Genomic DNA, 233,599 nt, shown 5'->3' with positions numbered 1-233,599 from the left:
CTTAAGTTTGCATGTTTTACAGAAACATTGGACTATTTGAACACATTGCTAGAACGCCTTCCCAAAGCCTTTGTAAAGGCTTATTTACACTCTTTTCCTTCACCTCCAGTCTCCCCAACACTTGAGGATAGCTTTCCTCTGGCTTGCTGCTACAGGCTCTATTAACATGCCTCCTTTCCCCAGATTTTGTCCTGCTTCAATCTACTCCCTATCCTGCAACAAGAATGATCACTCTAAAACATAAATTTGACCTGTTTGTCATTCTAAATTAAAATTCTCAATGGCTCTTTGCCATTTGTCAAATTCCTTAACATGGTTTACAAGGCTTTTCAAAGCCTGGACCTTTCATGCTAATTCTTCTCATTGGCCTTTCAAGCATTCTTTAATCCAAGCACACTGAACTATTTTAATTCCCTGGTATTCTTTTCACTCTGGGCCTTCCTAATTCCTGAGTCTGGGTTAGGTACTCTATTAGATATGGTAGATTATGCTGCAGTGAAAATGGGACCCTGAACTTTCATAATTCTAACAAAGGTTTATTCCTCACACATGCAAAACTGAAAGTCAAGACAGCTGTCTTTATGCGTTGACCCAGCAACCCAGGCAGCTTCTATCTTATCACGTCAGGGTGAGGGCCTGCAGAGTGCACACTTGCTTATAAAGCTTTCAGTCATAAGGGGTCCAAACACTTTCTAGTCACAGTCCCTGGGCCAGAATAAATTGAGTTGCTGGAATAACTGGTGAACAACACTAACCAGGTGACATTACCCATCTAAGCTACTCCCATCACACCTTCTACCAACCCCATCATCATTTTTATCACTCCTTTTGCCCAGGTCTTTTCACTTATCTCTCCACCCATTCTTTTTTTTTTTTTTTTGAATTTTTGAATTTTATATATTTTTTTGTACAGCAGGTTCTCATTAGTTATCTATTTTATACATATTAGTGTATATATGGCAATCCTAATCTCCCAATTCATCCCACCACCACCACCACCCCCATGACTTCCCCCACTTTGTGTCCATACGTTTGTTCTCTACATCTGTGTCTCTATTTCTGCCCTGCAAACCGGTTCATCTGTACCATTTTTCTAGGTTCCACATATATGCATTAATATACGATATTTGTTTTCCTCTTTCTGACTTACTTCAACTCTGTATGACAGTCTCTACATCCATCCACATCTCTACAAATGACCCAATTTCGTTCCTTTTTATGGCTGAGTAATATTGCATTGTATATATGTACCACATCTTCTTTATCCATTCGTCTGTCGATGGGCATTTAGCTTGCTTCCATGACCTGGCTATTGTAAACAATGCTACAATGAACAGTGGGGTGCATGTGTCTTTTTCAATTATGGTTTTCTCTGGGCATACGTCCAGAAGTGGGATTGCTGGGTCATATGGTAATTCTATTTTTAGTTTTTTAAGGAACCTCCATACTGTTCTCCATAGTGGCTGTATCAGTTTACATTCCCGCCAACAGTGCAAAAGGGTTCCCTTTTCTCCACACCCTCTCCAGCATTTGTTGTTCGTAGATTTACTGATGATGCCCATTCTAACTGGTGTGAGGTGATACCTCATTATAGTTTTGATTTGCATTTCTCTAATAATTAGTGATGTTGAGCAGCTTTTCATGTGCTTCTTGGCCATCTGTATGTCTTCTTCGGAGAAATGTCTATTTAGGTCTTCGCCCATTTTTGGATTGGATTGTGTTTTTGATATTGAGCTGCATGAGCTGCTTATAAATTCTGGAGATTAATCCTTTGTCAGTTGTTTCATTTGCAAATATTTTCTCCCATTGTGAGGGTTGTCTTTTCATCTTTTTTATGGTTTCCTTTTCTGTGCAAAAGCTTTTAAGTTTCATTAGGTCCCATTTATTTTTCTTTTTATTTCCATTTCTCTAGGAGGTGGGTCAAAAAGGATCTTGCTGTGATGTATGTCATAGAGTGTTCTGACTGTGTTTTCCTCTAAGAGTTTAGTAGTGTCTGGCCTTACATTTAGGTCTTAAATCATTTTGAGTTTATTTTGTGTATGGTGTTAGGAAGTGTTCTAATTTCATTCATTTTTTTGCATATAGCTGAACAGTTTTCCCAGCACCATTTATTGAAGAGGCTGTCTTTTCTTGTATATTCTTGTCTTCTTTATCAAAAATAAGGTGACCATATGTGTGTGGGTTTATCTCTGGGCTTTCTATCCTGTTCCATTGACCTATATTTCTGTTTCTGTGCCAGTACCATATTGTCTTGATTATTGTAGCTTTATATTGTACTCTGAAGTAAGCGAGTCTGATTCCTCCCTCTCCATTTTATTCCCTCAAGACTGCTTTGGCTATTCGGGGTCTTTTATGTCTCCATACAAATTTAAGATTTTTTGTTCTAGTTCTGTAAAAAATGCTACTGGTAATTTAATAGGGATTGCATTGAATCTGTAGATTGCTTTGGGTAGTATAGTCATTTTCACAATATTGATTCTTCCAGTCCACGAACATGGTGTGTCTCTCCATCTGTTTGTGGCATCTTTGATTTCTTTCATCAGTGTCTTATAGTTTTCTCAGTACAGGTCTTTAACCTCCTTAGATAAGTTTATTCCTAGGTAATTTATTCTTTTTGTTGCAGTGGTGAATGGGATTGTTTCCATAATTTCTCTTTCTGATCTTTTGTTGTTAGTGTATAGGAATGCAAGAGATTTCTGTGAATTAATTTTGTATCCTACAACTTTACCAAATTCATTGATTGGCTCTAATAGTTTTCTGGTGGCATCTTTAGGATTCTCTATGTATAGTATCATGTCATCTGAAAACAGTGTCAGCTTTACTTCTTCTCCAATTTGGATTCCTTTTACTTCCTTTTCTTCTCTGATCGCCATGGCTAGGACTTCCAAAACTATGTTGAATAACAGTGGTGAGAGTGGACATCCTTGTCTTGTTCCTGATCTTAGAGGAAATGCTTTCAATTTTTCACCATTGAGAATGGTGTTTGCTGTGGGTTTGTCATATATGGCCTTTATTATGTTGAGATAAGTTCCCTCTATGCCCATTTTCTGGAGAGTTTTTATCATAAATGGGTGTTGAATTTTGTCAAAAGCTTTCTCTGCATCTATTGAGATGATCATATGGTTTTTATTCTTCATTTGTTCACATGGTGGATCACATTGATTGATTTGTCTATATTGAAGAATCCTTGCATCCCTGGGATAAATCCCACTGGATCATGGTGTGCGATCCTTTTTCTGTGTTGTTGGATTCTGTTTGCTAGTATTTTGTTGAGGATTTTTGCATCTATATTCATCAGTGATATTGGTCTGTAATTTTCTTTTTTTGTAGTATCTTTGTCTGGTTTTGGTAACAGGGTGATGGTGGCCTCGTAGAATGAGTTTGGGAGTGTTCCTTCCTCTGCAACTTTGTGGAAGAGTTTGAGAAGGATGGGTGTTAGCTCTTTCTAAATGTTTGATAGAATTCACCTGTGAAACCATCTGGTCCTGGACTTTTGTTTGTTGAAGATTTTTTATCACCGTTTCAATTTCATTACTTGTGATTGGTCTGTTCATATTTTCTATTTCTTCCTGGTTCAGTCTTGGGAGCATATACCTTTCTAAGAATTTGTCCATTTTTTCCAGGTTGTCCATTTTATTGGCATAGAGTTGCTTGTAGTAGTCTCTTATGATGTTTTGTATTTCTGCAGTGTCCATTGTAACTTCTTTTTCACTTCTAATTTTATTGATTTGAGTTCTCTCCCTCTTGATGAGTCTAGCTAAAGGTTTATCAATTTTGTTTATTTTCTCAATGAACCAGCTTTTAGTTTTATTGATCTTTGCTACTGTTTTGTTTCTATTTCATTTATTTCTGCTCTGATTTGACCTTTATGATTTCTTTCCTTCTACTAACTTTGCGTTTTGTTTGTTCTTCTTTCTCTAGTTCTTTTAGGTGTCAAGTTAAATTGTTTATTTGAGATTTTTCTTGTTTCTTGAGGTAGCCTTGTATTGCTATAAAATTCTCTCTTAGAACTGCTTTTGCTGCATCCCACAGGTTTTTGTTTTGTTTTCTTTGCGGTACGCGGGCCTTTCACTGTTGTGGCCTCTACCGTTGTGGAGCACAGGCTCCAGACGCGCAGGCTCAGCAGCCATGGCTCACGGGCCCAGCCACTCCGCAGCATGTGGGATCTTCCCAGACTGGGGCACGAACCCGTGTCCCCTGCATCGGCAGGTGGACTCTCAACCACTGCACCACCAGGGAAGCCCCCATCCCATAGGATTTGGGTCATCACGTTTTCACTGTCATTTGTCTCTAGGTATTTTTTGATTTCCTATTTGATTTATTCAGTGATTTCTTGGTTATTTAGTAATGTATTGTTTAGCCTCTGTATGTTTGTATTTTTTACAGTTTTTTCCCTGTAATCGATTTCTAATCTCATAGCATTGTGGTCGGAAAAGATGCTTGATATGATTTCAATTTTCTTAAATTTACCAAGGCTTGATTTGTGACCCAAGATGTGATCTATCCTGGAGAACGTTCCACATGCACTTGAGAAGAAAGTGTAATCTGCTGTTTTTGGATGGAATGTCCTATAAATATCAATTAAGCCCATCTTGTTTAATGTCATTTAAAGCTTGTGTTTCCTTATTTTCATTTTGGTTGATCTGTCCATTGGTATAAGTGGGGTGTTAAAGTCCCCCACTAGTATTGTGTTACTGTTGATTTCCTCTTTTACAGCTGTTAGCAGTTGCCTTATGTATTGAGGTGCTCCTATGTTGGGTGCATATATATTTATAATTGTTACATCTTCTTCTTGGATTGATCCCTTGATCATTATGTAGTGTCCTTCCTTGTCTCTTGTAACATTCCTTATTTTAAAGTCTCTTTTATCTGATACGAGTTTTGCTACTCCAGCTTTCTTTTGATTTCCATTTGCATGGAATATCTTTTTCCATCCCCTCACTTTCTGTCTGTATGTGTCCCTAGGTCTGAAGTGGGTCTCTCGTAGACAGCATATATATGGGTCTTGTTTTTTTAATCTATTCAGCGAGCCTGTGTCTTTTGGTTGTAGCATTCAATCCATTCACGTTTAAGGTAACTATTGATATGTATGTTCCTATGACCATTTTCTTAATTGTTTTCGGTTTGTTTTTGTAGGTCTTTTTCTTCTTTTGTGTTTCCCACTTAGAGAAGTTCCTTTAGCATTTGCTGTAGAGCTGGTTTGGTGATGCTGAATTCTCTTAGCTTTTGCTTGTCTGTAAAGCTTTTGATTTCTCCATCAAATCTGAATGAGATCCTTGCCGGGTAGAGTACTCTTGGTTGTAGGTTCTTCCCTTTCATCACTTTAAATGTATCATGCCACTCCCTTCTGGCTTGTACAGTTTCTGCTGAGAAATCAGCTCTTAACCTTATGGGAGTTCCGTTGTATGTTATTTGTCGTTTTTCCCTTGTTGCTTTCAATAATTTTTCTTTGTCTTTCATTTTCGTCAGTTCTATTACCATGTGTCTCAATGTGTTTCTCCTTGGGTTTATCCTGCCTGGGACTCTCTGCACTTCCTGGACTTGGGTGACTATTTCCTTTCCCATGTTAGGGAAGTTTTTGACTATAATCTCTTCAAATATTTTCTTGGGTCCTTTTTCTCTCTCTTCTCCTTCTGGGACCCCTGTAATGTGAATGTTGTTGCATTTAATGTTGTCCCAGAGGTCTCTTAGGCTGTCTTCATTTCTTTTCATTCTTTTTTCTTTATTCTTTTCCGCGGCAGTGAATTCCACCATTCTGCCTTCCAGGTCACTTATCCATTCTTCTGCCTCAGGTATTCTGCTATTGATTCCTTTTAATGTATTTTTCATTTCAGTTATTGTATTGCTCATCTCTGCTTGTTTGTTCTTTAATTCTTCTAGGTCTTTGTTAAACATTTCTTGCATCTTCTCGATCTTTGCCTCCATTCTTTTTCCGAGGTCCTGGATCCTCTTCACTATCATTATTCTGAATTCTTTTTCTGAAAGGTTGCCTATCTCCACCTCATTTAGTTGTTTTTCCTAGGTTTTATCTTGTTTCTTCATCTGGTACAAAGTCCTCTGCCTTTTCATTGTGTCTATCTTTCTGTGAATGTGGTTTTCCTTTCACAGGCTGCAGAATTGTAGCTCTTCTTGCTTCTGCTGTCTGCCCTCTGGTGGATGAGGCTATCTAAGAGGCTTGTGCAAGCTTCCTGATGGGAGGGACTGGTAGTGGGTAGAGCTGCATGTTGCTCTGGTGGGCAGAGCTCAGTAAAACTTTAATCCACTTGTCTGCTGATGGGTGGGGCTGGGTTCCCTCCCTGTTGGTTGTTTGGCCTGAGGCAACCCAGCACTGGAGCCTACCTGGGCTCTTTGGTGGGGCTAATGGCAGACTCTGGGAGGGCTCACACCAAGGTATATTTCCCAGAACTTTTGCTGCCAGCGTCCTTGTCCCCACAGTGAGCCACAGCCACCACCCACCTCTGCAGGAGACCCTCCAACACTAGCAGATAGGTCTGGTTCAGTCTCCTGTGGGGTCACTGCTCCTTCCCCTGGGTCCCAATGCACACACTACTTTGTGTGTGCCCTCCAAGCGTGGAGTCTGTTGAACTCCTGCAATCAAATACCACTAGCCTTCGAAGCCTGATTCTCTAGGAATTCCTCCTCCCGTTGCTGGACCCCCAGGTTGGGAAGCCTGACGTGGGGCTCAGAACCTTCACTCTAGTGCATGGACTTCTGTGGTAATAAGTGTTCTCCAGTTTGTGAGTCACCCACCCAGTGGTTATGGGATTTGATTTTATTGTGATTGCTCCCCTTCTACCGTCTCATTGCGGCTTCTCCTTTGTCTTTGGATGTGGGGTATCATTTTTGGTGAGTTCCAGTGTCTTCCTGTCGATGATTGTTCAGCAGTAAGTTGTGATTCTGGTGCTCTCGCAAGAGGGAGTTCTCTCTACCCATTCTTAATATATAATAACTTCGGTGAGAGCAAGAAGCATGTTAGTGAGCTTTAACATTTTGTTCTCTCCTAGTACCTAGCAAATTCTAGGCATTCAATGAATGTTTATCAAATGAATAAATGCATTTACACTATCATATGTTTATTATGAGGCTCCTATCCCCAAATTACCATAATCACTTGAATAAATTATAAACTATAAGACTCCGTTATATACATTCCTTCATTTTTTTTTTATTATACTCCAATGAGATCATTATGGTTTCCTATGTTATTAACATCATTTTAAAGATCACAAAGTTGAGGCTTAGGGATCACAAGGGATTTGCTATTGGTCACACAGCAGAATTGCTTCTTCCTAATTCCAGGTCCCATTCTATATCTCGGCACAAAAGTATTCACTTTTTTGAGCAGGCCTGAGTTACTCAAACCCTGCACATTGCAAAGAGAGGTCAGTCTTTAGAACTGCCCTTGGCCAGTTCCTGGGAGACGAGCTGAGCCCTGGCATATTCTACCTGATAAGTGCTTTGTATGCCTGTGGCCTTAGGCCATGCCGTTCTTGTGGTGAATGCCTGTTTTGCTCTGGCAGCGGTTGGGGGGACTGGAGTCTGAGTTGTGGTCACTCACACGGGGCTGCATGCCTACCTGACTGATCCCCAAGAAAAACCATCAAGGCTAATGGGAGCTTCCACGGTTTGCAACATTTTGCATGTGTTGTCACACATCACTGCTGGGAGAATTAAGCATGTCCCCATGTGACCCTACTGGGAGGGAACACCTGGAAGCTTATACCTGATTACTCCTGGACCTCTCCCCATGCACCTTTTCCCTCTGCTGATCTTAATCTGTGTGCTTTCACTGTAATAACTTGTAACCATGCATTTAACAGCTTTTCAGAGTCCTTCTAGTGACTCACTGAGACAGGGTGGATTTGGGGACCCCGGCACAATATCTAATACACCATGCTACCTGCCTTGCCAGGTTCTAAAGTATGTTCATTGTAAACCTAGATTTTCAGTTGGAAAATAAATGCTTTTTATAATTAACTTCTTTATAATAAAATATTCCCATGCTATTTTCCAGAGATACATAGTTTGAGATTTGAAGTTTGTTATAAGAACTCACCAGATAGCAGATAGCACACAAGGGAGTTTTAAATCATTTCTTGTGTTTCTTGGCAAGCATCAAGTATTAAGACAAAAATGCAGTAAATTACTTTATGCTGTAAAAAGTAAGACTGATTATTGCCTCATCTTTTTAGAAAATCATAGGAAATATAACTATTATATTCATAGAAGTGGTTTTGACATGTGGCATGATATAAATACCACTTATCTGGGAGTCTATAAATCTTGTTTAGCCATGGATTAGGCCTTGGCTAAGTCTGACTGTACAGTTTACTCGTCTATAGCCTGAAGTGATACCACTTTTCCAATATCTCATTTAATCAGAGTGAGGAGGAAAAGAGATAAAACATATGAAACAAATCTGGAATCATTAAATTAGTATGTGAATGAAAAACATTATTTTATGTTCTCAACTTAGCGGCAACAAAGCAATATTTTCAAGGTAGCTCATTTGTGCTCTTAAGAAACTGCTTTTAAGTGGACTCTTTTATAGTAATTACTTGAATTCTTAACCATAAGACTCATACTTAAAACTTTAACCATTTTACCCATAAAAGTAATGTATACTTACGTTGTTAGCCTATAGGCCAAGTGGCAGGGCTAGGTAAGGAAAGGCATGTTTTATATATTAATCTATAGCTCCAAAAGATAATAACGTTGGACCATAAAGAGAAAATGTTGTAATAAAGCAATGGCCAACCCCCACAAATATAAATATTACTTTATAAATACGAGAAAAAAGCACTTAAACTTATAATAGGGCTTGAATAATGCCAGGTGTGATCCAATAATGTGACATAATAAGTCAATCAGGATAAGCTAGGTTATGATGTTGTCATGTTAACCCTGAAACCTCATGCATTAACACAGCTGAAGTTTATTCCTTGCTTATGCTGTTTCATCAGAGATAGCAGAGGCTTCTGCTTTGTGTTGCCACTGGATTCAGGATGACAGAAGCTCCCCTATCTAGTGATGTGACTATTCTCAATACAAGGCTTCTAGGCTTGTCATACCCTGGGAAGAGGAAGGGAGAAAAGCAAACTTGCACCTGTTCTTAAATGTCCCAGTCGCTCCATATAGCTCATTTTCTGAAGTAATTGGTGCAAGAGACTGTGAAGTCTTCCAGAGAATGAACTGCAGTCAGCACCATTCGTCTCTACCACAGTAGAGATGTGTCACAGGGTGATGAATCATTCCTATAAGATAATAACAGTGTGAGAAACTATGCAAAGCATGCGAACCCTAAGTCTTCTCTAGCACCTAGTAACACTAACTCACGGGTGCCTTGGCAGGTTATACCTTGTAAAATTTTATGTAACAGACACGTCTTGGCCTATTCAACACACGGTGCCTTGGTACCTACCCAGTACCCATTTACTCCAGCTACCTTTTCCCGTGCTGAAAGTATACACTGTTTCCCAGTAACACATGTAATGCAGAGGAAGGGGAATCTCATTCTATCTACAAGGCTGGTTCTTAGCTAGTTTAGTGGCCTTCCTTGACCACAGGCTTCGCTTCAGGTGTATATATGCGAACAAAGTGGTCTGATAAAGGAGAATCTCAGGAGTCTTACTTGAAATACCAGGGCAAAAGTTGCTTCTCATAGTAGGCAGTTTTAAAGCATGGCACATGCCATGATAAGAGAAACCAGTCTAAGGATTATGATAACACAAAGAAGGCACAACCAACAGAATAAAAGAGAAATGAAATCAGAGCCACTGGGCTTAGCCAATCATGAAGCCCTGTCCTTCCTCTAAACTTGCACAGGAGCTAACATATGTCTTCATAAGGCCACTGAGTCAGGTATTTATTATGTGCAGCCAAAGATATTTTAACAGATTAAATATCTAAATTCCAAAAATACCTGCAGATCTACAACGTACACAATTATTTCAAAAATATGCAGAGGTGACCAAAGAAACATCACTCAAAAGTCTGGATAAAACTAAGTTTACATGAGAGCACCCGTGTCTGTGATCCTAAATGAGTTAAAATGAAAAACTCTACAGGAACACTGTAGTGAGTCCCATTGCGTTACGGTTCTCCAGAGAAACAGAAGCAACAGGACAAAAAAGAGAGAGGCACTGGGAATTTATTTATAGGAATTGGCTTACAAAACTATGGAGGCTGAGAAGCCTCATCATTTGATGTCTGAAAGCTGGAGAACCAGGGAAAACAGTTGTGTAATTTAATTCAAGTCTGACGGCCTGAGAACCAGGGGAACCAGTAGTGCAAGTCTGAGTCCAAAGACCCGAAAATCAGAGGGGGGCCGGTGATTTAAGTCCAGGTCTCAATCTGAAAGCCAGAGAACCAGGGGCACTGATGTCCAAGGGCAGAAGGATGTCTGCGCTCAGGCAAAGAGAGCAAACGCGACCTTCCTCTGCCTTTCTGCTCTACACAGTCCCTCAAGCAATTGGATGGCGCCCACCCACATTGGTGAGGGTGACCTTCTTTACATCCTCACAGACATGCCCAGAAATGGTGTTTAACCAGCTAGCTGGGCATCCCTTAGAGTAGTCAATTTGACACATAAAATTAACCATCACACCCACTGAGTAAAATAATCTCTCAAACTTGCTCAGCTCAGACACACTTCTTTTCTCTTTTTAGCTTTTGCCATTGACTTTAGAAGATTTCCTTCTTAACTTTTCTTCTTTCAAATTCCTCAGATATCAATAGATCATCCCCTACCTCAGCAATCTCCGTCTCAGGCCACAATATTTAAGAAGTACACATAATACTTTTACAAGTGACACCTGCCAACTGCCCATGCTTTACACAAAAGGCTAATTTAACATTAACTGAAATTTATCACTAGCAAACAAAAATTTCAGTAAGAAGGAGTTACAATTAGCTGAACGTTATCGTTAAAATGTGGCTACTACATCATGGTGTAAATCGTTGGGGAAATAGAATTAAAAACAAAATCATCTCCCAACCCAGAAATCCTCTCCACAAAGACAGTAGAGAAAGAAACACCTTTTTTTTTTTCAATTGCATAAGCATTAAATCCCTCTAAGAGGCTGCAAGAACAGAGAGGAATCTTATGCTTTTATATAGCCAAGCAGATACAACTCACCTTATACATGTTCAAAAGATAACTAATAACTAGTTCTCAAGTAAGAGGACTTGACAGCACCATTTGTCACACACACGTAGTTCATCCTTACTTTACCTGGTAATTAGGTAACCATCTATATTAGCTAGCTGGCTTTACCAAGAAAACAAACAAAATTCTCAGATCTTTATGACAGGAGGTAGTTTTGCAACTTAGAACAAAGCACCCACCTAAGTTAGTGTACTACCATCCCCCAGAAACTGGGAGAGAGGGGTGCTATCTCCCTTGATGTTCGTATTCAGAGAGATGGCTCCCAGGTTCTTGAGAAACATATTCTTGGGTCACAAAGCTGACCAAATGCCAATGTCATCCTCAAAAGGATTTATGTACATTTCAAAAACAGAAGAAAGTACTTCCAATTATAAGTTTTCTAAAATAAATGCTCCAAGAAAAAGAGAGCGAGGAAAACTCTTCCCTTATTGTCAATAGGGAGAATCAAACCTCTTAATTTTGAGTTATACTTGTCCTTACATGCTGCACACATGTGGACAATAAAGTGGGTGAAATTTCATTCAGCACATATTTCTAAGACTACCTACTATGCGCCAGGCATGTGCTAAGCAGGTCTGAAATCCTTCGTCCTTTTTCTAAAATAAGGAAGCTCTGAAATTAGCAAAGTTTTTTATCAGTCTGATGCTGAGATTCTTTTAGTAGCAAAATTTGGCCTAAATTATCATGAGACTAAGTATCAATTTAACCTTCATTTACTCCACTTGATATAAATAAATCCTGATACATTTTACTGAGAATTATTAATGTGTTTGAATACGGGATAATATCCCAGACTCTGCTTGGTTAGTTTCAGTTATTGTTTTACTTTGATTTTTAAGTGAAACAAACATCAAAACGTAGGGCAGTGGGAGGAGAGAGATTAGCAATATATACATATAAGTTGCATTAAATTTTTTTTTCATTCTGCATTATAGCCAATTAACGGAGGTCAAAGAAGTAGAAAGAAAAAGAGCAAGAGAAAGTAGATTGAAGGAAAGGGAAAATGCAAGCAACATATATACATATGAGGGCAAGGATCACGTTTGTTTTATTTTCTGTTGAATATCCAGAACTTAGTACAGAGCCTAATACAAAGTGGAAGCTCAAACAATATTTGCTTTACGAGAGGTACAGGAGGAAGGACAGCTGGATGAGCACAGAAAATAGAGAAAGACAGACAATCGTAGAATGACCACCAAGGGAAAGGAAACAAAGAGCATATTCCTAAAACTGTAACGGTTCGAGGGGACAGAGAGAAAAAGAGAGAGAACAGAGATAGAGACAGGAGGGAAACAGGGAGACCAGGAGCCTCTGAACTATTAGCGTGGTGACAGCTCTTTGGTACAGAGAGAGACTTCAGAGGTCTATTATCTTTGATCTTTGAAATGCTAATTCACGGATTAAAGACTTTCCAGAACTTGTTATTTATACTTAACTTTTTAGAGGAGGCCTCTGAAAGGGCAGGCCACAGCAACTCCCCAGGTGGGAAATGATGCTTTTGGTTGCCCTGACAGTGACTAAAGAACCAGGGTGATGAGGTGAAGCCCTGTCAAGGTCTGAGGCCATCCATCTCTTCTTTAGAATGAGTAAAAGGTTATCCAGCATCTGAAATGTTTACATTTGAAAAGAGATGTTTCACATTATTGCAATAACATTGTTCTTTTCCACATGATGCTTTTTGTTTGGTAATGTCATCCAGGGTCATTCATTCTGTACCTATTAGGGACCTCTGACTGTTAGTTATTCGGAAGATCCCTGAACTTTCAAGTTGTTCCACTGATGATATCTTTTAGATTTTTTTTCATTGTAAAATTTTGTTGTTCTTGTTCAACCCCAAGAGATTTCATCTAGGCAATAAGGAAAAGCAAGAACAGGGTACAGGGCTATATAGACAAAAGGAAGGGTCTGTGAGGAAGGGAAGTCCATCATCAGTTAAGTGATATTGACACTGAGTCCCCTAAAACCGAGTTCCTCTGCCAAGTATAAGACGAACCTCTCTATCCAAAACTTTATTCCCTTTCTTGTCCCTCCCTTGTTGCCCTCAGGATTGAGAAGCATCAAAGAAAAAGGGGGGGTTGAAACTGAGCAGGACCCTGAGGGGCCCTCCTGGGTACAAAAGTCTTTCCATGCCTGCCATTTCTTGTTTGCAGAAAAAGGCTTTAGTCTCTGAGGCCTTCCCTGAGTTCCAAAGAGCAGACTCAAGCAGTTACTAATTAGGGAAGTGAGGGACTGCAGAAACAAAGGAAAAGCAGTTAAAGAAGAAAAGTAACGACAATAGTTTAGTTATAAACATTCTTAGTTCTTCCTCAAAGTAAATGCATAACAATCTGACACACATAATTGAGTTGTTCTGCTGGAAATTAAGACCCCTGGTGGGGACCAGAAGATTGATTAAGACTCCTCAAACATCACCCTGTTATCCCATGCCAACCAATCAGAAGAGAGCCACACACCCTGTAGCCCTCACCCCAAACACTGCCTTTAAAATCCTTCCCTGAAAGCCATCGGGGAGTTTGGGTCTTTGGAAGACGAGCTTCCCGTACTTCTTGGCACATTGCAAATAAATACTGTACTTTCCTTCACCACAGCCTGCTGTCGGTCAGTTGGCTTTGCTGCACAGCAGGCAAGTGGACCCAAGGTTGCTTCAGTAGCAACGTCAGCACAAAGATTCCTAAGAACAAGATAAAATTTGGAGATAGGGCAAAAAGCAACCATTTAATTTTAGCTTTTTCCTCATCTCAGCCAGGAAGTTTAGTCCTGGTTGCCCTTGAAATCATTTGAGGAAGTTTTAAAAAATATGGATGGATTTTTGGCCTCACTTCCACAGTTTGATTCCATGGCTTCAGAGTAGATCCTGCACATCTCATATTACACACACACACACACACACACACACACACACACCACTCACTTTGCACCTGAATTACCAGGATGGTCTCTGAGCCAGTTTTCCTTCTTCCACTCCTTTTCTCATACAATTCATGCTCCACATAAATTTGTTTACAATACACTCTTGCTGAAATGCTTAAGATCTTTCTTAGAATGGTCCAGAATTGTCTTTGCCTTTTACTACATGGACATTTCTAAGGTTCCTCCACTATTATATTAGCTATTTAAAGTTTCTATTTAATTTGAATAGTTGAATCTTTTCTGCTTCAGAGGTTACTCACAGAAATATATAATAAAATGCTTCTGCTAGTCTTGTTCTGGTCCCAAAAATATATGCCAGATATTAAAACCATCAAAGAGCAATCTCCACTTTTTTGGCAGTCATCCAATCATCTAATTACCAATCGAAAAACAATCTACCTTTTTATAGTCATCAGTCAAAAAAAAATAAGATCATAGTACCTAGAACTGTGAAGGAAGACAGCACAGACATAATTTCCTTCAGCCGCTTGGCACTGATATAGTTAACTAAGTTCTAGGACTCACCAAGGAAATTTCTGAGGACTTCCAAAGGCATTACCCAGCAGAAGTACCCAAAACCTTCATCCTTCCAGGCATCTGATACCATGAACTCATTTTTCTGCACGAGGAGCTGCACTTTTCAAGTTATTTAGCACCTCCACTCAGCAAATACTGCAAAGGAAGCAGTCTTAGGGCAGTGGACCAATAGAGTCATCCACAATTTGGAAACCATTTTCTGGTCCCATAGGGAGTCCTAGAGAATGAGATTCAGGTCATAAAGCGCTGGTAGGCACCAAGTGCCACACCAGCGCAGCCACCATTATTCCTCCAAGGTCCCCAGTAGCAAGCTGGGTCCCATGGCTTACCCTCCTGGGGTATCCCTACTGGTAAACAGGTAAAAGCATAAAGAAAAAGAAGAAATTATTTATTGTTTTAATTTATTGAACATAAGCAAAAGATTTATTCCCATTCCTTTTTTTAACATTTAAAATGAACTATTATCAGTATGTACATGATCATAACCCATTATTACAACATAAATCTCTATTATTAAAAGAATCTCATCTTGTTGTTAACAGTATTATTAACAACTAATATGTAATGAGGGCTCATTATGTGCTGACAATGTGTTAAGCATACTACATTGATTATCTCATCTAATTGTCACTAAAATTTTGTGAGAAGCTGGGTGATGTGCATAATCTTGTGTATGAGAGGACCTATATTATGAAATAAATTTCATCTCACTCAACGGTGACAGCAACCCTATGAGAAATTAATAAACTTCTGTCATAGGGACTACAATAACTGCAGTAAAGGAAGGTTGGGAAATATTTGTAGAAAAGTAATAATTGTGGTAAAACCTTTGACAAATAAGAGCAGAACAGTTTGTTTTGATGTATTTGGTAAGGAAAGCCAACAGATCTTAAACAGAATATAAGATTAGAGACCTTTAAATGGCACTGATATTCTAGAGTATCAGTCATAATAAATAGCAACTTACACTTGTAAAACACAATTTATTCCATTCTACATAATTCTCAAAACACTAGATAGAAAAGTTAAGGATAAAATCCTAAGAGTCTGTTAAAGAATCAAAACAATAAATAAATGAGAATCCCACCAATGAGTTAGAAATTCTTCTTTACTTGTCTATTTAAGAAAAAAACCTCATTGAGATAATATATTTAAATATACAGTTGACCCTTGAACAATGCAGTGGTTAGAAGTGCCAACCCCCTGTGAAATCAAAAATCCAAGTATTATCTCTGTCTCAAAAACAAAGAAAGTAATCAACGATTCACCCAAGGGCAGGAAGCTTAAACAGTTTGAATAGAATCAGGACTCAAATCCTAGTACTTTTGGATCCCACATATTGAGATCTCTAATCCAACACAGAGATTTCCCCCCACACTCTGTTTAAAGAGCTGTAAAATGAAAACACAAGTACTATATTTATTGAAAAGAATCCAGATATAAGTGGGCCTATGCAATTCAAACCCACGTCTTTCAAGGGTCAACTTTAAAATGACTACATACTTCAAAGAGTCAGCCTTTCAGATATAGAAATTCTAAGCATGATTTTCATTTTTAAGTTTTTTATAAAAATAATGATAGACTTGTAAAATAAACATATTAAAATTTGTATTTTGAAATTTATGCATATTCTTTAGGGCTGTTATAGCATTTAAATATCCACACCTAAAAGTCACACATGGTTTATTATCTGTAAAAATTTGGATGAGTAACTTAGCTTTGCTAATCTTGTTCATTAGCTGTAAAGTCAGACTAATAATAGTTTTACCCTACAGGGTTGTTTTGAAGATAAAACGAAAATTGATTATTTGGCCTTAGGGAATAAGTATAATTACTGAAATGACAATTATATTTGCCTACTCACATTTACAGAAGCCTGTGTACTTATTTGATTACTATGTGTTTTAATTTGGCAAATGTTTAAATTAGCTTTCAGTGGCAAGATTCCCAATACTGAAGCACTTTAGAACACAGTATTACACTCAAATTTAAAAGTATTTGCTTTATTCATCTGTCTCTAAAAACAATTTCTGATCAATTTTAGGATGCTCACAAATTTGACATTTAATTATAATTATATTCAATATTTTAAAAGAAATTTTTACGTCAACTTGATTTCAGACACCCAGCAGAGCTGTTTGTGCTCCATATTCAACTTGGAGTTCCATGTGGGTTACCTAGTATATTAGTTGGTGTCTTAGCTCAGGCTGCTATAGCAAAATGCCATAGACTGGGTGGCTTAAAAAACAGGTGTTTATTTTTTCACAGATCTGAGGCTGGGAAGTCCAAGATCAGGGTGCCAGCATCATTGGGTTCTGGTGAAGGAATTTCTTCCTGCCTTGCTGATGGCTACCTTCTTGCTGTGTCCTCATAGGGCAGAGAGAGAGAACGAGAGAGTGCAAGCTCCCTGATGGCTCTTTTTATGAGGACACTAATTCCAACTCAGGGCCCCATCATCATGACCTCATATAAACCTAATGACCTCCCAAAGGCCCTATTTCCAAATACCCTCACAATGGAGATTATGGCTTCAACATATGAATTTTGACGGATACAAGCATTCGGTTCATAACATTTGGCTAGGGCTGCCATGACAAAGTACCACAAGCAGGGTGGCTTACACCATAGAAATTTATTGTCTCACAGTTATGTAAGCTGGAAGTCTGAAATCAACGTCAGTAGGGTTGGTTTCTGCTGAGAGCCACACAGGGCAATCTGTTCCATGCCACTGTCTCAGCTTCTGGTGGTTTGCTGGCAACCTTTGGCATTCCTTGGCATCCCTCTGTGTGCGTCTCTGTATCCAATATTCCCCTTCTAATGAGGACACCACTCATATTGGATTAGGAGCCTATCCTACTCCAGAATGACCTCATCTTCACTAATTACATCTGCAATGATCCTATTTCAGATAAGGTCATATTCTAATGTACTGGGGATTAAGACACCAACATATGAATAACGGGGGCACAATTCAATACATAATGCTTCGTTAACTTTACTATCTGTAAAACTTAGATAAAGATATGAAACATATTATTTAGTCCCTAAGTAGTCATAGGATATATTGATTTTTCACATTAATATATTATTTAATACACTACATGGTCTATGTTTGAAGTATTGGCCATATTGAAATAAAATTCTGAGCTTTGTGAACAAAAAAGAAACATTCATTTACAAAAAGAAACTAAATCCTAAGTGTCATCAGAGAACACTTTACCAAATCAAATTGGCAATTTGCTCAGTTTCCTGGTACGGTACTTTTAGTGTTTAAAAGTGTTTTCTCAATTAGCTATTAAAAAGCATTTAATTTTGCATAACGCAGCTTTCACTTCAGACCCTTAATTAAAAGTCACTATTCAATTACTTATGTACCACTCAGGGTATCAAATCATTTAGAAGAATAGCAAGTAACATTTTACGGATTTGGGCTCATTGACACTCAGGGTACATTTAAAATACGATTATGACTTTCCTTCTTTGGGTTTGTATCTGTTAGCCTTTAGAGAAAGCTGCCAGCTCATGCGTTCTCTGAGGAGATCAAAAGCCAAGAAGATGCCAGAAATATGTTGAATACTCAGAAGTCCAGAGAAATATGAAGCTCAAAAAGTTTTACCAGCTTGCAGGAGAACAATTAGGTTGATACAACATCTTAAGAGCTAAGTAATAATCACGCTGAAAGAAAGAAGACTCAGTTATGTAACGCAGCAGGACATCTGTAGCTCCTCGGTGACCAAGCAGGCTCTGGGGGTGTTAGACTCCTCACTGGTGACATCCAGCCCTGGCCAGGTGACTTAGGGGCTCCTGAAGCAAGAGGAGTTTAAGGACGTGTCCTTGGTTCTCCCAAACCATGAGCTATCGAGGGTGACACTGCCCATCATGGACAAGTTGCCCAGGGAGGAGCTATAGGAGTTGTATCCCAGGTGGAAGCAAGTCAAATAGTTTCAGGTGACACCCAGAGGCATAGTAGGGGCTCTGCCCAAGCACAGCTTCAAACAGCAAACCTGATCTCTGTTTTACATTCACAGGATCCCAAAACTCTTCATTCAGTTTTAAGTTTTAATATCTTCGGTAGTATAGATGTTACGAATTTATAAAGTGAGCATGATTTGGAAGACTATTTATCTGTACTTATTTAGTTTTTAAATATTTGAAAAATTAATTTTTTTAGTCACTCTGAAGATGGCAGACACTGATTAAAACAAAAAATTAAATTAGAAATGTATTATTTGACCAACAAACGTATGAAAAATGCTCATCACTAATCATTAGGAAGAAGCAAAATCAAAACCACAATGAGATATCATCACCTCATATACATTAGGATGGCTAATACCATCAAAAAATAGAAAATAACCAGTGTTGGCAAGAATGTGGAGTAATTAGAACACTTGTGCCCTGTTGGTGGGAATGCAAAATGGTGCAGCCACTAGAGAAAACAGTATGGCGTTTCCTCAAAAGATTAAAAATAGAATGGCTATATGATCCAGCAATTTTGTTTCTAGATATATATCCAAAAGAATTGAGAGCAGGGTCTCGAAAAGATATTCACACTTTCATGTTCATAGCAGCATTAATGACAATAACCAAAAGGTGGAAGCAACTCAGATGTCCATCAATGGATGAGTTGATAAACAAAATGTGGTTATATACATATTATGATATTATTCTGCCTTGAAAGGGAAGGAAATTCTGACACATGCTACAGTGTGGATGAACCTTAAGGACATTATGCTAAGTGAAATAAACCAGTCACAAAAAGACAAATATTGAATTATTTCCTTACTATGAGATATCTAGGGTAGTCAAATTCATCGAAATAGAAAGTGTACGGGTGGTTGTCAGGGACTGTGGAAAAGAGGACATGGGCACTTGTTGTTTAATGGGTATAGAGTTTGTTTTGGCAAGATGAAAAAGTCCTGGAAATTGGTTGCACAACTATGTGAATACACTTAATACTACTTAACTGTACATTAAGAAATGGTTAAAATGGTAAATTTTGTGTTATGGGATTTTTACCACAATAAAAAATTTATTATTCAAAGTTTCTCAAAACTGCATGATGTGGTAAATGTAAATAATTTACATTTTCAAATTTTTTTTTTATTCTGAAGCATTTATACTTCTGAGATTATTGAAACTTAAGAATATCTTAGACTTTGGAGATACCCTATGTTTTAGGTCTTCCTTCCATTTCTGGCTGATGGTGTTCACTATTAAGTTTAGTTTAGCCAACGTGTTACTGTGATAAAAATCCATGTCATAAATAAAAGCTTCAATATTATTTTGAAATACTTGATATTTCCAAAATTTGTATGGATTTGAAATCCATTTGCATTATCACAGAACTTTCAGTATTTCATTTGGCAATGAAAGAAGCGAAGTGTCATCAGATCCTAAAATACAATTTCAAATATATATTTTAGAATAGTTGCAAGAACAGTTAAAATCTCTTCACTTTTAATTATGAACATTTTCAAATATCTAAGAGAAGAACAGAGATGCTGGGATAACTGGAGACTTATGTTCAAGATTCAATAGCACACTATCCAAAGAATTGATAGAAGAATCAGAAGACTCAAAAATACTATGTTACTGAGGAATAAAGAATTTTAAGTTGTTAAAAAATAACTGCTTTTTAAAATGAAAATGAACTGCTTTTAAAATCGAAAATCAAATAAAAAAGTGTTTACTTGCAAAATCAACTTTCACAAATAAAAAGTCCATGAGATAGTCTTCTAATTTAAATTTAAAGTTTTCTTGTCATTGCTTTTTTTTTTTTTTTTTTTTTTTTGGCTGAGTTGCTTTTGCAAGATCAGTGAAGTCATAGCAGTTATCAGGAGGCTGGTGAATAAATTCATCCTCCTAAAAACAAACATTGTCTGCAACTTTAAGTGAACAAGCTGTTCTCCAAAGCAAATGTTTTCACAAACACCATTTTCCATGAAACAAAACGATTCTAAGGTCAACAATGCTTAGGGAATCTCTAATAAAACAAATATAAAAAGTTAGAAAATTGAAATATTAGGGGAAATTTCCTTCCCCTTTTAGTACAAAGATATTCACTTTAGGATGATAAGGAACAGACTAAACGTAGACTTAACTTACTTTTTATGGTAAATAAAGGCTATATATTGTCCTCTATCTGTCTTCCTTTCTCTGTAAACATATAGTAATGACTAATTTAGTGATGTAAATTCATGCATCACTTCCTTCAGCATCTTTCTATTTTTTCTTCTGTTTCACTTAAGGATCTTCAAATAGGGACTTTTTTTTTCCCCTTTGACTTAATCAAGGCTGAATTAAAGTATCCTGGGCTAATAATTTCTTTTTTCTCTTAGTTCATCGCGAATGAGCATTGTCACCTTCCTTATATATTATAGGAAGCTTCCTTATATTCTGATTGACATTTTGACAACTGTAGTAGGTTGAATAATTACCCCACACACATACCCCTGCAAGATGTCCACATCCTTGTCTCCAGAACCTGTGAATATGTTACTTACATGGCAAAGGAGCTTTGCAGATGTAATCGAATTAGGGATTCTGATATGGGGAGATTTTCCTCAATTATCCAGGTGTAATGTAATCACAAGAGTCCTATAAGAGGGAGAGTAGGCATACACAGAACAGGCTATGCTGCTGGCTTTGAGTATGGAGGAAGGAGCCACAGGCCCAGGAAGGCAGACAGTGTCTAGAAGCTGAAAAAAGCAAGGATCTGGATTCTTCCCTAGAGCCTACACAAGAACACAGGTCTGCTGACCCATTCTAGACTCTGACCACCAGACAGTGGTTTTAAGCTACTATACATGTGGTCATTTGTCTGCCAAGAGGAAATTAATCCAACAATGGTCTATAAGCAGCTTTCACTCATCTCCTTTGTGGGATCTGCACCTGTTGCCTCTAGTGCTGCTTTTAGGTGTGTTTTTGAGGTCAGCACTGCTCGAGCCTGTGCCTCTGGTTACTGGCCTAAAGGTGATTGAAACCCTAGGTGAATGGTGTTGCTTTAGCTGCCTTATAATAAACAGCTCCGTTTCTCCTTATGTATTACTACCTAAGATATAGATTAGAAGGCTATTCACTATAACAGAAATACTGAAAAATTAATTTTGAATAAGATAGACACCTAGAGAAAGATTCAAGGAAACATTAATACTTAAGCCCAATCAGTGACTCTAAGCAGTAAGTTTCAGCTCTTCTTCAACACTGCTTAAGCTAATTTGAGTTTCTATAAATTTCACTGGAGTAAACTCATCTTGAACCTGTATTGCTCTGAGATAAGTCTGGAACTATGAGACCAAATTGATATGAAAAATGTTTCCTAACTGCAATACTCTTATGCTCTTTAATTAAATATTAATCTTTAAGGCTTTCTCTGATTATCCTCTTTCCTACTTGGTTCAGAGCCCAGATTGCCTGTGGCTTCCTTCTGCTTCCATGTAGAATTAAGAATATTATTCTGTCTCCCTTCATTCTCCTGGGCTGGATTCTGTGATTGCTTCTTCATCTTATCCCTCATTTACCTTCCAAGATAATAACCTCAGAGCTGCTCCGTGTGTATGTGTGTCCATGTCTTACAGCACTTTCTGCTAAAATCCTGTGAAAGGTGGCCTGTAAGAGATCAATTTTTTTTTTAAGTTAAGGCATGAAGTCACATTTAATTCACTCTGGGTTCTGCAATTCTGAGGGCCAGCAACCCCTCTAAACATTCCAATCCAGTTTCAAAAATTGGATCTTTAGCACGATGTGTATTACTTTTAAAATTCTTTATCAGTGTTTATAAAGTGAAGAAAAGAAAACCCAATTCATCCAAAACAGACACCAGTATATGCAGCGTCAGTGGTATGCTAGAGAGCATAGCTGCCTTCCCAAACGGACACTAAGAGGCCATATTCTTTAGTTGGCTATTGTGCTGGACAAATCAGGTTTATTACCTGAGTTTTTAACAACTGAAAGGTACAGTGAGTTATCTAAACTACTCCATATTTCTTGGAAAACGGGCTGTTACTTTTTTTGAAACAGTATCCTGTTCTGAGGCCACCTCCTAACAGAGATGGACAAATAGTAAGTGGGTCACTGGAACAAGTATTTCATTAAATCAGCCTCAATTCTTCCTTTTCCCATCCCTTCCATTCTCTATACCCCAAGTTCCCTTTCCTCTTCATTTTTGCATTATGAAATTATGTCCGAAGGAAAGAAAAATGGCCCCCAGGGCAAAAGTGAGATGCTAGTAGGGGACTCTGATATTGACAATGGCACACACATTTCCCATGGGAGTGGGGCTGTCTTGCTGTTAACTACCTGCCTGAGCTACCTTGATACCACTATTTGGCAAGCCCTTGCCAGCTGGCTTCTTTATTTTATTTTATTTTTCCAAGAAGCAGTACGCTCTTTCATGAGTTCTGTGTAATTTTCCTGAGTGTACACATTTCTAACATATTTTGCAGTCCAATCTTTAGAGACATCTACTGTATTCATTTAGTAACTAGCAAATCTTTTACCATTAGAATCATTCTTTATTTTCAGCATGATTTTAAGAACAAGAATATTTTCCCCACATTCAAAACAATACACAAATCATAAAAACCTCCTGGGAGTTTATTTGCTTGAAACTTTGTTGGTCATTGTATATGGAAAATAACTTGTTTATATACACAAGGGGAAAAAAATAAATAAGCCTTTGGACTTCATCTAACTAAAACAACTTCAGGAATTAACATTTGACTTAAATGATTAATTTTAACCACAGTGTGGTAGAGGAATTTATCAGTGGCTTTTATGAATTTGATGGAGCATGTAAAAAAAATTGTGAATTGTGACACTGGCAAATATTAAATTTTCCTATTACAACCATTCTTTCAGGGTATCCTGAGAGCATATCGATATGGTTCAAAGAGATCAGAAGGCAGTTTTAGAGCAGCTCCAAGTCTCAGTTCCTATGTATGGAATTATGGAATCACGGACACTTAGAAAGATCTGTGTTCTTAGAGGTCATCATGTCTAACCCTCTGATTTGGCAAGAAGAAACCCATCAAGAGAAGATAAGAATGAAGAACAGAGAGATCATGGTCTCTCTTTTTAATTAAACAACAACTGAGACCATGGTCTTTTGAATCCCAATCTGATGCACTTGGAGACTAAATGTCTCCAAAACCATTTACTGCAGACTTCAAACATAGCACAGTTTTGTAGAATATGTTTAAGAATGAAAAAGGTTATAGTATCCATTTTAGAGATTTTCGTTGACATTGTTGGAGATTTTATTTTAACCTGAAGACAAACTGAAGTCATATTTTCAGCACTTTAAAATGGGATTAATATAATTTTGTTATTCCATGTAGCTCCTATGCAAAATAGTGTATATGTCCCCATGTATGTATATATCTGTGTTTTTGTGTCTATATCTATAGATATATATGTATATCCTACTGGTTCTATTTCCCTGGTAGAACTTTAACCAGTACAAATTTTGCTATCCTTATATCTTGATATCATAGTTCACTGAAGAAGTTCTGGGATGTAATGAAACCCACCATCTATTTCTACAGTGGTTTATCATCATTATTTTTAAGTGCTTTCAACAAGTTGCCAGTAGAGGTGATACTACAATTACCAGGAAATATGCCAGTATTTGTATTTTTTTGTTTTTTTCTGTCAACTAGAACATAAGAAGTTATACTAGGTTTTAAAGGTGGCTTTAATGAAACAAAACTATCAGAGACCTGATAACTGCACCCCACCCCAGGTGTGATATTGAGACTCATTCACTGATATTAATTTTGTGATATAAATTATGACCAAAAGGAATTCTCTCTTCCCATGACACCATCAATTTCCAGTCCCTGATTATTATTATTATTTATGGTGGCGAGTATACCTGCCTTCCTGATTAAGTTGCTTTTTTATTTTTTGGCCACACAGCGCAGCCTGTGGGATCTTACTCCCCTGACCAGGGATCGAACCCGCACCCCCTGGGTTGGCAGCACAGAGTCTTCACCACTGGACCACCCGGGAAGTCCCCCAGATTAAGTTTTAATAGAGATTTTTGTTTCCTACGGAACCTACAATGATTTTTACAAAACATTAGCTTTTTCTTACTTCTGCCAAAGTAACTAATACCTGACAGAAATGGTAATCTAAGATGAAGGAGGATTTCTGGAAGCAAAGCTTTCTCTTCGGAGCTGTGAGCAATCAAGTTGAACATGAGTTAACCAACTTTCATACATACCTCTGACTAGGATCTAGCAGAGTAGGATGCGAATTTTTGTTTGAGTGTGGTATAGTCAGATGCCAAGTTCATAGCAGAAACATGCTCTCCTTTGATATCTCCTAGATCTCTCTTGACTTTGGGGGCAAACTGAACCCCACTTTAAGCCATTAACAGCAACATGATAAATCGTTCCTTAAATTAGCTCTCCAAATGTGGAGGCTACAGACTTTTCCCAGGGTGTTTAAAAGACGAATGTAGCTGAGTCGAAAAAAGCTTACATCTAATAAGTATGTAAATGAACAAGGACAGGTGTGGGTATTGTGTGACTACAGCTGCAAGCTGGAGTGATGGGCTGGTCAATAACATCCCTAAAGAATTCATTGTTCAAGGTCCTGCTTCTGGTAACGGCTAATTTCTGTAAGACTGAACTCCCTATAGATAACAGATATAAACTCTAAACACATTAGGAAAAATAATTACTTGAAGGCACTGGAGAGCGACAAAAAATCAGGCAGATACTGGTGGGGACACAAGCAATGGGAGGAGTTGACACTTGGAGGGAGAGAAGAGCACCTGGTGAGTGTATCCCACTCCCCTTTTTTCAGAAGTATGATATGCATGCTATCTAATAATATCTATGTCTATGTGTACCTTTTAGCTTCGGGGAAGTTCCCGGACAATGACTTGAATTCCTCACCCCTCCCCAACCACCTTCCCCACTCGTTGGAAAAAATGGAGTCACACAGTGGAACAAGATCTTTCAGCACTGAGAGTTAAAAACTGCAAGCCCAGGGCTTCCCTGCTGGCGCAGTGGTTGAGAGTCCGCCTGCCGATGCAGGGGACACGGGTTCGTGCCCCGGTCCGGGAAGATCCCACATGCCGCAGAGCGGCTGGGCCTATGAGCCATGGACGCTGAGCCTGCGCGTCCGGAGCCCGTGCTCCTTAGCGGGAGACGCCACAACAGTGAGAGGCCCGCATACCGCAAAAAAAAAACCAAAACCAACAACAAAAAAATTGCAAGCCCGGAACACTACATCCAGTGAAAATATTCTTTCATAATGAAGAATGTGGGCAGATCTATACCTCTACAAACTGTAAAAACAGGATTTGGGGTTTTGTTTTATAATGAAGAGAAATGGCACCAGGTGAACACTCAGATATTCACGAGAGAAGAGGAGCGCCAGAAATGGCAAATCAATGGGTAGGCATAAAACAAGTTTTTCTTTCATCAAAAAAATACTCAGAACTGTTGAAAACAAAAAGTGATAATATTGTATTCTACAGTGTACAATATTTATAGATGTCATATATATGATAACAATTACACAAAGAATGGAGGAGATAGTAGGAAGACCTATACAGTTATGAGGTATTTATATTTTATGCAAAGTATAACAATAGTACCTCTAAACTGAAAATTTAAGATTGTCCATTTTAACCCCTAGCGCCATCACTAAAAATAGAAAGAGGTACAGCTAGAAGGCAATAGGTAAATTAAAATGGAATTCTAAAAACTATTCAATTAATTCTAAAAATAGGCAGGAAAAGATGGAAATAGGACTAAAAACAGAGGGGACAAATAGGAAAAAAATTCTAAAATTGTAGACTTAAATCCAACTATGTCAGTAATGAACCAAACACACCATTTAAAAGGCAGAGATTATCAAGACGGATTTTTTAAAAAGCAAGACTCAGTTATGTTGTGAACAAGAGTCATATTTTAAATATAAAGACACAGATTGAAAAGGACATGAATGAAAAAAGATATGCCAACAAATAGTATGCCTTAAAAGGGGTGGAGTGGCTGTACCATCAGATAAAGCAGACTTCAAGACAAAGGTTATTACTAGAGGTAAAAAGGGACATTTTCTAATGAAAAATTGGCCAATTCATGAGAAAGACATAATAATCATAAATATGTATGCATCTGATAACAGAGCTTCCCAGACACATGAGGCAAAACAGGTCAAATTAAAGAGAGAAATGGACAGTTTATAACCAGAGTTGATCTTAATACCCCTTTCTCAGCAATTGATGCAACTACTGGGCAAAGAAATCATTAAAGACAGAATCTCTGAACACCATCAACCACAATGACCTCACTGATGTTTACAGAACATTCCATCCAACACCTGCAGATTACACATTATTTTCAAGAGCATGTGGTACATTCATCAAGACAGACCAAATGTGTGACTGTAAAACAGCCTCAATAAATGTAAAAGCTGTGAAATCATACTGTGCAAGTTCTCTGACCGCAATGAAATTAAACCAGAAAGCAGCAACAATAATGTTAGAAAAACTCAAATATCTGGAAATTGTAAAATGCACTTGTAAATAGTTCATGGACCATTGTCACAGTTTATAATATTTCAGAAGCCATTTAGTATTCACTATGATGTGAATTGTTGTGAACAGAATCAACAGACATGAACTATGATGTGTTTTGATGTGAACAGAAGACTAGAGGCTGTATTGGCAAAGTAAACACCTTTTCTAAAATCCATGGAAAACCTTTAAAGTTTCGGCCAAAAGAAAGATAAATGATCAGAAATTTCATTTGTTATTTTATCCTCGGTATTAATATGGCATGCGAATTTTAAAATCTTTTGTTTACAAGCCAGTTAGCCTAAATGTAATCCTCCTATCTAGACCCATATGCATGTACATATAAAATTCATCTTTTCCTACTCTGATATGCCTATGTTCCTCTCTATTATCCAGAAGTCTATTTGAGAATACTCATCTTCCAGATTCTACTGTATTTAGAAAATGTGCTGCTTATTCCTACTAAAACTGCTGCTGTACTTATCCATGATAAGCTACTGTGAAGAAGAAAAAAAAAAAAACCCAATACATTTTCATTTCATTGCTCAGTAAGAAGATAAGAAATTGAGAGAAAAAGTTTTTAGAAGAAAAACTATAACTTTTCAGGTGTTCCCATGCACTTGGGAATGAGTTCATATTAGCTAACAGCCACTTCCATAGCTTGGTCTGAGTTACGTAGTTACAGGGCACTGACATCCTTTATTCTCTTAAATTAGCAAAGAAGAAGGGAAAAAAACCACAAAAACGCCTCCCTGAAGCATTCCAGGTCAGCTTGACCCCAGACATATTGTTCAGTCTCTGATCCAGCCTTCAAAAGTAGTGAAATCTATCGTCTCAGTAACCCCTTATTTTGTGCCAAAGCTTGGTCCTGCCTTTGTTCTAATTTTCCTCCTGCCCTTATGTCTGTTAGGGATGTGTTTCAAGATAATCTGACACCTGAAGTTTAATTTAGGCCAGTGGTTCTTAAACCTAACCATGGGTCAGAATCACCAGGAACACTTGTTAAAATAGATTTCTGGGTCTACCCCTAGAGTTTTGAATTTAGCAGGTCTGGAGTGGATCCTGACAATTTCCATTTCTAGCTGCTTCCCAAGTGATGCTGATGCCACTGGTCTGGGGTCTACACTTAGAAAACCATTGGGTTTTCCTGTTCAAAGGGAAAGAGAATGTTAAGAAAGGTTCCAGCATTTACTCAAAAGGATTTTTTCTATTGCAAGAAGTCAAGACTGTCTGAGTTGAAATGTTTCAAACTCTCTCTCATACCTCTTCAGAATACTTAAGGATACAGAGGAGACGGGAGCTTGAGAGAGCTAGGGAAGAAATTATAGAAATTCAATAGCTTTTGAGTTAGTCTAAATCAAGTTCCCATTCTGTGAGGCTGGGTTTCTTCAACATGCCTATTCCCAAGGGTTTAGAAACCAGCTAGTCCAGTGGTTCTCAATCTGTGGTCATTGATTCAGCAGGAGAAGAATGACCTGGGAACTTGTTAGAGATGCAAGTCTTCAGGTCTTAACCCAGGTGTACTGCATCAGAAACTCTGGCGCTGTTGTCAACAATCTGTAATTAACAAGCCCTCTTAAATGATAAATTATTAACAAGCCCTTTACTGTGATTCTGATGCACAGTAAAGTTTGAAAACTAGTGATCTAGCCCAGTGAGAGTTTCCCTTTCTTAGGCCTGTTCTACGATGGAGAGGGTAGGCTGAGGGGTTCACAGTCGGTCAACATTGTGTGGTCAACACCCACAAATGTACTGTTGCAGAGCCTGGCTAAACAATCCTCATGAGAAAATATTTTTGCTTCTTTTGGAAACAAATAAATGATAGGGTCAGATCATTTTATAAATTATAGCTCCACCTTTTATTGGCTCTGTTTCAGAGAATGATACAATCAATAATGATGATTAATACAGCACATTAATCCAAATTCTCACCAAGTAGCAGTCAGGCTGTGTTCCCAATGCTGAAATTTTTAAAGAAGGTATAGGAACACATTAGGATGAATTTCTGATGAACTCTTTAAAAAGGAATTCTTAATACACATTTGTTCATTTATTCATTCAAACATTTCCTGAACACCAACTTTCTGGAAGCTATGCTGAATGGCAATCAGAGATACAGTGATGACCAAAATACAACCCACCTCCTTTACTGAAGACCTAATGGACTGCAGAAGTCAGCACAGGAGTGGACCTTAGTAACCATCTGGCTCTGTGGTTCTCAGTGTTGTCCCGGCACCAGGGGAATCAATTATCACCGAGAAGTTGTCCTCAGACCTTGTCCCAGACCTACTGAGTCAGTGGAGGTGGGGAGGGGTGATCAACAATCAATTTTAAGTCCCTTGGGTGGTCCTGATGCATGCTGAGATTTAAGAACCAGCAATCTAGCCTCATTATTTTACCTTTCTTAGGTCCCAGACCTGAGAATCTGAGAAGCTGATGAAAACAGTTTTGCTTTCAAATTTGGATGTTCTGAACAATGAAGACCCAGTTTAAGGACTGATCTTGTCCAGCCCCTTATTTTACAATTAAGCAAAGTAAATACCAAGAGTTAAGTGACTTGCTAATTGTTAAACAGATAATTAATGACAAAATGGTGCCTCCAAGTTCAAGCCAACCAATTCCAAGTTCGTTTCTCTACTCCTCTGCTTACACAGCAGCAAAAGCAAAGTGTGGGAGCAAGGACACCCAACTGAAGCCACAAGAATTTCTAATTTGATTAAAGAATCTATCTTGCCCATATCAAATGGGACTCCTCCTTCAGAGAAGGCAGGGATAATTTTCTTTTTCGTAATGACTACTATGAGGAAATATATGCACTCCAAAACTATCTCTGATAAGCAGATATGCACCTAGGAATTATTCCCTGTGCCAAAAGGAAATAGTGCAGCATTCTGGTTCATTAAAAAAGAGTGTCTTCGGGGCTTCCCTAGTGGCGCAGTGATTAAGAATCCACCTGCCAGTGCAGAGGACATGAGTTTGAGCCCTGGTCCGCGAAGATCCCACATGCCGTGGAGAAACTAAGCCCGTGTACCACAAGAACTGAGCCTGCGCTCTAGAGCCGGTGCTCTGCAACAAGAGAAGTCACCGCAATGAGAAACCCCCGCTCACCGCAACTAAAGAAAGCCCGTGCGCAGCAACGAAGACCCAACGCAGCCAAAAATAAATAAGGAAAATAAATTTAAAAAAAATAGTGTCCTCATGTTTCTTATGTTCTTGATTGACCGGGTGTGCTTAATCACATACCAGAAAAGAATTAAACACAAAAAAAGACAACGAAACAAGGTAAAGTCGAATAAAAGGCGGCACAAACGAAACAATACTGTATGCAGCCACCTCAGACACAGGCCAAATGAACCTATGCTGTCAGGGCTCAGGATGATGATTTACCTCGAGGAGGCAGAAGTGGAGGCTGGGAGGCGGCATCTTCTGGGACTCTGCTCATGTTTACGGTCTTTATTTGAGCCCTGCTCCCACAGGTGTGCTTAATTTCTGTTCAATCCATAGACTATGCGTTTTTCTTTCTTGTACATCAAACACACAAAATCAAGGTGTAGAGACTTTAAGGACGCCAAGAGTCGCTCTAAAGTTTTCACGGAAGAAATATTTTATTTCCATCTATTCCACAAGTAGAAGGCCGTGGCAGTTTAAAGGCATCTATCAGGAGGAACATTGAAGCCTATCATTTTTCAGAAAGACAGAGTGTTAACAAATAGCTGCCGTCAGCGGGAAGAAGTTGAGGCCAGACACGCTGAACCAACTGAGTCGGGGACACCACTGTGGCTCAAACCACGTGAGTCTATAACCATGCAGGACCTGACGTGCTTCCAGACTGCTGCTTTGCTTGGCTTGACAATGAAATATTTTCAGTTCCCCACTTCTAGAATTTTACAAATTGGACCTGAATTCCAGAATCTTAAAACTTTCATATTTTTAGAGGTTAACAGATACTTTTTCAATTTCTTATTGAAATGATATTGCCTGGGAGTTAAATACCTTCAAATGTATAAACTGCAAATTCAGAAAATAAGACCACGTTGTGTTAACATTATTTAAATTCCTTGACCCAAATTCCATTTCTATTTTTTCTGAATAACCATAAGATGAACAAAGACTTATGTAAGAATCTTTTAAATAGCTATTTTTAAAAGCAAAAATTTATATAATACCTTATATTGAATATAAAGAGTCATAATTATGCCCCATCCATACCAATTATATGTATTTTAAAATCATGTATTTGAAGGACAGTTATTGATGTAGTACCAAGTACCACTTAATAAAGAGCAGAATAAAAGAACTGGTACAGAATGGACTTAATTTTTTAAAGAATTAAGCAAAACCATATTCGTAAAAATATAAAAACATTAGAAGTTCTCATTTCTGTGGCAGAATACTATGTGATGTTCAGTTTCTTCCAAAAGCTTTCCTATATTTTCCAAAATAAACATGTATTAGTTTTTAAATTATAAAGATATTGCATGCTCTTTCTAAAGAAATCCAAGTATATAGATTAAAAAGAGAAAAACTCTCCTTCCCCTTTCCTTCTCCCACCCCTGCCCAAGACTTATGCATATCTTTCAATACAGAGAAAAAGTGTTAACTTTTTATAATCAGATTTTTTTGGCTTTTGTGTCATGCTTTTCCCATGCCACAGTTATAAAGATATTTCCAAATTGTCTTTTGTGCTTTCATTGTTTTCACATTAGTTTTAATCTATCCAGATGAAAAACAATATGGTTAACATACAGTTTTAACCTAACCAGGAATTATTTTAGTATGTAGATTCGTACTACTGTGGCAGCCAGCCTCCAAGACGGCCCTCAATTCTCCCCACTGCCTGGTAGTCCACCTCAGGCAGATGCCTTCCACATTGTACCAGGGTTGGTCTGTGTAACCCAAAGAATGTGTAGACGGGATGTATGGGAAGTCATTTCAAATATTAGGTTATTAAAGATGGCTTCCTCCCAGGGCTCCCTTTCTCAGACCACTCATTCTGGGGAAAACCAGCTGTTAGGCCATGAAGACTCTCAGGCAGCCTAAGGAGAGGACACTGTGGTAAGGAACTCAAGGCTCTGGCTAAAAGTCAGTGAGGAACTGAGGTCCACCAACCACTGCTGCTGGGCTACACCCCACAGGCTGGCAAGCGCTGTACTCCCCCAGCCTCAAGACCAAAGAAAGAGCCCCGAGGCAGCAACAGGGATATTAATGGTTTAATGGATGGGGGATCTTACGTGTCTGAAGCAGAGCCTGGAGTGACACGCCACGGTATGCGACAGACGGCAGGCAGGACACCAGGGCAAGACGCGGCAGCAGTCTTCGGTACCACGGGGAGAGGGAGGTTACCAGTTATAGAGGGAATTGATATCAGGTGGGCTCATTGGTTACCAGGGAAACCAACTGAGGGGCACGCCCCTTTCAAACTATCTTAGTAGAGCTCTGATCTAAAGATCAGAACAATCACCAGCTGGGGCCAGGGTCAAGTAGGCATTTACTGATTAGACACTATGATTAGGAGGGAAGGTCAGTCATGTGAGGCGGGGACTGATTGAGCAGGGGATGTAGAGAGAGCAAGAGAGCAGGCATCTTGAGTGGCCTGATCATACAACCGCTGTCAGCTTGGAAGCAGACGCTACAGCCTTCAGAGGACTGCACTCCCAACCAATAGTTTGACTGCAACCTCAGCAGAGGCTGAGCTGGAAACCACCCAGCTAAGCAGCTCCTAGATCCGGACCACAGAAACGGATAGGATAAATATCTGTTGTTTAAAGCTGCTAAATGCGGTGATAATCTGTTGTGTAGCAATAGATAACTAATGTAATTACTTTTATAATTAGGACAAGTTTTATTTTTAAAAAGAAAAAGAGACACGTCTTTCAGAGAAAGAAAGGGCTTTGGTTGGTTGACTCGTTATTAAATTCTTGCTGATGAGCATCCTCCCTCTCCCCCAATGCTCGCTTACCTGAAAATCACTGCCTTAAGTTCGTTTGGGGAAAATATTATGCGCTAGAAAAGATAAGTATTAGTATTCTACAACTCCTATAGTTTATAGGCTACAAAATTGATTTCCCAGATGTTTATTCGATAGAAGTGCTAGTTGAAAAAATTTTTGAACTGTAGAAACTTACATTCTCATAAATAATTTGACAGCAGAATATAGGAAAAAAAAGAGCAAAGGCGTGGGACTCAGAAGTGGGACTTTTAGTTCCATCTTGGTCACTAACTCTAAGACCTTGGACAACTCTGCTTTTCTAGGTCTTAGTGTGGACCCTTTGGAAATAGTGGGGCAAAGTCAAATATCCTCTACTGCAGTGCCCTTCGCATGCTTTACACATGATCCCCTAAAATGAAGGGGGACATACTGACATAAAATTAAATATAAAATACATAAAAGTTGGGCTTCCCTGGTGGCGCGGTGGTTGGGAGTCCGCCTGCCGATGCAGGGGACACGGGTTCATGCCCCGGTCCGGGAGGATCCCACATGCCGCGGGGCGGCTGGGCCTGTGAGCCATGGCCGCTGAGCCTGCGCGTCCGGAGCCTGTGCTCCGCAACGGGAGAGGCCACAACAGTGAGAGGCCCGCGTGCCGCAAAAAAAAAAAAAAATACATAAAAGGTGACATATAAAATTTTTATTACAAATTGAATGTAATTTGCATTATTTTATCTTTAAATATATTCGTCAAAACATCGGAGATGAAGACTGAACTTAATTTACAGAGTGTGCCTGTCACGTATCCTAATTGGCAGTCAGCACTTGTCAAATTAGTTTACCAACTTTGTTTTCAATGAAAATGATTCATTTTTTTCACTTCAAATAAACACGTTACATATGCACTCTATAACGTGACTACCGTTTAACTTCATAGTTCTAATTTTTAGATAGATGGAAGGGTAGGTAGATGATGGAGGCTTGCCAGTAACTGACGAACTGGAAGAAATCAGATACCCCTCCCTTCGGTTTCCTGCTTTTCTCTCAAGGGACTATGCTATAAAGGCAATGCATTCCAGAATTGTCTTTGTTTAGTACCACGTGGTTTTCATCTCCAGGGCAGTGTACCATATTGCGGTAGATGAGTTAATACTTTTAAAGTTCTTTATCCTGTGACTTCCAGTCATTCTTGGCTGCAGTTATTCTGTCCTTACTATTTCCTGTGTAATGAAAATGACATTCTCACATGTAGATAATAATTATTATTAATAATATCACTTCTAGGGCTTCTCTGGTGGCGCAGTGGTTGAGAGTCCGCCTGCCGATGCAGGGGACATGGGTTCGTGCCCAGGTCCGGGAAGATCCCACATGTCACAGAGCGGCTGGGCCCATGAGCCATGGCCGCTAAGCCTGCGCGTCCAGAGCCTGTGCTCCGCAACGGGAGAGGCCACGACAGTGAGAGGCCCGCGTACCACAAAATAAATAAATAAATAAATCACTTCTTGGTATTACTGCTATGTGCCTGTATTTTGGGGTTGATTTCTATTTCACTACAAAGATAAGTGAAGTGTATTAGTTATGATGATAAAAGGAACAGAAGTGTTTTCATAGACAAGAACAATTCAGCATTTTGGATGGGAAAAAAAAGCCTAACACTGAAATGTCATCTGTGTAAGAAGTCAGAACAGTAAAGAAATAAAAGCTCTGAAAATATAAGCCCAGATTTTTAAAAAGCCATTTATTTTAAAAAACTGTTTGTCAAATCACATACACGAGCAGATACACAACTACCAAAGTGGCCCTGTAATAGACACCAGTGGGGCATTCACCACACAGTACCTGAAAAATACAGCTAAAAAAGAGGAGTCTGTGGAGTATTTAATTTCAGACACCTACTGGACTCCCTGTTGAATGGCTTTAAGTTAGCATATAGTGAGTGAGAGGTAGAGTCCCAAGTATAATAGCTGATGCCTCAGGGCTCCATTTAAAAACAAAACAAAAACAAAAACCATTTCCCCCTCTGCACAAGGGAAGCCTATCCTATTTTTTTTTTTCCTTTGTGAAAACAGAAGCCAAGTTTCTCTTCTCAAATGGTTCAGCATTCCCCGTAAGAGTGTTGTGTGGTGACCTAGGTATTGTGCTTCTTGAGCTGTCTAATTTTCTTCACCTTCAGATTCAGATTCTAGGAGAGAAGAAAGAAAAGTCAGGTCATTTCTTCTGAGACACCTTTAAATAAGGTCATGAAAGAATTTCTACTCTATCTCCCTCCCCCACTAAAAAAGACATTTTGCCTAGGCATCCATTTACTAGGTAAGAGAGTCATATAGAGGGCAGGCAGCAAACTTTTGCTCCTTTTTGCTTTTAAACGAAATTACCTTTCTAAAAATGCAACATGCTCAGAAATATTATTGGTGACGAAAACCATTTATATTTTTCCGGATCGGCAACTTTTCATGCTCAGTTGGATTAAGTCTCATCATTATTGTTCTTCCAACTTGTATTGCCATTTTAAATACCAGTCAACTGGTAAAGGCGCCATAAAAGTCGATATAATCCCATAAAAGTGATTAAGCCAAATGTATTTTTTTTCCTTTCACAGCTGCTGATTATTTCTTCCTCTTTGTCCCTTAAATTAGGAATAATTTAAGAGGTTTTGGTTTTGTTTTGTTTATCTTGCAGAAATTGTCATTGCCTTGATTCAGAAAGGAAGGCTAAGAGGTGGACAAAATGCTGTGGAACACACCTCAGAACTTTAGTTTTAGGAAGGCAAGAAAAATCTGTGGAGGGGGGAGCTAGTTTGAATTGTAGTGAGAAAGGATTTGCTAAATGGTCACCAGAGTTGTTAAATGGAATCATACCTTCTTCTGCGTTTTGTAACCACTCAACAAATTTCTTCATCTGGTCAAGAAAAACACTTTTGCCTTTGGCAACATGTGCTTCTTTGTACCATTTCAATATCGCTTCTTCACTCAGCACATCAGCTGCAATTTCAAATCAAAGGTTTCAAAGCTACTACATACATGTCACGTTTTAAAGCAGCTTCATGTCTTATAGTTTAATAGAAAGCAATCACTTCACATATTAAAGCTCTTTTATAAAAGAAATTCGTATTGAAACTTATCAGAAGACAAGAACCAAGCTTATTTCCATACAGCGCAGTGCCCTGTGTATTTTAGTAGTTAGGGGAGGCATGGTGATGGGACTGGGACTTGAAAATCTCACAGTGCTAATTTGTTGGCAGGAAACTAGGTTATTTTGTAATTTTGCCAATGAATCATCAATTCCAGCCTTTCAGAACACTCTGTGTCCTGCCACCAACTGCAAACACATCTTGATTAAGCAGCAACCACAAATGACTGGTCTTTCAAGGGGATTTACTTTAGGAGGAAAAGAAAGCAAATGAAAAAAATGCAGACAGGATGCAATAACAATGTTAATAATTAAATATAATGATGAGCTTCCTGGGTGTACCATGGGACCAATACACACATAATCCAAAGTTCTACAGTACTCTATCGCTAAGTCCTAAATTTACTTCCCCACAGCACAATATCTAAATCACATGAGTAATGTTTTCCTTGTACACTGTTAGGAGAGAAACAAAAAGTGTTATCTATTAACTATTACCTAGAACTCTAAATTCCACAAATATTCCTTGATACCCTCAAGTTACCATTAATTTAGAATATTTAATGTTAAGAATAGAAAGGGGAATATGAAAAAAATAGCCTACAGACTTTGCCAATGTTCTAATGGGTTATCTTTTGGGATTTTGGTGTGGGAAATTAGATGGAAAACAGATAAAAGGATTTATTATCATCCCCAACGCCTGCCCAATCCATTGCAAATGCTGATAAATCATTCTAATGATGTTTTTGCAGTTAAAATATACCTTTAGCTTATGAAAACAAGAGAAATGATTTGATACTGGTTTCATTCAAAACCTCACTGATCTTTTCATAACAAAAACTTTGTTTTTTTAAAATTAATAATTGGCTCTTGGATTCAATTGAAGAGGTCAAATTGACTAAAAATGCACATGATTGGTTTTAGAAAATATAAAGTTTGTTTTATTTTGGTCATTAAATACATTACATTTTGCAAAGGAAGAAGGAAGTCTAGATTTATTCATATATAAGGACTAGATATAAAAATTATAACCAGGAGCCCTAAGGAATTACTCTTAGCTTCTAGTCTTTTAGTTTCTTGTGCTTCCAGCTCCACACTCCCCACTCACAATGATGAAAGAATTCTCCTGCCTCTTGCCATCAAAGTCCAGTTTTCATACCAATGACGAGCAGATGCTTTACAGCTCAAGGAAGTGACCTGTTACTGGGTAAGATGGCTTTGCAGAAACCTTTCAGGAATGCTAATTAGCTCAAATATGGATGTTTAAAGTCCCTTTTATATAATTTGTTTTTATGACATGTTTAAAATGCCTGTGATTTAGACCAATAATTTCCAAACTGTTTTGATCATGCTCCCCTATCAGTAAGACAATTTTGAGTGTGTACACACAACATATGTGTATTTTTTGTTTTATAAATTATATGCATGTACTATATAACTGCTATTGTTAATGTTATAAAACAAAACATAGAATTAAACATGTAAAGAGAAATTCTCTTTTTTCTCCTCCCCTTAATGAATCATGTTATGACACAATGTACAGGTTGGAAAGGCAACGGAGAGTGTAGTTTAGCGATACTCTTTGTCTCAGGTTTTCTTTCTGAAGGCTGAGAGCTCATTCTCTGAAGGTTGAGAGTTTTATTGCCCCACAGAGGCCGAAAGAGGCCATGCAACTACTAGAATACTTGTCAGTGACTGTGCTTGTGAAAAGGACAGTACATGACAGGTAAAACTTATAGGATGTCTCATCCACTGAAAATCAGACAAACTGTGCAGAGCTGAGTTCTTAGAAGAAGCTAATTTAGTAATAAACACCTGCTGCAAGACCAAATTTCTAGTCCCAGGGGAATAAAACAATAGAGAAGGGACATAAGCACCTACACAGGGCGACTTTGCGGCAAAGCACGAACACCAGAAAGAAAGTCAACTTTTGTGTAGGGAAACGTCTCATCTTAAAAGGAAGGAACTCCTTGACAAATGAAGAAGAGAGAGAACTTTTTTTTCCCACTAAGGAAAAGTAGGGAGAGGAGTTCATTATCACTGGGAGATGAAGATGACAAAGTGTTGGGATCTCCCAAAATGCACACTAGGAATACGGAGGATCAATAAAAGTACAGCAAGAAAGGAAGACATTCTACAATTGCACAGAACCCCCTCACATTACAGTACACTTCTCTCCCCTCGATGTGGCCAACTTCTTCATCATCTCTGGTGAAATACTTGTGTCCCTTGAGAGCCTTCCTTTTTCTTTCTCCAAGTCAGCTTCAGCTCTGAGTTAGGGGCCCCTCCTCTATCATCCTTTCACTCTTCATCAGCATCTATCTGTACGAGCCTTAGTTTAGCCACTGACAAGGTGATTATGTTTCTTGATTTTCTTCCACACTCTGAAATCTAGGAAGTCAAGGACTATTTTGTTCAGCATCTCATTCCCAGCATTTAATAACATAAGACCTGCCATCTAGTTTGCATTCAATAAATGTATAATGTACAAATCGATGAACTTGATGTGAAAAACTAAATATGTCTCAATGTGTAGAGCTATAATTCAAAATTTGGGTTTTCATGAGGGTCAAAGAGACAATATTGTAAAAGTGGTTTGAGAACTGCAAAGTTTTAGGTAACGTTAGTTGTTTAAATATTTAAGTTGAAAACTGTGTCACTTGGAACTTAGAAAATTCAGTACTTTTTATTAGCAGTGGCACATAGGGACACAAGTCAAAAATAATTTACCTTAAAAAGTTGGCACTATATGGTGAGAAGGCAAATAACCTTTTTTTTAGAACAAGAATAAGAAACTTCTTTTAGAAAAATGTGCGTGAGGAACAGAATTTAACCTAAGAAATATCTGCAAACAATAAAAGCCATGATAGAGATACTAATGGTACTTGAGAAGGTAGTTATATATTTTTCAGACCTACATGCTGAGACTATGGTACTTAGCTTCAGGAAGAAAGAAAATTATTTTAGAAAGTGAATAATGTGATATTTAAAAAGTAGTGATGAATTTACTATTTTTCTTACTGCCTTAGAAATATAAAAATCTAGATTTTAGTACAAAAAGTAAATCTTCACTGAGTGACCAATCACCACTTTCTCCTTTCATTGCCGAAAAGCATTATTATTTAAAGTTTATTCACTTTTATTCCACTGTTTTTTATATAAACACCTAAAAATACTTTAACAAAAATACTTTAACTAAAACATCTAAAAATACTTTAATAATATCATTCATTTAAGTAATTAGGTTTTCAAAGGGGACATGAGGAATCATACCCTCATGTTTCTGTTATCCTCAAGTTCTGGAAATACAGTAAGGTGGGTGTATGTAATAGAGACTTAAAATGGGAAAGAAGAAATGATTTCCATTACATTTTTGAAAATCTGCTTGAAAGCAAAATGTCAAGGGATCCACATCACTAGATAAAAGAAACAAAGACACTATTTGATTATTTGTAAAATGTATATGTGTGTATGGAATTAATGATAAGTATAATCTTAACCATGTTACCATGGTTCATGGGATTTGTCACTTCTCACATCCGATACCCTTTAGACCAGTGGTCCCGGATGAACAGTCACAGCATCACCTGGAAATTTGTTAAAACGCAAATTTGCGGGCCCAATGCTGTACCCACTGAATCAGAATCCCTGGGGAATCTGTTTTAACAAGCGCTCCAGGTGAGTCACGTGCACACGAGCACCGGGAAAGGAGTGCTTTAATACATGCTGTCCTCAAGCCTTCCTAGGCATATGAAATACACAACAAGAGCACCCAAATCCTCATAAAAAAAAATGAAATATATGTCTCCAGGTGCACAAGTGTTTGTTGGATGAAATAAGGTCAAAGTAAAAACTACTATTCAAAAGGGAAGGTAAACACAGTAACTCTCCTAACAGTAGTATGGAACAATCATTCCTTGGGGATTCCACGTTCTCAAGAGAAAAAATGCAATTATTTTACTAAAAAAAACAGCCTGTATGTATAATTTTGTGGAAAATTATGAAATTACCTAGAAAATGACATTTAGTTTTAACTTTTCAGTGATATAGTTTAGGTTTCCATTTGTAAAAAGCTTCCTGATTTCATTTCCAAATAACTGAGCCAGAATAAAACTGTTATTGACACTTATCCCCCTGTGTTCCCTTGGGCCTGCTCATACTTGCCACAGACCTTACTAACTGAAACAATCTATTTTAAAAAGCTGACTACCTAGTTAATCAACGGCCTAAGGAAGAGCTAATGCCTCTTCTTTTTACTTCTCAGGGCCCACTGCTTGGTTATTTTATAATTTCAGGTCACTGTTCCCTAGCATTTGGGGCTGAAGAATAGGAAATAAAGCAATCAGTTTTGCTAGCTGTTCGTAGTTGTTATAAGAAGTTTAATAGGGAAGGATGTTGGCATTCATTAATGGTTAAAATGAGAAATTTGAAGAATAGGATTTTGATAGTTTATATGCCACTTAAATGCCTTTACTGATAAAAAGTAGTTTATTTTTTGTTTTTTTGAATTAAGTATAATAATGAAATGAGGTATTGCTGCAGACGAGGCTCAAACAACTACGTCTCAGTTAAAAACAAGGATTTCGGGCTTCCCTGGTGGCACAGTGGTTGGGAGTCCGCCTGCCGATGCAGGGGACACGGGTTCGTGCCCCAGTCCGGGAAGATCCCACATGCCACGGAGCGGCTGGGCCCGTAAGCCATGGCCGCTGAGCCTGCATGTCTGGAGACTGTGCTCCACAACGGGTGAGGCCACAGCAGTGAGAGGCCCGCGTACCGCAAAAAAAAAAGCAAAGAACAAGGATTTGGTAAGAGACACTGTTTGGTTGGGCTGGCTATTAAACAACAAGAAAGGAAATTATGTGTTTAGGCAGCTAGTTTATAAACAGTTTGCTTTTCTGTAGTGGAAAATATTGACCACTCACGAAGCAAATGTGAAACCTATCCCACAGGCCTCTCTACCAGTTTAAAATGGGGCCAGCTGTGGCCGGTGTGGACAGAATGGCTACTGGCTGCGGGGGGCTGCTCCTCTTTCTTGGCTCCTGGGTACCACAGGTGGGTTGGCCATAGGACCTGCAGGTTTGGTTCTGATGGGTCACCTAGACTTAAGACATTGCTATCTCATGACCCTGGGTATCATTTAAGCCCTAGTTTTAGGACATTGCTATCCCATGACCACATCCAAGAGGGCCAATTCAGATCTGGCCACAGAAAAACACCTATTACTGAATTTCAAATGGGACTTGGCAGTCATCACAGTCTCCCACTGATATGGAAATTGTGCCAAATACCTTAGTGCTGAGAAAGCAAAAGATCACCCAAACCCTTGTGGGCAAGACGTATGCATTTGAAGAATCTGGACAGCCAGTTAAAACTCTTTGTGAAATGCTATTAAACGTTTTAAAAACAGCTAGTAATCTGTAATGTAAAATTTTTACATTCCAAATGTCCAACTTGTCATTCAAGATAGACAACTTTAAGAACACATCAAAAAGAAAAGAAACATTTGGTTGGTATTAATTTATACTTTAGCCTTTTCTGTGTTATGCCATTTAAGATAGCAGTAACTTCTAATTAACATTTTATAATGTTCAAAACATCTCGTTTCTTAAGTGTTCCTTCCCCGCCCCCCCCCGCCCCCCCCCGCCTCATAAAACTACAAACACCTAGACCAAAGAAGAGTCCAGGATCATTTTCTTCATATACTATAGGTATAGAGATTGAGATCAGTTAAAACCCTAATAGCTAAAGATGTTAAAAAAAAAAAACAACCCTAATAGCATTCATTTTTAATAAACTGGCTGTGCCAGTTGTCATGGCAACCTAATCCTTATAAATACAATAACAAGACAGTAAATGTGAAGTTCTAAAAATAGCCATTTCCTTGGAAAACAGTAGAATGGCTGGGCCAAATAACTAAACTGCAAAGTGAAAAGCTAGTTATTTCAGTAATTTTAAAGTCAGCTTTATGGCATCTGAAAAGGTATGAACATACTATATGTAACCACTTGGTAATCACCGTTGTTATAGCTAATCCTTACAATGCAAAAACAGACCTTATTTTTTGTAATTACAGTCTTTTTCACCATCCCTCCCCACCAAAATTATTAGTTCATCACCAGTCTTCTAGCAATTTCCACCAGTGACAAGTGTACAGGGGCCTATTCAGGCTGGTTCCTCAGGCCACGCATGTCTACGGTGTTTGCACCTTCTCTCTCTACATAATATGGCTGCATCACTAAAACTCAAAGACTATCATTAACCTATATCCCCCTCTGCCTCACCCCCTACTCTGTCCCTCGAAAAGCTTCAACAAAACATAGAAACATAGTGGCAGGATGACATAGATACACACCTTTATAAAAAAGAACCACGATCTTCTGAAAGGCTTTCATGAAATGGATGTTGTCATAACAGTACTCTTGCACCTTCTGGAGGAGGATCAGCTCTGACTGGCCTTGGGAGCTGAACACAGCCAGGAGTGGAGCGTATTGCTGGAACAGAAGTGGGGAGTAAAACCATTTACTCTCATGAGAGGTGCAGGGCTGACACCACTTGAATCATAACAATAATCTGAAGGTTTGCTTAGAAAATCTTCACTTTGAGGATTATCTTATTCTAATATTGTGACCAATCAAAATGAATTTTTTTATCCCTGCACCTTATCAGATTTCTCTCGCTGTACCCACTAAAAGCAACCAAATATGAAATTCTGACTATATTAAAGATAACTGCCATGCTACTGTGTCTGTCTAATGGGTCCTGTGAAAATAAGACAGAGTTCCTAAGTTCCAAAGGTTCCCAGGGCTGCTGTGACCCCTCCATCACTGAAGTGTGGCTCTGCCACTGGAAGAGTGGGCATCTCCTTCCTAAACATCGCAGACCCCCCACATGTCATCTTTATGGTTTTGTTCATACTGTTCCCTTCGTCCCAAATGACCTTGGCTTCCAGTTGTTTGGCTGTTGTTTTCTCTAAGACCTACTCAGCTCAACACTTAACTCCTCCTCTGAGCCTTCCCTGGTCAACTTAACCTGCATAGGCTACTCACTGCTCTGTCTTCCTAAATACTGAGAGTAATCTGAATTTACATCCTACCTAGTTTAAACTAGGTACCTGTTGATTTCCCAATTCAAGTGTAAACTCTGAAGGCAGGCTCTAAGTCTTCCACTTGTCTTAAGACACTTTTATAGGGAGAGGACAATAAAAGCAAAAACATATGTATCTCCCCACAAAAATATACAATTTACACAATCGGTTGATTTCTTCCACCACTCAGTTTTCAAATTCTAATGTCAGCTTGTAGTTTACGTAAAAAATACTCATTAAGAATTTTTATCATGTAGAAGGAGAACCAATAGTTAGACTATATTTCCCTTTAAATATTGAATATATGACTATTCTGTGGATTTTCTGACATTGTTTTTAATAAGAATTTACCCTTAGGTATTTCATAAGCTCTTACATCTGAAACATTTTAGGTAGTGGCAAATTTGAAAAGAAGAACACTAGGAAGTATGTGTTTGGACTGATTAGAACACATCTATCACATTGTTAAGAGCTGCAGTTGGCCTGCAGCCAAGACTGTGCCTTGTTGGGACCTGGTACCTTCAGATGCTTGAGGGCTTGCTCGGCAACGAGCTCTTCCTTCTTGTTCCATTCCACAGCGTTCATTATACAGGTCCATAGCAGTCCAATCACTGCTGTTTCTGGAAGATCATTCCTCTTCATTTCTTCTTTAACATAGAGCACCACCTAAATTTCACAAAAAAAGGAGTCAGAGAGTAACAGACAGATGGGGAGTTCCCCTCTCACTGTGCCCGATCAGTAAAAGGTTAGGGGCAGACAAATATTCTGCTCAGTTCCTCCCTTCCTGGCATATACTCTCCAGTTACGAGAGGCAGGAAAAACACAATGATTTGTTCTCAAAGCAGATTTATTTTTAGTCCCCAAATTAATAGGCTTATCTCTGGCCAGGAGGTGCTGGATAATAGAAAATAAAAAAAGAGAATCGTGGTTTCTTAGGGGCTATACTCTTACAGGCAGGAACCCCTTTGAGTAAAGCAGGGCAAAGATTATTTAAGCCAGTTTGACTTTCTGGGGTTTGAAGAAGGCAACAGAGCTGTGAATTTTTACTTCCGATCCTTAACTTTAAACCTCTTGAAAAATGTCTTGGGCTTGTACAAGGCATTCTCTGCAATTCATCCTCTAATTATCGCTTTTGATGATCCTCATGCCTCATGTAAATAAACTGTAAAGTGCAAAGACTTTACATATGATACATATCAAAGCAGCAACCCTCAGCAGGCTATTTTCCCTTCAGAGTTACTTTTAAATATGCAAATGTATCCTAAAACCTGATCGTACGGAATAAAATCTGCCTAACAGTGTATCTTATATTAAACTTGTTTGGAAAAATCTTTCTCCTTTTGAATAGAATCACAAATAGAGGTGAGGGCCTCAGAAGTGATTAAAAACCATAATATCAATATATCTCACGTGTACTACTTTGTGAGTAGTACAGCTATTTTTCTCCCTTCCTTTTTTTTAATGAAAATACGTTGCTTTCTTTCCTGCTGGCCTGGGGTACAGAGGGGTCAGCTGTGGGTTAAGCAGCCTTTGAGAACCGAAGGAACTGGGAAGTCCTAGTCCCCCAGCTGCAAAGAAAGGTGACATGTCTGCACCTAAAGGTATCGCAGTGTTATTTGGTTTGCTTTTTTTCCCCCATGTTAAATCATGTTCAAGTTCTTTGCTTGGAGAAAGATTACTGAATATATTGCTGACCTTAATGCCATGAGACTTAGGACCAACACCTCCACCTGCTGGACAGCATCAGTCCGGAATTCTCCAGTCTTAAACTGCAAAAGGTACCTTGCAAGGCTGCGAGCACGCAGGATAGTGAGGATTTGGGACTTGGGAGTAAGTGGCAAAAGGAAAGGACTCTTTATGCAATTTTTGAATTATCATGTAAAAGTTTTTAAAGTTCAAATAGGAAGTTTTCTTCAGGCAGGACTTAAAAAAAAAAAAGATACAATCATAGCCATATGAAAGATAGCTATACAAGAAGGTAGTATTTATGTTATGTGAATACGCAACTATTATGAGTGGGATCCAATGAGCCACTGGTCCAACTGGTCTTTACCCATGATATGACTGCAAAATCACCCCTTTTTTGTCTTAAAATTAAAACCTATATATATTCACCCAATACTTAACCATATTATGTAATCTGCAATAAAATGGGAAAACCACCATAAATCGAGGTATACTGCTAGTGGAGAGTAAATCTATTCAACAGATGAAACATTCTGACAACCATAGCAACCTGGTAAATAAGTCACTTGTGTGGAAATACTCATTATTTTCTGGAACATCCTGGAGGAGTCTGAATCAATACTTTGAAATCGAGCTCATTTAAATGGTATGAAAAGGGCCTGGAGTTCATAGCAATAAACAAAGGGAGGTCTCCTTAAGGGAGGTAAAGCTTGTGCTGCACAGGCTACATCATCCCTCTCGCTGAACGGGTTTGCAGTGATGTCAGTCCATGGTCCCCACCTCCTTGATCGGGCATTCCTGAGAAAGACGCTCCTGGAGCTCCTTCTGCAGCTCCTTCCTGGTGCCCAGGGACTGCTGGACTCGGAGGAAGTCAGAGAGCTCCTTAAGACCTGCGTCAGTGAAGTACTGAGCAAAATGATCCACGCTCTGTCTGTTAACTGGAAAGAGCTCCTGGGAGAGAAAAGAAGAGAGACTGTTACACAACATGCCATTCACATTTCAGCAAGCGTAAAGAACAACATTTTCATATTAAGAGAACACTTAGAATATCTCATATTTGGAAGAAAAGAAGAAGGATGGAGTTTTTCAAAAGAATAAATCTCGGATATATTTCTTGAGCATCTGCTAAGGTACCTTCCAAAATTAGGCAATTTGACAAAGAAAGAGAATAAAAAATGCTAAGCAAATTACATAAACTAGTTGCACTCATTTGGCACTGCTATTTCCTTTTTCTTTTACTTTAATCAAAGTGCAGCACGTACAAAAACAGAACTAAATTTGCTAAATTAAGTACCAATAAGATGATAACCCTGAATAACGTTGGGATTATTTTAAACCGACTAGAAAAAACTGAAATCATTAACCACACTGTTTCCTTAACTATGAGTTAACAGACCAAAGCCAGTTTTAGTAATGCTGAAATGATCTGAGATAATATGAGGAAAACAACATTGACTATTATCATCTCGAGGACCTCTATTCAGCATTTCATTAAGGAAAATGCTGCTATTATTCTAAAATAACAGCTCAGAGCTAAAGGGAATTTTTGTTGTATCTCTTAACGATGGTGGCTCTAAATTAAGTTCATGGCGAGATCTAATCTAAATCCGCCCTACCATCTCTTCAGTTCATTACATAATTCTGCTGGAAATTTTTTAAAAGAGCAGCACACCATGGCTGCTCTCATATTCTCACCTCACTTCCATTTCACCTTACACAGCTCGGCGGAGTCTCAGGAACACTTAGTCATGTTCTAACCCTGTGTGACGCCAACACCCAACTAAGAAAGGAAGGCAATTTTCAAAGCTCTCACATTTTTCAGACTGCTGCAGAGTCTATAAAATAGATCCAAACTTTTATGATGGTGAGATTTGCATATATAGATGGCCAATGGCTATGTGGCTTCAATAAAAATCTCAGAAGAAAGATCTGCAACGAGTTTGCCACCAAGCATAGGGACATAGCCAGATGGCTTCTGTCATGACTCAAATTTCAATATTCTCTGTACCATCATCCCATAATTTGCCTTGTTGAGTCATCAGTTTCAAAATGTCAGAACAGAGTTGGTGGGAGCAGCTATCAAACACACATTCATGTTAAAGCAAACATTTCATACCTGACTGAAACGTTGTCACTGATATTTATTCTACCATTCAAGAGGACTTTCAAATTTGTGGGGGCAGGGAACTAGTTTAATTTTGAGTTTCTTCTATGAATCAAGAGGTGGTGGGCATTTTACTCATAATTGTAAAAAGTAGAAATTTTTCTACAAAAATAAACTAAGTCTCAACAAGGCTAAGCAGCTTGACCCAAATTATGCAGCCAGAAATATTTAAGGGCATAGCTGTGTGACCCCAAAGGCAATAATTACTCTGTTACTCATGCCAGCATTCAATACTCAATTTAGGGAGAATGTGACTGCAACTTCTGATGGAAAGTTATGTTCAGAGTAAGACATCATCAAACATGTTACTAGTGGTTTTTTATTTATTTTTATGAACTATAACCACAGTCCTTATGAATGATACATAACATCTTAAAAATTATTATTCAGATTAAACTGAGCTAAAATCAGTATAAATCATGTCATGACCTTTACTAACTTGGAACATAGTTTGCATTTGTTACAAAAATCCTACCCAAGGCTTCCCTGGTGGCACAGTGGTTGAGAGTCCGCCTGCCGATGCAGGGGACACGGGTTCGTGCCCAGGTCCGGGAGGATCCCACATGCCATGAAGCGGCTGGGCCCGTGAGCCATGGCCGCTGAGCCTGCGCGTCCGGAGCCTGTGCTCCGCAACGGGAGAGGCCACAACAGTGAGAGGCCCGCGTACTGCAAAAAAAAAAAAAAAAAAAAATCCTACCCAGGTAAAAACCTTTATCACCTCATCCCTAGATCAAGGTCTCCCTACTTCTGCCCTTCCTCCTGAATCTGCTCCCGATGCAACAGCCAGAGAGATCCTGTTAAGACCCCAAAATCACATTATGCATGTTTTGCAGAGACTTTTCCAAAAAACTTCTCATCTTACTCAGAATAAAAGCCGAAGTTCTTAGAGGATAGGGGACCTGCTATGACTCTGACCTGATCTCCTACATTTTTGCTCTTACTAATTACCCTCTCTTTCTTGCTGTCCCCAACATGCCACGCCTCAAAGCCTTTGCGTTTTCTGCTGCCTTTGCCTGGAATACTCTTCCTGGAGATATCTAAATAGATCGCTTCTTCACACAAATGTCACCTTATCAGAGAGGCCTTTTCATACCACACTGACACTCCTCAGTGCTTCCCTATTTAGCTTTTCTCTCGGAGCACTCTTCACTTTTTATTATACCATGTATTATTTTAATTGTTTATTTAGTTTATTGCCTGTCCCCCTGAAACAGAATGTAAGCCCCATAAAGGCACAGGTTGCCTGCTTGATTTCTTTCAATATCTTCAGCTCCTAGAAAAGTTTCTAGCCAATGTCTTGATCATTGTTCCCTTTTCCAGGGATGCGGGCATGATATCAGGCAGGCATGGTTCTAAGGCACAGCCACCCTGTCCTCATGGAGTTTCTGGTAGAAACTGCTACCTATGCTTTTCATGTTCAAAACATATGTAGACAAAGAAACCTAGCAAGAACAGTTAAATGATGTGTATTTTTCAAAAAGGAAATACATTAAAAAATTTTTAATGAAGTAACCTAATTAAGTTAACCAAGCTCTGCCTATTGGCATCTTTAAGGAACCATGCTTTAAGAAATAACTGAGTCTTTTGTGGTTAAGTTGTAATTGTATCTTTGTTCCTAATAATTCACCCCCCACCCCTCTCCCTTAAACAAGTATTCAGTGAAGACCCTCCTTGCTGTATCTGTCTTCACAGGTGGAGAAGTAGCCCATGAGTGGACTAAATCTTCCTACCCCACGCCAGGCTTCTCCGTGACTTCTTTTGACGAAAGAAGGTGAGCTTTTAAAGCACCGGAATGTCTCCCTTCAGTCACCTGTGTTCCTGTCCTCTGCCATGAGGACAGAATAGCCCAGATATGAGCTGCTCCTTCAGCCTGGGACCCAGAATGAAAGGGCTGGGGCCTTGCCAAGATACAGCTAATCCACAGACTCAGGGACACGAATATATTCCTTCATATGAACTTCCACCCACATCAGCAACCTATTCACTTGTCTTCTGTGACTTCTATATACCCTTCATTGCTAGAGAGTAGGTTCCATGAAGGCAGGAAACTTTTCTGTCCTGTCTCTACTGGCTCCACAGCTTCTAGGACTGTGCCTGGCACAGAGCAGGCACTTAATAAATATAAGTTAAATGAAAAGTATTATCAGTGGCAGAAATTAACAAGAATCTAGACTTAATTTTTCTTCTTTATCATATTATAAAGACTTCCAAGACCCAAATAGGGCTATTTTAGGTAAACCTCAAGAGATAAAGGAATTTTAAGTCATTGAAAATAAAAGAGTTTACAATGAGCCAGATTTGGAATTATCCCACGAATCAACACCCTTGCACAGAACACAATGGAAGAGAAAACAGGTAAGTAACTAGGTAAAGAGAAGATGGCAAGCATGTCTTGCAATTTTAGACTTTGTCCTAAAATTTTAAAAGCAATTTCACTTGAAGCAATCTCTGTCATCTGCACAGCTGTTGCTTCTGGCAGAAATTATAGGGAGCAGATAGGAATTATGAGGACAAAATATTTTTCCTGATTTTCTTTGAAAAATACAAAGAGAAGTAAAAATATAATCAAGCAATCATGATACTGGGAGCTTCAAATTACTACTATTAACTTGTTAGCTTTCTTAAATATCTAAGTATTTCCAAGGAATCTTAGTATAAACAAGGAATCTTCCCTAACCTTTTTTTTTTTTAAATGTTTTATTGAAGTATAGTTGATTTAAGCTTATAGTTTTGTTTTGTTTTGTTTTTTCCGGTATGCGGCCTCTCACTGTTGTGGCCTATCCCGTTGCGGAGCACAGGCTCCGGACGCGCAGGCTCAGCGGCCATGGCTCACGGGCCCAGCTGCTCCGCGGCATGTGGGATCTTCCCGGACCGGGGCACGAACCCGTGTCCCCTGCATCGGCAGGCGGACTCTCAACCACTGCGCCACCAGGGAAGCCCAACCTTTTATTTTGTTAACAAACTAACGTGTATTTGAGGTCAGTGTCATTCACCTATGACCCAAGATAATCACTAATGTCTAATTAGGTGGGATTGATGTGACTTTAAATTTCATATTAAAACTTTACATTTCTATAGTTATTAGCTGCAAAAGAGTTAATTCTGATAAATGTTATCACTATGTCAACAAACTTCTAAATTTGAAAGTCTCTGTACTCCCTATGACTCTTTAATTTTATCATTCCATTTATTTATGCAACAAAGATTAAACTGGAATTAGTTTCTATCTGCCAATAATACAGAAATAAAAAGAACCATGTTCCAATTCGACATAGACTCAGTTATGTATTACATCACAATTGACAGAGCCAAGGCAGAAGCATGAAACATACAACCCTTTGCCCAGACAACACTTACAAGTAGCCTCTTGTCTAAGTTGGCTTTTCTCAAAGAGGAGGTAACAGAGTTGGCATCTTTTTCTGCCATCCACGCTTTAAAAAGCTTGACAGCAAATGAGGCTGCAATGCCTGTTAAAAAAAAAAAAAAGAAGAGTAAACCTTTTATAACAAAAACCACTTGTGATGATGTACAAGGCAACATTTCCCATTAGGCGTCCTGAAATGACTAAATAACTCAAAGACTTGATTTGGCACAAAGGAAAAATGGAAAGCTCTCTAGGCACTGTACTATTCATTACTCAAGAAAATATTTTCATAAGAAGGGAAAAAAAATGTTAAAGTACTTTTCAAAGTTGGACTCCCTAATTCCAACCTGTTATAACTGTAAATTTATTTATTTTTACCTTGGTCAAAACCAGATTCAAAGCCAAGGATCTTCTAATGTTTTGCCTCTATTTCACCCTGTGGTTCACCAGTATTTCATATTTTTAACCGTGATCCTGAGGTACACCAAATAAATCGAAAGCCATAAAACTGAAATGTCAACATGTCAACTAATTTGCTGATAAATAATATCAGTGAAAGAACATCAATGGTGACCGGTATAAATAAATAAAGCTATAGATGAACATGCATCATTTACTTCACAGTTTTGCTTTTTGTAAAAAGCATTTTAAAATATTCACGAGTTAAGGTATGAAAATGTCAGTGCTGTTTTAAGCTGAAATCTTTTCTGGATATTTTAAAAGAGATTTTAAAAATAGCTATGTTGGGCTTCCCTGGTGGCGCTGTGGTTGAGGGTCCGCCTGCCGATGCAGGGGACACGGGTTCACGCCCCGGTCCGGGAGGATCCCACATGCCGCGGAGCGGCTGGGCCCGTGAGCCGTGGCCGCTGAGCCTGCGCGTCCGGAGCCTGTGTTCCACAGCGGGAGAGCCCACAACAGTGAGAGGCCCGCGAACCGCAAAAAAAAAAAAAAAAAAAGAAAAGCTATGTTAATCAGGAATCTACTCAATTACATACCCATATTTATAATAAGATTTATTTCCAACATAAATAATCAGATAACTAATAGCTTTTCTGTGAACACTCCAGATTTCTAAATTAATGTTGCATTTGTTTAATGAAGAGTTAAGGAGTAGTTGAAATATTAAACTGATTTTTCTGAGTTGAAGGCTTCAGTATCGTTGATGGTCTAAGCAGTGTCTATTCTCCTTTCCTCTTTCCTAAGAGAGTTCCCATGTTGCTCAGGCCAGGTGACTTCCATCTAATTAGTCTAAGCCCTGGCACCACCTTCTTCTGCAATGATTAGCCTAGTGATCTAAGTTGTTGGCCATAGCATCCCCCAACAATTACTACTGGGTGGGACATGTGGCCAATTTCAGCCAATCAGCTGAAGGCAAGATAAATTATCCTATGTTCAGAAGTCTCTTCTACTGAACCTGAATGAAGACGCCTGTGCCATAACTGGACTAGCAGACTTCTTTTAAAGGCTAAGGAGTCCACCCTAGGAATGAAGTCGATGCTATGGTAATGGGGGAAAATGCCTGAGTCCCGAATGATATTGCTGTTCACCCTGAAGTCTGCTCTGCTTTTATATTTATTGTTACATAAGAAATAAATGCCCTTGGTGGGGCTGGGTGGGGGGAATAACTTAGAAGGTTGGAATTAATATATACATACTACTATATATAAAATAGGTAACAAACAAGGACATACTGTATAGCACCATGAACTATACTCAATATTTTATAGTAACCTATAAGGGAAAAGAATCTGAAAAAGAATGTGTGTGTGTGTGTGTGTGTAACTGAATCACTCTGCTATACATCTGAAACTAACACAACATTGTAAATCAACTATACTGCAAAAAAAATTTAAAAAAAAGAAAGAAAGAAAAAAAGAAATGCCCTTGTATACAAATTTGGGTCTTGTCTTCCAGTTACTTGCTGGTAAACAAATTCAATTGAGATATATATATAAAATATAATTTATACAGACACCAACTTTACCCAATTCTTTTCTTTTGAATAGCAGAGAAACTAAGCCCCCCAAATTGTCTATGACAATAACACCTGTGATATGACCTGGAGAATTTTATGTTATCAACTTGTTGACCTGGATTTTTAACATTACCATTCGTTCCAAAAGTCAATATAAAACATAATATAAATTTATGTAATTAAATAAAAATAAAGATAACAGATCTTGTAATCCTCATTGCAAGTAAGAGAAATAAAGCATGCTTGAAACTAGGAGTCTAAAAACGAGGCTCAAACCTATCATTTTACATTAAAAGTGGCTCTTGGTGGAAGGACTGGAGAAATTTCTTTGTACTTGAGATTCTACTGAGTGGAGGGTCTCCCCATAGCCATTTGTTGGGTGGGAGGTTGGGGAAAAGGTATAATTTCATAATCCCTTCCTATTTGGGAAGCAGAAGCTTAATACTTTTGTTTCTAGAGATGCTGGAGCATAAAGAAAAACCATAATGACATAGGTACTACATAACTTCCATAACAAAGGTATTTTTCTTCTCCTTTCCTACCCCTCTAACATTTTACCATAAAAAATTTTAAACATAAGAAAAGTTGAACAATAAACACTCATTTACTCACCATCTAGATTCTATAACAGTTAATATTTTGCTGCATTTGCTTTATCAGGTCTGTCCATTTATCCTTCTAATAATTTATTTTTTAATACATTTCAAAAGAAATTGTATACATCACTTAGGTTTTTAATACAACCAGAAAGGCAATTATTTTCTGTTATAAACACTAGGAATAATCTGATGTAATTAATATTTACTGTTTACATTTTATCTTGTCTTCCTAGTATAAAATGTCTAGTACCATAAGTAAAACACGAAGGATCATGAATTCTCTTCAGGAGAATACTTTAAAGTGTTATAGTATTAACAATATATTAATAACAATTAGAGAGCCTGAAAACTATAGAGAATCTCTAAATAATATCATTTGACTCTTGGTTTACTATTCTTTTTTTTTTTTTCGGTACACGGGCCTCTCACTGTTGTAGCCTCTCTCGTTGCGGAGCACAGCCTCCGGACATGCAGGCTCAGCGGCCATGGCTCACGGGCCCAGCCGCTCTGCGGCATGTGGGATCTTCCCAGACCGGGGCACGAACCCACGTTCCCTGCATCAGCAGGCGGACTCTCAACCACTGCGCCACCAAGGAAGCCCTAGTTTACTATTCTTTTCTCAGCTACAAGAAACTGTAACTCATTTCACTGCAGGTATTAATGAGGCTGGGACTTCACATTTATAGGAGAAAAACCAAGTTCTAAGAAGAAACAGATGTTTTCACAAAAGCTCTTTTATTTTTAAGAAAAAAAGAACTCTTTGTTTTGTGTTGCATTATAATTTGAATATCATTATCCTCCTGCAAGAAAAAAAGCCCACTTTTGTATTATTCTATAATCAAGTAATCATATGTATGCCCATCAAACTCTTAATGTCTTAAAATTAAAGCAAAACTCTGAGGCAGCCACCTGGACTTCTAAAACAGAATGAATATCTTAAAAATGTGATCTAAATGAACATTTGAGCACAACATCTTGAGGGGAAACAGTTCAGAAGAATGGCCCCAACCAGGGAAATGAAAAACTGTTTAAGGGGGCATTTAGGAATGTGAAGGGCCATTTTTGGCTATTCTGCTAAATGCAGGTGGGTGTTTTAGGCTGGCATTCTGTGTCTGAGGGCAAAAAGGTTAAATGACTCACAAAGCACAAAAGAGTCCTGCACAATGAAGCAATGTCCCAACAAAGTATGCCAGTAAGCATCTATGTTGAGAGAAATGGTTTGGACCAGATCAATTTCAGGGTATTTGACCTAGGCATTGAGTCTTAAACCAAAAATTCCAGCTTATTATTATTCTTTATTTGTCTTTGTATAGGTGTGCATATTTTTTCTCCTAATTGCCTACAATAAACATGTACAATTCTCTTATTGTTTGAAGACACACACTCAAACACACACACGTCTCTTACATGGAGGATGGGTGGGAAGTAGAGAACACTAAGAAGAGGTACTGCTATTTTTCTATCTTTGGCTTTTCTTTTCTTTTCACATCTGACAGGTAAGAAAATGAGCATAAATACCTTCTTTGACTAAGCTGTCAGTGAAGAGACTGGTGAGGATGTTGGCAGGAAGGTTGCCATTGCCCAGCAGAATCCCAGACAGCATTGCCAACTTTGTCTGCTCTGCTTCAGAAAAGGCTTTAAGGAAGAGGAGAAGCTGTGGGTCAAACAAAAGAAACCATGTCTATAAAGTAAAGGACTAAGGTAGAAAAATAACACACAGTGTACGTCCATAGCTAGACGGCACACAACTGGTGGGTCTTACGCAGCACACTTCTTATTCATTGGAGACACACCCATATGTTCGATTATAAATTGGATGCTTTATCATAGTTCCTTTCTTCCAAGTTCACTTACAACAAAGCTATAGATAGCATTCAGGGGAAGGAAAACAGACATTTGGAGAACAATGTAAATGGGTCACATAAATAATTTACATTCGACTTTGTATATGACAAGGTGTAAGTATTACAAAGCGTTTTCTGAAATACACTATTGCCTTTCATATGTTTTTCACTTCTATGCATGGTCCCCCCTCCATCCTCATCCTACAATACATCTACCCATCTTCTTTGGGTTATAACAAAAAACAAACAAACAAAAAAAAACAGGAGTCAATAAGCTTTGACATGTAGCATATACTTTTCTGAGCCCACAGCATAAAAAACTTTTTAAAAACAAGACTGCTGGGTGAAAAAAGGGTTTTCTAGGTTCTTGATGCCTCTTTTAAAATAATGAGATTCAACACAACATTGTAAATCTGCTATACTTCAATAAAAAATAAAGTTAAAATAAAAAAATAAAAACAATAAGATATATAAACAAACAAACAAACAAAAATGAAATTCAAACTAGGTATTTCCTAGATCATACAGTTTTACCACCAGCCCTGGTGATGAGGTAATGATGGATGTAAGATAAAGAAAAGTTCCTAGCAGAGTAAAGGCCTCTGCTGTGATTTTGTAGTGAGAGGATGACAGTGTTGTTTGGGTCCTTCTGGGTCACAATGCTGCCATCCTCTTATCCCAGCAGTAGGGAAAGTAACAAAGTAGCAACCCCAGAATGGTTGAAGGGAAGCCAAAGCAAAGGGGATTAGACCCCACTTGCCATTCTGAATTCTAAGAGTATCCAGGCTTATAGAATGCCCTCCTTCCTAACCCTCCTCCACTTAGTGCTTTGACTATATTATATTTATACTCCATGGTTATTTTCTGTTTCAACAGACCTTGGGCATGTTACTGAGATTCCCCAGGGCCCAGTATCACTATCGGGGCCCTGTTGACTTTTTCATTACTCTGTACCGACAAAAAATCACTGGCATCAATATAGGCTTATTAAATGTTTTAGGGCCAATGAAATTCCATTAGCTCTGTGCAGTGGGTAGGACTATATTAATTTACCATTCCCAACAGTTAAAGGATTATTACCTTACAGAGAGGTTATGTGACTCCAAATATTTATATGATGAGTAAGTGGCAGAACTGGAACCAACCAGTCCATTTCACTCCCAATTTATGCCTATTAAAATCTCAATGATTTAAAAAGAAGTCACTTTCTAAGTTCACAAGAAAAGAGGGAGTGAGGGAAGGAGGTATCAATGGTTAAAGCTCCAGCGAGTCCCAGGAATGGGGTAAAAAAAACCAACAAAACTGTAGATACTTTATATCAATCTGGCTTCTTTCTCTTATTATCAAAATAAGTAAGACTGAAGTAAATAATGAAAAATAGCCCCCAAGATTAAAATATTAACACTACTTGTTTAAGCACGTTAATATACTCACATGCATCAAAAAACCCCTCAATTATAGCAAGATGGTGCAAAAATTATATCTTTTCTTAAAATTAATATCCACATTGCTCAATTATACTAGTCAGCATTAAAATCAGATGCTACATGTATTGCAGCAGAATTTTCTTTAAAAATTGGATACACTGGGCTTTCCTGGTGGCGCAGTGGTTGAGAGTCCGCCTGCCGATGCAGGGGACGTGGGTTCGTGCCCTGGTCCGGGAAGATCCCACATGCCGCCGAGTGGCTGGGCCCGTGAGCCATGGCCCCTGAGCCTGCACGTCCGGAGCCTGTGCTCCGCAATGGAAGAGGCCACAACAGTGAGACGCCCGCGTACCGCAGAAAAAAAAAAAAAAGGATACACTGTGAAAAATAAATAATTCTTGAGAGCATGTTCATCAAATGAATCAAACAGAAAGTTTTCAAGGTTCAAATGAACTAAAAGAAAAACATGAGTGATATTATTAGGCAAAATGATAAGATGTTTATTTGAATGCTTTAACATCATTTTTTTGTCATATCTATCCCTCTATTTTAATGATGCACTTGTTATTTTCTAAACATCTATCAATATAATGGACCACTTTTATCCATTTAAATGTTTTTTCATGTTAAAAAAAGTAATACCTGCTAGTAGAACAAATCTAACAACACAGAATAATATAAAAATGTGAGTAATCTCCTCTTTAATCCTATTTCCTTACAATTAACATTATTAACAGTCTGACGTGTTCTTTCAGATTTCTAAATGCAATTATATATGTCTACATTTTATAAATAACTAGATGCATATACACATGCTTCTACTGAATTATGCACTGATAATAAATAGCTCAAACTTGTTAAGTGAAGCAGACAGTCTTCTGAACACTTCATGTGTATTAATAATTACAAAAGTCTTGATCCTCACTTTAAGACAAAGAAATCTGAGGCACAAAGAACTTAAGTGACCTGCCTAAGGTTAAACTTCTACCAAATGGTTGCTTTTTCACTCAACAATTCATCATAGACATTTTCTATTATCAATTCACGTGGTTGTGCCTCATTCTTTAAATGACTGCATATTATTCCACTATATTGAGAGACCATAATTTAATAACCCATCTCCCACCATGAACATTTGGGTTACATCTCAATACTGTGATGAACATCTTTATACATATAGTTGTATGTATCCATGCTGAAGGATTCTTTTAAGTGTGAAAGTTGAGTCATGGAGAATGTAAATTTAAAACAATGATTTTACTGTTTAGATGTTCTTCATTATACATGGAACCACTTTGAACAAAGGAAAGTAAGAGTAGGTAAGCAGCAAAGTAGATGTTGCAAAGTAACAAAGTAAGTAACAAAGTAGATGATTTCTTTATTCTCTTGGTTTATAATTTAGGCATATACCTAAAATCAGAGTAACAAGTTAATGTAGTGACTGCTATATATAAATACAGAGGAGCTACAAATTAGAAGGAGGAACATGCTGCAGTTTCTGAAAAGAGGGCTTCTTTAATAAGGTGCTATTGTTTATTTGGCTACTTATTAGAGGCCAATTACTGTATTAAGTACCTTATAGCTCATCTCATTTATTAGTACAACAACCATAAAGTATGTACTTTTATTGCAGCTATTTTATAGATGAGAAAAACCACTGAGATTTACACCCAGACACTATTTCCAAAGACGTGCTTCTATCCCCTTTGCTAAACTGTATCTTCTAAAATTAAGGAATTTTACTGAGTATTAGCTGCTGTGCTATGCTCTTTCACAAGCTTTAACTAATTACATATTCTGTAAAGTTATTCCTTTGAACAAAGCATGCTGGCTTACATTAAACATGAAGGAAAAATTCTAGGCTAATCATGTTTTCTTTCTACAGCTATTAGCTAATGATCTGTCATACTCATTCCTTCATTCAACAAACATTTATTAAAAACTTAAGAGGTCCATGGTACTTCTGGACCATCACTATAAAAGCAAAATTTTTGTCCCTCTTCATTTCATCATTTTAGCAAACAGAGCATTACAGTTGAATTTTTACCTTTTTCATTTCATCCTCAAATGCCTTTTCCAAATACTTATATCTCCTGATGAGTTTATTGAAGACCTAAACATAAAAGAGAACCAGTCAATATTACGTGAACAATTTTAAAAGGCAATAGAAGGAGGTGTAGAAACTCACCCTAACTACAAGGGTCTACACTAATAAAAAGGTGTAGTTAAACATTCTCAGACTGTGGTATGAGAACTATCAGCATTTCAAGGAGTTATTATGACCTGAGGGAAAAAGAGGATCAAAATGCACATGTAGAATAAAACAAATTCATTTGAGAATGTAACAGGTGAGAACCAAAAATAACTTTGATGAAAATGAAATGAATATAATTTTAAAACTGTGTGATGTAGAGATTGAAAATAACTGAAACTAAGGGGATCATAGATAGAATCACTTACACGCTGGATATGATGAAGAGGAGATCAGAGTTCAGGAGAGATTATACTCCAGGTGAACACAAACATGATTTCAGCAGATGAGCAATAAAGATTACTGGCCTCCACAATCTAGTTAGAATTCTCAAGCAGGGTTTGCAACTGTGTCAGTGGAATTCTGGACTGTTTTTAAGAGGAATGATGTTTGTTATGGATTGAGTTCGTGTTCCTCCTAAATTCATATGTTGAAGTCCTACCCTCAATGTGACCATTTGGAGGTAGGGACTTCGGGACAGGGTTAAGTGAGGTCATAAGGGTGGGGCCCTAGTCTGACAGGACTGATGGTCTTCTAAGAGCCAGGAAAGGAAACCTCACAAGGAACCAAATCCATTGGCACCTTGATCTTGGACTTCCCAGCCTCCCAAACTGCAAGAAATAATATTCTCTTGTTTAAGCCACCCAGTCTGTGGTATTTTGTTACGGCAGCCCGAACAGACTAATACAATGTTCTTATTTAAATGGGGATTTTATAAATATTATTTTAATAAGTGTCAAAATGATTTCTGAATACAATTCTTTTCTCTTATACCCATGTGATATACTTTCATCTAAAACTCTGTGTTTCTTCCTTAATGTGATCAAGATGGAGTTCAAGAGTAAAAATTATAGTGTTGCCCTTTATGAGGAAAGAAAAGTGAGCCAGGAGGGAATTGATAATGCAATAAGGAAAAAAATAAATAAACTATACTGAAGTCCCACAAATTTGATTTTCAACTTACACCAGCACTCACATATTTCTTAGTGTGATTATCATCAGGAAAAAGAATTCTCCTTATCCAAGAATGATTATCCAAATCCCCACAGGTAAATGTTTACATATGAAAGCAAAAGTCATTATACTACCAAAGTACTCTTCAATGAACTAATTAACATTTAACTTCCACTCAAATTAACTTCCACTCAAATACCTTTATATTATACAATTAACTTCCACTCAATATACAATTAACTTCTTATTATTAACTTATACAATTAACTTCCACTCAAATACCTTTCTCAATTTAATCTCTCTCCCTGACTACCCCATTGACCTCTGTCAGTCTATCAGTATATAATAATGTTTAATAAACTTAGAAACAATAATGTATCAAAAGTTCTTTCAAATATACATATTCCATATGAAAAAATAAATCATAAGTAAAAGAAACTATCCTATTTAGAAATAATGATGAGGTTAAGTCTATATAGATCTTTTCAATTTTATGAGAATAGTAGAGTACTGATTTTTCTTCCAGGCCTTCTTATCTTTCTTTCCCAGTGGGACTCAAACAGCAAATAATACACCTTGTACTTGCATTAATTTAATCCTAACAAAAATCCTCTGAGGAAGGTAAGGCAGGCGTTAACATCATTGACAGACCTGGAAACTGCTACTAAGTATCAGAGCAGGAACAGAACTCAGAAATTCTGATCCTCAGTGAACTGTACTTATCTAATATATCATAAGGCGAGAGAGAATTTTAAATGAACAGCTTTTGAATTGAGAACATCTGCTTCAGTATCCACCTGGCCCAAGGTGTTTGTGGCCATTGACATAAGACAGTAGAAGCACAGATTTAGAGAGGACAGGTTAGAACATCATCCACTGAACCCACGTGCTTAAGCTTTTGGTCCATTTTTAAAGATTTCCTTCGTTTTTATCTATTACACATTTCTTAAATATAAAAAAAGGGGAATAAATATCTATGCTAAAATAGCATGTGATTAAAATAATGATTTTTGAAGTTTAAATTCTTAATGGCCACATATCCCAAATTACTCAGCTTAGCATGCCTTACACATTTTAATAAACAAAGTAAAGACAGTTTCTAGCATCTGAAATCACGTAGGTGCCAGGGATTCCTATGGCCTTTTTCATATACATATATATATATATATATATATATAATGAAATGTGTAAAACAAGAAGACTTGTTGACCTGGGACTTGCCTTCATGGTTTAGATGGGAATAAAAACTGACTTTTAAGAAGAGTCAGTGAAAGAATCAGAATAGGAACACACCAACCCTAAGCTGGCTGGTCACAATGCACATATGTTCAGCTTTAGAAGGTAATGTCTACAAGGTTGTCCCATTTTACACTACCACCGCTTCCTGATCTTCACCAGGGCCTAAATACTTCTTAATTTTCACAATCTAATGAATGCAAAAGGGTATCTCGATATTAATTGAAATTTTCTCAATGAGTTTGAACTCATTTCCTTTGTTTTTTGGAGGAATTGTGTTTCCTCTTTTCTGAAATGCCTGTAAGTCTTTTCCTAATAGGTTGCTTGTCCTTGTCTTATTGACTTACAGTTCTTTATCTAATCTGGATATGAATCCGTTATCGGTTTTATGTATTACAAGTTTCTTCCTGCCTCTTTCTTTTAAACAGCTACCTGAGAGTCTGTTAATATGAATTACTAAACTCTATGGATTGACTTATATATTGTTTTCATCCTTTGATGTTATTACAAGCAACACTATAATAACTGTCGCTGTTTGCGTCACTTTACACATGCCACTGTCTGCAGGATGAAGTCCTCGAAGTAGAATTGCTGAGTCAAAGGGAATGTGTAGTTTTAGTTTTGAAAGATAGTGCTAAACTGCTCTCCCTAAAGCTTGGACCAATATATACTCCACCAGAAATTATGATTCCCCATATCTCTTATAGGTGAAAGGTAAAGAAACTCTACTTTGGTGAAGCTTTAATGTCCGTTATTACGAATGCAATTCAGTATCTCTTCCTATGCTTAAGACCTATCTAATATCCCTATTTAGAAAGTGGCCTGTAGAATTTCTGAACCTAATGTTTTCCTAAATCCTGTTCAAATGTTTCCCTTCCAGTACAACAATCTCTCAGTGACAGGCTCTACCTGAGCATAGTTTCGGATGGTTTCGTGATCTTCATTTGCTGAAAACACACAGTGGTTGGTCATCTTGGTCTTGTCACCATCATCTATGCGTGTTCCTCCAGGGGCTAAAAAGGGAAAGGTAATGACCATTAGGACGATGCTGAAATCAGAAGAGCATTTGCAGAAGAGATCAATTCCTGCACATCAAGGAAAACAATAAAGGTAGACGTCACATAAAGTTTCATAGAATGATGTGCATGTGTAGACACACACAGTTTTTAGATTATCGTCTTAATAAAATTTTGTACAGGTGGTTGTATTTATTACAAAGGGCTAATTAAACCTTGTGCATAAATGAATTGCATGAAAATAGACTCCTGAAGGAGGTGACTTTTCTAAAAACTAATTTACTTATAAAAGATGCGTACATGTTATGATTTGTTTACATTTCTAACATAATGCAAAGTGGTTGTTCGATTTTCTATTCCTACCATAGTGTATGATGAGATTGTTGCTCTATATACTTGCCTTCACTAGATCCTACCACTACAAGTCTGGTTCTTTCCAAAGTATATCTTTAACCATGGCAGCTAAACAATAACATTTGTTCAGTGAATTTAACTTGATTATTCTCAGTGCAGTTCCTGATGTTTTCCCACATTGGGACATGATTCACTTTTCATGCTTGATAATATTTTGCTGGACTCCAGTTCACCAATACTGGAACTGCCCAGACCTGGCTTTTACAGATCTTGCTGGTTTCTACTTCAGTAGGCATTAAAAATGTTCCCTCCTCCACCAACTCAGTTATTCACACAGGGTTGAACAGTATACACCCTGACCCCTTGTCATTTGTATTTGATCACCCAGCAGTTGCATTGGCTAGGAAAGAGTGTATTTTATCCTCTCTAATCTTTCTTCCCCATGGCCTATACAGTAATCATGGAATAAATGGATAGACCAAAAGAATGCCTTTTTTCCGTTACTCAATTTTCCTCATTCAAAGGCTCCTCCTGTAAGTTTCAATGGTGGTCATTACAAACATTGGCTGATTAGAAGACCAGAGTCAGAACACTAGGTATTTTTGTTTTCTGATTCTACTTTATCAGAATAAGGGTAGAAATTTGAGCAAGCCAAGTTAGAGTAATAACTATTATATACTCAACAAGTATTTGCAGAGTATACACTTGTATAGGCCACTCTATTTATTTTAGTGGTTTGATTTGAGTCATATTTCAGATCTTTGGATGAAATGAGCTACACATAACCAACTTTTTTACAGGCTCCGGCATACAGTTTTGTAAGTAAATTAGTTTTTAGAAAAGTCTGCTCCTTCAGGAGTCTATTCTCATGCAATTAATTTATGCACAAGACTTAATTAGCTCTTTGTAATGAATACAACCACCTGGAACAAAATTTTATTAAGATGATAATCTTGTAAAAACCCTGGGCTAATGATACCTATCTGATAGAAGTTACATAACTGAAAAGTCTGATTTTGAAACTATAGTCTTTTCTTTTAAGAGGTAAGATTTAAAAATTGCAATCCCTTACAAAAGAAAATATTTGTTACACATTGATAATATTGCTACACCTCACATTTAAAATTTTGTTCCCTGATATCGGGACGAAGTATGAATTGCCATTTCTAAAACTTTTGGTGATCCTGCTGTTTTTCTCAAACTAGGAGTAAAAGAATTTCTTTTTTTAAAATAAATTTATTTATTTTATTTATTTATTTTTGGCTGTGTTGGGTGTTCGTTGCAGTGCGCGGGCTTTCTCTAGTTGCGGAGAGTGGGGGCTACTCTTCATTGCAGTACGCGGGCTTCTCATTGCAGTGGCTTCTCTCATGTGGAGCACGGGCTGTAGGCTTCCGTAGTTGCGGCACATGGGCTCAGTAGCTGTGGCTCACGGGATCTAGAGCACAGGCTCAGTAGTTGTGGCGCACGGGCTTAGTTGCTCCGTGGCATGTGGCATCTTCCCAGACCAGGGCTCGAACCCGTGTCCCCTGCATTGGCAGGCAGATTCACAACCACTGTGCCACCAGGGAAGCCCCGAGAAAAGTAAAGTATTTCTTGTATCTACTCTTCAAAGGGTACGACTGAAAAACAAAGGTAACTGTTGTCTCAAGAATAACAGGGGAAGGTAAATATTTTTGTGGGTGTGAAGAAAATTCTTACATACTCCATTTGTAAACAAAATGTTTATATAAAAAGAATGCACCTGGCTGACTTTATTCATTATATCATAGGTCTGGCCTCAGTAGACATCTGGGGTTGTACTGTCTGTGCTCGTAAGTTGTACCAAACATTTGCCCTCCCCTCTTTTGGATGGATAGGTGTGGTGTGAAGGAGTGAAATCTAGGCTGCAGATATAAATTTGTTGATCATCATTATAGAGATGGTAAATGAAGTCTTGAGATAATCAATGTAAAGCATATAATTTTAAACATATGTAAGGGGACAAGTATGGAAACCTAGGAGTCATGTGAGAAGTGGCAACTAGAGAGGTAGGAGGGAGTCTAAATGGTCCCACGTAAGGCAAGAAAGGAAAGCATTTCACGAATGATGAAAGGGTCAACAGTGCTGCCAGGAAGGCACTAAGAACTGAAAAGCGTGCGTTGAATTGAATGGTGAAGTCATGTGTGACTTTGGCAAGAACCAAAACCGACCGAAGACTATTCTTGCATACAATTTACCAGTGCATCGATAAAAGTATACCATAACTAAGGAAATTGAAAAAGCCAATAATCACATCAGGAAAGGTTCAACTTCACTATTAATTATGGTTTTCATTCTTTTTAGAATCATCTAAGGTAACATAACACTCATGGGCATGAAAGGCAACAACATACTGCAGAGTAAATATAAAACAGCATGTAGAGTATCACATTTGTGTAATATCATCCCATTCTCAAAAGTTTATGTATTTTGGTAAAGAGATTTCTAGGAAAGAATTAACCAAAATATTAACAATAGCTATCTCTGTGTATTGGGATTTGAGCACACGATAAAGAGCTTTTTATACGTGGACTTGAATTATCTACAGGGATAAACTGAGACTTTCATAAATGATAACAACAAAATAAACTTGGTACGTAGTGAAAACCAGCAGTTCAGATCAAAAGGGGGTCTGAAAGTAAACGGGACCATGTACCAGCACAGATAGATCTAAGAGCTCAGAGGGAAGAATTAAAGGGTAGCTCTACCTAAAAATGTATGTATACACCCTGGCTTAAAGTAGATTGGCTTAAGCAGCATTTCTCAATGAAAGGCACTCACAGCACACTGGGCAGGGCAATTTTTCATTGTACTGAATGTTCCTTGCATAGCAAAGTAGGTGGCATACCTGGCCTCCACTCCCAAGTCTTTGTAGCAACCAAAACACTTCCACACATTTGCGAAGGTCCCCTAGGCAGCTGAAAGTCACTGGCCTGGGGATCTGACAATTTCCAGTGATTTATGGTTACCATAGGAACTAATTATGAAAACCAAGTTCTAAGAATAACTATGAAAGGAAAAATGGGTGGTTGTGATACCTAATAAACATTTAGAACAATATACCATACCACTTAAATAGTATTCTGAAGCCTTTTCCCCTGATGTCCCTGCTCTATAAGACATAGTTTTTATTTTGCTTTTTATCTGTCTTTAACAACTTCCAAACTTCTCTATCTTTAATCCTTTTACCTATACACTCACAATTACAAGGATTTTTTAAAAACTAGATTTAAACTATATTTCGTAGATGGCTTTCTATGGATAAAATGAATTTTAATGAGAATTAAATTTAATGCGAATTCTTTTTAAATTTGTTGACACAGTTAGATCTCACTGCTCACTATACCAAAAAGAAAAGAAAGAAAGAAAAAGAAAAAAAGGGTGGGACTCAAAAGAAATGTGCTATGGCAATTGGGATTTAATGATATATACTGGAAGGATCTAGATGACAAACATAAAGTTATACTCTACTGTAGAAATTACTCCTCCTAAGTCCACTTCAGAAACATTCAAATATTAGGGACACATGGAAAAATTGGCTTTTATCTAAAGTCAAGGGGCCAATCATGTTGTATGTCAACAAAAATCCTCAATGCTATGCCTCTCTTAACTAACAATCATTTCATAGCCACATTAATACCATTCTAAATCGTAATCTAGGTAAAAGTTGTAGAGACTCCCATTTACATTTTTTTACCAACTATCATAAATGTAAGCTTATAAAGATTCTACCTCATAAGAAAATCTTTCAGTAGAATTGAAAGCACATAATATTACAAGAAGGTGCTCTAATGTATGGTTTACCGAGCATACTGCCAGCCACCAGGATATCGAAGAGTGTGTCTGCATAGCGACGATAATCTAATCTTGAGCCTGTAGAGTCCAGAAACTTGGCTACAGCTTCAAGGTCATCACCAGCTTCATTAAGTCCCTGGATGAGTGTATCCCTGAAGACTGTGGGTTCGAATTTCTCTTTTTCATCTAAAATAAATACAGAATACAATTATCCTTTTACTTACACAACATATTCCCAAATGCAACCATACATTTCCTTTGTTCACTGGTTTTTATTTGATAGTATGATTATTTAAAAGTTGAAGGATGATTAAGTTTTTCTACTAGTTTTTCATGTTAAAGCCCTTGTTTAAATATTTATTCAAGCAATTTATTTCTGTTGAAAGGGGCCACACTCTATCTAATACATTAAAAAATTGATGATTGATCATTTGTGTCACTCATAGGATAGGCCAATGTAAACTACTAACCCTATCTATCTGATAAACAATAAAGTATAACAATCAAAACTTAAAATTTTGTTCCACTTAAGACAGAAAAAGAAAATGATGCAGGGAGAATCACTTAAGATTAAGGGAGAATATATAAACAAACAAAATAAAGATTGGGAGGAAGAAAATCAAGAGGGGTATCTCTTTTTAAATTTTTTTAATCGAGATATAATTGACATATGATATTATATTAGTTGCAAGAATACAATATGATTTGATATTTGTATATATTGCAAAATGATCACCATAATAAGTCTAGCTAACATTCATTACCCTACATAGTCACACATTTTTGTCTTGTAATGAGAAATTTTAAGATCTTTCTTAGCAACTTTCAAGTATGCAATACAGTATTTTTTTTAACTTTTAATTTTATATTGGAGTATAGCCTATGAACAATGTTGTGATAGTTTTAGAGGCAAAGTGACTCAGCCATACATACACATGTATCCATTCTCCCCCAAACTCCCCTCCCATCTAGGCTGCCACATAACATTGAGCAGAGTTCCCTGTGCTATCCAGTAGGTCCTCGTTGGTTATCCATTTTAAATATAGTGGTGTGTGCATGTCAATGCCAAACTCCCAAACTATCCCCTCCCTCCACCTTCCCCCCTCATAACCATAAGTTTGTTCTCTAAGTCTGTGAGTCTGTTTCTGTTTTGTGCAATACAGTATTATTAACGAGTTATTATGCTGTACATCACATCCTCATTACTTATTCTACGATTGGAAGTTTGTACATTTTGACCACTACCTTCACCCACTGCCCCCTCCCCACCACGTCCCCACCAGTGCGCCTCTGGCACCCATCAATCTGTTATCCATGAGCTGTTTTTTTGTTGTTGTTTGTTTGTTTTTGTTTTAAAGATTCCACACGTAAGTGAGATGATACAGAATTCGCCTTTCTTATTTCACTTAACATAATGCCCTCCAGATCCATCCATGTAGTCACAAATGACAGGATTTCCTTCTTTTTATGGCTGAGTAATGGACAGGTTGTTTCCATATCTTGGCTTATTATAAATAATGCTGCAGTGAACATTGGGGTGCATGTATCTTTTTGAGTTGGTGTTTTCATTTTCTTCCAATAAATACCCAGAAGTGGAGTTGCTGAATCATGTGTGATTCTATTTTTAATTTTTTAAGGAACCTACATACTGTTTTCTATAGTGGCTGCACCAATTTACATTCCCACCAATACTGTTCAAGGGTTCTCCTTTTTACACATCATCACCAAATACTTGTTATTTCCTGGAGGAATTTTTTTCTTAACAAGATAAATTATTCCAGCATACTTAAATATTTAAAAACTATCGTGAGCTATACGTTTGGATATCCAGCTTCAGAGCAGATGTTCTCAACCTTCTTGTTTTCATGACCCCTTGACACCCTTCAGAAGTATTAAAGATTCCAAAGAGTTCTTGTTTATGGAGGTTACATCTATAGATACTTACTTTACAGAAATTAAAGCATAAAATTATTTATTACATGAAAAATTTTAGTGAGAAGAGAGGCACTGTTTTACACTTTTGCAAATCTCTTTAATGTCTGGCTTAATGGCAGACAGATTTCCAAACATGCTGCATGCAATCTGTTGCAATATCACACAACCTGTAGCCACCCACTGTAAACTCATGAGAGAATGTGTGAAAGGGGCAAATGATATCTGGGTATTTAATTCGAAAACAGTTTTGACTTTGTAGACACCCTGAAGTATTTCAGAGGATTTAGAGGTACAGATATTATGTAAGTTCCTCTCCTCAGCAGACTCTAGAGAGACGTCTTGTGGAAGGTCAGTTTGGAGCAAAATCTTGAACAAAATAAAGATCATATGCTGTTGAAAAAATGTGAAGCTAGCAAACTAGAGGTCGGAAGAGGTGTTAAAAAAAAAAAAAAGGCTAGGTTAAAGGCTAAGTATGTAGGATTCAGTTCAAAGGATTTCACCTTTTTCCCCCCCTTATGCAGAGTCTGCATATGGGGAGAGAGGGACAAAAGATGAACCCAGAAGTTAAAAAAAGAAAAAAAATTCTATCATATGTGTCTTTAGAGATAGTAGATATTGCAACTGTAAAAAAAAAAAAAAAGAAGAAGAAGGAGGAGAAGAAAAGAATGCTATAGAAAAAGAAACATTTCATGAATTAAAAGAAAAAGTTCCTAGAAATGAAAAATATGACAGAAAAACATACCAACTCAACTGAAGAGTTAAAAGAGAAAGCTGAGAATATCTCTGAGAAACTGGGAAAAAAGTCAGACACCTACAAAATAGGAGCAGAAGGGTAAGAAAAAGAGCCGACCCGTCAAATGTCCAAATAATAAGTGAATAAAAATATATTTTTTTAAAAAGGAAAGGAAAGGATTTAAAAATTTCAAGAAAGTTTTACAGTATTGAAGGACATGAGTTTCCCAATAAAGGACTGTCTAGGGACCCAGCACAAGGACTGAAAGTGGATCCACAAGGTGCATTCATTACTGTGAAACTTCAGAACACTGGGAATAAAGCAACTCTCTGAAGTTTCAGGTGCAAAAAACCAAATCACATATAAAGTATCAGGAAACAGAATGACTTTGAATTGCGCAACAGAAATACCAGAAACCTGAAGATATTCCTTCAAAATTATGAGGAAAAACAATTTCCAAACTAGAATTCCAGTGTTCGGTCACACTACTAATCAAACATAAGAGCAGAATAAACATATTTCAAGACATTCAAGGCCTCAAAAATTATGTTTCTGATACACTCTTTTTAAAAGCGATTGAAACAGACACCACACCGAAATGAGAGAATAACTCACGATTTCACAATCTTAGTAAGTCATGAGATCCCAGGAAAAAGAGAAAAAAATCTAAGAGACAGACAACAGTACTCTTCAGGACAGTGGTGAAAGGACATTTCAAGCATTTCACGTTAACAGCTGGACAGTTGGCCTAGAGAGCAAACCAAATGGAAGAGGGTTTTTCAATACAATATGATATGATACATAGTCAGAATTCCTTCAATGTAATATCATTGTTAGAATTCCTAAAGTGTTTATATTAAGAGATTTACATAACAAGGGAAAGGATGGGGTTGACTAGTTTTAAGGTACAGAAGACTAAGCAAAAAAAAAAAAAAATTTTGATTATTATTAAATTCATTAAATCCAAAGAGAAAATGGTGTTCAGAAAAATAAATCAAATAATAGCTCAGCTCTGAAGAACATGTACCAAGTCACAATAACATACACCCTAAACAGAAGTCTAGCTAAAACTGATACAATGAAAGGACGGAGAACGAGAAGAGGTTTGCAGGTGGGTGAGGCATGAAAGAGCCGAATCCTCATGTCCCATAGGAGGAAATGCATCTAGAATACCTCCAACAGAAACATCAAGCATCAGCCATACAGGAGTGTTATTTGGCCACAGGAATGCAAATGTTAAAAGAAGCAGTTAGAGTAGAAAGAGCTCCGCTGGGGTCTTGCAGAACTGTTTGACTATTTAAACCACGTACACGCATGACTTTGATAACAATTAAAAACTACATGTAAAAACCAGACAGCAGCTGCCTGGTTTGTACAGACTGCCTACCTACAGTCTAACAGAAGGGATGTGTTGTAAGGGGTTAATACCACAGCCTCAGAAACAGAGAAGAATGGCATTCCCAGTACCAGTCAGAGTCACGCAGCATAAGATACCATGAAGACAGATGTAAATTAACTTGAACACTATTCGTCATGAACGAGAGATAAAAGTCCTTTTGATGCCATAAGCAAAACATTATGCAGCCAAGAACATGCAAATGTTGACCGCAGGAAAAACATAATTGGGGTCTTGTTGTGAAGCGGGGGAGGGAGAGAATGGGCACCCTAGAAGCGCAGATCACGGGGCTCGGAAGAAGTGGGTAACTGTGACCCACAGGATGAACTCATTGGCAAGCATCATCCCCTACTCGGGGTCCAGCCAAAGGGTAATTCACCACCCACCTTGGGAAGAAGTTCCCTCTCCTTGAACACAAAAGCATGAGAAGTGAAAAGACCACGAGCTGCTTATTAAGTCTCGTGACCAGCTCCCAAAATCAACTGAGGCCATCTGCACAATGGCACCCCAACATGCTTTGACATTGACTCAGGTGGTAGAACAGACTTTGGTGGTTTGAAAATTATAAATTCAAGACACTGGAAAATATAAGTTGAGCAATAAGGTAAGCTACAAATTCATGCAGACAGTTTTGTTTTGAATCTAAGAGACAACTTAAAAACTCTTCTTTGTAAAAAGGCCCTCATCCACCAGTTATACTTTTCCAAAAGACTTGCTAAGGGAGAGGGAAAGTAAAAGGAGGAAGACAGCACATCATGGCCAGACATATTTCAACAGTGAGTAATAATGCACTAGGTCAAAATGATCAAGTATAGCTTAGGAATCTTAAAAAGTCATGATGGCCTGGGAGGATTAATAATTCTCTTGCAGGATGAAAAGCAAAACTCCCACCTGCTAAGATAAGTGTCCATCTAGAGGAAAACTAAATTCCTGTACAGGAAAATGGCAAGAACATTACTGGAAGTTTGGGGAAACAAGACAATATTTTACCCATAGGTTCTTTTTCATCTGAAACAATCAACAGTGTATATGATTTGTATTTCATTTGAGGACAGTGTAGCAGAAGTACCAACAAAATCCTAACGAAAATATGCCATTGCTTCCTTGAGTTTCCATTTGGCAGGTCAAAACTCCTTTGAGGTAGGAAGTACACAATTAGGGTCTCACATTTACACTGTGTTGGTGAATCACAAGTGTGACACTGAAGAGTCAGTCATAATCACCCTCACAAAACACAGAGAAACAGGCCTATTTCCGACACTCAAATACGCCTGTAAGTTATCTAAATACATTGCTTTCTCTAAGAACTATGGTAAATGGTTAAGACAGCATTTTCCCAATGTGTTAAGTGACAAATAACAATCTACCCTCCCTTTCTGAAGGTCACTGAGTTACAGTAAATGAATAAGAACGATCATGGGTTTTCTAACTATACACACACAGATTTACTTCCGTATATATTTAAAGATTTACCTCATTAGTTCCTAACACCACTTATTACAAATCTAAGAGTGATTTAAAACCACCAAAACGGATCTAAAGCCTCAAAGAGAAACCTGAGTATGTGGTTCCTCTGGAGGCCTGAAGTTTGGTCATTTTTTTCTCTCCTATTTTCACTAATTTTAATCCAATTTCTCCACAAAATTTAGAGGGAGGCCAGTTCAATTATTAAATATTTCATTTCACTAAGCATAACAATGGCTCAAGGGAGAAGGGTTCATCCTTTCAGATTCCTCCAAGTCACACTAGAAAACATAATCTCTCTGGAGAAAATATTATAAGCAAGATGTGCATATTTCACAAAGGATACGTTCGATATGATGTGTCCTACCATAATGTTTAATTTTGATGTTAAGCAAAAAGAAATACATTTTTATACTAATTTGGCAGGGAAGAGCATTAACTTTGCTAGGAAATAGGTACAAACTGAAGACAGAGCTTCAGAAGACAGCCTATTAAAATGACCTTGAAATATCCTCCGTAGATTTTTTTTCTTGGCTCTACAAAACTGCCAACCATCTATCTGAATTCAGCCCCATCATACTAGCAGAAGAAAAGCCAAAGCACAATGAATCGTCAGGATGCAATTCACTATTATGAAAAGCAGAAAATGAGGTAGACTCCATTTTTTTTTCCAGTCAGCAGTTTGGCACAAAATGGCCCAAGTGCTGCTCTGATCCCCAACAGACCTGAGTTATATAAATCTAGATCAACTGACAAATGATAGATAACATACTTCTGGGTGGCTCTCTGTGAGTATTCCCGCAGCTATCAGACACAGTCTTGCCCACCAAATGAATCAGAGGCAAACCACTTCAGTGGTAGAGGCAACCTTTCCAGTCCAAAACTGAAAACTGACCGTAAGGGCCAGTTTACTCGCTGAATCATGCCTGCTCTTGTGCAAGACATCCTTGGGCCCTCTCCTGGCGTTGGAGCTCAGCTACCGTGAATCAGCGTCACACTAAGAAAGCTGCCCGAGTTGGAGATCCAGGTCTGAGATTAACACGTTCCCTCAGCGGGCAGGCGATGGCAAACTTTCCTTCACCTGACAGTTGGGCATACATTAAATATTATCACATTACTAGGCGCAACAATAGCTTAACTGTAACTAGGTTTCTGATTAAGTCCTTTGGAAATCATCGACGTCATTTATGTTTTTCAAGACGGCTTTAAACAATGAGACAAAGAACGTACGCTGGTTGCAGCACCTTGCATTGCTATCTGCTGCCAGATTTCAATCCACATTGTGTAGTGGGGACACAGTTTGTAAGAGGGCTAAATATAAGAGAAGGAGGTGGTTCAGACTATACTTATACTTAGCTTATGGGGATGAGTCAAGGATGCAAAAGATAAAAATAAAAAAGAGTATAAGACAGAAATACTATACAAAATAACCGTATCTTTTGGTTTTTAAAATATTTTTTAATTTTCATTTTTTTAGTGGGAATGTGAAGCTTTCTGGCAGGTAGCATTTTAGTCCTTACTGTTACCTAGTGACTCTTGCAATCTCTTCTAATTCAAATGATCTATTGTACTGAGAATTCTTTTCCTTCTACATGGCTACACTTGCTACTTACATAGTCACAGCATTGCAAGAGAACTTCAGCTACACGCATTGGCTGAAAATGCCAAAGGCATGTGATATAGCTTATCAATTCAACAATTTAGCACTCGATGACCATTACATGGCATTCTGCTTCATAATCAGCTATGAGGCCTTCAAAAAGATATTCAATCATCCTTTATCTTTACACATGATACTTCCTTAAATATTATTCAGTCACTCTCCTCAGTGTCAGTCAACATAATAATTTCATACCATGTTTCATATTTTAAAAAGTTTCCCTATTGGGACTTCCTTGGTGGTCCAGTGGGTAAGACTCCGTGCTCCCAATGCAGGGGGCAAGGGTTTAATTCCTGGTCGGGGAACTAGATCCCACATGCATGTCGCAACTAAGAGTTTGCAGGCCGCTACTAAGAAGCGCACATGCCGCATCTAAGACCTGGCACAGCCTAAATAAATAAATAAATAGATTAAAAAGTTTCCCTATCAACTTTTGACTCAACTGCTCTTAAAACCAAGAGGATTTCTATATAATTATGCAAAACTGATTAAATATTATAAAAGATTTAAAAATTCTGTACACAAAAAGAATGGGAAGATGAACATAACAAAAAGAAGTCACTCACATATAGAAATTGTACCAGCCACCATCAAACTGGCTATATCACTTCTCTTCCCACGATAAAAGACACCTGAAAATATCCTGAGTTTTACAGATATTTAGGGCAGTAAATTTAATTCGACTTTCTAAATTCTGAAAAGGCTAAAACACTTCAATGTCTTCCCTAATTTACTCTTCTCTTAGTTTTACTATCTTGGCTTATGAACGTTTTCTTAAAAACACAAAGAAAGCAAAAACCAAATGCAAACGCTGATGTTAAAAACAGTAAAGTTTATCAACTGCCTTCATAGCCTCACATGACAGTAAGGCAACCTGAACAGATATAATCATCCTCATTTTGTAGATGAAGACACAAAGCTCAGACAAGTTAAATGACTTGTCCAAAAATCAAACACCTAAGTAACCGGTGGTTCTGAGGCTTGAATGCACAGCTTCAGATTTTACAGTCAGAGCTCAAAAGACAGAAATTAGTGAGGTTAGGTGGAAACAAAGTTAATCCCAATTCCTCTTTGTGGAATTAAGAAATTTCAGCTAAAATTGGAGTCCGGGCAGGCCTGTAGGGGGAGCTCTTATACCCTGCCACGCACCATCAATTACTCCAAACAGGAAGATACTTATGCCTTCCTCTCTAGTCTCCAACAGAAAGGTGTTGCCTACTTAACTATCCAGAAGGAAGAAGAAAACTTCTCTCCACCTAACCACAGCCCAGCCAATCAGAGAATGTACCAGACCAACCTATGAGTAGCCTCCATACTTTGGACTCCCAGCTTCCTCACATGGACAGTTGGGTTATTATAGCTCCTCTCAACTCCCCTCTTTTCCCTATAATAGCAAGTTCCTCTTCCTTGTTCTCTGACTTGCCCCATAGTTCACATACCCCGAACTGCAATTCCTCTGGGCTCTTCCCGAAGAAACTCGCTTTTGCTAGTAAAATAACTGGCTGTTGTATTGTTAAACTTGACATTCACCAACCTTATATTTTGATTAGAACTTTAAACACACATTCCCCCCAACCCCGTCCCTGCCATACACACACAAACACACAACACTACCTACCCCTTTTCCGAGTTTTGAACCGCTGGCCTGTTAGCACTGGCTTCTGATGCTTATTCATAAAATTTCTGAAAACAAAGAAAGTAAGATTAGGCACTTCAAAGAAGCAGTTGATATAATATATAGCTAATAAGTATATGTTTGACTAAATATAATATACTAACATACTAAATATACTTTTAAAAATGAGATAATTGTAACTACTGAACTAGCAAAACTTTTAAAGTTTAATAATATCTAGTGTGGACAAAAGACACAAGGAAAATAACCACAGACATAAACTTTGATATAAAGGATAAACTCCATGCAATACTTTTGGGAAGCATTTGGTGAATATCTATAAATATTTACATGTGCATAACCTATGGTCCAGCAATTCCTTTACAAGGAATTTGTATAACTTTTCCTTTACAATTTATACCCACACAAGTATGCAAATATACGTGTATGTGTATATATAAAAGGATTTAGCTGCAACATTGTTGGATGCATAAAAAAATGGAAGTTGAATACTCATAAACCTATCTAGTTCAATAAGTTATAATAAGCCATCAAATGGAACTACGAAGCTTTACAAAATAAATTATATCCAATGTACTACATATGGCCCTGGCTACCTCTCTGATTATGTTTCCTACGTATACCTCTTCCCATCATTCACTGCTCCAGCCAACTGCCCTCTTTGCTTCTTCCAGTCCAGTGGGCCAGGGAAGCCATTCACGTGGCTTTAACTCTCTGCACTCACTCAAATGCCTCCATTTCAGAGACTTTCCCAGACCACCCTGACTAACAAAGCTCCTTCTCTCTCTCTCCCTCTCATCTAGCTCTATTTCTCTTCATAGCTCACAGCAGACCCTGTCATTTCATTAGCATCTGTTTGCCATGGTCTATTTCCCCCAAGAGTAACATCCGTGTGGGTAGGGATTTTGTAGGTTTTACTCAATACTGTATCTTTAGCACCTAAAACAATACTGAGAGTAAGCATTTAAATTTAATAAATAATTGTCAAATAAGCTGTTGCACTGATATGGAAAGATGTTCAAGTAAAATTGTTAAAGGAAAAAAGCAAGTTGAATGAAAGAGTGTAAAGCATAATTTTTCGGTTAAAAAGGGGGATACACGTAATATTTCCTTTTCTAGGCAAGGAACATTTAAGAACGATACAAGAAACTGTTAGTAAGCTTTTCATTTGTTTGCTTAACCTCAGAGGATGAGTATTTCGGTATTTTAAATTCTCCTATTGGATTTAATGTATAATTAAAAATATCAAAAATGATCTTTTAGAAAAGTGAAAAATCTGCTCTAAAAGACCTTTTACAAACTGAGAATAACCTTGCTGGCATAAATATTACAATCTGAAAATATGTCTAGATTGCCTAAATTACGAGGACCAAATGATTAAGATAATGTCAAGCAAATTATTTAATTATCTTTCAAAGATTTTTAAAATTGTGATTTGAAAATGTCTAGATTTTCTCCATTACTTATACCATTAATTATATCTCAAAATTTTTAAAAAATCCTCAAGAATGTGGAAAAATTATTATTCAATTTATGTACTAAAACTTTCTTCCAACCCCATGAAAAAAGAGAAACTTCTATTTTCACATAGAAATCAATCTGTCTATCATTGAAAACTTGAATCACCATTTTTAAAGTGAAACTAAAAAAACATGTTTTAAATAAAGTAACAAAGCCCCAAAGTAATATCTTTTATGGTTTAAGTAGAGAGAATTTTTATCAATCCTATAAGGTGAACTTACTACATCCTGCTTGGAGATATAAAGGTGACTAAGCCGGATTCCAAGCCCTCAAGGAACACAGAGCCCAGCAGAGATAAAATACAAACATCTACAGTACAATGTGACAGGTGAAACAACAGCGGGACACACCTAGCTAACCAGGATAGAGAAGGGATTGATTGCTGTATGTGTATGGGGCAGCAGCTGCACAGTGAAATAACTACAAAAGCAATAACTTTAATCAATGAAATCTCATTTCATTTGAAAGATGTTGGAAGTAGAGTTTCTAATGCATTATTTATATTCACTGCAAAACTCTTTCATTCAGAATTTTCCCTGTTGGAATTTTCAACAGATTCACTCTGTACCAGCAAACATTTCTATTGGAGCACAAGTAATGAATATACGTGTGTGTGTGTGTGTGTGTGTGTGTGTGTGTGTGTGTGTTCTCCTTAATATTTCCACACCTCCCAAAACACAACAAATACTGAAATACCATACAAAATATTTTCTTGGGTTAGCGAAGAAAAATATCTGTTAAAGAGTTTGGGTCTCCTACCGAGATACAAAACCAAAAATAGAGCCTGAAACTCTTCCAGGAGGTGAACAAGCAAGGAAGGAGTTTCCTTTTTTGCCAAAGATGTTTTTATTTTAGAATTTAAAAATATTTTTAAAGTGGGAGCCCCCTCTAAAAGACTTATTTTAACGTCTAGAATATAAACATATAGAATTCCCTAATTAACTCTATCTTTACACCTTGTTTCTATTTTCCTGCTAATGGGGAATTACTACCAAACACAGCCTACACTGGAGAGAATTACTCTATTTTAAAAATTCTTTAGCTCTGTTTATATTTTCTTTAGTTCTAAATACAAAAGTTTGTTTCTTCATAGCCGAGTTATGCAGGCTTATTTTACACAACCTCAATATAGTCTATGTGGAAAATAATAAAAGAACACATAAACATAAAAAAAGTATGCAAAGATTTTGACACACACAACATCCAAAATAAAACAAACAAACACAGAGACTCACCTACTGGTATTGAAAGACTAAATGAAGATATTCTGTTCACCAAAAGTCTCTATCGTTTAGCTGTTACTATTTGGAGTAGAGGCTTGGCTTCCCTCTAAATTTAGCTCTGGTGCTACATTATAATCTGCTCCAGTGAGGGTCAGCCTTTATAAGGCACTCACTGAAGCTCTGGCTGAAGAAGAGCAAGGACACTTTGACTAAGAAACTGTGCTGGCTTAAACCTGGGAAAGTAACAAAGGAAGATGACTAAGAAACTGTGCTGGCTTAAACCTGGGAAAGTAACAAAGGAAGACTAACAAAGGCAGTTCTCTTAGGCCAAGGTCAAAAGCTCACTCTTTTTTTTTTTTTTGCGGTACGCGGGCCTCTCACCGTTGTAGCCTCTCCCGTTGCGGAGCACAGGCTCCGGACGCGCAGGCTCAGCGGCCATGGCTCACGGGCCCAGCCGCTCCGTGGCATGTGGGATCTCCCCAGACCGGGGCACGAACCCGTGTCCCCTACATCGGCAGGCGGATTCTCAACCACTGAGCCACAAGGTAAGCCCAAAAGCTCACTTTTATTAGACTGCATTACAACTTACAAGTTGAAATCAACTAAAATCATGATGATTTCACTTCCATAGAAACTATAACCCAAACACTCACATAGAAAATAAGCTCATGGGACTTCCCTGGTGGTGCAGTGGTTAAGAATCTGCCTGCCAACGCAGGGGACATGGGTTCGAGCCCTAGTCCGGGAAGATCTCACATGCCGCAGAGCAATTAAGCCCGTGCACCACAACTGCTGAGCCTGCACTCTAGAGCCCACGTGCCACAACTACTGAGCCCACGTGCCACAACTACTGAGCCCACGTGCCACAACTACTGAAGCCCGCATGCCTAGAGCCTGTGCTCTGCAACAAGAGAAGCCACCACAATGAGAAGCCTGTGCACCCCAACGAAGAGTAGCCCCCACTCGCTGCAACTAGAGAAAGCCCATGCACGAAGACCCAACACAGTCAAAAATTTTAAAATAAATAATAAAAATAAATTATTAAAAAAATAAAAAGAAAAGAAGCTTATGTCCCACCAAAATGAAAAAGCTCCACGGCTTAAAATAGAATTTTAAAAAATTGTATGTAAAGTGGTAAAACAAAACGGATTCAAGTATTTCACACGTCATCTAAGAGACTAAATTTCTTGGATAGTTTAGAAGATAAAAGAAGGCCATAAAAATACTAAAGCGATACAATCAACCAAACAATAGAAAGCAGGTACTTTATTAATGAAATAGACATTTTTCAATCAATTTCTATTTAAGTCTAAATGGAAAAGTTTAATTGAAAGATTTTTAAGTCTAACATATTAGATAAATATCGCCCCACCTCACTTTATTTATCTTCTAACTGCCCTCATGCTCTTTTCATATTCCACCCCTTACTCCCAACCAGACTCTGGGTCCAAGTGTGACAATGGGCCAGCAGCACTGAAGGGTCTCATGGCTACTGTGTATTAATTCTGCCACTTGCCCTGCCCACCCTGAGTAGATTGACACCTTGCATGATGTCTTCCCTCGTATTCTTCCTTAATTCTCTCCATTCTGGAAAGTGTCTGACCTATCACAGAAGGTCGTACCTTCTAGTTGTCCCTACTAGTGGATGCCTGTTCTCAACTAGTAATCAAGCGATTTGGCCTGATACAAAATTCTTGCCTGTTCTTCTGGTCTGGCTCATCTTTGAAGTATGATGATCTGCCTTATGTAAGGCATTTAATATTACTAATATATGCTACACATAAAATAACTATGCTATTCAAACAACCTTGACATTATAACTATGGATACTCTAAAGTGGAATCAATCTTATTTTATAAAGGGATAGAAAGAAAATATTTTAGGCTCTGTGAGCTACATGGTCTCTGTTCCAACTACTCAGTTCTGCTGTTATAGCCTGAAAGCAGCCATAGGCAATATATAAATAGGTGGTCATGGCTGTATTCCAGTCAAACTTTATTTACAAAACAAACAGTGGATCAGAATGGGCCCCCAGGTTGCAGTTTGCCAACACCCATCCTGGAGAGGTGTACCCAACAGAACTATCTGTGACCGTGAAAATGTTCTATATCTGCACTGTCTAATATGGTAGCCACATGTGGCTATTGGACCCTTGAAGTGCGGCTAGTGTGACTGAGGAACTAAATGTTTAATTTTATTTAATTTTAATTAATTAAAATTAAAATTGAAATAGCCAACGTGTCTAGTGGCTATTATGTCAGGCAACCCAGTTCTAAAGCATTCCCTACGGCCCAACACACAAACTTGATAAAAAGGTGAAAACACACTCAAAGGATAGGAATTTTTTAATTAATATTTTTCAAATAAAGTAGCTCTGCAGAGCATTTTGCCCAAATTTCAAAACTATGTGGCTATAGCAGGAAAGAAAAGAAAAAGTACCAAACTTCAAAGTGAAACTCTCTTTGTACCGTCAATATTACTTAAGACAATGGGAAGAGAGAGACTTCCGATTCTAAGATAATAAAAATTATAGGGCAACAATATTATCCCCAAAGTATAAAGTGCGTCATAAAGATGCAATAACACCAGCACACAAAACGCAAAATATAACTGACCCACTTTACTGCAACGTTCTCAGGATGTACTCTGTGTTTAGGAGTAAGTTTCAAGAACTACCTTTTATTCTATATTTCAAATGGGTAAAGTAATTTACCATAAAAGAAAACTAAAAATTGCCCATAATTATAAACTATTCTCCTTTCCATTAAAGCTAAAACTGCAAGAACAAACATCATAAACTCCTGTACAAAAAGTTCTCATATCTAGGGATCGTTTGGGTTGATAACATTGTAGCATCCTTCTCTCAAAAGAAAAACAAAATTAAATTGCTCTGTGAAACTTTAAATTATGAACATTCTAAAGTGATAAGCTAAATATTTGCCTATAATTACACTACACAATTTTGTTGTCCAGAATAACATTAGCTTGTTCAATATCCTTACCATGATTTTGTAACAGCCTCTCTGGACTCAAAATCACCCAGCCTCTACAACAAACTTCACTATAGCTCCTAGAAAATTCTATCTAAGTTTCAGTATTTATAATAATGGAAAAAACATTAAAAATTTAAAATAACAAATAGCCTACCTATAAAAGAAAAATGTTTCTAAATAAATTCAAATATTTCTTTAATACAAAAATATTACTATTATATTCATATCCTCTTCATTCTTATAATTAATGATATAAAAGAACAAAGATATCTTTCTTAAAAAGCACAAAACTTAAACTATAGTTCTCTCCTCAAAATTTTACAACAGTAGTTTCCAGCAAGGGACATTAATGGTAGGAACTTAAATTGTGCTAAGCAACGACCTTTTAAGAAAGAGGGATCAAAGCCCAAAGGAATTGTGTTGTGAAAAAAAGTACACTGAGTTAACTATATTCATTTAAATCTGCCTTAAGAAGACATAAAAGCATCGTGATTAAATTTTCATTATGACATTTCCAAATTGATTTCACTTCTTAAACTTTATCTTATTTTCGAATGATTCTTGCTTCCCTGTAAATAAAAATATTCCAGAAATTACATTTTAAGTATTAATGTACAACCTCTTCACTGAAATAAAGACAATTACATAATGTCACTTATTTCATCTCAATGAAGTTATTTTCAAAAACTTTCAAGAAGTATAAATTAACTCTGAAATAGTTTCACTCTGCTTATCAATTCATGCCATCTACTCAAGGGACTCTGTAAGCAGTCCCTGGGGCAAGCACATGTCCTTCTCTGGGCCCTTCCACTTTCCCCATTTGGGATCTCTCCCAGGCCCTTCCCTTCCCCCAGCAACTGACCAGCCCCACTCAGCTTCCCAGATGGCCTAATCTTGCTGATGTCATTCTTATGTCTCAACACTTTGAAAAACACAAACACACCTTCAACTACACACACTGTACATACTTTGGCTTTTAGAAAACTCATTCCTCAAATGTAACATTTCAGGGTATCTTAATAGCAAAATGTCTTAAAACCTCTGTTCTAGTTAAGACCCTTCGAACTTTTGTCTGCAAGACAACAGGATAGTGATAACAATTGCATACCTACAATATTTCAAGTTGTAAATTCAGAGAATTTAGAGGAAATGGTGGCATGAAACAGAGGAATATCCAATGATTAAATGTCTAGTTGTGGTTTAAATATATTTATTAATTTATCAAGTATTGTAGAGCGGGCTTATTGTGTATCAGGCACTGTACTAGAGCACTTGTTTCACTCCAGGGTTAATTTTGTTCCCCAAGGGACATTTGGCGGTGTCTGGAGCCATTTTTGCTTGTCATGCTGGGAGAAGGGGCTGCTCCTGGAATCTAGTAGGTTGAGGCCAGGGATGCTACTCAACAATCTACAATGCTGTAGGAGAGCCCCCTACAACAAAGGGTTATCTCGCCCAATGTTTCAATTGTGCCAAGGTTGGAAAGCCCTGCATTAAAGAGGAAACAAAGGTAAGCAAAGCCAGAGATGGGCCTTGCTCTCAAGAACTGAAAATTGTGCACACAGGTCTAAACACATCAGAGCAGCAACCAGGCAGATATTTCCCTGAAAGACTTATTTCTGTTTGCCAAACATTAATGTCAATTGTAGACAAAACAAATGCATCACCGAGTAGCTCTGGCAGGGGGTGATAATGGGGAGGGGCTACGTATGTATCGGGGGAGAGGGTATATGGGAAATCTCTGTACCCTTCTCTTAACTTTGATGTGAACCTAAAACTGCTCTAAAAAAAATTAAGTTAAAAAAAAAACCAGCAGGGAGTGGTGTCAAATGCCAGAGAGCATTCAGTTGATTAAGGCTAATTTTGTATCAAACACAAAACTGATGGGAGTGTTTATGACTATCAGTACAAATAGAAGAGTAGAAGATAAGTTATTATGGCGAGGGGGACTGAAGTCTGTTCCTCTCTTCTTAGCATTGTAATCAAGGAGGAGAAGATGACAGAATCTTCTGGAAAAAAACATAACACCCTAGACTGGTTACTAGTGGGAGAATGTTGCTTTGGAGCAATGGCTTTTACAAAACATGGGAATGAAACTCAGGAAGTTCAAAGGTGGTGATGGGCAGGAGTCCAAATGTCTTCTCACTTGTGAGTTCTCTCAACCAGGCCACTCCGGCCCCCATCCTCCCAGGAGGGGACCTGCCCAAGCCAAGCCTGTCTAGCAGATGAAGCTTTATTTGAAAGGCTGCACACACGCAAAAAGTTACCTACCATACACATGCCTATTTCACAATGAGGACAGCATGAAATGGATAGAAATGCCCAAGCATAGCCTGGGACTTAATCGGACATAGCACACTGATGATATGAAACTGTATTCCCAGATACAATTTTAAAGGAGTGAATTACAGAAACTCAAATTGAGAGAGAGAGAGAGAGAGAGAGAGAGAGAAGATCAGTGCCACATTACAAACTTTCAAGTATACTTTTTCAAAAGGCTTAAAATCATTCATTTGCATTCATTTATTAAACATATCTCTATCTGGTACTGGTCAATAGGGATGCAGATGGGACCAATTAGACAAAATACATAGACAAGATGCATGGTGCTCACTTTCTAGCAGGTGAAGTTTGACCCAAGCACTGCACAGAAAAACCTGGCAGTGTGAGTTAAGAAGAAGTAATGGTCTCCAGTATGTTAAAGTACATCACATGATGAATTTGAGTTGCAGTTGTGTTTATTAATGCTTTAACAATCAAACGTGTGTTGCATTTTTGTTTTTTTACGTTTTAACTTATAATGGATATCCATGAGGTATGGAACACTTTGAAACCTGAAGAACTAAACCTAGACCTTCATCTCACACTCTGATAAGGTTCTGAGATGTCACGCCACTTGCCTGAGGTCAGGCATTCCATTCTAACCTTGGTGATAAAGCAGAGATCAAAGCAGAAAAATCAGGCCCTCACAAACACAGAACGGTCAGGGCCAGAACCCGTCAACTGTCTACTTGCAGAGCACTTCTCCAACGAACCAACTGAAGTTGTTGGGTAACCATTTATATGACTCTTGAAGGCAGCTTTTTTATTATTTGCCTCATGAATTTTATGGTTTAGAGTCAGAGAGTGAAGCATAAATATTAATTTTAACGTCTAGTTCAGCACTTGGATAAACTGAATTAACATATGTTACCTCCCAAATGCCAAATAGTTCTCCGTGGAGTTCTAGTAAGGAGAAAAACATTTGTCTTTAGCAAGAGGATTTAACAGAAATCCTGCCTCTTAAGGACATGTAAATAGTAGGAAATTTATGGCTCCATGGTTTCTGGTACTACTGGAGCTGGTTCTCAACTTCTTTCCTGCAGAGGCTCAATGCTAACGTAAACACCATCTTCACACTCCTCCACGCCCGATGTGGCGTCCTTTCCTCTAGCCAGCAGCTTCCTCTGTACCAGCAATGTGGGCTTCTCCTTCCTGTTTACAATAACCCCATTCTATTACCTTGTATACTGAGAAAAACATATGTCATGTTCTCTTTTTTCCTTAGAAATGATCACAAATCCAGGAAGCTGTCGAGGTTGGTTTGAAAAGCATTAAAGTCTTTTGTGTGAATATGCAAAAAAGAAGAGGATACAGTAGGATATTATAAAACTGCACACCCCATGGTGGCTTATGATATAGTCTCCGTAGTGCTAAGAGTTAATGTTGCTTACTGTTACTCACCTCTGCCTAGCACTTTTCTTGAGATTTATTTAGAAGTCCTCAAAATAACAGTGCATCTAACAATTATTTTTTAAAAGTCCTCTTCTAACATAAAAATAAGTCGAACTACGAAAAGAGGAAACACAATTCTACACATCTCACAAATTTGTTATTATTGTTTTCCTACTAATATATTATTTTATATATATAATTAAGAGAATGAAAGATAACAAAACAAAAAACACCAAAGGATACACCTGAAGTTAAAAAATCAAGAAAGAACAATGAAAGCATTGTCTCTTTGGCATTTGCCAAAAGAATGGTTCATTCAGTGAGTTACTTAAACCTTTTATTTCCAAAGCAGTTTACAAATATGACTATCAGAATATTTTTTGGCACTTTTCACTCAACACATGCCAAATTTAGAACAGGCCAAATTATTCCAGTTGGCATTTAACTGCCTAAAAGATACTTGCTGAAGAGACCCATGGCCCCAACATAGACATCAGAATGAGTTAAGAAAGAAAAGTATTCTTGTGTACACTGCTGATACTGGTATACAGCAGATTTTTTTAATTTAGAAATTATTCTAAATTGTCGTGTATTTTTTCCCCTAATAGATACAAAGGAAAAATGCTGTGGAAACTCCTAACGACAACCACAATCCCGCATTAAAATGATTCACATTAACCTGATTATTAAATCCCCAGTTGCATCTCTCAGGTTTAACTGTTTCAGCCATGTCTTTATTCCATTCATCAATAAAAGTAGAAAACAAAAAATCAGAACAGTCCAACTGGAAAAAAAATCAAACTGAGAGAATAAAATTCCTTTAAGGCACTATATAGATAAAAACAGTTCCATGCATCATAGTTCACTTGCAAAATAAATTTCACAATTTCCTACTCATTTTATTTTCTAGTTATTTTGGCTATTGATATTCTAGCTATTTTGGATAATTTCAAATCAGTTTGTATTCAAGGGCAAAATATCCGAATAAGTATATGATTTTCTCTTCTATGGTTTCTTTTTATGTCCATTATTAACTTTCCTGCTACCACCAATTCTGAAGATACTGCTTTATAATTTTCAGTTTAGTCTAAAACATGTGATGTCATAAATTACTTGAGAGCAAGAACAAACCTAGTGTGCTTTAAAATATAATCTCCACTTCCATGATTTTAAAAAAGTTGACATACGGAAGAAAACTTGCCTTTGAAAGAAAAAATTTCTAGTTCCAATACGGTTGGCCAGAAAATTACAGCCAATACTTATTTTATAAATATTTATAACATGTTATAATATTGTATGGAGTTGTTTTCTTGGGGGTTGTTCTCCCTGGAATGTTCTCCGTTTTCTGGCTCGCCTGCCCAAATTCACCAATCCTTCCAGACTCTGTTCAGAATCTCACTTTCTCTAGTCCTCCCACTGAGCTCCACACGTTCTGGAATATGCACTTGTGACTGTACTGCTCTGGTTGGGGACTGGAGAAGGCTGTGTGGGGAAGGGGTCATTTGAGCTGAGAAGGATTGGAGTAAAATGTGATATGCAGAAACGGGTGGAGGAGGGTATTCTGGGAGCAGGAAGCCAGTGGGTGGGTAGGGAGTAACCACATTGTTCACATTAGAGCTGAAAGACTGGACGGAGCCGGACAGCCACCTGAACAGGCAAAGGGAAGTTCTCAAAGGGGTCTAACCTGTCGGCTGACAGAGGGGGGGGGGGGGGGACTTTTGGATGATGACTTTAGTCCCTATTGTTTCAGGGGCTGGCGGGTCGTCTCCTAAAGGATAGAGGCCTCTTGGGAACAAATATCATGTCTTATCATTTGGGATTCACTAAAAACAACAGATGCATACCAAGAACTTTCTTATTATTATTAAAAAAAAGTTAATCCTGATTAATATTTTTAATAAGTTAATCCTGAGATAGAATTACTAGAATTATATCTTTATGAAAGTCTCTCTTGAAAAATAAATCTCTTCCAAAATGTAGGAAGTTGGGTTTATGGCAAATACTAATGTCTATACAATTTTACTTTAAAATGATTTCTTAACTAGGCCTGTAGTTGTGTTATTCATCTTCTTCTCAACTGTAGAAACAGGTAGAATTAGCCCTAAAAATAACAATTAATTTTTATATAACATTTTATAGTTCACAGGGGATCCTCAAGGGTCCTCAGAGTCATCCTGTAAGTTTGGTTAGTATCCCTGTTTTATATATGAAGAAAGTGAAAGCAAGAGACATTGCCTTGGAAAAGCCATCTCATCACGGAGTCTTGGTTTTCCCACTCTAATTCTCAGAGCTATGGCTGTGCTTGGCTGTCTCCCAGGGCTCATCCATAATCATTTCCTACCAGGTCAGAAGAGGCTACTTAATGGGACTGCTTTACTCCACAATCAACAGACCAGGAAGAGATTTTACTCAGAGGCTGATGAATGTAGTTTTAAGGGCTGCTTTGTCTGCCGGGTCTTTTTAACACAACCCCGCAACAGATAACCAAATACCAAGAGATAAAAACACCAGTTTTCTAGCTTAAATGTATTTATTGCGAAGGTGAATGCTACCTTTTCCCTTCTGATGCAAAAATAGCTTTCTATTTTTAATTATTGGAACTGTTTTACTATACTCAGAGATAAGAGGCACCAGCCTTGAGTTTTAAATTCCACAGTGACATAGCTAATATAAATATATATGAGTTGAAGCTGGATATACACTAATGTGTGCTTCAGCATTACCTGGCAATGAGACTGGACTGGCTACATTGTCCTTAGACACTGTGAAGGCTTGGCTTTGAAGCTTAATTAAATATTCTTTAAGAACGCTTCAAACCAAATCTGGGAAGAAATGTTATAAATGATACCAAAAAATTCCATGTTGGCTTCTGGAAACATTAACATTTCATAAGTCCAAAACATCATAAAAGAAACATAAACATCAAGACACGCAAGTTATAAAGTTTTACGAATTCAGAAAGCAGTTGTCAAAGCAAGCATTTAGTTAAGCAAATCCTGAGGAAGGACGTGGCAGGCACACCTGAGTGTGCTCCCGATTTTCAGGCAGTGAGATACCTCCTCTAACTATTGCTCGTGACATCACCAAAGTGCTTCTTTGTTTGGAAATGCCTTCTGACTTGACTTATGTGACACAAGAAGAAAATCAGTATCTCCACTTCATTCATGTCTTGATTTTCTCAGTTAAACGAAATATATTTGCACCCCTTGTTGAGACGTGTCTGCAAATTACTTCGTCAGGGTCTAAAAAAGATGAAGATTAGCTGCCAGTAGGATATTCACAAGCTTGTGACACAGCACTGAGATACGCCACCTACCTCTTCGTTTTGTGGAGAAGCTAAAGGGTGATGTGAACAGTTTATGGAAATGCATTGTTCACAAGACAGTCTTTTGCAGATTTAGGTGTAACTGTTTTAACATTAAATGGATAACCGCATAAGCTCAACTCTAAGTATAGAGAAAGAGCATTTGTATCCATATTGCTTTCTCTCTCTCTCTTTTTTTTTTTTTTTTTGGTTTAAACTACAACGACAATTTCTTAGGGGCTGTAATATGTCCAGATTTCCTTTTTAAGACTTCCTTATGGAAAATCTCAAACGTATCAAAAGCAGAGAGAACAGTCTAATGAAGTCAATGTACTCATTGCCCACCTTCAACCCTTAACTACACGGTGAACTTTGTCTCATTAATACTCTTACTCAGTCCCTGTCCCCCACTGTCACAAAATTATATTGAAGCAAGTCTTAGATGTCCTACCATTTCCCCCCCTTAAACAATTCAGTACATATCTCTAAAAGATAAGGGACCTTTTAAACATATAACCACAATATTAGTTTCAAAGAAAATAAAAATCCTTAATATCATCAAATATCCACTCAGTCAAGAAATGTACCCAAGAAAAGAAAGTTAAATGTCAAGGAAAACATTACCCCAAAAGTTACAACACTCAAAAATGAGCTATTCCCCTGCAATAAAAAGAAAACGGCATTCTCTTAAAAGCACAGAGCTGTACGTCAAGGGCTTCAAAGAGGGAGTCCAGGAATGGTCTGCAAAATTTGTAACATGTGCATATGTACAATTTTTTTTTTCTTGGTTGGTAGCATTCATCAGAATGTCAAGCAGCTTGAGACCGAAAACATTTACAGACCTTCTCCCCTTGGTTATGATTGTGTGTGCTTAGGGCCACATCACCTCACATTGCCAGGAAGGATTAGTCAAGTAGGGAAACAAATCCACCTGAAATAACTTGGAGATCAAACTGAATTCAACTCAGCATGTACTGAGCACACACTACGTGCGAGACATGGGTCACAATCTTGAGAAGCAAAGGTAAACTAATTCTAGTTAATTTACAGTCTGGAAGGAGAAGGGGTCAAATAGATTAACAAAAACTGAACTAGGATGTCATGAAAAAGGTGCCTGCCTTAGGTTATTTTCATGGGGATCCAGATGAAGAAGCAAAGGTGATGTTAATTTCGGGGTACAAGGCGGGTGGGGACCAGGGCTCCTAAGAAGATAGGAGAAAATTAGAGGATGTCAGCAACTGTACCAGCAACTCCTGAGGAAAGATTGTTCTTATCGCCCTTGCTGAGGGACAGGAATAAAAATGTTTACTAGGGCCTGTATTCCCCTCCTGGATGGGGTGGGAGAGGGGACCATGAAAGTATCTTGAAAGCTGACACTTCATCAGATCTGGAAGGAGATTCATCAGATCTGGAAGGAGAGAAAGACTCGGTAAAGAGGGAAGGGAGGTCACTCCAGGAAGAGAAAAGCAGGAACAAAGGGGTGGAAACTACTGGCATGTTAGGGAATCAGTGAGGTGACCTTAGAGCAGAGTATGTGGGAGGGGCTGGCTGACTGGAAATGCCGGCTGGGACCAGAAGTCGGAGCCTCCTAGACCGAACCTGGGCTGGTGGAGAGGAACCAGAAGTACGAGACCAGAGCCTCTATTCTGCGGCAGGTGGAGAGCCACTGACATGCTTTAAGTGAATCAGTTCTGTCTTTACAAAGTACGTCTCATCCTTGGGTGCATGATGAGTGCTCAGTGTATATTGGTGGTGGTGCCTTAATGGTGGTGCCTTGAATGAGCTGGATGGAAAGCAGGCTACTTAGGAATCCACTGCAACAGGCCAAGAGACGTCCAGGGTGGTAGCAGTAGAAAAAGGGATGATGGGGACACATATAAGGATTTCATACATTTCAGAAATCATTATTTTTTAAAAGGAGAAGAAAGAAACAGAGACCAAAGCAACATATAAATTCTATTGCATATTGTGGAACAATGTGTTAGTATGCTCTCATTTCTGTAAGAAAAAAAAAAAAAGTGGAACTATACATATAAGCTATATAAACACATACAATTTCTCAGAAAGGTATGAGAAAAATAGACACCATGGGTTGTACGGCACGGAGAAGAAACTGTGCAAAGAGGTCAGAGAGTCTTTTGTACCTCTGTCACGCTAAACCACATGAATGTGTTATCTATTAGCTAAAGAATATATAATTTCCCCCTTATTGCTAGCCACAGAGATAGAGAATAATGAAAAGCGAAAAGGTTTTGGAGACAGACCTAGGTTCCAATTTTGGCTCTGATACTTCCAAACTGTGGGTCTGTGGGCAAATTAACTTCTTTTTGTTTCTGTCCTCTTATTTTCAGAAACAGGGGTAATACTGGCTAGTTCCTAGATCGCTACAACAATGATTAAACAAATCTTATAACAAAGCATCTTGGTAGAATATCGGCACAGACTAAGGACCCAATAAGTAGTTGCTATTTTATTACCAACAAAACTCCTTAGATGTGAATATATTCTTAATACAAAAAAAGTTCCTTGATCTAGTCTAAGGTATGCTCATTAGCTAATCTTATTCCTACATTAAATATTAACATTGGCCAAAAACGATTAATGGAATCCATCTGATGAACACAATCCATTACGTATCTGCTTCTAGAAATTTAAACTTAACATATTATTTATATACATTTCTAGGCAGATGTTAGCTTTTTTACTTTAAATGTCATTCACTCTAGCTTTACGGAATTCATGTACTCACAGAGGACTAAATACCAAGGACGTCCCATAAGGCACCAGGAAAATAGATAATAAGTTGCTATCCTCGAGGAACAGACAACTTCAGTGAGACAAACAGGTGTGACCTTCAAGTAACCATGGCCCCAATTTGACACAAGAGATGGAAATACTGTCAATGAAGCACCCAATTCTGTAACATCCCTTGTAAAATGTTAAGTCACATGGTAAGGAAAGGTTACTCCGCAAGCATTTTCTTAGGTTTCTGGGTTTCTTCTTCATGATACTGTGTTTTCAATCAGTTGTAACTGTGGCAATAGCAGCATTCTAAGTGTTACAAAAGATGGGTCACTCAAAAGCGTTACTACTTGTTTGAACAGACACATCATTATTAAAGCATTCCCAAACAAAAGTTTCTTTGTTATACATTGCGATGAATAATTTCAAACCATTTTCATGTGATATGTTCTGGCTCAGATCTGCCCCAGCCTGTAAAGATGAAGACTTAGACAAGAAAACATCTGGGATTTGGGGAAAAAATTTTGTTAAAGGCAGGAAATAATGAACATCTTCCAGGATTTCACAAGTGTTAGTGAATGCTTCCAAGAAATGAAGGCGTATGGCCAGAGGAAAATACACTTCACTTCATATATGGCACAGCGGGGAGAAAGTGATGGTATGCGGGGGATGCTTAACAAAAAAAATCTACATAATTATACAAATATTTCTCTTTGAAGCAGACGCGTCTTGGGAGAAACACTAATACTAGACTGTAGAGAAACAACAGTAAACACTAATTTCTACAGAAGCTTTCGCTGATGCTGTAAATATGTTATGGATGTGCACCCAGGAGGAACGACTGACTTCGTATTAGCAAGCAAGTCCTGTCTCTGAGTCACAGGAGGGTACACGCTTGTATTTGGTCCCTGGCTTCCTATAGTGAAAGCCTGAAGCTACATATTACAGTTGAATGAAGGTTGGATTAAGAGGCTAATCTAATGCTATATATAGACAGCAACACCAATTTAATCTCCGCCCCTTCTCCCTCCCCTTCCTATTTCCATAAATCTCAAGATCTGAGTTACAAAGAGACTGGGAACTCTAGAAGAGAGAAGAGGCCCTCCTCCCCCCCTCATCCCCGGCTGTCTTTCATAAACGAAGTATTAGTTCAAGTGTAAATTGCTTCCAAACGTCCTTAACGGGCACCATAGAGCGATCAGATCCGGTTTTCTTCTACAGCTCCCACAGACGCCAAAGGAGATGACAAGTGGGGGTGGGTGGGTGGAGGGGTGAGGAGGGCAGGTTGCCAAATGAGAACTACCTTCTCCCGAGACTACTCTCACATGCGTTCATCTCGCTCGTAATGGGAGGCTCTCCTCACCACCCCACCCCGAGTCCAAAGCCTCAACCCTGGCTTCCCCGGGAGTTACATCTGGCGATGCCACGCACGGGACGATGGGCACCCGCCACTTCCCACCTCGTGGCCGGCGCCTGGCCGCTCTCGGTCTCCCGGGACGGCCAAATGTGGCAAGTGGCGGGTCTTCACTCCGGGGAACTGATACGCGGTATGAGTGATGGTAATGGGGTGGAGGGGCGGCTTCCCCACCGAGAGGAAGGAAGCCGCCCCAGCAGGCACATGCTTCCTTAGGGCCAGCACCGGCACGGGGGGAAGCTCCCGGTGGGGCTCTGGCTCCGGCTGTCGAAGGCTTCCCGGCTCCCCCGCTGCCTTACCTGGGCTGCTTCTCACCTGTCCGAGGAGGTAGCGGCGACGCGCGAGGCTGGGGGCTGCAGCGATTCCGGCAGCGGCAGTGGCAGCGGCGGCAGTGGTGGCGGCAGACAATGGAGGAGTGAAGGACAGACACATTGACACCGACACACGGAGCTCGGCGCAGACCCGCCTACCACGCCGCCCCGCCTCCCAGCCCGCCCCCGTCCCGGGCCGCTCCACTCCCTGGGAAATGAAGGGGGGTGTATATCGAGAGCAAGGGAGATGCATGCCCCTAGCAGAAACTGCCGAACACAGAAATTCCAGAAAGAGAATTTAAATACTGTGTGTCCCTAAATACGTGCACCGGAAAGGATGGCGGTGGGAGACGTGTAACAGGCATTTAATTTCCCCCTCTGATTTTCTCCATTTGGTTTTTCCTTCCCAGGCTGTTCCAATGGGAGACTCTCGCTGCCGCCTCCTGCAGCTCCTCCTCCCGGCCGGGCCAATGACTCGCGGGGGGCGGAGACTACTGCTGGGCCTGCAGAGACTGCCCGCCCGGCTCGCCCGAGCTCGCCCGCTGCTCGCCAGCCCCCGGGAGGGTGGAGAGAATTCGAATGCTTCCGCGGTTGGCTACTTAATGTCCTAGTCTCAAGTTGCCTAACCTTGCGGCTGGCGTTCCTAATACAGACACGTCGTTTACTTTTTAATACTCCCAAAGAAACAATCGCTGTCAAGCTGGCGGAAGCAATGGTTCACATAAAGAAAGGCGAGCTGACCCAGGAGGAAAAGGATCTGCTGGAAGTCATCGGAAAAGGTGTGGGTGCTGGGCTGCGGCGGGGGCGCTGCCTGCCTGGCCTGGGAGGGAAGGGGGGCGTGGCGGAGCCCGGGCGGCGCCCCCGGCCCTGCTGACCCTGGGTTGCGGTTTTGCGAGGCTGACATCCTGCGACCAGGAAACAGCACTCCTACCTTTGGTCTGGGACCGGTTGCGGGGGCGGAGAGGTGGGGAAGGAGAAGCGCCGCTGGGACGGGAGCGGAGGTTGCAGACGTTCGTCTTCTAAATCAGCTTTTGGAAGGGTGCACATTTCCAGGCTCCACTTCGGATGATAATGAGCGACCCGGGGTGGGGCCTCAGAATGTGCATTCTTCAAAACTCCTAAGGTGATTTTGACCACCGTCCGTCTGGGCGATAGTGGTCTGGAAGTTTCAGGTTCTTAGATCGGTTGTCTGAGGGCCGTTTCGACTTCCGGAGGCCGAAAGATCTGGATCCCTTGGCTGTCCCCGCCCTCGCTTGGGGCGGGTGGAGGGAGCTCCTAAGGAGAAGGGTTCCTTACAAGGGCACAAAACAAGGTCTGTAATTTGCCGCATTGAGGCTTCTGAGTCCAGGGCCTCCCTGGCTTCCTTCCAGAAACCCCCGGCCGCCGCAGGAACTCGCAGAACAGCGAGGGGGCTGGGGAGGCGTCCACACCGCTTGCGCACTTCGCAGGGCTGCGACCTTCTAATCGCGCTCTTCCGCGCTTTCCCTTCCATTCTCCCAACGCGCGTCCCACTTCCGCCGCTCCGGGTCCTAGGGAGGGAGACGCAGGCCCCGGGGACGAGCCAGAAGCCATGTTTTCCGCTCCGTCCCCGAGTGGACGTCCCAGAAGAGTTCCCGAAGTCCCGTTACCTGGCAGGTGACAACAGCGTGACTACGTGGCTTCTGCACTGTCACGGCGCGGCGATACGGATGTGTGGGAACTGTGGGCATTGTTCATTTGGCTGTTTTAAGCTCCCTCGAACGGCAGAGGAGCCAGTCATTGCAACATAAACTCCGTAATTTCCAGTCTTTCTTTTTTTCTAAGTAACCTGGCTCCCATCTGGACCTACAGAGAGAAAGGCACATGTATTCTTTATACTGACAAGAAAAGTCTAAACGTAAAGGAGAGAAATATCGGATTGGAATTCAACAGGTGCTCATGAGCTGAGCCCACTCCATCTGATCTCGACAGGCTGAACTCAGTCACAGCTGTAATTTGCTATGATGTGTTCTTTGCCTAGAATTGTGGGACTTGGAGTTGTTGCAGATTGTTTGTCCAGCACGGTCCTCGCTGACCTGTTTGGCACTGCAGTCTCCCTTTTATGCCTGTCTATGGTTCATGTCTCCGTGCCTTTGGTGGCCCTGGGATTCAGCTCAGCAACCATGTGAGTCTCAGCTCTGTGCCAGGTACAGTGCTGGGCAAAAAAAGGAGACAACGCATCAACTTATAATCCACCAGGGATGCAAATTCTGTTTTTAAGCAGTCCAGAGCTATCACCCTCTCTCAAAAGTGTAAACAAGTGAGCAGTTTTATAAACGGGGTCTCTGAAAGCGGCAGGTGGTGTGTGTGGAGACGTAGGGAGGGAATCCTTGGATACATTATTAGGTATCCACTAGTTTTTATTTTTAAAGATTAAATAAAAGAATTAATGTGAATTTTGCCTGGTTAGCACTGTGATTTTTTTCTGGGCCTACATCGTGCAACAAATTACACAGACACTGTCTCACCTATTTAATTGGTCCAAGCTGATGAGAAAAGAAGTGAGATAGACATAGTATGTGATACATTCTTGTCAAGTGAAGGTCTGTGGGACATTACCATACTCTTAAAAAAATGTAATGGGAGATAAGAGAAAGTAACAACCGTAGCCAACTTTGACTGATTGTTATTTTGGGCCTGGCATAATTCTTAGCACTTTACATATATCCATGCATTTAATCTTGATAAGCTAGGAATTATTTTTAAGCTACAACATTATGAGGGACAGCATAGGATGGTAGTTAACCTTTCAAGTCTGATTTGGAATCCTACCTCATTCATCTGCTGGTGACTTGGCCTTGGGCAAATTACTGTTTCTGAGCCTTAGGTTCTCCATGTGAAAAATGGTACCCACCTCACAACACTGCTGTAAGGATAAAATGAGTTAGTATGAGTAATGTGTTTAAAATACTCTGTTGGCTATTATTATGGTAAACATGGCAGTCTCTACTTGATAGACAAGAAACAAAGAAACTGAAAAGTTCAAATAGCTTGCCCAATATAATACAGGTAATAAGTGGCAGAGCAGAGATATCATATGGCCCACAGTCCTAGAAATATGCTGGACTTGAAAACAAACTAAACAAAATGAAAAAATGAAACCAGCACCAGAGTCCATACCATATCTTATTCACTTTGAGAGGCAATTTAATTGCAGCAAAATATTTTCATCTGTCAAGTTAAATTAATTTTAATTGTAAACGTTATTGATTTTGTAGTTTTGTGTGCATTTAAAATTTGTAAAATAATTTTTGGCTTACAGTTGAACGAAGCTCATAAACAAAGTTTATATTCGTACTCATAAGAAGCAATTTTCCTGAAAGGAGGTGAGTAGAGTTCTGATATTTTTCCCTTCAGTACATTTCTCAACTTTGAGAACCACTGGCTTAGTCAGTACTAGTACGTGGAACTAACAATAAGTTTCCAGCCACGTGTGACCTGTCATCTTGGCCAATCTGAAATAAACTCAACAAATTTTTGAGTTCTCCCTCCGGCTAACCACTGCCCTCCAGAAGTTAAGCCGATTGTAAGTGGGACTTACAGTCCAGAGAATACCGCACATTGCTATCGGACACTTTTAAACAATTTCTTCTTCTGAGTAAATGCACATTCTAGGTATTCTACAGGTTGTTTATTTGTTAGAATGCCAAAAAGAAGTTCCAGATGAAACTGAGAAGCTGTTTCTCACATATCCATTTAAATCATAGTCACTAACAGCATCCATTTCACAACATTTCAGAAGAGAAATGAAATCACTTAAGCACAGTTAACTGGGTTATATTATTTGTAGATTGACCCATTCTTCTAAGCTCTGATATCTTTTTCATTAAACACTGAGGAAGCACTATTTCAAAATAAATTAAACTTTAAGAATATAAGCCAGAAAGTCTTTCATTACTTATCTTGTTTAGTACTTGAAATCCCTGGGATCACTGCTGCCAATTTCACAAGAAAGTAACGTAATTTTTTTTTTTATTATTATTGTTTGTGTTAAAGGAGATGTGAAGCGGACTCGGACAATAAGGTTTATTCTACCAGTTTTATTGGAGTATAACTAAAGTATGATAAATGGTACATATTTCAAGTGTACACTTTTTAAAAGTCAGTTTTGACATAAGTATACATCCATGAAACCACTGCAATCTAGACAGTGAACAGTTCTGTCACCCCCAAAACGTTCTACATACCCATTTGTAATGTCACTCCCTCCACCCCTGTCTCCAGGCAACCACTGATAGATGTCACTATTGATTAGATTTCTCTATTCTAGAATTTTATGTAAGTGGAATTATACAGTAAGTATAATAAATATTCCTTTTTTTTTGCATGACATTTCACTCAGCATCATGATATTCATGTTCATCCATACTGCACCAATAATTTCTTATTTTTTTCTTTTATTTTCTATGTATGGATATACTACTATTTGCTTATCTGGTGACACTGATGGACATTTCAGTTGTTTACAATTTGGGACTGTTAAAAGATCCTGCTCTAAGGTCCTGTGTAGTTAATAATGTTATTTCTAGTACCTCTGGTATATAGAAAGATTCAGGTCTACTAATAATTATAGCATAGAGTTCAAAGACAAATTTAAATTCAAATACGTAGTTACCATTAACTATATGACTGGGCAGGTTTTGCAACCTCTGTGGGCTTCATTGTCTTCCTTTACAAAACAACAGCTCTTTTAGTTACTCTAATTTTTATGTAGTGATTCATAATCCTAACTTGAAGACATTTTGTTACAAAGTCTAAAAATAGATACACATAGGAGAATTTAGAAACTTTACACTTAAACAGATTCACTATTTCAAAATATATGTTGTAATTAGAAGTCTATTTTAAAATTCATTTATAACTATGTATCTATGATTAAGTCTGTATCCATATATTATTTTTAAATTCAGACACTTGAATTATTTATACATGATTTTACTTATACATAAATGTAACAGCAACTAACAAGCCAAATAGTTTTTTAAATACTTAGCTTAGATATAGATTCCTCAAAACATTCCTGTTGAGGGATCCCACTAAATGATTGAAACTCATAAATATTCAGATCTCATGACTATCTGATGGATTGCTGGAAACAGAAAATGACATGTTAGTTTGTTTCTCCCTTTTTGTTTGTTTTGGCTACTTCTCCTTGTCTTCAGTAGAGACCAGTGGTCCCAAACTAGATATTAGAAATGTCGCAGTGAATTATATTATGCTGCTGTAAATATAAATAACAAGAGCATCTAATATGCACTGAGGTTGTACTCTGTGCCCCGCACCAAGCCAAGCCCTTAGTCCTAAGAACACTGTGGGATGGATGTTATTATTTCTGCTTCCTATATAAGAAAACTGAGGGTTTTATAGGACTTGTTCAGTTTTATAGTGGTCCTGAAAGGGCTCTAGTGTGATATAAGAGAGGGAGTAACAGTGAGAATATCACTCTTATCATCATCTCTTCTCTGCTAAAATGCTGGTCCATCCAGATAAGTTATCTATCCCACCGTAATGGAGCAGGTTGGGTTGTGTTTTCTTCTCTGGAGCAACTTGGAGAAATTCTCACAAGGGAAACAAATTATTAAATATTATTTTCGTCAGTTATGTCTATTCTTTTTTGTCTCCAGTGAGGATAAATGTTGACTCATTTCCCATCCCCTTTATAGTACCACATCCCCTCATCTTAAGAGTTTGTTAAATCAGATTTAACATATTTCTTTCCCAAGTAAAGCAAATAATCTTTTAATTGCAAAATATTGTTTGAGAGTATACTATGCACAGTAAGGAATGACAAAAAATAAAAATCCTTCTGTGTAAACTATGTGTTTCCCATTTCCATGCTATTCTAGACCTTCTGCAGTTTCCTAATGTCATTAAATTAGAAACTCCAAGTTAGAAATCATCAAAAGTTTTTCCTCTTGGGGGTATTTTGCTCATCTATTTTCCAAAATATGTTTTCATTCTCTAGAAGCCCAAACAGTTTCAGAAAAATTTTCCCGTCCTGGTCCCTGCATTTCAAAAGACTAACTGGTATTCCATGGTATGTGAGTGAACAACTCACTTTTTTTTTTTTAGTTGCCCTGCGATTGGACAGATTTACTGTACATTGTTAGCCACTGGGCTAAACATTTTATAGAATTATTGGCCTGTTGTCTAATATGAGCCAAATGTTTATGATTGCAATCCCCATCCTTTCCCTAACATATAGCAGGCTCTGGCATGATCACAATCCCTATAGTATTCTCCCTTTATTGCATAAACATCTCTCAGTCAGATGGAAAATAACTTCAGTTATTCCTCAGTGGATAATGGGGTTCAGCTGAAGCATCTTCCTCAAGTGAAACTGGTGTGCAGGAGTTTGTTCTAATTCCTTTCCAAAGATGTTTGAGAGTCTCTGGTGAGAAGCCACAGATACGGATAAGCTGCCCTGCACAACCTGCTTGCATGCTTGAAGGCTTTCCCCTCTCCCTCTGTAGCCATTCAGCCGGTGATACCAACTGCCCTCAGGTGGAGGGTGGGACCAGACAAATGAACTCTTGGCACAATAGCTGCTGTCATAATTCGGGGCCTTGTAGATCACTCACTTGACATTTCCCCAGATGAGCTATTTCGCTATCAATCTAAGAGACATTTCTGTATCTCCCCTCTGTTAGTGAGGGGCACTCAGACCATGTGCCTAAGAAGCAGGTTGGGTAGAAAGAAGCAGGCTAAGCTTCATTCTGCATTCCACCTTTAGCTCTGGAAGAACTGCAAAGTTTAACACATTCTTGAACTATAATTCTAAATTTAAAGACAAGAAATAACTCCTAGTTGAGGATGCTTCTATTCTTTTATGTCCGTTTAGAGGAGAGGCTTATCTCATCCTTTCTCCCTGAGAACATGCAATTTCATTATCCCGTTCCCCGTCACACCAGAAATTTTTTGGCAGAACATGTGATTGGCTCCTATTAAGGATGATAATAGCAACATTCTCTCCTGCAACTATGCCTTAGTATGCCTTACAGAAGGCTGGAAAACCCGATAGTCGTGGCCCAATTACAGCTTATTTACAAATTTACAGAGACTGACCTTCAGGTTTACATCAGATGGCTTTCAGTATGAGAGTCTGAATACTGACCATATGGCACTTTTATATAGTACGAGGCATAAAAGATACATTTACCTCAGCATTTCCAAACCAAGAATTCTATTAGGAGCATGCCATCAATTCACAGGACGTAGTGGTGACAAGGTATATAAATACTGACTGTATTTTGAACTGTTATTACATTGACTGCAATTTAAGCTTCAGATGGTGGGTTGGATTAGATGCCCTTTAAGATTTGTTTCAGTATTAAAAGTGTTATGCTTTGTGGTTATTGTATTACTGCCAAAAGGAAAATGTGGCCAGTTTAATATACTATAAGGCCAATGGAAGTAAAAGCAAGATGCAGCTATTTTAGTCTATATGAATCTGTGCTCTGGGATAATTACTTTGCGGAATAAACAGTATGCGATTGATGCTTTATTTCTTAGCAACCTGACCTGACTCATCTTAGTTTTACAGATAACCCTTTAAAGTCTGTTTCCTTGACGTTAGATTTTTTTTCTGTTCTAGATGTAAAAAAACCTTTGCACTTTCTTTCTTTTTTTTTTAAGGTACTGTCCAAGAAGCTGGAACATTGTTAGCCAGCAAGAATGTTCATGTCAACTGCTTGGATGAGGTAAAATTTAAAACATTTAATAAAGTTTTACTTCCTATGAGAGTGGGTAATATATAAAATCTAATAATAAGAGTTGTTTTCTAGCATTTGTGCTCAAGTTATCCTAAGCTCTAAAGCAAATGTCAGCAGACAGGTTGCAAAAGATAATAAGGATGTAAAAACATGTTTAATTTTACTGGTAATCGAATAAGTGACCGTTAAACCAATTCCATGTCATTTCTTGTGAAACATTGGACTTTTATATGCTACTGGATTAGGTATAAATTGGCATCATATTCTGGAGAAAATTTTAGAATATTTCTCATTTTTAAATGTATATACCTTTGATCCAGCAATTCTACTTCTCGGGAGGGTTAACTGACCTAAACTCAACTTTCTAGAACAATTGCAATCCAGAATAACTTTCTGAGATGGTAGTTTCTCTTCAGAGCTGTCCAGTATGGCAGCCATTAGCCATGTGTGGCTAGTAGATATTATACAGGACAGTTCTAGTACTAGAACATTAACTGAATTTCAGTTTCTCATGCAGCAAAGGAGGTGTTTTGTTAACCCTTTACCCGCACATGGGTAGTAAAGTTAATATCAGACAAAATAAAGTTTAAAGGGCTTCTCCTGGTGGCGCAGTGGTTCAGAGTCCGCCTGCCGATGCAGGGGACACGGGTTCATGCCCCGGTCCGGGAAGATCCCACGTGCCGCGGAGCGGCTGGGCCCGTGAGCCTTGGCGGCTAAGCCTGCGCATCCGGAGCCTGTGCTCCACAACGGGAGAGGCCACAACAGTGAGAGGCCCGCGTACCGCAAAAAAAAGTTTAAAGCAAAAAAAAAAAAAAACAAAAAAGATGTAGACTCTTTCTTATAGAAAGTTGATAAACCACCAGGAATATACCAGCCTTAAGCCTTCACTAATAATCTTATAAGCTTTGAGATTTATAAAGAAAAAAGTAGAATTCAAAGGAGAAATTTGTAAGACCACGATAGCATCTTTTAGAAAATGGTAAGTAGAAAAGAGTATTCAAGGCATGGAAAATTTGAATAACCTAACAGTCTATGCACTTTATATAAGACAGAAATAGTACATCTCCATTTACATTTAACACTGTTAAAAACTGGTTTATGGGCTTCCCTGGTGGCGCAGTGGTTGACACTCCACCTGCCGATGCAGGGGACACGGGTTCGTGCCCCGGTCCGGGAAGATCCCACATGCCGCGGAGCAGCTGGGCCCGTGAGCCATGGTCGTTGAGCCTGCGCGTCCGGAGCCTGTGCTCCACAACGGGAGAGGCCACACAGTGAGAGGCCCGCGTACCGCAAAAAAAAAAAAAAAAAAAAAAAAATTGGTTTATGTATTATACTTTTTTTTTATTTTAGAAATGAGTTTTTTTCTTTTTTAAAAAAATTTTTATTTATTTATTTATTTTTTGGCTGCGTTGGGTCTTTGTTGCTGTGCGTGGGCTTTCTCCAGTTGCGGGGAACAGGGCGGGGCTACTCTTCATTGCGGCGTGCGGGCTTCTCATTGTGGTGGCTTCTCTTGTTGCAGAGCACGGGCTGTAGGTGCGTGGGATTCAGTAGTTGCGGCACTCGGGCTCAGTTGTTGAGGCTCACGGACTCTAGAGTGCAGGGTCAGTAGTTGTGGCACTCGAGCTTAGTTGCTCCGCGGCACGTGGGATCTTCCCGTACCAGGGTTCGAACCTGTGGTCCCTGCATTGGCAAGCGGATTCTTAATCACTGCGCCACCAGGGAAGTCCTGTATTATACTATTTTGTAAAGGAAAAATTTAACTAACTTTAAACAAGTTTACCAAATGCAATATAACACTGAAAATAAACAAAAATATGTTCCAAAGAATAAAACATATAACCTGAATGTTTTTAAAAATTCTGAATAGTTCTTGGGTAAAAGAAGAAATAGAAGTAGAAATTTCCTACTATAAACAACTGAAAACACAACATTTATCAAAAGCTACTGTTTATCAAAAGCTGTGTCATGTGGCCAAAGTCATATTCAGAGGAAATTTTGTAGCACTTGTTATTGTACTTTAAATCTTTGTGTTGTTCTGAGCTTTCAACTCATGAAATTAGATAAAAAGAATAAAGTATACTCAGAAAATAGAAGAAATGAGTTAAGAAAAATAAAATAGAAATAAAAAATTTTTAAAGCCATCAAGCACAAGCAACAAAAGAAAAAGTAAAGAAAAAATAAAAATTAAAACCTTTGTGCTTCAAAGCACACCATCCAGAAAGTAAAAATAAAAGCCACAGAATGGTTTTACAAATCATATCTGGTAAGGGACTTGTAACTAGAACGTATTAAGAACTCGTACAACTCAATAATAAAAATGGCAAATAACCCTATTAAAAAATGGGCAAAGGATCTTCTTCTTCCGAAGAAGACATATGAATAACCAATATGCACATGAAAAAAGGCTCAAAATTAGCTGCCAGGGAAATGCAAATCAAAACCACAATGAGGGCTTGCCTGGTGGCGCAGTGGTTGAGAGTCTGCCAGTGATGCAGGGGACACGGGTTCGTGCCCCGGTCTGGGAAGATCCCACATGCCGCGGAGCAGCTGGAGCCTGTGCTCCTCAACAGGAGAGGCCACAACGGTGAGAGGCCCGCGTACCGCAAAAAAAAAAAAAAAAAAAAAAAAAAAACCACGAGAGGCCACTTTACACCCACTAGGATGGCAATAATAAAAATATATATGTAGATAATAACAAGTATCAGTGAGGATGTGGAGAAGCTGGAACCCTCGTGCTTTGCTGGTAGGAATATAAAATGGTGCAGCTGCTCTTTAAAATGGGTTGACAGTTCCTCAAATGATTAAACATAGAGTTACCATATAACTCAGCAATCCTAGGTATGTAACTAAGAAAAATAAAACATATGACAATACAAAAACTTGAACATGAATGTTTATAGCAGCATTATTCATAAGAGCCAAAGGTGGGAACAGTCCAAACATCCATCAGCTAATAAGTGGATAAACACAGTGTAGTGTATCCATGCAACAGAATATTATTCAGTCACAAAGAGGAATGAAGTCCTGGTGCATGCTACAACATGGGTGAATTTCAAAAACATTCTCCCAAGTGAAAGAAGCCAATCAAACAAGACTAATATTGTATGATTTCATGTATAGGAGATGTCCGAAATGGGCAAGTTCATAGACACAGAAAGTAGATTAGCGGTTGCCTAAGGCTGGGTAATGGGATGGGGAGGGGTAACGGGAATGACTGCTAATAGGTATGGTATTTCATTTGGTTTTGACAAAAATATTCTAAAATTGATTGTGGTGATGGTTGCACAACTCTGAAAATACTTAAAACTATTTAATTGTAACATTAAATGAGTAAATTATATCACAATCAAGCTGTTAAAAAAGAAAAGATAGAACAAAGTTATCAATTTAAGACCAAAAAAATAGACACAATTTGGAAAGTATAAGCAAGAAAATAATAAATAAACACCAAGGAAGTAAGAGCATAACTGCAATTATAAGAGGAATTGTCATAACTTTTTAAAGCCAATTCATTTGAAAACCCAGATGAAAGTAGTGATTTTTTTAGGAAAATAAAAATGAACGTATTTATCTCATATAGAAATAGAAAAACTGGGATAATTAAGGAAGATTTGTATAAATGTATTTAAGTGCCAACTACCTTCTAAAGCTGCACACCTGAGTAAGCTTTACAAAACATTCAAGGACCATTTAATTCTCATTTTACACAGATTGTACCATTAGTTCATAAAAAGATGGGAAGCTGCCTAACTCATTTGATAAAGTTAGCATAATGCTGATGCCAAAACAGGAAGAAGCCCAAGCAAACTGTGGGCTCAATTCACTTTGTAAATACAGATGTAAAAACACTATATAAAATATTACCAACTTGATCCAGTAGTGTATCAAAAGAATAATAAGACTTAACCAAGTAAGGTTTCTCCAAGAATGATAGGATGGTTCAGTTTAGAAAATCTTTCAATGTAATTCACTATATTACAGAATAAAAGAGAAATATGATCATCTCAATAGATATAATGCATTTGATAATATTTAACTACTGGGGGTAAAAACTCTTTTAACAACTTAAGATAGAATGGCTTTTCTGTAACTTGAATAAGTTTGCAGAAACCTTCCACAAGCATTGGCATCCTACTTAAGGTTAAAACATGAGACACACTCCTGTACTTAATGTTTAAACCTAGGGGCACCAAATTCAAGACAAGGAGGTTCCTGGAGCTTCTGTGAGTGAGCTGCGCACAGATTTGGCCTCCTTGGTATTCCTTGAACCCAATGCTCCTCTCCCCCAAAGAGTTTTACACTTGCATTCTCTTTACTGGAGCATTCTTCCTCTAGTTATTTACATCCTTTGCTCCTTCCAGGGCTTTGTTCAAATGCCACCTGCTCAGAGGGACATTCTTTGACTGTTCTTTTAAAAATAACGATCTCTTCTTAGCTTCTGCCATTCCCTCTCCCCCTTACTCGATGCTGTTTCCCTATAGCACTTATTATCACCATCTGCCTTGTCACCCCTACTAAAATTTAGTGCCAGGGACTTAGACTTTAGGGGCATGGAATTTGCTCATTGCTACCCACAGTGCATAGATCTGTGTCTGACATATCTTAGGCACTCAATAAATATTTGCTGAATGAATGAATGCTGCATTTAATGATATAGAGTTGTAACTCAATAGACTAATATTGATGAATTCTTTGATTTAAAAATTATGGGAGAGAAACTTTATTTTTAGGATCATCATATTTAAAGTTTTTTAAACTACTAAAGTTTTAATCTCCTTATCAGTTTCCCGTTACTACTCTCAAGAAACATTGACTACTACTAAGTTGCCTCTTGTAGAACCTTCCTATGATTCTCACATCAACAAATCTCTGATAATATTGATGACGATGTTCATTATAATAGTCTAGAATCATCAAGAACAATTCAAATTATGTTAGTATTCTAAGATTTGCTTAAAAAAGAGATTATGTGTTTTAGAGAGGTTTTCATCCAGAGTAACTCTGAAATTCCAGCACTCAGAGTCTCTCCTGGATTCTGAGAAGATTTACTTACAGGGAACATCTCATTTATTTATCCACCAAATAGTATTAGGTAGTCAACATATAAAGTTGGATGTTTCATTGGATATGGACAAAACATATGGAGACTAAACAGTGTAGCCTGGTATAAACACTACCAATCATTTCTCCATATTCATATAATCATATATATAACCAAATCATATATATGATCAAAATATAAATGTGATTTTGAGGATCATTTTTTAAAAATGAGAACACTCTAACATACATTTCTCACATCTTGTTTTTCTCATTGGCAGTAATTCAAGGAAATTTTTTCAATTCAATAGATACAAATGTATTCAATTAGTAACATCACACTATTCCATACTATTCCATGCTATGGATATACCACATTCAACGTTCCCCTTGATAAGCATTCTATTTGTTTTAAGGTTTTTCCTTACTTTTTTCTTTTCTTTTCTTTTTTTAATGCATTTTTATCTGCTTGTTCATTTGTTTCCCCAGGAGCTAAGTATGTGTAGTAGAGATGAGAGCCCTGATAAATTTAAGTTTTGGTCCTTGCCCTGGCCATTTTACTAGTCATGTGAAGTTGAGCAATTCTTCTCTGAATCTGTTTGCTAATCTGTAGAAAACCTCAGGTAATAAAACCATCTTTTTTCTTCAGCAGTTTATGGAAGATCCAAGTGGGGAATTGAGTATAAAAATGCAGATTATAAAGATGATTTTATTAATTCATTTTATTTTGTGTTTTAATTTAATTGCAGGAATTGTTCATAGGCAGGGGGAGAGGTAAATAAGTAAACTTAATACTTTTTTTCCCTTTCTGTTAAAGAATGGAATGACTCCTCTAATGCATGCTGCATATAAAGGAAAACTTGATATGTGCAAATTACTTTTACGACATGGAGCTGATGTAAATTGTCATCAACATGAACATGGATACACAGCCCTCATGTTTGCTGCACTTTCTGGTGAAGTTTTAGCATTTATTCTAATATACCAATAATAGTCACCTATACAAATTTGTTATAAGAATGTGTACATTTTTAAATTAAGCGCATTTTTGTTATAGTAATTTTAAGATCATGTCTTATGGAAAGACATGGTGGGAATCGGTTTTGAAAAGCTATAATGTATGAAGTATGTTATATAGTTTATTTGGTGATGTCTCTTTAGTTATTTAAATCACTTGATTCTTTGTATTGACAATATATTTTGTTTAGAGTTGTGGAGCTAGATCTATTATTCTTACAATTTAGTTCCTTTGCTGTTCTATAGTTTTATATTTTGAAGTAATATGAAAGCTTCTTTGTTGTTCTCTTGAGAGAATACCTGCTATGATAGGGCTATTTGCTTCAGTGACATTTAAGTACTAAATATGATGATCCATTTAGAAACTTACTCTGATTCATGTTGCTTATAATTTGCTGAATAAAGACAATTGGGAAATATCTAAAATTAGGTGGAATTATCTGTCCTTGTTACAGTTTTTTAAGAAAATAAATATGTAACTTAATATTACCATGCTTTAAAAGCAGTAATCTGTATTTTTATAATCCAGGGGGAAAAAAGCATTTCTAAGCATAGTATAAAATATAGAATTCAAAAAGGGCAACATTGCCTAATTTGATTACATAAAATCTTAAAACATTTCCATATATAGAAAATACCATACATAGAGTTAAAATATAAATTAAAAAACTAAGGAAAATAGTTATTACCATTTCTAAAAAGGTTGTATCATTATATATGAAGAGTTCTTATAAGTCAGTTAGAAAACAACAAATACTACAGTAGAAAATTAGACAGAAAATTGAACAGAGAACAAAAGTAATACAACTGGCTAATAAGCTTAAAACGCTCTCAAAGATCTGCAGATTAGAACAACAAATGATAACCTTTCACTTAAACATATTGGCAAAGGTTAAGGAGGAATGATGATGCTCAGCCTTGGCACAGGAACTTTTGTGCACTGTTTTGGGGAGTGTACATCAGCCCAACCTTGCTGGAAGGCAGCCTGGTAAAATGCATTTAAAATATGCATAACCTTTGATCCTACAGTGTTTTCCAGGAACTGTTCCTAAGGAAATCATAGTTCAAGCTTGCAAAAAGTAATGGGAAATGGTGTCCACTGAGTATAGTTGATAATAGCAGATTATCTGTAAGGATTCCTTTAGTGAAAGAACACAAATAGAATCACTATGAATGTGTAGATAGGACAAAGTGTAAAAAGATAGATCCTCAACTGTCAGTAGTTATCTCAGGGCCTGTAGGTGTGAAGGATGGGATGAGTTAGTAGACATTAAGGGGAGACTTTTAGTCATTTTATTTTTTCTGTCTTTGTTTTTTGTTTTGACTTTATACTAAGCATTATTCTTTTTTTTAATACTAAGTATTATCATAGGAAAAACATACTTTGTCTTGTTAAAAAAAAAAGTTATATTCAATTCCATACCATTTTTGTATTGCTTGATGTGTTTTCTAGAAAATAAGGTTAATTTCTATGTGGGTTCTATAGCATTTTACTTTTTGCTATAGTTATGATTTATATTTTGGAAAAAATGAAAATATCCACAAAATAGAAACCTAAAACTCAGCAGAAAAAAAAGGGTACAGATTATTTAAAAGGGAATATTTGAATTGTGCAGTCCTTAATTTTAACAAGTATGTTTCTTTTTAACTCTAGGTAATAAAGACATCACGTGGGTAATGTTGGAAGCTGGTGCCGAGACAGATGTTGTCAACTCTGTAGGAAGAACAGCAGCTCAGATGGCAGCCTTTGTGGGTGAGTTTTTATGGCAGTTTTACATTAGCTTATACCCAGAGTTTCCCCCATGGAAAAAAATACCACTTTGCTTCTCAGAGTGTAAATACTGTCATGTTTCTTTTTCTTTTTTTTTTTTTTTATAACAGCCATGTAAATGACCTTGTCTCCCTTTCACTTTTTTTTTTTTAATTTTATTTATTTATGGCTGTGTTGGGTCTTCGTTTCTGTGCGAGGGCTTTCTCTAGTTGCGGCAAGTGGGGGCCACTCTTCATCGCGGTGCGCGGGCCTCTCACTATCGCGGTCTCTCTTGTTGCGGAGCACAGGCTCCAGATGCGCAGGCTCAGTAATTGTGGCTCACGGGCCCAGTTGCTCCGTGGCATGTGGGATCTTCCCAGACCAGGGCTCGAACCCGTGTCCCCTGCATTGGCAGGCAGATTCTCAACCACTGTGCCACCAGGGAAGCCCTGTCATGTTTATTTTTAAAAAAGCAAATGTTTACAGTTTTGTCTAACTTAATGAAACACCTAATGACACTTTGGATAACATGAACAAGCTATTTTGAATCTCCACTCTGAAATACAGAGTGTGGTGAGACCTTTTTGTTGCAGTCAAATGCTTGAATGAGAATATTTTACTCCTCTAAGGAAATAGTTTAACCTAATGTTTAAGAACAGGAACTGTGGAGTCAGTGATCCTGGGTTGAAATTCTGGCTGTACCACTTAACAGCAAGTTACTTAATAATTCTGATCTTCAGTTTCCTCATTGCAAAATGTTTACATGGTTATTGAAAGGATTAAATGAGATGATAGACCTAAAGAGCTTTACATGTAGCTCTCAATAAATGCCATCAGTTATTGCTGTTTATAATAATTACAACAATGATTAGGAAGGAGCATTAATGATAATACAATATACAGCTGTTTCATTATTATCGTCATCAACCACAAACATTTATTGCGTGTGCCCAATATTTCTTGATGTGTTAATCCTGTTACTTGATATAATATAGGGGGTTTAGAAGAGAGTGGGAATGAATATTTGATGTTTGGTATTTTGGCCCCAATGAGTTGGCAGTTAGAAGAGTCCATTGATAGAAAAGCAATGATAGAAAAATCTGATTTATTGGGAATGTAGTAAGTAGCTCGGTGAGGCCTAATGATTCATTAAACAGATACTTAACATTCACAACCTGTAGACCAAGCATCACTCTAGATGCTTTGGTGAATAAGACAGAGGGTGTTCCTCCATTCATGGCACTAAGAGGATAAAGGCAATGACTATGTGAAAATGTATTCCAATGGGTGACTTAAGGGTTCCATAAAATACATCAAAGGGAGGGATCTTCTCTCCCATTCCAAGGGAATTTCAAGAGAGAAATTACATGTAAGCTAAGGTACAGTGGGAATTAGTCAGATATGGGGGACAGTAACTGTATATGGTGTTAAATTTTATTATTGTATTACTTAAAACTACTAATAGTAAGTACTGTTGATTAAGTCAAAACAGTCACTGAGTCACTTTATGACAGCTCTTTAAGAACAAATATTCTTGTTTTATTTTACTTCAGTTCAGGAGGATTTGAAAAAGGTATGGCTTTGCTGTGCAAACTTCAGAGAAATATTTATCTCCCACAGTTAGGGGCTTCCTGGTTGCTACCACCTCAGCCCTCAGCTAATTTTGAGGGTGTCAGTTTAGTAAGAAAAAACACTAAACTAGGAATCATGAGACTCATATTTTAGTTCATATCTGCTCCTAATTAGTTACAAGATCACAGGCAAATCCCTTCACCTCCAGATCCTCAGTTTTCTGATATGTACGAAGAAGCCAGGGAATTGGATGACCTGAAGTTCTCTTTAACTCTACAAGTTTTCATTATGTCCACAATGTAATGAAATAGAGCTGAGATAGAGGTTAAGTAACTTTCCCCAGATCACAGGGCTGGAAGTAGAGGAGCCTGCACTTTCAACCATTAATACAATGCTTTTCTTTTTCTCTGTTTTCTTAATACTATCAATACTACGTTAATAAAAATCTAATGTACACCTGTCCACAGTTCCATCCTAAAGTGAGGGTAATGCTTTCATTCCATTTTAATCTATTTAGACTAATTTCATAGACAGAAAATTACATTGTACCCTTTCAAGTTGACATTATATTTTCCTTATAGTTAGTCTTATTAAAAACTCATTCTCCCACTTTCATTCCCCTCAAGCAGATCAATATGTATACATATGTACTCACACATGTGCAAGATTTTTTCATCTTTTACAAATAAGGTCATACAAATATATTCCTTGCAACTTGTTTTCCTCACTTACCAGTACACCATGGAAGTCCCTCCCGTCTCACTCAGTATGTGGCTGTTTGTGTGTGTGTGTGTGTGTTTCCTTAATGTGATTGGCCTGGTCTTGTTAGAGTAAATTTTCTTTCTCCTTTTATTAACTTGAAAGATCAAGAATGCTTTTATATTCTACCAGTGCGTACTCTCCTATTCACAATGCTCCCAGTTAAACCCATATTTCTCAGTTACTATCTAGAAACAAGAGCAAAACTATACCCTGTGCCCTACCCTTAAGATTTTGCATTTGCCCATTTAGCAACCCCAACAAGATGAAATCCTTATAACTCATTTATTTCTCCACATTCTCTATGTTTGCCTTGTCAGGCAACAGGCCTTTCCTTTCCTCCTCCACCACTACGACTAGCTGTGGACTTGCCTGAGAAAGTCTAGAATGTTTGGGCCAATATGTCATTAGAGTGTCATTCATGGTGTGTTCTTTCTGCTTCAGCAGTCCTCACCATCTACAGTATAATTTCTCCATCGTGCTGTCTCCACCCGTTGGGATTAACTAACTCTGCTGCCAAGGGCTCTTGTTCTTCACTCTCTCCTCTCTTTTCTCGTTGCTCCATCTTGAGATCTCTGTTCTCATTTAGGTTTTGGTTACAGGACATTCTCAGATGGTACGTAGGTTGTATATTGTTTGAAACCCATCATAACCAAAACTCTCTTTTTCTCTGAAATGCGAGTCATATGTTGGCTAGTTTCATGATTCTTATATCACTGTTCTATTCTCTCAATCATATGTAGAAGTTACTCCACAGTTTTCTAAATCCTGGTTTTGTAAGTGAGAATGTAATTTATTTTTCTTTGTCAACTTTTCATTTCTTAGTCTGGAACTGTATTTCAATTTCAGTTTATCCTTGAAAGTAAAAAATTGTACTAGCATGTGTCTGGTTGTGTGTATGTTCTCATTAATCCTGCCGAGGGCTGACTCAGTGAGCCCATTCAGTCTAGAAGACTCAAGTCCAGTGATAGTAATAATGGCACAAAATGATGCACTGGTCCCCACCCAGCCCCCACCCCCAGCATTCATTTTCTATATTAATAGTACTATTTTATTTGTAGGTATTCACAATTCATAAATTAAAAACTCATAAAACTAAATATTTAATAGTTTCAATTTTAAAATTTAAATATAAATTAAGTAAAAATGTATAAAGATAAACTTTAAATATATATGTATATCACTCTAATATAAATTATTGGCAGATTTTTTTAAATAAAATATCAAAATTACCTAAGTACTACCTAAAATGAGAAAGATTAATGTTGGAAAAAAGTAAAGTAATATTATTTTTTTCCTTCTCACAAAGGTGTAATTTTAACAAACCTCTAGTCATACGACAGTGTCATTGTTAGGTAGCCAGTATTTTATGTACAAATATTTCCAACTGCTAACAAGGCTTTTTCTGAGTATACTAGTTGGGGGACTGATGAGAAGATGTAGTTACAAACTAAGTCTGTATTTTCCTCTGATCCCTTTACCTTCAAATATTCCTATGTCTATTTTGATAGAAGCTATTTTATTTTTTATTTTAATTTTTTTTAATTTATTTATTTTTGGCTGCGTTGGGTCTTTGTTGCTGCACACAGACTGTCTCTACTTGTGGTGAGCGGGGGCTACTCTTCATTGTGGTGCACGGCCTTCTCACTGCAATGGCCTCCCGTTGCGAAGCACGGGTTCTAGGCGTGTGGGCTTCAGTAGTTGTGGCATGTGTGCTCAGTAGTTGTGGCTCGTGGGCTCTAGGGCACAGGCTCAGTAGCTGTGGTGCACGCACTTAGTTGCTCTGCGGCATGTTGGATCTTCCCAGACCAGGACCTGAACCCAAGTCCCCTGCATTGGTAGGTGGATTCTTAACCACTGCACCACCAGGGAAGTCTCTAGAAGCTATTTTAGAGCACCTTTTTTTTTTTTAAACAGGAACCTCTGTCTTTTTATTGAAGCTGGATGTGTTTTAGAAAGCAGTTGCAATTTGTCTTCATCTTCTTTAGTTTCTTCATGTACAGTTGTAAATTCCTGCACACCATTATCTGTGTTACTTTTGGCGCTGTCATGTTTACATCCTGCTTGTAGTATATTTGCTTGATTGTCATTTTTCTCCGTTCTTGAAGATTATGTAGGTAGAAATGATCATTTTCTAAACAGAACATTTCATATTTTTAATATTTCCTGTTACTGTTTGACTTTTCCTCAAGATATATACAATGGAGATTTCTGGTTTTAAAAAAAGAAAAGAAAAAGAAACTGGTGTTTCAGCATTTAAGAATAACATCAAATACCAAAAATGATACTGTGATCACTACTAAAACTTCCCTTCATATCATGGATGTGTTCTTTTATCATTTGTTTAATTATTAATTCTCCATCCATTTCTTTTTTTTCCTGGATCTGTTTTTCAGCTCTCATCTCTTCTATAATGATTTCTATATCCTAGTTTTTCTCTGTTTTAAGATATTTCATCCCCTTCATCTTCTACATTACTATTTTAGTTCTCAATAGTAACCAGGATTACCTCTTTCAGTTTGTCTACTAACTTTTAAAAATGGAATCTTTCTGTGGTCCATGAAGGTCTCTTTACATACTGTAGTTGATCTGCTTAATTTAAGTTTTCTTCTTTGGTGGTTGTGGTTATGGTTTGGTTGTGGGTGGTTGTAGTCGTAAGAACACGTTCCGCGGAAGAAGCCCTTTGCTGGAGGCATTGCAGAGTCTTTCGAGATTGGATCCCCTTTGGTCTGCATCTCCTAGGCAGTCAGGTAAAGCCGACAGCGTCGTGGAGCCGTGAAGGGAAGTGCCATCTCTCTATACCTGTGGTCTTAGGGTCAACAAACCACGAGATATTTTGTCCTCTGCTGAGACACAGCGAGAAGCCGGTCCACTCTTGAGTTCTCTTTGAACTCTCAGGCAGGCTGAGCCCTTGGCCAACCTCAAGGGTCCACCTGGCCCACAATGCAATCCCCCCACAGGTCACCTGTTGTTGGCAGGATCGAGCAAATGCTCCCTGGACTGTGTACAAGTGGGCAGGGGCCACAAGGGCCACCCAGGGTGGACCCCTCTCTCGGAGCCCCGGCGTCTGGGCCGGCTCCCCAGGACTCTCCGCCGCTGGTCCCTCAGCCCTCCTCAGGCAGAGCGGAGGAAGAAGTCTGTCCTCCGGAGATTCTGGAAGAGCCTGCACCTGCAAATGTGCCCTGCAGGCACAGCCTGCTGGCCCAGAGTGGCCACTTTCTTGCTCCAGAGAAGTAGTGGAGAGGGAGCCAGGGAGGGGGAGGCAGCAGGAAAACACAGGCCACCAGCTTCGCCAGGGAAGGTTTTGCTTTCCTAGAACAATTTTTACCTCTGGAGATGGCTTAGAGAAGTGGCACAGGGATCTATGAGGAGCCGTAATGTGGATTCCAAGCTTACGGGGGGGGGGGGGGGGGGGGCAAAAGCTTTTTCTCTAATTCATTTCACAAAGAGGCCAAGCTTTTCTCAAATTCAAGGGGGGAAGAGATTAGCTTAACAATATGAACAGTAATTATAATGATAATAACTTTATACAGAATAAATTTAAATTCTGTGTAAAGAAAGCCAGATGTGATTAGGGAAGAATGAATATCATTTGTGTAGGGGTGGAAGAAGAGACATTTAAATTACAAGCAACTTTTATTAAACATTTAGGGTCAATTTTAAGTTGAACGTTGCTTTTTTGTTGTTGTTATCCACATAATCTTCTCATGTATTGTGAATTCTGTGTCTTTAAAAGGAGATTATTTCTTGGGCTTCCCTGGTGGCTCAGTGGTTGAGAGTCCACCTGCCGATGCAGGGGACACGGGTTCGTGCCCTGGTCCGGGAAGATCCCACATGCCGCGGAGCGGCTGGGCCCGTGAGCCATGGCCGCTGAGCCTGTGCGTCCGGAGCCTGTGCTCCGCAACAGGAGAGGCCACGGCAATGAGAGGCCCGCGTACCACAAAAAAAAAAAAAGATTATTTCTTGATCACAAAGCATGCTTATAGATGTTCCCCAGAACATTTTACCTCTCCTCCTCCCCCGTACTCTCCTTTTCTACAAATTGAAGATGTTGATGCATGTTTACTTCAGAAAACAGAGTAACATAATTAAAAAAATGGAAAATGTCTTATTTTGAATAATGAAATTATATATTTCCTATTTTTCTATTAAAAGGTCAACATGATTGTGTGACTATAATCAACAATTTCTTTCCTCGAGAGAAACTGGATTATTACACTAAACCCCAGGGACTGGATAAAGAGCCGAGGCTGCCCCCGAAGTTGGCAAGCCCCCTGCACAAAATTATCACCACAACAAATCTGCATCCTGTCAAGGTACCGTAACGTCTACTGTATTTGCTTTCTATTCAAATATTGCTTCAGAATTTAAACGGCTCTTAGTACATAGGATCATAATTGTCTTGGGCTGCTTTTTGTTGATGTAAAGCTTGTGATAGACTCTCTTGTTCACTTGATACAGTGAAGGAGTGCTGTCGTTTGAAACCTAGAAGAGAGTGAGGGACACAGCCTAGAGCCAGAGGAAAAGCTAGGCAGAGAGATGGGTTCAGCCGAAGCCTAGCTTCCACCTCATCTCACAGTGAGCTCCGGATCATTAATGGCTCCAGAGAGGCAAGGGAGCCAGGCTTTCATGTGTCAGTCTGTAATTGGCTGAGGTCTGTCCCCAGAGGGAAAGGACAGCTTCCCAGATAGTGACAAGTGAGGTGGCTGTCTTTGGATGAAGAAAGTTCCCTGAGGAAGGAGGCAGCTCGGAGCCCACAGCAGCCAACGAGCCAGCAGCAGGGACCTGGTACACAGGCCTGGTAAAGAGAATCTGGGTGGGGAACCAACAGCATCTACTACGCTAATTATCCTTCCAGGAAATGTTCTGGAATGTAATAATGAACACATTTTTTTTTTCATGCAAGTCGGTATTTGATGCATTTAAGTGATACACTTCTAGTGAATAGTCAAATCACACAGATTTTCAAACTCAGTAGACCAACCCAGAAGTCCAAATGGCTTAACTGGGAAACTTCAAGGGCTATTGTGAACTATTGCCACTGCTATTTGCTTCATGTTTTATATATGACCTTTGTGTTTATTTATAAACTGATTGTTTTTTTTTAATTGATCCAAATTAATATTATTTTTTCAGTGAGTCATCACATAAAACTCCATGTGTGCTACAATGATGCTGTCCTTTTTCAAATTTCAATGTCTACCATATGTCTTCATTCATAATGTATAGATTTGATAGTAATTCAGAGCTGTTTGGTGAGCAAGACAGTATGTTGGGTCAAAAATTGAAGTTTTCCCTTAATACAAAGTGTTAATGTAGTGAAATAGATTTCCTTTGTCTGTTACAGAAGAATCTGGAATATACTTATTGTCATTAAAATAAGTGGACAGCTCTCATAAAGTAACTCTTTTGAAAACTAACACTCAAGTTCCAAATTGTGTATAATCTTATTACTTTACTGCTACATCCCTTTGCATATGGTCTTTGAAGCTCGAGGAACAAACAAATCAAAAAATACCTTTCATGTGGTCCTTCACCCAAATTAATTTTCTGGACCATCTAGAGAGATGACAGACTAGCAGATCCTTTCCCATACAACAGACAAGTGGTATCTATTCTGTTTTTATTTTTCAAAACTCAAATGTTTTACTTAACATTCTGAAAGAACCGCTAGAGGCAACACTTATGACCCTAATCGGGCAAAAAGGAAATTCAGTCATGAATCAGGTGTTTGTGTTTCTAGTGGAGATTTTATAGGACTTAGAATTTAACCTCTAAAAAATATTTAGCCTCTTCTGTTTCAGTCTTTCTTTCCCTCCCAGCACACACAGGAAAGACAGAACTGCTGTAAACAGTGACTCCCTCTCCGTGGCACTTCTATTAGGAGTGGAGCAAGCTGGAGTGGGAAGACAGGATTTTTCCCAGGGTTATAGTATTTCTCAATGTAGAGAACGTGTGTGGTTTTACAAGGCCCTTGTCATTCCCCCTCTAGCCTGAGCATTACAGAATATTCTGGGTTTGATTGATTTGAAGAAGTTTCCTGTATGTATCTGATTCACTGTGTCTTATATCTGTGTCCACCCTTTGAGATTGCAGTAATCTCAATTATTGTGATAATTGAGTCTATGGAGTAATTTTTGATGTTTGCACAGAACCTAGTTTCTCAGGGTTAAATATCCTAAGAATTACTGTACCTCCAATTATCTTTAAAGGCACATATTTTGAGTAAATTTGATTAGGGGTATATTTATACAGACAAACTGTAAAGGTATATAAACTAAAATAGCCTACATTATATTTTTTAGAGCACTTGGTCTTATAAGAGAGACTATTCTATAATTATAGTACCTTCCTTCAGACCACACCTTGCTTTTTGTACGTATAAATAGTCTATTCACTTGAAAACCTTTCTTTTATCCATACTTTAGATAAAAGCTGCCCAGTTGCTTTTGTGGTGGCCCATTTTCATTGCTTTACCCCTTTTCAAGCTGGCACAGGTCTTCATAGGGCTTATTATAAAAAAAGTAACTAATAGCCACTCTACCAAATCAAAGACCTTTTAAGATAAGCACAGTACAACACTCGATCCAACAGTGCACCTTTTTGCTGCATTGTACCTAACACAGATACATTTGCACGGAGGTTAAGTGGCTGCTATAGCAATAAGGATGTTTGCTTTCAACAGGGACTTGGGGAATTGTGCTAATGCCCAGAATACAGAGATTATAATGGAGAAAAACAGAGTCACAGGAAAAATGACAATAGAGTTTAGCAGAGTCTCTAAGTGATTAGGAAACAGATGTGTGCAAGTGATCCTATCTTTTGATTATTAACATGATTTTTAAGCCCAGAATTTATTTATTCCTCTTCAGTAATTAATGATTCCCTTTATAATAAATATATTATTTTACAATGCTGCAGAGGTTAAAGGACAGAAACTAATTCAAATATTATTATTTTGTGTGCAGCTGTGTAAATGATTCAGTGAGCTCACTGTTGAGCTGTGGGTAGATATCATTTTTTATTGTGTGTACTGCTGTATATTATAAAATAAAGTCTAATGTCTTAAACAAAAAAAAATCAATCATTAATCTGGGTTCTATTTGGGATTTTTTAAAGAATTCTTACATGTAAGTTTAGATCCTATCCTTAGATTACAAATGCTGTATACAAAATATTGAGCAAACAGCTTCAATTGATTGCAGTTGACAGCAGAAATATAAACAGGTAATTAATGATATATATTACGGTAGGGAAAGTTTTCAGCAAACTTTTTGTTACCAATAAGGATTCTGATTATACTTATTTCATGAAGTCTAATAATTTGTTATTGAGTGCTATATTTTAAGTAAAATACTAGGTTATATATCAATTTAGTAGTGTCAAAAATAAGTAAAAAACCTTAATTTAACAGGAACATTTAATATATGTTAAATTTTCAAGTAGGAAGCTCAGCATGGGTTTTACTTAAGTTAACAAATTATCTTCATGTCTAAAGAAAAGGATCTAATTCATGAAATCTGCCACCTGTTGTTTCCTAAGATTACCTGGGACAGGTATTTAGCTGTAACACGTAAGTTAACAAATACTGAATGAACTTCTGCTCTGAGAATACAACTGTGCCTATGTTACACACATGTTTACATTACTGTATCTCACTATGGATTTTTACAGCTGTCCTATGAAAGCCTACCACAACCAATAAAGAAAAAATAAATACTCCTTATTACACTAAATTTGGGCTTAATCTGGGCATATATGGGAAGTGTGGGACTCATAATGCATCAGATTGGATAACTCTTAGAATCCCTTTTTAAAGCTATTTTTGCTTTCCACTTTGACCTATTCTCATTGGTGATTAGAAGCATATTAGGAAAATTTCCAAAGAGAAATGTAGTCAATCAGTAAGTAATACACCTTTTATTTTTAGACTTCTTGTCAGTAAAAATCTTCATTTCCTTATAATTAACAAGAATGAATGAGAATTATGGTTTTCCTAGCCATGAAATCCTAACAGTAATGTTAACTAAAAGTAGTGATTGCTCTGTTAGTTGATTCTATATATAAAAGGTGTACAAATATGCCATGCTTATCTTTAGTGAAAGTGCTTTTAACAGAGATAGTGAAACCATGATTCCTACTGGCTAACTAACACCCTAGTTTAGCTGGATGGCAAATCACTCGATAACTGATACACAGAATTCAAGAGATTCCATAATGTCAGGGTCCTTCTGTATTAGTTTTACAACTTGATCAGTGGCAATTTGCATTCTCATTTAAATTAACACAGTAAATACGTGACCATAAGAAAGACTTTATTTGGTAATCAAAACTGACTACCTAATTTGCACATGGAAAATTTCTCAATGAATTTCTAAGCTCACTGGGATTTCTTCTAGATTGTGATGCTTATAAATGAGAATCCTCTGCTGGCAGAAGAAGCAGCTCTGAATAAATGCTACAAGGTGATGGATTTGATTTGTGAGAAATGTATGAAGCAAAGAGACATGAATGAAGTACTGGCTATGAAAATGCATTACATCAGCTGTATCTTTCAGAAATGTATTAACTTCTTAAAAGACGGAGAGAATAAACTGGACACTCTGATCAAAAGGTACTGTTTTTTCCCATGTCATGTATAAAGTACACTCAAATGGATAATGTTCCATTATATGAGATCTCATTATGGATTTAAAAATTAAACATTTTAGCAGCAGATGTTAATGTTGAGATCACATTTCATCTGTAAGAAACAAGGGGCACTCATAACTAAATTGATTATTCCATTCTATACTCTTTACAACAGTGCTTTTGTTATCACCAGTTATAGGTGAGAAATCTGAAGTTTGGAGATGTTAAATATCATGTGTAAAATCATACAGCTAGAAAGCAGCCCAAGTCCAAATTTGAGGATAGGAGTGCTTATGCCATAATTGCTGCTCTGGATTCACAGTGGCGCTCAATGTATCTCTGTTTCTGTACCCAGGAGAGCTGTGTGTTACCCTTGTTCTCTGACCCCTGGGGGTCAAATTCTCCGATAGTTTTACTAAGAAAAGAGAACTAAGTCAGAAGGGTGTGACTCAATGAGAGTTTTCATTCTTTGTACAAATAACTGACATGGTAATAAGTAACTAGCTAATCTGATAACAGTGTTTAGTATGTTTTATGTCAGGGGTTACTTTTATAAATACATCTCTAAGCCCCTAAACCTGATAAGGCCTAGCCTAATGCGCAGGTAGAGCAGCAATCTGAATTGAGTCTATCCTCATGATGTGAAGACCCAATGAAAATCTTATGCAGCAAAGAAGAAACTACTCAAAGTTCATGGGTTCAGCTGGGAGGAAATGCTTAGTAATTCAACTCCTTTAAAAAGTAACTCTAGTTACTTTTTAAAAAATATCTTTCAGCTTGTTAAAAGGCCGACCTTCTGATGGCTTTCCAATATATCAAGAAAAGATCATTAGAGAAAGTATCAGAAAATTTCCTTACTGTGAAGCTACACTCCTCCAGCAGCTGGTGCGAAGCATTGCTCCTGTTGAAATTGTAAGGCTCTTCGCAACTAAATTAACTCTATCAGTAAGACCTAATCACCATATTTTGTACAATTAAAGTCATGTTCTCTTTAGCATTATTTATTTATTTAATAAAGACTTAATTCTTTATTATTTTAGAAAAACTTCAGAAGCAAACATGGAGATAGGTTTGCCTGTTAACACTGTTTCTGTTTATCCATTTCCCCTCTCTCAATCCTCTTCTTCCATTTATATGGTTCATGGTTTAATAAACAGTATATCCTTATGTCAGAATATAGATTGTTACAGTGGATACTTACATTTTTAATGCCTCTGTGAAACCTTAACAGTGGGTACACATCCACTATGTAATACAGATCCACACTTGTTCAGGTGTAGTGTGTGAAAAACCAGTACAAAATCCCATACTAGATGAAAGTAGGAATTGAATGTCTGCGTTGATGGTTTCCTGTCAGGGGGTGTGAGGGGATAAGTCATGAGAAGGCTCATTGTGTGTCCTGCTAAACAATCTCAAAGGACGTCCCAGCTTCTTATGTTCTACTTTAATGCCTCTGATTTTATAAATTTTCCATACGTTAAAAAAAATCTATTTATACTTGCCAGTTATGGGAAGTAAATTTTAACTTTATTATCTATTCTTTAAATTATTTACTGCCCTTTTGTCATATATTTATTTAAGTAGTATGAAAGACACTCCCTGCCTTCCCTATTTTGAATAGGTTTCAGTTTACCTTATCTACACCAGTTATGCTTTTACACATTTCAATCAAATCCTTTATCAGCCTTTGTCTATTAGGCAAGAAACTGATCCTGACACTATTCCCATCCCTGGTTTCCTCCCTCCATCTGGCAATGTTGGTTCTTCTCTGCCTTCTCTAGGCTGTTATATCATTCTCAGTCTGAAAAATCAGGACTAAAAATGGGTTCCAGGTGTTCCTTTATACATTGACTTAACCGACTCAGAACCATGGAAGAAGAAAGACCTAAGCAGACAAGATGATCCTATGAAGTTCATGCACTGATTTATTCCTGAGAGCTCTCCATGATTTCACATAGAGATTCTTTCCCCTTGCTCTTTAATATGCTTGGCTATTTGGTGTTTAAGCTTTTGGAAGATTCAAGTTAGCAAATTATGAGGGTGGTGTATCAATTATGAATGTGTTTTGGCTGTGCATATCAAACTCCAGCCAACTGTGAATTAAATAGATAAGGGTTCATTTATTCTTATATACTCAGAAGCCCAAAGGTAGCAGACCAGATCTGGCACAGTAGCGCAGAAATGGACTGAGGACCCAAATACTTTCCTGTTTTTCCACCCGATATTCTTTAGCCATACAGATTATCATACACATGCTTATGACCTCAGAGTTGCAAGGCTTCTCATGCTCTTCCTCCAAGCTCACATTCCTATCCTAGGCAGACAAGCAAAGGAAATCGGTCTGTAGCTGGAAAACACAAGCTCTCCCTGAAACGCATGCTGACCTGTGCTCTTAGTGGCACAGGTGGAAGTGAGTATTTTGGAGAAATGGGTATTCTGGGGAAATGCTTTTGGCTGGTCTAAACACTGCTGCTCTGACTAAATTATGTTTCTGTTAGTAAGGAGTTGGGGGAATGGCTATCAGAGAAGCAATTAATAGTGGCTGCTGTGGGATATTTCCAGCACTAACAAGTGTAGCTGACATTGTACCTTCAAGGGAGAAAACAGAAAAACTAAAAATAGCAGCCTGGAGTATTTTTTAAAAAGTCAAAGCAGGTTAGTGTAAGGCTCAACAATCCATTTTAACCCTGTATCATAAAATAATGTAGTTAGAGTGTATGGTGTGTGATTGATATTTATCCTAGTGATCTGAGCCATCAGTAAAAAGATAGTATTTATTTAATGCAATTTAGAAAAATTTCTCTCTTTAAACATTTTTGTTCTTTAAGAGTTACATATTCTGCTCTCCGGAGAACTTTATTTATCTGCAATGCTTGTGGTTGTGAGTGTCCCAGATAGCCACTGTTTACTGCCTAATGGCTTCCGGTATCCTGCAAGTTCAAAAGCCTCTGAAGCAGTGTTAAGCTTGTCCCGTGCCATGGTGGTTCTCATGGCTGGCTGCCACGAGGGTCCCCTATGGTCCTTTCTGACAGTGCTGATGCCTGGGCCCTCATGGAGGGGTTTTGATTCCCTCCGCCTACTGTGGAACTCTGGCTTCCACCTGTGACAGAATTCAGCAGGAAGTGTGAGGCATGGCTACACTTAAGAAATGCTGCTCCAGCATTGTAACAGATGATAACTGTTAAAGATATTTTGCTTTCTCAATTGACAGTGTGTATTTTAACATCTGGAAGGCTAGCTAATGTCTCTGATTTTATAGGATACATTGAATAAAGCATCCTGTTCGTTTTTAGGCTGCATATCTTCTATAGGTGGAGCTCTGGTGCCTAAACAGATTCTTATTTAACAAAGTAGATGCCAAGATTTTGCACAGCAAGAAAGAATTCTTGTCATTCAACTGTGACAAGAAAGATTTCATGTGGTTACTCTACTGTACCGTCAATTTTTTTCTGAAGCAATAGTTCACATTAACAGCCATACTTCTAGCAAAAAATCCTTTAGTTTTACCTCCAGTTACATCTGTGAGAATGTCATTGCTTTCTGACTCCCACAAAAGTCCTGTTGTGGGGGAGATTTTGAACATGTCTCAGTCACTTTTACAAAAAAAAAAATGTAATTGTTGTAAAATCTGTTGAATATATCATACTCTGTGGGCCAGACTGTTGTCTGATCAAATACTCTACTTTTAAGGCAGAATAATTTTATAGATTAATAAGTGTTCATTGTAACATTTAAGTACCAGTAATTCTCAAACTTTTAGTATGTTTCACGATGCAGGTACATGGACCACATCCTTAGAGATTCTAATTTAGAAAGTATAGATCAATCTGAATTTTTAACAAGTTCTCTTCTGAGCACAACTGCCATAGACATTCATTCCTTATGAAATTATTAACTTATATCTAGTATCTGAGGTTTTATTTCACTATTTTTTTCTCACTGTTATACTATCTTCATTCCAAAAGAGAATTCTCAGCCCTTGAATGTGAAAGGAAACTCAGTCATCATTTGTTTTCAGGAGGAGTAAGGCGGTTTTCAAAATGAGTACAGTGTAAAACAATGTTCCAAGGTGGTATTTGTAAAGCTCTGTTGTGTACAATTGATAAGGTAATATTAAAACAAATAAACTTAGGAAGAAAAGGCAAATGAAAATTTAAATTATGAAAATTGGCAAAAATTTAGTTGGGAATAAAGAAGCAAATTGGAAAAACTCAGAAACAAGAACTGTTTTGAGTAGGTAAGACAGCTCGATACCCTGTAATTGCTCTAAATAGGTCTTAATAGTATTATGCTAGGCTGATAAACATTCAAATAGGTCTTAATAGCATTATCCCAGGCAGATAAATATTTGCCCTTATAATTTCCCATGTAAAAAAATTTCATAACTCCTCTTTAGCAAGCCATTCTGATTTTCAGTAGCCATATGATAATTTTCATATTTTTTGGTTTTTCTTAATACCCTAATGCAATCACATCTATGTCTTTTTAATTTTAAGAGTTTGGAACATTTCAGTAATAAAGGTGATAATTTTTAACTATTAGAATTGCAGACCAGCATCAAGTAAATAGTTTAAAGTCTTTAAAACACTTAAATTGCACTAAACTTTTAAGAATTAAGATAAACATTTGTGATGTGCCCTATAAATTGTCCCTCAAAATATGTATATTGTCTTAATTCTCAGAAGGAAATTCCACTCTGAGCTCATTGTCATATATCTGAAATCTTTGTGTGCTTACTGAATAATCCTAATTGAAAAAATACTTTTATTCTAGAATAAGGCCAGTTTTTTTCTCTCTGAATATTTGGATCCATGACTTACCTGCCATGTACTTTGTATAGAAAAAGGTGTACTCAAAAAGGCATCTATCATTTTGTCATAGTCTGTGCAGTCTCTCGCCTTAATAATTTTGTCTCTTGTTCTTGACATGTCTTCTCTGTAGTCTTTCAATGGTGATTTCAGAGGTTATTTTCCTCCTCTTCTAACCCACTGTAGGGTTCTGATCCCACTGCATTCTCTGTACTTACCCAAGCCATCACTGGTCAGGTGGGTTTCGTGGATGTTGAATTTTGCACCACCTGTGGAGAAAAAGGAGCAAGTAAAAGATGCTCAGTGTGCAAAATGGTAAGAATGAAGTTCTTTTCAGTTCATTGACATCTGGTTTAGATTTCATCCAAATTGATAATTGAGTTTTAATATTCTGTAAATATAATAGTTGATGTCTGTTTTCTAATAAATTCTAATCCATTAGATATAAAGTATTGCATCTAATATTTTAAAATAATTTTGGAAGAGAACTACAGGATAAATGTAGTTCTGTGCCCTCTCTATGTTCTGTCAAACTCCCAGGCTGCCCAACTTCTATGCTGACTACCCCCAAAAAGGAAAGAATATGAATGGATGAATCAATATGAGAAAACAAGAGAAAAATTATCCATAGGGGACTGAGACTGGTGCAGATATGAGAACCTACAATGGAACAGTTCTAAATATGCAGTCTTAAATCTTCTGATGTTGACTTTAACTACAATCTCTTCATCAGCTCTTCCTTGTAAAACTACAACTCCCTTCTGACTGTCACGAATCTTTAAGCTTTCTGGATTACTACCCACTTCTGTCAGAATTATCTTTATAAAGGGCATATCTGAATGGGTTCTTCTTCTCACATACAAATGTCACCCACATGCATGCGTCTATACATTCACTTTACCCTATAGATTATGTTAATTTCCTCTTGTTTTTTAAGGTTGAAATTCTTCAGCATATTCTTCTGTAACCTATCATATTCTGCTATAACCTACTTCTCCAGTTTCATTTCCTTTAATCACTTACTTCTCTGAGCCTCAGTTTCCTTATGTGTGAAATCGGGCTAGAGTTGTGAGAATTAAATGTGACCATCTATATTGATTAACTACTGCCACATGTAAAAACACTCTAAAATATTTTACTTAAAACAACAATCATTTATTTTTTCTCTCATGTCTGGGGTTGGCTGGGGCACTTGTGTTCCATGTGTTTCTCATCCTCCTTGGACCAGCAGGAGGTCATTTAAAATAAAGCATAGAAAAGTTAACATTTTTACAGCACAGTACTTGGTTGAATGTCATAATTGAAAAATTATGCGATTACACCTCTTGAAAATAAACGTACAATTGCCTTCAGGTAATATATTGCGATCAAACCTGCCAGAAAACACATTGGTTTGCACACAAGAAAATCTGTAAGAGTCTCAAGGACATTTATGAGAAGCAACAGTTGGAGGCTGCCAAAGAAAAGAGTGAAGAGGACAACAGTAAGTACATAAAAAGCAAGATCATACTGTTGGTCAGTGGGGAAAGGAAGAATCAATGATACTAACACAGGACACACAGGAACCGAGTCTTCTCAGGGCACCAAGGAAGCTTGGGGTTAACCAACATAAGGATCACGCTTAAATGCATCCCTGTTTTGAGTCCCTGGGAAAATGTACAAGACTGTAGTCAGCCTAGCTATCACTAGAAAATGAAAGACATAAAATTCTGAGGATGGGACTTCCCTGGTGGCGCAGTGGTTAGGAATCTGCCTGCCAGTGCAGGGGACACAGGTTCGTACCCTGGTCCGGGAAGATCCCACACGCCGTGGAGCAACTAAGCCCGTGGGCCACAACTACTGAGCCTGTGCTCTAGAGCCCACGAGCCACTACTACTGAGCCCGTGTGCCACAACTACTGAGCCCGCGCGCCTAGAGCCTGTGCTCCACAACAAGAGAAGCCACTGCAATGAGAAGCCCGCACACTGCAACGAAGAGTAGCCCCCACTCACCACAACTAGAGAAAGCCCGCACACAGCAACAACGACCCAATGCAGCCAAAAATAAATAAATTAAATTTAAAAAAAAGATTCTGAGGAATATCGTTTATTCCACATTCTACGTTATGACTCATGAGACTGCCCTGGAACCATGCACTCTTAACGAGTTGTTACTTATATTTTGCTCACAAAGGATTTTAAGGTCTTTGAATACGAAAATAATTAAATTTCCCCTAATGGCTACCCAAAAATTTTAAGGTCGGAAGCCTTTAAATTTCTTAACTATGAAACTTCAGGTGAAATTACAGAGTAAATCTATAAATTACAAATTAACTTGAACAAATTAAATTTCTACAAGTGTGAGGGCAGTGAGTTCCATATTATTTTTCCTCTCCCTCCCTCCTGAAGTATATGACTCATTTTCATCAGGAACAGTGAGTTGTTTGAGCAATGATTCATATATTGGAGAAGAGAACCGCCCACACTACCCAGAGGATATATAGCACATTCTGGGGAGTGATAGTTTGAAAGCACTGCCCAGGTGATTCTAACACTAAGCACGTCCATCTCCACCCCTCAAGGGACTGTGTCCACTTTACCACCTGGTGGAGAAACACTACTAGTGGGAACGGATGATTGGTACAAAGCTGAATTCATACAAAATTAAATTTTTAGAAATAAATTGTTAAGAGAATAGTCAGGCTTTCTGACTGCCGTGCGTTCTCCCGTTTTCTGAACCAAACTTGTATATCCTTTATGTTGACAGGTACTAGAGAAGCCATATGGGAGGACAGTCAGTAGAATGGGAACTCCTGGCTGTTAGACATCAGCCCGTATCACACACCATTCTACACCTTTATTCTCCACAGATGTAGGATAGGCTTTATTATGCACCACTTTATGGATAAGGAAACAGCCTTGTACAGGCAGTTACCTAACCAAGCACGTCAGGCTAACTCATGGCAGAACTGTATTCGAATGTGGATTTTGCCAGTCAGCAATCCTGATTTCAAGGCCTGAGTTCAAATGCCAGTTCTGTTCTTCTCCTAGCGGTGCAACTATGAGCAAGTTAACAAACCCCTCTCTTCTCAGTTTCTCCATTTGTAAAAAATGATAATAGAGATGATACTTGGCCTCATGGTTGTTATGAGGATTAAATGATTGAATACACGTAAAGTACTTAGAAGAGTGTCCAGCACATGGTAGGAACAAAATGACTCACTTTTTTTCTTTTTATCAGATGGCAAACTTAATGTCAATTCTAACTGTGTTAATGAAGAGCAGCCGGAGGCTGAAACAGGAATCTCCCAGGAGGACTGCAATCCTAAGGATTCTGTGGAAGGGGAGAGAGAATCTCTTCAGAGTGGTGCTGGGCTGGAATGCTTACAGGATGCTCCTGCAGGTCCACAGCAGTCCGAGGAGTAAGAGCCGGAGCAGGTGCCAGCGTGGACAGTCCTCACCCTGGCGGGCAGCTGGAAAACTCACGAGACTGTCCTCCTTGCCTCCACACCTGCATGGCACTGTGGCAGGATTCCACATTTCACAGAATACGTGCTCTCCATCAAAGCTCTGTCTACCAAGCCCTAATTTCCTACTGATTCTGTTCAATAATTGGTCACATATTCCTAGGGAGAAAAATTTTTTTTCAAAATGTAGGAGAAACATTTCTATTCCCTTTCTGAGGCAGGCTTCCCAGCAGTTGTTCTCAAAGGAAAATAAATCGCCTTTTAAAGAAGAAATATAGGTTTTAGGGAACACAGAGGCAAGCAGAACAGTTGTAGGAGAGAGGAGATTTTCAGGAAAGAAAAATTTTATAGCCATAGAGATGGGTAGTTAAAAGAATCATAACTTATATGTAAATAAAATGCATATAAATAGCATTTACAATAGTGAAGTTCTACTTATTAAGGTGCAATGAAGATATGGGGATATATGTATATGTAGAGCTGATTCACTTTGTTATAAAGCAGAAACTAACACATCATTGCAATTATACTCCAATAAAGATGGTAAAAAAAAACATGCAATGAAATGAAGAAAAGCTACATGTTAAAGGATCTTTGCCATAGTTCACCTAATTGTAGTTTTTCTACAGAATTTATCCTGAGCAGCCTGAACTTTATATAGTTCCTGCAGTGGTGTTTTATCTACAGTCTTTGTACCTTCAGAAATGTCAAATCCCCCAGGAGGAACTAAGGCATAGCCACAGTTATCTCAGCATGTGCATTTAAAAAGATATCTGACGGAACTGTCAATTAAACAAAGGCTAAACATACTGTGTCCACAATTATAAAACTAACTCATGTGCCATTTTCCACTTGAAAGGCTTTTACCTTCCTGTAAGCTTTTCATATGGCTCTTCCTGTCCACAAACTGATTTGTAACTGTCACTTATAGACTGTCCTGGCATCAGTTTTTAGTGTCTGAGTATTTAAATAAAGCTAGAGTATGAGATCTGAAGATAGTGCTGTGTTTCAAAGTTTCTTGTGTTGATTTGTAAAATAAATTGTGCCTACTGATATCGCCACCTCACATCTTGTTTCATAGTGTTTTGCTGTCGAGGGTGGCAAATATTAAAGAAATACTAGAGAACTTAAAACATTTTAGGAAACTTAGCAAATACTGGAGAACACAGTATAATTATTTTAATATTCACAATTGCAAATCAAAATGACTAGAATTCTCGCCTCACTTCACTGATTAGATTTTTCTGTCTTGCTGCTTTTCCTCTTCCTTACACTCAGTTACTTTTCTCCCAGTGCCAACACATACATCTTCTGCACACCCTGTACCATGCTGCTCTAGGAAGACTTCATGTGAGTAAATCACAGTTAAGTGGGTAGGAATTCTACAGGCAGATTTTACCTGAACCTGTCAATCATGATGAGCCTCCTTTCACTCATCAAGGTACCTCAATCTACACACTGATAAACATTTATCTTTGACCAGAAAAATAGTCCTCCCAGGCCTTCCTCTTCCACAAGTATGTTTTTTTACCTGAGTTCCCTGATTCTAATTATTTTCTGGGTGTGTGGTATCATCATGGTCCCTGTCTTTGGATAGCATGGAAGGTTATGAAACAGCAGAAGGGAATAGGAAAGTCAAGAGATGAGGCAACGTAGAGGTAATTTTCCCTTCATTGAAATGAATGCTAATATGAATCAGAACTCTAACAAAGCTACAACTGGCATTAATAGTAACTTTCCAATTGGACAAAGGGAACTTTAGATATAAGCCATGTCAATATCAAAATTTCCATGTATGTATTTCAAGAAAGGGGTGGTTGGGCTTCCCTGGTGGCGTAGTGTTTGAGAGTCCGCCTGCCGATGCAGGGGATACGGGTTCGTGCCCCGGTCCGGGAAGACCCCACATGCCGTGGAGCGGCTGGGCCCGTGAGCCATGGCCACTGAGCCTGCGTGCCTGGAGCCTGTGCTCCGCAAGAGGCCACAACAGTGAGAGGCCCGCATACCATTAAAAAAAAAAAAAAAAAGGGGGTGGTCAGAAGATGGAGTTTAAGAGAAATGAGGTTGGTTCTCATTATACTCCCTTCCTTTGTCATAAATAACCAAAAATACATGTTTCCATTATAACACCATCAAAACAGGTGTTACCCGTTTTTTTGTTTTGTTTTTCAATATGCCATCAAGAAACTTCTTAAACAAAAATAGACCTAAAGGATAAGAATAGCCTTACTATTCCAATATGTCTTATACTTAGAGCAGATGTAATAGAATATTAAATTAGCCAGTGGGTTTATTAGGAAATTGGATTCTGCTTTTTGATCCAATAGGTGGTAATAATAGCTACCACTGAAAGTTACTGTATCCCTGAAGTTATCTTGTTTAATATTCACAACAATCCCATGAAGTAGACTTTATTTTTATCCCCATAACACAGATAAGGAGGCTAAAGTCTAAAGAGGTCTACTAATGTATCCAAAAATACAGAACTGGAACTCAACAAGGTCTGCAGTTTTGACTACAACATTGTACACTCTTAATATGTTACCATCACTGTAGTTTCTCTGCAGATGTAAGATAATAATAGAGCTCTGAAGACAAGCCATTATTTTATAGGATGTGGTAGATAATCCCTAGGCTCTTAAAAAGATGAGTGATTTTAGTCATCATGACGTATATGAGTTTACTTGAGTTTTAATATTATTGGATATTAAACTTAATAGAAATTCTTAAAGTAGATGTTCTTGCAGTGTTTTTATCTTAGGATCATCTCCCCTGCTTCTGAAGCAAATCAGTCCCCTTCTTGAGCGGGAGGTAGATGTCTTCCAGTTCTCATGGTTTACAACTAGGCCAATAAGGATACTTTTCAGAAATTTTACATTCCTGAAGCCAAAGAGGGAGGATGTTTGTTTGTTTGTTTCTCCCTTGGGACAATTATAAATTACAGGGATTCAGTTCCAGAGCTGCTAGAGCTGACATGTAGAGGTACCTGAGAGAATGTAGCCACTGAGCAGACACAGACAAGAGAGGGATAAAAAGAGGGGAAAATGTTGAATCCACTGGGCTCTGCACTGGGTTTATGGGGTTTGGTTAAATGAGCAAATTTCTCATCTGGCTTTCTATAAATCAGAAACAAAGAATCAGTAATACATCTTGTGACAACTAGAAAACAAATGGGATCAAATTTCAAAAGTTAAATATATGTAAATATAACAAAGGAAAATGAAGGCACATAAATTAAAATTTTTGAGATTTATATGCTCTTAGAAAAAGTACAAAGGCACATCAAGTTTTGGATTAGATTATAGTTATTTTGGTTGGAAAAGAAGCTCAGTACAAGGTGTTTCTGCACCTCTTTACTGATGTTTATTTTGGAAAACCTCGTATTTGCTTGAAATTGTATAGAGATTAATGCATGCTTATGTAAATTAAGACGATATTACAGCATCATTTGCATAGATGAAAAGCAAGATCTTAATTTCAGAAAAAGAAAATTTCTTCTCATAATAATTACTTTAGCAGATAAACAGGAGATTCTGCCCCCACCCCTGCCAAAAGGTGGCTCTTAGCCTAGTTTCTATGGCCTTTAAGGACTAAGTTCTAGTTTTATAAATCAATAAAGGCATCTTTTTAAATGGTGATCTTAATTTGTCTAGAATAAATCAGGTAGCTATGTAATTGATCAATTCAGGGCAATGTAGCTAGATAGTTCATAAACTCACATAAAACTACTTAATCGCAAGATGATTCCAAATGGATAAGATTTAAATGTGAAAAAAATTATCAATTCCAGAAGAAACCATGAAAAAATTCTTAATGACTTTGGCATGAAGAAGGTCTTCCTAAATGTGACACTAAACTCAGAAGCCACAAAAGGAAACAAATTCAACTATATTTTAAAAAAAAATCTGAACACTTCTGCTTCTGGGAAGATGGAGTAGACATACTTTTCCTTATTCCTTGTACTAAGTAAAACTAAAAACCCTAAACATTATATATAAAACAATCAGAAGAGGGCAGATTGGCTAGGCCCCGCAGGATCCAGGCAATGACCCTTTGTTTTTTTCTCTGGGCTTTTTTTTTGCCTCATATATAGCAGATTTGAGGTAGAAGAAGCCAGCAACATGGAAACACCAACAACTACAGACAAAAATAAGCTCCAGCAGACAAATGCCTGCTCTGTGGATTTGGGACTCAAAACTGAAACATCGGGCTTCCCTGGTGGCGCAGTGGTTGAGAGTCTGCCTGCCGATGCAGGGGACACGGGTTCATGCCCCGGTCCGGGAAGATCCCACATGCTGCGGAGCGGCTAGGCCCCTGAGCCATGGCTGCTGGGCCTGCGCGTCCGGAGCCTGTGCTCCGTGACGGGAGAGGCCGCAACAGTGAGAGGCCCGCGTACCGCAAAAAAAAACAAAAAACAAAAAAACTGAAATATCACATCATACCTAAATTTCAAGTCTACACCAGCCTGCCCTACAAATTTTGGACTTGCCAGCCTCCACGATGCCATGCGGCAATTCCTTAAAATAACTTGCTCTCTCTATATATGCATGCACCCAATTGATTCTGTTCCTCTGAAGAACCCTAACAGACTAGGTGCCCTAGTTTGAGCTGCTAAAACAAATTACCATAGATTAGGGTGGTTGAAACAGGAAACATTTATTTCTCACAGTTCTGGAGGCTGGAAGTTTGAGATCTGGGTACCAGCATGGTCAAGTTCTTGGTGAGTGTCCTGTTCCTGGTTTACAGAGGGCCACCTTGCTGTGTCCTCATATGTCAGAAAAGGCAGGCTAGCTCTCTGGCCTCTTAGAAGCATGCTAATCCCATTCATGAGACTCCGCCCTTATGACCTGATTACCTCCCCAAGACCTTACCTCCAAGTACTATTACATTGGGAATTAGATTTCAATGTAAAAATTTTGAGGGGACACAAACATTCAGTCTCTGATGGTAGGTATAGTTCCTAAGGGGCACAACTGCTATTTAACAACACAGAGGTTAGGGGTGCCCACTCTCCTCGATATCCAAGTATAACTTCCCAATCAGTCCTCCATATTGTCAGTTTCACATCTGTGGATTCAACCAGCTGTGGAGCGTGTAGTACTGTGCTACATATTTATTTTTAAAAATCTGCATATGAGTGGACCCGAGTAGTTCAAACCCAAGTTGTTCAAGGGTCAACTCTAACAGCCGACATGTATTGAGCACTTTCTTTGAGAAAGCCACTCTACCTGTTACATACATGATCTAACTTAATCCTTGAGACTCTATGAAGTAACTATTATTATTATTTTAAATAAGAGGAAATCAAAGCCTAGAGATTAACTAACTTGTCCAAGTAACATAACTGGTAAGTGGAAGAGCTAAGCTAGATGTGTCTGATTCCAGAGCCTCAGCTTGAAACCACAACCCTCCACAAATCTATGTATCAGTGTTTTCTGTTTCTTAGCTATAAGATCATCTGATGGATCCTGAAATAAATGTGCTTTCTCTTGAGCCCATTTGAATGGGTCTTTGTTGTTTAAAACTAAGAACTTAATTAAAAACACCCTCTCAATTGTGTGTTCAATTTTGGTAGAGTTTTAGATTACTTAAGTAAGGACCATGTCTTCTGTTTTGTGCTCTTCTGCAAATGGTATTTAATATAATGTTTTCCAATCATGACCACTAGTAGCCCTTCTTTCTTGAACAAAAAGTGCCTAGTATTGAGGAGCGCATTTTAAAGCAAATCTTTTTCTTTGTACAAATGAGATATATTTCCATTAGTTCTCTAAAAAGGAGATTAAGTAAAATTTGTTAGCCATATTTTTGTAATTGGAATAAATTGTTCATCCTTTTCAGTAATTGTGGGATTAAAAATAAAATATCAGGGCTTCCCTGGTGGCACAGTGGTTGAGAATCCGCCTGCCAATGCAGGGGACACGGTTTTGATCATCGTTCAGGAAGATCCCACATGCCGCGGAGCAACCAAGCCCGTGAGCCACAACTACTGAGCCTGCGTGCCACAACTACTGAAGCCTGTGTGCCACAACTACTGAAGCCCGCGCGCCTAGAGCCCATCCTCCGCAACAAGAGAAGCCACTGCAATGAGAAGCCCGTGCACCACAACAAAGAGTAGCCCCTGCTCACCACAACTAGAGGAAGCCCACACGCAGCAACGAAGACCCAACTCAGCCAAAAATAAATAAATAAAATAAATAAATTTATAAAATAAAATATAAGACTACACATTCTTTTTCTATTCTTTTAGTGGTTAACCTGGAGATTACAATATCGCATCCTCAATTTACTGCAATCTAATTAAAAATTAATACTGCTTATGCAGTTTATGAGCCACCTTAAATCTGAGCCAACATATACCATTTCCATCATGAAATGGATTGTTGCTTTACCTGCCCAACATTATTGCTTGGTGGGTCTAATGGTACTCAGTTCATGATGAGTTCAATTCAGGCTCCCAGTTCTAGAATGCAGTAGCATGCCTAGAAACTACTATTTGACCAGTAACTAGCTCTCTGCTTCCGTAGGACACTTGAAGACTTCACTGTGATACCTCTCAGCTTGACAGGGGCTTCACAAGGCATCCTTGCTTACAACAAACACTTCTAGCACCATGGATTAGGCTGGGTTATTGTATTACTAATCTATTACTACGTAGTAAATTACCCCAAAATTTATCAGCTTGAAGCATCAATAAGCATTATCTCATACAGCTTCTGCAGCCAGAAATAGAAGCAGCTTAATGGGGTGGTTCTGGCTTGGGGTTTCTCAGGAGGGTGCTGTGAAGCTTGCAGCCAGGGCTGCAGTCATCTGTGGCTTAAACTGGATCTAGAAGATCTGCTTGAAAGGTAGTTAACTGGGTCTGGAGAATGGCTTGCAACTCACTTGGTTGTTGGCAGAAGACTTAGTTCCTTATTTGCTTCTGGAAGTAGGCCTCAGTTCCTCACCACATGGGTCTCTCCAGAGGACTGTGTAAGTGTCCTCATGACGTGGCAGCTGGCTTCCTGCAGAGTAAGTGATAAGGAGAGAGAGGAAGAGACTTTGATTCTTTCTATGACCTAATCTTGGAAGCAACACACCATCATTTTTCCTTAATATCAGCCACTCACCTACATCAATCCCTAACTTTTTCTTCTCCTCAGCTGCAACCTTCTGCCAGGGACCATACCGGACTTTGCAGATTCTGGCTGTGCACAGAATCACAAGTGCCCACAGGGGGAAGGAGATCACTGATTCTCAGTGACCGTTCACTACTCCCTCTAGGGTTTTCATCTCTTGCTTCTTTTGATTTCAGCCCCACTTCTCCAGTGTGTCTGTGGTACAGTGTGATAGTGTCTAGGCACCAACAGATAAGGGGAAATGTCCCTCTCCTTTTTTTTTTTTTTTTTGAGGTACACGGGCCTCTCACTGTTGTGGCCTCTCCCGTTGCGAGCACAGGCTCTGGACGCACAGGCTCAGCGGCCATGGCTCACGGGCCCAGCCGCTCCACGGCATGTGGGATCTTCCCGGACTGGGGCACGAACCCATATCCCCTGCATCGGCAGGCGGACTCTCAACCACTGCGCCACCAGGGAAGCCCCCTTCTGCTTTTTATAAGCTTTAGATCTAGCGCTTTAGCTTAGCTGGTGAAGATCAGCAATGCGTTTTGGGTTACCTTACATGTCCGGTTTTGTGTCTCAGCACAAGGCAACTGCTGAAAGCTTTTCTGTTTTCCCTTCCCTCTAGCAGAGTGCTTTGGTGTAGGCCAACCACAGATCATAAACCCACACCCAGAACTGGCATGTGCCTCCAAAGGTGAGAGTGAAAGTCATACAATATGGTGTAGTCATACAATGGAATACTATATAGCAATGAGAACAACGGAATTATTGCTGTTGGCAACAACATGGTCAATTTTACAATTTTATAATGTTGAGTACAAGAAGCCAGAAAAAAATAATTCAACTTCTATGATTCCATTTATATGCCTTTCAAAAACAGACACAATAAATATATGGTTTAGAAATCAGGAGGATGGGTGGATAGTAATAGGTCATTGGACTGGTAACAGGAATGAGGAGGTTTTTTGAGTGCTGGTAAGGTTCCATTTCTTGATCTAGGATGCCTGTTACATGAGCATGTTCATTTTTGGAAATTTTTTTGAGCAAAACGCTTATGACTTGTATACATTTCTATATACATGTTTTACTTCAAAAGAAACAAAATGTAGGAATTATTTTTCCTTGGTGTTTCTGTTTACATTCAAATGTTTCAAATAATACCACAATAAATATATAATATGCTAATCACAGAAAAGTTTAATGTATAACTGAAAACTACTAGGATTTCTAGAAACCCCAAGGATTATCTCAGTGTAACTGTGAGCATTTGGACAGGTTCTGTGTCTTTCTCTTCAAGGTATTTTTCCTCTCGTGTTGGAACTGTGTCCCAGTTCAGAGAGGTAATAGCCATTGCCGATCGCTTCAAGGACCTTACAAAAACAGCATCTTCTGGGTCATCAAACATAGTTCTGAAAAAATGGCAATTATGTCAGAAAAAAAATCAGTTAGACCAATGTTTAATTTAAGTGAATCAGTGCCATATTTTTCGTTTATCTGTAGTGTAGTACCACTGACAAATAACTTTTGGGCCCTACTGACAAATGACTTTCAGGACAAGTAACACCATATTATATTGTATATATTGTTTATTTTAAAAATAGAGTGAATATATTTGGGATCAGCTATAATAGGTCTCACATATTCAAGCATTCATATTTCAAATCAGTGGTTAAATGAAATGATTAAAAAATATATATAGATATCATATGCATATTAGTATCTTATGTACATTTTATTGAAAAATTATAACTTTTAATTATAATTATTATTAATAATAGTTAATTATTATATAACTCTATATTATACTATATTTTGTAAAAGTGCTTGGAGATACTGTTTTTCAAGACTGAATCCAAAGAAAAAATTCCTAAGTGCAATATTAAAACAGAATGATGATTTTAAAATTCATCAATATTCATAAATTTAATGTTTTTCATAGTTTATGAACTATTTCTTTTGAAAATATAAATTCCAGTGAATATAAAATGTTAATAATTGCTCTCACTGAACATATTTAGGGGAACAGTAAACAAAGAAGTAAAGACCTTCATTTACAATATCAGGTAATTCTTAAGGTTTTTTTTCTATGCTTACTTTCAAAATTTTGTCTTTTTCTTTTTTAACTTTTTTGTCTAACTTCTCCCTCCACCTCACCCCACATTTTCATTTATTTTAGGTTATAATAATAATATTAAAAAATCTAAATATGTCAAATATGAATACATAGTTTGAACTCATATATCACAGGAAGACAGCAATTTTTCTGATCTGTTGAAGAGTTAGTCATTTTTTTAACCCATTAAAATCCATTTTGGGAAATGGGAATAATCTAGGGAATCAACACGATTATGAAATAATCTGGTAAGAAAAGTAAAGTTTAAAAATCACTTACTTGTCTACATTATTCGCAAATGCAAAGTCTAAAAGAAAAATTCTAAATTAGTATTTTTCAAATGTTTAGTCAACATTTTAAAACAATGAAATAATGCTATAAAGGAAAAAGTCTAGAGCATAGCTCTCTGGTTTTTGAGCAATCATTTAGATAAATAGTTCAATCGGTCAAAATTGCCGTGATACCTAACCTCAAACTCAAATTTTCTTTCAGATATAGTGCCTTAGGTGTGTCTAAGGTTTTAAGGCAAATTCTTTAATACAATACACGTCTCAAAACTCTGAGAACAAAATGCTCAATCAATTTAGTTACCAACGGAATCCAAATGGAAATTTTTATAATTAAGATACTCAGTCTCATGTGCGGAAACGGATCCGTTTTCTTTTTTCAGATAGGCACATGCATCTGTAAATGGACTAATAGACCAAATGAGGAAAAAATATTTAGGGCAGTTTAAACCTCTTGGATTCTTGGCATTAACTTCAAAGACACAAAATAAACAAATCCTAGATCACAAGAATCTACATCTTACCTAGCTTTGGAGCTCAAAGGCTAGTCCTCAAAGCTTGGATTTCTTATGGTATCTTCTAGAGACTGTCATTACTTTGTTTATTCCTCTCCAGAAGGCCCAGTGCCAGGCTAGTGATGGAATGTACCAGCACCTGTTGGGCCAGCAAAGCCCACAGTCTGAGCTCTTGCCAACTCACAGGCAGCAGGGAGCACACAGCCTCTGCCTTAGGAGAGGGGTTCAAGGCATCGTTCCCTTCACAAGTGGCTAACCCAAGTCTCCCATGTCTTTTTTCATCTCCCCAGATTCTTTCTACGTTTTTAATTACAAAAAGCTCACATTTTACTTTTGATGAATATAAACAAGAAAATAGTAAAAAGTGAAATCTCCCTTTGACCTGTCCAATTCCTTATATCAGAAGTATCACCGTTAAGAGTTTTGTATGTATGCTTCCAGCCCCCTATGTGCGTATGCACATGCACTCACGCACATACATATACACAAAGATTTGTTTGCTGACGAAATTCTAATTTTGTCATTATTCTGCATTATATTACTCCACAACATATTTTTTTGTACTCAAAATATACCACGGAATGATTCTAAATCCAATTGTTCATATTGTATGGATGTGCCATAAGCTAACATTCTATGAGTGACCATTTAGATTTTCTATTTTTCTATTACAAAAAGTTTCAATTAGCACTTTACACATATATTTTTGTTCATGTGTGCAAATACTTCTGTAGGAGACAGATTTCAAATTTAATTGCTGTATTGAATGTGTTGCACTTTTTATATACGGGTGGATACTGTCATACTGCCATATGACCTTCCAAGAAAGTTGAACCAGTTTACCCTGGTTCAACTTTCTTGGAAGAGTATGAGTTGTGCTCTTTTCTCCCCTCAACTTCACCAACCTTTTCAGTGTTTGCCTACCTGCAGGATGAAAATGGTATCTCATTGTTTTAATTTGCACTTACTTGCTCACTAGTGAGGCTGATTGTTAGACATCACATTTTTTTCCTTCTATAAATGTCCGTATCTTTTGTGACTAGTTTTCAAATTGATTTATAGGAGTCCTTTGAGATAATGGGCATTAACTTTTCCTATTGTATGTATTGCAAATATTTCTTCCAATTGTGTCTTTTAATTTTGTTCCTGAAATTTGAAGAAACTTCAAGTTGTCCTTGCTTCTCAATCTATTTGGAATACAATTGATTTCTTTCTCATTTTAGGGTTAAGAATAATAAAATCAAAATGTGGTGTTACAATTGCTTTATAAACATTTTCAAGAATAGTTTATTTCCAATAAAAGAATTTAGAGTCCTAAATGTGCATGTCACAGTAAGAACAAATATAGAAACTATAAAAACTATAAGGCACAAGTTTTAAAAACTTACATAGTGAGTTTTATTAATTTTATTATATATGTTTGGTTTGTAGAAAATGAGGAGATTGATTACGGTCATGCTGCCAATTTGGGGGAGGCTTATAGTCAGCCTTTCTGTGAATTAAGAAGAAAAAATTTCAAATGCAATGAAATACTCTCCCTATCCTTTCTTCCCTAATTTTGTTTTTGGAGGTTTGATATGAAAGAAATGTAAAGCACTAAAGGTAGCAATCAGCTATCCTCCTCACACCTGAAAAACTCTCTAGCCCTGAAAAACAGATGGGAGTTACCATATATTGCTTGTTACTGGGTGTATTAGCTATTTTTAAGAGTGGAGATTTTCTATCCCGAGATTCCTTTCCTACCACAGCATGGCTTACCCCCACTAATCCAGTAAACATTCAGTTTGAGCATTAGCTTTTACATGAACTAAAAGAAAAAACAAGGAAGTGGCTGACCAAGAGAACAGTCCAACTTATCATGCAGTTGATATGTGTCAGATCAGGTGTTGCAATGGTTTGCATATTAAGCATCCTAACAGCCAAAGGAAGATATTACCCCCATTTTAAAAAACAGAAAGGTGAAGCAAATTCATGTCCAAAATAAAAATTGTAATTACTAGCAGAGCTGGTGTTCAAATCCAGGAGAATCTGATCTAAACCTTGCGTTCTTGCCTCTACATTGGTTGTTCTCTGGTGGGAGTACGCATCAGAATCACCTGAAAGGCTTGTTAAAACATAGCTTTCTGGGTCCACCCTGAGTTTCTAATTCAGTAGATGTTGTTTGGAGCAAGAATGTGCATCTGTAGCAAATTACTAAGTGATGCTGCTGCTGCTGATTTGGGGACCACACTTCGACAACCACTGCTCTACGCTATAGCCTTCTGCATCCAAAACGTGTCCTCCAGACATTACTTCTATTCTATAGGACATATAGGGGATAAAGGGACACGTTGAATTATACTTTGTGGAAACAATCATACAAATTGAGGCATTCCATAATGTAACTGGCCTGGTCCCTACAAAAAGTCATGGAAAAAATTTAAGACTATTTTATTTTTATTTATTTATTTTTTTGCGGTACACGGGCCTCTCACCGCTGTGGCCTCTCCCATTGCGGAGCACAGGCTCCGAATGCGCAGGCTCAGCGGCCATGGCTCACGGGCCCAGCCGCTTCGCGGCATGTGGGATCTTCCCGGACCGGGGCACGAGCCCGCGTCCCCTGCATCGGCAGGCGGACTCTCAACCACTGCGCCACCAGGGAAGCCCAAGACTATTTTAAAAGAGAAATCTGCCACAACAACCAAATGTAATCGTGAACCTTGACTGGATTCTTGTTTGAAAAAGCAGCTGAGAGACCTTCAAGATGGCGGAAGAGTAAGACGTGGAGATCACCTTCCTCTCCACAAATACAGCAGAAATACATCTACATGTGGAACAGCTCCTACAGAACACCTACTCATCGCTGGCAGAAGACCTTAGACCTCCCAAAAGGCAAGAAACTCCCCACGTACCTGGGTAGGGCAAAAGAAAAAACAGAGACAAAAGAATAGGGACGGACCTGCACCAGTGGGAGGGAGCTGTGGAGGAGGAAAGGTGTCCACACACTAGGAAGCCCCTTCGGGGGCGGAGACGGCGGGTGGCGGAGTGGGGGGGCGCTTCGGAGCCGCGGAGGAGAGTGCAGCCACAGGGGTGCAGAGGGCAAAGCGAAGAGATTCCCGCACAGAGGATCGGTGGCGACCAGCACTCACCAGCCCGAGAGGCTTGTCTGCTCACCTGTCGGGGCGGGCGGGGATTGGGAGCTGAGGCTCGGGCTTCGGAGGGCGGATCCCAGGGAGAGGACTGGGTTTGGCTGCGTGAACACAGCCTGAAGGGGCTAGTTCGCCACAGCTAGCCGGCAGGGAGTCCGGGAAGACTCTGGAGCTGCCGAAGAGGCGAAGAGGCGAGAGACTTTTTCTTGCCTCCTTGTTTCCTGGTGCACGAGGGGAGGGGATTCAGAGAGCCGCTTAAAGGAGCCCGGACACCAGAGACGGGCATGAGACGGTAAGGCTGCTGCTGTAGCTACTAAGAAGCCTGTGTGCAAGCACAGGTCACTCTCCACACCCCCCTCCCGGGAGCCTATGCAGCCCGCCACCGCCAGGGTCCCGGGATCCAGGGACAACTTCCCCGGGAGAACGCACGGCGCACCTCAGGCTGGTGCAACGTCACACCGGCCTCTGCTGCTGCAGGCACACCCCCCATCCGTACCCCTCCTTCCCCCCGGCCTGAGTGACCCAGAGTCCCCGAAGCAGCTGCTCCTTTAACCCCGTCCTGTCTGGGGAGGGAAGAGACGCCCTAAGGCAACCTACACGCAGAGGCGGGGCCATATCGAAAGCTGAACCCCAGGTGCTGTGTGAACAAAGAAGAGAAAGGGAAATTTCTCCCAGCAGCCTCAGGAGCAGCGGATTAAATCTCCACAATCAACTTGATGTACCCTGCATCTGTGGAATACCTGAGTAGACAACAAATCGTCCCAAAATTGAGGTGGTGGACTTAGGGAGCAACAATATATATATTATTTTCTTTCTTTCTTTTTGTGAGTGTGTATGTGTATGCTTCTGTGTGTGATTTTGTCTGTATAGCTTTGCATTTACCATTTGTCCTAGGGTTCTGTCTGTCCGTTTTGGGATTTTTTTAGTATAATTTTTAGCACTTGTTATCATTGGGGGATTTGTTTTTTGGTATGGTTGCTCTCTTCTTTCTTTTTTTTTCTTTTTTTTAATAATTATTTTTTATTCAATAACTTTATTTTATTATTACTTTTTTTCTTCCTTTTTTTTTTTTTCTCCCTTTCCTTCTGAGCCGTATGGCTGACAGGGTCTTGGTGCTCCAGTTGGGTGTCAGGCCTGTGCCTCTGAGGTGGGAGAGCCGAGTTCAGGACATTGGTCCACCAGAGACCTCCCAGCTCCACGAATATCAAATGGCAAAAGCTCTCCCAGAGATCTTCATCTCAACGCTAAGACCCAGCTCCACTCAACAACCAGCAAGCTACACTGCTGGACACCCTATGCCAAACAACCAGCAAGAAAGGAACGCAACCCCACCCATTAGCAAAGAGGCTGCCTAAAATCATAATAAGGTCACAGACACACCAAAACACACCACTGGACATGGTCCTGCCCACCAGAAAGACAAGATCCAGCCTCATCCACCAGAACACAGGCACTAGTCCCCTCCACCAGGAAGCCTACACAACCCACTGAACCAACCTTAGACACTGGGGGCAGACACCAAAAACAATGGGAACTACAAACCTGCAGGCTGCGAAAAGGAGACCCCCAAACACAGTAAGTTAAGCAAAATGAGAAGACAGAAAAACACATAGCAGATGAAGGAGCAAGATAAAAACCCACCAGACCTAACAAATGAACAGGAAATAGGCAGTCTACCTGAAAAACAATTCAGAGTAATGATAGTAAAGATGACCCCAAATCTTGGAAATAGAATGGAGAAAATACAAGAAACGTTTAACAAGGACCTAGAAGAACTAAAGAGCAAATAAACAATGATGAACAACAATAAATGAAATTTTAAATTCTCTAGAAGGAATCAATAGCAGAATAACTGAGGCAGAAGAACAGATAAGTGACCTGGAAAATAAAATAGTGGAAATAACTACTGCTGAGCAGAATAAAGAAAAAACAATGAAAAGAATTGAGGACAGTCTCAGAGACCTCTGGGACAACATTAAGTGCACCAACATTTGAACTATCGGGGTCCGAGAAGAAGAAGAGAAAAAGAAAGGGACTGAGAAAATATTTGAAGAGATTATACTTGGAAACTTCCCTAATATGGGAAAGGAAATAGTTAATTAAGTCCAGGAAGTGCAGAGAGTCCCATACAGGATAAATCTAAGGAGAAACACACCAAGACACATATTAATCAAACTATGAAAAAGTAAACACAAAGAAAAAATTATTAAAAGCTGCAGGGAAAAACAAATAACATACAAGGGAATCCCCATAACGTTAACAGCTGATCTTTCATCAAAAACTCTGCAAGCCAGAAGGGAGTGGCAGGACATATTTAAAGTGATGAAAGGGAAAAACCTACAACCAAAATGACCCTACCCAGCAAGCATCTCATTCAGATTTGACACAGAAATTAAAATGTTTACAGACAAGAGAAAGCTAAGAGAACTCAGTACCAGCAAACCAGCTTTACAACAAATTCTAAAGGAACTTCTCTAGGCAGGAAACACAAGAGAAGGAAAAGACCTACAATAATAAACCAAAACTATTAAGAAAATGGTAATACGAACATACATATCAATAAGAACCTTGAATATAAATGGATTAAATGCTCAAACCAAAAGACATAGACTGGCTAAATGGATAAAAACCAAGACCCGTATATATGCTGTCTACAAGAGACCCACTTCTGAGTTAGGGACACATACAGACTGAAAGTGAGGGGATGGAGAAAGATAATCCATGCAAATGGATATCAGAAGAAAGCTGGGGTAGCAATTCTCATATCAGACAAAATAGACTGTAAAATAAAGACTATTAAAAGAAACAAAGAAGGACACTACATAATGATCAAGGGATCAATCCAAGAAGAAGATACAACAATTGTAAATATTTAGGCACCCAACATAGGAGCACCTCAGTACATAAGGCAAATGGTAACAGCCATAAAAGGGGAAATTGACAGTAACAGAACAATCATAGCAGGGGACTTTAACACCCCACTTTCACCAATGGACAGATCATCCAAAATGAAAATAAATAAGGAAACACAAACGTTAAATGATACACTAAACAAGATGGACTTAACTGATATTTATAGGACATTCCATCCATAAACAACAGAATACATTTTCTTCTCAAGTGCTCATGGAACATTCTTCAGGATAGATCATGTCTTGGGTCACAAATCAAGCCTTGGTAAATTTAAGAAAATTGAAATCCTATCAAGTATCTTTTCCGACCACAACGTTATGAGACTAGATATCAATTACAGGAAAAAATCTGTAAAAAATACAAACACATGGAGGCTAACAATACACTACTTAATAACCAAGAGATCACTGTAGAAATCAAAGAGGAAATCAAAAAATACCTAGGAACAAATGACAATGAAAACACGACAACCCAAAACCTATGGGTTGCAACAAAAGCAGTTCTAAGAGAGAAGATTATAGCAATACAATCCTACCTCAAGAAACAAACATCTCAGATAAACAAACTAACCTTACACCTAAAGCAATTAGAGAAAGAAGAACAAAAAAACCCAAAGTTAGCAGAAAGAAAGAAATTATAAAGATCAGATCAGAAATAAATGAAAAAGAAATGAAGGAAACAATAGCAAAGATCAATAAAACCAAAAGCTGGTTCCCTGAGAAGATAAACAAAATTGATAAACCATTGGCCAGTCTCATCAAGAAAAAAAGGGAGAATACTCAATAGAATTAGAAATGAAAAAGGAGAAGTAACAACTGACACTGCAGATATACAAAGAATCATGAGAGATTACTACAGCAACTGTATGCCAATAAAATGGACAACCTAGAAGGAATGGATAAATTCTTAGAAAAGCACAACCTTCTGAGACTTAATGAGGAAGAAATGGAAAATATAAACAGACCAATCACAAGCACTGAAATTGAGACTGTGATTAAAAATCTTCCAGCAAACAAAAGCCCAGGACCAGATGGCTTCACAGGCGAATTCTATCAAACATTTAGAGAAGAGCTAACACCTATCCTTCTCAAACTCTTCCAAAATATAGCAGAGGGAGGAACAGTCCCAAGCTCATTCTACGAGACCACCATCACCACGATATCAAAACCAGACAAAGATGTCACAAAGAAAGAAAACTACAGACCAATATCACTGATGAACATAGATGCAAAAATCCTCAACAGAATACTAGCGAACAGAATCCAACAGCATATTAAAAGGATCATACACCATGATCAAGTAGGGTTTATCCCAGCAATGCAAGGATTCTTCAATATATGCAAATCAATCAATGTGATACACCATATTAACAAACTGAAAGAATAAAACCATATGATCATCTCAGTAGATGCAGAAAAAGCTTTTGACAAAATTTAACACCCATTTATGATAAAAACCCTCCAGGAAGTAGGCACAGAGGGAACTTACCTCAACATAATAAAGGCCATATATGACAAACCCACAGCCAACATCATTCTCAATGCTGAAAAGCTGAAACCATTTCCACTAATATCAGGAACAAGACAAGGTTGCCCATTCTCACTACTATTATTCAACATAGTTTTGGAAGTTTTAGCCACAACAATCAGAAAAGAAAAAGAAATAAAAGGAATACAAATTGGAAAAGAAGTAAAGCTGTCACTGTTTGCAGATGACATGATACTATACATAGAGAATCCTAAAGATACTACCAGAAAACTATGACAGCTAATCAATGAATTTGGTAAAGTAGCAGGATACAAAATTAATGCACAGAAATCTCTTGCATTCCTATACAATAATGATGAAAAATCTGAAAGAGAAATTAAGGAAACACTCCCATTTACCACTGCAACAAAAGGTACCTAAGGAGACAAAAGACGAGTATGCAGAAAACTGTAAGACACTGATGAAAGAAATTAAAGATGATACAAACAGATGGAGAGATATACCATGTTCTTGGATTGGAAGAATGAACATTATGAAAATGATTATACTACCCAAAGCAATCTACAGATTCAATGCAATCCCTATCAAACTACCACTGGCATTTTTCACAGAACTAGAACAAAAAATTTCACAATTTGTATGGAAACACAAAAGACCCCAAATAGCCAAAGCAATCTTGAGAAAGAAAAACAGAGCTGGAGGAATCTGCCTCCCTGACTTCAGACTATACTACAAAGTTATAGTCATCAAGACAGTATGGTACTGGCACAAGAACAGAAATATAGATCAATGGAACAAGATACAAAACCCAGAGACAAACCCACAAACATATGGTCACCTTGTGTTTGATAAAGGAGGCAAGAATATACAATGGAGAAAAGACAGCCTCTTCAATAAGTGGTGCTGGGAATACTGGACAGCTACATGGAAAAGAATGAAATTAGAACACTCCCTAACACTATACACAAAAATAAATTCAAAATGGATTAAAGACATAAATGTAAGGCCAGACACTCTAAAACTCTTAGAGGAAAACATAGGCAGAATACTCTATGACATAAATCACAGCAAGATCCTTTTTGACCCACCTCCTAGAGAAATGGAAATAAAAACAAAAAGAAACAAATGGGACCTACTGAAACTTAAAAGCTTTTTCACAGCAAAGGAAACCATAAACAAGGCAAAAAGACAACCCTCACAATGGGAGAAAATATTTGCAAATGAAACAACTGACAAAGGATTAATCTCCAAAATTTATAAGCAGCTCATGCAGCTCAATATCAAAAAAACAAACAACCCAGTCCAAAAATGGGCAGAAGACCTAAATAGACGTTTCTCCAAAGAAGATATACAGATTGCCAACAAACACATGAAAGGATGCTCAACATCATTAATCATTAGAGAAATGAAAATCAAAACTACAATGAGATATCATCTCACACTGGTCAGAATGGCCATCATCAAAAAATCTACAAACAATAAATGCTGGAGAGGGTGTGGAGAAAAGGGAACCCTCTTGCACTGTGGGTGGGAATGTAAATTGATACAGCCACTATGGAGAACAGTATGGAGGTTCCTTAAAAAACTAAAAATAGAACTACCATATGAGCCAGCAATCCCACTACTGGGCATATACCCTGAGAAAACCGTAATTCAAAAAGAGTCATGTACCAAAATGTTCATTGCAGCTCTATTTACAATAGCCAGGACATGGAAGCAACTGAAGTGTCCATCAACAGATGATAAAGAAGATGTGGCACATATATACAATGGAATATTACTCAGCCATAAAAAGAAACGAAATTGAGTTATTTGTAGTGAGGTGGTTGGACCTAGAGTCTGTCAAACAGAGTGAAGTAAGTCAGAAAGAGAAAAACAAATACCGTATGCTAACATATATATGGAATCTAAGAAAGGAAAAAGAAAAAAAAAAAAGGTCATGAAGAACCTAGGGGCAAGACGGGAATAAAGACACAGACTTACTAGAGAATGGACTTGAGCATATGGGGAGGGGGAAGGGTAAGCTGTGAGAAGGTGAGAGAGTGGCATGGACATATATACACTACCAAACGTAAAATCGATAGCTAGTGGGAAGCAGCCGCATAGCACAGGGAGTTCAGCTCGGTGCTTTGTGACCACCTAGAGGGGTGGGATAGGGAGGGTGGGAGGAAGGGAGACGCAAGAGGGAAGAGATATGGGAACATATGTATATGTATAACTGATTCACTTTGTTCTAAAGCAGAAACTAACACACCATTGTAAAGCAATTATACTCCAATAAGGATGTTAAAAAATAAATAAATAAAATAAAATTTATAGAATACAGGATCCTAAATGGGTCAAAAATCTAAATTCACTAGGGCATGTTACTAAACCTAATAGCAGGTTTAGCTGTTGTGACCAAATAAACATATTTCTTTAAAAAGAATTGCAGAACAAAAGATAGATGTATTCTCGAACACTGAAAATATCATTGAACCTTACACTAACCTTGGACACTGTATACTCTTTGTTGTGTGAGAAAAGTTAACCTCTTTTTACTTAAGTCACTGTAGTTGGATTTCTGTTACATACAAGAAATTAAATTCCATCTAATGAAACATTACTGAAGATATTCAGGTTATACTTGCATATGATCACCGTCTATGAGAGTACAACAAAATAATAGTGCTTATTTCTGAATGGAGGAATTGCAGATCTTTATTTCTTCTTTATATTTTTCTATATTATCAAAAACTTATAGCCTTAATTGTTGAAATTATCCAGTGTCAATCGTAATAATAGCAATTGCAGCTTATTCATTGAGCCCATTATGCTGTGCTAGATACTGGGGTAAGGACTTCAATGTATTATCTCGTTATAACATTACCTTATTTAATACACACAAATGAAGATGAAAGTTATATATTTAGGTAGGCTAATAAAATTGGAAAATATTTATTTCACTACATAACTTTAGCTTATTGTAAATTGAAGTTATTATTATAACTAAATTAACCAAAAGTTTGAGGAGTTTTCATTTCATTTTTTTCATTTTTTCTAAATACCTGAAGGTACTCTCTGGGCTGGTTTTTGCTTAAGTGGTGATCTTGGATTCCATGAGGCATCTACTTTTCCTCTGAATGCTATTGATTGAACAATATGAGACTTTTTATGGTTAAAAATCGTAATCATTGATCTTCTTTCTTTTTCTGTAACTTCTGATAAATGCAAAAAGTAATGTTATTATATAACATTATAAATAGATATGCAGAGTGATTCAAACTAGAATTACTTTTAAAAATGGATTTATCCCATGTTGTATGTGAACATCCTGTCAAAATTAATTTGTAAAAAGTTATTTCCATAGTCTTACAAGTGCTCAATATATGTCCCTCATGTCACAAGGCACAAATCAATCCTATCGCATCACATTCTAACACATCACCATGGATGATTGAAATTGCAGCTGTGCTACATCCCTTCTTTTCCTCATGGCTATGAGGAAGAAGAGGAATAAACATAAGGTTTTAATATATTCTCATTTAGAAGTTACTCAATTATAAGTTATTAAGAATGTTCAAAGCTGTAGAAAGGTAAGTAGATAGGTGATAAAGAACTTCTGGGTAAAATAGACCTCAAAAAATGTAAAATGTAATGCACTGAGGTTGATTTTTCTTTTTTGTGGCTTATATAAATCAGACATACTAGTTTATGTACAATGTCTAAAAATATATCACATAGAAGTTATTATATATGTTTTAGTATATATATACATACATATTTACAGAATTTCAAAGAATATGACTTTTAGAACTTAAATAGGCCTATGAGGCTTAGTCCAATTGTCTCATTTTTGAAATAAAAAATTAAGGGTGCCGGGGGGTCAGTGAATTGGCATTCAACACATTACTGTCAAAACTAGAATCAAAAGGAGACATTTCCTCATGCTCAGTTAGATGGCCTTTCCTATAAAGTGGTCAACAGACATGAATTCCTAAACTATAGCAAATTTCATACAGCAAAAATTTCAAAAATAAATAATTGAAAAACTTTACAAAGACAATTATTTCCAAAAAACATCAGCAGTTTAAACCACTGAGTTATATAAGACTGACTCTCAAATATTTCTCTGCAAGAAGAGGTGTTCTTACGATTTCCGTCAAGCAACTCTACTCCTGGAAGGTGGTAGATTGTGTATAAACGGTACAAGTTATATTGGCATAAAGGGTTTTGGTAGAGAGCTGCAAAGAAAGAATCCAAATTAAGATGTCAGGTTTCGAAATCAGTTACATTTATCACTTGATAAAATATGAGAAATTGCAAGATTAATATAAAACATAACAGTATGTAAAGCTCTGCTTCACAGACCAATGGTTTCACCAAACCCTTACTTATTCATTGCAGGACTTACTTTTCCTATCTGTTAAATTCATTCATTCAACAAATATTTTCGGAGTGCTTACTATCTACTAGGAACTGTGCTAGGTGCTGAGGACATATCTTTGACCCAAATCTGTCACAAATGAGGAAACGTTTAACATGTCCGTAAATTAATCAGTAAAGAAAGAACTCAATATCAGCTCTAGAGGGTTCTTGATGCTGCTCTTTATTAAAGTATTTGTTCATTAGTTCTCTTCTTCCAGTCTCAAAGGTCACATGGGTACCTGCGTGGAGATGGGCAGAGTTGTGGCACACTGTTCTATTATAATTTTCTTCCTCGGCTTCACACCATTGCACCTAGTTCAGAACATATAAATGCCAGTAGCAGCTTCAGATCTCAACAGGGGTAGAGGTGAAGAGATGCGGGTTTTACATCTCATCTACCTCTGGCCAGGCACAGGGGACTCGGATTTCCTTGTGCGCAGGTGCTAGGATACTTAATGAACCAGGCTGGAGGTGGGAGGCATGCTGATGCGGAAGAGCTCCAGGCGCTTCTGACATGACATCCCTTAGGCATCAGCACGTAGGTATATTTTTTAAAATCTTCAGCTAGAAGTTGTATTTTATTTCCATGGAAAAGGTACTTTCCCTATTCTTCTTTAGATAATATTAAACAGGGTTATTGCAATACAATTTGAAATAAAACTCTTATAATTTCCACTTGGATATCTTTAGCTATTGTATTCCACCTACACGTAATTTCTAGAAAATACTCCTGGAAAAGAGGAGAACCACTAGATGGCAGTAGCAGAAAGAGCTCCAGCTTGTGTACAAAAACATCACTCAACAACATGAGGCTCATTTAACGTACATTTAAATCTAGGAGTACTGCTGTAGCATTTGACTAGTTATAAAATACAAAGAGGTTTGATAAAAGCATGAAAGTATTAAGCATTAGAAAGCCAGAAAAAACTGATGAATATTTATAAAGAAGAGCTTGCAACATAAAGAAGAGGGGGTCAAGGGGGATGCTTGAAAGACAACAAACTAGATAAAAACTGAAGAAGTTAATCATCTGAATGTTTTCTCTGCAGGCAATAAAATATTCTGATATTTGTTGTATAAGCACAAACTTTTCTGGCTAATAAAATCGTTATAGGTAGCTATTCGCTGTGGAAAACATGAGCTTTAGAGGGACTTAAAGCAGGCAATGGAAGACACCTGGTGCATAAGAAACAAAAGTTATAAGAGGAAAGGCAAAAAAGAAAATGTAGAGCCAGGGGCAACAAGAAAATTTAAAAGAAAGGAAATATGTATGTATTGGGGGAAATGAGAGGAAAAATGAAATGGATATTTTTCAAGATTTCTTAAGTGACAAAACTGGTTTGAATTTTAATCTCAAAAGAGAAGGAATTTAAAGTGGTAGCAAATAATTATAACTACAGGACAGGGAATAGAACGGATGTATACTAAACCAGTAATAAGGACAGATTTTAAAAGATCCACAGGGATCATACCTTGTAGTTTGAGCCAGACAAAGAAGAAAAAAGGTCACCCTTCAAGGGTATAAAAGCAAAACACGGCCTTCCCTGGTGGCGCAGTGGTTGAGAGTCCACCTGCCGATGCAGGGGACACGGGTTTGTGCCCCGGTCCGGGAGGATCCCACGTGCCGCGGAGCGGCTGGGCCCGTGAGCCATGGCCGCTGAGTCTGCGCGTCCGGAGCCTGTGATCCGCAACGGGAGAGGCCACAACAGAGAGAGGCCCGTGTACCGCAAAAAAAAAAGCCAAACGCAATTGTTTCTTGCAGTGGCTTCTCCCGCTGCAGAGCACAGGCTCCGGACGCGCAGGCTCAGCGGCCATGGCTCCCGGGCCCAGCTGCTCCGCGGCACGTGGGATCTTCCTGTACCTGGGCACGAACCCGCGTCCCCTGCATCGGCAGACGGACTCTCAACCACCGCGCCACCAGGGAAGCCCATCAAAACACAATTCTTTTTAATGAGAGTTCAGGAGGGAGAAAAATTCACAGATGCTTTAGTGCAGAAGTCTGCTCTGTGGTTACTGTCTTGGAGAATAACATCTGACACCTCATAACACTATCCTACATTATAGCAGCTGGGAGTAGAGTCTGCCTTTGCATATGATGTTAATGGAAAATGTACCAACATCTTTCAATGATGTTTACTTTTAGGATACACTTCATATTCTCTTTTCCCTCTGAGAACACTACTATTTAATTTCTTTTCTTGGTTTTTCTTCCTAGTGCTTAGTTAAATAACTGCTTTACATAAATTTTAAAACTTCTGGCTTCAGCTAAACAAATCACCAAGTTTGGATTTACTACTATTACATTACTTATTAAAAAGTTGTCATAATACTAAAAACTTGATGCACTTATTGTGGTTCAACATTCATCTCATCATAAAATAAAATCTAAATGACAGCAAGTCAGAAAACTGGGCTATTAAGCCTAGTCTCTGACTAAATTAACTTAAAAACATAATTAGAATTAAATAATTTAAAAAGAATTTCATTTTTATTATTCTTCATTTTTCTTACTCTTAAATGTTAGAAGGAAGCAATCTTATTTTTAATTATCTTTTTCCCCTCTATACTATTAAGCATTTAACATTTTGGATTTATGAGTTTTGGATTGATGCTACTAAAATTACCATAAATAAAGTTTCTAAGATATGATATTCGTTTCCTGTGTCTGAAAGTTCTGAAAACCTTCTATGATGTATGGGTACATTCCTTTAGAAACTATGAAGCGAAATTGTTTACACTTTCACTTTCAATAGGTTAATACTATTTAATCCACCTTCCCTCTAGGCTACTTATAGAGTACACCTTGGTGGCGCCAGCACTGTCTTGCTTATCTTAATTTGGGATTCTGAGTCTAAGCAATTTACATTTACCCAATAATATAGCAAAATGTTTCTACTACCTTACTGCACAAGCTTGAGTTACATGAGTCACATGTGTGAAGCTACTTCTTATTGAAAGAGAAGAGGGAAAAAAAGTCATCTAAATAATTGGCTCCAGTTAATTTTTTTTTAACTTTTAAGGCAAAATTTAAAAATCACCATTTCAATGAACCTGGATGTTTTTTAGACCACCTTTGAAGAAAGTTGATGTAATTAATAATGTACCAACATATCTATTTTAATAGATAGGAAAACGATGTAGAGAAGTTAAAAGCAGCTCCATCTGTGCCCACACAGAACAGCCTGTGGAAAGAAGCTCAACTGTCAATGATCAGACAGAGGTTCTGGCTCAAGGTTACTTAGTAAGGTCAGCATCTCCATTGTCACCATCTCATTTTAACTAAAATCTCTGGGCCACAGCATACCACATGATTGTACTGAATATGGAAATGATCCCTGATTTTTAAAAGGCAAACTTGGACTAAAGCAAGGGTTAGGAGAGTGAGGAATGCTGTTTCAAGACAAACAGCAGTGAAAGACCCAGTTGGCTCTTTTTATTGAGTGGACTGTTCTCTTGTGTTGTTTGGGAGGAGTGGTCCCACCTTGAGGGGCATTTCAGGGTAAAGAGTCTCAGATGAACAGACCACTGAGACCATAGTCCCACACTGACCTCTCAGCATCCCTCTTCACTCCCTGGCTATTTGCCATCAGCAGTGGACTGCGGCCAAATGAGGAAAGGCAGGACGTGCTTAAGAGCAGAATCTGTAAAAAATGGAGACCTTCTCTTAGAAAGGGGCACTTCCTGTCTCCAAGGGTGAATCCTTAAGTCTCTGCTAGGAAGCAAGTCTTAACAATTACGGAATGTAGGAGTTCAAGCATACTTTCCAATACTGGAGCTTAATGCAACATAGAGAAAATTTGAGAAAAATGAGGAGACTAAAGATTTAGGAACAGGAGAATGGGTTAAGTATTTTGTTGCTGTTGTCGGTGGTGTTTTTTCTCTCTGCGCTGGGAAAGAGGCAGGGAGACTGAAGGTTAGTGAAAGTCCGCAGCCACAAGCAAATCTTTGACACATGCAGATTTAGAAAGAGTTTGGAGGAGGGAAGGGAAGAGGAAAATGGAGCCAGAGGGGGAGGGTGTGGAAAGGTAGACTGCCTGGAGAGAAAAGGTGTGGCCCTCCTGACTCAGCCTGGAAGTCAGGAATTCCAGTTTGTAGGACCTCACACTCTGCAGCTGGTTTTAGGCCTCCCTGAAGCTCCCAGCCATGTGTATACTGGGTAATCTCTTGGCAGTTCTCCTCATTGCCAGTGGAGGGTGCAATGCTGAAATGGGTTAGAGGTTTACTCTCCAGGCTATTTTCTCACCCTACGAAGAACTGTAATTGAAGTGGAATAATAATAATAATATTTTAGCGTTTTAAACAGTTTCATAACTTGAAAAGAAAAGTTTTAACACTTGAAAATACATGGGGGACTTCCCTGGTGGCGCAGTGGTTAAGAACCCGCCTGCCAATGCAGGGGACAGGGTTCGAGCCCTGGTCTGGGAAGATCCCATATGCCACGGAGCAACTAAGCCTGTGAGCCACAACTACTGAGCCCGCGTGCCACAACTACTGAAGCCTGCGCACCTAGAGCCCGTGTTCCACAACAAGAGAAGCCACTGCAATGAATAGCCCACGTACCGTAACAAAGAGTAGCCCCCACTCTTCGCAACTAGAGAAAGCCCACGTGCAGCAACGAAGACCCAACACACCCAAAATTAAATAAATAAATTAATAAATTTATATATTTTTTAAATACATGGATTTCTTATTGTAGTTAATGAGCTGAATCTAATCTGTGATTGCAAAGGAGGTTCATAGGAACTCAATCAGGTGACATTACTGCACAATATAATTAGTAGCTAGTAAATGCCAACATTTTTTTCTTAATTTTTTTAAATTTATTTTTGGCTGTGTTGGGTCTTCGTTGCTGCGCACAGACTTTCTCTAGTTGCAGCGAGCAGGGGCTACTCTTTGTTGTGGTGCCCAGGCTTCTCACTGTGGTGGCTTCTCTTTGCGGAGCACGGGCTCTAGGCGTGCGGGCTTCAGTATTTGTGGCACATGGGCTCAGTAGTTGTGGCTCGTGGGCTTAGTTGCTCCGCAGCATGTGGGGTCTTCCTGGACCAGGGCTCGAACCCGTGTCCCCTGCATTGGCAGGTGGATTCCCAACCACTGCACCACCAGGGAAGTCCACCAACATTTTTTTGTATAATATCTTTAACCAAAATAGGGCAAGCGTTCAAACTGTGCATATTTGTTACCAAAAATTTTCAGAAAATGCATTTTTGTGTAACCTGACGCAGCATTTTCTCCATTTCAAAAAATAATCCCTCTACAAGATTCTCAGTTGGAACAATTTATAGTCACTATGATTTTAAGTAGAGGTCATTTAAAATGTTGTGACAGGCAATGATATGGACCTTATACTACCAGGCTGACCTAACAGCCTTTCAGAGAACTAGAAAAGGCACTCCTGCACCCCACCTCAGGGCTGACACCATTCTGCGCCCACATACACGGCTGGTAAGGCAGGCAAGGGCTGAATTTCAGACTCCATTTACCCCCCTTGCCGCCAGGCACTTTTGTTTAAGGCATAACACTATTGACTATGATGGGGCAACCTTGATTGCTAACCGCCAAATCTTACATTGTAAAATAAGCTTGCTTAAATTATTCAGTTCTTACATTTAGCAAATTGTCCAATCAGTTTTGCATCGAGCCCCCTCAGTTCTGTAAGAAATATTTAGGCTGAGAGTTACAAAACTATAAGCTCCATAAAGGTCTAGATAGGGTCTTTCTTGTTTACTTTTGTATCTCCATCTAATAGTGTCCTTAGTGAATGCATGATAAATATTTATTGAATGAATGAATGATAAACAAAAGAAACAAGGCATGAGTTTAAGTTTCAACATTCCTTAATAGTCTGGTTAAAGCTCTGAGCCCTGCATTTCTACCATTAAAGAGGGAATAATTCTAATCACATCATTGGATTGCTATGAAGATTTAAATGAGAATATAATAAGAAAGCATTTTCTCAACATTCAAACATGTTATTATAATTATTATTCAAAATGTCAGTTTTTTAAAAATCTATTTACCAATCAGCAGAATTTCTAGACTGTGTGCATCTTAATTCATTATCTAATTTACATAAACCATAATAAAACAATTTTTTGTTGTTACTCCTTCAAACCAATTAATGCTTTACAGAGTTAGCTTAATATTTGAAGCAATCCTGAGAGGTAGTTATTAGCCCATTTTACAGAAAAATGAAGGTAAGAGAGAGTTCAAGATCTAGTATAACCAGTCTTTTAATCATTTAAAGACATTTTAAGCATTTGTTCAGCACAGAAAGGCCAGGTAATTCAAATATGCAGGCCAATCCTGATAAGTCTTTCACAGACTTTATCACGTCTCAAAAATGAGCATTGAATTCCTTAGAACTTGGGGTACTTTTAATAGTTGGGTTTAAAGAATCTTACCTATAAGAACTTAAATCATTTCTCCTTAATATAGTAGGTATAACTGATTAACACTCAAAATATTTGAAAATTTTAATAACTATGTATTGAGCTGATTAGAAGCTCCACCATCAACACCACTTTACACATATTCAAAACACTATCTTTGGCAATTCTGAGAAATGAATAGAAAATAAATAGGAAAAAACCATCTATTTTATGACCTTGTATAAAGAAGTCTACAAACTCTGAAGTTTGAAAACCCATTCACTGCTCTGAGTCTTTTCCCTTGGTCCACCTAGAGCCATTTGTTCTGAATTGCAATCGTGTACCAGTTTATTTACCCTTCGACACTATAAGCTTAAAAACAAACAAACAAACCAAACAACTATAAGCTTATTGAGAGTAGGAACTGTGTATTATCTATTTTTCCAACCCACCTCACACCTTCTTCAAATACTGAGGTCAGTTCCTTGCTGGGTGCGATTCAATATATATGAATTGTTTGCTGTTCACCCAATAGGAAGATTACATTAAAACGTGCTCTTTTTTTTAGTGTGGGGGGAGGGAGTGTCAGTTTTACTAATATAATTCACATATCACACGGTTCACTAATTTTAAGTATACAATTCATGGTTTTTAGTATATTCATAGAATTGTGCAACCATCACCACGTTCAATTTTAGAACATTTTCATCACCCTGAAAAGAAACCCCAGACTGTCACTCCCCAGACCCTCAACCCCCCAGCACTGGGCAGCCACTATTTAAAAACAGTTACCTCTCAGTGTTGCTGTCTCGATATATGTGCCCATTCTGGACATTTGTATAAATAAATGGAATCATATAATATGTGCTAAAACTGCCTTTAGAGGTAAAACCAAAAACACAGATTTAAACATGTACCTCCTTCTCTTTTTGCTTTCATCATTTCCATTTGGCATGCCATATCATTTCACAAAAACTGTTTTTCTACCTGTTCTTTCAAAAATGTATTTTTAAAAAGAAAAAGATCTAGTCTTGTTTTCAGGAAACTATCTAAGTAGTTTTGTTATAAACACTGATCTAATTTAAATTCAAAAAATGAAAAAATGTCCTGTGTTATCACTATTTTAAGTTATGGCTATATAAAAGTGCAAATTAATACTTAGGGTCTTCAGATTTAGCATTCCCTTTAATTCCTTTACTGTTGCCTCAATGTTTGTTAACTCATTGTGGTGCAGCCGGAGTATATGCAACGAATGCAAAGAGTGCAGGCCTAAAAGAAATTAAAATATTTGTATAAGATTTTAAACATTTTTAATGCTAATTAAACATGCTACCTAAGCAAAAGCAAAGAATACATTACATCTGGTGAAGGGAGGAATTATTAATAATATGATGAATTATCATTAAGAATACAACAAAGCATAACAATTCAAATAAGTGACTGTAATTTGGGAATATAGAGCCAATTTCTTTCCACTGTTTTTTCTTTTTCTGTAGCAATGATTTTGTTTGATTCTGAAGGGGTTATTTTCGTTATCCTTATTTTGTTGGTTTTGTTTTGCCAATGTTGCTTAGTTTATAGTGCCAATCCAGGAAATGGTTATTCAAATCAGTATCTCCCCCAAACGGCTCAACTAAATATTTTCTTTACACAATGGGAAGCCAAATATTCCTATCATCTTATTGATTCTAAATTGCACATTTTCCCACATTTTTAACATAAGTGAAAGTGTGTTGTATCTTTGCAATAACGACATCGTAGTTGAATTGGCAAGGTTTCCTTTCTTCATGGAACAAGGAATCATACTGGATCTCAAAATTTATGATATTTCAATTCTGCAGCATGTAATACAGAAGAAAAATGTTTTGTACCATACTTCTTTGTATCTCATGATCCTAGTATATCATGTACTTTTATACCAGGCTTGAAATTGTCAGTTTAGAGATTGTTGCAGGTACAAAATTAACTCAGAGTGAAACAGAAATTTGGCTAGGAAAAATTACAGCCTGTAAAAATATTTAAAACTATTTATGAAGTCATTATTTTTTATTAATGCTCCCAAACATTAAAATTTGCTTCCACAATATCTAGTTTGTGTCCAACTGTGCAGTAGAATGGCAAAATTTCTATGCTAAAAAAAGATTCTTTTACGTCTTGAATAAGATACATGACAATATTGAGCTAAAACCATAATCAAACAGCACATCTTAAAATGAAATGTACACAAGAACATTAAAAAATAACAGCTTCCATCGTATATTTTCAACAGAAATGTTAAAACAGATTATTGCATGCCATGAGCAATACCATAGTTGAAAGTTATTATTTAATTGAAAATCAATTCAATCAAAAGACAAAATTTAAGACATACCTTGTATATCAAATATTGCATTGTTGTTTAGGTATAGTTCTGCCAGACAGCAGTTTCTAGTTATAAATGTTATTCCATGGAGCTGAAAATGAGAGTTAGAGAACAATATTCTTTCTACAATAATTACATGTAATTACATACAGATATAAAAATTTAGTAAGAACCACAGAAGTTCAGCATTTGCTGTTTTTATTAATTATGTGCAACCTTTTGATCTGGGCCATGAGTTTATGTCTGGATTGCCTTTGAAGATACGTATGATAAAAAGGGTGCTTTTAGCTAACTTAATACTCAAACTTCTCTTACCACGTCTCCACCAAACTCCCTGAAAGGTTTTCAAAGCCTCTGGAATCTGGCCTATCCTTTTGCTCTCACAACCTTCCCTACATTTCTCTGCCCTATAGTCACATTGGATTTGGCTCCATATATCCACTAATTCACCATCACATATTATTAAGTGCCTATTATGTGCCAAGGGCTCTCTCCTCCGATAATGCTGAATCGTTTCTGCATCTGTGTATGAGTCACGATTTCTCTTTGCCTGCATGGCTTTTCCTCCTGGTACATTTCTGATTATTCTTAAGGAACTGCCCTAGGCTGGCAAGGCCTATCCAACCATGCCTGAGCAGGCTGCCACAAGAAGTTTCCACTCTCCAGGGATTTGTTGAGACCGTTCTTTGATCTCTTTGCATCTCACTGCTGTCTTCTTCCTCTGTTTTGACCCACTTTTTGTTTCTCTAAACTTCCACCTGCTCCAGCATTTTAAGTCAGATCTCCTGAGAGATGGTCTAATTCTGCAGTCAATGCTCTACCTCCCCTCCCCAAGCTCTACCTCCGAGATTGTCTAATTCTGAATTCCCTTTCTTTATGCCCCAGTCTATGAACCATCTCCTCTTCTCAGGCTCACTGTCCTTTGGGTCAACAGATCTCAGCTTAGCCGAGGACTCTGTAATCTGACCACACAGGAGGTCAGTGCTAACAGCTCAACCGGCCACCATCCCCAAGGAGAAGACAAGGCACAGAATAATCCTGTTACTTTACAGCTCATCTTTTTTTAAATAAGGCCTTTCCTGACAACCCCCCATGCCCATGAATCTTCCTTTTCTTGTCCACATCCAACACCTCCTATGACTTGTGCAATTACTTGATCACTAGTTTTGTCTTCCTTAAGGAAAGAAACGATGTTTCTTCAGTCTGTTATCCTTCCCACCTCTCCATTCTCCTAATGATATGGTGAAGCTGCATCTTACTTTTAAGATTAGATTAGAAATTCGGTGTACTGTAAGAATTGAAAATAGTCAAAACACTCTTGAAAATTCCTCAAATGCACCATTAAAGTACATGATAGGAGTATTTAAACTGAATTCAGAAATGTTTCTGTTACCCTGCAAGGAGAATCCCACTACTTTTTAAAAAATATTGACTTTATAACCTCAATAGAAATTGACAGATTTGTTTGAGTTATGAGGATGAGGCATGGTAGAGTCTTAACGTGGGGCTGGTATGTTCTAAAAGCAGCCCTTAAGTTAAATGTAACAAGGCTAAATTTACGGCTTAATACAGGATCTAGCAGGGAGAAGAATCATGTGAAATAGTTATTGATCAAGTGCTTCCTAATTTATATATACAGAAATATATGCTTATGATTGTAAATTAGTTTTACATGTTTATTAAAGCCTATCACAGTAACTAGTGTCGTCAGTTAAACAGAACTGTTTTGACCTTTGATTGGTTGATTCAGATAGACAGATGCCAACCTGTCTGATTTAGTGAGGATTTATTGGAAATTTTACTCATGCCCTCTTGTATCTCAGAAAAGCTATTTTAGATTTGTAATCAAAGTTTGAAAATGGGTTTCTTTAATGAATTTTCTTTAATTTTTTCTTATATTTGTAACAGTCACAAATTATGAAGCTATAAAAGGCACATGTGCTGCTCATCTCATTGTCTCACAGTCTCATCTGTACCTAATTACGTGAGCACTCATGCAGGAGAACCACCAGTAACTGCACTTCAGCTTTGTTAAGTCACAAAAGGAGCCATGTTTCCCCCAGGTAGGAGAGACCCTTCCACACAGTGAGGGGTGGGTCCCAGTTGGCTTCATATCCCTTTCTACTCTTCCTGCTGGCCTCCTGACAGCAACTCACTACCTTCCATCCACTCCCTGATCTAACGAGAGCCACACCTAACATCAGCCTAGAAAGAGAACACCGGGGCAAACCACGACTTTTTCTTCTCTCTTTTTTCCCAGTTGCCTGCTCAACCACACATTAACAGAACATTCTAATTAGTTGAGGTTTTAATTTCTCTTGCGTTACACATTAATTCAAGAATGCTAATAAACTCAACCATTTCATCCTGACTATAGAATAATAATTTTCCCAAGAGCATTAACATCTTTGGACCATGATTATTGGAATTTTAAGATTGTACCTTTTGTTGGGGCGAAATGAATGGGAGGAATGTAGTGAAAAGAGATAAGGCCAGATCATGAGAATCTTGGGGAACTAATAAAAGATTTTGTGCAGAGGAGTGTTATTGCCCAGTTTTATTTTGGAAAAAAAAAAATGACAGGGAAGAGTACTATTTAGAGGGGATAGTAAGTATAACAGCAAGAGATGAACAAAAATGGTGTTATGCTAATTCCAAAGAATATATGGGTCCCAGAGTAGAGTAATAACAGTGGGAGAAGAGCAAAGTAGAGGGAATTGAGAGATAATTCCAAGGCAGAATTCACAGGACTTAAACAGACATTGCAATGTACCACGTTGTTGAAGTCAAGATGTAGGAATGGGAGTTGGAAGACATGCTGATTGTTCTGACACTCAAACCATTGTTAAAGTAAAATGTTATTATAATTATCATTTAGGAAAATCTGTACTACTGAGTCTAAGGACTGCCATAGGATTTATGCTGAATGTGACATTCCACAAATCATGTATCTTACCTCAGGGCTTAGCACATAGCAAGGGCTCAATAAACGATAGCTTTTATTATTTACTATTTAACCATTATTATTTTTCATAGAGCTGAGAGCACTTACATTCAAGGTAAAGCTCTTACACGTAACTGCTGAGGTACTAGTGGGGAAAATTTTACACCAGCATGAATTTAAAATTAAGGAGGCATTCTTTTAGAGCAGGATTTCTCAACCTTTACAGCTATTGACATTTGGGGCCAGATAATTCTTTGTTGGGGGGCTGGGGAAGCCGCCCTGTGGATTGTAGTATGGTTGGCAGTATCCCTAGCCTCTACCCACTAGATGCTAGGAACACACACACCCCAGTTGTGAAAATCAAAAAGGTCTCCAGACATTGCCAAATGTTCTCCTTGTGTGTGGGAGGTGTGGCAGGGGTTGCAAAGTCGCTCCTAGTTGAGAACTGCTGGTTCAGAGTCAAGGGGACAAGCATATCTTTTTTTTTTTTTTTTTTTCTTTTTTTTGCGGTACGCGGGCCTCTCACTGTTGTGGCCTCTCCTGTTGCGGAGCACAGGCTCCAGACGCGCAGGCTCAGCGGTCATGGCTCACGGGCCCAGCCGCTCCGCAGCATGTGGGATCTTCCCGGACCAGGGCACGATCCCGTGTCCCCTGCATCGGCAGGCAGACTCTCAACCAGTGCGCCACCAGGGAAGCCCTCTTTTAAGTGCTTATTATGACCCAAGCACTAAGCTAGATGTTTTCACCATTATCTAATATGATCCTTCCAATAGCCCATGTTGTTTCGTTCCCTTATTTACCTAGGAGGAAACTGAGGCTAAAAGAAGTTAAAAAACAACTTTCTCAAGACAACAGAGCAAGGGTTCAAACTCAAGGCTATATGACTTGGATCAAAAGTTGGTGTATAGGGCTTCCCTGGTGGTGCAGTGGTTGAGAGTCCGCCTGCCGATGCAGGGGACACGGGTTCGTGCCCCGGTCTGGGAGGATCCCACATGCTGCAGAGCGGCTAGGCCCGTGAGCCATGGCCGCTGAGCCTGCGCGTCCGGAGCCTGTACTCCACAACGGGAGAGGCCTCAACAGTGAGAGGCCAGCGTACCGAAAAAAGAAAAAAAAAAGTTGGTGTATAGTACACCATACATTATTGTACATTATTTTAGTGTGGAAAATGTTATTATAAATAAGTATTTTGATTATGTTTTAGATGAAGACGTTTATAAACAATGACCTTGCCAGAATAGGTATTTTTATTTAAATTTAGTTTGTAAAAGTTGTCAACTGTTCAGTTTTTGCTACATGGTAGAAACTCAGATTCCATTTTGGACAGTTGCTTGGTGAGGCGTTATATACAGGTTTCTCACCAAATGCTTACTCTAATCTGTGACACATGAAATATACCCAAGTAACGCTAGGTCTTCCAGAAATAGAAGGATACCAGCATTGTGACAACAATATTATGAGCTCACTACTAAACGTCTGTAAAAGAAAAATTTTGAGGTAATGACCCAAAACACAAACAGATCAAATGTCTATATACCTTTGAAACTGTAGTATAAAATGCAAATCACTTAGATCACTCGTCTGAGCAGACCCAGCTTCTTTTCTTAGGAAAGCTGGAGAAGATGAACTGACCTAAAATTCCTTCAGTCAGCCTTGCTAAAAGATGAGACAAGGCAGGGAGTCTTCAGAAGGCCTCAGTTAATACGCACCTAAGAGCAGCTGCCTCCCACTAATTACATCAGCGGAGATTAGAAACAGATGACCCAGAAAGAGAGGAGCTGCAGGACTAGTACATATCTATGCAGTACAAGGAGAAAGCAAACCCTCGGAGAGCATAATGAAGGAAGCAGGGCAGCCTGAGCAAACCTAGGAAGGCTGGGGCATTGCACGTCCTCAGAAACAACTTGTACCTATCTAATTTGCTGGTTCCAGGTCAGACCAGAAACTCCAGTTTTATCATCCACTACATAATAATGGGGAGAAGTGTGCACCCTTCAAGCATGTTAGGCTCCAAGCACACCAAACTACATTCATCCTTTGTCTCCCCAAACCACTGCTTTCTCTCATTCCATTCCAGGCAGTTTGCAACCACAGTTTCCTCACCAGGAGTACAGCCACACCTTCTGCCCTTCCTAATTCTATCACTAGAGCAGGCACCATCACATTTATTTTTATATTCTATCAGTAGCCTACAAGTACAGAATAAACCATATTACAGAGGATGCTTTGGGCTCCAAGTAACTCCTAAGCTCAACTCAAACTGGCACATAAATTAGAACACTTATTATCTCACATATCAAGGAGTCCAGAGGTTGTGAGAGCTTCAGTCTGAATATCTCAATGCTTCTCTGAGCTCTGCTTTTCTCACAATGTTGGACACATCCACAAGTTGATAGGATGGTTCCTGGCTTACTGGCCAGGCAAGAAAACATCCAGAGGGAACAAGGGACCTCTCTTCTAGTGCTCTTTTTCAGGAATAAGGAAACCTTTCACAGAAGCCTCCCAGTAGCTACCTCCAATATATCTATTACGACAGCCGGGTTATGAGCCAATTCATTGACTAGCCACTCACAAGGAAGATGGGATTATCCTGATTGGTTTAAACAGTTCAGGCTCCACCTCTTGGAACTGGGAATGGAGCCACCTACCTGACTAAAAAGAAGTATGTACCAATACCTTAACCCAGATTCTGCTGTATAGGTAAAAGAATAGAATGGATAATGAATGGACAACCAATAATGGTCAGTACATACATCTCAACAAAGTTGTTGACTGAATAAATGAATAAACAAAAAAAGGTGTGTTCATTTTATTTTACTATTTTGTGCCTTACTTGTTCCTAAATAAAGGGTAGCCTAATATAATGTAAGAACAATGCTGGTCACAAATTTAGATCATTGTTAACAAAACATTACAATTCTAAATATTTGTATTCCTTTGTCGATGTTGATGATTTTCACCATGATTCTTCATACCATTTCTATTCTGTCAAAGCAACTTCTTAGTGGTCCACCTAATATAATCTAGATATTAAAGAAAAGTAATAACCAAAATCTTCCATGTGAATTTTGATGAAGTACTATCATAGGTAATATGCCCATTAGAGTTTTGGATCCTGAATAAGATTTTAGTTTTTCATAGTGTGAATACTCAGGTAACTTAGCAACCAGTCAATTATTGATCAATAGAAAAACTCACGTTAGCTTATTCACTCACCTCCTGACCACTTAAAACTTATTTCAAATATGATATCCTTTCAGGATTATATGGAATAAATGTCTATTTTTAAAAAACAAAGTTAAGTGATGGTTATTTTGGAAATAATATAGTATGTTGAGCATAAATAACCAAACACAAGAAGAGAATTTAGCCCTTTGTTGCACCTTTCCCCACCCACCCCTTCCAAAACAAAAGAAAGTACAATAGTTGACAGTGTATGCAATCCCTTCCTATGTACGTAATGTATCTGTAATTCAACTGTGTGAAAATTCAAAGACTGGCTGAAGGTGGGACGGTGTCCACTACAAGAAAGCCAAAAAATATTACAAAATCCCTAATTATACCTCTCCCTTTAGAAATATTGCCAACATTTGTACATTCTTTCCTTCAAAACTGAATACTGAACTCCACAAGGAACACACATGAAAAGCAAAGATTAGTCACTTTTGCCATGCTTGATGAGTTCCATCTTTTTCTAATCAGAGGTCACACACTGTGACCCAGGATAATTTTTGGCAGGGTACTTAAAAGAGTTTTGAACTTGTATGCCCTTAAGTAGTGTGTGCACTTTCCATTTCAGTTGTTAGCTGCCTGGGCCTTGAATGTATTTGTGTTTGTTCTCCTAGAAATTATTTTAAGCTTATGAAACTTATGCTTGCACTTAATACTAGAGAAACTTTCATTTTCCATTTTCCACTTGGTTAAAAGAACAGACTGAAAATGCAATGTAATATTGAAATACTTTCATAAACATGGATGCTTAAAGATTCAATGCTGTGAATCTGGACTATTGCTTGACAAGCAGACTACTACGGAAAACTCAAATCATTATTTTTTAATCAGCTGGTGTTTGAAAGTTTAAATTTAAAATGCTAAGATTGGGTCATCAATTTATAATGAACAAAATACAAGCTGTTGGAAAGTCCAACTTTAGAAATTTGAGAATGACTAACTGTAATGATTGTTTTGGCTTGAATTGTAGTTCAGTCCTGCTCTATGACTTGAAGAGAGCTTGGAGCCCCACTCAGGACCCCACTACAGAGGAGGCACTGCCAGCTAAACCCTAGCCTCGAAGAAAAGCTTCAAGAGCCACACTCAGTGCCCTTGAAAAACATTCCCTGCAGTTGGGGACACGTTGGCTTAGTGCCTGGCACTTCCTGAAGAAGCTGGATCAGTCTGGGTGGCAACTGGGAGGTAATCAATCCTTCTGACAGCAGGACAAAGGTGTGTGAGTTCTGGGAAATACATGCAGGACCATTGGAGGAATGCTGATCTAGGGCACTTTACAAAGGATCCTGCCCAAATGGGCAGTTTGCCAAGGCCAGGAGATGCTCAGTTGTAAGTACCACTGGGATACAAGGTGAAAGGGAGGTCAGGAGTGGCCAGCGAAGAGGAATTAGAGTTGGAGGAACCTAGCAGGGGAGCTTCTGAATAACCCATCAAGAGAAGTAAACTCTGAACATGTTGACACCAGAGGGTGCAAATCAAATAGAAACTTTGTTTTTCCTTTGCCTTTCCTCTGCCTCCACTCCTCCCCATTCCATACCAACCCTGGAGAAGGCTAGGGTGGAGGTGAGAGGCAAGGGAAACAACCAACCACACCCCCCTTGCTAATGAAGCAGGCAGATGGCCATTTGCAGTCAGCCCTAGCTGGATAAGGGAGGGGAGATAGAGGGATGTCTCATTTATGAATTAACATATTCACCTCCACATTCTCATTTCTGAACTGAGAGTATGACTATGTCTCAAAATGGACTGTAAGCTTTTGAACTACGTAAGAGAGATAAGAAAGGTCATGAGACTGCCCAAGTTTTCTTCCGGGAAACTGGGAAGCAATAGCTTCCACTGAGCAGTTTTGAAAGCACATGGGAGAAAAAAGTAAAGTTCCAGTCTGATAACATTTCACAAACCGTGCTATTCAATATACCTGTTTATATATATAAAGTCTCTTACCTAAATTAAAATTAGGAGTATAAAGTATTAATACTTTTCATGATCAGTTCTATTAAAAACATGAAATTAAGATAGCAATTTAATTATAGAACCATTTAAGATCAAATATCATATTACCTTGTTATGATGTAGCCATAAGTATTTTAATTTTTTAAACCTAGAAAGATCAATGACCTCTGTCAGTTCCCTGGAAACGAAAACAAAAAACGAACATTAGCAATGATTAATTCATTCATGGGTAAGGTGGCTTATGTAGTATGACTCTGGGGGAACTGGAAAGGCCTCTCTGTCCTTTCAAAATTACTGGCACTCTTATATGTGCTAAGTTCCTAAATTCCGTCTTCAAAACTTCATTCACTTGGGTTAAGATTTTTGTCAGCTAGTAAAATGAATACTAAAAGAGAATTTTATGACATTAGTAGAAATTTATACCTCATTATGACTGAATTTTGGGGGACCTTAATTTTAAAAGATTTCACTGAGGAGAGAGCAGAGGAAGAAAAGTGCAGAAGACATGGGACTTAAGGTAAATATGGGAAACAGCCTTGACTCCTGCTTCAACTGTGCCTGCAGGGTCCTTACTTTGAGGTTGTCCAGATCTTGGCCAAACCGGATTTAAGACATGGAAATTGTAGGACACCAAGAGACAGAGACTGGGTTAAGTGTTTTATTCTCCCTTTGTTGTTTATTAAATATGGGGTCAAAAATGTTACCCATCTTTCTTGAACTGTGCAGGACTCCAGCTGCCCAAGTGGTCATGAGTCTTTTTGGTGATGCAGCTCACTCAGCGAAGGGGCAGACGTAGGGTGTGGTGGAGGAGCTGTCAGCAAAGAGAGCATAGCCTCTGCAGATAGTTGGCCCTTTGACTGCTGTGGGCTGGAGTATTCTGATCTCTTTTATTTCTTAGGACAGAAATCGTGAGCCCAGGCCAGGTATATACACATATATGTCTCTATACACTTATAGAGCACACTCTGTGTGCAAGGCACTTTTCTAAACACTTTAAAAAATACTAATGTTAATTAATATTACATTTATTAACTTGTTGTAGCAACATCCTTTCACAGTTATATTTAACCTTGGGACACTGAGGGACTAATTTTTTTAAATGTTTATGAAAACATTTTTTGTCATGCAAACAACATTTTTAAACAAAAGAAACCCTTTTCGCCAACTTTTTATATTGGAAAATTCCAAACCTAAGAAAAGTTGAAGGAATAGTACAGTGCATGCCTTCATAGTTTTTAATATTTTGCCACATTTATGCTCACTCTCTTATCTATATATACAATATATCTATTTGTGGGTTGATAATTTTCTTGGTGAATCATTTGAAAATAAGTTGCAGACTCTGATTCGTAAATACTTCAGCACACACATCCCTCAAATAAGGACGCTGTCCTGCATAACCCCCATACCATTATCACACTTAGAAAAATTAAAATTGAATTCAATGATATCATCTAATACACTACTATTAATATTCAGATTGTTCCTGTTGCTCCTACATTTCTTTTATAGATTTTTTCTTTGTTTAAACCCAGAATCCCATCAACATTCATGCCTTGCATTTTCAGTTGGTATAACCCCTTAGTCTTCTTAAATTTAGAATAGTCACCTTCTCTTCTTTGTTGACTTTAACATTTACTTTCTTTTTTTTTTTTTTTTTTTTGCGGTACGCGGGCCTCTCACTGTTGTGGCCTCTCCCGTTGCGGAGCACAGGCTCTGCAGCCTCCACGGCATGTGGGATCTCCCCAGACCGGGGCACGAACCCGTGTCCCCTGCATCAGCAGGCGGACTCTCAACCACTGCGCCACCAGAGAAGCCCTTAACATTTACTTCCTGAAGAGTCCGGGACAGTTGTCTGATAGATGTCTCACATTCCTGATTTGTCTGATTGCTTCCTCATGATTAAATTCAAGGTAGATCATTTTTCAATTGCAAAGGTGGTAGTTACTGCATCACACCGGGAGGCAAAATGATGCCACTTTGTCCCATTCTTGGTGAAGCTAAGTTCAGTCATTTGGTTAAGGCGGAATCTGCCAGTACTCTCCGTTGTGAAAGTACAAATTTTATCATTGAAAAGTAATATCTGGGGCAAAACTCTGAGTGATTTGACATTGTATATACTGCAAAATGATCACCAGAGGAAATCCAGTTACTGAAACCATACAAAGTTAATATAATACTATTGACCGTATTCGTCATGCTGTACATTACATCCCCAAGACTTATTTTACAACTGGAAGTTTGTACCTCTTGATCCCGTTCACATATATCATGCCCCACCCCCAAATCCCTCTCCCCTCTGTAACTGCCAATCTGCAGAGAACAGATTAGTGGTCCCCAATAACTATTTATTTAATGGCTTTAGCTTTGATTAATAACCTTTACCTGAATCAGTAGATTTGGTATTATGAAATGGTAATTTTTCTAATGCTCTCATTCTTTTTACATTTATTAGCTGGTATTCTATAAAAAAGATCTTCCCCTTCCCTTTATTTCTCTCATTCCTTCTCATCTCCACCTTTCTCATTTGAATAGTTTTTTCTTAATCTTTTCTTACTTTTTTTTTTTTATTCTCAAATTATCCCAAACAAAAGACTTTTCAAGCAGCCCACCTTGTCCTTTTGACATGTACCGTTAGTCTTCGAGCACTTCCCTGGCACAACAAAATATTCTAGGCTTCTTCAAAGCAACTTCTAATAGATTTACACACAAAATGCATTCTCCTCTTTCACTGTAGATGTGTAGCTAATTTCTGGGAGGGGAATTTGGACCCTGACACATTTAAACTATTGCATTGGACAACAATGATATTATGTTAGCTTCATTATTTCCTACGAAAAATAAAGCAATCACTACATGGTAGCAGAGAAACTCAAGCCCCACTAAGAGTATCTCTCCAAGAATTCCCAGGAAAGTTATTTTAATATATTAATGCTTAAAAATATCAACTGTGCCAAATAAGTGTCATTAATTTTCTTGTATTAGTAGTACTGGTGCTGAACTTCCTGCTATTAGATAATGTAATAAAGTGGCTTACTGTTGAGGGGAATTTAACTCAAGTCAGAAGGGTTTATTCTGCATATAAACCCATCCTAAATCAATAATGTGCTGTTACATTTTAAGGTGAGGCCAATGGAAGAAAATGATAGGAAATTCTACTACTAATGCTGGCAATGACTCGTGCTGACAATAATACATCAACTCTGTTGTTACAGTATATGTGCTGCATGATTTCTCAAGGAAACACTGACAGGATATTTTCCAAGGGCAACAAAGACTTAGGCAAATAACCCAGTTTACCCAGTTTATTGGCATCTGGACTGCGAAACATTTCTTGTACCCAAATGGATTAAATGATGATTTAGTATTCTTAGGATTCAAAACGTATTGTCCTCTAATTGAGAAGACCACCAATTACCACTGTCAGAAGATCAATATTTCTATTTTTTTCTAGTGTTTTAAAGCTTTTCTTATTGTTATCTACTTATCTTAGTGATCAAGAGTGTACAGTTTTTAAAATCATGAAAGGCTTAGAGATGCAATCTTTTGAAGACAAGAAAAATATTTATTGTTATTATAAAACTAACTGATCTATAGGAAGGTTCAAAGCATGACCTTAAGTTTGTCAGAATTACCCACCATACGTGTTCCATTCTAAGATGTATATTTTAAAAAATCTTATATTTGTCAGCTATATATTCCCTTACTACCAAGAGATTCAGGGCCATTACAGAAATAAATATTATTCTAAATATTATTCACCACACTAATAAACTAAAACATATTAATATAAAACAAAATAAATATGTTTATTAATAAAGGATTTCCTCAAATCACTAGAGATAAAGTGATTAACTTCATTGATAAAGTAGGACATTTTCTTTAAAAAGCAGCTAAGTTCCGAATATTACGTACATGTAGAAATATGTTAAGTCTATTTAAAAATAATACATGGAATTCACAGAGATCAGAAAGTATGAAGAAGGGAAAGAAGAGTAGGAATACAGTCATTACGATGAAAATGCTAACTGTGACTACACAGGTGTCACTTGTTGGCTAGTAAAACCTGTGCTGTCTGCATCTAACGGAACACATACTTCCTCTTCCACCTGGATTCTATCTCAGGCACCGTGATTTCTCTGTAGAAGAAGAGCCCAACTTTGCTGTCTGCCACCTTGGGGAGTTGGAGTGGAATCAAAGAAATTGATATAAAGAAGTTATATAAGGGAGAAGTTTCATACTTACCAGTAAAATTAGTATAAAGGTTGTTAGGTAGAGATTATAGTATAATAGGGGTTATTATTATAGTATAGTGGTATAATGAGTCATTATTCTCTAATAGTAATAGTAACATTAACTGTACTAATGCTGATTGAGTACTTACTGTGTACCAGACCCTTCTCTACCTTCTACTAACTCACCTAATCTTCACAACAACCCTGTGAAGCAGATAGTACTGTTATATGCAGGCAGTAGGTTTGCCAGATAAAACACAGGATACACAGTTATATGTGAATTTCAAAGAAACAACAAATGTCCCAATGCAGTGTGGGACGTACTTATACTAAAAAAATTATATTCGTTTCTCTGAAATTCACATGTAACTGGATGTTCTATATTTTTATTGGCTATACCTGACAACCCTAACAGAGAGGCTTATGACCCACCCACGGTCACCCAGCTGGAAGAGATAGAACTGGGATTCAAACTCAGCCTGACTCCATAATCTTCGTTTTTATCCATTTCAGGATCCTGCATCTCCAATAGAGACTGTGGTTGCCAACGAGCGTGTGCTACTTGCCTATCCACAGAAGGGGAAAACAATGGAAGAGAACATTTGAATCTATGAAACATAACATGATGCTCTTCTATTTCACATATAAAGCACACTTACTTTTGAGAAAGAAACAGCTCAAAGACATCAGCATCCCTCTTGTGGCCACATATCTTTAGTTGATCTTCAACTGCCTGATAACATATAATTAATCTGTCAAGCCACATTCCACTGAGCAAAAATACTGAGACATTTACAGTCAATAACAGTAATGTCTACAAGAAGATCAAAAGAAAGGTGAATATGGAGGCAACCACTCTAAACTGATAAATTCCAACGCTACAATTATACATTACTTAATCATTTTTGTGGTTGAATTTCATTATCCTTAATCTCGGGCACAGATGTGTAAATATCAGTCCTTCAAGCATGGAGGACTGATATTTGGTAGGTTTTCCATATTTGCAGAAGACACAGTATCCAGGTTGGAGGTGGAGGGAGTAGAGTATAATGTACATTATCATATAGGGGCTTGGCACCCTGTAAATTTCAATACATGTCAGACAAATGAATGAATGAGTGAATAAATGTTTTCTTTTCTCTGCAAAGAAAGTGTCTTCATGTTTCAAGAGTTACTGACACACTTGCACATGGGAATTTTTGGTGGAGAAGTAGCGATTTTTATTCCCATAGGTTATTTTTGGAAAACACACATCCAACAACAGCTATTTAACTGCTTTGCTCTTTCTTCTTAAGGTCCTTTACTAAACTACAGACTAACATGTATAGGCCACATGGCCTAAGATGATATGGAAAAATTAAAGCCCATCTATAATTTGTCAATGAGGAAGTAAAGCTAATAAGACACAACAAAAGTGGAAAGTATAATCATTGCACTTCTGGAATCTGACAAACATTGTAATTACCAGAGTCAAAACAATCACCAAATTTCAGCTGGGATTCATTGTGGGTGGTGAGGTAGTAATGTCAGTAAGGGATTTATGAAATTTTGACAATGGTTTTATTATTTAGTAGAGGACATTAGAAGAGCTAGATTTAATGGGATGAACAAATATCTGAAGAAGTGAAAAAGACAGATACCCCAGGGATGGAGAGCAGCTGCTAATTTATATCCCAAACTTCCTTTGCGACCCTGCTACACAACCTGAATCTTGGGGCTTAGAGAATTTATTGGCTCAGGTGTAGGCATTTCCATCAGGGTATTTTTGTGACCATGATAAGTGAGCTGAATCTGGGGCTTAGAAAAACCCAATGGATCAGTCTTAGGCATCCACATCTGGGAATTTTAATTTAACATCCAAACCATCAGCTTCTACTGTACACAGTCAATCTCAATTTCACCAAAGTGTTTGGAATGTTAAAGCCTGGTCAAATTAGAATTAAAATTTTGCAGCTATCTATTAAAATTACAAACTTGCTTTTAACTTACTCCCACAATTTCACATCTAGCACTCAGAAATACACCAGTACATACACACACATGCAAAATGTGAATACCACTGCTCATCTCATACATACATTGTAGTTGTGAAATATGCCCCATTAATTGGAATATGGGTTAAATTAAAATGTAACTTCTTTCTGGGCTTCCCTGGTGGCGCAGTGGTTGAGAGTCCGCCTGCCGATGCAGGTGACACGGGTTCGTGCCCCGGTCCGGGAGGATCCCACATGCCGCGTGAGCGGCTGGGCCCCTGAGCCATGGCCGCTGAGCCTGTGCGTCCGGAACCTGGGCTCCGCAACGGGAGAAGCCACAGCAGTGGGAGGCCCGCGTGCCGAAAAAAAAAAAAATGTAACTTCTCAATAGAACGTTGTGCAGTAGCTTAAAAATGTAGACAGATGGATATCTAGACCTATAAAGATATCCAAAATATATTTTTAAGTTAAAATGTCATAGGCAGTTTTGTTACCAATGATATTTATATGCACACAAAATGCACACACTCCAAGTTACTAACAAGTTATCACTTGAGATCATGAGGGATTGTCATTTTTTAAGCAATCCACTTTTCAATAATGTTTGAATATTTTATGATAAACACATATTAACTTAGTAATCAGAAATTAATACACATTTTGAACATTTTAGCCATGGAATGAGTATTTTAGGATTTAAATCAAATTTTGAAAATAAAAACATGAAAAGGAAAATTGAAACTATCGTCATAATATGTGAATCACTGATGTAATTAATTATTTATTTACACAGCTCTTTATCATGGCATGTTTTCTTCCAACTGAAAACTTCATACGAATCTGGTAACAAGAAAGTGTCAAAATGCCAAAGAACTCAAAAATGTGCCAAGAAGTTTCAACTTTCAGTGAATCCGTGGTGGAGCAGTTCCAGTTCCCAAACAACAAACAACTGCACTAGCAGCATATTCCTTTCATCTAAAGAAGCACAAGAATTCTTTCCCTGGACTATTTTTTTTATTGTGGTAAAATATACATAATATAGAATTTACTGTTATAACTGTACAGTTTTGTAGCATTAAGTGCACTCACATTGCTGCTCAGCCATTACCACCATCCATTTTCAGAAGTTTTTCATCTTCCTCAAATGAAACTCCGTACCCATTATACACTAACTCCTCATTTCTTCCCCTGTTGCTGACACCCACCCTTCTACTTTCAATCTATAAATTTGACTACCCTAAGTACCTCAAATAAATGGAGTCAGGCAGTATTTGTCTTTTTGCGACTGGCTTATTTCCCTTAGCATAATGTCTCCAAGAATCATCTATGTTGTGATGTATGCCAGGATTTCCTTCCTTTTTAAGGCTGAATAATATTCCATTGTATGTATATACCACATTTTGTTTTTCCATTTAACTATCAATGGACACTTGGGTTGTTTCCACTTTTTGGCTTTTGTGAATAATGTTGCTATGAACATGGGTATACAAATATCTGAGTCGCTGCTTACACTTGGTTTGAGTATATATTCAGAAGTGGAATTGCTGGATCACATGGTAATTGTATATTTAGTTTTTTAAGGAATTGCGATACTATTTTTCACAACAGCTGCACACAACAGCACTCTTTAATATGAACATTTTTTAAGTCGTAGGTCCAAACAGATCATTCAGCCATTTATTGAACCACAAACTACTTTGTCTTAGTTCAGGCTATGACTAGTTTAGTCTGAGACTAGCTAGTAAATGTAGCAATGAATCAGGAAAGGTGCCTACTCTCTATGACTAAACTATTAGTAAGAGAAGGAAGTATACACAATGTTGCAAAAGAAGGTTGCAAATATTAAGGGCTAAGAGAAAAGGAAAATATGCTCTGGTGAATTCAGAGGAAGAAGAAAATACTGTCAACCCTGGGAACTTTGAGAGGATTTTAGGGCAGCACTGACAATTGGGCTGGGTCTGAAACGGTGAGGAGAAATGAGACACAGATATCGATGGATGGGCATTTTAGACACAGGGGAGTAAGTACACAAAGGAGAAAAAGCAGGGGAAGAACGTGTGAGGCGTTAGGGTTGTACAGCCTTTGGCTGCAGGGAAAGGCACAGGGAAGGCAATTGTGAGGAATCAATTTTAAAAGGTGGATTAGGGTCATATTATTTGTGCTAACTTTGAAATTTAGGCTCAGAAGTGTGCACCCACTGCTCAAACAAAACTTCTATAGGTCCTAAGAATGCTAACCTAAAATCACATATTTTATGTAATCTGAAATTTAAATTTAATTTAATTTTATACGAGATATATATACATATACATGAAATATATATACTAACTGCACGGTAAAATCAGTGTAAGGAATTCCAATAAAGTTCTGATTTTTCCCATGACAACTACATCAATGCTTTTAAGTAATATGTAATATCAAGTTATTTCAAAATCATTTTTCCTCCTTTTTTTGTGCACTTGTTTTGTCGGGCTGTAAAAGAATGGGCTTAATAACTATTGGGTAATTCATCACTGCACTCAATTCTGGGGCAATAGAGAAGTCTTATAGGATTTTTAAACTGGAGAAAAGATGTGACAAAGCTAAATCTCAGGAAGATGACTGTAGCAGCACCATATATGATGGCCTGGGGTGAAGACAGAACTGCAGATAGGAAGCAAGGCTGCCTCTGGAAAATCAAGTCAAGAGCTGATGAGCCTGCCCCAGGACAGTAGCAACGGAGAATAAGCAGGGAACAGATATGACATGTGATGTACAAAGAGAACTGATGGGATCTGGCAAGTAACTAGAGGCCGAGAATAAGGGCAAGAGAAGTCACAGGTGATGATGATTGTGTGATGACATGATGATGAGACAGGTGACTGGGAGGGAAGATGCTTGCAGTTGAGAAATGCTGAAACTGAGGCACTGGTGGAACATACAAGTCAAGCCGTCCACCAGGAAGCTGCAAGTGGGAGAGCAGATCTCACCAGAGATGTCAGGGTGGGTGTGTACAGACTGGCCGGTCGGCCAGCACAGAGGAGAGTGGGACACAGGTAAGATCATCGTGAAGTGTCTATATTTAGAAAGAGGAGGGGAGAACCAAGCTGGATAAGGAGAAAGACGGGGGATTTTTATAAAGCGAGGAAGAGAAACAAAAAGACAGTGGGAGCTGAGAGGGAGGATTTCAAGAAGGTAGAATTTGAATCTGCAGTGTTGCATAGGGTGGTAGAGGATACCACTCAGAAAAGGTATTCAGGGGTTTCCCTGGTGGCGCAGTGGTTGAGAGTCCACCTGCCGATGCAGTGGACACGGGTTCGTGCCCCGGTCCGGGAGGATCCCACATGCCGCGGAGCGGCTGGGCCCGTGAGCCATGGCCCCTGAGCCTGCGAGTCCGGAGCCTGTGCTCCGCAACGGGAGAGGCCACAACAGTGAGAGGCCCGCCTACCGAAAAAAAAAAAAATTTTCAGCAACCTGATGAGGAGGAAATGTTAGCTTTCAAATTAAGTGATTGACAAAACAGGAAAATAAAAACAATCCAACACAGAACTTGGGTGTAGACAGTTCTAGCATGGAAAGAATAAAAGCAACTTCTTCCACGGCAGATGCCTTGGAATCTGGATAAAGGAGAAAAATGTTTGAAAATTGTGGGATTATTAAATCCTAGAAGAATCAAGACTGTATTAAAAACTATAGAAGGAAATATCCTTGCTTTGACGATTTACATACTGTAATGATAGATAAATTCCTATACCTACATGCAATACACAGGCACCACAAGTTAGTTAAGATTTAGAGTGAAGTTTTCAGTTCATTACAGAACTTTCAGCCTTGATTAATCATCATAGCCCCCAGCCTTTCTAGACAAGTGTGAGAACTCAAGAACACCTTGCTAGGTCCTAAGTGGCATAACACAATTTTGACATTTTTTTTCCACTCAAATATTCTTTTAGCCATTATCTTAACTGCCCTCAACTTTGCTTGTATTGTCCTCAAAGAACTTTTCCTCCCCGGTGTGTCGATCTGCACTTTAGGGAAACATTTCAGTGTTATATATATGTGTATATATATATATCTCCTTTGGAGAGTCAAGACTCCAAATTTATGGCCTTATTACCTAATCTCTAAACTGCCATAATTATATATTCAGGAGATATTAAGTGGGAAAAAGTCAGTATATATCAGTTAGTGTGGATCGGGGCAGTCCCCAACCCCCACCCAGGTGATTACAGGCCTCTAGCCCCAGTGGAGGGTTTGGCTGAGGTCCGCCGTTGCTCCATCCCTCCACCCTGGATCCCAGGGGTGGCTTCCAGAAGACTAGGGAATCTGACAGGCCCCCTCCTCACCGCCCCCGCCCCTGCCCCCGCCCCGAAATGCTCCGTGATCTGGGGAAGGGGGAGACGCTTACTCTACGGCTGATTTCCAGGGCGGCATCTGCCGCCTTCGCTTGGCTTGTCGTGTGTTGGAAGGCACAGGGCAGATGTTCGAGGTACCCAGTCATCAGGACACAGGGGGACTCAGCAGCACCTATGATCAACCCAGCCTGGCCTGCGGCTGATTGTTCTGACGGTTACCAACAGTTACCGGAACCTTGTTGACTAACAGCCAATCCAAAGTAGGGAAGATCTGAAGCCAAATCCTGACTTCTGTGACGTTCCCGCGTGTGACCCTGCAAGACCCCGCGTCGTACCTCAGATACACTAGTGTTTCCCCTGCGCCGGGTACTGCGTGCCATACATGCCGGAAAGACAGCATATGCCAGAGACCATGAGTGTGTCAGAGGACCCCAACTGCAGTCACCGAGTAATAATAATTTTATTGAGATCTAAATATCAGAAAATTTACGTTTCTGAAAATTAGATGGGTCTGGAAAACACTGGCCGTCCCGGAGGGTAGGGGTGAAGCAGTGCCTGACAGAGTCCTAGTGGAGCTTAAGGCAAAAGGAAAAAAAAATCAATACTGCTGACCCTCTCTTTATTTGAAAATTTGACATTTTGTTCGTCATGTATGTCTTGCATTAATTTTGATTTTCTAAAAACATTGCATTAAGGTTTATTTTGCTAAGTTGAGTCACTATTTGGCCAGTCTCTTCCAATCTTGAAGACTTCAAGACTATCTTATGATCTTATTTATGAGTTTGGTTCTCCTCTAGCTTGGGAAACTTCGGAGGCAGGATTCTGTCTGTGCCATCACTGTTTTTTGCCAGGACCTAACACACTGCATTTAATAAATGTTGATTCAACTGAATGGGTTGGTTTCTTGGCTCCAAATTTGAACTTGAAATCTAGGAATTAAATGTAATTTTTTGAAATGCGTCAAGCTACTTGCATTAAAAAAATGCTGGTATTGGAATAGAGCGTTTAAAAAAGTCTCAGTGAAGAAATCAAACACACTTTTTTTTTTGAGAAAAAGAAATATTTTACTTTGACATAATTTCAGGATTGCAGAAAAGCTGCAAGAATAATACAAGAATTCCTGAATACCCATCACCAAGATTCCAAATGTAAATATATTACTACATTTTTTTTCTTGCTCTCTCTCTCATTTAAAAGTAATTTGTGGATATATTGCCTTTTTACACCTAAATTCTTCAGTGTGTTTCCCCAAAAGCAAGGAATTCTCTTTTAAAAACACAGTCCCATTATTGAAATCAGAAATTAATATTGCTATAATAATATTATATAATCTACAGAACTTATTCATATCTCTCTGATTATTTCAATAATGTACTTGGTAGCAAAAAAAAAAAAAAAAAAAAAATCCAAGATCATGCATTGTATTTCATCTTGTCTCTCTTTAGTTTCCGTTAATCTGGAGCAGTTTCTGAGTCTGTCTTTATATTTCATGACCTTGACAATTTTTAGGAGTACAAGCCGGTTATTTTGTAGCACGGCTCTCAGTTTGGGTTTGATGTCTCCTCGTGACTAGATCCAGGTTATAGACTTTTTGCTGGGATACTGCAGAGGTGATGTTGAGTGCTTTTCAGTGCATCACTTCAGGAGGCAGTTGCTGTCAATTAATCCCGTTACTGGTAGTGTTACATTTGATTATTCAATTAAGGTCATACCTGCCACGTTTCTCCAGTCAAATAGTAAAGTTACTATTTTATCTTTGTAATGTATAGGTTTCTTGTGGGGAGATACTTTGAAACTATGTAATATCATTATTCCTCAAATCAAACACACTATTTTTAGTACTTCTAAAAATTATTTGAGCCTTTTGGGGTAGGTGGGTGGGTAAAAGTCTTCCCAGTTATCATTGAGAGAGTAATCATCTGAAAACTATTGTTTAAATAGCTTTTATCCCAGAAATAAAAATCAGATGAGAAGAACGGTCCACTGAGAAAAGGTATAAAATAATTTACTAGCCTCTTGTCTCCCACATTTGCTGTTAATATGTGTTACAACATTTCAGATATCATTCATGAATATTCTACATGGAAAAATGGAAATGCATACTACTTGGTCAATTTTGTACATTACACAAATATCAGTTTTAGAACCATATGCAAGCAATCAGAGAAGAAAAGGAAATAAAAGGAATCCAAATCGGAAAAGAAGTAAAGCTGTCACTGTTTGCAGATGACATGATACTATACATAGAGAATCCTAAAGATGCTACCAAAAAACTCCTAGAGCTAATCAATGAATTTGTTAAAGTAGCAGGATACAAAATTAATGCACAGAAATCTCTGGCATTCCTATACACTAATGATGAAAAATCTGAAAGCGAAATCAAGAAAACACTCCCATTTACCATTGCAACAAAAAGAATAAAATATCTAGGAATAAACCTACCTAAGGAGACAAAAGACCTGTTTGCAGAAAATTATAAGATACTGATGAAAGAAATTAAAGATGATACAAATAGATGGAGAGATATACCATGTTCTTGGATTGGAAGAATCAACATTGTGAAAATGACTCTACTACCCAAAGCAACCTACAGATTCAATGCAATCCCTATCAAACTACCACTGGCATTTTTCACAGAACTAGAACAAAAAATTTCACAATTTGTATGGAAACACAAAAGACCCCGAATAACCAAAGCAATCTTGAGAAAGAAAAACGGAGCTGGAGGAATCAGGCTCCCTAACTTCAAACTATACTACAAAGCTACAGTAATCAAGACAGTATGGTACTGGCACAAAAACAGAAAGATAGATCAATGGAACAGGATAGAGAGCCCAGACATAAACCCATGCACATATGGTCACCTTATCTTTGATAAAGGAGGCAGGAAAGGACAGCCTCTTCAATAAGTGGTGCTGGGAATACTGGACAGCTACATGTAAAAGTATGAGATTAGGTCATTCCCTAACACCATACACAAAAATAAGCTCAAAATGGATTAAAGACCTAAATGTAAGGCCAGAAACTATCAAACTCTTAGAGGAAAACATAGGCAGAACACTCTATGACAAATGACTCTATGATAAATCACAGCAAGATCCTTTTTGACCCACCTCCTAGAGAAATGGAAATAAAAACAAAAAGAAACAAATGGGACCTAATGAAACTTCAAAGCTTTTGCACAGCAAAGGAAACCATAAACAAGACCAAAAGACACCCCTCAGAATGGGAGAAAATATTTGCAAATGAAGCAACTGACAAAGGATTAATCTCCAAAATTTACAAGCAGCTCATGCAGCTCAATATCAAAAAAACAAACAACCCAATCCAAAAATGGGGAGAAGACTTAAATAGACATTTCTCCAAAGAAGATATACAGACTGCCAACAAATACATGAAAGAATGCTCAACATCATTAATCATTAGAGAAATGAAAATCACAACTACAATGAGATATCATTTCACACCAGTCAGAATGGCCATCATCAAAAAATCTAGAAACAATAAATGCTGGAGAGGGTGTGGAGAAAAGGGAACACTCTTGCACTGCTGGTGGGAATGTAAATTGGTACAGCCACTATGGAGAACAGTATGGAGGTTCCTTAAAAAACTACAAATAGAACTACCATATGACCCAGCAATCCCACTACTGGGCATATACCCTGAGAAAACCATAAGTCAAAAAGAGTCATGTACCAAAATATTCATTGCAGCTCTATTTACAATAGCCCGGAGATGGAAACAACCTAAGTGTCCATCATCGGATGAATGGATAAAGAAGATGTGGCACATATATACAATGGAACATTACTCAGCCATAAAAAGAAACGAAATTGAGCTATCTGTAATGAGGTGGATGGACCTAGATTCTGTCATACAGAGTGAAGTAAGTCAGAAAGAGAAATACAAATACTGTATGCTAACACATATATATGCAATTTAAGAAAAAAAATGTCATGAAGAACCTAGGGGTAAGACAGGAATAAAGACACAGACCTACTAGAGAATGGACTTGAGGATGTGGGGAGGGGGAAGAGTAAGCTGTGACAAAGCCAGAGAGAGGCATGGACATATATACACTACCAAACGTAAGGTAAATAGCTAGTGGGAAGCAGCCGCATAGCACAGGGAGATCAGCTCGGTGCTTTGTGACCAACTAGAGGGGTGGGATAGGGAGGGTGGGAGGGAGGGAGACGCAAGAGGGAAGAGACATGGGAACATATGTATATGTATAACTGATTCACTTTGTTATAAAGCAGAAACTAACACACCATTGTAAAGCAATTATACCCCAATAAAGATGTTAAAAAAAAACAACACACCATTGTAAAGCAATTATACTCTAATAAAGATGTAAAAAAAAAATAACAGTTCAATTAAAAACAAGTACTTTCAGAGAGCATCTTACAGAAGTAAACTACTAACAAGTTAATTTCTATTAGAATCACATTTAAAGATTATATTGTTGATTAATTTTTTAATCTTTTTACCTTATACCGATTAAGAAGAGGAAAATAAATTTTAAAAAGAACAGCTCTGTTCTTAGGAAAGGAACTCAGAAACTCATTTATTATAAGGTCTTCATGTGTTCCCTCTTCAAGAAAAAGTTACAATTTAAGTGATCACAAGGAATAAAATAATGGAAATTTAAAATGGAATGTGAAAGCTGGGGGTTAGTGAAGGCACTTCTTGGATAAAAGGTTCTCCCTAGACGTCCTCACATGGCTGATCTACAAAAGAAGTATCCCTAGCAGAGTGAGCAGAGAGAACTTTTACCTCCATTTGGTGGGATTATAGCTGAGCAATCCAGCCTGAAATTTTAAAAATTTGTGTAAAATGTACATTCTCCTTTATAATCAATCTTGTTTTAATATAAAAATAAAGTGGCTCCCCCTAACCCCTCTCAAATCTTTGAGTAATATTTACATTGAAGCAAGACACCCTGTGTTTACCCTGTGGCTTTACCTCCCTGGCATGCTGCCATTGCCTGCAGGCGTATGCATAACCCAGTTTGAAAGCTCTATCATACCACGTATGTGGATTTGGATAAGAAAAAAGAGCCTTGCACTCCAAGTCAGGGCATGTGGGATTTAGTCTCAGCTCTGACGTTAACTAGTTGTTGGCCACCTTCAAGGCACTTAATGGCTCTGAGCCTCAGTGTCTTCAACAGTAAAATGAAGGAGTTGGAAGTTTAGCTCAAAAAATCCATTATTTAATTACACTCTCCCAGACAGGTAGTATGTATTGTTCACAGAGTAAAAGATTCTTATGGAGTTGTTGACATGTAATTGTTTTTCAAGAACAATTTTCTAGTTAAAAAAAAAAAGTGTAAGAAAAAATTATGCATGTAATGGCTATCATTAAAGCTAAATAATTTTTTTAAAATTCTCTTCTTAATTTTGTCTTGAATAATTCCAGTCTGGATGTTATTTTTCTAAGTGAGTAAAAAATATTTATGAAATAAAATAATCATTATCACCCATTTCTACTGTGTAGAATAAGCATAGAATGAGTCATATATCAGTTACAATCAAGTCACATTCTTATATGTATAAAAAGATATATTTTTATGATATAAAATGACCAGAGCATCAACATTTTCACTGTTATACCTTTAGGTAAAATAACATACCATTTTAATTGACAGCTACAGTATTCTGTGTGTTTCCAGATTTTCCAAAATGAAAAGTACAATAGAATGTTGGGAATTCTTGGAATTCTACATGAGTGTTTCATGTTACTGCACATCTTATGAGAACAGGCACTGACTGCCTCTGTTCAGGACCACATTGTAAAGCATTGTAAAGGATATTTGTACAGTGAACAGCCTTGGGAGATAGAGACAGTGTCTACCTCCAGAGCAAAGGGTGGGTGTTTTGTTCGTTACTGTGCAGCATCATAAAGATCATGTCTCCCTCCTTTATAATAACGATAAGGTCAGGCAGGCTTACTACCCAATATAAAAGATTTGGGTTCCCTAAGCTCAGAGTTCCTCTCCTATAACACAAGCCACTGTATGTGGCCACATCACCTGGACTAGGAATTGTGGCTAAGGGAATTAGTGCAAATATCCAAACTCTGGCTATGCTGTTACTGTGAGTAATAAACTGTCCTTAGTCTCTGACCCCAAAGTCTCTATTTTCTGCCAGCATCTGTCACACTGCGGCTGGCTAGCTTTTTCTTCTACTTGTGCAGGTTTTTGGTTTTGTTCTTGTTTTTTTTTAATGGAATGCATCCATGTAATGTGTTTTTCAGCTTTTATATTTCTCCTTAACGTCTCATGAACCTCTATCTTTTAAAGTCAGCTACTGAATTAAATCGTTGCATTATGTTCCACCGCAACATATTTTATAGTTTATTTACTCATTACTCTATTGATGGACATTTACATTGTCCAGTTTTTTGCTATGATAAACAATGCTGTATTAAATGCTTTTGTGCTCTTGGGTTAGTATTCCATTAGCTGAAATCCCTTGATGATATTAATGAATCACACATGAGTGTCCTTTTCTTTGTAGGATGATATCAATCTTGTTGAAATTTGCCAATCTAATTAGAGTAAAATTTTATCTCAATGTTTTCATTTGTATTTATTTAATGAAGTTGTGTCTTTTCAAATGTTTATTGGTCATTTTTATTTTTTCTGTGAATTGTTGTTTCATATTAATTGCTTAATTTTTACCACGCAAATGCCAGTGACTGAAGCTTTACAAGCTAGATCTGTAAAGAATTTTCCAGATATTTCCTGAAGTCAACAGTGAGTTGCCTCAAGTCATCTTGTAGCATCCTGTAAAGCTGTCTTCCTTTGCTCTCTTCTCCCTGGCTAATGCCTGTTGCCCTTTAGACTGCTTAAATAAACTTCATCTATCTCCAGAAGTACCCCTTCACTGATCTCCAGGGTCCATGCCCAGGATGCTATCCTCCGATGCTCTAAGTGTTGCATTTTTTGAGCTATCAGAATGGTGGTGGATTGTGAGCTAATGGAGGAAGTATCAGTCTCTCCTCATCCTTATGGCATGCTTAGTTATTGGGGTTCTGAAGGAATATTGCCCACATGTAATATTTCTTAAACTCTCAGGAAAGCAGCCATTTCCACTTCATCCTTACATACCTGTTTTCTCTCAAAATTCACACACGATCCTCTAAATGCCTCCCTGTATAGGAACAGGAAGTGTTTCAGGTTTGGAAATATACTATACTGTCTGGGAAAGCTAGGAAGCTCTAGACAGAACCCCAGCTTAACCAAATAATAAATTTTCAATTCCAAACCTCAGTTTGCTTCAGTGTGATTTCACATCTTCTCCCAAGAACCCCATGTCTAAGCTCTGTCTATCTCACCAAATAGCTATCCTTTGACTATCCCTTGCACCTAGGGAATCACATGTCCATCAGGGTCCTACGTATACAGTGTGGAAAAGATGAGGGGGCAAGAACTCCAGGTGGGTTCATCCACTTTTCCCACAGTGGAGTGGGTGGGAGTGGTAGGGAAAGAGTCCAGTGGAAGAACTGAGCAGGGCCCTCTAAGTCATGGAGCCTAGGTCAGAAGCCCCCTTGCCTGAAATTAGAGGTGGTACTGGGTGGAAAAGTCATACAAGTCACAAATATTAATTTCCATTATAGGACTTCATTGTGTGATGTCACTGAAATTACTAACCCTTCCCTCACTTTGCTCAGTTTAGGCTTGATGAGTTATTGATGGTTTATCTTGAGCTAGCAGAGAAGTTTTGTTAGTGCTGTTAAGAATGCTGAATTTTTTCACACATATGATGTAACAATCAGGCATTTCAAGCATAAATCCTCTCTCTATATAAATGTGGGGGTATGTATATGTTTGTACATATATGTGTATATATGTGTGCATACACAAATACATGTGTGTGCACGCATGCATGTATATATTCATATATATGTACTCATGCACACACATATAGCAGGCAAACTGTACAATGTCCCCAGTGATCCCCACTGGTTTTCACATCCTGTATTATTAATCCTCTCTCCTTGCAAGTGGGCTGGACTTTGGTCTCACTTCTAATGAATGGAATACAGCAGAAGGATGGGCTATCAATCACTTCTGAGAGCAGTTTACAAAAAGACTGTGGCTTCTGTCTGGGGCACCCTCTCTTGTTCTCTGGCCCACTCTAAGGTAAACCAGCTGCCGTGTTGTGAGCTGACCTATGGGGAGGCCCATATGGCAAGGTACTGATGTCTCTGGCCAAAAGTCAGAGAGGACCTGAAGCCTGCAATGGTCATGTGAGCCAGTTTGGAAGTAGGTCCCCCCAAAGGAGGCTTGAGATGGCCACAGCCCTGCAGCCTTGTGGGAGACTCAGTCAGAGTCACCTAGCTGAGGCACACCCAGATTCCTGACACTCAGAAATGGAGATAATGTGGTTTTTTTGTTTTAATACGAAAAAGATTTTCTTGACATATATACATATATACATATATATATATATATATGTATATATATGTACATAAAGCTGGGAAAGAGAAGGGACCATTGAGGCAAATGCATAGGGGGAGAGGAAGCATCTGAAAACAGCTGTGGGCATCCTGACATTTCCAAGTCTAGGGAAAACTGGCCAGGAGCTTGGGTGGCCAAGTTAACAGTCAAGCCAGGGATGGCACAGTGGATGATACATGCAGCTCTCTTCCATTCTCCTAACTGGAACTTCTCAAGTCTGGTGTAATTTCTGAACTGGGCTCATATGCTCCTCACCCTCCAACACAAACACACACACACTCCTGCACACCCCTGAGGTGTGGTCCTCCGGCTTGCTGTAGGAAGAAAGGAGGTTAAGTTTCACTTAAAGGGGCCGAGCCACTTTCCAGTGACGCAAAGTCCATTGCAAAGCTCACAGTTTGCAGAATAAGATCTGCTCTTCATTTGTTGAGTTTCTTCATAGAAGAAAGGAATTAGCTGGTGGCTCCCATGAAGCCCTGGGCAGGTTATGAGGCTGCCAGACTCAGATGAGCACAGGCACAGCTGCCCTGACCAGGAGCCTCCAAACACAATGCTGCCTCCTCTAAGTCAGAGGGGTGTCCTGACTTGGGGGCACCAGTGTTCTTACTGAGAGTGGAGGTTCCTCTCTAAATATGGATGGTGCTGTCCCCCATGGCACCACCTGGGTTTTGGCCAGGTGCTTTGTATGAATGCAGCACCCGAAGTGTATCCAGTCACAGCAGGTGTGGTGCTGTCCCCCTCCGCCCCCCCGTTCTCTGTTTGTTCTTTTAATATTGAGCTGCATGAGCTGTTTATATATTTTGGAGATTAATCCTTTGTCCACTGATCCGTTTGCAAATATTTTCTCTCATTCTGAGGGTTGTCTTTTCATCTTGTTTGTAGTTTCCTTTGCTTTGCAAAAGTTTTTAAGTTTCATTAGGTCCCATTTTTTTATTTTTGTTTTTATTTCCATTACTCTAGGAGGTGGATCAAAAAAGATCTTGCTGTGATTTATGTCAAAGAGTGTTCTTCCTATGTTTTCCTCTAAGAATTTTATAGTGTCTGGTCTTATATTTAGGTCTCTAATCCATTTTGAGTTTATTTTTGTGTATGGTGTTAGGGAGTGTTCTAATTTCATTCTTTTCCATGTAGCTGTCCAGTTTTCCCAGCACCACTTATTGAAGAGACTGTCTTTTCTCCATTGTATATCCTTGCCTCCTTTGTCATAGATTAGTTGACCATAAGTCCGTGGGTTTATCTCTGGGCTTTCTATCCTGTTCCATTGATCTATATTTCTGTTTTTGTGCCAGTACCATATTGTCTTGATTACTGTAACTTTGTAGTATAGTCTGAAGTCAGGGAGTCTGATTCCTCAAGCTCCGTTTTTTTCCCTCAAGACTGCTTTGGCTAATTGGGGTCTTTTGTGTTCCCATACAAATTTTAAGATTTTTTCTTCTAGTTCTATAAAAAATGCCATTGGTAATTTGATAGGGATTGCATTTAATCTGTAGATTGCTTTGGGTAGTATAGTCATTTTCACAATATTAATTCTTCTAATCCCAGAACATGGTATATCTCTCCATCTGTTTATATCATCTTTGATTTCTTTCATCAGTGTCTTATAGTTTTCTGCATACTCGTCTTTTGTCTCCTTAGGTAGGTTTATTCCTAGGTATTTTATTCTTTTTGTTGCAATGGTGAATGGGATTGTTTCCTTAATTTCTCTTTCTGATATTTCATTGTTAGTGTATAGGAAGGCAAGAGATTTCTGTGCATTAATTTTGTATCCTGCAACTTTACCAAATTCATTGATTAGCTCTAGTAGTTTTCTGGTGGTATCTTTAGGATTCTCTATGTGTAGTATCATGTCATCTGCAAACAATGACAGTTTTACTTCTTCTTCTCTAATTTGTATTCCTTTTATTTCTTTTTCTTCTCTGATTGCTGTGGCTAGGACTTCCAAAACTATGTTGAATAATAGTGGCAAGAGTGGACATCCTTGTCTTGTTCCTGATCTTGTTCCTGATCTTGTTCCTTATCTTGTTCCTGATCAGTTTTTCACCATTGAGAATGATGTTTGCTGTGGGTTTGTTGTATATGGCCTTTAATATGTTGAGGTAGGTTCCCTCTATGCCCACTTTCTGGAGAGTTTTTATCATAAATGGATGTTGAATTTTGTCAAAAGCTGTTTCTGCATCTATTGAGATGATCATATGGTTTTTATTCTGCCACAGTTTTTGGTCTAAAGGTGGGGATTTAAGCTTATCCAGACCTCACAACTCTAGCCACAATTATTGGTCAATCACACAAGCCAGGCCAATCAGAATCCTTCTCTAGAATCTTTTCACTATCTTTAAGCTATTACTGTATGAGCCTAGAGACTGCCATCAGCCATGTTTCTTTCTATATAGAAACTGGAGCTACAGTAGAGGAAAATAAAACTAACACACAGAGCAAGAGAAGATCAAGTCTAATGGCATTTGAGTTCTTGGTTCTAGCTTGCTCCATGCGTGCTTCCACTGCAGTTTGGTTATGCAGGTCAACGTATACTTTCTTTTTGGTTTAAGCTGGTTTGCATTAGATTTCTCTACGTTAAATCAAGAGTGTGACCAAGTTAGTTGATGTGGTAATGTTATCTTGAGCGTGTACCGCATAATATCACGGCATTTTCACATATACATGTTGTTTCTTGGATCTACATCCTGCCGACACTGACTCTAATTTTTATTGCAACACTTGCCCAGAGTTTGCATCTATTGATCTCCCTGCCCCACCCGTCCCCCAAATTAGGAACTAATAAGAAAAATTTGAAATAATTCCTGTTCTCTCCCTCTCTCTATATAAATTTACATTAAAACTATTGGACAGCTGCCAAGAGTTTGAAGTACAGCTGCATTTTGTGAATTAGTTAAATATCATAACCCTGTTTGCAGTTTCTATCAGTAACTGGAATGAATGTTATAAAAAGAGCATTTACTAAAAAGAATGTGTTGTGTAATTTAATGTATGCTAAATGTAGGTGGTCTAAAAATATTTTACTGCATTCCTACCTTTACTAATCAACTTTTTAAATACTGTCACTAAAGTGTGAATACCATTCGACAAAGGAAGTCAACCAAGCCCTTTATATGACATTATTTTAAATAATCTTTTCTATATTTTCTAAGTCAGATTGTATAAGTAGTTAATCCATCTACCTATAGTAATGTTAGTTGGTGGAAAATGTCATGCATCCTGCCTTTGCTGTGATTACATACATTCCTTTTCAACTTCCTTTTGTTGACTTTTGTTATATTTTGTATCATAGCTTTAGCAACTAGGATGTCTTTGGGGTGAAGAAAATCCCTTACTTCCGATCCTTGTCATTTACTAATTAATGACTCAAAGTATTACAAGTGCACTCCCATAACTGTTTATCTTGCTGTGGCCAATGCTGAAAGTGACTTCTACTATCAAAATTATTCAGTTCTTTGATATGATCTCTTGCTATTTTTTGGTTCTGTTTTCTGTAAAAGTTCAGGAATTCCATCAGAAGTCCTTTGACAAGAGAAGTTACCAAGAATATTACTGGATTGGTAAACTTGACAGTTTCTTTGCTAAGAAAGTCTAGCTTCCATATCTTAACTTCTTACCCTACAGCTATTTTGTTCCCTCCTGACACATTTTTTCCTGTACGATTCTTGTTTGAATAAACTATTTTTTATTAACTTTATTTTGTAACTTAGATATGGCTCACACCTAAACTGTAGGTAGCTATGGTAACATAACAAGTTCACACTTTGTATTAATTAGGAACTTTTAAGAAGCTTCATTTAACTGGTGGAATGACCCCAAGGCTCTTGTCTGAAGATCCACATGAGACCCACTGGAAAATCATAAAGTCTGGCTGTGGCTTTTTCCCAGGGCAGCTTCTAAGCCCTGGATCTTATATTGTTTATCTATAAATGATCCTGGTTGTTGCTTCCAAGCCCTTCTGGTTTGTCGTGCACAGAGCCACTAGCAGACTCGTTGGCAGTGATAGGTGCTAACCTTGGAGGAAAGGTGTAGTTATCAGTGAGGATGTCTTTCATTATAGTATCAGGACACTAGGCTCTACTTGTTTCAACAGTAAAGAAATGCCTTGCCTCCCTAACAAGAAGTCCAAAGGAAATCAGTTCTGGGCTCCATACAGTCAGGAACGGGGCTCCAGAACTCTGCTAGTTTTAAAGGCTACACTCCTCTAAGGCAACTTTCTTTTCAGGTTGCCTCCCCCCAACACAGGTCAGCAGTAGCAGTTCCAGGTTTCACAGTTTGACATGCCACTATTGAGAGATATGAGGGGTGACTTTCCATTTTCACCTTCCAAGAGTGAAAACCTTTTAGGGAGTCTTTCTTTCCCTGAATGCTTCCCTTCAGGTATCCTGGGCCAGAATGGCATCACATGCCCTCCTAAACATTGGCAAGGGGAGTGGTATTGCTATCATTGGTAGACAGTCAATCATTGGTGAACTCCTACATCACCCACTGGGCTCCTCCTTCCACAAGGACATGCTTTTCCTCTGGCCTGAACTCTGATACTGCACCCACCTACCACCCTGTGGGGCTTCTCCGACAATGAGCAGAGGCTCTGAATCCTCAGTATGGGCCCACTCCATGCATCGACAGGTTCTTCACCCAGCCCAGGCTCTGACACCCGTGTGCTCTGTCACGCCACTGAGACTGCTTACCCAGCAACGGTCTGTTCCAACAAGAGTTAAAACCTTGCTCAGATGCAATTTTTATAGCAATCTGTTTAAAGAAACAAGTTGATATGGAAAACAGCAATGTACAAAGTAAAAAAAAAAAAAGCTATGAGATTTTTCCACTTGCAGGAAAAAATAAATGGGAGTGGTCAGACTAGAAAGCTTTGATGGTACATGCACACTGTTGCTATAGTACCTACAGTTAACAAATGTGGTTTTCATAAATTAAAAAATATATATAACTATTCCCCCATCTCATCAGCAGTATCTTAAGTTACAGAAACAGAGAATAGCAATTTCAAATGACATTTTAACTTTTAAAACTATGTAGTGGTATTTGTCAATTGGAAATATAAAAATAAGAATCTGACCCTGTTTTGCCAGAAATGAATTTAAAACAGAACAATTGATTTTTAAGAGTTAATGTGATGGTACTTATGATCGGTCCTGACCATAATTTCATCATTCTTGTCACTAGAAGGGAACTTAGAGTGGCAATAAACCTTTTATGTTGCTATATTACCTGCAAGATTTCCACAGCAGGCTCATTTTACAGATGTGAAGACTGAGGCACAGTGAGTTAAGTAACTGATCCAGGGTCACACAGCTGTAAGAGGGACAGGCAGGACCCACCCCATGCAGCCTGGCTCCCTTGCCCTTATAGTTCCTAGTGTGTGCTCATCTGAGGAAAAAATACATGGCTGTGGTATTATCTTTACTAGAAGAAAATTAAGAAATAACCAGAGAGGGGAAAGGATTTATGAATCATCTGTCCTGTGGAAATTAAACAGCTGTAAAAGAATGATACAATAGTTACATTTACCAGTGAGGAAAGATGTTTAGTTTATCACACAATGTTTGCTGTAAAAACTGAATCAGGACCATCTACAGATTATAAAGCGAGTGTTTGTATAAACCTATAAATGCCCCAAGCAGGACTGGAAGGATTCTAGGCAAAGTGTCCACAGTGTCATTCTGGGAGAGCAGACTTGGGATATGAATTTGGAGTACGAGAGGACCGCAGAATTTGGGTTATGAAATGAGGAATCTCAGGGGATAGAGGTGAGTCAACACAGCTCAGAAAGGAAAGGTCAAGCAGGCCACCTGAGAGACAGGAACACCTAGGAGGTCCATGCTACCCAATGAGTGGGGTGGATCCCACAGGCCAGAAACTGGGGGCTCCTCTGTCTCAGCTCCATGCCGGGAGGCCAGCTGCCCAGACCAACTCCAGGGTGATATCAGGCATACCTGGGCCAGGTGTACTCTCCTGGGTCCCTCACCTTTTCAGGGTTAAAAGACACGCCGTGACCAGCAGCCAATGCCAGGTAAATAAATGCTGGACAGAGCTCAAGCCCATGGTTGGTCCCTCACTAGACAGAAAAGCTCAAAGGTATGCAAGAGAAACAAAAGTCCCTTTCAGAACCTCTGCTGTGGTTAACCAGCCCTTTGTCATGAACGGTCTACTCAGAACATCCTGACCTGCTTTCTGTTTAACTCCCTTCAGGAGAAGTTCAGGAACCTCCACCATGTTTCAGGAAGGCAGCTGATACTGGGGGTGAACACAGGAATGAGACTCAGTTCTTGTCCTGATTTGGCGAGTGGCCAGGGTTAATCTGCCAGTCAGCTACCTTTGAACCTTGCGTCACTCCATTTGAGAGGCCACATTTTCTTTCTGACTGTGAGTAAAGACCACCATCCAGAATGCTGAGCCATCTGGGTAAGGCCAGGAGGCTTGAACCCCTCCTGTCGTGATGGCTTCTTCTACTTTCATACCAGTCACCATATGATGTTACTTGTCACCATATGAGTAACGTTGGGCTTCCCTGTTGGACTCAAACTGCAAAATGGTCAGATTCTGTCCCCACGCATCCGAGACCCTGGGCCCAGGATCAGAGGGAAGTCTCAGCCTGGCTTCTCTAGGCAGCTCCGTCTAACTGGTCGTAAGGTCCAGAGCAAGGTTGGGAGAATCCGGGGTCTGGGAAAGGGGGAACGACCCCACGCTTAGAGTCTCCATTGCTACACTCTGCGGGTGGCCCCAGAGTGGGAGAGGACAGGGCCCCAGGGCTTCTCCCAAGATGACAGGATGGTTATCCTCATATGGTTTTATTTCTTAGCAAATTCACCAGAGAGTTTCAGTGGCCTTAAGCATTCTCCTAAACCAATCCAGCTGTTTTGCAAATGTCAAAGGCATTTTGGGTGAAATTTGGTGACTTATGGAAGTTAGGAACTTGATGAAATTAAAATGGAAATAATTTTATGGAGAAAAAAGCCTGACTAGAATTTTGAGTGGTTTTCACTAAATTTATAGATTAATTTAGGGAAAATCCAGATCAATATAAATGATTGATTTCCCATGCAGGTGCAGGAGTATGAAATGTTATTCTATTTGTTGAGATCAGTATCTCAGAGGACAAGGCCATCTCTTTGCCCATCCTCTTTAAAAAAATTTTTTTAAAGACTGACTTGGCTATTTGTGGTTAAATATGTGGTGTTGGGCATAGTCTATGATGGGATTTGTACTTGATCTTAATTGGGGTAAGGCTTCTGAAGCAATTTAATAAAGTGGTGACAGAATCATTTCAATACAGTTGGTGAATCATTTGACTATGGAAATTTCTTGGTGATTTTGAAATAATTAATAGCAAGTTAGTGATAGTCACTCTGAAAAATGATAACATTACTCTTAGCTCTCTCTCTCTCTGCCTATTCTTACTTCTCACAAGAGTTTTATTTATCCAAAAATATTTGTTTAAACTCTCTCATGTTACAGAACTGTTTTAGGCCCTAGGGACACATCAGATAAAAACAAAATTTCTTTCCCTCATTACATTTTAGTGGGTACAACCGAGTTATATAACATGACATATCTTTATACATAGCTGTTTCCATGAGAAACAAGAAAAACAAGAAAAGGTTGACTGTTTCACCATGAAGATGGTGGTACCATTTGAACTGCTTGTCATATTTCTGGTCCTCTGCTCTTCTCAGTACATGGTTAGATTACACTTCCTTGATCCCTTCTCATTGCATGGGGCCAGGTGACTAGTTATAGCCAGTGAGTTATAAATAGAAATAATTTGGGTCACTTCTGAATGGGAGCATTTAAATGCCAGTGCAAGATTTTCCGTGACATTTCTTTTGGTCTGACATGAGGATGGCAACATCTGCGAAAGTGGCTGCTTTGTCCATCTGGGCTCCTGAATGACTACTACCTCCTCCTAATGGACATGGTGTGTGACTGAGACATTTTGTGGTATTGATCCTTTGAGATTTTGTAGGGGAGACATTATTTGTTACTGCAGCATAGCTCAGCTTATACAGACTAATACAATGTGTTTAAAGGAAAACAAAATGAAGCATTTTTATTAGGACCTGTGAGCAATCAGGTGTCAGGTTATACTTGCACAGCACAATTTGGCAAATATTGACCAGGCTTTGTACAGTATTCCTTCCACTGGAACTAACTGGAATCAACTAGTAAATGTCTCTTGTTGCCTTTTCCATTTTCCTTTTCCTAATCATTGGTCCCATGTCCCATGGCTGCAGCTCTGGTTCATTTTCTCTTAAGTGCTTGGCACCTTCTCCTAATACACTCCGTAAACCTCTTGAATTGTATCTGGCTTTGACAGTCTATTATGAATACCACATATTTCTGGTTTCATTCTTCCTATACTCCACGTTGCACCAAGTGCAACATGAACATCTTCCTTGCATTTAGTCTAGATGACATGTTAATTTATTTTAGTGGGCTAAGGTAATGCTACAGCATTCCAATGCATATTGATACACTTGGATTGGCTCTATCATTTTCAGAATTATTACTTTATTAGTAAATGATACTTCAATTATCATATATTCAATCCCTTTTCCTCCCCAATTTAAATAAATAGGGATTGGTCAGATTGGAATCACTTAGGCAACCAGAACTCTGGGGTATGTTTCTAGGGCAGTGTTTTTTATCATTGGCTCTATGATAACATTACGTGAGGAGATCTGAAAGATCCCAGAGCCCAACCAGCACACCAGGCTGATTGCAATGAAATCACGGAGGCTAGGACCTTGGCATCAGTATTTGCTAAAGTCCCCTAGTTGACTCTAACATGCAGTTGAAGTTGAGAATCACTCTTTTAGACATTAGTGCTAGATCAAGTGAAGGCGGGAAACCAAGGTAACCAATAGCACGAGGACAGAGAGGAGAATGAAGCCTAGTTTTGCAGGGCCTCCCAGCAAAGATTCACATGCTATAAATGCTATTCTTGGCATCCATCAAAGTTGTACTTAGACACACCTGAAGGCTGCCAGTACTCTATTATTTGTGCCAGCTTCTCCTTCTCTCTTCCACTCTAGCCAGAGCATGAAAAGCTACTCCTAGGCTAGCAAATATTTAAAAGTCAAAGCCAGGTAAATAGAATCATATTGTTGAGTCAAATAATGGAGAGGCAAAGCCTAAAGTATCAAAGACTAGGAAATACTGGAATGGAATTGGGGAAGAGCAAAGGTGAGAGGGCAGGATGAAATGGCACACACATTGGTACAAGTAGGCTGGAGAGATCCATCTCCTTTGTTGGGGCAGCCACCTTCAAAGTGCATGGTGAGCCTGGGCAGGGAAGAAATAGGAGATGGCTTGTGACATACTTTGAAACAGAAACCAATACTTGAGCAAGTAATAAAAATAAACTTCTAGCAAAATTGCTTCTATATTTATTCTTCTTGAACAGTAGATGAGAGCTACATTACAATTTATTTAGGCAAAGAATATTGTTTATTTATGAGAAAAAATCCAAACAGTTGAACGTCTAATAAATATGGCACATGTTAAGAAGAAGGTAATCTGAGTATTCTTCCATGGTATGTTGGGGTAAATGTGTTATACCTTAAAGATGTATAAAGATTCTCTAGGCTGGTTCAGTATCCACTTTTTCTTTCTTTTTTTTTCTTTTAATTATTATTTTTGGCTGCGATTGGGTGTTGGTTGCTGCATGTGGGCTTTCTCTAGCTGCAGCCAGCGGGGGCTACTCTTTGTTGTGGTGCGCAGGCTTCTCATTATGGTGGCTTGTCTTGTTGCGGAGCACGGGCTCTAGGTGTGTGGGCTTCAGTAGCTGCAGCACGCAGTCTCAGTAGTTGTGGCACGTGGGGCCGAGAGCACACTGGCTTCAGTAGTTGTGGCATGTAGGCTCAGCAGTTGTGCCTCATGGGCTCTAGAGTACAGGCTCAGTAGTTGTGGTATACCAGCTTAGTTGCTACATGGCACGTGGGATTTTCCCAGACCAGGGATCGAACCTGTGTCCCCTGCATTGGCAGGTGGATTCTTAACCACTGCGCCACCAGCTAAGTCCCTCAGTATCCACTTTCATGCTTGCTTGCTTTTCCTTTCTCCCCCTAATTTCTTCCCCACCCCTACATTCTGTTTTCTTCTCATTCTTTTCTTGCTTTCTGCATTTTTTAGGTTCCCAACCTGTCATGGTGACTCTCACCACCAGATCAACACATTGGGCATGCTTGCCCTACCCCTATTCATTTCTTCCCTTTCATCAATACCACTCTTTCTTGCCACTTGTATCTGTTCTCTAATCTTGAATCCTTGCCTCTGTCAGGAGATTTTTCCTATACTGTGCGACCTCACTTCTCTGCTGCCTCTGCCAGCTCCCTATGAAGCCCAAAGCTGCTGCCAAATCTCTCCAGGACTCCTTGCAGTGACTTACCCAGAGAAGCTTTGTTTAGTGTTCCCACGAAAGGAGTCACTTGAGCCGTCCGTGTTTAGGGAAAACTCCTGCTTGCCTAAGGAGGCTGACAGAGTGGCTGAATGCTCCCTGAAGTTGAAGTCTGCAAACCCTAATTGAGAGTTTCATTACTCCACTCCTTGATCTTCTTGCTTTGGATCCAATAGACCGTCTCCTTCTATCTGTTCCAGCTGAAGGCAAAGTCTTCCAGAAATCTGTCTGGGCATGATTTCCTTGGTGCTTCATTTCTATATTGTGTAGTGGGGAAAATGGCAAGGTTTCAGGTAGTAGAGGTTGGCGTCAGCTCCCACAATTCATTCTGCCTCTGTTTCTCACCCTTTGATGCCCTAGGACCTCTTGTTTCTCTGCCCTCTGTCTGCTACCTGCCCCACCGCACATACACATATTAAATGGAAATTCTCAACTTCACGATGGGGTGTGGGTGGGAAGGAGAGAGTACAGAGCATCTCAGAATTTTAGGAGGTAGAAAATGGTTTAAAAACAACTTTTCACTATTATAAGATTATTGTATATTTTTTAAATGGATGAACAAAAAAGTTTTTTTAAAAATAAGTGATGCTCAAGTGATTTCATATTGGTTAAATGCAAAAAAATTTAAAGGTAACGTATTTTTTTTTCAAAACACGGTAATTACTGTTCAGTGTAAAGTTCCTTACTGGGTTTATATTTATTACAAAATAGATAATTAAATTCTTAATGTGGTATTAAAGGACTACCACCCGCACACCCTCACATATACAATACAACCTCAGCATAATTTTTCAACACATTCCTATTTATTGACAATTTTCTAAAACATAACATATTTTAAAGCTAATGAACCATGGGTAACTCTATTCTTTCTCCCTCATGTGCCTTCCTGTATCATTACCACTCCTGATGACATTTTTTTTCTATTCTTTCTTAACCTCTTTTAATAAAAGCATCCAAACATCATATGTGTAGAGAGAATATCTTGTTAATCTTGCTTTATCTATCTTTCCATAATTTTTTAGAGTATTTTAAAGCAAATCCCCAAAATTACAGCATTTCACCTTTGGTACTTAACTGTAAGATCTAGGACATTTTAAATATAATCACAATGCTATTAAAGCAACTAAATAATTTTATAATTGCTTAATGTCATCTACTATTCATTTCATATCCGAATTTCCTCAACTATCTTAAAAATGTCTTTTTACACTCAATTTGTTTCAATTAGGATGTAAGCAAGGTCCTCAATTATTATTTGGTTAATGTGTTTCTTAAGTTTCTTTAATCTACTTCCACTTATTACCCTCCTTCATTTTAATATCCTTCAGCTGTTGAATAAAGCAGCTCATTGGTCCTGGATAATATCCTGTTTTTCTGCATTTGTTTGCTGGCTTCCTCATGGTACTATTTACCTTGTGCTTCCAGTGCTTCCATCGCCTGTATTTTTTTTTTTTTTTTTTGTAACTGGGAGGTAGAGCTATTCAGAGTCTTGACTTAGGTTCCAGTGCAATTTTTTTTTTTTAAAGAAACACTTTATAGATGGTATTGTGTACTCTTTATTACATCATTCAGGAGACCCACAATGTCTTCTGTCCTACAGTTAGTGACGCTAAGATTGATTGGTAGATTCAGGAGTTGTCAGCCAGATTACCCCATTATAATATTCCCTCTCCACCTTTCCTAAAGGTTTTAGTAGCCTTTGATGTTTGTCTAGTTCCTTTATTTCATTAAGGGGATGCAAAAGGTGACTTTTCTTCCAGTCTCTCTGCAATTATTAGCTGTAATTCTTCTATAAATAATTTTCTCTTGTTGAAGATTTAGTTACCCAGAAATACAGTTTGTACAGGGAAAACAGAACAAATGCTTTATTTTTTCAATTTATTAATTCATTTTCAGAGTGGTGAATTGGTATCAGAAACCTGCAAAGATGACCAATGAATTTTTGTTCAAGTTTTATTATGAACTCTTGAATTCTTTTCAATCCACTGTAGTCATTATTATTTTTTAAACTGCTATCATTGTAATTCAAAACAAACAATATAAAGCTTTAAAAAATTTTTTTGTCTGGTGGGGATACACAGATGACAGCAGAAATTCTTAAGGTAACCTGTGCATCAGACTGTGGGGAGTAGGGGATGACAGTTGTTTTATGTTTATCAAAAGTGTACCTGGGTGTGGTAAAAGACGAGTAGTAAGGTATAGTAAAAAGTGATTCATATGTGGGTGTTCATTATAAAATTCTTTCAACTTTGCTGTAAGTTTGAAATTTTTCAAAATTAAAAACAGGGACTTGGATTTTAAAAGTTAAGACTGACTGAAATAAACAAGTGCGACTATATCAAAATAAAAATTCCTGCATAGCAAAGGAAACCACCAACAAAATGAAAAGGCAACCCATGGAATGGAAGAAAATGTTTGCAAATCATATATCTGATAAGGATTTAATATGCAAACATTTTAAAGAATTCACACAGCAAAAATCCCCCAAACAATTCTATTTTAAAAATGGGCAGAGGAACTGAATAGACACTTTTCCAAAGAGGACACAGAGATGGCCAAGAGGTACATGAGAAGGTGCTCAATATCACTAATCATCAGGGAAATGCAAATCCAAACCACAATGAGATTTCACCTCACACCTATTACAATGGCTATCATCAAACAGACAAGAGATAGCAAGTGTTGGCGAGGATGTGGAGAAAAGGGAACCCTTCTGCACTGTTGGCGAATGTAAACTGATGCAGCCACTGTGGAAAACAGTAGGGATTCTCCTCAAAAAGTTAAAAGTAGAGCTACCATATGGTCCAGCAATCTCACTTCTAAGTATATATCCACAGGAAATGAAAACAGGATATCAAAGGGTATCTGCACCCCCATATCCATTGCAGCATTATTCACAGTAGCCAAGACTTATATCTAAATATGTAATAGAATATTATTCAGCCACGAGAAAGAAGGAAATTCTGCCATTTGTGACAACTTGGATTGATCTTGAGGGCATTGTGTTAAGTGAAATAAGCCAGACAGAGAAAAACAAAGATTGCATGGTATCATTTATACGCAGAATTTTTTAAAAAGTCAAGTTCATAGGAACAAAGTAGAAAAGTAGGCTCCAGGGAATAGATGGTGGAGGAAATACGGAGAGGTTGGTGAAAAGGGTACAAACTTTCAGCTCTAAGATGAATGAAGTCTAAACATACAAATGTATAACATGGTGTCTATAGTTGATAACACTGTATTAAATAATTGAATTTTTTTAAGGCAGTAGAACTTAAATGTTCTATCTCTCTCTCTCTCACACACACATACACACACACACACACACACACACACACAAAGGTAAATAGATGAGGTGATGGACATGTTAATTAACTTGATGGGGAGAATCCTTCCAAAATGTACACGTATATCAAATCATCATCAAATACACTTTAAATACCTTACAATTTTATTTGTCAATTATACCTCAATAAAGGTACAAAAAAAGTTCACTGAGTGAACACAGGGATAAAAAGAGTTAAGAAGTTTCTAAATTTTGAGCATAAAAGGTGATGTATATTATACCTTTTCAATCTTTTTAAGTGCAATGAAAATTTTAACAGTGGCACTCAGCTACAATTTCTGTTGACCTCTGATATGTGAAATTTCTCTCAAATTAAATCAAGACTATCTAGCTATATAGGGATAAAAGAATCTTGATTTGTTTGAGAAACACATTTGGAAAAGTTATGATGAACTTTAATGGGAAACACACTTGTATAGAAGCCTGGGCATAAGGTTGAAATTGATCATCACATTGTTTGTTTAGAAAAGAAAACATAACATTCAAAGAGTATGTTGGAAGCATTGGATTTCTTCACATGAGAACACACACATTGAAAATTTTGGGGCTTGGGATAAAGCGTAAATTACAGACTACTTTGTTCTTTAGTTGAAAGTGTTGAGCTTTAAAGATATGCATATATTATTGGATATACTAAAAATCAGAATATTTTTGCATGGGGAATACTTTTGGGAAAAAAGGAAACAAAATAATAGAAACTTTTGAAATTAATAGTGCTAATGACCAGACTTTGAAAATAATTCTACAAATAGAAGAGTGAAATGACAGACAATTTGCGGCAAGCCAGATATGTAGATTTTAGGGGACAGCCTATCATTGTTCGCCTGGGTGGTCTCCCATTTCCTAGAAGAGGGAATTGCTGAGCTTCATGATACAGTCATGACGTACTCTGCACTTAAGGGGACTCTGTGTGTGGGGAGAGTGGAGGGAGAAGGAATAACTTTTTAAAAAATCATAGAAGGGGGTCAAAAAATCATAGAAGAAATTTTGTAAGTTATATAAACCAACCCATTTATCCCCAAGAAAAACCACACCTAAATTCTTCCAGACAGATTAGAATCCTTCCTCTTTCTAAAGACCTCCGGAGAAGGAGTTTCCATTTCCGTACTTTAGTATTGAACAGACTCCACTCTCAAGAGCACTGTTCTCTTGCCTATGTTAAATCGTTCATGATACTGCCAAGATATTCATTTGTTCTTATAATATCCTCTGCATGGAGGAGGACAGCTGAGCGAGCTTGCTTCAGGAGCTCTCTGTCTATTCCTCTTTCCCCCTTGGCCCTCTTTTCTCTACACTTAGAATTTCCACTTCTTTAAGGTAGGGATTGCTGGGACCTTTCAGGGGTCAAGCAGATAATATATAACTTGATTTAAGATTGTAGGGAGTGGTGGCAAAGTGCAGAACAAATGCTTCTCTAAAGGTATTTAATTGCATATGCATTATACACACTGGTTAGGCCAAGCCAAACACTGTATGACTTTGGGGTGAATTCTCCTTGAAAGCTGCCCACTTACATCCTTGCTTTGGGCCTTTCCTAAAAGGGTAGGATATGGTAGTCATGTTGCATTTGCCTATGTCTACAAATGAAAAACCAAGGCTTAGTTTAGCTCTGGTGAAAAATGTTTCTTTTCTGTAGTCTTCAGTATTAGAAGCACTCTTATTAAAGGTAATTTTTCCTGGACACATATATTCTGCAGGAGATTTTAATAAACATATTAGCTCCAAGATGATTCCCAATAATCCTTGTGTTCAGTATTCATACCCTTGTGTGCTAGCCCTGTGTGAGCAGTTGTGTGGAGGGTATGGTGTGTGACTTGGTCATGTAAGCATCGCAGCTTTCACCTTTGTCTCTGGAGGAAGCCAGCGCCATGCTGTGAGGACACTCAAACAACCCTGTGTAGAGGACCTGAGGCTTCCAACCAACAGCCAGCACCATCTTGCCAGTCTAATGAAAGTCATGTTGAAAATGGATCCTCCAAACCCAATCGTGCCTTCAGATGATTTCAGGACCAGCCAATATCTGACTACAACTAAATGAGAAACTCCAAATGAGAACTGCCCATAAGACCCCTCCCTGAATTCTTGACCAAGGGAAACTTGAGATGTAATAAATGCTTATGTATTTTTTCAAGCCACTAAGTTTTAGTGGTGATTTTTTAGGCAGCAGTAGATGACATGACAAATAAAGTTGGTAGATTTTGAGTTGTTCATCCACAATTGCAGGCATCTATCCCTAAAAACAAGTAAAAGAATCAATCCTCGTGACCCATTCCTCAGTTACTTTTTTTTTTTTTTTTTTTTTTTTTTTGCGGGCCTCTCACTGTTGTGGCCTCTCCCGTTGCGGAGCACAGGCTCCGGACGCGCAGGCCCAGCGGCCATGGCTCACGGGCCCAGCCGCTCCGCGGCACGTGGGATCCCCCCGGACCGGGGCACGAACCCGCGTCCCCCGCATCGGCAGGCGGACCCTCAACCACTGTGCCACCAGGGAAGCCCCCTCAGTTACTTTTTTTTTTTTTTTTTTAAACTTTTATTTGCAGCACACACGTGGGATCTAGTTCCCTGACCAGGGATCGAACCCAGACCCCATGCATTGGGAGCGCAGAGTCTTACCCACTGCGCCACCAGGGAAGTCCCCCCCTCAGTTACTTTTTAAAAAATTTTTTCCAGCTTTATTTAGATATAGTTGACATAAAACATTGTGCACCATGAAGGCATACAATGTGATGATTTGATATATGTATATACTGTGAAATGATTCCCGCGATAAGGTTCGTTAACACATACATCACCTCCCATATCTTCTCAGTTTCTTTGGCAATGGGAGGAGAGATGTTGTGTTCTTCCTCAGGAATGTGGAGCTAGGAATAATATAAGAAGCAAGGCAATTTTACATGGATACACGTCACATTTTTTCCCATGCCACATTGGTTTTTAATAATTATTCAGCAATTGCTAACATTAATTGAACTTTTACCATGTGGCAGTGATATGCTAAGGGTTCTATTAGAGTTGTCTTCATATTGCCCTTACAATAGCCTTAATAAGTAGCTACTATTACTATATTTCTCCAGTTTACTGCAAGATGTCTCTAAGGAGCTGATGAAATAAGCTGTTGTCTGAAAAGCTATGATGAGAAAAAATGCTACAAAATTTCACTGCCCTAAAATATCTCTACAAATACAATATCACAGTTACTTCAGCTTAATGGATATGAGTATTAACTTAAGTATTTTTCAAAACTATCTCTAAAGAGGGTACTCAGTCAATGAGTACCTTTAGCAGGTGTATTTTGTACCTCTTCCTAAGAAACTGTGAAGCAACTGCACATGAAAGTGAGCAGTTGAGCCCAACTGACAAGGGCACCAGATACTGTGCTCTGATGTCCATTTCTGTCCACACCAAGGCCACGCTCCCCAGGAGTTGTTCCTGGTCGGTGACTGAGTGTGGCAGGGTCAACAAGGCAGCCCTGCTCCCGCAGGACACAGGACTCCTCTGAACGATGACTGCCCAATGGCCCTGCCCAGAGCTCTTATAACTGTACTACAGTCTAAGACTCTTCTACCCATCCTCCATCCTTTTTCCTTGCCTCTCTCATTCACTGTGGTCAAACCTCGTCATATTCCTCTCACAGGTGTTGTTGCCCCTCGTAAATCTCTCGCATGGCTGGTCCTGTCTTTCCATGTGCTTCTCAGAAGGCCCAATCTAACATTTACTGGCATCATATGAAGCATCTATGATCACAATGTGACAAGAAACTGGCATGAGCAAGCCTAGGAGGACTTGAGAAGATTCAGGAGATAAGTAATCTGTTGTATAATTTTGGTTAAGCAAACTTGTGCTGTACAGAGTCAAGTAAAAGATTACTTATGAGGACGTTAAGTGGATATCTATTTGTAGCAAAAAAAAAAAAAAAGTGTCAATTAGAAAAATGAAAACACATAGGATGAGTGTATGTGGTATTCTGCTTGGTGAAGTTAGGTAGATTTATTCTTTATCTAAGTTACACTTTTGGTGCCCTGCTTCACCTGCCCTCAGCCCACCCTGACTTTAGCTGCAGCAGAGATAGACAGTTCTGGGCAAGTTCAGACTCAGGCCAACAGCAGCCCATCACAAGCACTTTGCCAGTGGTAGGGCTGCCAGATTTAGAAGAGAAAAAAAAGAATATAGGATGCCTAGTTACATTTAGATTTTAAATAAATAAGGAATATAAGGAATAATTTTTTAACATAAGTCTATCTCACATACTATTTATAATTTAAAAAGTATTCACTGTTTGTCTGAAATCCTAATTTAACTGGGCATCTTGTATTTTACTGCTCCTCTAGGCAGGAGGGTCTCCACTTTTCCATCACAGAGCTTTTTCTGAAGCCACTGGAGCATCCTCAGCCTGGGCATATGAGCCCAGCAGTGGGAGGGAGTTCATGTCCCCAGGAGTAACCCTCAACCAATGGAGGATGGTAGCTGGGGACCGGCACGTAGCACCTGTCCTTCCAGTGGAGGGAGGGCGAGTATTCTGTTTCTCACAGTTTCCTGCACTACTGAGTCCCTGTTCCCTCCAGCAGCAGGTCTCAGTAATGCACACCCGTAATGGCCTCTCCTTCCTTTCTCTTTCTTCCTGCCCCTTCACTCCTGCTTCCTATGTTGCCCTTCAAATAAATCTAATTCCATGTCTTGGAATTCACATTTGGGGGACTCTACATTAAGACAACATTCTTATGGATAGAAGTAAGTATAAGCAATTCCTTTCCCCTCAAATAATTTCAAGTAGCCATAAATTTGAAAAATGAGTTTGCAGTAATGAATGATCACCGAATTATATGAAGATATAATTTTAGATTCTAAGTAAATAAAAAATTATACCATTTACGTTTCAGAAAGGGACATTTTCCTTATCTGACTGTGAATAAAATAAATCACTTGCTCATATTCACTTATGGTAAAAAATTTTTCTCATGAAAGCAGTAACCCTCCGGTATGTATGAAGTGAGTAACTAAAGCTAATCAAATCTATTTTCTAGTATATGTACTTTAAAGGCAGTAAGAGTTTTTATTTAAAGAAGTAATAGAAACATAGTTTATATAAGCAAATCTGTAGTGGATTTGGGAAGTTTGTGATTTTTAGTCCTCAAGTACTTCTGGTCATCAGTATTAATACTGTGATACTATTGAAGAGTTACCTTCATTTTTGGCAGTGTTTCCCGTTTGGTGAACCACAGGTTGCAAGTACCTTTCGACTGTGCGAGGTTCTGCACGAAACAATCAATCATCCCCTTCTGGCTGTTTGGCTGAGGCAGCCAATGACTTGTTCTATCATGAACTGAATTCGTATATATTCATGAGGCACAGAGAAACACTTCATTGTTTCAGATTGTTTTGTTATTTCAGAATAAATCATTAAGACACTGTCCCACCCATAGCTGGTAAAGAAATACTTGTCCTATGATCCTCACCTTTGTGGTTTGTAGTGTTTCAACCTGCATAGTTTAGCCCACATTACATGGGGGTTTTTTGTTTTGGTTTGTTTTGGTTTTTGGGTTTTTTTTTACAGTACACTGCAGACTTTTTTAAAAAGCACCGTGTTTCTGTTACCTTGTAACAGCAAAAATTGGAAACATCTAAAAACTGCAATGATGTGTGTCCTAAATTAGAGTGATTTAATTTTCACAGAGTGCGGGACTCATGGCAGAATGGTAAACTTTGTACAGGTAGGTGTGGTCCGAGCTTCCAAACTCCATCAATCTCAACCTTTTTTGTCCCTCGTTTATTTATACAGAACTTTCCAAGAATCTGTTGTAATTGCAAAATTTTGTATCCTGCCAAGTTATCTGTGTGAACTTCAGTAAGAAAAACAATAGCAGAAGCAGCATGAAAACAACTTGCTGAGAAAACTATTTTAACACCTCTGATAAACAGAAAGAGAGGTATTTGTATGATGTTTAAAGCCATCCAAATTCCTCACTTTGTCTGCCTTTGCTAATCAGTGTAATCCTATGCTGGTAAAATCTTGTAAAATCTAGGGAAATAAAATCCAGAAACAATGAATCCCAGAGACATAAAAACCATTGAACATTCTTGATCACCACCAACGTGGTTCTCAGAAAAGACAGTTCATTGGGTCTTCCCTAAGAATTATGTTTTCAGCAACAAGCCGATTCAAACATTTATTGTCTCAGATTCTAACAATGGCTATTTGCTTAGGTGGCACAGTGCCTATTTAGAACTTAGTCAAATTCTTCCCATAGGGATCAACAAAATTTAAAAGGACAAATGACAATAAATGTGGCTCCACACAGGATTGGAATCAGACACTTGGGCTTGAATCCTGGCCCTGGATGTATTAGCTAGTGAACTCAATTTATTTGATTTTTAACCCTAGATTTTCTCATCTGGATAATACAGTTGATCGTATTTATCACACTATTATGAGAATATGTACTAGGCATAGAGTAAGAATCTATAAATTTTAGTTATTATTATCATTATCAGTCACTGTGCTTGGCTGCAAAAGACAGAACCCACCCAGCTAGAGTAAGTAGAAAAGGAATTTGTTAAAGGACCCTGGGTGGCTCTTAGATTCTTGAGGTAGGAGTAGCAGAGAGTCAGACTTGGAAGTAACTTAAAAAGGACAATGCCTAAATCAGATGGTAGAGGCTGCTGAGGGATACACACACTGAGCTCACACAGGAGCGACATAAATTGCGGAGCCCAGTGCAAAGTGAAAATATGGGGCCACTTTTTCAAAAAATAGGAACATTTCCATTAAAGACACTAAAATGTAGAGCTCTTTCCTTTTTCCTGCAGTCTCTTAACCTGTCATGGTGTTTTTTATTTATTTCGTGTTGTTCTAAGTATGGCAAAAACTAAAATTAAAAATTTGTAGTATGAATTTTATCACTCATCTTGGTGTACAATGTCAGTCTTAAATGAAAATATAAGACCATTTCGTTTTTATGTAAAATTACTGAAATCACCACAATTCATGTGTCATAGCCTATACATGCATATGTATTTTGTCCTTACTAGAAGAATAGAAACTCTGCACAAAACTATCTCAACTGTTTTTTTTACTTCTTGATACATAGGCATTCTACCAACACTCTCTACCTTTGGCATGCTAATGAGTAGGGAAGAACTGAAAAGAAAGGAGATATGAATTGTCCTAACTTTCCCTTCTCTTCAATGTCATCATTTTCAGTGTAAGAGATTGCTACTACAGAGTACTAACAGAAGTAGGAAGAGGATTCCTCGGTTGTTCACGTTTCTTAGAACGACATTACCTTTCTTTGTGTTCTGGTTCAAATGGGAAAGTGTGGCCTCTCAGGGCTGTAGATTCCCCCCAACACCTCCCTCCCGCCATACACACACACACACACACACACACACACACACACACACACACACACATAATACTCCATAGTAGACATTAATATGTTTACTTTGAGCTTCGCTGAACTTCCACACATAGTGGGGCTACTGCAGTGCTGTGCTCATGGGTCAGTAAATGCTACCTGCGAATTGGCAGTAAGGAACTGGAGCAGACATGTATAACCATGGACAAATGGTTATATTTAGTATAATCTGGTTAGGGTATTCCTTGGAAGATTTTATTTTTAACCTAAAAAGGCATATACTTTACTATCTGGATATTCTTTTCTAAGAAACTAAATGCTAGTCTCAGAAAATGAATCTACGTAAAGAAACACATGTATAGGCTGCAAGAGACTGAGCAAAAGATCGTGTATATAAATTCATCCCTGTCCTGTTAGGCGCCAGGATCTTAAGGGCAAAAGTCATCTGACATATTATGTTGCATTATCATGATCCAGAAGTAAAAAGTCCCTACTGGAAAAATTTTCTGGAGCTTAAAGCATCTGTGTTAAACTACAAAGTCAATTTGATAGAGAGATACAGTACTTTGTCACTCAGTTCCCAGGGACTTTTTCTAGTGACGTGTCATCAATATACACCCTCAATATATACCCTCAATATACAGATAAGCCGAACTAGTATCAAGAAATGCCTCTCCTCAGATAACTGGGTTGATAGACAGTTACCAGCTGGCTGTCCTGTATTCTTAAAGTTCATTTTCAAACTCAGTTTGAAAATGAGTTCTATTTTAACCTCATATTATTCTTTCAAGTAAAATTTCAAGTAAAAGACAGGTTAATTTTGATGAGTAACATATTTCACTTCATCAGATGCATTACTCAAATAAGTGTGAAGAATTTCTTGTCTATAAGATGGTTGGAACACTAATCTTCCTTTTTGTCTTATTTCACTATTGTAAAAGTAAAGACCTTACATTCTGAATCCTACAACAAAATGCTAAATTAAGTCAGAAATACACAATTCTTTTTTTTATGATAGAAATAACATGGGTAAACTGTCTTCTATTTCTTCACTAATATTTACCAATGCAGATGCTATGGATGAAATTATACGATACAGATAAACACACAATGGGGGCCATCTTTGTTACTTTATTTCTGGTATGTTTTTCAGGACTGATGTAAGAACTTATTGCTCAATAAACATTTGTTAGGATGAATGACTCTATAAGTAAGTTACTATGACCATTCTGATGATGATGTTGGCCCACTCATAATAGCTAATAGATTTAGGTAAAGAAACTTCACAAAACTAGATTTGCTGTTTTGAGTTACTAGCATTTTCAATTCAATTTTAACAAGTTTTTCAAAAGGGATTAGATCAAGCATTTAAAGAAAAAATAAAGTAAAGCTTCCCTGGAAAAGTGGTTGTTTGGGTACTTTTCTAAACTGATTCATGAAGTTATCGAGCACAGCCTGTAACAATCTACTAGTTCTCCCCTTCATGCTTAGCAAAAAAATATTCAGCTGGTGGCTCAGATTAAATTTCCCAGACACTTGAAGCTAGATGTGGCCACGTGACTAGATTTGAAGACCAAGAGATATGAGTAGAAGTGATGCGTATAATTTAGATTGTGTTGTTAAGAGCAGGAGAATAAAAATCCATCTTATACAAGTCGCTGTGATTTTGGATTTATAGTACATACAGCCAAATCTTTATTCTAAATAATGCAATACCTGAGAAAATGTTATTGGTGACAAAAATATGGTAAGAACCTGTTAAGTTTTCAGTGCTAAATTAATGTAAGAAGGGAATATTTGGCTTATACATACATATGTATATATGTATGTATGCATGTGTATGTATTTATGTATTAGTTATTTAAAGATCTGTCTTCAAAATAATTTCCCCCAATTCTCTACTTGGTTTTGGCGCTCCAATTTTCCTCAGGTATCAAGCCCTTGCCTAATCCGGCTTTGGACTTTTATGGGGCTTGAGTGATAGTCAGGTGGTCCTGAAGAGCTTAAAGAGAAAAAGTTGACTTTCCATGCTGACATGGAAAGACTTAAGGACATTGTTAAGTAAGAAAAGCAAATTACAAGATAATGCATAAAGTATAAACCCAATAAATTAACAAACACAAAAATAAATTTATATATACTAGCTTGGTATGCATATATGCAAACTCATATGAGTGTACGTGTGTGCATGTGAATGCATAACTTAATAGAAAATGTAAAGCTATATGGAAAATTGTTAATAGTAGTTTCCTCTGGAGAAGGGCAAGCATTTGGAAGGGAGTAAGGTGAAGGTGAAATTTAGCTTTTTAGTCTATATGCTTCTTTACATTTGAATGTTATATAAAGACTGCACTTAGAAATTACTCATGGGGTTTATATGTGTGTGTTATGAAGTTGAAATGTATATATTATCAAAATTGAAATATATATTATTTATACTTATTAAATATTTGTATGTGACAAAAATAAAAATGAACTTAGGAAGGCATGGATTGGTTATGGTGCCTGGGAAAAAAGTCTTTATATTTTTTTACTTTAGAGTTAAATTTTCCAGGGTTTGATTCCTGGTTCAATAACTTGCAAGCAATAGCTAATGGGTGAGTTATATGTATTCTTTGAAAAGCATAGGTTATAATGTATCCTTGTAGGGTGGCTGCTAAAAATAACACCAGACCATTCCCGTACCAACGCCTGATACGTTAAGGGCACTCAATAGATGCTATCACTATTGAGATTACTCTTAAAATGCAGAAAACTGAAATCTTTTTGATATATCAGGGTGATAATTCATTAAGCCAGGTAAAAATTATAATGAAGGAAGAGAGGAAGCTTGACGGGAAAAATGTAGACAATGTTTTAAATAAGCATACTCTGCAAGTGAACTCAGTAAAGTTACAATTAAAAAAATGTTTTATAACATTTATAGCATTATTTATAAATAAATTTATAACATTATAGGTCACATAAAAGATATAATGAAAGAGCTTTATTCAATACAGAAATCAATAATAGCCACAAATATAAGACAACCATGAAAAACCTTAAAAAGGAATCTGTAAACTCTATATGAAGAGAGGTTTGCTAAGAAATATATAAGAAGACTTGAATAAATTTAGAGACATCTCCTATTCCTAAATGAGAAAACTGAGTTAAAAGAAAGTCAGTTTTCCACAATTAATTGATAAGTTTGGCACTGTTCCAATTAAATTTGCTGCAGGTTGAGTTCTCCAGAGAAAGAGATTGAGATGGAATTTAGAGTATAAGACATTTATTAGGAATTGACATGTGGGAAAAGGAGGGGGAAAGTAGCAGAATTGCTCAGCAAGTATTGTTAGGATGAGTCACTCCATGAGTAAGTTATTATGGCCATTCTCATAAAGATGTTGGCCCATCTCATAATAGCTAATAGAATTATTAATAGAAGGAGAAGTAGACTAAGATATAGATGCAAAAATCCTCAGCTAACCAACTGGGGGCTGGTTGCCCCATGGAGTCATCCCAAGCCAGCTGAAATGACTGATTTTATTACCACTTCTCCCAGGTACCTGATGGAAGTGGTCTCTGGAAGGGCAAGACCTTGAAGGAGCTGACAGCTAGAAGGTATCTACGTAGTCCTCACAGCTGGGCAACAAGCCCTTCCTTGAAGGAGTTCTGGGCTGTGCATCTCGGTGTCTGCCACATTTTGGGAAGAAGGTGACAAAGTGATTTTAAAGGTCAACTGGGAACTCCCTGGTGGTCCAGTGGTTAGGATTCCGAGCTTTCACTGCTGAGGGCGTGGGTTCAGTCCCTGGTCAGGGAACTAACATCCCTCAAGCCCTGTGGCACGGCCAAAAAAAAAAAAGTTCAACTGGAAGAATAAGCACACAAGAAGAGCCAATAAATTTTTGAAAAAGGAAAATAAGAGAAAGGAGTTGCTCTGTCAGGCATTAAAACATATTTGAAAAGCCTCAGTACTCCCTGGTAGTCCTGTCATAAGAATAGACTGAAAGTTCAATGACAAGGATCTGAAGGCCAAAAACAGTCTCCTGTACACATAAATATTTAGTGCATGATTGTGGGGGAACAGTTTGCTTTTTGTTTTGTTTTGTTTTTTGAGATACTCAGAAGATTAAGGCAATGATATCATTCATGAATACTAGAGTGCTGTTTCGTACAGCCCACCCTCATGTGGCTGTGGCCTTGTGGATAATTAGGTTTGTTTAAAAAAAATCTGGATAATTTCATGTTCATAAAAGTGTACATAAATGGAAGTAATTAGGTTGTTGATGTAAGTTCTCCTGGAATGAGGATATAAGCCCTAAATATTTAAAACTTAGGGCACAGTTAGTGTTCGGCTGTTTACTCTGCTGTGACAAGCCTCTATGTGGAGTGTCACCAGCAGCTGTGAGTCCAGCTAGGAAGTGGAGAAAAAGCATCTTGATATAATGCATCTGCTCCTCCTCTGTGGATATTTATATGTATCTATCTTTGGCTAATTAAATCATAATTATGTGTGAAGAAGAGTAGGAATATGAGGATTAGTCTATTCTTGTTAATCTGTAATTCCCCTGAAACCCCGAAAAGTTAAGCATCAAAATCAGTGAGAAAAAGCTAGACGTTCAGTCAACTTTATTTAAAAATTAATTTTGTAAAAAATTATCTGGGACAAAAAAAATCACTACTTTGCACAAATAAACTTTTTTTTTGCCTTTGAATAATTTAATAGCTATGTTTAAAAAAAAAGATCTCTTAACCCAAGATGTACTGTGGTACTCTATATATGCAGCCAACATTAGCCAAGCATCACTAAACATACAGGAAAATAAATTTAGAAAGAACACACTTTGAAATATTAAGCACTTTATATTTGAAAAACGTGGCCAATAATGTACGTTATAAAAGATAGAAGTAAATGATGTGTTTTTTACTTAGCAAATAGACTTTATGTAATAAAGAAAAATGAGAAAATGAATCATAAAGAACTAAAATGTACACAAATACCTTTATCTGACCTTGGTGATAGAGAAAGCCTTTATAAGCATGAAGAAATAGATAGAAACCATAAAATACATGAAGTATATTCGTGGTCATACCTACCCATACCAACACACAGACATAGACAAAGCTTATATGTAAAAGCATATAGGACCTGGTCTCAAAGCAGAGTCTAAGACAAAGATCCATGTGTGGGTAGTTTATTTGGGAACATGATGCCAGAGAGCAGGAATGAGTGACAGAAAGAGGGAGACAGGTTAGCAGAAAGAGTCAATACAGAGATACATGATGCTGTTGGCCACCCTCTGTGTGCCAGTTTACCCTATTCCTAGGGATGTTCTGGGATAACTCAGAAGGTCCACTTGAAGGATTAAAGAAGAAGCTCCATTTCCCCCAGACCTCATTAGTTAGAGGTAGCAGTAACCAGAGATTCTTGATTCCTCTATATTTTTAGGATGCAAAAATGGGTACATGTGGGTGTATGCTACTGAGAGGTCAGAAGCAAGAGGACTGGAACAAAGGATTCAAGTAAATGCTCTCAGCCTGCACCCAGGAGAAGTTAGGTGAAGCCAGCAGGGAAATGAACTCTGCAACAGTGGCTGGAATAAGACGTGAGGCTAGAGGACTTAAGATGGGGCACAAGACACACTCAGTACAGCAAATAAATAAGAACCATCAGCACAATTAAATGGCAAATCAAATTTAAAAATACTTCCTATTTATAGAAGTAACTTCATAGGTAAAGACCTCTCATAAATACGTAGAAAGAATAAAGTAAATACAATTTAAAGACAAGAACAAATAATGCAGGAAGAAAAAAATCTGATGATAAACATGAAAAATGGTCCTATTTATTAACAGTCTTAGATATGAAAGTGAAATGTTTAAAATATGCAATTTTTGCCTATTGGCAATTTAGTTAAAAAAGTTATTCTTCTCAGGTTTGGGGTGGGTAGAAAGAAATGGGCACTTTCACATATGGCAGAAGATTTTCCAAGAGAATATTTTTGAAAAGTAACTTGGCATTATTCACAAATGTGCTAAAATGAGCAATACAAAAATCAAGGAATCATTCTCTTTATTATATTTTCAGAACTCACAACTAAATAAAACTATGGAATAAATAATTTTCAGAATAAATACAAATGGCCAATTAAGAAATGAAAAAAGAACCAAATGCAATAATGAGCAAAGAAATTAAGACATATAGTATTTCTTACTTATTAGATTAAAAATATTCTTTATCAATTAAATTGCTGGGATTTTTAAATTGGCGGTACTAAATTCTGATAAGAGTGGGACTTATATACTGCAGATAAGTTTGTACATGAAGCTCTGGAAACAATTTGGCATCATGAGATCCATTTTAGGAAATAATAAAAAAATACAAATATTTATGTATAAAGATATTTGCTTCAGTGTATTTAAATTATCAAGGCAAACTACCACTGGCATTTTTCACAGAACTAGAACAAAAAAATTCACAATTTATATGGAAACACAAAAGACCCCGAATAGCCAAAGCAATCTTGAGAACGAAAAACGGAGCTGGAGGAATCAGGCTCCCTGACTTCAGACTATACTACAAAGCTACAGTAGTCAAGACAGTATGGTACTGGCACAAAAACAGAAATATAGATCAATGGAACAGGATAGAAGGCCCAGAGATAAACCCACGCACATATGGTCACCTTATCTTTGATAAAGGAGGCAGGAAGGTACAGTGGAGAAAGGACAGCCTCTTCAATAAGTGGTGCTGGGAATATTGGACAGCTACATGTAAAAGTATGAGATTAGATCACTCCCTAACACCATACACAAAAATAAGCTCAAAATGGATTAAAGACCTAAATGTAAGACCAGACACTATAAAACTCTTAGAGGAAAACATAGGTAGAACACTCTATGACATAAATCACAGCAAGATCCTTTTTGACCCACCTCCTAGAGAAATGGAAATAAAAACAAAAAGAAACAAATGGGACCTAATGAAACTTCAAAGGTTTTGCACAGCAAAGGAAACCATAAACAAGACCAAAACACAACCCTCAGAATGGGAGAAAATATTTGCAAATGAAGCAACTGGCAAAGGATTAATCTCCAAAATTTACAAGCAGTTCTTCCAGCTCAATATTAAAAAAACAAACAACTCAATCCAAAAATGGGCAGAAGACTTAAACAGACATTTCTCCAAAGAAGATATACAGACTGCCAACAAATACATGAAAGAATGCTCAACATCATTAATCATTAGAGAAATGCAAATCAAAACTACAATGAGATATCATCTCACACCAGTCAGAATGGCCATCACCAAAAAATCTACAAACAATAAATGCTGGAGAGGGTGTGGAGAAAAGGGAACACTCTTGCACTGCTGGTGGGAATGTAAATTGGTACAGCCACTATGGAGAACAGTATGGAGGTTCCTTAAAAAACTACAAATAGAACTACCATATGACCCGGCAATCCCACTACTGGGCATATACCCTGAGAAAACCATAATTCAAAAAGAGTCGTGTACCAAAATGTTCATTGCAGTTCTATTTACAATAGCCCGGAGATGGAAACAACCTAAGTGTGCATCATCGGACGAATGGATAAAGAAGATGTGGCACATATATACAATGGAATATTACTCAGCCATAAAAAGAAACGAAATTGAGCTAGTTGTAATGAGGTGGATGGACCTAGAGTCTGTCATACAGAGTGAAGTAAGTCAGAAAGAGAAAGACAAATATCGTATGCTAATACATATATATAGAATTTAAGAAAAAAAAAATGTCATGAAGAACCTAGGGGTAAGAGAGCAATAAAGACACAGACCTACTAAAGAGTGGACTTGAGGATATGGGGAGGGGGAATGGTAAGCTATGACTAAGTGAGAGAGAGGCATGGACATATATACACTACCAAATGTAAGGTAGATAGCTAGTGGGAAGCAGCTGCATAGCACAGGGAAATCAGCTCGGTGCTTTGTGACCACCTAAAGGGGTGGGATAGGGAGGGTGGGAGGGAGGGATATGCAAGAGGGAAGAGATATGGGAACATATGTATATGTATAACTTATTCACTTTGTAGTGAAGCAGAAGCTAACACACTATTGTAAAGCAATTATACTCCAATAAAGATGTAAAAAAAAAAATTATCAAGGAATTAGAGACACCTAAAAAGTTTCTATTCAAAACACAACTATCAATACCCAAAGTTAAAGATGAAATATTAAATGCATTCCTAGTTAAGTCAGGAACAATACAAGATTGCCCATCATCGCTGACAGAAATTAAGATTAGTGGAAAGTTTTAACCAGAAGAATAAATAGCAATCTATGATGGAAACAAAAATATAAAACACTGAAAAGGGAAGAATAAAGTTATCATTATTGATAGATGGTGTGATTACCAGGAAATACTGAGATCAACTAAAAAAGTATTAAACAGTATTAGTACTGAAGTCAGATATAAGATCAATTATCTAATTCTGTAGTTTTTCAATATATATTTAGAAAATGATGTAAGAAAATCCCATTCCAAAAGCAGTCTAAAATATAAAATACCTATGATTAAATTTAAGAAATGTATAGACAGATATAAATGAACTACAAAACTTGACTAAGGACAAAAATAAATGGAATATATAAACAAAAATATTGCATAGAGAGTAAATATTGTAAAGATTTCAGTTAAACACTCTTCCTAATTAATCCATCAATTCAATGCCATATCAATCAAATTATCAACGATGCACCTACGTGATATACTTCTGAGTTGCCCCATCACCAAGATGTTATTTCCTTTGAAACATTGCCATTTTGAGTGGAACAGAACTTTGGCCCATTCTCAGATTACTTGGAAATCCTGAAAAGATGTTAAATTCTGGTTCTAAAACCACTGCTGAGTAACTGGCATTTTCATTTCCATGCTTAAGTTGTTTACCCTCCAGGATTCTGGCAATGTTGTAATACCTATCTGTAGAGAAGGGACTGAGTTTTCTACCACAACTCTCTTATAAATAATAATGCTTACTCTGCATCACATAAAGCAAAAAAAGTACTGATTGGTTTACCAGTTTGGTCAAGAAATACTGAGCACCAACTTTGTTCCAGATATAGGCATATGGCACCCAACAGTGAACAAAATAAAGTCCTTCCTCTCCAGGAGTTTACATTCTGCTGGCGGCGGTGGCGAGAGAAAAACAAAGTAAACAACATAAAATGTGAATGGTGATGAGTGTGCTATTTTAACTTAAGGTGATGGTGAAAACCTTTCAATTACGGAGATATCTGAACAAAAGATATCTGGGGGAGAAATGTCCCAGGCAGAGGGGTACCACTAATGCAAATGCCCTGGGACAAATAGTGCATTTGAGACAAAAAGTCTCAGTGTAGCTGGATCAGAGACAGAAGATGGGAAAGCAGGAGGAGATGGGGACAAACAGGTAACAAGGGACCAGATCATTCACAGTCTCTGGATCATTATAAGGTGATGGAAAACCACTGGAGAGTTAGCAGCTTCTAGGATGTCAGTAGGTAGAGGAGGCTTAGTAATTGTCCAGGATAGAGGTTGGGTCAAGGTTGTCGTAGTTGAGATGGTGAGAAGTGGTTGGACTCTGGATATAATTTAAGGAAAGAGCGGGTATTATTTGTTGGTAGATTTGAAATACATGGGATAGAAAGAGAGCCATTAAAGAGTTTTTGACCAAATCAATTGGATATGATATTCAATTTCTAATCATGAAAGGTTTATAGAAATTTCATGAATTTTTTTGTATTATTTTCAGAACAGGCCAGATTACCATGAATTACTGATGTTGGTTGCCCGGACATCAAGATGAAAAAGAAAATAATTTGTTAAAACCTTTAAACAAAAAGAGGCAGGAGGGGCTTCCCTGGTGGCGCAGTGGTTGAGAGTCCGTCTGCCGATGCGGGGGACACGGGTTCGTGCCCCGGTCCGCGAGGATCCCACATGCCGCGGAGCGGCTGCGCCCGTGAGCTATGGCCGCTGAGCCCGCGCGTCCGGAGCCTGTTGCCCCGCAACGGGAGAGGCCACAACAGTGAGAGGCCCGAGTACCGCAAAAAAAAAAAAAAAAAAAAAAAAAAAAAAAAAAAAAGGAGGCAGGAAGAAACACCTGGAGGTGATGGATAAGTTTATGGCCCTGATTGCGCTGATGGTTTCATGGGTATATAGTTATCCTCAAACTTATCAAGTTGTATATGTTACATATGTACAGCTTTTTATATGTGAATCACATCTCAATAAAGTGTTTTTTTTTTTTAAAGAAAGAAAATAATTTGTGTCTTTTTTAAAGAAATAGAATGCTATTGACACATATTTTGACTTTCTCCTCCCTGCTCCTTTTCAACCCTGACTGGAGAGCTAGGATTTAAGCAGCAAGTGTTGCTTCCAAATCACCTCCACTCCTTTCCCGTCTTTTCCCTCCAGCTTTCATTTCCCCTTATTTTTTTCTTCACTTTCCTTTTTAGTTTTTTCCTCTTTAGTTGTTCTTTCTTTATGATAGTCCTGACCCACAGGAGTGATGGTTCAGTCTTTTTTTGTCCAGCACTGTCCTCAGGACCAGATCCTCTCCTCAGTCCTCCAACAATTTGATTTGAGATATGCTCACTATATGCTAAATATTTCTGAATTGAACTTTCTTCTACAATCCCTCAGAGTCATCCATCCAAACCTCCAAACTGGTCAAGTCACCTTCTTGCTCACAATTCTTCTAAAAGTCCACATTGACTTTAGAGTAAAATTCAAACTCCTCAGGAGGGCAAAAAAATGGTTATTCAAATTCCTGGCATGCTTTTCTCCCACCTCTTTTCTAGCTACTCCATGGGAGGCATTCCAAGGCAAGCAAAACATTTTTAGCTTCTAAACTTTGCCATTTCTCTTGCTGCCAGACCTTAGTGCGCACACCATCTCTTCTCTCTAGAATCCTCCCACCCACTTGCTTTTATCATCTGCCTACTTTAATTTTTCTTCAATGCTCCACTCAGAATTACCTCCACTGCGACTCTTTTTGACCTCCACCAGTGGCTTTGAGCCCAAAGTCTGTCCTCCTACTCTACCCTGCCCTGACTTAGAGTGTTTTTTGGTAATTATCTGTTAACTGATTGCCGCTACCTTATGCAGTGAATTTAGGGGAGGTAGCTTAGTTCTAAACTACAGGATAAACCACAACCTCTGGTACATAAGCACTCAATAAATGTTAGCTAAAACGGTGACTAAATGAATGGGGACCAAGAAAGCACATTATAAATCCCACAAAGAAAAAAACTTACTCCTTTGGCATTGATACGGAAAAAAATCAGTTTTTAGGTTCAACCTGGGGAGATTGGCCGATGCAGATGAGGACTTAAGATGTGACTTCTTGAAAGGCTCTAGGCCTTGTTTTGAATCATATGATGATTTCACTGGATCAAAGAGCGGTTTGGCAAGCAGTTGTTAAGGAACCCTGAAACTGTGCCAACATTTCTGAGCTGATCTGCTTGAGAGTGCATAAATTTTAAGGAACTGTAATTATCATGTGCATTAGCCACCTTTATAATTGGAAAGGTAAAATAGTGCTGAAACAGTGCCGTAAATGACAACATTTATGTGCTTAAGGGTTGTCTTTAAAGGCTCAATCTGATGAAGATTTGATCTGCAGAGATACAAGCCTTTCAAGTGCTTCAGCCTTGGACTTGTATGGTATTTGGAGACAGTCACCCTAGGGCGTGGCTGTGCACAGTTGTATTTTGTTTTGCTCAACTTCTGAGACTAGCCAGATTCCCAGGACTACCAAGTATGGCAACAAAACTAGCAGAACATCTAGATGGTCACTAAACAGCTTGCAGTGTCCTGGCAGGAGTGGGCCTTCCCCGGTCTGTCTCAAGTTCTTCTTTGGCTGTTTTTCAGAGGAGCCTCTCCTCCCCAGGCACTGTCAGGTCAACAGCCCCCAACTGCTATATAAACACACTAGAGAATTAGGCCTGAAGACAATATAAACTGCTAGTTGACATAATAAAGTTCTAAGCCGTAAGGCATTTTCAGGATTTTTTTCCTCTTTCCTTCTAAAAGCAACTTTAATCAGTGCTTCTTAATCAGAGAATAATTGTTAAATTGTTTCCATGAGATTTTTAATTGACTTAATCTTTGGCCAACCTTAAACCAGGCTAAAGCCTTCAATAAAGACTGCAAAAGTACCAATTAAAGGTAAAAGCAATGGCAAACAAAAATGCAATGGTCATAGTAAAAGCATGACTTTTCCATAAATAAATTTTTTTTCTGCTCTTCAAAATAGACTATTAAGTTTTATCATTTCATATTATGTGTTCTAAACCATGCTTGATGTAAGTATGACATCCAAATGATATAATAAATCCTTAACAACTTGAGACTATAATAAAAGCATGGTTTATTTTTGTTGGAATTACATTTTGAAAGAACAAATGGATATCACAAAATTCCACATGTAATGATGTCAAGATTAAAAAAAACATTATTTCAAATGGGAATTTTTTCTGTAATCAATGAAGAATTGTTCTCTATGGATAAAAAGCCTCCAAAATTAAAGTGCAACTTTAAATATATCAAGGTATATCTAAATGTTTACGAAGATGGTTATGAATTCTGGCCTAGAAGCTTAGATGTGCAAAAAAATATATATTGTATTTCTTTATATTTTAAAATCAATTTTAGAACTCTGACCCTCATTTTCCTTTCACCCCTGCCCCTCGCCCACCAGCCCCCTAACAAGAACTTTGCAAAGTTTCCTCCATATGGCCAAGGCACTGGTGAGGTTCCTCTAGGCTCTATTCATTAGCAATCATTTCCCATTGGTCACTACTGGGCTCTTCAAGTCCAGTCTACATGCTTCCTTCAGGTCCAGAGGCTCTGCAATTACATTTCCTGCTGGAATCTTTAACGAATGTGGTTACCCTGCCTTTCTGTAGGCTAGCCACCTGTCTGGCATGCTGTCAGGGAGTAAGGCTTGGCATCTGGTCTTCCATGGAGTACACATAACCAACCTTACACTTCCATTCCCAATTCTACCCCTTCCTCAACTATCTGAATGAAGGCAAAGGGGAAAACTTGGGGCTAAAAACAATAACTGTACACAACAAATATCCCGCTACAATTATAAAGGAGGTAATCTAAACATAATCTAAATAGCCATCAATAGAGAACTGGATGAATAGTTTGTGTCACATCCATATAACTCATTCAATGCAAGGCTTAAAAAGAATGAGGTAAATCTGTACATTCTGATATAAAAAATGTACAAGATAGGTCATTAAGTACAAAATGTAATTTGAGAAATCATATGAATATCATGATCCAGTCTCTGTAAAAAAATTTTAAACATACTTGTATGAACACACATATACATGTATAACTAAATGTTCTTGTAAGTGCAGAAAATGTTGGAAGACGTCACAAGAAACTCTTAACTGTGATTATCTCTGGAGAACAGCAATGGAGGAGGGATGGGAAGAGGTGAATTTTATCCTAGTTAATGAACTGTTGACATTTTTTACAACATGCATATGTTATAGTCACTATTTTATAACCCCAGTTTTTAAAAGAGTAGAAATCTGATGATGTGAATATTTTCCATAATACAATAATTTTTGTATTTGTTCAATACATTTTAAAATGAGTTTAAGTATTATTAAGTAATGTTAATTTTCTTGTTAATGGCATGAGAGCATTAAAAAGGATATGCATTCAGAAAATTTGAAAATTTAAAGCAGTATTCTTTCAAACTTCATGAATTAAGTAAATATTGCATACTGAAAATCTACATGTACTCTTTTTTCTAATATTTTAATACTTCATACTATTATATTTTAAATTATTTTACTGATTTTAAATGTGTTCTGCAGTATTTTAGGGCTGGAAATGTAAAACACACAATTTTACTGAAATTAAAATAAATGTCTTTATAGTATTTTAAATTGTAGTACATAATTCCAGAGATCCATCTCCTGAATGTTCAGAAAAGCTTCCTTTGCCTCAATTGTCCTTTTCCTTGTTTCTCATTGTTTGATTAAATTATATATTCAAGGAAGACTGTAAAGAGCAGAGTTTTGAATTATGAAAGTAACACTTACAGGAATGAACGGCCTAAAGTGTTAAATTGAATGATGAGCATGAGAAACTACTACCAAAGCATAAAAGACAAGTAAGAGGGTGGCATGAAATGAGGGCAGCTGGTTTATGAAGGTGTTTGTTCTGCAAGTAAAAGGAGCAAATGACACTTTTACATGAGATGTTTAGACTCCCCTTTTTTAAAGGTAATTCTGGATCTCACTGTGGAGAGTGCATTTTAGGGTGATGAGAAGACAAGAGATCTGTTAAAAAGTTATGGAAAGAGTAGTTCAGGAAAATAACGATGGAAACTTGAACTAGGCCAGTGGTTTTGTGGGGGAAACAAAAGAAGAAATCTTGAAAAATGTTTATTATTTATGGCTTCACATAAAACACAGGGCATTCATCTGATAAGCCTATACAAATGTCACTGGCAAAGGCCATTAACAATTCTCAGGAAATAAAAATAGAATCTAGGTAATAAAATAAAGTCTAACCTTTTTTCTTTTCCTTTGTGCTCAGTCTAGTTTCACTCGCTTACAGGATACTGCGGGCAGAGGACTCTCACCCGGCACTTCAGGCCAGAGTTCGGAGCGTAAAACGCTGCAGCCAACACCTCAGAGAACCCGGTGCAGAGGCGCGGCGCACGACCCCGCAATTCAAGATGGTGGCCGCGGGCCGTGTGCAGAGTCGCTGCACCCGACACTGTGATCTGGAGCGAGCAGCACAGCTGCGACCGCCAAGCGATAACTCCACCCCCTGCGCCTGACGGGACTCTATCAAGCAGCTCCGTCCAGGACCTATTGGGAGAGTGTGTGCTCTAGAGCGGGAGCTTGAACGTCCCCGTTCTCTGACCAAAGAATAATACTTTCCTTTGCTTCTGAATTGAGCTGAATCTCATTCTGTTGCCTCAAAGGACACTGGCCAGGAGAACACCTGTTGGAGACCGACTTGGGAAGCGTGGTAACACGAATATATCTATACAATATTTCATCCTCCTTGGGAATTACAGAAAGTAGGGAGTTAGATTTTAAAAGCCTAGGGGCATGATTAGATGGCAGTAGATATATAAACGAAAGTCTTAGTGTTATTTGACAAAGTGTTTCTAAACCAAGTTCTATTATGCTAATGTTACAGGAAAGCATCCTAGTGAAACTGATGTCAGCCGCTAGACAGATTTCTTGAGCTCTGATTCCAGTTGTCTCTTAGACACTTTCTTCTGGATTCTTTTTTTTTTTTTTTAATTTATTTATTTTTGGCTGCATTGGGTCTTCGTTGTTGTGCACAGGCTTTTCTCTAGTTGTGGTGAGCGGGGGCTACTCTTAGCTGTGGTAAGCGGGCTTCTCATTGTGGTGGCTTCTCTTGTTGCAGAGCACGGGCTCTAGGCGCGCGGGCTTCAGTAGTTGTGGCTCGCGGGCTGTAGAGCGCAGGCTCAGTAGTTGTTGCGCACGGGCTTAGTTGATCCGCGGCATGTGGAATCTTCCCGGACCAGGGCTCGAACTCCATGTCCCCTACATTGGCAGGCGGATTCTTAACCACTGCGCCAGCAGGGAAGTCCTCTTGTGAATTCCTATCAGCACCCTAACCTCATTCTAACTCAGCCCAAACTCATTATTCAACTCTAAACTCTGCCAACCCTGGTTCTCCTGACACCTCAGTCTCTCCATGACCCGGCTTTTTGTTTGTTTGTTTGTTTGTTTTTTTGCGGTACGCGGGCCTCTTACTGTTGTGGCCTCTCCCGATGCGGAGCACAGGCTCCGGACGTGCAGGCCCAGCGGCCATGGCTCACGGGCCCAGCCACTCCGCGGCGTGTGGGACCTTTCCGGACCGGGGCACGAACACTTGTCCCCTGCATCGGCAGGCGGACTCTCAACCACTACGCCACCAGGGAAGCCCTTACTTTTAGAGAGGAAGGAAGTGGTTACAAGGAAAGGACAGGAAGGGAACTTCTGGGTACTGGAAACGTTCTATCACTTTACCTAGGTATAAGTTACACAGCATTTTCACTTTGTGAAAATAAAAATAAACACACCCACACAAACACACCACACATCCTTCAATGGCTCTCCACTGTCCACCAGATAATGTCCAGACTTCTAAACCTACAAAACAGGGTTGTAGTCCATGATCTGCTCCAATCTACCTTTCCAATCAATGTGGTCAAACTTTTTTCCCATATTCCCTATCACATTCCCTTCACTCCAGCTACATTGTTGCTGTGGAATCCTCTACACCACAGCTTCCATCTGTACATAACTTAGAGGCAAATTACTTCATTAAAAATATCAGAGGGACTTCCCTGGCGGTCCAGTGGTTAAGACTGCACACTTCCAATGCAGGGGGCGTGGGTTCGATCGCTGGTCGTGGAACTAAGATCCCACATACCATGCAGCATGACCAAAAAGAAAAAAAAATCAGAATTGAAATTAGAAATGTCTATAACAACTTTATTTCCCAGAAAAGACGGTGTCATTGTTGGGCCAAATGCTCTGCTGAATTCTTTTTGTTCTCCAATTTTCTGACATACCAGGGAACTACCAACTGTTAAGTCTCTATTGGTGATGTAAGTTATTACCATCTTTGGCTTGGTCATGACACCTGCTGGTATTTGAGTAAGAGATTCCTCAGGAAACAGTGAAGCCAGACTGCATGTTGCCCAGTCTAGGAGCCTGATGTGGCTATGGTATGTTCCGGGGGCTGGTGGAAAACAATCAAAATCACAGTGGTCGAAGTATTTTGCCTAAATCTGAGTTCACAGTGATATCTGAATCAGATATGACTGCCAAAATTTCTAGTGAGCAATGACATCACTGTAAGTAGTAACTGTTGTGACCAACTCTGTGGAACAAAGCATTAATCAGTCACTGGGGGACACTGAGAGCATCCAGTCTGTGGGGAGAAATAAATGCAGGAAGAGAAAAGGGGGTCGGGTTTTGGTCAGCAGGGCTGCGCTTTAGGGCAGGACTTCCATCTGACTGTGCAAACTGGAAGACTCTGAGGTAGAGGCCCAGTTAAAATAGATGAGGTGACTGTGATGGAGACTATGGGGACAGGCCACAGTTAGGAGGGCACATGTGATTTGAGAACAGTTTGTCTCAAATTTTAGCATGCATAAGAATGACTTGCAGAGCTTGTTAAAACACAGGTTCCTGGGTTCCACCCCTAGGGATTCCGATTCTGGCCTGAGATCAGGCCTAGAAGTTGCATATCTAGCAAACACCCAGGTAAAACGTGGCTTTAGAACAACTATTAGGCTTGTGGAACAAAACTAGTTCTAGCTCCCAGGCACCACTGTGGGCAGGATATTTAATATGAGAAAGACAAATATCGTATGATATTGCTTATATGCAGAATCTTAAAAAAATCGCACAAATGAACTTATTTACAAAACAGAAACAGACTCACAGACTTAGAGAACGAACTTATGGTTACCGGGGGGAGGGATATATTGGCAGTGTGGGATTGACATGTACATACCGCTATATTTAAAATAAAATGCCTTTCCATGAGAAAGAAAAAAAGGATATTTAATATGCTGCCAGCCTTGGTCAAATTGAGTTTAGGTACTTGTGTGAGCTAAGTGTACAGAATGAGGACATCAATTCCTACGGAGCAAGGTAGCAAATGCCAATAAAAAGGACAACTTCCTACTCGCCCTAGTTTGTACCATCAGATGGAAACCCTAACCCTACTGTCCTAATTTGCTCCCTAGAGCTTGCACGTGAGGTTTTCCTTAAGAGCAGGGTGCTGCCATTTTTAGGAAATTTACTGGAGGATTTGCCTAGACCAGTAGTTTATAACCTGGGATGATTTTGCACACCAGAGGACTGTTTTTGATTGTCACAACTGGGTGAGGGAGGTGCTATTAACATCTCCCTCATAGAGCCCAAGGGTGCTGCTAAACGTCCTGGAACATAGGGCGTAGCTCCAACAACAATGATCCAGCCCAAAGTGTCACTAGTACCAAGACTGAGAAGTTCTACCTAGAAATATATCCACCAGGTTTGGAATTTCCACTTGGGTTTTACATCAGGTTACACTGGATTATAAGCAGTATTATCTAAATTAATATTATCTCTGTTGAGAAAGCTTATAGGAAAAGGAATATTTACATATTAAACCGAAAGCATTTAAACAAAATAAAAATAAAGAGACAACTGAGAAAGGTGGTGAAGAAGGAAGAAAGTGATACAGGAAGATGAGGTCAAGGGAGCTCCTTTAGTGGAATTCTAAAGGGGAACTTTTGGGAGAGGGAAGAGGGCAGGCTCCACGCCTCATTCAGCTCTGCAGTCCCTGGACTACAGCACCTATGATAAACACTGCTTTCAACACATGTTGATATGAAATAAATGCAAGATGTTAGCCCACCCTCTTTTTAAGGATTTTTATGAATGAAGAGTCTGTAAGTAGTTTTTATTTTCTTCTAAACTAATGATGGCTACTTTTCCAGTTTACAAGTTCTACCTTATTAATTGGAGCTCTCTGAAAATAGTTTAAATCCATAGAGGACCAGATGTAGCTCACCAGATATTGCATTCAATAAATATGTTTTGTGTATATTTATTCTGATTCTTCTCTTGTCAAAGATAAAAAGTCAGGCTAATTGTTTTCTTAATCAAATAATATTTACTCATTATTTCATATTTAGTCTTTTCTCATGACTTTTTGTTCCCCTCCTTAAACAGGATAATTGCATGTATTTGAGACTTTTCTATTTTTTCCAAGGTCATTTTTAAGTTCAAAGACTCTAATGAGAAACAGTAGGCTTAGACTTATATTCAGTGACTATTTTTTCCACATTTCTTCCAGGCCAGGTTTTGTTCTAGACATGTTCACATTTTCTTACCCCTCTGTGAGGTAGGTAAGCTTGGTCATGTTTTGCAGTTGAAGGAACTGACTTAGAGAGTTTCAGGAAATATATCCAAGTTCATACACATTATAAATGGCAGAAATAAGATTCAAATTCAGATTTTCTGATTCCAGTGCCGAGAGTCACATGATAAACAATACTATTTTAGAGTACTAAAATTACTTTCAAGCTTTTGCATATCAGGCCAATAGTAGTAATTCTGATATCATTATTTGATTATTAATAATGACATCGGGCTTCCCTGGTGGCGCAGTGGTTGGGAGTCTACCTACCGATGCAGGGGACACGGGTTCGTGCCCCGGTCCGGGAAGATCCCACATTCCGCGGAGTGGCTGGGCCCGTGAGCCATGGCCGCTGAGCCTGCGCATCCGGAGCCTGTGCTCTGCAACGGGAGAGGCCACAACAGTGAGAGGCCCGTGTACCGCAAAAAATAATAATAATAATAATGACATCACATTGATGACTCAGCTGAGACCTGGAAAATAAGTTTTAAAGCTTGCCCAAAGAATGAAGGTTACTCAGTCACCATATTAAATGATTCCATACTTTTGAGGTCCTAGCATTCTTCACAAAATGAATGGCTTAATTACTATTTCTTCATTTTTAAGCAGATAATATTGTGTTAATTATTTATGGCTACGTAACAAATTACCCCAACTTATTTAAAACTTTTATTATTTCATAGTTCCTGTGGGTGCTTCTGACTTAAAATCTCTTATAAGATTGCAATTAGGGTGTAGGCCAGGGCTACAGTCTCATGTGAAGGACTGGCTGTGGAGAGATTTGCTTTCAAACTCACTCATGTGGTTGTTGATAGAATTCAGGTCCTCATGGGTTGTTTGGCTGAGGGCCTCTGCTCCATGTCGGTGAGAGACATCAGTTCTGTGCCCCTTAGGCTTCTCCATGTGAAAGCTTACATTATGGGAGCTGACTTCCATAGAAGCAAGTGAGATGGCTAGAGCAGGCAAGCAAGACTGAAAGTCACAGTATTTTGCTAACCTAATCATAGAAGTCACTGTCTGAATGCTGAAGTTTTCCTGTCCACCTGTATCAACCACATTACCTTCATTCCTAATTTTACTCCTGCCCGAGGGGATATCCTAAGGCTGCACCTACAGAATACTAGGTACAGAGCAGATTTAACAATTATGAGTTAATTTGATTAGCCCAACCTAATAATTAAACTGCAGATTAAATTATCTTGTCCTCCTCCAGTAGTTAGGACTCCACACCCAGCCTGGGTTCAATCCCTGGTTGGGGAACTAAGATCCTGCAAGCTGTGCAGTGCAGCCGAACAAACAAACAAACAAACAAACAAACAAATCTCCTCCTGACACAGAAAAGAGTAAGGGGGAAGAGATTAGATATCTCGATGCTCCTACTTCCTTTAGGCATTGGGTCTACCGGTCAATGGTTAATATTAACACACTTCACGTATTTAATATGAAGTCCCCTGATAAGCAGGATAAGAAATCCTTCATAGTTACTATTTTAGAAGGATGTCTGATCTATAATCTCTATGTGCACAGAATAAACTGATATATTATTTTCCAGGAAGGATGTTAGAATAAATGACTACGCACGATCCTAAGATAGAGATCAGATTGGCAGTACCGTAAGTCCCCTAAGTACGAACCTTCAAGTTGTGAACTTTCAAAGATTCGAACATGCGTTCCATCAACATCAGGCGTGAGTGAAATTGTAGCTTGCCCTCTGTCTCCTATTGCTGGCGATCCTTCAGCTCTACTACCTCCTACATCCAGTAGGTAACTCTTCTTGCCTGTTCACTCGATGGCAGCCCCCGTATGCCAGCTGTTGTACTGTACTACTGTACTTTTCAAGGTACTGTACAGTAAGATTAAAAATGTTTTCTTTATTTTGTGTTTTTTTTTATGTATTATTTGTGTGAAAACTATTATAAACCTACTACAGTACAGTACTATATAGCCGATTGTGTTAGTTGGGTCCCTAGGCTAACTTTGTTGGACTTATGAACATGCTCTGGGAACGAACTCGTTCATATGTAGGGGACTTGTATGTATATATTGATTTTTTTGAATTTAGTTTTTAAAAAATTTTTGATTATGTAGAATTTTGCACATATACAAGAGTAAACAGAATAGAATATCCGGAATCGTGCCCCAACAGCCATCAAATTATGCCCCATCCACACACCTAACTATCCCCCTCCCATGTTGTTTAGGAAGTTTATTCCAGGCATCATATTATTTCATCTAGGAATATTTCAGTATATACCTCTAAAAGAGAAGCTGCTGTTGTTTTTAAGTAAAACCACAGTACCATTTTTCTCCTAATTATTCCTTAGTATTATTAAATAATTAGTCTTTTGTTCTTAATTGTACTTTCTTTTGTAGTGAGATAGAGATAGATAGATAACAAGTAGTTCTCAAGTGGAGTCATTTTAGCTCACAGGGGACGTTTGGCAATGTCTGGAGACATTTTTGGTTATAACTGGGGGTGCTACTGGCATCTAGTGGGTAGAAGCCAGGTATGCTACTAAACTCACAGAATGCCACCCCCCCCATAACAAAGAAGTATCTATTCCAAAATGCCAATAGTGCCACTGTGGAAAAACCCAGATGACTGATGATAGATAGATAGATAGACAGATAGATATGAACAGCAGTTACAATAGGAAAAAGTTTGTAAAGAGATGTATCCATGCCATAAGGTGAGTTTAATAGCCACACGAAGCGCAAAAAAATGGATTTAAAACTGAAAAGAGATTCAGAATTTTGATTCCAATCAAAATGTCCCACCAATCAGTTGGAATTTCATAATTGTTTTAAGGATAGAGATTAGTGGCCTAGTAGTAATTAATGGAACATCTGTGCCTTGTGTGGATAAACAGAAAACTACCATGTTTCTTATGTGAGCAGCGAGCCAAAGGAAGTAATGAACAAAATGTTCAGTAAATGCAGGTAGAACATGTGTTCTGCAGCAAATGAAAAACCTTGTAAAAATTATCTCGAATTTAATTTGCTAAACAATAATCTGTCAGAAATGGCTTTCTTTCACGTAAAATGAGGCAATGAATGTTAACGCTTGTGTCACATTTTTAAGATGAAAATTGATATTAGTTACTTTAACGCAGACAGAGCTATGCTCATTATTCTCCACACAGAACCCCTGGCAATAATTTACCTAGGAGCGCAGCAGTTCATGCAGATCAAAGCTGCATTATTTAAGTGTGTCCAGGGGGGAGATTTTTAGCTCTGTGCCTATACATTTAAGAAAAAAATATGGTGGTTTGCGTCTTGAGAAACAAGATATGTTTAACTAATTAGGTGCTTCATGCAAGCCCTACAATATTTAACTCCTGAATTCCTCTTATTATCTGGGATGAACCCTCTCCCTATCGCAAATACAGAACAACTGTGGGAATGTAAATCTCTTCAAATGAACAGCAGCATATTTTCTTTTAAATTAAACCCGAATGTGAACTAGATTTAGGAAAGGAAATGGCAGAGAGACAGAGACAGAGAGACAGAGACAGAGAGAGAGAGAAAGAGGGGGGCTGTAGTTACTATAGAGTACGCCTGGCTGCTTCAGCTCACAGACAACTGATGAAGTCCACTCTGAAATTTCAGGCAATTTGTATACCAAGCTCCTCCTTTTCTGTAGTCTTCTCTTCCATTGGTAAAATTCTTTTGCAGGGTCATGTAGGGATCCCACCCCTTCTCTGTGTTTTCACTCTGAAGCTTTACACAACTTTACACCTGAATGAACGCCAAACCTCAGTGGATATATAAAGGGAACCTTGAGGAGGAATTTCACAGTTACAGTGCAGAAGCAGAGGGAAAGGAATTAACCAGCTCTCCAGCCAAGCAAATCCTCTACTCACCATGCTTCCTCCTGCCATTCATTTCTATCTCATTCCCCTTGCATGCATCCTAATGAAAAGCTGTTTGGCTTTTAAAAATGATGCCACAGAAATCCTTTATTCACATGTGGTTAAACCTGTTCCAGCACAGCCCAGCAACAACAGCACGATGAATCAAGCCAGAAATGGAGGCAGGCATTTCAGTGACACTGGACTGGATCGGAACAGTAAGTGTGTTTTACTTCCATGGATTTGGTTTTTTCTTATTTGGTAGCATTAGCTCACATTCCTGTAGAACTGTTTCATTGCTAACTAACCTGAACCATATACGTTTTGCTAAACAATCTGGGAAAATCTGCTGCACGTGTATATTGGCATTCTTCCCTACAAAGTTAACATTACCAAAACAGTGATTTGATAATGTAGGCGCAGACTTAAGTTTCTAAACATTCCAAAAGAAAATGTTTCCAGGAATTAGACTGTTGCTTCTTTAAAATCATGCAAGATGAGAATTTTTACAAAGTGTTGTTCTAGTTAAATTCAGATTGTTTTCTGTTTATTTCAGGACATGTGCAATTCTAGTAAAGTGTATAAAGGTAATTAACCAAAGCATGTATGGGAAATCACAAGGGAAAAAAAAGAAGCTTTTTTGGGGAAAAAAAAATGGCTCACACTGATTTCTAAAACATGTCTAGTGAAAAAGTTGAAGTTTGGATGATGATATTTGAGAAAGAGGGATAAAACTAAAAACATTGGAGAATCATATTCTCCAAAATAATTCCTCATTAACCAGATCAAAATTTAGGTAACTGTATATTTCTGGGAGAGACTGGGGAAACTTTCATGACTTTAGAGATATAAAATAATGACAGTACAATAATACTTTGTATAGAAAATATTTTTCTTCTTTTCTGTTTGCTTAATTGACAGACTCATTGACCATTAGTTAGAGGGATTCAAATTTCTTCTTTTACTTCACTCCTTTCCTTTAGAAGAGTTCATATGCTAGTAATAGGGTTTTAAAAGAGACACAGAGAAACAGTGCACAAGAAATCTTACACAAATCTTTAGCTCGTCCTCAAGCACTCGTCGTCGTTCAAGTGCTAAAAGGAGTTTCAACCTCTGAAAAGTCAAAGCAAATGTGACTGTTAGTGTCTTTCTAAGAAAACCAAGGTGTTTTAATTTTCATGAGGATGGTTGCTTTTAGGTACACAGGAACTACTTTATTATTATTAGATTACCGAGCAATGTGGTGGGTATTCATTGTCAATGAACTGTCACTGTAAAAATGCCAAATCTCTATATGAACAGGAACAAAAAGCTAGACAGGTCAAAATCATCTCCAGCTGTTTCCAGGTGCATTCCTAAGGCAGCTGCAGGAAGGTGAATTGGAATCAGAATCAGACAGGCAGAGCACCCTGACCAGCCAGCTAGTTTACACTTTAATTTCAGTCTCATGCTCTGTACCCGCATGGATGTATGTGCATATACCTTAAATTTTTTCACAACTATCACATCCCTTTAGCCTATATCTCTCACCTTACCAGTACTGCGGTACAGAGCTGACGTAAAACTCCTAATTTAGTATCTACTTCATACTAGCTTTCAATATTCTATGCAAGACCACTTCAATGTCCCTTATAATTTTTATTTTTTAAATTTCAGCAGTCTGTACTTTGAAATATATATATATTTCTGGTTAACAAGGCTCGATTTTTTTCCCCCAAGCTTGTTACAGGCAATTCTCCTCAAGTTTAGATAACAAAGCAATGGAAAGGAAAACTCAAATATTTCAAGATTAATTTTTGCTTTAATTATGTAAGGCATGTAATGAGAAACAGTCAATTAGAGAACATGCTTATCAAATTCAAATGACTAAACAAAAAGTTTGCCATGACCAATATTCAGGAAACGAACACCGTAGTTCCTTTTGCAGTTGTAAATCAGACATGTTAGGCATTTTTCTGCCATAAAATTCATGGAAATGTAGCCAAGTTGTTATGGCAACCATACGTTCCTGATTTAGGGGGTTTTATATTCTTTAAATATTGAGTTGTAGTGACATTTTGCATTTAAACATTTTAATATTTGTGTTTTTAAAAGTCAGTTTGGGAATTTATGCTTAAAATGCAGTTATTAAGTTTGATATGCAAAATGTCAAACGTACACATGTGTATATATGATTCTCTGCAGCTGAATTTTATAAGTGAAACAAAATATTATGGATTGCATTGTACACAATATTTAAATATTTTCTGCATTTTCTCAATAGATTTTTTTTAAAAAACCTAATTAAAAGCACTTGCAGACATTAACTAATATGACCCATGAGTAAAAGAACATTAAAGTATACTCCTTCTTACCTCATTAAAGAATGAATATTTACACATAAATGTAAGACCTGCTTAATACTTATTGGGGAGTAAGACTAAGAAAATGGGATTTTCATGTACTCCAGTAAGCTATTAGCTAATGTTATACATGAAAAAAAAATCAGGCCCCGTTTATTTTATTCCATAAATTGTAGCCATATAAGCTGATAATTTTCATGAAAGCTTTCTCTACAACCATCCAGGCAGTGTTTTGCATTGTGAAAATAAAATAGGTGTTCGCTTCCTATTTGGCCATTTGCTATCATTTGGACATTATTTTTGTCATTGCAGATTACTTTTTTAAAAAAACTGTCCGTTTGTTTTTTGCCTCTGATGCACATTTTTTTCCTGTTTCCTGCAGCTCGAGTTCAAGTAGGTTGCCGGGAACTGCGTTCCACCAAATACATCTCTGACGGCCAGTGCACTAGCATCAGCCCCCTGAAGGAGCTGGTGTGCGCTGGCGAATGCTTGCCCCTGCCTGTGCTCCCCAATTGGATCGGAGGAGGCTATGGAACAAAGTACTGGAGCAGAAGGAGCTCCCAGGAGTGGAGGTGTGTCAATGACAAAACGCGTACTCAGAGAATCCAGCTGCAGTGCCAAGATGGCAGCACGCGCACCTACAAAATCACGGTGGTCACCGCCTGCAAGTGCAAGAGGTACACGCGGCAGCACAATGAGTCCAGTCATAACTTCGAGAGCATGTCTCCTGCCAAGCCAGCCCAGCATCACAGAGAGCGGAAAAGAGCCAGCAAATCCAGCAAGCACAGCATGAGTTAGAATTCAGGCTCTCCAAACTGGACTGACTGGTAACCATCTGCTTTACAGATTTGATTGCTCAGAAGACTCAAGCCTGCCACTGCTCTTTTCTTACTTGAAAATATATGCTTTCTGCTTTGATCAAACCCAGCAAGCTGTCCTAAGTATCAGGAGCTTCTTTGGAAATAGCTTTTTCTTTTCAAGTTTTTCAAGACGTACGCACATCCATGAGTGGGATTTGCATTTAAATTCCACACATCCTGTAGTATTAATTCCACACATCCTGTAGTATTAGTTCTTGAAAGACTGGTGATACTATACACATCACTGAATCATTACTTTTTAAAAAGGAAAAGGGCTTCTCAGTTACCCTTCATTTCCCAATCCATCTCCCCCACCCCCCAACAAAACCTCTTCAGAATTGAAAAGTTAAAAAAAAAAAAATTGTTGCCACGAATCTTCAGGTTAACACTTCAGGAAGGTGCGTTTTTGGTAATCTTCATGGGAACAGTTTAGCAGCCAAGAGTGATCGCCCTTTGAAAGAGTGAAAGACTTCGTGACATTTCACTTCAAAAATAAGCCCTGTAGCTTTTTACAGTCTCATAGTATGAAATTATACCCTGCATGCTGACCCTCGCTTGGAATGGAATGCCAGAAATGCATGGCAGCAGCTAATAAGTAAAGCTGATTAACTATTTATTTGTCAATGTTATTATTTAATGAGCTTTCACAAGTGATTTTTTTCAAAATGTTAATTTTTTATGTTCTGAAGCTTTTTCATGTATCTAAATATTTTCTTGTGTAATTTGTGGTTAATCTAGAAATAGGACAATACGTACTGTAGATATGTAAAATAAATATTTTAGTCTCCTTATTACATATGTTTCATCATGAACTTTATCAATAGTATGGATCTTTTTAAATCAATAAGATGCTTTGTAAAGATGAAATATGTAATACTTTCTTGTTTAATCTGTGCAATCGGAAGGTGATTTAACCTTCAATTCCATCAGTTTCTTTTAACAAAAATAAACACTGCTAAAAGTTATTGTCCTTGTCTCTAACATGTATAAAAAAGTACGTGTTTACAAAAACTACAGAATAAACGTATCAGAGTAATTGCTTTTTTTTTTTTAACTTATTTTATTTATTTATTTTTGCTGCGTTGGGTCTTCGTGCTGTGCGCGGACCTTCTCTAATTGCGATAAGCAGGGGCTACTCTTCATTGCGGTGTGCAGGCTTCTCATTGCGGTGGCTTCTCTTGTTGCAGGGCACGGGAATCTAGGTGCCCGGGCTTCAGGAGATGTGGCTCGAGGGCTCTAGAGCACAGGCTCAGTAGTTGTAGCACACGGGCTTAGGTGCTTCGCGGCATGTGGGCTCTTCCTGGACCGGGGCTTGAACCCGTGTCCCCTGCATAGGCAGGTGGATTCTTAACCACTGTGCCACCAGGGAAGTCCCTGTTTTTTTTTTTTTTGTTTTTAATTAATTAATTAATTTATTTATTTTGGGGTCTTTGCTTCTGTACGAGGGCTTTCTCTAGTTGCGGCGAGCGGGGGCCACTCTTCAACGCGGTGCGCGGGCCTCTCACTATCGCAGGCTCTCTTCTTGCGGAGCACAGGCTCCAGACGCGCAGGCTCAGTAGTTGTGGCTCACAGGCCCAGTTGCTCCGCGGCATGTGGGATCTTCCCAGACCAGGGCTCGAACCCGTGTCCCCTGCATTGGCAGGCAGATTCTCAACCACAGCGCCACCAGGGAAGCCCCCCTGCTTTTTTTTAATATAAGGCACATTCAAGTTTTGATAGAAAATTCTAAATTAAGAAAAAAGAGAGGGATAGGGAGACCATCGATTCAGTAAATAAGACATTTGAAAAAGTTGGGTGGCAATCCAGCAGTGAGTTGTGATAAGAATATGATATTTAAATATACCAAGTCTACTGCTCATTATAATCACCTGGGGGAGATACACGACCCAATGCCCAGGCTGCCATCCAAATGACATCATAGTTTCTGAAGATGGAACTCAGATATCAGCAG

The 233,599-nt window shown here is 38.3% G+C and overlaps 4 protein-coding genes across 8 annotated transcripts; 2 read left to right on the top strand and 2 right to left on the bottom strand.

The window, feature by feature from the left end:
• Nucleotides 1–34,796: 34,796 nt before the first annotated feature.
• On the bottom strand, nt 34,797–93,150 carry BZW2 (basic leucine zipper and W2 domains 2). 4 transcript variants are annotated; one of them, XM_027102581.1, is made up of 13 exons: nt 92,946–93,150; nt 92,003–92,056; nt 74,778–74,842; nt 65,981–66,157; nt 61,698–61,801; nt 58,395–58,460; nt 54,598–54,733; nt 50,499–50,608; nt 45,758–45,928; nt 43,811–43,957; nt 42,560–42,698; nt 35,937–36,059; nt 34,797–35,260 (listed from the first exon to the last, which is right to left on the bottom strand). In XM_027102581.1, exons 1-13 carry the CDS (start codon nt 93,059–93,061, stop codon nt 35,232–35,234), a joined length of 1,437 nt encoding a protein of 478 aa, XP_026958382.1. In that variant the 5' UTR covers nt 93,062–93,150; the 3' UTR covers nt 34,797–35,231. The 4 variants fall into 4 exon arrangements, with proteins under 4 accessions (XP_026958382.1, XP_026958386.1, XP_026958384.1 ...); XM_027102585.1 differs by having other exon boundaries at nt 92,019–92,056; nt 92,946–93,005; XM_027102583.1 differs by lacking the exon at nt 92,003–92,056.
• On the top strand, nt 92,450–127,832 carry ANKMY2 (ankyrin repeat and MYND domain containing 2). Of its 2 annotated transcripts, XM_027102587.1 has the most exons (11): nt 92,450–92,793; nt 95,295–95,358; nt 99,668–99,732; nt 105,602–105,740; nt 107,456–107,554; nt 114,038–114,198; nt 118,282–118,496; nt 119,290–119,425; nt 123,508–123,636; nt 124,675–124,804; nt 126,541–127,832. In XM_027102587.1, the coding sequence occupies exons 4-11, from the start codon at nt 105,608–105,610 to the stop codon at nt 126,723–126,725; spliced, it is 1,188 nt and encodes a 395-aa protein (XP_026958388.1). In that variant the 5' UTR covers nt 92,450–92,793; nt 95,295–95,358; nt 99,668–99,732; nt 105,602–105,607; the 3' UTR covers nt 126,726–127,832. The 2 variants fall into 2 exon arrangements, with proteins under 2 accessions (XP_026958388.1, XP_026958387.1); XM_027102586.1 differs by lacking the exon at nt 95,295–95,358.
• Nucleotides 127,833–135,039: 7,207 nt separating this feature from the next.
• On the bottom strand, nt 135,040–176,319 carry LRRC72 (leucine rich repeat containing 72). Its single transcript, XM_027102588.1, has 9 exons — nt 176,159–176,319; nt 170,458–170,531; nt 165,672–165,741; nt 157,451–157,532; nt 156,238–156,348; nt 148,438–148,527; nt 147,352–147,504; nt 136,253–136,280; nt 135,040–135,269 (listed from the first exon to the last, which is right to left on the bottom strand). The coding sequence occupies exons 1-9, from the start codon at nt 176,249–176,251 to the stop codon at nt 135,104–135,106; spliced, it is 867 nt and encodes a 288-aa protein (XP_026958389.1). The 5' UTR covers nt 176,252–176,319; the 3' UTR covers nt 135,040–135,103.
• Nucleotides 176,320–228,278: 51,959 nt separating this feature from the next.
• SOSTDC1 (sclerostin domain containing 1) lies at nt 228,279–232,684 on the top strand. The gene is made up of 2 exons (XM_027102580.1): nt 228,279–228,664; nt 231,171–232,684. Exons 1-2 carry the CDS (start codon nt 228,460–228,462, stop codon nt 231,584–231,586), a joined length of 621 nt encoding a protein of 206 aa, XP_026958381.1. The 5' UTR covers nt 228,279–228,459; the 3' UTR covers nt 231,587–232,684.
• The last annotated feature ends 915 nt before the right edge of the window (nt 232,685–233,599 follow it).

This window comes from Aethalodelphis obliquidens, unplaced genomic scaffold (genome assembly GCF_003676395.1).
Source record: "Aethalodelphis obliquidens isolate GAN/ISIS:26980383/991018 unplaced genomic scaffold, ASM367639v1 scaffold5, whole genome shotgun sequence".
Lineage (NCBI taxonomy): Eukaryota > Metazoa > Chordata > Mammalia > Artiodactyla > Delphinidae > Aethalodelphis > Aethalodelphis obliquidens.
This window is presented reverse-complemented; position numbering and strand designations above follow the sequence as displayed.

What these genes read in the sequence shown, in the direction of transcription:
- ANKMY2 (XM_027102586.1), top strand. Translation starts at nt 92,727, where the DNA reads ATGGTTCACATAAAGAAAGGCGAGCTGACCCAGGAGGAAAAGGATCTG. An exon ending in ATGTCAACTGCTTGGATGAG is followed by an intron (nt 99,733 to 105,601) that starts GTAAAATTTAAA and finishes TTTCTGTTAAAG; the next exon opens with AATGGAATGACTCCTCTAAT. An exon ending in CATGTTTGCTGCACTTTCTG is followed by an intron (nt 105,741 to 107,455) that starts GTGAAGTTTTAG and finishes TTTTAACTCTAG; the next exon opens with GTAATAAAGACATCACGTGG.
- SOSTDC1 (XM_027102580.1), top strand. Translation starts at nt 228,460, where the DNA reads ATGCTTCCTCCTGCCATTCATTTCTATCTCATTCCCCTTGCATGCATC. An exon ending in CACTGGACTGGATCGGAACA is followed by an intron (nt 228,665 to 231,170) that starts GTAAGTGTGTTT and finishes TGTTTCCTGCAG; the next exon opens with CTCGAGTTCAAGTAGGTTGC.
- BZW2 (XM_027102581.1), bottom strand. Translation starts at nt 93,061, where the DNA reads ATGTGCACCCTTCCAAAAGCTGATTTAGAAGACGAACGTCTGCAACCT. An exon ending in GGTGGCTGGCAGTATGCTCG is followed by an intron (nt 61,802 to 65,980) that starts GTAAACCATACA and finishes TTCCCTTTTTAG; the next exon opens with CCCCTGGAGGAACACGCATA. An exon ending in CCATCCGAAACTATGCTCAG is followed by an intron (nt 58,461 to 61,697) that starts GTAGAGCCTGTC and finishes TTTTATGTTTAG; the next exon opens with GTCTTCAATAAACTCATCAG.
- LRRC72 (XM_027102588.1), bottom strand. Translation starts at nt 176,251, where the DNA reads ATGACTGGGTACCTCGAACATCTGCCCTGTGCCTTCCAACACACGACA. An exon ending in AGCCCAGAGAGTACCTTCAG is followed by an intron (nt 136,281 to 147,351) that starts GTATTTAGAAAA and finishes TTTTTCTTTTAG; the next exon opens with ACTTTGCATTTGCGAATAAT. An exon ending in TTTGCGAATAATGTAGACAA is followed by an intron (nt 135,270 to 136,252) that starts GTAAGTGATTTT and finishes CCATTTTTTCAG; the next exon opens with AACTATGTTTGATGACCCAG.